Raw genomic sequence first — 278154 nt, forward strand, 5'->3', positions numbered from 1 at the left:
TTCCAGTTACAGCCGGAGCAGGGCTCTGTGCCACCACACCACACCACACCACGCCACACCGCTGCCGTGCCTGCCGGGAGCTGGAGGCACCACAGAGCCAGCCCCGGCACCTCCCGGCTGCGGCAGCACCTCTCAGCACATCCCCTTCCCTGCCTTCAGCTCTGCAGCATTGCACATCCACTCTCAAACACCTGGGAGCAGGTGAGGAAGCCCAGCCGCAGCTCCAGGGATGCTGGGAGCGTAGGGATAAGCTGGACCCCTTCAGCAGTGTGACAATGGCACAGCCCTCCAAGCCCCTGAGGCATAGTGGGGTCTTTTCTAGCTCCCCCAAGCACCCATCCCGCCCCTGCCCTGGCTAATTTCCACCCCCCTCCAGTTCCTGCCTCTCAAATGAGGATGGAGACCCAGCCCATGAGCAATACACGGCAATCCCTGCCTGCCAGCTGCTGCCTGCTCCCCACGAGGGAGGTGTTATGGGAGGAGATAGGCCAGAGCAGATGCTGGGACAACAAAGCAGCTGGGCACGATGCTGGCGTGCACCCAGGAATGTGCTGGCTGGCAGCCCTGGAGCCAGGTCACAGCCCTGTGCCATCACCTCAGTCCCAAAGCCAAGCCCAGGAGCTTTCCTGGGCTAAAACAGCCCCGAGGTAGAAGGAATGTGGGGAAGGGACGATGGGAAACATGGGGTAGAGGGTTCCAGGGAAGGAGGGAGCACTCAGGGGAGGCTGCTCTGCTCTGGAGGGCAGTGGGAATGTGGGGCTGTGGAGAAGGTGGGAAGGCAGAAGGTGAGATAAGGGAGGGTAAAGACAGCAAGCATCCAGGCAGGGACAGGCAGGGGTGAGGGGACACCACACACTTGGACCTGAACAGCAGCACTCGCTTTAAAGCCACCGTCACACGCAAAGGTCCCTTCCCAGCAAAGCCCCTGTGGCACCCAGAGCCCAAGGGAGGTGCCACCCATGTGGGGCACCCAGAGCCACTCACCTGGGGCTGCCCTGCATGGCGTGGGGCTGCCTCGGTGCTCTGCCGGCCCCACCCCTCCCCTGGCAGCTGCAGGTCCGTGGCTGCTGCATATTTGATGAGTGCTATTATTGTCATCTCCACTCGTGAGCAGAGCAATGGGAGCTGATCTTCCCTCACAGAGCTGCAGGGGTGGAGGGGTGAGGGACTCCTCCTCCCGTGGTCCCTGTCCCTTGCACCCCTGGTGACGCAGCTGGACTGTCCCACATCCCTCTCAGGACATAGGTGAGCCTCAGTGTAGCCCAGATGTGAACAGCTGGAAAATGGCCCTGACCCATTCTAGGCCCCCAAACCAATGGGAGTTTGGAAGAAATCAAAGAACGTGGGAGTGAGGAACAAATGCACCTCCTCACACCCCTCTCCAAAGGTGGGCTGGGACCAGCCAGCTGCAGAGGTTCTGGTAGGGATCTAGACACCCAAAAATATCAGAGCATCCTCTCCTCCCTGGATGAGCAGGACACTCCACCTGCCTTCACCACGCTCCATTCTCCCCATTCCAGCACTGGGCTCCGGCATCTCACCAAACTGGGGACCGTTTTCCTGCAGTGCTGGAGCCTGTGGCTCTGCCAAATGCAGGGGCAGAGAGAGCATCGTGCTGCAGCACCCAAGCCGGGAAAACCTCGGCTTCCTCCTCCTGCAGGCAGGCACGTCCCAGCCGTAATGCGGTGGGTATTTATTATGCTGATTCCTCAGAACGCGAGGGCTTAACTGCAAATTACAATCAATAGCCCCAATCCCCTCGGGGCAGGTTCATCATTTAGCAGGCGCAACCAGAGGAATTCAAAACTATTTGCCAGCCATAAATCCTCCCCTCCGCAGCCTCCCCAGCCGGCTCCGTGCCACTCCCGATGGCTGCTTGGGGTGACCCTTGTCAGCATTTGAGACAATTAAGCTGTCACTGCGGATCGTGACTCTTATATACGGCCCTGAGCAGCACTTTGAGATGTCACCGTGATGGGGTGAGGGGAGCTGGCTGAGGCGAGCCTGCCGCAGCAACCATCTCTCATTGAATTAAATGAATGTATTTGGAGGCAGAGTCACTCTTTATTACCTTGCAAACGATTCCTGACTAAATTAAATTATAAGAGGAGTGTTCAGCCAATCAAACCTGCTTGATTGCCTGGAACAGGCATTTTAAACAGAGCACGCCTCGAGAGCCGTCGCTGGCTGCAGCGTTAGATGGAGGGAGGCTGATGGGCTCTGGGGAGGCTGATCCACCCTGCTCCTCACCTGGAGGATGGGGCAGGATGGGCACAGCCCCTGGGAACAGCACGAACGAGCCTGGAAGAGCAAGGGAATGGCAGGAGCACAGAGCAGGGCTGCTGAGGGCAGCTTTCTATGAGCATCATTCAGCCAAGGCTTTCCTCCTACAGCAGAGAAATGCAGGGTGCTGCTCTTCTGGGGTCAAATCCACAGCTCCTGCCTGCACCCACCGTCCTGGAGAGCCCTTCTCCCAACACACAAGGAGAGTCTGATCACATTTCCCTTCAGCAGCTCCCCAGTGAGGGGCTCTGGTCAATGCACACAATCCCAGAATGGTCTGGATGGCAGGGAGCTCAAAGTTCATCTCATTCCACTCCCTGCCTTGGGCAGGGACACCTTCCACTATCCCAGTTTGCTCCAAGCACTGGCCTGGGACACTTCCAGGGATCCAGGGGCAGCCACAGCTTCTCTGGGCAGCTGCCTGGGCCTCACCACCCTCACAGGCAAGAATTTCCTCCTACCACCTCATCTGTATCACTCCTCTCAATTTAAAACTATTCCCACTTTCCTGTCAGTATATACCCTTGTGAAAAGTCCCTCTTCATGTTTTTTACAAGCCCCTTTAAATACTGAAATGCTGCAAATTCCATGAACCTCAGGAGGCTCCAGTATAACCCTAATGCTACAGCAGATTTCCCCCTTGCTCTTTGGATCTTTTCAGGACTTGGAGATCTCTTGGAGGCAAATTCACTCCAGCACGAACTGCAACGTTTGCTGCTTTTAACATAAGTGCAGAACAATTAGGGAAGCTCCTGGAAGAAGGATACTGCAATTAAATGGTGCATTTTCAAATGCAGCTATAAACTTGCTGCCAAAAAAGCTACTCTCTCTGAAAAAAGAAGTTGGCTTCTTCTAGCTTAACTATTTTTACTTCATCCCCATTCCAATTTTAATCATGTATCTGCTCATTTTGAAGAGGATAAAATGCCCATTTTCCTAAATGAAGCTAATTAGGCAGAGGGGGTTTTAACAATGATATGCCAAAATCAATTTGAAACCCACACTGAGGTAGCAGCAGCTATTCAAGGACAGGTTTTAGCAGGTAACACTGTGCATTTCAGCCTCACACCAAGCAGCCCCTGGCTCCCAGCACTACCTGGGCTGAGCATGAAGCCCTGTCAGCAGTTCTGGTTGCCCGGCTCTGTGCCAAGGCTTGGCAGGCTGCAGGATTTGGATGGAAGTCAGAAACTCAGGGACAAAACGAAACCAAAATTAGTCTTTGTGAGGGCAACTCTGCCTTGTGTGACCTTCATGGGAAATGGGAAGGGTGAGTTAATGTGCTGGAACAGCATCCCACCCAGCTCACACCGGGAAGGGCCAGCGTTCCACTGCCAGCCAGGGATAATGGGGATCATTTGATGCTCGTTCTCCTCTCCGTGGTCAGGATTTCCTCTGCACTCCAGCTGTGAACAAAGCCAGGAACAAGGAAGGGAACTTACAGAGTTCAAAGTCACCTTCTTAGCTTGGGCACTGTGTTTAGTATCTGTTTATCTCCCACCACCAGTCTCTTGCAGCCACTTCACCTTCTACTGCCCCCTAAATCTCCCGTGGCAGCATCCAGGATTCCTCAGGTGGCCAAAGGTAAAAAAGAGAGTTAGGAAACAAACCAAGCCATCTATCCATCATTCACATGAAATAACAACTTTTTATTTTCTCAAATAAAATAATCCTTCCATTTCTGCTCAATCAGGTTGTGAGGGGTGGGGAGGAGCAGGGAGGAGGGGAGGAACCCTGCTCAGACAGGTGTCACACCTGTCCTCACAGTTCTGCATCCACGTCAGACCAAACCCTTTTCCAATGAAAGAAAATAAAAGCTATTGGCAGCTCTTGATCTCAGAAGGCAAGAGCTGTCCTCTATCAGGCACTCTGAATTGTTTAGCAACAGTATTCAATGGAAAAGCATGATTACAAAAATCCCAGATTTCTGATGAACAATATCCAGACAAGCAATGTTTAACAGGGCTGGGGTAAAACTCACAGCATGGGGTGGTACCTTGAGCTCCAGAGAGCTGCAACTGGAATTTAGGGACATGGTTGAAGAGACCTCCACCTTGGGGACTGAAGGGCAGGACAACTCCTGCCCAACAAAGGAGGAAGCTCCCAAGGCAGCTCCTCAATGAGTGAGATGCCAGAAGTGAATCCTCACCCCAGACTACAGCTCTTGGATCGTACCCCACTGCAGTCTGGCCAGGCTAATTAACCATTACCAGTTTAATTTCTCATCTCTCAGTACCAGGATGTCCTACAAATCCCACTGCAAGGCTATGGAGAGGCACAGAGTGCCAGGTTTTAATGTTAATTGAGGTGGGACTATTAAAAATTGGGGTTGTCTCAGCTGCAGAGACGTGTCCAGCGAGCAGGGGAGGGAGAACTCTGGTTCTGCTTCAGATCAATGCTTAAATTAAGTGAATGGATAAGAGCAAAGCATCAGCAATGTTCTCTCAGCCCAAAGCACAGGGCCAGATTTTTACACACAAACCCAAACATTTCCCACTGGGAATGCACATGGATTCGTGTGCAAACCCCACAAGGGGCAGGACACTGCTGGCTGTGGAACTGTGCCCTAGAAGAACTGGCTCCTTTCAAATTTTTAAGAAACATCACTTGCCCTGAAATGCTGCCAGATGGAAACCCATCTTCCCCATCCCCACCTGCAAGCACAGTAGCCTCATTTTCTGCCTTCCTCCAAGAGAAGGAGCTTCACAGAAGCTTTCTTGGCTCTGGAACACATCTCCCTTTTTCCTTTCTTTTTTTTTTTTCTTTTTTCTTTTTTTTTTTTTGGTGCGATTTGTTTTGTTTTTACATGGTCAGTTCCAATTGCAGTGATTAAAGGCAAGGCCAGGCACCAGCAGTTACTTCTTTACAATCTGAATGACATCTTCATGCTCCATCATATGGGTTAAGCCCACTCTTTGAGGGCTGTACTTTGTGCTTGTCCCCTTTAAAGCAAAAAAGGGGGAGAAGGGTTAGGAGACCAGTCAGAGACACCTGAGGACAGGGATTCCAGTTGCTGTCCAACACTTACCCACACCAAGGCATATTTGAACTGGCTGGCTAATGATCTGTGAATCCGATGGCACTGCAAGACAGACAGGCAGGAGGAGTTGAAATATTTACATTTACCTCTTTGCAAACAACTTTTTTTCAATACCCAGGAATTAAAACAAACTCAAGTCTATGCCAGAATTTACAATAAAGATTTTAAGAGCTGGTTAAAAGCACTTGAAAACACAGAGAACAGCCACAGGAATCACCAGCCCACATAAAGCCCCATTCCATTGTTTCCATGTGCTTTTTCACTGGGCTGCATTACATAATTACTGTTTAAACCTTTTATAGCAGCTGTGAAAGAAACCTGAGGCAGATAAAAGGCAACAAAAGGAGAAGCACAACCAAACACTGACATGTCCTGAGCTTTGTGGAACACAAATCACAGCAGGTCCAGGAGGAACTGCCTTCTGCACAGAGGGAAATGTAAAAGATGCAGAAAAATTACCACATGTTCCACAGAGGCTCCTTTCCGTAGAATAATGGCATCTGTAAAGTCTGGTCTCTCTGTGGAGAAGCAGAAGGGGGGGAAAAAGCATTGGATTTCTATCAAGTGTGTTCTAAAATGCTGACAGCATCTCACATCACCTTGTGCTAACTACTCCCAAATTCCTCCTTCCTGCTCCCAGACAGAACAGGGATCCAGTACCTAAAAGCATCAAATCAGCTCTCCACCACCCACAAGTGCCATTTCCCACTCCACACAGTCAGCAGCTTCCTCACAACCCACCTGCAATGACTCCATCCCAAACCCTTGACTTAAGAGAAACAAAAGCACCCAAGTCAAAACACACCTGCTCAAGGAAAAACCAAAATCCCCAAGATTTCAGAGCTTAACAAGCTCAGAAAATTCCTTGATCTGCTCACATCCCCCCAAGTTCAGCTGCTCACAAGCAAACAGAGTAAGTTAGAGATGTGCCTTCATCATTGGGAGAAGCTGCAAGTGGGTTATAAAGCAAAAGGAGGTTCAAAGGCACCTCCAAGGGCATGGGAATCACCAAATTTCTTGCAGCAGGAACAGGAAATTTGTGGGTTCATCACAGTGTGCATAACAAGGTAAAAGCTGTGAACCTGCACACTTTATTCCCTTATATCCTGCAAAGACTTATGAAAATTCAGCTTGTGTAAAATACAACAGGAAGGCCATGGTGGGATCCACACATGGCAGGATCAGAGAGAGCAGGAAGCATTTCCCAAGAGCTGAAGGATGATTAGGGAGGGTGTAATTCCAGCATTCCCAAGGCACCAGCCCTGCAGGCAGCCTGTCTGGAGTCACTTACGTCCCCTTTTCTTGGTGTAGATGCAGGTGAGTGCCAGGTACTCCCAGAGCTTCTCCAGCAAGTAGTCCAGGTTCAGCTTCATGCCACAGCTGCAAAACACCAGGGTCATCTGTTTACTGCTGCTCTGATTTAGGGAGCCAGAAGAACAAGGTGAAATGTCTTTATTAAAGTGCTGGAGAATGAGGGGAAAGTCTTTAATAAGGCAAGGAAAGGAAAAACACAAGGTAAAATGACCTTAAACTGAAGGAGGGCAGGGTTAGATTAGATATTAGGAAGAAATTCCTGACTAAAGGGATGGAGAAGCACTGGAACAGATTGTACAGAGAGTTTCAGGCTCCATCCCTGGAAATGTTCAAGGCCAGGTGGGATGGGGCCTGGAGCAAGCTGATCTAGTGGAAGGTGTCCCTGTCCATGGCAGGAGGTGGAATGAGATGAGCTTTAGGGTCCCTTCCAACCCAAACCATTCCATGATTCCACAAGGGTGAACAGCTTTGAAGCAGCAAAGCCCCAGCAGATCTACCAGCACTCCCAAGGAAACAAGCCAGATTGTTTGACTCTGTCCTGCAGACAGCACAGAGAAGCTGCCTGCCTCTCCAGGGGAAGGAAATCTGGGAAAAGCTGCACAGCAGCTCTGCTTCTCACCCCAGCAGCCCTGGGAGAAGCCAGAGAAAGGGGTGTGAAATGAACCCCACAGCAGGCAGAAAAGGCAACGTGACAGCTCCTACCTGATGACAACACTGTGGGGCCTCCGAGCAAGACGATCCACCTCCTCCATGGATATCTGGTCAATCTTGTTATAAACCTAAACCAGAGGGAAAACAACACAGCCCTTAGCAAGGCAGTTCAGCAACATGTACAAAGAACAAGGTAGCTCCAGCACCTGAAACAGAAACACAGATCCTGTCAGAAGATAAGCCAAGACTCTCAGTAAAACAAACTATTAAAATTCAGAAGCCTGAATATAAATTTTTGGCCTTTTAAAATTCTCCCTTTGGGATGGCTTGGAACATGTTCTTTGATTTTATACAGACCCAGTGGCTACAAACAGAGCCCTAAAGGGACCTCTGGCACACAAGGGACCCCGACGTGAGAAGTTCAGCACAGAGCTGGCAGCAGGGGGGAGTCGGAGGCTCCACACGTGGGAGCAAAGCTCCAGCACCAGGATTGGAATCTCTGCTGCTCCAGGGCAGCACCAGCCACAAGAGGGCCCAGGAAACACACACAGCACGGCTGCACATCCAAAGCCTATAAAAAATTCCCTGTTGAGCTGTTTTCCACCTCTTAAACCCCAAATCGTTACTGTTTTAGGAGCCAGGAACAAGGGCATGGAGTAATAGGACAAGGGGGAATCGCTTTAAATTGAGAGGGCAGGGTTAGGTGGGATATTGGGAAAATATTCTTCCCTGTGAGGGCAGGGAAGCCCTGGCACAGGTTCCCAGAGAAGCTGTGGCTGCCCCTGGATCCCTGGAAATGTCCAAGGCCAGGCTGGACAGGGCTTGGAGCAGCCTGGGATAGTGGAAGGTGTCCCTGCCCATGCCAGGGGTGGGATGAGATGAGCTTTAAGGTGCCTTCCCACCCAAACCATTCCATGATTCTGTGAAGTTCCAACATTTCCTCTGGCACACAAAAGATGCTGGGTGTGACAGAAGCCAGGCTGCCCAGGATACTCACATAGAGGCATGGCATGTAGACCCTGTTTCCTACAATCACATCAATGAACTCATCAGGGGAACAATCCTCTCTGAACAGAACCTCAGCGTTGAAGATTTCTGAGGTGGACACTGTCAAGGCCCAAATCCCAACACACCACACGGGCTGAGCTCCCTGTGACAGCCTGCTGCCAACCAGCCAGCACCAAAGTGACACCAAGGCTGTCCCACAGCATGAAGCACTTAAACCATGAGCTGCTGATGGCTTAAGGGTCTCCCCTTTTAGGAAAGGATACTGTATTCATGGAGGATGAGCTGAACCAGCTTCTCAGAGCACTGAGTCAATGTGACAGTGGAGTTGAAGGAGATGCCTCCACCTTTCTTGGGCTGCAGGAGGCAAAAAAACAATGTAAGAACATTTTGCAAATCCCAGAGCCCCCTCAGCCTGTCCAACACATGGGGCAGCACAGAGTGAGCTCAGCTTTGAGCAGACCAGCTGTGCCTGCAGGAGCTCAGGGAGCCTCACCTTGAAGTAGATATTTGGTTTGCTCTTGTTCAGCCTGATTCCTACAGATTCCAGTTCCTTCTCCAGCAAGGCCCTGCAGGGACACAGCACCCGTGAGGCTGAGCATGGCCAGGTGACACCCAGACCTTTCCCTTTTTGATTCTTGTGTTGATACAGCCGTGCCACAAACCCCCCTAATGCAGGTTAGAGTCTGTGGTGGCAATCCAGGCTGACATTCCCATCTCTGACAGTGCTGCAGGAATTTCCCTCCAGCTGAGCCCCCACTCCAGTCAGCAGGATGCTTCTCATGGGATACTGTAGCTATGATATTTTCTGAAAAATCCTTTCCTTAGGGATTTTTTCTCCTGAGAAGCCTCGGGAACAAAATTTAACCAATGGTTATCTGCTGCTGTGGAATGCAACAGGTGCATCTGGGATTGGTCTCATGGGGTTGTTTCTAATTAATGGCCAATCACAGCCCAGCTGGCTCGGACTCTCTGTCCAAGCCACAAGCTTTTGTTATCATTCTTCTTTTTCTATTTTTAGCTAGCCTTCTGATGAAATCCTTTCTTCTATTCTTTTAGTATAATTTTAATATAATATATATGTCATAAAATAATAAATCAAGCCTTCTGAAACATGGGGTCAGATCCTCATCTCTTCCCTCATCCTAAGACCCCTGTGAACACAGTCACAGGATACAACCCCCATCTGGTCTCAATAATTGAACTCCTCATTCCCCAGGTGCTCTCCACAATTCCTCAGGGAGCTGGCACGTTTTCCAGGCCAGAGCCCAGCCCACACTCACCTCTGCACCTCACCCTTGGTGGCATCCAGCATCATGATAACAACATCTGCTGTCCTGGCCACGGCGATCACCTGCCGGCCTCTGCCCTTCCCTGGGGACACACGAGGGGGATGCACATCAGCAAGAGCAACCAGCTCAGTTCTCTGACAAACAGGGGACTCCTGCCCCATGCAGCAGCTTGAAAGCAAGGAAAACCACCCTGCAGTGCTGTTCAGGCTGCAGTCAGCTGCTGGGAGCCCTGGCAGCAGCTCCAAGCAGCACAGAGAGCTCAGCACAGAGGAGATCAGTGCCAGAAGGTGCCTTAGGAAACACAGACAATGTTCTAGGCACCCAAGGGAATGGCTGGAGATGTGTCAGGGAGGGTTTGGTTGGATATTAGGAAAAGGTTCTTCACCCCAGAGGGTGTTTGGGCACTGCCCAGGCTCCCCAGGGAATGGGCACAGCCCCAAGGCTGCCACAGCTCCAGGAGGGTTTGGACAACAGCAGGCACAGGGTGGGATTGTTGGACAGAGTGGGATTGTTGGGGTGTTCTGTGCAGGGCCAGGAGTTGGACTGGATGATCCCTGTGGGTCCCTTCCCAGATGTTCCATGACTCCCTGATTTCCTAAGCTATTTTCAGACACAACCAGACAATGAAGACAATGACAACACAGAAAGACAAAGCCAACATCTCTCCCAGAATCAGGAGTCATGGGAGGACTGGCAGGAGCTCAGGGAATTACTCAAACAAGGTTAGTGTTTAGCTGTAATTCTCCCTCTGCCTCTCCAGCATCTTTTATAGATTTCCTCAGTACCAGAAAACAGATGAGCCACTTAACACTCAGGCAAGGACGTGAGAAGTGACTGGCTTGCTTTGGCTCCCACCTCCAGAGAACCATCTTTGTGCTACATATAGAGCCTTCTGTGGGCTCAGGGACAGGAATCGTGCCTCACATAGGATCAAGGACTCAAAAATTTGGAAAGACAATGCAGGAACTCTTGGCCCAGGAAACCTGTGTGTATCTGAGACACCCAGGGGCACTACTGAGGGCAAATCCCTCCTGCACATGAACACAGACATGAGCCAACCTTGAGCTGCTCCTTCGATGATTCCAGGCAGATCCAGCAGCTGAATATTGGCTCCTTTGTACTGAAAGGGAAATGGAAGGATGCAAAGTTGAAAGCTTCCTGCAGGGCACCTGAGCTGCCCCAAAAGCCCCAAATCCGTGCTGGGGCTCCCCATCCTGTGGGGAGTGGGATTGGATGGAACTGGCAGGCCAGGGGAACTCTGCACAAAGCTCATGGCTCTGTCCTGAGGCAAATTCCAGAGTTGTGGGCTGTGCTCAGCAGCACACACAGCTTGCATTAGATCCTGACCCCCTAAAGCATCCTGTGACTGCAGCTGGACAAAGCAGCAGGAAAACAGCACAGCAGCAGTCACACATTCCCAAATTCAGGGAATGGAAAGGAAGAACAATTCTTCTTTTATTGGTCTAATGAGAAAACTCAGTAATGAACAAGTGCCACATCTCTGATTGTGACAGATCAAACTGCTCAGGTGTGCTGCAGGTAAAAACCCCAGGAGACACTCATTCCTAGGATCTGCAAGGCATTGACACTCATTCCTAGGATCTGCAAGGCATTGGCTCTCCAGCTTTTGTTGCAGCTCACAGCTCTGCTTGAATGTGTTACATCAAACTCTTTTTCCCACTAATACAGTTACTTTCATTATTTAACTCCCCCTTCCATCCTGACCCAGATTTCCTCATTACTCTTGGACACTTTTCAGTTTGATGCCCTTTATCATTTGCTTTACTGATGGATGCTGAGGTCACCACTAATAAAACCCCTCAAGGACAGGAAGAGCTGCATTTTGTTTTGAAAGTGATCACAGCACAGATTGCCTCTGTAAAGCTTCATTAAAAACAAATCTGTCAAGGTTTGCAGCCAGCTGGTCACTGGCACTGACAGTGGTTATACAGAATTCAGTTGAGAATTGTGGTATTGCTCTGGTCAGTCCAAGAGCAGCACAAAAATCCTGATCAGGCAGCCAATCCTGAAGAGTTCAGGGAAGTGCTATATCAGCACTGAAAAGTTTAAAGCAAAATTCAGCTTTGGATACCTTTGGATGTGTGTGCTCCTTATTAGCAGCACAATTGTTGTCATCTAATTGCAGGGGTTCCACATGTTGTCTCCTTATCACAGAAGTTCCACACCTTCTTGGTGTCTCCTCACGGGCAGCTCCTCATAGCACTCACTCTTTCTTCTTCACAAAGCAGCCAACTGACTCCAGTTCCCTTCTCAAGGGCCCACCCCACTCTTTTATAGCATCTTCTTCTCATTGCTTACAGCTGTGGCCTGCTAAAGTCAGGCCTGTTCCTGATCTTTGATAATTGGCCCAGCTGCAGCTCCTTAGGGGTGAGATTACTTTCTACACTATCTTAATTTTCTCATATTCTATCCCCCTACAAACATCTTTCCAGAGCTGGAGGAGGATCCTGCTCACCTCTATGACTCCAGGGATGCAGGTCAGCGTGGTGAACTCGTAGGATGCTGCTTCGCTGGCAGTCGAGGTCATTAAACTCAGAAACGTGGACTGAAAGGCAAGAGATCAGCATCAGCAGGCAGGAAAAGGAGAAGGTTCAGCAAAACAAGCAACACCAAAGTGCTCCTTGGGCTGTGGAAGTTGTGTTGTGGCTGTTCCAGGCACAGGGACTGAGGTGGTGACACTGCCATGGAACTGAAGTCAATCAGTTTTTTTTCTTTCCTCAGCACTGCTGGGGCTGGCCAAGAACAACTTTCAGGCAACAACAAGGTCCACAGAGCAGAGCACACAACATGAAGGAGTGTTTCCCCATCTCCAACTTTCAGCTAGATCACAGAATCATGGAATGGTTTGGGCTGGAAGTGACCTCAAAGCCCATTTCATTCCACCCCTGCCATGGCAGGGACACCTCTCACTGTCCCAGGGTGCTCCAAGCCCTGTCCAACCTGCCCTTGGACACTGCCAGGGATGGAGCAGCCACAGCTTCACTGGGCACCTGTGCCAGGGCCTCCCCACCCTCATGGGGAAGAATTCCTTCCATATATCTCACCTAAATTCTCCCTCTTTCAGTGTGAATCCATTCCTTTTCCTGCCACTACAGTTCCTGACAAAGAATCCCTTTCCAGCTCCCCTGCAGCCTTTTCAGGTACTGTGAGGTCTCCTCACAACCCTCTCTTCTCCAGCCCCAGCTCTCTCAGCCTGTCTCCACTCTCCAGTCCTCTCTCCAACATTCCCACATCCTCCTCATGCTGGAGACACCAGAACCATGCACAGGACTCCAGGTGGGATCCCACCAGAGGAGCCTGAAGGTGCCTCCCAACCCAAACCATTCCACGTTTGTGATCCCAAAGCTGCTCTGCAGCCCCTGCAAACCCCAGAGAGCTGGAGACACAGTGAGCACCAGCCCTGAGTGACAGCTCAGGGAGCACAAGCCCTGACTGACCTTCCCCACAGAAGGAAATCCAATCAGAGCCACCCGGGCATCTCCTGATTTCATCACATCGAAGCCCTCGCCCTTGGCAGCCGGGGATTTGGAAGGTTCCAGCAGCTGAGCTCTGTATTTTGCAAGCTTTGCCTTCAGCAGGCCCAGGTGGTACTCAGTGGCTGCAATGACACAAACCCAACAGCACAAAGTTGCTGTGATGCACTTGTGGGAGTGAGAACTTTCCTGAAAAGGAAACACTGATGGATCTTGGTCAGTATCCTAAGCAGTGCCAGGCACAGAGCTGCTCCATCACCAGCCCTGGGCACTGAGCGCAAACCTGCCAGGGAGCTGCAAAGGGTCAGAGTGGAGGGAAACAGCCAAAAAATTCCTGAGTTAAAGGAGCAAGGCAGAGGGAGAGCAGGTGCAGGAATGAAGGGAGGCAGTTCAGGAGAGAGAGGTCACAGGGGGAGCAGCCCCTGTTGGAAACAGCCCCTCCTTACACCTGCTCACATTCAGCACCCCAAACTGACCAGATTAAAAGTTGACAAGAGGAGGGAAAAATAAAGACAAGAGCTCATGTGTGAAAGTACTTTACTGCCTTATTCTTAGCAAAACACTTGAATCTACACCTGAACCAGAAAAAAAGGAAGGTGGTTGTCTCACTTTGTAAAAGATAAGAGCATGAAATCAAAAGCTTTCGGATTTATTTCTATTATTTACGCAGCCCACAGCCCCAGCAGCAGCTCTGGCAGAGCCCACGGGGAGCCCCCAGACCACTCAACACCCGTAGCCTCCTCCTGTGCCAGCAGGAATTGAGATGTTTCCCCCTCCAGCTCCGGGGGGGCTGCGGCTGCAGCACAGGGCAAAGAGACTCGAAAATTCGGAAAGGCAAATTTTTGAGTCCTCCTCCCCCTCACACATCCCCCCAGCCCAGCCCCAGGGCTCACTCTGCTCCCGACCCTGCCCCAGCTCCCAGCACCCCGATCCACCCCAAAGACCTCCCAGCCTCACAACCCCCCCTGCTGCCTCCCCACAGCCCTGACCGTCCCCTCTCTCCCCAGAGCCCCTCCCAGACCCACAGCCCCAAGCCCCCACAGTCCCCAGGCTCTCTCTCAGCCCCCATAGCTCTCAGCCCCCCTGACCCCCAGGCTCTCTCCCAGGCCCCGTAGCTCGCAGCCCCCCTGACCCCCGGGCTCCTCACAGTCCCCGGCCCCCTCTCCCCTCTCAGCCCCCCATAACTCACAGCCCACCCGTGCCCCCCACAGCCCCCCAGAACGCCCAGCCCACCCGCCCGCTCGTTGTCCCCGGCTCCCTCAGCCCCCGGCCGCCCTCCGCACCTTTGTTCTTCTGCGTGCGAGCGATCTCCTTCTCGATCTCCGAGATCTTCTCTAGGATGCCCATGGCGGGCCCCGCTCCGCGCCCGCCGGAAGCGCCGCCGGCCCGGCCCGTCCGTCCCCGTCACGCGTCCGGGCCGCGCCGCACTGCGAGCTCCGGCCGCGCCCCGAGCCCCGCACCCCACGTTCCGCCCGCCGCCACCGCGGGGCCACCGGGAGGGTCCCCAGGGAGGTGACCCCGGTGGGGGCGAGAGCGGCGGGGACAGGAGGGACAGGCTCAAAGGGCAAGTCTCAGAAAGCAGGAGAGCCCCTCAGCGGGACTGACTCCTCCTGCTCCTCAAATTAAGGCTGGATCCTGAAAGGAGCGTGGAGCCAGGGGGGATCGGGCTCCTCTCCCAGGCACGCAGCCAAAGGACACGAGGAAACAGCCTTAGGGGGGCAGGGGAGGCTCAGGATGGGCAGCAGGAGGAATTTCTTCCTCAAAAGGGTGATTAGATATTGGAACAGCCTGTGCAGGGAGATTGGTGGAGTCCCCATCCCTAGAGGTGCTCAGGGAAAGACTGGACGTGACTGGATGTGAAAAGGTGGGGATGGGTCACAGGCTGGACTCCATGCTCTCAGGGGTCTTTTCCAGCTTTAATGATTCTGAGAGTCTGTGAATTAAGGCCACCAGAAGCTGCTGGAATTCCTGGAGAAGCCCTCAAGGAAGGAGATGAAGCACAGCAATCCCCTGGAACCAGAAGTGCTGTGGTGGACAAACACACACGGACACAGACCCCTTCAACAGAATTCATGTTTAATTTGGATGTTGATCGCTCCACAAAACTCCTCCTCGGCCCCCACACGGACACCCTGTTGCAGCCAGAGTGGTTCAAGAGACACCACATCCTCTCCCAAGCCCAAACACCCCATTCCTCATCTCTGCCCCCCAAATCCTCCCCTGGGCCATTCTCTCTCACCACACCACGACGTACAGAACATCTCCCCTCAACTCAAACAGGTCAAAGAAAAGGAAAAACCAAAGCAAAGGCCTTTGAAGAGGGAAAATCCACACACCAACAGCCCCTGCAGAACCCTCAGCTCCACAACCTGCTCTGCACCTGCCACATACCATATCCAGACAGCTCTGGATCTAAGCTGAAATTCCCTTCAGGATGGTGGGAAGAAGGCAGGCACAGAGCAGGATGCTCTTTCCATACCCTTCTCACAACGTATCAAGTCTTAAAAAAAAAAACCCCAACTCATTGGTTTAGGGATAGTTACAGGTGCTAAACACCCCCAGGACCATCCTAACTCAGCTTCTGCCAACCAACAGGGTTAATTCAACTCAACCTTATCAGAAACCCAAGTGTCCCTCTGGCACTGACAGCCCTGGGGAGCACAGGGACACTGGTGCCACCACCAGCATTGCACAGACAGCTCCAGAGGGCTGGGAAGAGCCATTGGAGCTGGGTCCCTGCACTCACACAGCACCTGGGAAGGAGGTTTCACCCCCACACTTGGTCACAGTGGAGCAGCACCACTGTTTTCACCTCTAAAAACCAGGACATCTCCCAGCACCACCCTCTCCTCCAAAGGGGCTGAGTTTCTCCAAGAGGAGCTAATTAAAACGGGAACACATTTCCCAAGTGCTCTACTACAGCCCCAAATCACCTCAGTGCTGTCCCTGCACATCCTCCAGCACAGCCAAGGCAGCAGCCCCCAGTCCCTGGGAAGGGCCAGGTCTCTCCTCCTCCCTCCCTCCCCCAGGCACCTCTGTCCATGTGGGTGCCAGGGAGAAGGGCTGATCCACGGAGAGCAGCGCGCGCGGGGCGAGCGAATTCCGCATCATCTCCCGAGACCAAGCACTCCAAACCCAACTTGGAATAGAGGAAAGGGCTCTCCAAGCCCTGAATCCTTCCTCAGTAAGGCTTAAACAAGCAATAACTGCTGCCAAAAGGGAAATTAGTTAAAAAGAAGCAAAACCCAAAGCACCTCGCGCTGGCTTCAATCCCCTCTCCCAGGTGGAAAATCCATCCTCAGCACCAGCCGCACCACGCGTCTGCCTGGAGGGAGCTGGGCTTTAAAACAGCCAGAAAAAAGGCAAACTAAACTCTCACAAAGCCCCACAGGTGAGGCTGACAAGGTAAAAACACAACTGAGGCCAAGTTTTAAAGTGTCTTTAAAAAAAACCACCCCACACACACACACGCACGCTTTGGCACAGGAGCCTTAAGTTCTGTCACCTGGAACATTCAGAGCCAGAGGGAGCTACTGAGAAGGGTTATTTTTTAAACTTTTTTCTTGTTTTTCCTTGTAAAAAGGTGTCAAGCAGTGGTGGTGAAGCATGAAGGGGGAGTACAAACGTTGAGCAGTCCCAGGGTGATGCTGCTCAGCGTTGGTGCTCTGGTTATGTTCCCAAAGCTTAGCTGGATACAGACACAGATATAAAAACACAGACATTCCTGGTTTTCAATGTGAAAACAGTAACATGGAATCCAGTACTTGTGCATTTGCCATAGGGTCCTTTGGAAAAGGAACCATAAAAATAGATATATTTTTTTTAATAAAAGTTTTTTTTTTTGTCTTTTTTTTTTAACTTTTTTTTTTTTTACCCTTAACTTAAGTAAAGAGCAAATATACACCTACAAGCAGAGTTCAGATCCACTTTACTGAGAGCCTGGAAGTCCGTACATCAAATTAATTCCCAATGGCGTATCCAGACACAGGAACAGCTCCAGCTCCAAAGGGCTGGTGCTCCTGAAAGATCTGCAGCTCCAGCTAACCTTGTTAGCCAGCAAAGCCTCACTCCAGCCTTACCTCAGCCAACACTCCCCAACAGACTCTTCAGCTGAGCCTCACACCCAGGACCTGGCTCTGAGAGCATCAGAGCTGGAAATCTGGGCAAGAAACCTGAATCCTGGTGATTTCAACCTAGATCAGGATATAACAAGGATAATATAAGCCTTGAGCTTACATTTCCTTATTATTTAGAGACCAGAGCACTGATTCCAGCTACTGAGAAACAGCTTCCAGAGGAGAGCCGGGAGGAACTTCAGTGACAGAGAAACGAGCTGTGCAACAAGAAAGTGCATTAAAGTAGCTTAAAACCAGAGTAAAGATCAAATGGCCACTCGACAGGAGGGAGAATCAAGCTCCAGCAGCTCCTCGGGCTGGTGAGTTCACATCCAGGCTCTCTTTCTCTCTCTCTGGAGTCCAAGGGCAGGAGAGAAGCGTGCATTGCCGTGCTCCCACAGGGACACAGTTCTCCTGGCAGGCCATGCTCTCCTGCCCCGTTGCTTCTGGGCGTTCTCAGCCGTGGGCAGCTGTCATCGGAACTCGTAGATAGGAGCACTGTGCTCAGGAACGTGCGTTAAATTCAACGACTGATACCTGCCACAGAGGGGACACGGGGAGGAGAGGGTTACACAGAGATCCTGCTGGGCAGCCACACAGCACACACTCTGCTGGCTGCTCTTCTCTCCCCCTTTACAGCCCCAGGGTGTTCAGGCATCCAACACCCACTTCCCACACTCCAAAATCCTGCCAGGACTCAGCATCGTTCCTCCTGTGCCCCATCGTTCCACAACTCCCTGACAGGAGGGTGCAGCCAGGTGGGGGTCAGGCTCTTCCCACAAAATTGGTGATAGGACAAGGGGAAACAGCCTCAAGTTGTGCCAGGAGAGGTTCAGGTTGGATAACAGGAAAAAATCCCTTACTGAAAGAGTGGCTTAGATCTGGTATGGCCTGCCCAGGGAAGTGGTGGAGTTACCACCCCTGGAAGTGCTCAGAAATCAGACATTCCATTTAGGGTTTAGTGGGAATGGTGGTATTGGGTCAAAGGCTGGACTTGATTTTGGAGGTTTTTTCCAGCCTTAATGATGTTGTAATTCCCACTCTGGTCCCTCTGAGCCACCTGCAGCAAGGCAGCATTCCTGGTGGGCTGACTGTGGTGGTTTTTTGGACTCCCTTTGAAGTTCAACAACTTTCAAGTTCAAACAGTTTGCTACAAGTGCAAATTACACATGAGTCTTTCAAAGCTCAGCTAGAGGGAATGTGTCTGAAAGCCTCCTGGTTCCTTCCCTCCCCCTGAGAGTTTCCAGCCATCCACCTGCTGCTCATGACAAAGATGCAAGGGAAAAGTGCTCTCCATAGCTACTTGTCTCCAACAAAAAACCCACCAATTAGCTTTGACTGTTCTCTTGTCTTAACAGCAACACTCCAAGGACCTCAGAATAGAAAACATTGGCCTGACAAGATTTCTGCCTGAAGGGAGCAGCAACCAAGCTGTTCCTGAGGAGAAAGAACTGAGCTCCCTCACAGCACTTCTCCAGACCCTGTATCACCTTCCCTCCTCCAACCTGCCACCCCAAATTTCCTTCCCTTTTCCATAAGGGCAGCACTTCATACCACCCCAACGGACTACACCAGCCAGCTCAGGCCAGCCATGGCCCACACCCCTCCCTTCAGCCCCAAGGTCCAACCACCAGCCTGAATCTCCTGCCTGGACACTCCCAAGGCTGTGGACAAGCAGGAGAGGAGTCACAGCTTGGTTTAATTCTTCAGGAGGCAGGAAACTTCCTTACCATTCTGAACTCCTATGGTAGTAATAGCCCTCTATAGATGCTGCTGACTTCTGGAAGCAGATGTAATAGAAACCAGCAAAGGAAGCACCACTGATGTCCTTGATGGTGTGATCTGGGACTAGGAACTGCTCCTGCATTCAAAACACAGGCTGCATCTTAAAATGGATGGAATGGGACAGCCCCATCCCAACCAATCTCCCTCCCAGCCCAAATATTGGCACCCATTAACATGAAGACATTCCTGGCTGAGCACTCCCTGCACTCTCAGCAGCCCAGAGCAGAGACCAGAGTGTCCCTTCACACCTGCCCTGCAGGGACCTCACAGGGAAGCAGATAACTGAGAACAGAATGAGTTTTAAGAGTGCAAGGGATCAGTTTCAACACCTGTCCTCTGCAAACCAGAAAGCCATTGCAAAACTGGGAGTCAGAGCCTGAGAATGAAGAGAAGGCTCCAGAGAGTTCTCACTGCAGCTTTTCAACACTTATGGGAAAGCTGGAGAGGAGCTTTGCTAAGGACATGGAGTGACAGGAAGAGAGGGAATGGCTCTGCCAGAGGAATGGTTAGATGGGATATTGGGACAACATTTTTCCCTGTGAAAGTGGGGAGGCTCTGGCACAGGGTGCCCAGAGAAGTTGTGGGTGCACCTGGATCCCTGGAAGTGTCCAAGGACAGGGCTTGGGACAGCGGGAGGTGTCCCTGCCCTTGGCAGGAGGATGGAACAAGATGAGCCTTAAGGTTCCTTCCAACCCAAACCAGTCTACGGTGACTCTGTGATGATCCCAGCTGAAGAACAGAGCTGCAGAGTGGCCAGGCTGCATCAAACACAGGCCCCACACAGGGACTGGAGACAGCAGTTCTCTCACCCTCTGGAGCATCACCAAGCAAGATTTTCCTGTTGTGTTTTTAGCCATGACTGCAGCCCTTAAGGACACAATTAGCTGGCTAGACACGAGTCACACTGGAACTTGCAAGTACAGTGGGTTTTGGGGTTGGCAGGGTGAGATCTTTCATTAAACCTTCATAGCTGGAAAAGCTCTGACACCTCAAGTCTCTGTCAGTGCTTTGCAAGCAGCTCAGCAGAGGAGACAGGCAGGGTTTACCTTCCATCTCATGAAGACATAGTCCCCATTTTTTAGATCTTCATAATCAAAGTCATCAGAGTTAAATGTTTTTGCATACTGGTAAAAAGCCTGGAACTTTCCCTGAAACAAAAAAGAAAGGAAAAAAAAAAAACAAAAAAACAAACCAGGATGGTTATTCCAGGAATAGAACTTCTAGTACCAGCTGCTGTTTAGGAAGGAAATCTACTGACACTCACAGCAACATCCAGCCTGGCTGGAGAAGCTCCTGCACTTGCAGAAGAAGATATTTTGACAGAAATTTAACAAACATCAAAGCTTGGCAAACACCAGCCAAGGTCAAGGGCGGGGGGGTGATCAGGTGGCTGCTGTGGCCTCAAAACACAGCAGCAGGTACACCCTGCCCTGAGCAGGGACACAGGTACCAACTACCCTACCAGTGCTCGTGGGATCCCTTTCCCCTTCTCCATTCCATTTTGCAATGAGTCTCCAAAAATAAGGAGTGCGTTCTCTTAGGGGGTCAGGAGATGGGGATTGGTCCTGCTCCCTTCCCACCCTGTGGCCAACAAGTGGAAAACAAGGCATCCCCTCCCTCATCACAGATCACAGCTTGCTGAAGAGACCTTGATTTGCAAAGATCCCAGTGGGAGAAGGAAGGAGACAGCAAAAGGGAGAGGTGTTGTAGTGTGTTTTTATGTTTTATAATGGTTTTGTCTTTGTATCCCCTTATTTTCCCTAAATGGTTTACCCCAGACTGTATCCCCTCCCTCTCCTTTGCTGAGATCATCCCCAAATCCCAGAACAGAGAGGTCTCCAGGCCTTTCTGCCAGCTCCTGCAGGGGCACACAGTGCAGCTCTCCCCAAACCAGCAGCCCAGAGCCCCCCTGTGCCCCCAGATTTACTCACCCAGTGTTTACGGTCCACGTCCTCGTCGGCGTCCCACTTGCGCGTTAGGAACGGGTGTTTCTTACTGATTATCTCACCCTCGAAAAACGTGGTGAGGGTTGGGTACTCCTGGCAGAGGGGAGACAAAGGTGGGCTCACAATTGTCACCTACAGGCACAAACCCAACAGCAGACAAAGCTCCATGCACTCAGCAAAAAAAAGCATCTCCCAGGGAGAGCTCTGGGCAATGTGAGGCTGCTGCTCCCATCCCTCGTCCTGCCCCACACCTCTCCAAGGCTGAGCCTTCCACTCTCTTGTTCCAGCCTTTCTCTGCCTCTCTCCTCACTTTATGAAGCCAGGAGCCAGGTCAGAGCTGGGCTGTGGGGAAGGATTTGAGCACAAGCAGCTGAGGGGGCTCAGTCTCCAAACTCCCTGACAGGAGGGTGCAGCCAGGTGGGGTCAGGCTCTGCTCCCAGGGAACAAGGGACAGGACAAGAAAAATGTCCTCAAATTGCACCAAGGGAGGTTTGGATTAGATATTAGGAACAATTTAAAAGAGTGGTTAAATGTTGGAACAGGCTGCCCAAGCACGTGGTGGAGCTGGCTGTGTCCTGGGTCAGTGGTTGGACTCAATGATTTTTAGAGGGCTTTTCCAACTTTAAATGATTCCATGGAGCTCCCAGCTGGATGATCACCTGTGACATTTACAGCCAGCACCATCCCCCAGCTGATACCCTGTGATCAAATCTACAACATCCAATCCATCCACTTCCTATTTCTGGCAGAAGCTTCTCCCACCCCCCCAGGAAAATAAAAAGCCTTCACACAGCCCCTCTTTGTGGTGCTGTACAGTTAACACTCACCTCTGTAAGGCCTTTAATCTTCAAGTATCCACAGAGATAGGAGTTTTCCATATCCACATGCTGGAAAAGAGTGCAAAGTCCAACCATAAAAACAGGCATGAAGGTGCATGCTTGGATCCAAAGCAGTTCCTAACCCTTCCAAGGATAACTTCAGCTCCAGCTGGTACCCACTGCCCAATATTCATACTACCAGCCCTCTTCCATGATGGGAATCACCTGTAAAGATCATTTGCAGGTGCCCAGCTCACCTCTGGCAGCCTCCACATCCCAGGCCTGCTCCCAAGGCAACACCCTCTGCCCAGAACTCTCCAGCAGGAAGCAAATCCCCTTTCCATCCTGAAGGGATCTGACTCACAGTGTTCTCCAAGAAAAAGCATCCCTGGAAGAATCACACACACCCCCAGCATTTTGCAGGAGGCCTCTCTCCTAAATCTAAAGCTTTTATGCCACCTGCATTTTGAGTTATCAGGCTGCATCTCTCTGCCTGTGCTGTGCAGAAACTAGGCAAGGGGTTGCCTGCTCCTTTAAAAGCAGGGATTTTCCAAGGGATTTTTTCTTTTCCCTGACATCTCCAGATCTGCTTTCAAAACACGCAGTGAGTTATTCAGGGAAGTGCAAACCTCCACCCGTAAGAAGAAGGATCTTCTCCACCTGTGATCAAAGGACTGCAACATTTCCCTGTGCTCAGCACAGGGAGAGCAGGCAGCCCCCTCTCCTCAGCTGACACATGCAAAACAGCCACGTTTTCGGCACAAAAGCAGCAGTTTTAAGCACAAAAGCAGCGTTTTTAAGCACAAAACCACAGCCAGCCCCTGCGAGGTGTCAGCGTGCAGTGGAGCTGAGCAGCCATGGGATGTCCCCACCACAACAAATCCCACCAGGAACGTGGAGAACTGAACATAAAAATACCCCGCCGGCTTGGAATCATCACAGCATCACTGAGGTTGGAAAAGAGCTGAGATCATCCAGCCCATCCTGTGACTGATTCACCACCGTGTCAACCAGACCAGAGCACTGAGTGCCACGTCCAGTCTTTCCTTAAACACCTCCAGGGATGGTGACTCCACCACCGTCCCTAGGCAGTCCGTTCCAATGTTTAATGACCTTTACCGTGAAGAAATCCCTCCTCATACCGAGGGAAGGGCGATGCGGCTGCTGTCGCAAGGGGCCGGCAGGGCGGGAACGGCCACCGCGGCCTGAGGCCACCGGGTCCCCTGCTCGCTTAAGGCCGCGGGGGCCCTTCCCGCCCCGCCGGAGCTCGGCTCGCCCCGCCACCCCCCTCACCTGCATGACGACCTCCACCTCGTAGGCGTTGCCTTTGCTGCGCTGCTGCCCGCGGAACTTGGCCCCGCTGTAGAGAAGCGAAGTGGCCACTCCAGGCTGCGCCGTGTTGATGGGGGGCGGCGGCACCAGGCTGCTGGCGGCCGCTCCGGTGGCAGCGGAGGAGGCCGAGCCCCCCGCCCCTCCAGCGCGGCGCCTCTCGCTCCGAACCGGCATCTCGGGGGGGTCCCCGGGCGCCAGCGTGGCCGGGGCCGGGGTGCGGCCGGGGGACGCCGCCCGCTCCGCTTCACTCCGCTCCCTCACGCCTCGGCCGCCGCTGGGTCGGGGCCTCCTGGCAGCGCCTCCGCGCGCTCCCATTGGCCCCCGCGCGCGTGCCTGAGGGGCGTCCCCTCGTCCCTGATTGGCTGTTGGCACGACGCCGGGCGCTGATTGGTTGGGCTGCCGCCTGGCGCTGCTGGGAAATGTAGTTCTTTTAATCCAGGCGGCCCGGATTGGTCGCGGCTGCCGGCAAGATGGCGGCGCCCACGGAGCGGCGCTGAGCGCGGCCGGGACGAGGTCGTTATGTCGTCTGTCGCGATGTGGCGCGGCTGTCGCCGGCTGTGGTGGGCCCACTCCCCGCCCGCTCGTCTCCCACGACCGCCTCCTGCAGATGTTGGGAGCGGCCCGGTGGGGTCATGCGGGCGCCGGGCCTATGCCCCGCCGGCAGGTGAGGGAGCACAGGGGCGGCTGCAGCCCCGTCTGGGGAGGGGGATCCTTCCCTGGGCTCAGCCGGGGCAGGGCTGGGACCGGCACGGCCTCGCGGGGACCGCGCTCCCCACGGCCGCTGAGCGGTGCTGGGGCTCCCCTCCGTGCCGTTAATTATTTTTTATTAACGAGCCTTGCCGTTAATGTGTGTTTGGAGCGGGCAGGGTTCGCTGGCAGTACGGCCGAGCTCTCACCGAACCAGTTTGTTACACTTGTTTTTGTGTTTTGTTGGGTTTTGGGGATTTTGAGGGAATGGGACTCAGACGAGGGTGTTCAGGTATGTTCTGGCCCATGTATCCCATCCAAAGACTTTGCTGGAATCGTGTGGGTTTGAGAACAGGAAAATTAATCTCATTTTGTCGGAGGTGAGGCTGCAGAGCTGTGGTGACTCATGACAAGGTTTTGGGAGTCACTGATGAGCCTCGGGGCTCCTCTGAGGTACACACACTTTAATCTGTTTTTAGAACTGTGCCCGAGGCCCCGCAGCTCACAGGCCACCGAGCCTGAGAAAATCCTTCAATTTCCCCAGGGGAATGTGCTGTTTTTAGCCTAGAATAGCAGACCTGCAGCCTGACCTGTTTGCTGTGCCCTTCACGAGACAGATTTATGGGTTTGGGATTTACAACCTGGTTGCTGTTGTCAAGGGAATGGCTCGTGGATTCTTCCTGCCTTGTGGGAGGGGTGTGAGCCTGGGTGGAATCCTGCTCTCACAGTGTCAGGAGTGCTGGTAGCCAAGGATGCTGCTCCTAAAATGAGACCTGAAGTTTTCTCAGGCTCACCTTGTAGGTGGGGCAGGTATATTCCTGAGCTGGACTGGCATGTTTGGGCTGTACTGTCCTTTGGGGATTAATTTGTCCAGTGTGTCTGTAGTTGTAGAATCTGGACAGGTTGGCCCTGAAGCAGAACTCCTCAGGAGGGGTGGGACAGGCCTGCTTGGGAAACCAGCCCTGCCACACTCTGAGGCAGCTGAGCCCCCAGCCTGGCAGGAGTGCAGCTGGTTCTGTTTGCTCCCTGCTGCTTCCCTGCTGAGTGGAGCTCACTGCAGCTCACAGCTTGGGAACTGTGGATGAAGGGCTGGATTTTTGTTACCAGGTTACCTCGACAGCACCAAAGCTCTGTCTGTTCTGAGCTGTGATGGGGAGCAGGGAAAGGGGCTGAACATTCTCTGTTTGCCCTCTGAATGTTCTCTTTGCCTTGTGTTTCTGTCCTCAGAGAGGAAGAGGTTCTACCAGAATGTGAGCATCTCACAGGGGGAAGGTGAGTGTGGCCACAGGGATGGGATGGGATGGGATGGGATGGGATGGGATGGATGGGATGGATGGAGGGGCTGATCCTTGGGAGAGGTGTCATCACCCCCCACCACGTCAGCACCTGCAGCCCAGGCTGTGTCAGTGGCAGGTTTGTCACCAGCTGCTGTGCCCCCTCCTCATCTACAGCAAAGCTGCATGGTGGGAAGCAGCTTCCAGGACCAAGTGTATCCAAGTTTTCACCTGAGTATTCCTGGTTCCATGCTCCTGTCAGCTCCAGTTCTGAATCTGCTCCCACTGTGGGGTTGTCTGTTGTTCCTTAGTGCCTGCTCCTCTTTGATTCCCCAGGATTTCTACTCTGATTCCCCAGGAGGCTTTGAAATAAACCTGGACCACCGAAAGCTGAAAACGCCCCAGGCCAAGCTCTTCACTGTGCCCAGCGAGGCCTTGGCCATTGCAGTGGCAACAGAGTGGGATTCCCAGAAAGACACCATCAAGTTCTACACCATGCACCTGGTGAGCACGGCAGGGTGGAGTGCTGACACCTCCAAATGCAGAGTGTGGTGGCAGCAGGTTGTCCTGCTCCTGGTGAGCAGAAAGTTGGGGCTTCCTCTGGGCTGGCCAGGTGCCTGTCTAGAGGGAATCTGTGTCACTAGGGGAACCTGAGAAGGGGCTGGACAGTGTTATTGGGAATAGTGCAGGGCAGGAGGAAACTGAGCTCTGGAGCAATCCATGCCCCTTTTCCCTGCTGCTTAATGAGCTGTTTGCAGGGATCCTGAAAGATCTGAGAGGACACCTATTACATTAGCCACTTTGTGGCCCTGCACCCCTCAGTTGTTCATCTGCCACAAATCCCTCTGCTTCTTCTTGGCATTGTACCATGGAAGCTGCTGCTTTTTCAAGCCTGGAATAAGAATAACAGCAGTTTCAACTGCTTTTATCCCCAGACCACTCTGTGCAACACGGCGCTGGACAATCCCACGCAGCGAAACAAAACGCAGCTGATCCGAGCAGCTGTGAAGTTCCTGGAGACAGACACGGTCTGGTATGAGATGGGGACCCAGCTGGAGTTTGGAAAGAGGGTTGGGTAAAGTCAGGGAAGACATCTGCACTCCCCCAGTCATGGCATGGCTCTGATCTCTGCTGGTTTTTGCCTGAGGGTTTGAATTAGTTTAGATCAGTCCTGCGTGTGCAAACTTGGTTGGAGTCTGTGCACCCAAAGAAGGAACATTGGATCTTGTCCCTTGTTGAACTCTGTTTTGGACACCTCCCCACTGGGCAAGGGTGAGAGCAGTGGGAAATGAAGATCTTGGAGAAAAAAAACAACATCTTTGAAAGGCCTGTGGAGATCTGTCAGCCAGTCCCTGGTATTCCTGTGCCAGTACAGATAGCTCAGACTACTTGTACCACCAGTCCCTAAATGCCCTTCATTCCTTAAAGTCCCCGTGAGCTGTAGGATCAAGCCTGTTCATGCCCAGGCTCCTGTCCCAACCTCCACTGGCAGCTGCACAGTTCCTGTGGAGAGAGAGGAACAGGCTTCCCCCACCTGCCCTTGTGGATTTGGTCAGACTAGGGGAGCAGGGAATGCTGAGCTGAGCCACTGGGCAAGGAGAAGCAGGAGTGGCCCCACAAAAAGTTGCAGCGAGGTTTGTACCCTCCTCTAACTGCTAAACCTCACTTCAGTCTGTGGCTTGGGGCTGCCTGCAGTTTTCAGCTGGCTGGTTCACTGCTCTGTTTTGTAGTAAGACAGATTTGTCCATCCTGGAATAACAAAAAGGACTGAATTTAGGGAAGAGTTGGAGGATTGCCTGGGTGGACAGCAGGTCCCTGTCCCACTTGCTGTGGGTCTGGTGGGATCAGTGTCCTTCCCAGAGGTGTGTCCCAGCCTGGGGGTGACCATCCAGGGTGGTTTTGTTCTGTCATGTCCCAGCTATCGTGTGGAGGAGCCTCCAGCCTTGGCAGAGCTACAGAAGAATGAATGGGATCCCGTGGTAGCCTGGGTTGAGAAAAGGTGAGAGCTCAGAGGGTTCCTGGCTGCTTAAGGCCCTGCCCTGCTCAGCCCAGGAGCTCTGGTGCTTTATGAGCTCAAGCTCCATGAGCCCTGGGCTTTGCTGAGGGTTTGGGTGATCATTCCAGGTACAATGTGACAATTGGCTCCTCGACCAGCATCCTGGGGCCAAACATTCCAGCCAGCACCAAGGAGACCTTTGTCAGCCATCTGGCATCCTACAACATGTGGGCCCTGCAAGGTGAGTGGGGCTGGGCCACTGAGGAGGAGGTGGTTCCTCTCCACAGGGCAGGAGAATGACTGGAATGTTTTTCTTCTCCTGCTCCAAGTGTGGAGGTTTATGTTTTAAATCTGCAGGCCAGGCCCTGACCTGCTTTTGTCACAGGCAGGGATTCTCTTCAGTGTCACTGGTGTTCAGGATCTGACTGTGCTGTCCCATGAGGTGCTTGCTCCACCTTAGCACAAATAACTTCTTTAATGCCAAACCTTCTAATGATTTAATCCCTAGCTTTGTTGTTACCAGGAAAAGAAATAAGGCTTAGTACTCCAAAGTGCCCACACTGTGCACTGTCCTCACTTTTTTATCTTTATATCCCACTTAATCTTGCCTGAATCATCTGAATGACAGCAAAAGATAAAGAAATGAAGGGAGGTTTGCTTTGCTCCAGACCTGAATGAGCAGCTGGCAGTGAAACCCACAAAAGACACAGAATGCTTGAGCCTGGATGGATATCTCTACCCTTTGCACAGGGAAGGGTTGTGGCAGAATAAAAGGAGGTGGTGTCCAGGGCATGGCCTTTGTCACTGTGGTGGCAGGGCCAGCAGAATGCTTTGTGCCTGGTGTTAACCACAGACCTGAGTGCCCTGGTGCAGGTGGGAGGACCACTGGCCCTCCCTGAGGGGGTACCACAGCCTGCCTGTCTCTTCAGAGTGTGTGAAGATGCTGCTGTAATGCTGCAGAAAACAGCCATGAATCTTGTTTGGTTTGGGTTATTCCCTTCCAGGTATAGAATTTGTAATCACCCAGCTGAAATCGCTGATTCTGTCCATGAGCCTGATTGACAGGCACATTACAGTAGAGAAAGCTGTGCTTCTGTCTCGCCTGGAGGAAGAATACCAGGTAAATTATGTTACAAAACAGCCCTATAATTCAAATAGCAATAATCTCAGCATGACAAATGCATCCCCCACCACAAATAACTGGCAGGGGAAGTGCCTGCTATAGCAGGAGATGTTCCACTCCACCAGTCTCTGTGTCTGAGAGCGTTTGGAGTGTGCTGCTGCAGAGCAGCACCGTGGGCACACCAGCCCAGAGTGCTCCCAGGGCTGCCAGTTTCTTTTCACAGAGCCCAGATGGCTGCTTTTCTCCCTCTCTAATCTGAAGTGCAAAGTTGTGGCTGACTTCTCCTGCTGAGGGTTATCCAGCCTGGAGGCTTTGGTAGACACCAAGATATTGAGCTTGCTGGAAATTAGCTTGGTGTGAAGCTCTCCTTGTCCCAAAAGTGGCTGAAGTTGGGAATCTTTTCATCCTCCCGTTAAGAGGCTTTGCCTCAGACCCCAGTACAGATGAAGCACCTCCTGATCTTGAGATATCCCTGCCTCAGCAGTCAAGGATCATCTCAGTTCCTGAGGCAGGGGAGGGTTACGTGTGCTTCACAAACATGAGAAGGGAAGCTCAGAGTTGCTGAGGTGCTTTGGGTATGATCCATGTCCCTCCTCTCCTTCAGATACGGCGCTGGGGCAACGTGGAGTGGGCCCATGACTACGACCTGTGTGAGCTGCGTGCCCGCACTGCAGCTGGGACTCTCTTTGTTCACCTCTGCTCAGAGAGCTCAACTGTAAAACACAAGCTCTTGCAGGACTGAGGCAGCTGGGCAGGGCACAGAAAGAAAATGTCCAGCTGGGAATTGCTGGCCTGACCCAGTGGATGGTAGCTACCTTCCTGCCATTCCACTTTTCCTGGGATCAGCTTCATGTACTGTGGTTTTGTGGGCAACTCGAGTTGGATTGCCTGCTGCAGTGCAGCACACAAGGAGGAGAGGTCAAGGTGAGTTTCCTCTGAATCCTCAAGCCAGCAGCTCCGTCCTTTCCTGGTGTCTGTAACTCATCAGAGGAGCTCCCACGGAAGAAACAGCTTCCTGGGCAGGGCACGGCACAGACATACCCAGCATATGCCACATGTCTTCATAGCTGCCAGCTCCTGACACACACTTGTTATGGAAATCTGAAAACAGACTCCACTGCATCTGTTGTTCATCCCTCGGCGTGCCTGTCTGTAACACCAGGGTCTCTGTGTTCCATTAAAGACTTGCCCCTGTGAGGTACCAAAAGCTGAGTGTCTTTGTCTTACTCACCAAACTGTGGGGTGGGTCCTGAGCTGCCAGGTTGTGGGCAGGTGCTGGGATGGCTCCAGGTATTAAAAATCACAGACCAGAGCAGACACTAACTACTGTGTGAACCACTCCATGCAGCTGAGGAGGCAGCAAGGAGACAACTGTGTAGTCCTGGAGCAAGAGGGGTAAAACCTGGGCTCCAGCCATCTTCAGAAGCACAGAACATGATGAGCTGACTCTGTGTTTACCAGGCAGCACCAGCCATGGTGCTCTCTCTTTTCTGAGACCTGCTCTGCCCCTGGCAGCACACAGAGCCACTCTCTCATTTAACCTTCCCACCTTCTCCTTGCTGCCTGCCTGGAGCAGCAGCGCCCCGGCTGGCAGCGTTCCTCAGGAGTAGCCTGTCACCGAGCAAGGAGGGGAATTAATGACTCCTCACTCGGCTGTCGCTCCTGTGGAACCATTGATTTCCCTTCCTGCTGGCTGGGGGCTGCTCTGCTCACGCTGCAGAAAGCTGATTGCGAGAAGGGGTGAGAGGATGAGGCTCCCAGGCATACAGAGCCCCCGCCAGCCTTGTGCTTGCTGAGCTGGAAACCTGCTGTTATCTCGGGGGTGGTTTGATGGAGAGCGTTCCTCTCCTGAGCTGCTGCCTCGTGCCAGCAGCTCACAGGTTCCTGCCACTGAGCTCCCAGGTACCGAAGCTTTCAGGCATTATATGCTACAATGATTTGGTTCAATCAGCTCACAGCTGATCCATAACCCCTTGTGACCAGGTCTGAGTTGTGTGCACAGGCTTTGTGCCCATGTGATGGAAGAGACAGGGCTTTGGATGCTTTTCCACAGTCAAGAAATCGCTTTTATTTGCAGTTTATGGTGGACGGAAGAAATGTGCATTTGGTCTGAAATGTCCCAGACAGCTTGGCCATAGAGAGGCAGCTGTTCCTGCTGGGCGCTGTCCTGTGTGCCCCAGCTGAGGCAGCTCCCCAGCCCTATTCTTTAGGCTTCAGGACCACTGTGCTATCCAGCTCCTTCTGCAGAGTGTTCATGAGGGAAATGATCTTTTCGATACAGGCGCGGTTTCTGTCGCTCTCGGTTTGGAAAGCCTGGACAGATTGAAACCAAGCAGTGAATCTGCAGCCGTGTCAAGGTCCAGCAAAGACCTGGGAGTGTCCCTCCTCAGTGTCCCTGTCCCCTGAGTGTGAGGGTCTCTTACCTTCTCTATCACTGACTTCTGCCACTGGTAGGTGTTGGAGAGCATGTCGCTCTCCCGCTTATCAATCTTGCGCAGGCGGATGCTGTGGGACACGCTGATGATGTTGACAACGGTGGTTTTGTCCTCAAAGAGCTGGGAGATGACGTGACAGGATGAGAGGAGGGGAGAGCACACAATGAACGAGCAGCACAGCAGTGCTCACAGGGAGAAACTCTCTGTCTCAACCTGGCAAATCCCTTCTCTCATCAGGATAAATCCAGGGCTGTACCCCTGGCCTTGCTGTGGTGTAAGGGGGCATTATCCCTAACACAGGTGGGAAACAGAGGCAGCAGCCTTGGCCCCATGTGCTGGAATGGGGAGATCAGTGCAAGCAGGGCTGCCGTGCAGCTGGTGTGGAAGAAAGGCTGTATATGCTCCAGCATGCCTGGAAATGGAAAATCACACTTGGAAGGGATTCCTGCACTGCTGGCACTGGCTGTAAATCTTCATTTTTGGAGAGTCCCAGCTTCTAATGGAAGCAGTGACTTCCCTCGTGGCTCTAAATAGAGGGTAGCTTTGCTAGCCCATAATGAGGCTCCTCCTGCAGCCAAGTGCAGCTGTTGGGTAAATGAATTCCCTTCTCCATGGGAGTGGATGGCAGTGAAGCAAAATGGGTGCAGGGCAGCGGTGCAGAACCACCACCATCTGCACAGGCCATAAAGCAGCAGCTCCCCGGGGGCTCAGGGGTCTGGTTTGTGTCTGTCAGCTTGTGATTACCTGCAGTGACAGGGGGCTGGGATAATCTGGACAGAGCAAAACCACAGCTAATGCAAATTTAAGTAATTTAGCCACTAAATGAAGGAATTATGGAGGCAAAAAGGGCAGCAGTGTTGCTGAGTGGAGCACTGAAACAGTGTTGGTGCTTTTGGAAAGGCTCCTGGGATCTTTGTTTGCACAGCAAGAGTGAGGGCTCGGTGGAAGGCTCCATTTAAAGTGTCATGTCCTGCCTCCAGATCAGCTCATGGGCTCAGGAGCTCCAGGAAGGGATTTTGAAATCACTGAGGCAAACAGAGCCCTGGTGTAAGAAATTCAGAGCAGTGTTGGGATTCTGCTGAGGGAGCAGGGGGAGTCTGAACAAAACCAGCTGTGAGGGAGTGCAGCAAAGATGCTGCCTGAGTGCCTGGAAATCAGCCAGAGCAGTGAGTTGTGCTGGAGGCAGGAGAGAGATTTCCTCAGCACCTCTCCTGGCTGCTGCCACCAGCTCTGGCAGTGCCCAGGGAAACCTGCAGTGCAGTTATCCCCTGTCCTACTCAGCAGAGATGCTCAGAGGCACCACAGTTCAGCCAAGCAGGTGGACCCTCTAGGAAGGAGGTTATGCTGTGGTTCAGGCATGGCTCTGGCAGCACTGAGCCTCCTGGAAATCCTGTCCCTTCAGAGAAGAGGCTACAGCCTCCTTTTCTTGCCTACTCTCAGAGAGATGAATTGTTTTGGTGCCCTCACCGTTTGAATATCATCTGGAAAATCCTCTTTAAGCTCAAAGAGGCTGATTTTCTTCAGGGTGGCCTGGACAATCTCCATCACCTTTTCAAAGTGTTGATTTTCCAGGTCCCGGCACTGGCTGAACGTACAGAACGTGGTTAAGGAAAAAGCTGAGCACCCACTCATCTGTGGGGATTAAATCACCTCCTGTAACTGGGACTGAGTGTCTGCACAGGGGGATCCTGCAGAAATGAGCCTGGCTGCTCCCAGAGGCTGCTGAGGTGTCAGGATATCAGGATACAAACTCTCAGTTCCTAATCACACACCGAGTCTCATCTTTACTGCCAAATATGACAGAGGACTGAGAGAGGACCTAGGAATTGCCAGGGAAATTGGAAGAGGCCTCCAGGTGACAGCTAAGCTCTGAATGCTCTGCAGTTATTTGCACCAGGCCATCAGATTTCTAGATTTAAAGCAGCGTGACCTGACACTCAAGCACTTCAGTATTCTCACATAACTTTTTCAGCACACATCAAAAATACAAAAATGAGCACCATTTAAAGAGTATTCAACCAGAATTGAAGATATTTCATTTAGTGCTGTGGCAGGATGTACCTAGACAACAGTCTAACCAGATCTTCCCTCTGTTTTGTCTTCTCTGCATGGAGAAGAAAGGAAGATTCCCAACAGGGTGAAATCCTACAGACTTTCAGCACAGTAGAATTTAGATCTTTCTGTGCTCTCCAGAGTCTCCACATAAAGAAGATAGGCACCTTAAATGACCGTTCCTTAAGGCTGGGAAAAGATATTTTCTATTGAATAAAATAAAAAAACCCCAAAGTTTTTATACTGGAGCCTCATTTTTTGGATTTAGAGGTGAGGTGAGGTGAGGTGTAGGTGCATGACTGGGAGGTCCAGGCCAACCTACTGTGAAAAGGATATATCCCTTGAATGTTTTCAGTGAATGTTGATGCTGTGACATCAATGCTTCTTTTAAAATCCTGTAACAGTTCTTAACAGAGGGAAAAAAGAGGAAATATCACAATGAAAACTTTCACAAACATAACAGGGAGTCAGTGAGTCTAGGAGGAATCTACAACTTATTGTAATTTGGACTCACTGCTGCTATTAGCACAGTCAGAAACTGAACTGCCTCAAGCATTTAAAGTGTCTGGAGTAAGCCAGGGGATCTTTTGTCACCTAAGCAGTGCCTGGAGAGGGCTGCATTCCCATCCCCTGCCTTGCTGCAGCCTCCTTGTCCTTGGCTGTATGAAGAGCCTCTTGTCAGAAGCACAACCTCTGCCTGGGCTTTACTGCAGCTCTTGGTTTAGTCCTCAGAAATTAAAATTGCAGCTGCCTGTTCCCTCTCTCAGAAATGGCTGATGGAGAATCTGTGAAGTGTTGCACTTAAATGTCTTGGTAGCTGAATCCTGCAAATCCAGCAGGGCACACAGGGAGAAATGTTTCTGCTCATCCCATCAGATATGTAAGGGCCAACTCAGAAAATACTAAAAAGGCACAGTCCTGATGCAGTGAGGATCCATTTTGAGCTGCTGCTTTCTGCCATCCATGCTCACAAAACTAAAACTGCTGCACACAGGCCACAGCTCCTGCCTGCTCATTTTTAAACAGATTATTTTGGGTTTTTGCCTTCGATGAAGATGCTCATCAGCAGCCCTGCCCTAGTTCTTGAGGAAAAGGCTGGGGAGGAAAAGGCAGCTATTATGCAAGCAAATGCAGCAAGCTGAGCAGGAATGTGTGTAATCTTACAGCAAAGATCAGCTTCAAAGAATGACACCTCTAGAATTCCAAATGCATACCCCATGCTATGCAGCAACTTGTGCAGACCTATAAAGTCATTGCACAACCTCCCTGCCTCTCAAGTGTGGGAAATCAGCTTGGATAGATGTGATGGACATACTGTGCTCTGCTCTGAGAACAGAATCTGCTGGAAGGCAGCAATGTCCAGGGCCTGATCTCACTCCCATCAACTTTGAACAGAGAAAGGAAAAGATGGGGATGAAACCTATTCCTGAGTGGAAGTCCTGGGCCCCCCTCTTTGTGAGCAAACTGCTACACAGGGCTGCAGTGACAGAGAGGTGACCCCACAACCTTCTGGCTGTGAGGTCCCACGGGTGTGAGCTTGGATCTCACCTCCAGGTCGTTGGATACCAGAGCTTCCAAGGTCATGAGTGCATCCCACAGCTGCTGGATCTCCTCCTTGCCCTGGGCTCGTTTAGAGTCAGCAATTTCACCACTCCCGTCTTGATAAAGCTCATCCAGCCTCTAAACACAGAGATACATGAATTATAGTTTGTGTTCAGCACTCCATTGCAATTTAATTAACTTGTTACATGTGTGAGAAAAGTTCCTGCTGCTGATTAGCTGAAATGAAATGTGATGATTCAGGGAAGTCTCCAGATTTACATAGTGGGTAGTCAACAGTTCTGAGCTTTGCTACTGCAGGGGGATTGGGAAAACTTTTCCTCATCCTCCACTCAGCAGAAGACTTTGCTCCTTCTATGGCTCCAATTTTTGTTCATTTCAAGCAAAAAAAAAAAAAAAAAAAAAGAACAATATTTAATTATTGACATTGCTGGCTGTGAAGATGAAATTAACAATTGCTTTGGAGAAAGAAAGGCAGGTGTAAATCCTGATCCTCTTCCTGCCAAGGAGAATCTTGACTGACTTCCAGTAGGGTCAGGATTTAGTATTCTGAATATGGAATACCTATCATTGCCTGCCTTCCTTTTACAGCAAGGATTTATTGCCCTTCAGAATTATGTATTGATGTCACTTTTGCATCAGGCAAGATTTATGTTTGCTTGGATCAAAAAAAAAAAATCCTCTTGAGCTGAATGTGTTATTTTCAAGTCTGTTTAAAATCAGTTAAAAATCAACTGTTTAAAAAAGGAGGGAAAATATATATGTTTTATGATGTCTAATCCACTTCTCCTGAGAGGGAATGGAATGGGGTGAAATAAAGAATTCTGTTAAAAACCCTTGCCTAGGCTTGTGTCTGGAAATGGGGTGGATTACCCAAACTTTGCAGTTTAAAAGGGGGAAGGGGAGAGCAAGGTGTCTTCTTTTCTAATGTAAACAAGTTAGGAGGCTCAAAAGGCTCCAGAACCACTCAAGCTGCACCTCTGGGAGCAATAACTTCAAAGTTCAAGGCCTTTAATCCTCCACAACCAACTTCAGAGAGCCCAGTGATTTTACAGGTTACCCAAGTTTACATGAAAGGATTACAGACAGACAAACAGCCCTAAGAACAGCTCACAGACTGCAGTCTGCTGGGACCTCTGTGCCTTTTGAACTCCTCCAGCAATTTTAAATGATGGGGAAATGATGTTAAAACACTGTGTTCGGTTTTGATACAAACTCCTCTAATATTTGTATGAAAACTGGCATGCTGAACCCTCTGTCCTGTTTATAGAGAATCACAGAATCCCAGAATGGTTTGGGTTGAGAAAGACCTTAAAGATCATCCAGTCACACCCCCAGCCATGGCAGGGACACCTTCCACTGTCCCAGGCTGCTCCAAGCCCTTTCCAACCTGGCCTTGGACACTTCCAGGGATCCAGGGGCAGCCACAGCTGCTCTGGGAATCTGTGCCAGGGCCTCCCCACCCACACAGAGAAGGGTTTCTTCCTAATATTTAATCCAATTTCTTCCTAATATCCGATATAAGCCACCACTCCCTCAGCTTTAGGCCATTCCCCCTTGCAGCCCAATCCATAGCTGAGCCTGTAGCTCAGACAGAGGTGAAGGGGTAAAATCTGCCCTCAGCTGTGAATAGTTGGGTTTTGTTGTTGTTTCGCAGGGTTTGTTTTGCTGGTTTAGGGTTTTTTCATGGAAGGTAACAGTGAGAATTCAAGCACAAGTCAACTGAATATTCAAATCAAACTTCTGTTAGGAACGAGATGCCCTTTAAGGTCCCTTCCAACCCAAACCATCCTGCAGTTCTGTGACTCTGGTGGTGCTGCCAGCTCCTAAAGCTGCTGGCTGCAGGTTTCCAGCGTGAGTCAGCAGGGTTCAAGGCCCTGGGAGCAGAGTGACTCAGCAGCTGTCAGCCTGTGACAGGCACTGCAATAAAAGTGACCTGGTTTCCAGCGGGAGCCAGCGCTTGTGACTCTGCTGGTGTCACTTGTCAGGGACTTGCTCTCTCAGCTGACAGTGCTACCAGGCTTCAGCCCTCCCTTATTTACTTTTTTTTTTTTTTTCCTGTGGAAACAAAATCATGATCCATCTATTATACATGGTTAGAAAGGGATCCAGCTAGAAGCTACGCCCTGAGCAGCCACAATGGGTGGCTGTGGTCGAGCAGAATGAAAAGAGTTTCTGCTTTAAAGGACTAGAAATACATTAAAATAACTTTCTCTAATTTTTTCTGGTTATAGTTCTTTGAGCTGTTGTTGAGAAAATGAACTGAAGCAGAAAATTACTTGAAAATAAACTGAATACCCTGCAATTTCCTTCCTTTTCTTCCTGGTTTTTCAATGAAGGAAGAGTTATTGGAGCTTCAAAAAGAAGGGGAGTAGCAGTAAACATCTATCTATCTAATTATCTTAAAAATCAACTTATAAAAATATTTAAACTAAAAGGAAGGTTGAGCATTTCCATTTTCTTAAATATTTGCGACTTTAATTGTACAGGATGTAGAGAAATCATGTATCAAACAAACAAAAGTATAACGTTACCCTTTCGTTCCGACTCTCAAAGTCTGAGATTATTCTCTTGCTTTCTTCCTGGTTGACTGCCAGAATTTCATGGAGTCTTTTGTAGAATTTAGAGACTTCAGCTTCTCGTTTTTCATACTCTTCCAGTCCATAGTTATACAGGCTCTCACAAACTGAGACAAACTCCTCCTTGTATGTGACAGCAGAGTCAAGGTCTTTTGCTTGTTCAGTGGAGCAACACATTGTGTTCCTTCTGCCTCTGCAAATCTGAGCAACAAGAGCTACGAGCTACTTTTATGTAAACTCTGTGGTTCTTGCTGGGAGCTGCCAAATATTCAGTCTGGGGCAGGGCTGGGTCACCCACTCACATTTTATGCATGGGATTTTGCTGCCTTAAGGGTATGGAGAAAGCTATGGCAACTTGAGGGGGGAAAAAGGCCTTGAGGAAGAGAAGAAAATACATTCACTTGTCTGACTCTTCTGACACAGCAGCAGAAGGAAGCCTACAACCCTATCTGTCTTCACAAGTGTGAATACAGTGCCTGTGTAGTTAATAAATACAGCTCTGGAGCCCACAGCCAGAGCACAGAATAAACTACTGACTTGGTAGCATCACAAAAATAACGTCAATTTTTCTTCTGCTATTATCTTGGCAATGGAATTGTTTCTGGAGTCTATTGTAGTTAAGCTGTGATGCATTTTTCTCCAACAGTGTAATGCAATTTTAAGGAAGGTCAAGTTACTGGCCTTGACAATACTCTATTAATCTGAATGAGAAAAGAAAAAAAGGGAGAAAAAAAAAGTGTCTGCTTTCTGCTCCCCCGTGTAGGAGCAATGATCAGAAAAATGTGCTGGCCTGGAAAGTTCCCTTTGCCAGTTCTGGCAGGTTGTGAGATATGTGACTTGTATCACTCTGATGAGTCTGTTCCTATCTCCTACCACTTCAATTTCAACATGATTTTAGCAACTGTGCTCTTACAATCTAACAGACAGAGATTTATCTTCCAGCTCATTTTAAACTTTAAGTGGATTCCAGACTTAAAGAAGTACAAAGTCTTGATTCTTGAAGGGTCAGAAAAGGAGGCTACAAAAATCATGTTTGATTCAAGGGAAGGAAAAGGAATATGGTAATTACAACAGTGAGAATTTAAAAAGCTGGGATCTCATGACCTGTTGGGGATAGAAATGAGTGGTTTTACAAATGGGATGTCTCAAGCTGGGCTGGCCAGCTTGTCAGTAATATAAACCATTTGTTTGGAGCCCTCATATTTCACAAGATATCATGCCTTAAAGCTGTCAGTGGTCTCACAGCCTTGCAGTGTAACTTTTGGTACTGTTCCAAAACTGAACACAGACTGCCTCAGATCTTAGATCAATGTAGCTTTCAGCTCTGGACAAAAGCAACAGATGAAGAGTCCCTGTGGATCCACTTCCTTCTCAACTCAAGGCATTACCTGTTAGCTGTGGGTATTCCAAACCCAGGAAGGATATGCCTGCAGCAGCTCCTCCACTCCAGGGAGGGAAACCAGTTTGGTGGCTTCTCCATCCTCTTCATGCAGACTGTCAAACAGGAATGGTCCATTCAGGTACTCAACAAAGGCTGCCTTTGAAGAGAAACAGAGCAAAATAAGTGAAATAGAGATGCCAGCCTGGTGCCAGTGCTCAGGATGTGTCTGTCCTGTAAGAACCTCAGCAGCAGCAGAACATGGGTGCAGACACAGTTACATGAACACAGCAGAAACACCAACCAAGCCACCAAAGCACCTTGGAGTGAAACCCACCCCAGGGGCTTTGCTGCTGCAGCTCTGTAGCCTAAGGATAGAAAACACTGTTTAATCTTGTATCAGCTCACTGAATCATAAAATGGTTTGGGCTAGAAGGGACATTAAAGATCATCTAATTACACCCCCTGCCATGGGCAGAGACACCTTCCACTATCCCAGGCTGCTCCAAGCCCCATCCAAGCTGGCCTGGAACTCTTCAGGGGTGCCAGTTTCTCTGGGCAACCTGTGCCCCCTGCCAGTCCAAGACATCACCAATAAAACACTGACTGCAAGGCTATTTGGCCTTTCAGATAAGGAGCTGGTGAACTCTGGGGAGGTACAAAGGGAAGAGTTGCTGCATCCTCCCTGGCACTCAACACTAAACTGAAGCCACTCTGATCTTTCAGAGGTCTGGAATACAGAGCCAGGCTACAACTGAAAGCACCATTCCACCTGGTCTTGCTTTCAGCCTGGTCACAGGACTACAGTGATCTCCAAATTTCCTGGAGAGTTTAACCATAAAACTAATGAAAAGCTTGACTTAGTGGGAAGGAGAAAAAAAAAAAAGTCACTTCACCATGAAAATGTTAACATTTCCCTCAGAGCTGTAATTTTCCTAATCTCATGTCAGGCTGATAAGCTCCCTGGGTATGATTTACTATTCAGCTTTGCAGGGTCTCTCTCTGTAGTTTCATTGTTCAGCCCAAAGAATTATGTTCCCCCACATCATGTGTATTCCACAGCAGCTCCTGTTTCTACCCAAAAGATAAGATTCAGAGATCACAGAGATTAATCTGAGCCTTAGTTTCAGCAGAGTCAAAGTTAACCTCTCATTAAATCTTCAGGCAGGGAGAACACAAGTCAATATGTGTTGTGCTCCTTTCTCCTGGGACAACACACAACCAGCCAAAGAAAACTCACCTGCTGGTGCTCCAGCTCTTTCTGCTTTGCATCTTCTACCTCTTGCAGAGCCAGGACCTGAGCCTCCTCTTGCTCCAATGGCTTAGTAAGATGTTGATACTTTAAAGCTGCAGCTTTTCCCTGAGAAATATAAATAAAATATTTGTATTGGATTAGCCTACATTGCTCAGTGAGTCAGGGTGTAAGCAAGTGATCTTTCTAGAGCATGCACCAGAGTGGCATCTGCCTCTCCATTTCCTCATGGGCTTTTTATTAAACTACTTATGAAGTTTCTAATCTAATCCTCATCCCATTTTTGCTGGCATATTTCTCTGTTTCTGCATTCAATGCATCTGAGATAATTCAGTCCCAGGAAGCTTTTCTCTCTCCATTTTCTCATCTTTAGAGTTTTTTGGATTTTTTTCCTCTTTTAGCAGTAAGTTCTATTTTGACTTCTAGAATTTGAGCTCCAATTTGATCAGTCAGTGAGGTTAATTCATTTTCTAGGGAGGAGCAGATTCTTTGGAGGAGTGGATGGCAAGGTAGTACCAGGGGCAAGAACCTCATTAGCTTGAAACTGAAGCTTGACAAATTTAAGTATGCAATTCTCAGACATCCCTGATGAGCAGGGACTGCATTCCATGACCTGGAAAACCCTTCCAGTCCTATGGTAAGAGCAATGTACATTCCAAGTACAGCTCCTGCTCTGTGCCAAGCAAATTTACAATTAATCATGTTCTTTGGTTGCTAAGAAAAAAAAAGCAAACAAACCCTGAACAAAAAATCCCATCTTTGTTCCTTTGAGCCCTGGGATGATAAAGCAGCTCCACAGGTTACTGGTGAGGATGAAGTGTCTTATTCTCAGAAATCAAAAGTGGGAAGTGCATCCAGGCACCTGCTTGCCTGGATTGTCAGGTTGCTGCTGAAACAAATCACTCTGTGAGCAGCAGGACCACCAAGGCTCCTTCCCCCTGGATCCACGTCTCCAGACTGATTTCCTCTGAGATTCCCTAAGAAAGACTTGCACTCACACTGCAGCCTCTCTGTGGCAACACGAACCAGGCCCCTCTCCCACACACAGCTGCTGATTTTCACAAAATCTGTGAAGACATCATGCTTCTGACACCTCTACCTCTCTGTCAGATTTGACAGAATTTGGCCTACAGGTTCACAGCTGTTATGTGGAAGCAGAATAAACACTGTGTGTTTCTGTGAGCCTGATTTCTGCAGGGAACCTGCCCCCAGTGCTGGAATATTGCTGGCACACCAACAAAGCAAAGGCTCTGTAAGATGCTGCTGCCTGATTTCCCAATCAGGGAATGCAGAAATCTCACCGTGGAGTTTCTCACGAGCTTGAAGTCCAAGTACACCAGGCTGGGAAGATGAGCAACAACAAAGAGCCTGTAGTGCTCCTCACTGCAGAAAGGGTTCCCACTGAGGTTCAGTGTCTGTAAGCTTTTTAACCTCCTGAGGTAGATAACCTGTGCCAAAGGGAAAGAGCTCTGTATTTCCCAGGGCTGGGGAAACACAGCCTTGGAATTTATTGCTTTTATTACAGTTGAGTTGCAATATGCATTCTGCTCTGCTGCCAAATTCACATGACAGTCAATTATGAGTTTCTAATGGCTTTGGGAAAGGAAATACTTAAATTCACGTTGGCAATAACTAGACAATGGGTGGAGAGAGAAGGCAGATGGGGTGCACAAATCACAGGTCCTAAATTGGTAAGATGCCCTCTAAAGAACCCCAAATAAATCCTAGCCTCCCCCCTTTTCTCATATGTAGCCATTTATTCCTTTTCTAGCTTTCATGGGAGCCAATAGGAATTTTGCCATGGCTGAGAGCAGTCACAGATCTGGGCCCCCATGAGTCAATAATCTAAAAGAAAAATGGCTGCAGTAAGCACTTAACACCAGAGGACCAAAACCATAGCTCAGACTACTTAGAAATCCTAAAGAGAATTTTATCACCTAAAGAGGGGCTTGGACACAATGGCAAATGGCAGTTTTAGAATATCTGATCCTTCAGCAGGGAATATTTGCAAAGCCAGGGAACACTCACATCTTCCAGAAAGGTCAGGTTATTCTTCCCTATGGAGAAAATCTGCAGCTCTTGCAGTGTGTCCATGTGCTCAATTGTAGATATTCTGTTATTGTAGAGACTGAGGTCCTGCAGTTTGACAAGAGTATCCAGGCCCTCAATTACTTCAATATTGTTGAAGGACAGGTCTGGGGAAGAATTTATAAATCAAACATTAAATTATTTCTTGCAGAACACCCTGATTCTGCTCTTTAGTTCTGGATGTAGGAGTTTATGTACAGGTTTTTCTCAGGGGTGGCCCAGGTCCCACAGGAAAAGCTCAGCATTAAATCATCCTTTATTCCCATCTCCTCCTTGCAATTGTCTGTGAAACTTTTAAATGAGAGGAAAAGCTGAAGTTAATCCATGCAGAGTCCACATATACAGCCTGAAAGGGACTTCTGCCTTATGGGGAAACACAAAACAAGAGGTGGGGAAATGCCCTTAGAGGGGAATTTCTGTGATAAATCTGGCACTCTCTTGTTTCTTGCAGACTCTGTCCTGCCACAGTTGTGGTCACTCCCAGAGCACCAAGACAAGGCAGCTCCATGTCAGTGGAGTTATGCAAAGCTCACTTCAGCTGTTTCACTTATTGAAATGTCCTCTTCCCCTGCCAGAACATCTCTCCTAACACCTACACTCACCATGACTAAGGGCAGGGTTTGCCTGAGGATTAGTACTGAGCAAGCCAAGAGCCCAAAACCAGTTTATGAGGTCTCTTGGGTGGCTGAGACACTTGTACAGCAGCAGCTGAGCCACTGCAGCCTTTGGGCAAACAAAATACGAGAGCGTGCTTCAAAACACTGTGCTCACACTGATCACTTGGTGATTCACAAGTGCCTCAGTCATCTCTGGAGCAGAACTGTGCAGACAACGGGGTGGGAGAGCCCATTAGACATTTCACAATGTGATTATGAGCTCCAGCCCTGCATGCTGAGGATATATTTAGAATTCCAGCCAGCAACGTGGCTGCAGTTGCAGGGAATGCTCTCAGCTGTGCATCTGGGTAGCTGCAAGCAGTCACACAAGGCCACAAGGATGGGCACTCCTTGGGACGATGATGACACACAGCCCTTAAGGGTAGAGGGGTTGTAGGTTTTGGGATGCCTGCAGCAGCTTTGAAAACAGAATTCAGGCTTCTAAATCACAGAGGTGTTTCCATAAATATTCCTGAAAGTCACCCCTAAACACAATAGAAACCTTGGAAACAACATTGAAACCTCAGCTTCCTGTTCCTGCCACACCAAATGTACTAAACCCAGTTTTTAAACATTTGAAGGATTGTTTTGCAGCTCCGATACTCAGGCATTTTGACATTTGACAGTCAAATAAGGAGACACACAGACAGCTGACAGCCTTCCCAGGGTAAGCTCCTATCAGTGGTGTTGAGAGGGAAGGTGACATGCTGCTTTATCTCAGATTGCTTTGCACCTGCAAAGGCATCCACCCTCCCCTGCCTGTATCTCACCAAGCCATACAAGGTGAACCAGAGTCTCCAGACCTTCTATCTTCTCAATCACGTTGTTGTCCAGCTGTAGTTTAGTCAGATTCTCTAATGGCCACAGATTGGCAATCTGCAGGATGTCTAAAGCCACAGGAAAAAAAAGAAAAAAAATAGAAAATTGCTTTCCACGTGAGCCAGCTTTGTTTAGCAGCCACACTGCCTTGCACAAGGAAAACACGTCCAGTCTTGCCTGCAGAAGGATTTGCAGTGTGTGATGAGTGCCCTGGAGAGCTCAGGGGTGCCCTGGCTGGATGAGATCCCAATGGAAGAGCCCACTTAACCTCAGTGTCCTGCTCAGCACACGCTGCTCATCAGTGAGGCCAACCAGGCGTGCAGGGGATGCTGAGCGTGGTCCTGCACTCCAGAGCCTTCCTGAACCCACTGCCAGCATGCCCTGACCTTCATCTTCCTCTCCAGCTGCAAGCAGGAGGTTTGGGATGAGCCTCTGCTTTTCCCTGCATTTGCAGTCCAGCAGTGCCCAGCTCCTGCTGCTGTAAATGATTCTCCTGCTCCTGGGATCCTCAGCACAGGAGAGGGGTTGGAGTCTTCTCTTTCTGTGAAGGCTGCAGTTTAGAGCTAATCAATATCCCTGCATTTAGTTTCCTCCAAAAACAGAATGACAAGGGCAGGCTGTTGGTCACCACAGCAAAGGGTCAGAACCAAGGTGAGAGGAAATACAGAATATTCTCACTTCCATTTCTCTTTCCCCTGCAATGCCTTCCCAGAAGATTTCACCTGCTGTCCTGCTGTCCTTATTTAGTGAGGGCACCATAAACCAAGGAATTGCATGCACAAAATATTCATACAGTTCTGGATTTGCAAACAAATCTATGCAGGATCAGGTCAAGGGAATCTTTTCTAAGAAAATCAACTCATACACACGTTATTTTACTGGAGCACACAAAGAATAATCAACTGAAATTACCCCCCTCCCTTAAATATTCAAATATTGATCCAAATGTTCTTCCTTTCCATTTTTTTTGAGTGCGAGTTTACGACAGGTTTGACAGTAAGAGGCAAGCCACGGTAATGGTGTGGATGAGCAGAGAATGCCATCAGATTGGACTGTAAGCACCAAAATCTCCCCAACAGCTCCCACACAACCACCAGCCATGGCAGAGCCCGCCCAGGGCTGGGTTTGGCCACGAACTGAGGGGCCCAACAGGGCTGTGGCCTGTAGGTGTCACCACAATATAAATGTTAAATGAGAACAGCAGTGACAGTGAGAGTGGGAAGTGAAGCAGCTCTGAAGTCACCCATCAGGAAAAGCTCCCTCTGATGAAGCTCCTTTATACAGGTATGAGCAAAAGTCCAAGTCCCGATGTTAATTTTCACATAATAAATCCCAGCTAATAATGGTTCTTTAATTGCCAGTTACCCACTTCTGTGAAAAGAAGAGGAAAAATTTGTATATATTCTGATACTCACTTTTAAAACTAAATTGTATCTCTGTCACAACCTTAACGTTAATACTTTCCTTTCTGGCAATATCTCCAAGGTCCTCTGGACACTTCTCTTCAATGGCTTTCTGAAGTATTTCATCATCAATAACGTTTGGCTCAATATTATTGAAAAACTGAGTCATTGTGAGAAGGAATCAGCCTTAAAGGACAGGAAAGAAAATAAATTAAATCACTGCCTGGCAGTGATTATAAAAATGAAAATGAAAATAAATTAAATCCCTTTCCAGCAGTCATAGAATCACAGAATCCCAGAATAGTTTGGGTGGGAAGGAACCTTAAAGCTCATCTCATTCCACTCCTGCCATGGGCAGTGACACCTTCCACTATCCCAGGGTGCTCCAAGCCCCCTCCAGCCTGGCTTTGGACACTGCCAGGGATGGGGAATCCACAACTTCTCTTGTCAGCCGGTTCCAATGCTTGACAACCCTTTCAGCGAAGAAAATTTTCATGGAAATTTAAGTATCCCTAATGTTGCCCTGGAGGCAATGAGACTATTTGTCTTTTTCAAACTGTGCAGAGTTAATGAATCGCTGTGAAGGACTCGAATCTCCAAACTTTTGCTTGTGTAAGATGTTTATAATTACAGAGCAAGTTCTGATTTATTTTTGCATAGGACAGCGATGATAAATGCCAGAGTTTGGAGAGTTCTGTTCTCATTATGGCATTTCATTAACAATCCAGACCTCTCTGTGGCTGTGTGCAGCACACACCGAGGAGCAGCAGGCTCTGGATTTATCCATCCTTGAGCTTCCTCTCTCTCCTTGTTGTACAATCACAGAATTATTTGGGTTGGGGGGGACCTTAAAGCTCATCCAGTGCCACCCCTGCTGTTGTATTGCACTAAATACACCCTGCCATGGGCAGGGACACCTTCCACTGTTCCAGATTGCTCCAAACCCCATCCAACCTGGCCCTGGACACTCCAGGGATGTCACTTGTCCAGCGTCTCTTCGGTCAATGCCGGTTCCAGCCACCCCTGCCCGGTGGGTGGGAAGGAGCTGCCGCCTCCCGCTCCAAGGACCCACCGAGGCCCCGATCCCGGCCCCACAGGCCTCTCACCGCAGGTCTCCAGGGGTATGGGTCGGTTCCCGTTCCGTCCGTTCCCGTTCCCGTTCCGTCCGGTTCCCACCCGCGCCTCAGCGCCCGTCGCTAAGGAAGCCCAGGTGCGTTGCTAGGGGAGGCACGTGACCGGCTCAGCCGCCAATGGGCGTGGAGGGGGTGGGGAGGTCAGCTACCAATCAGAGCGCAAGAAATCCGTGTCAGCCAATCAGCTCCGGGACCGTGCCCTCGGGGCGGAGAGTGCTCTAATGATTGACGTTCTCTTTGCCCAATAATCTTACAGATAGGTTCGGACTTTGCCCAATGGGGAATGGCAGCCTCATTGTCCCCGCTGTCCATCAAAGGGAGGGCGGGGAAAGAGGCGGGACTACTGTGGGGGCGGGCCCCTCTCTTGACAGTGATGGACACGCTCTTTAACCAATAGTTTTGCCGCGCGTCCTGCAACTGTCCAATTGAACGCAGGGAGGCGGGACTCAGCTGCCAGAGCGCGCTGTGGTTGGTGCGCGCGGCTGTCGGTCAGGGCGCGGTGCGGGAGGGGTGGGCGCTGGGCCGCTGTTTGTTGTCATCCCAAGATGGAGTTTCTGCTGGGGAACCCGTTCAGCACCCCGGTGGGGCAGAGCCTCGGTACGGCGGCCTGGGGAGCGCGGAGGGGCCCGGGGGAGCCCGGGGAGACCGCGGGGGCTTCGGCCGGCGGCCGGGGCTGGAGGCAGCGGGCGGCTCTGGGAGTCGCTGAGGGGCTGGGGGGGCCCTGGGGTCCGTGAGAGGCTGTGGGAGCGGTGGGGGCAGAGTCTGTGAGAGTCCATGGTGGAAATGTGGGCTCAGTAAGGGGTTCTGGGGCTTAGGAGAGGTGTTGGGGGGTTATGGGGATCAGTGCGGGCTGATGGTGGGGCTGGGGGTGGTGGGGGAGCTCTGGGGGCTCTGGAGGTGTGGGAGGGTCTCTGGGGAGCAGGGGTGCCAGGGGTTCCAGGGCCTTGGAGGGGCTGGAAGGCGTTCGGGGAGTGCTGGAGGCCTCAGTGCAGGACTGTGGGGTTAGTGGAGGGCGTGGAGAGATCAGAGGGCGGAGGAGGTCTGGGGACCAGGCTGCTGTCCATGAGAAGAGAGCGACTCTACGTCGAGATGGATGCAGGAAAGTTGTTGCATCCCCCAGCTCCTTTTCCTGAAGTTGAGTGCCTTCCTCCAGACCACCCAGTCATTGATGCACTCTTTCCCAAAGTACTGAACCCTCCCTGCGCCTCTGAGTGGGCAGGGGGGTGATGTGGCCTAGAGACACAAATGAGTGCTGGTTTTCCAGCCTGGAGGCTGAGTTGTGGTTCTGGTAATGCTTTGGTGCCATTAGCAGGTTATTCTGAGCCAGCTTTCACTGCGTGGCCAGTCAAGGCCTCCCTGGGCTGCTGTGGCTGCTCTCTCCCTCCCACAGATGTGTTCTTTCCTGGCAACTCATGTTTTGCTCTGGGTTGCCATGGCTGGGGCAAAGAAGAGAAAGGAGAAAGCTTGAGCATCACTTGTGCAGAGTTGGTAACTCTGAGTTCTCATCTCAGCTGGGTGGGCTCCCAGTGCCTCCTGCTTTCCTCTGTTGGGCCCTGAAGAAATTTAAGATGTGTGACATTGCAGTGGGAAGGAAGAGGCTGGCTCAGGTTCCTGCAGTGCAGGAGGGAGGGCAGTCCCAAAGCCAAGGTGATGCTCAGTTGAGCATGTCTCCTGCCAGGGAAGGCTGGGAGAATTGGGATTGTTCAGCCTGGGAAAGAGAAGCCTTGGGGTGACCTGATTGTGGCCTTCCCAAATCTGAAGGGAACCTGCAGGAAAGATGGAGAGAGAGGGTCTGGAGTGACAGGACAAGGGAGAATGGCTTCAAACTGACAAGAAAATAGGGGTGGATGGAATACTGGGGAGAAATCCTTCCCTGTGAGGGTGGGGAGGCACTGGCACAGGTTTCCCAGAGAAGCTGTGTCTGCTCCATGCCTGGGACTGTTCCAGGCCAGGTTAGACAGGGCTTGGAGCACCCTGAGATAGTGGAAGGTGTCCCTGCCCATGGCAGGGGTGGAATGAGATGATCTCTACTGTCCCTTCCCACCCAAACCATTCTGTGCTTCTATAACACACAGCTATGCACAGTCCAGCCTATAGCTATTCTCTGTTAATTTATGGAATGATGGAAGTCTTTGAAAACCATTGTGGAGAGAACTTTGCAGAGTATCAGCTGATGGCCTCAACCCTCTTTTCCAGTCCTTTCCTCATGCCCACGTGCAGGGACAGCCCTGGCTGAGGTGAGAGGGCCTTGCCTGGGTGAGTCTCACGCTGTGCTTGGAGCGTGGCTGGGCTCTCTTTGTCAGGCTATATGGAGCATATGTAGAACTTGCTGTTTATCCTCAGCCATCTGGGCTGTTTGTTTCTTCTGCTGAGGGAGAGGAGTGCTGGGAATCAGAGGAGAATAACGAGAACAGCTCAAGAGAAAGGTGATTTTAGAGGCTTCATTGTGTTTGGCCATCAGAGCACCCAGGACAGCTGGGCCAGGCCTCTGCCCTCAGCCTGGGGAGGGAAGGCATCACTTTCTCCTCTTTATTGGCAACTTCTCTTAGCATCAGTTTGAAGGAACTGAGGAATTGTTGGGGGGCAGGGAGGGAGGAGTGGTAAAATCTGCTTTTTTAGCCTTCTGCCTGTTTAAGGCCAGAGTTGAAGGTTTTCACAGCTCTCACATCCCTTCCCTCGCTGAGCAAGCAGTCGCTGCCAGCTTGGAGGCTTTGAACACTGAGCTGCTTCCATCAGATAAGGTGAGGTGTGCAGCTTCCCTTAATGCAAAATTCAGCTGCACTTTCAGAATGTTTTTCTTTACTCCCAGGGGGAAGAGATAACTGCAGATTTTATTTTGGAAGACAAATTTTTCTGCTTCTCCTATCGCTGCCAGTTATCCCTTTCTGAGACAGCAGTAAAACAAAAGCATGCCTTGTTCTCAGACACTGCTATTTGCCCAGTGCTTCCACAGTTTGTTTTTCCAATGAGCTTGTGGAATATAATTTTCACTTATGCTTCTCTTCATTCTTTGAAAGAAATGGAATAATTTTGTATTTCTGTTTAAACATATTGTGTTGTACACAGTTGTGATGTTTTCAAGCAAGGCCTAACACTCACCATAAGGGAGAGGTGCAGAAAATCCTGTAGGTCCATCAGCACACCAAGAATGTGTGTTCTCTGCCAGGAAGTAGCAGAGGTTCACGAGAAGATTTAATTAGGGCTCTATAATATCTGCAGATAAATGCCAGGTCTGAAAGAACAAAGATGTCAGAAAAGGTTTGGGGAGAGCTGAGAGAGGTAATACAAGGGATTTTCTCTTTTCTCCTCTTTATCTGGATAATGTCTGAAGCTAGGCAGGCTTTTTATGTTAACTCTTTTGCTTAATGTGGGAAAGTAATGCTAGGATGAGCTCAGAGGATTTGTAATGGAGATGGATAGAGTCTCCTGCATCTGAAATGCCAGTTGAAATGGCAGCCAGGTTCCTCATGGCTGAAACCTACCTGATTTTTGGACTGGCTTGTATGGTACCCTCTATTCAATTCCCAGAGGTGACATAGCAGAAACAATGTAAGCCATCACCATGGCTGCTAATTACAAACCTCACCTAATTTTGCTATAATACTTTGATGGACCTGTGGACACTCAGCTGCCCTTGTGTCTCCAACAAAGTCCTCTCCTGAGAAGAAGAGTGGTTGATTTTTGGTGGGGCTGTGTGAAAAGCAGGCAGCTGTACCTGAGAGATTCCTGAACTCAAAAAAAAACTAACATTTTCATTCCATTTTGCTTTTTACCTGGAGGCTGCTGTGAAGGGAGCTTATAGCATCATTTGACATATAAACCAAAAATCTCACCCAGGATTTTGTAGCAGAATCCAGTACTTCCCAAAGGTTTTGTGAGGTGTTTTTCAGGAGGTTTTTGTGAAGGCTGGTGAGAGTCTAGAGGGTGGAATTGGGTGCCCTGGGTTTCATAGGCTGCCAAGTACATTGAGGTTGACAAGGTCCTTTGTGCCATTGGGTGCTGGCCCAGTTCCTCTGACTGAACTGTTTATTTTTTTCCAATCACCACTGCAAATACCTTCTTGAGGAATATCCTGAGCAGTGAGGAGCAGAAGAGCAGGGAGATGTGTAGTAAAGCAGCTCTGACAGAGTGCTTGGTGTGTGGAGAGGGATTGGCCTAGAGAAAGAGCTGCAATTTACAGTAGTGGGAATTTGCCTTGAGATTCACCATCCTGCCATAAATTGCTTTTTTATCTTTCTTTGTTCAGTGGAGCCATCTTTAAAGTGTCACCACTCTATTCAAGGTTATTAGAACAAATACCCTTGCTGCAGGTTAGTGAAAACATCTCTGATGATTAAAGCAGATTGAATTACAAGAATGGGGAGTGCTGGTGACTCTTTTTTGGCCGTTCTGCTTATTTGATAGTGGCCATATGGCTTACATGGGAGGATGCAGGGAAGCCTGGTTTAGGTTTTTTTGTTTGTTTTACTCTGGAGACTTTGCAAAGGCTTCATGAAGGTGCTCCTTTGTTTGAATCCAAAGCAAACCCTGCTGCTGCCCCCTCATGCAGGTGCAGAGGGCTGACCTGGGGCACTGAGGTGTGAAATGGGCTCCTCACAGGGTGCTGGACAGGGGCATCCAGGTCAGTTTTGGTCAGGCTCTGGTCAGGGCTGTGTGTGCTGCTGAACTCAGCTCTTCTCACTGCTGCCCCAAATCTGCCTGAGCCAGAGCCAAAGGCCTCTGGGAGTGAAGTTCAGCACCTGAATGAAGTGCAGCGAGACTTGAAAGTTAATTTTTAACAATGAAGAAATGAAGAACAGTTTCTGCATTTAACAATGTAGAAATGAAGTTGTCCTGTGTGGCTGGGAGTGGGGATCAGGTGCTGCTGGTTTACACCCTGATCCCTGCTGCAGAAGGGAAGTTTCAATGCACAGTGCTGGTCTGGGCACTTGGAGTCTGTTTTTGGAGGAGAAACAGTGTGGTGATTTAAGGAGGCTACAAAAACAAGGTTTCAGCAAAAGATACAGAGGCACTTTATTGAAGCAACAGTGAGGCAGACAGCTTTTCAATTGATTTTTATCAAAGCACTTGCAGTTTCCATTCAAGGCTGTTAAATTGATAATATATATATGGTGGATACAGGCTGTTTTCAGAGCCGCTGTTTTGTTCCCCCCCTGTTTTTTTTTCTTTTATTTTTTTTTTCCTTTTAATGGGAAAGTGCTTCAAGGGGTTTAAAACACCTTTTATTTTCCCTCCGTAAGAAGCACTTGAGCCTTTTCTTCAGGTTTCTTATATCTCTAAGATTTTTATGATTCTTAGAATAAAAACAGTTCCTAAATAAATGAGTTGATGACTACATGTAGGAAAAGAGAAATGCATTAGAGCCAGCAGCCCGTGGTAGTCCTGTGGGAGGCATTAATCCAGGCTTTCTTGTCCACACAATTTCCCTAAGTTCCCTTCAGAGTAAACTTACTACTTTGCTGTGCTGTGAAATATTTTTTTAATAGATAAGCCTTTCCCCAATGCTAGAAATCAGTGTTTAAAGTGTACACTATAATCTTAGGATGTGGTCCACGTAAAATATCATTTTTGCAGTGTGCTTTTGGGCTCTGAATCTTCTCCCTCATCATTCATTGCCTTATAATAAAATAAAAAGTCCTTTGCATTTACCCACAACCACGGAAGCACTGTCCCTTATTCTAAGGGAAGCTTTTCTCCATGCAAGGTGGCAGTAACTTTTCTTGCTGTATCAAAAAGATGAATTTTGCCTTTGCCTGCAGTGAAAAGGGTACAAGAAGTTCTCTCCTCAGAGCTAAAATACTTTTCTAGGTACTCCTGTAGCTGGTCAGTTTTTAGAAATCCAGCCCCCCACTGCTCATTCAGAATTGTGCTTGTCATGCAAAAAGAGCCTGATAAAGTGCTTTTAGTTTTATAAGATTATTTGGGTCTGCTTTCACTTCATGACAATGGATTATGCTGTAAGGACAATCTCCATGAAATAGGAAAATGGATATCTTTGCTCTTTAAAGGAGCAAATAAATACTGAGTCATGAGTCTGGCAACTTGGAGAAACTACGTACACGTGTGAGGCTGGGTAATTAGTATAATGCCATTTAATACTGGGTTACTAAGACTGGATTTATTTTATAGGCACAAAAGCAGATTGTAGTTCATGAAGGTATTATAACATGTATTTTTGGGTAATGCTGTTTTATCTCTTTCAGCCTGGTACACTTAAATGTATATTCCATATGCTTCTAATAGCCATCTATATGTGAGAGTGAGGACAGCTTGTTCCCAGTTTGGTACTGCTCTGTTCATGAACTCAGCAGATTTTTTCAACTGCATATTTAAAATATGCTTGCCTTAAAACCACAGAAAATCCCCACAAACCCTTCCAACTGATGTAATATTTCATCCAAAACAATTTTCCCCCATAAAAGTACTCTGTGTTTTCCTTAGTGAGGAACAGTTTTAAGGTAGGCAGACCTTCCTATGATTTCATAAACTATGTTGAGTTTTTAATGAAAAACTTTTGAAGGTGTTGAAGGCATTTGTGGTGTTCTCAGTGACAGTGATCAGTGGAGGGACAACAGCAGCTCTTGCAGAAGTTTTGGTGAGATGATCCTTCCATGGGAAGGTGCTGCCTGATACCTGCAGGGCTGGGGCTCCTCAAGGCTGGCCTGGAAACCTCCTTCCTCATCTGGAGTTTCCTGCTTGGCAAAAAGTAATTTCATCCTCTGTGTTTGGGTTTAAAATCTGTACAATGGGTAGGTGATAAGAGCATAAATGTTTGAAGAGCACAGGGAGAAAGTTGTGGGAAATGTGAAGCGAGGAAATGACCCAGAAGCCTGTGAAACACAGCACAGATCATCCAGAACTGGTTTTCCTCCTTCTCATTTACATCTGCCTATGGAATTCCTAGTTTTCTATGTAAAAGAAACTTGTTGCTGAGCATAAAAATCCTACCAAGGATAGATCAGGCTTATCTTCTGTATTTGTGTAGTTATTCTGTTGATGGTCCTGCCCCATCATTTCAGTTACTGCCAGTGGCAAAAGGCTCTTTTAAAATTGATGATTCTTCAGCACAAAAGATACTGGTCTAAAAGCTTTGCTAGAGCTGGGTCTCTCTTCCCTTAGGAGCAGCTCCTTTCATGTTTTTATACAACCCAGAGGGTCAGATCTTCCAGCTGTAGGTAACATTTCCCACTGCTCATGAAGGGGAAATGCAAATAAATCCAGCCAGTCTATTACTGGCAGCATTGTCTTTACATTTAAATATATACTCCACAATTGTTCTCTACCTGCCAGAATTATAAGGTGGGCTCCACAATGCAATAGCTCATTTCAAAATCCAGGATTAAGGATGAAAAAAATCCATGCCCTGTCTGTGTTTGAGCAATTCCTGGCATGGCTGTGTATGGACTATTTACCCAGGTTCCTGTAGCTCTTGGTTCACAGCAGTTGGCAGCTCAGTGTGGTCTCAGGGAGCATCAGGAGACTCAGAAATGAGGAGATACTCAGAAGAAACCTGTTGAATAAGTGGTTTACCTTGTAGCCTGCTTATTCCTTGAGAGTTGGGCAGCCTGTTCCCCAGCTGGACCTCAGAAACCTTCTGGGTTAAATTAGCTCGGGGAGAAATTATTTTTTCAGATTTAGATCAAAGAAAACATACACAAAGTGAAGGCACAGATTTGTGTTGTAAGCTGTTCAAACTGTGTTTGAATACCAAGAATTTTTCATAGCATTGGTTTTGTGTTCTTAAGGCAGGAAAGACTTTGTTTCATCCCAAATGTGGTCAGGAATGTTGAACATGTTAACTTGAACGTGTTGCATCCTCTTTATTTTCATGGGATGCATTTACTGCAAGAAATGTGTCTGGTTTCCTATTTGACCCAAATAACAAAAAAAGAAAAATTCCCATTTTTTTCCTAGCTTAATAAGTGCAGAAAGTCCCTTTTGAAAATCTGGTATTTCCTGATCCTTTTTTTTTAACTTTTATTTTGTCTCAATTTAGAGCTTTCTGCATTTATTTTACCTTGCCTTTCTTTGCCCATAAACACAAAAAGCTACCTTGAGCATATTAAATATATTGCAAGCTTCAGCAGCTTTGCCAGCAAATTTTGGAAAGTTTTATGACATTCTGAGCCTACAGGTGAGAGATATTTCATAGCTTTGTCCTCTGAGACTAATAAATACATCTGTATATTGAATAGAAGCATTTCACTTAAGGTTTGGTGACCAAATACTTACTGAAGTAGAGATAATTTTTTTAAGAACATCTGCAGGGCTTTAATTAGTAGTTTTGTCCAATAAGCCCTGCCTAAGGTTTTGACTGAGATGATCCAGAGATGAGATACTATGTTGTAGCTTTTCCTCCAAAACCTCGTTGACTGCAATCTGTTGGGCTCAACAATTTCCCCTCTTTTACATAAGTTGTTGAGGATCTTAACTCCTCAGTTTTCACCAAAAACCTCTCTGATCAGTTAACAGAGTGTTAAGGAATTTCCCCAGTTAATTGGTTCCTAATTTAAGGATTAGGAGGGAAAATATGTGAATTTTATTGGAATATTTCATCTGGAGTGAGTTTTGAAATCCATCTCCACACTGTGACCTGAGTTATTTCCTGAATTCTGTCTGGTATTTTCCTGAGCAGTTGTTATGGGATATAGGCATGATAATAAGAAGATTGATAGTGGGATGTAGAGGTTGGGCTGGATGCAGCATGTATTTGGGTTTGTGTTACCCTGAGCTCACATTTAAGCTGTTGTAGTAAATAGCTTGGGTTTTTTTCATTATCTTTGAGCTGCCCTTTCTCTACTGATTTTCTGTGGTTTTAATTAGAAGGGTATTTTGCTGAAAAGAGCGAACTCAGACCTTTGTGAATTTTTCTGCTAGTACAAATAATGGTAAATCTGAAATCACTTATTAGACAAGGAGTTGTTATGGCAACTATAAGATGGTTGGCTAATCAGAGAGTGAGATCAGTTTTTATTTACAAGTGTAATGAGCAATTAAGTTTGAGCAGCTGTCAGACTTGGAAAGTGATTAAAGTTCAGCAAACAACCCAAATGGGTCAGTGTTCAGTTCTGATGGTTTTCTGACACTGCAGCTTGATCATCTGTGGGTTTTACCTACTATAATTAAAACTGCCTTTTAAATCCCCATCCGTGCCAATGACTTGGCATAGCCAATGAGTAGAAAAACCCCTTTTTCCTACCAGGTTCCTTAATGGGTATTGGCCTGGAGTCTTGCTGTGAGTAATGAGGTATTTCACGTGTAGCATTCCTTAAAGCAAAGCTCAGTTTGGATGCAGAATCATCTCCTGGCTGTGGTGATCACCAGCAGGGAGCTCTGGGGCAGCCTGGCTCAGCCTTTGCACCTCTGAAGGCTCCCTTTCATTAGAGGCAGCATTACACAGTTGCTGGTTGCTCAGGGAGCTGCTGCTGGGCCCAGGGGAAGGATGTGCACAGTGTGCATGAACATTAAACCCAAAGCAAGTGGAGAATTCACCCAGAAACAGGAGGGAAAGCCCAGGAGAGGCTGACCTTGGCCAGAGCTGGTCACAGTGGACTGGGCAGGCTGTTCATCCTCATGGCTTTCCCAAGCAGGAGGAGCTGGTTCTCTGCAGTTCCAAAATATTGCATATGTTCATTGGGAAGGTTACCCTCCCATCCATACTCTGCACCAGATCAGCCTATTTCATTGCTGGGGTTTGCTTCCCTGCTGCACAAGTAAAATAAGCCAAAATGTTTGTAAGCTTTGCTCAAAATTTGTGTTCTAGTTAGAATTTTAACTGTCCAAAACAGTTAAACCAGTAGAGTTATTTTCCAAAATTACGCTGCAGTCCCCCGATACATTTGCATTTTTATTAATTTTGCCACACTAATGGTGTGAGGTAATAGAGGCAATTGCAGTGGAACATGAAATGGATTGGGACAGCTCCTGACCTGAAGAATTTGCAAAGTTGTGTGCCTAGATAGCACAAGTTGGTGAATGGGGACTTAAGGCAAAATTAAAATGACAGTCTCAGAAATAGGCATTTGCATACTTGACCTAAACTTCTGGTATTTACATTTTCTATTTATCAGTCTTTTTCAGGCTTATCTACAGCAGTAGCACATGAGAAAACAGGGCTGTAAAAATGGAACAGAATTTTTAGTAGGGTTATTAGAGACCAAGAAATCCACATTTCTCAGCCCCCAAGATGGGATTGCACATACGTGTCTTGTTATTGCTGTTGCCTGATTTGCACTCGGGTTTCCTGAGATTGCTTGGGAGTGTTTATCTGCTAAGCTTCTGCAGGCATAGCAAGCAGAATGGGCAGCTGGCAGTGGAGCCTTTTCACAGTGACCACAGCATGGCAAAAGCAATTCCTGTCACCTAGAGGAAGAGGAGCCAGCCCTTCCCTCCTCCCATGGTGAAAACACTTAGAGTATCCCAGATATTCCAGGTGCTGGTCCTCAAGCCGTGGAGATTTTGGAGAATTGGGATGGGGTTGGAGCTTGCTGCCTTTTGCACAGGTCTGCTGTTGTTCTGTAGAGCAGTGCAAGGGAAGGCTGAAAAATTGAAATACAAACTGAAGCCTTCACACTAGAAAACACAACCCATCAACTCTGAAAAGCTGCAGACTCCTCTGTCTAGTTCACTCTACATGTGGGATAACTGGGGTTTTCCAGAGGATGCAGCTCTCACCTTCCTAGTTGTAGGAGAGCTGGGGGTAGGAACATGCACGTGGAACAGTTACTGCAGGAGTTGTTTCATTTCACTTGTAACACATTTTAATTACCACGTGTGAACACTTGCTTAAAAATCCCATGTAGCATGCTGCAGCAAAGGAGTAAACCTCTTCTTGTAACTGACTTCTTGTATAAATGGGTGATTTTGCCTATTTTTTCCCCTCACTTAATAGTGTTTTCAGTTTATTTTAAGCATGTGAAAATATGAGCGACTGATTTTAGGAGTCACCTCTAAAAAATAATACAAATAATTCTAATGTAGGAGCGTGATGAATCTTTCTGCCTCATAGTTTGTTTGCAGCAAACATGTTACAAGTGAGCAGTTGGGAGGGGGATTTTGCAATATATGGGGATGGATTTTTAGAGTTTGCAGCTGACATGGATTAAAAATTCTTAGAACATTTCATCCATGAAAGGCAATTAGTTTTGTTTTATGAATATGAAAAGCACGTAGCTTGTAAGTACTGGAGTGAAGTCCCAAGTGAGTTATTAGAACTTGCTTTACTCATGTAGTACAAAATTGGCCATCAAGAGCTGATAGATTTCAAATATAGCTCACTGACACACTGATCATCCATAACTTTTCATAAAGTCATTTTTTTGGGCTCACCTGTAATTACTGGCTGCTGTTGAAGTCCTGAATGGGGCAGATAGTCACAGATCAGGACACCTCCTTACTCTTGATGGTGATTACAGCATGTTGTGCTGCTGGGATATGGAATTGTGATACCTCTCTGCCTGCTTTTCCTACTTTCTCTGAGATCCATAAGTTAAGGCTGATAAAATGAATGGAATCTTTTTTTCTCTGCTTTTTTTTTTTAGCAGTTGAGTTTTTTTTGGGATTAAGAAAAATTAACGCAGTCATTGGTTTTGGATTATTGGGATTCTCTATGTGAGTAGTTCTCAGATACTAATGGGTGTTTGGAAAATGATATTTTCAGCCTCTTTTTTGTTTTTTGAGGTTTTTCAGAGAGCCAAAACTGTTAAAAATCTGGTATTTCTAGTGTTAATCAACAGATGTTATTCATCCAGTATGTCAGTGCTTTAATACTTGAGATTCCCAGTTAAGGAACTGGTAGCCCAAGTTAAGGCGTGAGGTAGCCCCTCCAACCATTCAAATCCCAGAAAATAAAACAGGATGAAAACTCTTCGGCAAATGGTGGGCTACAATCTAAGGTCTGGCTATGGAAATGACTAAATGTTGATGATCAGTGTTATAAAACACTGGCTGCTGGACAGTGTTCAAAGGAGGAGGAGATTTGGGTACCCATCCTGATGCACTGACCTGTTACAACCACACTGTGCTGATAAATTCTCCCACACAGAATGGTACGGACACGTCGCAGCAGTCACAGTTAAATTTAGAAAAGGCAAATCTGAAGGAGACCATTTCATCACTCAGGAGATTTTAATTTATGCTTTCATGCCTCTCATCCCAAGAAGAAAGATGGACACTCCAAGTGGGATGATATTAGACTGCTGGAAGTGTTGCCTAATAGATCACAGATGTCTGTGAAGTGGCAAGTCATCATCCCCCCGACACAACGGGACAGGGGACACTGTCACGAGATGTGACATGTCATAAAGGATCATTGATTTGTTGCTCCCCCACTGTAAATCAAACATCCCCATTCAAATCCATTAAAATCCATTAATACAGGGTGCAGATTTGAAAACTGCTTTGACATTTGTGATTGAAGGCTCGGGCGTATCGATTCCTGACGTGAGCAGGGCCCTGTTTGTCAATCAGAAAGTAGCACCATCATCTGAAAATCGTGGGTTGGCAGCGAGGTGGGAATCTACCCAAGGTCACTGCTGAAAGAGATGAGGAAACGTGCAGTGAAGGCTGAATTTTGGGGAAAAGTGCCTCTGAATCATGCAAATGGCTTGATGAGCTGGGAGCTGCTTGTGTATGACCTCGCTCTGAAGGACGGCTATTTACAGTACATGGGTCAACATGTGAGCTCTGATGAGTGTCAGGGCAGGGGAGGAAGGTGGCTTTCTGTGCTTTGTTTCTAAAGCTGTGTAGAATGGAGAAGTCAGATGGATTTCGCTGTGTTTTAAAGAAGCAGTAGTGTCTCTCTGCCATCTGTTTTGGAAGAGAGCAACTCACATACACATGTCATTCAGTGGAGTTTGCTGTCAGCAGCAACAATTTCTGCTGATGGGGGAACTTCAGGGAGAAGATTCATAACAAAAGTCTTTATTGTATAGAAACACACCGTTCTGCTTGGGATCCAGCTTCCAAATGCTTTTAAGGACTGTGACTAAACTACCATTTATGCCTGAGATGAGAGACATCTGAGCACAGAAGCTGCCTGGACCAGGTTGTCCTGCCAGGCCTTTCTTGTGCAATACAATTGCAGATGGGAAGGTCCAACTGGTTTTACACCCTGCAAATGTATTAAGACCTTTGAGATGAGATAAACTAAGTGAGCCATGCTGATATGTTCCCTTGCCTGCTCTGATATTATTATAAGGCTTTCTGTTTTGGTTTTCTTTTTGTTCAGGTGAAGCTCTGATCTGAGTATGAAAGAAAAGTCTTCTTTGTTGTACAGCTGTTAATATTTGTTTAATATATCTTAATCCATTCACCTTGCTCTGCTTCTGACCCTGCAGTGCAGCTATGCTCAGTTAATCACCTGGAGTTTCCTGCACCTGAGAGGCTGAATTTGTGGGTGATGTTTTTCTCTGCAGCATATCTAAATCACGAGAATGTTGTAGCATGACTGTGAGTACCATGAGGTCCTTAAAAAGGCACAGTAATTATGTACTATATATTCATGATTGCAGGTATGTGTGATCTGGAAACCGGGTTGGAGGAAGTTTGGCATTTGGGTGGCACCTTCAAAAAGAAGAAAACCTGAAAGTTAATTGGAGAAAATGACAGTTCCCAGTTTACTGCTGTGCCTTCCAACAGCACTCGAGCTAAATACTCTTTAGGATTGCACGTGTGCCTGTCCACAGAGTCTCTTTATTTTATTTTAACACAGGCTCTGCAGCCATTACCAACTATTCATTTATTCAGCACCAGAAACTTTGGCAAAACAATGAATGGAAGATAAATTATTTGATCCCAAAGAGTTTTAGCGTGAGCATAGCTAAAAACCAAGTGAAAAATCACAGTGGTCATGACAAGTGGTGGCCGGTGCTGCAGCAGTCCAACCCAGATCACGTTTTCTGTAGTGCTTTGCTGTTCAGATTGAGCCCGTTTGTTCTAGCTGACTGCCTTTTTCCTGGGAAGTGTGAAGCTCAGCATTTTCAGAGCAGTGTGAAATAAGGAATGTAGAAAAAGGACTTGGAGCAGTGAGGTGGCTAATTGAAAAATGCTCTTGGAGCTGCGCGCTCTAACAAAGAAGCTGGCAGGGTTTTATGAGTAAGTCACTCCAGAGTTGAGTTTTGATCTTGAATTTTGAATGAGTCACATTTATATTTTAATAGGAGTGTTTTGATAAAAAGGAACAATCCTCCTGTTGGTTACCATAATGTCTAAGTGGCCGTGACTGTCTTTTTAAAAGCAAATACAGAGAAACAAGAATAGACTGTTGGGTCCAGGAGTATCCAAGTGTGTTATTTGAGTGTGTCTGTGTCTCCCAAGTGAAATGCCTGGAACTCAGCAGCTTTTTGAGTGCTGGGGGTCTTTGGTCTTATCTTCATTTTGCTTGGACAGCTGAAATACGTTTCCATGGCCTCTGTATGGTCTTTTCCTGGATCTTATTGATGGTGCTGTGGGGGTCATTGATGATTGAATCCAAGAGAGACAACTGCAGTCAGGAAATGTAATGGTGCTTTGAAGTGTAACACAGTTCTATAGGCTACAGCTCAGAGATGTCATTGTCCCGTTCGTTTGAACAATCCTGTCTGGTTTGCATTGCCTTGCAAAACTCTTCCTATTTTCCTGGAAGCCCAGTCTGTAAAAGCATTTTGCTTTTACCCTCAGCAGATGCCCCTCACTTCTGAGAGAGCAACGCTGCATTGAAGGGAGGGGAGCCAGCAGGATGGAAGCAAAAACCTGCTGATACTGTGGCTCCTTCTGATCTTTATTATGCAGAGTGAAATATAACATATCTGGCTGTTTGATTTGCTAATTTCAGTGGTGGAGCACAGCTGGTAGGCAGGTGGACTGTTAAGAGACAAGACAAAGATCTAAGATGTGCAATCTTATGAACTTGCAAGCAAAAAAGAAAAAACAACCACAAACCCTAAGATGTTTTGTGCTATTTGAACACCAAACACTGTTGGAGGGAAGGGGAGAAGTTTGGACTTGGAGCTTTCTTGGTTTTGGATCTCTGTAACACTATGCACTGGTGTGCATGTTTCTTGCATAAATAGAAGGTGGTTTTGTGTGTGTAGTTCATCCCAAATGTATGAATTGAGAGTCTCTGAAGCAACATCTGGAGAAGACCCAAGAGAGAAAACTGTGAGTTCTCTGAACACAAGGATCTGTTCATTCATGAGATTCTGATATTCAAACAGAAAACTGCAGTTGTGCTGTTTCCATTTCATGTTATTTCTAGCAAAGTGCCTCATTTAACTTTCCCTTTTGCCTTTTCTCCCAAGACCATTTTACAGCACCATAAAGACTTACTGGTACTTATAGATGGACTTTTGGAGAGATTTTTAGCCTGGTGCTGTCATCATTCAGGCTGGAATAGCTGCTCTCAGTGCTTCCAGCAGTCAGAATTCCAATCTCAGCTGTACAAACATGAAGATGGAGCAGTACAATGGATTGAAGAGAGCAGAGAGGAGCTTCTTGAGGATAACCAGTGTTGGTGCTTCTCTGGGAGGTCGCTTTTGCCTTGGTTTCAGGATGGGTGATAAAAGTTCTTCTGTTTTCTTCCTGCATTTAGAAGCTAATTGCTGCCCTGCCCTGTATAACCTGTTTGTTACAAGGTGATTGTATGGGAATTTCTGACCTGGTTTCCTTGTGGTGACATCTCAGGTCAGAGCAGGTTGTTTGGGCAGAGGCTTGGCTGGGGGTGTGTGCACTGAGACTGTTTGTACTGGGAACTTTACACTGCTGAACCCTCTGAGTGCTGTAAATTATACAGGATTTCAGTATGAGCAGGGAAATGCTGATATTGCCGTTTGGCAGAGCGTGGAAATGCGGCCACAAGAGTTGGATCTCAGAGGGAAGGTGTGAATGAAAAAAATAGCACCATTTTTTCTCCTTTTCCTCACAGACTACAGATAAGCTGATGCTGTGTGTGCATATGCAGTGCCCAAGGTCTGCTGTGTGTCAGGCATGGAGTGCCAGATTGTCTTTCTTCCCACCAGAACATTTATGCTTTAATTTGGGACACGTGGTGGGAACTGATAGCATCTTGTTTCAGAGAGAGACTTTCTGATAATCTCACTGGTGGTATCATGTCTCTGTGTGAGACACAAACCCAGCATTATCCCAGTGCTCATCAGAGCTGCTCCTGAGGCAGGAGCTGTGCAAGGAGCCCTTGGCACCAGGCTGGGAGCTGCCAGCCCTTCTGTGATGCAATTAAACTATACCATAAACTCTTCAGTTCAAGGCAAACTCCTCCTCATTACCTTCCCTCGTAACATTTCTTACTGCACCCTGGAATCCTTTGGTGACATTCCAGAGTTCATATGTGAATGAACTGGTGCTTTTTAATGGGTGTGGAAGAGGTTGAGGAACTGATTACTCTTTCAAAGGGGATTTGCATGATTTGTGTGCCATTCCTTTGCTGTTCTGTGTTAGTTTCCAAAATCTGTTTAATCTTGTCAGCTGTATCTGGGTGCTGTTTGAGGAGGAGCCTTCCAAAGTGTCCATGAAACACTGGACAGGTTATTGAGTATTTTTAATTTCCTGCATTTTGGCTGTGTTGGGTAGGGATTCTCCTACAGCTGAGTGCAGGCAGAGCTGTTTCACTAGAAATCCAGAATTACAACCTCCTGTGTTTTGGTTCTAGAAGAGCTCTGCGGGCTTTCAATTCGTCGCAGCACAATGCAGCTCTTCAGGCAAATCCCACCCAAACCTTCTCTGCAGCCAGTGAACTCCTTTGTACAGCTGAGAGCACTGCAGCAGCAAATCTGGGTCACACACCCTACAAAGGACACACAACTCCAGATGACAAGTGCTCGTGTGCTCTCTGTTGCTAAAGAAGAGGCTAAAATTAGCTTCTGACTCTTACTCGAATTAAAAATTACCCAAGGGGAAAAGAACTATTTCTCAAGAAGGCAACTGTTATGTCTTAAACCCACACAGTCTCAGCTGTGTATGCAGAAATGCAAAAATAAAAAGGTAGTAACCAAGTTTTTTGGGAGAAAGGGGATTTTGTTTTTCCTGGAGTATCTCAAAAAGGGAATATGACCAAGGTTATCAGGGACCACAGATGAGCATTCTAGTGCTAACCTCTGTACAGTGCTGCAGCAGCATCTCTTCACTCTGCTATCTTCAAAATACCACTTTTTTTACCTATGGAGTGCTCCCATATCCACATTTTGTCAAAATAAGCCTTAACTCCATGGGTTTTACAAGACCAGCGAGTGAATTGGCTGCCAGCACAACTTTGTGCAGGATCAGCATTTCAGCATTTCCCAAAATCATATATAAAAAGTGATTATAGCAGACCAGAGAGACTGAACATTGCTAAGTTGCTGCCTGATGCCAAATACTGTCAAGAACACACAAATTTCTTAATATAGTTTAAGATTAAGGAAACAAATGATGTGCCCAGCTTAAGGAATACTCTCTCTGTAAAGCACAATCTCTTATTTTGGAGCATTTGGCTTGTAAATCCTTTGCAGCTCTGGGGATCACCTTCTCTAGCAGATCAGATGTAGTGATGTTTTTTATTTTTATCTCTGAATGTTAAGGGTTTTTTCTAATGTTGAATAAAATGTTTTCTTAACTGATAAGCATTATATGGAGGTGAAGGCAGATCACATTCTGTAGCAATAAAACCATATGTAGGCTGTAAGAGCACAAAGCAACTAACAGAAGTGATTCTTACAAGCAGCTTTGCACAAAGATAAATTCCTGTATCTTAGAAAACAGTAAACAGCTCTGCCTGCACTCTAAATGCAGTAATTTAAAAATGTTCAGTAACCTGTCCAGTATTTATTGGACATTATGGAAGCTGTGCATCTCTCAAGCATAAAGACTTTTCATTGACCAAAGTGAACTTTACCATGAGGTGGTGATGGCTGAAAAAGATCCAGCTGGGAGATTTTCAGGCTCCATTCCCTCCCAAATGATTACACTGCACTGCTGCTTCTCAGAATGAGAAGTGAAGTCTGTAACAAATATTTTCCTGTTCCATAATCTCCTTTTCCATGGTGTCCTCTCCCTTCTGTTCAGCTCTCCCTTCTGGGGTTTTGCATAGCTGTCTGGTTTGTCTCAAACTTCTGTAATTGCTGTCCTTGGTGGAGCTGCTTTAACCATGATTTTGGTGTAGACAAGTCACTGAAATTTGAATTACCCAGGCACAGTCTTTCCCTAAACAATGTCCCATAATTATGGCCTGTGGGCATCTGTATCCTCAGTCGCAGTGATGGAAATATTAATAGGAAAAAACCACTGTTGGTAAACAAAAAGAGATGTGTGAAGTCCTTGGAGCCTGGTCTTTCCAAACGAAGTCTGCCCTGTCCTGGGGTACAGATTGGGGTTAGATGTAGACAGAAGGAGAGTTGGAGAGGATGGTACCTGTGGTTTTGTTTCTGCTTTGAAATGTTTAAAAGTGGGTTTGCTTACCCCCTTTGCCTTCCAGCATTGGATGCCAGGGATCTGTAGAAAAACCCAGAGTAATTTAGAGAAGGTCATGCCTGGCTCAAAGGTCCCCTTTTTAGATCTTTCTAGTGACAGGCTTTTATGTTCAACTTGACATCATTCCTGAGTGTGGGTAGCAGATAGGATTTGAATACTGCAAGTGAGGAGTGTGAAAAATTCCAGGGATGTTCCAGGCACTGCTAGACAGAACTATATTGATTTAGGAGGAAATCCCAAGGAGGAAATAGTTCTTGTCAACTGATTACTACAAGTTATGGTTATGCTACTCCTGCAGACGTCTATAAATTAAACTGCCAGCAGTTGGCATCTGCCACTGTCACAGTGCTATAGGTCATCCTTCCCTGGGAATTGAGTGATGCCAGAGTGACTTAACCTGCCACAAAAATAGTGAGGGAAGGTCTGGGAGGAAGGCAGAGCTTGGGAGGTGTGTACAGAGCCCCAGCATGGAGAGGGACATAGCATGGGGCAGATGTCATGATACCATGACCTGAACTGTTACGTGCTAAATGTTTTCTCATGCTAGTGGGTATTTTCATGCTGAAATTCCTTGAATTCTATCTCCAGGTTGCTGTTTTTCCTCCCTCAATCCATGTGGAGGTATTATCTGCTGAAACAGGGAGGAGGTCATACTGGTTTGGGGGGATATTTTCCTAGCTCATAACTTGCCAGCAATGCAGCATCTGAAGAGTTTAAATTTGAATTAGCTGACATTTTCCTACTCTCCCAGGAATTCAGGAGTCTTTGAAGAACAGCCCATGTATGTGGGCTGGAGGGATAATTGATTCTGTCTGGAAACCTCTATGCTGATCCCTAAAACCAGGATGGAAGGATTGACATTGTTTACTGTCAGCAGGGATTTGTTTTTTTCTGTCTGTTACTGAATAGTTTCAGCTCAGAGTAACTGAAGATGGATTGAGGTATAGACCTAATCAGGAAGATATGAAAAGATTTATTTTTCTTTACTTTACAGAAAAGGCCACAGATGGCTCTTTGCAGAGTGAAGACTGGACACTTAACATGGAGATCTGTGACATTATCAACGAGACAGAAGAAGGGTATGTGCCATTTCAGCAGACTTGGAAAGGTCCCTGAACACAATCTTCCTCTGGTTGTACTCAGCATGTGAGGAGGTGCAGTGAGGCTGGGGACAGATGCTCATGGTGTGAATGCAGTTTGCAGATCAGTTGCTTGGTTTTCCTGCTCCTTAGACCTCTCCTGCTCTCAGAAAATACTGTATGATGAGTACCTGTAGGATTCAGGATGAGAGGAAATGGCCTCAAGTTGTGCCAGGAGAGCAACTTATTTAGATGATGTATTAGCAAAAAATTCTTCACTGAAAGGGTGGTCAGGCAGTGGGTCATGCTGCCCAGGGAAGTGGTGGAACCACCATTCCTGGAAGCATTCAAAAAGCACCTGGATGTGGCATTTTGGGATGTAGTATAGTGGTGGGCTTAGTGCTGAGTTAATGGTTGCACTCAATGACCTAAGAGGGCCTTCCTAACTCAAATGATTCTGTGATAGTTTCTGTGGTCAGTCTCTGCTTGGGAGGGCTGGCATGAAAAACTTTTTGGAGAGGGTGCCACCTTTGTTTTTCAGCAGGTGTCTCTCTTTGGAATGCCTTTAATTTCAGGTGTTTGTGTAGACAGCTTTCCTGCCACACCTCCAGCACCAGAAAGCTTTGCTGCTTGCAGTCTGCAGGAGAACTGATCACTGCTCTTATTCCCTGGGCTTGTCAGAGTGGCTGTCAGTCTTCCCTGCCTAATCAACAGCCTGAATTTTTGGAGACTTGGGGCATTCCTCCTGTCTTGATTTCTGTGGTGCCTTGTCTCCTCACGTATTTCTCCATAACCCTGGTTTGGTTATAGTCAGATGGTCTGAAATTAACCCACATTCTTATGTCCAGCTGGAAATGGCAAAGGATTCATTTTCCCACAGTTTATGGGATGTGAAAAGCCTGTCTGAGCTGTCTGTTAAAATGGTGTGTTTCTCCTTCAGGCCCAAGGATGCCATTCGAGCGCTGAAGAAGAGACTGAATGGAAACAAAAATTACAGAGAGGTCATGCTGGCGCTGACGGTGAGTGGGGGCAGGCTGGAATGCTTCAAAGGGCAGAACCCTTTTGTCATTTTCCTCTTCCTGGCACTCTCTTGAATGTACACACTATTTCCTTTAACAGCCACTGCTCTGCCCTTTTCTTCTCTCCAATTGCCTCCTCACTTCCTTGGGGAGAGCTGTTGGAAGCTTTGCATAGTGGTTTTCCAACTCAATTGATTTCTGCTTCTTTTCGTGGCTCTTATTCATCCCAAGTACTGACTGAGGAGAGTTAAAGTGGCTCAAATGGGTCTGTTACTCTTTGAGGTTTTCCTTTCTACTCTCATTTCCCTGTGTCCAACCATTCCTCCACTCCAAGGCAACAGCTGTGGACGTATCTGCAAGTGAGGACGATGAACTTGCCATATTTTCAGCTTCATAAGTAGCTGATGCACAATTTCCCTTGTGAATGAATCTCTGTAGGAGACAATGCATTAATTTATGCTGATCTAATTTCACTCAATAAAGTGTAAATTATATTCTGTGCATTCAGACAGCACTGCTAAGGTGTGGGATAATTTAGCAGTGACCTTTCCTGCTGATGGCTTTAGCTGGAGCTTTCCTGGGTAGTGCAGCCCTCCTGAGTGGGGTGCTGGGCTCTGGCAGTAACTAGATCGAGTTATCCTGCTGTGGGGAGGTGATCTGCATGATTCTTTCACAGAGCTCTTGTTGCATCTCCCTGACGAGGCGTAACCGTACTTTCTGTCTTCTTGCCATTTCCTATCCTGGATTGTCATTTTGACAGATTACCAAAGTCCAAACCATGAGATTATCCATTGTGCAGGAAAGAGCAAAATCCATCAGGAATGAGCCCGTGTCATCATGGCTGATGAAAGTGGCTGAAGGAGGAGAGTAATTACAGATTCCTCGGTACAGAGCCGCAGTGGTTATTAGGCATGGCTGTAAGGAGAAGTGACGCGTTGGATTTATCTCCATGCTAATCATGTTCTTCAGAGAGAAATCAACAGCTGTTCTTCCATGGCAGTTGAATGGCAAGTGGAAGGTGCCTCCAGCTAGGTTGCAGGGGGAAAATGTGTCAAAGTATAACCTGTCAGAGCATTCACAGGGGAGTGTTTTGAATGAGTGAAGATCATTCACCTGAATTCCCAACTCTAAAACATGGCTTATAGCTCGGAGCAACTGGGTCCAGCTGTGTTCCAGGCACATAGAAAATGGTGGAGTGGCACAGCACGATAATATCTCACTGTGACAGGATGTCCTCTGTCTTACCTGCTCCTGATGTGCTGCTGTGTACTTGGCTGTTCAGCTGCACTGGCTGGAAAGTTCTGCTTTGAAGACAAAGAAACTTTCTATTTCTTTACCTTGAAAATAGGAAATATGGATCACAAAAATGCCCAATATGTTAACAGTGGGTGAGGTACAGCTTAATGTGTGTGTAGAGAAGTCTTTTGGCAAAACTGGGGAAGAAGAGTAGTAAGAGTATAAATGTAATCTCCCCTCTATCTTCTCACCCTCCCATCAAAACATCTAAAATAAATTTAAAAACCAGGTGCTGTATGTGTGTGATCAAGCTTTGCTCCAACAATGAATGTTGGGTTTTCTTTGTGTGTGTAGGTGTTGGAGACCTGTGTGAAGAACTGTGGCCATCGCTTCCATGTCTTGGTGGCAAACCGTGACTTCATCGATGGAGTTCTGGTGAAAATCATCTCACCCAAGAACAACCCCCCCACTATAGTACAGGATAAAGTCCTAGCACTGATTCAGGTACACAGCTTGTCTCTGCTTCCATATGTTGCTGCCTGAAATAAGGACTGTCTGCTTCGATGCTACGCATCACTAAACATGCTGTCATCGTTAAAAATCTGGCAAGTTTTTTATATATAAACTCAAACAATATATCCAGATTGGTGGGGAAAAGCAGACATGTACACACATAGATATTTTATCCAGGGAGGGCTGTCTGGATTCTAGTCAGAGAGGTACCACGCTAAAACAGGGGGATTTAATAAAAGGTAAATGGATGCTTTTGCAATTTAACAGTCATATCTAGAAGCTGGAGACTTGCCTCGGTGATGAGCTTGTCATCTGAGGCCAGGAGATTTCAGAGGATTGTGCTTTTGGTGTCAGCTGCAGAACACTTGCTTTTCTGTGTCTGTTTCCCTGACCGGAAAATGGAGCTGTTTCCCCCCATTTGAAAGCATTCTGCATTCCTTTCAAAGATGGTTATAGAAAAGTAAATGACCATATAGGAATTAAAATGCTTTTGGTGTCTTTTCTGTGGTTATTGTGCAGTAAAAGCACACTGTCAGATCCTTGCCTGCAGTGGGAAGTTCAGCCATGGGCCTGTCTGCCACTTCTCCTTCTGTGCAGCACAACAATAAGCAGCCGTGTTAATTCCACAAACCATTAGCCACACATGAGGAAACATTGGTGCCTGCCTGGAGGAAATCTGACAATTATAGGAAGCTTTATCACTAAGCTTCCACAGGCTACTGCATACACCAGAGACTAAAAGACACTGCGTATTTAAAATGATATAAACCTGCTGCAGTGTTCCTTGTGGGGAGGTATTTACAAATGCACAGCATCATTTGCCAGATATACTTCTGATTTTTATGGCAAAGCATGCACTTGGATTTCTGCTGCTTTATTTTTTATTTGGATACAGGGATAGGGCATCCTTAGAGCATGACAATGTAAATAAGTGATTTTCAAACAGGAAATAGGTAGGGTGGTGGAATTAATGGGCATTGAGTTGGGGTCTTTGGGGTCCCTTTATTTCTGGTATATGATTTTGTGACTATTCAAAAAAAAATAGCACAAAATTAATGAAATTATTAAAAGCAATTCTTGTGCATCTGACTGAGCCCTCAGGTTTCTGCCTCCCTTGGTGGGAGAGTGGATGCATGCAGTAACCAGGAGATGAGGTTAAAAACTGTCTCATAAAGATAAACTGGGTGTGTTTCCATGTTATTTTAGGGAATGTTGGTTTTGCTGGGCTCTGGGTTTAAATGGATTCCCAGTGGTGAATGCAGCTAAGATGGGAGTATTTGTAACATAATCAGAAAGCCACAGTCATTGCCTCAGTGTATTAAACAGAGCTTTATCTGAGGAGACTTAGTGCAGTAGAGCTAAAAGCCTCACTCTGGGTACTAAATGCCTTTTGATATAAAAAGCCTGAAAATGATGAAGGTTGCCTGTGGGTGGGTTCTGTACGTGTCTCTTTAGCTGGAGGTGGCAGGGGACTTTGTTTTCCAGATTGCCTGACAAGTTTGGAAGAGTGATGGCAGCCACTCATCCCAGGTGCTCTATGGACACACACCCCCAAAATACCTCGTGACAGCTTCACTCAGCTTAGGCTGTGCTCTGGAGAGCTCCCTGGGGTTGGAGTTAGCCCCGTCCCAGAGGGCTGATCTCAGCTTTGTCCCACCAACATTGTATTTATCCCTTTCTATATCCAGGTTTTTTTATGGGGGAATTAATAAGAAAGGAAATGAGAGGATTAATAGCCCAGACTTGGAAGCATGCAAGAGAACTGTACAAACAGCACACATCTTCAGGCACACAGCTGGGAAATTCACGGGCCTTTCCATAAAAAGGGTAGATAAAGCTGCCATCCAGTTTCTTATCTAGAGACTTGTTTTGAGATGCTGAGCATCTTGTGTCTCACTTTCTCAACCTATTTCCCAGTGTACATGAATTAGCATATGTTACACAGTGCTTATCCTTCCTTCTTCACCTTGCTAGGAGGCCTTGGAAATATTCCTTGTCACTGTGCCCCTGGTAAGAGCTGGCCTGTCATCCAGTGTCCAAACACTGGGATGGTCCCCAATTTAGGGGCCTGATTTACAATGGTATTTAAATTACCCATTTGGGCACACTGTGGGATTTATCCTGAAATATCTACATTTGATAATCTGGCCCAAAGTTATAGAAGCTCTGAATTCAGTTTCCCCTCTGTCCTACACGTGTTTGGACAATGGGCAGGTCTCCTAAGCTCTAGTGTAGCTCTTTATCCATAAAGCAGAGCTGATATTGCAGCTGCCTGGTTGGGTTGTAAGCTGTCTAGGACAGGGATTGTCTTACAATGTGTGTAGACAGCACTTAGGACAATAGTGCCTGTCCTGCTTGTGACCTCTGAGACACACTAATGTAGATAATGCTCCCAGCTCAGGTGAAGAAGAATACAAATGGAAGTGTCTCCTTTCTCCAGGGAAGAGAATTGCAGAAGAGAGAATATTTTTAAAAGGTGGAGTGCAGATGAAATGAGATCATTTTGCAAAATCCACAGGAAGCCAGTGAAAGAGGGGATGCATTAGTTCTTCCTCCTGGACAAACAAGCTTCACTAAAAACTGGGGACAGAATGCAGCATATTTTTGCCTCTAAGTTTCTTTTGAGTGATGATTATTAAATAGAACATTCCTTGCCTAGCACTTTTCACTTTTGCTTGCAAATAGAGTTGAAGTGGTGAACACCATTATGTAGAAGCATCATTCAGATGGCTTCTGATGTAAATTGAAATGGCAGTGAAATGGCAAAGGTGGAGTTACTTGTGCAGTCAAAACCTCCATCAGAATTGGGGATGTTTTGGAAGGTCAGTTCCAAGGAAACAATGGCTGTGTGCTGTCAGAGCTGTTTTCTCTGGCTCATGCAGGGCTGTTTGGGCTTGCACTGCATCAGAACAGTTGATGCAGTTAATTTACTCTTAACAAAGCTGAGAAGCAAACCCAGGATTGTCTGCTTGCACCTGATAATGGATTGTCTCCTGGGCGCAGATGGTAGGAAATGCTCTCTTAGAATTGAACAGGATAGGAATGCAAGTTAAAAATTAATATTATTTTTTATCTTACTTTTCTATCTTGGATTTCTGTTCTCTCAAATATAAAAAATGGCTCAAAGAGCTTTTAAAGTAAAAATAGTCAAAGAATTAGTGTAAAAGTGATGACTAAATGAATTAAGTTCTGAGCCCACGTGCGTCTCGCAGTAGTTCTGGATCCAGCACACTGATACCCTGCTCCGCACATGTGGGGGTTTGTGGAATGCTTCATTTTTTAATTGAGTCATAGTATTTCAGTTTTTCCTTCCTCTACCTTTTTAATATTTGGTTCATTTCCAACACAAGTGAGAGGGGTTGAGGCTTTTAGCATGCTGTGCTCCCAGCAGCTTCGTGAGTGCGGGAGGCTGGCTAGCCAAGAGAAGCACTTAGGACTCCCACTGAAGGAAAAGCTCAAATGTGAATTGAAGTCTTTTTAAACACCAGAGAATTCATGCAGGAGAGATATTATGAATGTTCTGGCTGTGGGAATTTCTCTCTTTTAAACTCATCCTTTGTGCCACACTGGGGTGTCTTGAGTGTTGGATATGCTCTGTCAGAGCCCAGGCGTCGTTAGTTCTGCTGCTCAGGGGACTGTCTCTTTCACAGGACAAGAACCTCAGAAAGGACCTTTTTTTTAAATTTAAGTCTGGTCCAAATAAAACACTGAAGACAACTTGGTTGCTCTGTTTTTTCCTTTGGCAACAAATGAGGATGTTTCATAAAGTGAATGAAGATTACTTGAGATGATTGTACAGCTTTGGGAATTTTGGTTAGATCTGTTGAATCTTTCACACAGACCTTTTCTGGTGGGTCATTTGCTGTACTATATGCCAGAAAAGATCAGCATCAATCACTGCTGAGGAGAGGAGATGGGAAAAGACTTTCATGTATGTTCACAGATTTTGGTGATGTCAGGAGCTACTCAGAGCTACTCTGCACTGGGTTCCTGTCTGTTTTATATCTGAATAAAATGTATGGGTGACTGTCTTAATATTTGCAGGATCTTTTAGACCAGGTCTGATGATTCCAGTTTTCCTTTGAAGCTGAAATCTATGAAAGCTTTTACAGTCAGTATCTGAGGTCATGGTGGGGCTGGAGCTTCATTTGAAAGGTTTATGGATCATCCCTCGTGTTTTCCAGGCTTGGGCTGATGCCTTCCGAAGTAGCCCCGATTTAACTGGAGTAGTGCACATTTATGAAGAACTCAAGAGGAAAGGCATCGAGTTCCCCATGGCAGATCTCGATGCTCTGTCTCCAATACACACACCACAGAGGGTAAGCTACAGCCTTGCAATTCCAGGCATGTTTTCCCAGGATGTCTAAGTAGTTGGATAACTACTCGTTTTTCCTCTCCCATTTATCTGAATTTGGCTCATTTTCTCACTCCTGGAAGGACATTTTAATAGTGAAAGGGCATGTAAGAGGGGCATAATACAGGCTGATAAGCTATCTCCTCCCTTGAGTCAATCATCAATCTGAGGAGTTGTAAATTGTAACATTTAATCTTGTACCATAAAACCACCAAACAAATGCAACTAAATTCTTCAAAGAGAGCCCAGCAGGATTTATGATTGAGATTTACTTCTTTTGCTCAAAAGTGTGGCTGCTTCTTTTGGTGATAACCCTGAGCCAAGGTCTGCCTGTCTATTAGGGGTGTACAGAGTCTGAATCTCTCTGATCCCACAGTAATGTGAGAACTTTACACCTCTGGAAGTTAGGTCTGGAAAGTCAACAGAACTGCTGCTTGGAAGCAACTTAATGATCACAGGTGTTCTGATTATTCACTCTGAAAACTGAAGTTAATGAATCTTTGAAGCAGCAAATGCAAGTGATCAAGGACTGAGAGATTACAATTCTTGTGTCAAGGTTAATTAAATTCAGTATCTACGTATCACATCATTTTTTGGAAGCCTGCAACTTAATTCCTAGTTTAAAAGAATTTATAATTATTTCTCTTTGCCTCTTGTTTTTATTTTGCTTCTCACTTCTCTTGTAAAACTAAATGGACTTAAATGCTTGTGGGTTGGGTCAAAAGAGATGGGCATGGAAGATTTTTGGAGCTGCCAGTCTTTTCTAGTAGCTGCACTGACCTTTCCCACAAGGTGCAATTATGTTCTATATTTGAGCCTGTTTGGCCTGAGGTTGCTGACAAAGCAAGTGCTGTCCCAGCTCAGCTTTTGAACTCCTGTCTTTCTGATGTGGCAGAGTGTTCCTGAAGTTGATCCTGCAGCAAATATGCACAATTCCCAGTCTCAGCAAAGGATGAGCAGCAGTTCTTACTCTTCGTCCTCTCCAACGGCCTATTCTGCTCCTCAGGCCCCAGCCTTGAACGTGACTGGTCCCATCACTGCTAACTCTGAACAGGTATTGGCATGTTGATTCTTTCGAGTGGGACTCTTTCAGCAAAGCAAATTAGAAATTAATTAGCAGAGGAACTTTCATTTTAACCCTTTGGACTTTGTCTCCTAGGTCTGGCTGTACTTAGTAATCATTCTTCCTGTTATAGTGTAAAATCTGGGCTGTGCATGTGTCTCTGTGGCCTGGTAATGGCAGCACAATCTGCTGGTCCAGCCCTCTCAGCAGTATTTTAGCAGTTATTCCCATTAGCCCCTCTCCTTTCAAGGCACAGAATGTCTTGCAGATGCAGGAAGTCAAGCTCTTGCAAATGCCCTAATAGAGGATTTTCTTTTCTCCCTGCAAAATGATAACTTCAGAGCCAAAGATTCTACTTAATATATGTACATCTTTCCCACACTGGAATGAGGCACCACAGCCAAGGTCTGGCTTTAGGTGCTGTTTGCAATTGCTTCCCTTCCATACAGACACAGCACATCTGGGTTTGTGATGATAATTCTTCTCTTTTTCTCTTCCTTTTCTCCTGGGTAAACTTTTTATCTCTTTTGGTTTTTTCCTGCTAGAATGTCTGGAGCCTGAGATATCAAGTCAGACAGAACCAGAGATATCTCAAAGTCAGTTCTTGAAAATGAACTGCTTCAACTAAAAGATTATGCAGTGTTTTGCTGTCTTGTTACCCCAATTTAGATTGCCCGGCTGCGCAGTGAGCTGGATATTGTTCGTGGGAATACAAAAGTGATGTCTGAAATGCTGACAGAAATGGTACCTGGACAAGAGGATTCCTCAGACCTTGAGTTACTCCAGGTAAGTTTCCTAGAAGATATGATTCTGATCCTTTCTGTGCTCGTGTTTCTCTGGGGGTGTGTTTTGTTGTAGCTCACTCCACAGCCCTTGCTTGGATTCATAATGGATCTCGGCTGTGCCTGACCCTGGCAAGTGCCATCACTTTGATTTTCTTCATTTGTTAAAGCTTCCAGTGACAAGGATTTCCTGACTTCCCTTGAAACTTGTTCCAGTGCTTTCCTCTTTGTGTAGCTAGAAATTTTTCCCAGTGTTGAATATCAGGTCTCCTTTACCACTAAGCAGCTTAGAATTGCCACAGGTTCTGTAAGCCCTGAGCATTCCTGCTTCTTTTACACTCCTCATCACCACTTGTACAGTGTCAAAACATTCCCAGTCACCATGCAGGAAAAAGCACTCCATATTTCCATCTGGACCAAAGAATGCAAAGGGTCTGTGGGTTCTCTACCACTTGAAATCTTATCTATGAACTGATTGTCTTTCCAGAAGATGTGTTTTCCTGAAGGTGTGGTGTCTTAAGGCAAGTGCTCAGGTGAGGTTCTGTGGTGTCCAGAGGGCTAGACTGGGTAATCAGGAGGGAATTCTCTGCAATCCATTGCAGCATTGTGCATCTCAAGAAGGAAAACAGTATAAAATGAGCTCGTGTCTCAGGCTTCACACCTATTTCCCCAGGCTAGTGGTCATGGGATGGCCTTTGGGCTGAGGAAAGTCACAGAGTCCCACAGATGAGGAGCACTGCAATCTGACATTCCAGCTGCTGCCCTTAGGGTGGGATTTGCCTTTCCACAGCTTCAGAAATAGCTTTCTGTTCTGATCCTCCAGCAGGGAGGATGGGCTCCCACAGCAGTCCGTTCGGAGGAAGGCAGGGAATTGCTCTCTGTGATACATCAGAGTTTGAAATCCATCCAAAAACTGGTCTCTCCCATGCAGTGGCATTGTGTGTTTGTCTCAGAGCCATCATGGCAGCTGATGAGAGGCTCTGCAATAAAGAGCCTTTCAGTCACTGCCCATTTGGGTCGAGCTGCTCAAAACAAAAGCAGCTTCCAGGAAACCATGACAGGCCGAAATCGAACAGTTTGCTTACACTGAGAAACAGCCACCAGCATCTTGACAGTGTAACCTTAGAGCACAGCTTTAAGGTGAAAGAACTTGATCATAAAATGGAGTGACAGCAACGATTCTTTACTCCAGCTGGTTCCCTTCTGTGACTGATGCAGCCTAAATCTGAATCACAGAGCTGGGGAGAACCCGTTTTTGATCACAAAGGATGGTTAGCCTTTTGAGGGCTCTGAGCTGGGTGCTGCATGCAAGGACTCCTCGCTTTGAGGTTTATATAGCCCTCCTCCTTAAATAATTCCTGACATTTTCTCCAACAATCAAATGTAAACAGCCTGTGAGAGAGCCAGCTCTGAGCAGAATAGATAGGTACTGTCAGCCCTCTCAGAAAGGCAGCAAACAAACCTCTGAAATGTCACAATCTGCTTCCAAAGTGATGGGATCAAAACTGACATTGGAGAACACATTCCTCAAGCTGTTAAGGCAGCTGGATTGCACTAGGTGAAATTTATCCAGAGCTTAGGATGTCAGACCATGCAAGGAAAACAAACACATTTTTGCTTTCATCCTGAAGGTTGTGTACCAACAAGTCATCCTTGTTTAGTGCTGAATTTTTGCTGTGAAGTGGAGCTGGGAGGAGTGGAAGATGACAGAGGGACATGCTTTAGCTGGAATGTGTCAGTGCTTATTGAAGTAAAACCGTTGGCCTGATCAGAGGCACCCTGCCATACGTCATGTTTCTTCTTGCTGTTCTCCTCAGCAGACCAGTTTGACCTTTAGTCTTGAGGCCTTTCAGGACTACAGAATTCTGCTAAGTATTTGGTGATGGAAGAGATGTCCTGGAAGCATGAGAAGTCCTGGTCTAGGCAAACTGAAATCTAGATTTCTTGATGACAGGCTTTTAAAATAAATGCCCTCCCTCTGCATTCCTTAAAATGTTCTTCTGAAACTCCCCATTGCCTTTGTGCGGTCTCTTGTCAGTGCACTTGCTCAGTGGAAGGGAACATTTCTGTGTGTCTCAGTGCTGGAGGGTGTGTGAAACACTCACCTTTTCATGCTCCTGCTCCTTGGTTTGTCTTTACCCTCATGTTCTCTGAAGCTGGTGAGTTCTCGTCCTAGCACACACTTAGTATTTGTGGTAGCCCTGATGAGCCTTTTTTCCCCCACGTGTTCCACCTTACACATCATTTAGTTTTTAAGGATGATACTGCCAGGAAGAGCAGATTGAATTTTCCTTGAAAGCTTTCTTCTGGGAAGATGTTGTATTAACATGTTTTATTCTTAAAACAGATGACTAAAATACAGATATTTATTTTCTGAAGTACTCAGAGTTAAAGAAGAATCAGGAAGTTGAATTGTGAATAGGCCCTCAAGGTTTTATGCCAGCATCTCTTGAAGGGCGTTTGATTAGATGTGCTTTTGGGTGACATTTAATCATGCAAAGATAAACTTGTCTTAGTGTTTCTCAGTTGGGGGATATGTTTGGCTGTGAACAGAGCTCAACTAAATCTACTTATTGCTTGTTGCTTATCAGACTGTGTGTGCACAATGCATTCCTCCTAGGAGCTGAACCGAACCTGCAGAGCCATGCAGCAGAGAATTGTGGAGCTTATCTCACGAGTGTCCAATGAAGAAGTCACAGAGGAGCTGCTGCATGTGAATGATGATTTAAATAACGTCTTCCTCCGATATGAAAGGTGGGGCATCTCTCCCAGCAACCATTTACATTCATTCAGGGTTTTCACGTAAGAATAAAATAGGTCAGTTGGTGAAATTGGGCCTTCTGGGCCAAGGGTCTAACATGACACAGAGAACCAAACCACAGGAACCATTTACACAGCGTTTTTATGGCCTTTTATGGTAACATTCCTGTTTCAGTTGATTCTTTTAATACTATGATTTTTTTTTTTTGGTACTATGCATAGAATTTTTGTAGGGCATATCCATAAAATGCAATGCAACCTTGTGAAAATGCTCGAGTCTGCAAGTCCCTTTTGTGCAGGGCTGTACAGGTGTAGGGACTTGGGACCAAAAATAGCTCAGCCACAGTCACTAGTTCCCCTGCTAGCCCAGGCTCTGCACAAATCTCTGTGCTGCTTCCTGGCTTAGGGAGGCTCCCATGAGCTCTCTCTGCCCTCTGATCTCTGAGCTCTCAGTCCCAGTGCTGGTGCAAGGGGAGCTGCCTGAGGTGGGCGGGAGCACTGAGCATGCAAAGGATTTGTTTTTAAGTAACACTTAAAATCTTGAAAAACAAAAAAAGCCTGTCTTGTGCAGAGCTAATGTTTCGAAGAGCTGGTCTGCAGGAATCATCCCCAGGGACAGGACTTGGGGCACAGGTCTTTCGACATGTCAGACAAAGGCACTGTCAGGCACATCTGCTGCAGGAGGTGACACGTGATGCCGCAGTCTTGGGAAAGTTTAATCTTCCCCTTAATGACAGGCCTGGGGAGCGAGGCACCAAAGAGTAGCCTTTGTTCCTTGCTCTTAGCACAGGGCTTTGTTTCTCAAGCTTTTAAAAATAAATTAGACTCTAGATCTGTGAATTTGTGCTGTCACGGCAAAGGCTGCAAAGACGACTCGGTGCCCTCGATTTTGCCTTTGATTTCGTCGTTCAGAGGAGATGGGGCAAACTTTGAAACAAACGCTGGCTTTTTGTGTGAAATGGTGTGTGTTTCATGCACAAGCAGGGTTCTACAAGTGGCAGAGTGCAACTATCACTGAGGTTTAGTCTGGTCACCCTTAATATTTTTTCTATTTCCCCCCCATCTGCGACTTTGCTGACTGTGGCTGATGTGTTTGTAGTCATTATTCATGAAAAGGGAGCTGAGCGATGTTAGCAAGCCATTTGTGGTGGAATAGCTGCACTGGTCTGAGCATTCAATAAATTCCAGTTCCTCCTCTGCTATTCCAAAAGCTCCCCATCCATCATGCTGATTTCTAGCACAGGGACCAGGCTCCATCAGTGACTCAAGCAGGAGCTCTGGCCTTTGCTGTGAAGCGTTGGGATGTAAATGAACAGAAGCCTTTTGGTGAGAAATGAGGTGGGAGGTGTCTTAGGTTTCCAGCAAAGGGAGTTGGATTTCCAGTAATAGCAAACACCCACAGTTTCCTAAAATTGAAATTTGGGCCTGAATTTGGTTTTGCTGCCTTTTAAGTCTGTATTTTCCTCTGTTACATTAAGAAAACATTTTAGTTTGCTTGACATTCCCTGTTGTATTTTGTCCATCTGGGAGAAAACCCATAAGATTATATGATTTTTGCTGGAAAGAGAGACTGCTTCTGAAACTACTTTGAAAAATTCAAACCTCCAAGAAATCATGGTGCTTTTCCATGGTGAGGAAGGAGGTCAGACTGGCCTCAGACAGGCTATGGGAGCAGGTAGTTCCCCTGCTGTTTTGAGTTCATAGAATTACAGAATGGTTTTGGTTGGAAGGGACCTCAAAACTCATCCAATCCCACCCCCTGCCATGGGTGAGGACACCTTCCACTAGACCAGGTTGCTCAAAGCTCCATCCAGCCTGGCCTTGAAGACTTTCATAAAAGCTGGGTTTAGGTTTGTGGCCTCAGATGCACAGAATAAAGAAGAGATCAGAGCTTGACTAACCCAACATCTTCTCCTTAGAAGTACCAAGGTTTTATCCAACATCATTACTTTTCCTGTTGGAAAGTACCAACCTATCTGAGCATAGGCTGTGACCATCTTTGAGTTGTCTCAGGATGTTTTAAGCAATGAATCTGCTGCCCATTGTCCCTCGTGCCACGTGTGCCTGGCTTGGGCTGTGCCACACACACATGGCTCCTCATTTACATTATTGCAGCAAGAGGGAGCTGGTAAGTGGGAGTGAGCCGAGCTGCAGTGCTTGGCTTGTTGAGCTGTGAGCATCAATCTTGCTGCAGTTCCTCCTGTCCCTTGGCTCACACAACAGTCTGTCACAAAGCACTTAATGATTAAAAAAAAACCCCAAACCAAAAGACAAATCCTGCAGTGGTTTTCAAGCATGTTTGTTCTGCAAGATCAGATTAGTCAACTTAAAATCCACCTTTGCCTAGAGTGCAACTTCTCAGCAATCCTCCCTTTGTCCTGGCCTGGAGTTTAAGCTTTCAGACTTCCCTTTGGAGCCAGAGAAAACTTAGTTCAGTGGCAAGCATGTCATGACTTGGTTATAAACTCATGTTTTTTATTATTTATTGGTAGCTTTGATAATCTGTGTTGGGGTTTTTTTCCTGAACAGATTTGAACGATACAGATCGGGACGCTCAACACAGAACGCCAGCAATGGAGTAAGTACCTCACTCCTTTGATTCTCTAATACCAGCTGCAGTACTACCAGTAGTATCACACCTCACTCCTTTGATTCATACCAGCTGCAGTACTACCAGTAGTATCACACCTCACTCCTTTGATTCTCTAATACCAGCTGCAGTACTACCAGTAGTATCACACCTCACTCCTTTGATTCATACCAGCTGCAGTACTACCAGTAGTATCACACCTCACTCCTTTGATTCTCTAATACCAGCTGCAGTACTACCAGTAGTATCACACCTCACTCCTTTGATTCATACCAGCTGCAGTACTACCAGTAGTATCACACCTCACTCCTTTGATTCGTACCAACTGCAGTGCTATCAGTAGTATCCCACCTTCTACCTGCCCAGCCCTGTGTCCTGCCTGTACTGGCTAATGGTGGATGCCAGGAAAAGTAAGAATGTGGCAAATCCCAAGGGACAACTTTTAGCTCAGGAAGTCACTTCACAGTAAAACATCTCTATGTTTACAATCCTTGATGAATTTTCATTCCTCTATTAACTTTTTTGATTGCTTTTGAGTCTGTGTGGACTTTAGGAGTTCACAATGTCCTTAAGCAATAAGTTCCACAGTTTCACTATACATTTTTACATATTTATTTTGCATTTATATATAACAAATATTTTGTTTACATTTGATCAAGTCACTTAATGATTTTTGTTTGCTTCACCTAATTTTTCTTCACTGTGTCTTACAATACCACTGTTCAGGTTAATTTTCTTCCTGCCATTCATAATTTTAAGAACCACTCTTATCTCCTATTTAAGCAGCCCCTTTCCAAGCTGAAGAGTTCTAATTATTCTTTAAATGAAAATTCTTTTGTAGTTGTTTTATAGTGTTCAAGGTCTGAGTTCATGATGAATCTGTACTTCTATTATGTTTTCTCTTCTGCATTCATAACTATTTCCTCTGTTTACTGTGCTTTACCATTTCTTCAGCAAAGACTCTGTATTGACACTTCAGTCACAACAAAGAAGTTTTGTTTCTGAAAACAGTTTATACCTAATGTGGACAATTGTGGTGTTTAATGTTGTACTGCAAGAAGAAATTTCTGGCATTTGTAACTTCTGTGTTTCTTGTGTCCTGACAGGTACTGAATGAGGTGACAGAAGATAATTTAATAGATTTGGGTCCTGGCTCTCCAGCTGTGGTGAGCCCAATGGTTGGAAACTCAGCACCTCCATCTTCACTTTCTTCACAGCTTGCAGGGCTTGGTGAGTGCCTGATCTAGATCAAGCTCTCCTCTACCTATTAATGTTGCCATGTGGCCTCTAAAAGGTTTGGGTATTTTGCTCACAGGGGGATTAGAAGGCATTCCCACTCTCCTGCACTGTGGCAATCTGCAGTTGAGAACCAGCCTGGCACAAAGGGAGGGATTTATTAATCAGAGGGAAGACTGGCAGAGAGGGTGCAGGTTGTTGTTCATGGCAGAACTTGTACTACTACTTCTATTTCTGCTTAGTTATAGTTCTCTGTGAAATCAGCCTGCTGATGTTCTTGATTACCCTTCTACAAATAATATTTGAAACCTTTGGGTGAAAGGTTTTATGAAACTCTTAGGTGGTTTGCATTAAATCAAACCAAAGATTGTGTGGTTGGATCGCTGGGTTTGACTGAAGGTTCTCCACCTCTTTCAGCACTGCACCAATACCATATCCCTTTGTTTGAAAGTGTTGGTTTCACAGTCAGTCACTGAGAGAAACATTGAGGAGAAAACTACTGTCCATGCCCAAAATTTTGGACTGTGTTAGTGACCACTAAATATCTCAGGATATTGGCAGCAGGTTCACACCAATTCCCAAATGCTGGCTTCTTGATGAGGAGCATTTATGGAGTGCTACTTCCAAGATGAATTAGATAATCTCTACATTTTTCTTTTAAGAACACCTGATTAGCATCCTCCAGCCTTTCCTGAACAAAACTGTCCTCAGTGCTGCAGCTGTTAATGATGATGGTGTTTGCATATAGTTTGCTATTTTACTGGTTCACTATTTTTTCTCCTCTGGTTGCAGACTTGGGCACAAACAGCGTCAGTGGCACACTCAGCTCCCTCCAGCAAAGTAATCCTCGTGATGACTTTGACATGTTTGCACAGACAAGAGGCAGCTCCTTGGCTGAGCAGAGAAAGAAGTAAGTTGTCTTCAGCACTGAGTCATGGCACTGCTGTTTTCTAAGGGCATAAATCTGAAACTTCTTGACTTCAGACTGAAAAAGTAATTTTGGTGCATGTTTTTGTGCTTTTAATCCAATCCCTATCCTTTTGGTTGTTATCAATATGAACAAGTGGAGAAGTTCTTGCTGCTGGACAGAGCAGATTGGCTGGGTACTGTCTTAGTTAATGAGCTCACTGGAAACTTGGAAGTGTGCTGGCCTGTACTCCTGCCTTCTCCTAAAGGCTTGTCATCCCATCCACCCATGTTTGAGATACAGGAGCAGAAGGGTCCTTCACCTGAAGGTCATGGATGTGCTTTGGTGACTGAATTACTGTCATCAAAGGCTTGGAAACAGAATTACCATCCAGTTAACTCTCCTTTTGGCCCCAGTCAGACTCTCACGGGCTGTCAAGGCAGTGTAGCTTGCCTGGCTTCATGCTACCCCTAATTTGTTTATATGCATAGGGCTTGCATCTCTAGAGCTGCAAATCTGGCACTTTCAAGGGCATTTAACAGGTCAAATTATTTTAATGTAAAATAAATCTATGCACTTACTAAGAAATCCTTTGATCCCTGTCAAGTGATCTTCAATAAAAGACACACTCAGGTATTTTTCTTCCATATATTATTTCTTGCCTCCTGGCTTCACACATTAGAGAAAGTAGTCAGAACATCATCAATGTCTTGTCTCAAGCTAGGAAATGCTGTTAAATAGTTTATCAAAAATTTAGAAAACTCGAGCCTACAAATTTATTGGGCTCTTTTATTTGCAGTTATCAATGTAGCTATTGGTACTGCCTCAGCCATGGTATCAGAAGAAATTCTGTCATGTAGAGGGGTAAGCCACCACTGGAGATTTTGGGCTGGGAGCCTTAATGTGCAGTTAGAAAGGAGATGCATTGCAGGAGAGATCTAATCAAGGTCCCTCTGTCTCTTGTGCTAAATGAAGCACAAAACTACTCTTCCCACCCGTACCTAATGGAACAAGGAGCACAGATCATCCATGATTTCACAAGGGAGGGTTGCTCTGTCTTCCCTGGATTGTGCACTGTATAAACAGAGCAGCAGGGAGGAGGAGAGGCATGAGTGTGACTTGCTGTGGCGTGTAGGTGACAGCTCTGGGTGTGAGAGCTCTGGGTGCTGTGCTCACAGCTTGGGAGAAGCCAGCAGGAGGAGGAGAGAGGGCTCCCCCTGCTCAGGCCCCCCCTCCCAGGAGCTGATTTATGGGCACGTGTTTGTGTCTGCTGCAGCTCATGGTTCACCACTGTGCTCTGTGAGATGCTGCTGCTGCCTCTGTCACCTGACTGCTACATGTCCCTTTTGCATTGCAATTTAAGAAGCTTTTAACAGCTCTGTAAATAGTGCATTCCTTTGTCTGCTTCACTGCAGTTGCATCATTTCATCTCTCTTTGAGTCTCGCTCTGCCTTCCCCCGATGCACACAGCAAGGTCAGGCTTCCAGATGTCATCTCCAAGTCTTTGTTAAACATAATCTGCAATCAGGCCTCTTTTCACAGTCCTGCACTTGCTCCTGGACATTCTTAGGGTGCCTCGTGACCTGTTTGCCTGCCTTTCACAATGCTGATATTGCTCTCCTTGCTTCAAGGTGCTTTCCAAAACTGATGGGTGGTCTTTGTACAGAGCAAGCTCCTCTCCTTAGGGTACACACAGTACCCTCCCAAGTCTTGTTAAGAAAAAAAATGTGCTTTTTGTTCCCAGGGGAGTAAATCAGGGTATCCAGGGTATTATTCTCCTATAAGGAAAGGCTGGGAGAATTGGGATTGTTCATCCTGGAAAAGAGAAGGAATTGGGGTGACCTAATTCAAATACCTGAAGGGAGCCTACAAGAAAGATGAGCAGAGACTATTTACAAGGGTCTGGAGTGACAAGACAAAGGGGAATGGCTTCAAACTAAGAGAGTTTGAAGGGCTAAATTGATTATTGGGAATAAATTCTTCCTTCTGAGGGTGGTGAAGCACTGACACGGGTTGCCCAGAGAAGCTGTGGCTGCCCCATCCCTAGAAGTGTCCAAGGCCAGATTGGACAGAGCTTGGAGCAGCCTGGGTTGGTGGAAGGTGTCCCTGCCCATGGCAGGGGTGGAATGGGATGATCTTTTAGATGATCTTTTAACATCCCTTCCAATCCAGACCTTCCTATGATTCCATGACTGCTGATGGGTGACTGCTGGAGTTTCTTGCTAGTTCTGTGGTTTGCTCTTCTCTTCCAGTGTGACGTACGAGGACCCACAGGCTGTCAAAGGACTGGCATCTGCCCTGGATGTTCGGAAACAGAACACAGGAGGGGTAGGTCACAGCTCTGAGTTTTGTTATCCACGTGGAATCCGAGCTGGAGGTGGCTGCTTTGACTGAGATTCTCATTCTGTATTCCAGCAACGTGGTAGTAATGGCTATTTTGAAATTGATATCTGGGAGCAAGTACTTGCTCAGTAATGATCTCTAAAGGGATGCTGCACTTCAGTCTAAAAGACTTCAGAATCATAGTGGGTAAATTCTCCTGTGTCCTTGCAGCTGGAATCACTGCTGAGAAGAATTAAATGGGGAATATCCTGTGAACACTGATGTGCATTGGCTTGGTTTGGTTTTGCTTATAAAAGTCTTAATCTACTAGACTTTGCTTCAAGTGCATGGTTACACAAGCAAGTTACAGGGAGAGAAATGATGCAGACATTGAATGCTTCACATTCCTTGCCATAGCTGCCCTTGCTTGCAGCCTGTTCTGTCTGCCCAGGGCAGGCTCTTGCTCTCTTGTGTGGGCAGAAGAGCTCCATGTGCTGTCACCTCACAGCAGCTGACACTTCAAACACGGGTGAGAGAGCTTGGGCAGCTTTGTCTGCATCCCTCACTGAAGGCAGAAGTGAAGGAGCTTTCAGATCATCCCTCGACCCCTTTCTACCACCCTGCTTTTAAAAACTGCTGCTCTTTTGTACACAGCTGTGTGAGAGTTTTTAGAGGACAGAGCCAGAGCCTTTTCCAGTCCAGTTTTGGGCTGTGATGACCGCTAGGGAGCACGGCAGAGCCAGCTAGCATGGGAGAGCCAATGCAGTGTGCACATGCCTCTCACCGGGGAGATTTGCCTCCCCATGCCTTGGCTGATCACACCCTGGTTCTTTCATGAAGTGGGAGTGCTCTGGGCAGCTAGCATGCCTGGCAGCTTGTGCTCCAAGCCAGGGAGAATTTGTGTTGGGAGCCAGCTGGGGTCAGATCACAGCTGCCTGCCTGCCCAGGCCATCATTCAGTGGGAGCAGGGCCTCAGCTCTCACAGAGCATCCCCCACCCCACAAACCTACCTGCTTCTTCCTGTCCCTGTCCTCCTGCAGGAAGGGCAATTTATAACCCAGGTCAGCCCCATGACCAGCTGGAGCTCAGCCCCACAAAATCTCATGGCAGCAGTACTGAGGGAAAAGGAGAAGCATGAGGAGGCAGAAATATTCCTTCACAGGAATTCCTGAATCCAGTGTGACATCCCAAGCCTCCAGTATCATTGAGCTGTTACTGGCAGGACCTGGGGAAGGATTTGAGATCCTGCTCTTTGTTCCTGGCTAACCAAATGCAAGGGGTTTGCATTTATCTGGTCAAGGGGGCTGTATTCCCCCCGTGGCCTCAGGGTCATGTCTTTATTTATTAACACTTTTCTTCCCAGCCAGTTCTGCTTTAGGCACCAGCACAACATGTCATTCACACCAGCAGAGCTGCTGCTGTGCCCCAAGTGCTGTCAGGTCAAAGGGCTGTGGCTAAGCTCATCTGAAGGTCAAAGTTTTTTGGGGTAAATGCCTTTTGGGTTGTGGAACTTGGGGCTATGAGATGTCGAGACTTTTGGCCTCTTTTCAAAGGACCTAGAGACTGTAACGTGTAATCAGAAGAGCTCGTTTTGAAATGCAGTCGCTCTGTAATTGGTAAACACTTTTTCTCAACTGTTGTGAGGCTTGTGGGTGTCTCTTCTTAAAGGAAATAAAAATTAAACTCTCCTAAAGTTACCAGCCCCAGCATGTGTAGCAAAAAACTGGCAGTGCTCAGTAAACGAAAAGACAGGCTTTAATTTGGGTAGAGCTAATTTAAGAACAGCTCTGGGGAGGAGCCAAAAGCTTTGCAACACATTCTTCACACACGTCTCGTTCCAGCACAGTTGTCCAGTGGCAGAATTCAGCACATCCGACGTTTCTAATGCAGTCATTCTCAGAATGGTCTGCAGAGACGGGGCTGATCACGTGGCATTAGCTGTCTTTTAATGTGATTTAGCAGCTGGAAACAAGATGAGCTAAAAATACACTGTTTTCTTAATATTGCTTTTCCATGTTGGGAATTGCTTTTGTTGCCACTGAGTTGTTGCATGATCACAACCGGGAGGAGAGGTGTCCAAGAAACAATTCTCTGCTGTTACACAGAGAGTAGATGAAATTGGAATGATTTCCCCTTTTTTTTTTTTCCCTCATAAAATGAGACATAAAAGATTGCAGCTGATTCTCCATTACCTGTGTTAATGGGGACAGGGAGGTGTCCTGTGTGTGCAGGTGTCTGGGGGGGTGTACATAACACACCAGTGGCTCTCTGCTGAGCTCACCCAGTCCTGGGCTGGAGCCACTGCACTCTGCTGAGCCCAGACAAGCCCCTCCAGAGCTGGAGATGACTCTGCATCCCCTGGCTCAGGGAGGAGGTGCTGAAGGACACAAAACCATCTTAGAGTGTTGGTGATGCTGTGCCATGCAGTCTGCAGCCTGCTCAGGGGAGCTGGATGCATCAGCAGTCCTTTAACCTCTGTGCTTTTCAAGAGGGGCAGTTTGAAAGGCTGCCAGGACACTGCAGCAAACTGCCCTGACTTCCCTCCACTCAACACCATTGCAGAGCTGCTGTGCTGTCTGTGTGGGGCACAGTCTGTCTGCTGAGGTCAAGGACATGAGCAGGGGGTGCTGCAACCCACAGCCTCATAAACAAGGGGGACTCCACAGACTGTGACACAAGAGTTTCCAGTGCAGTCTCACTGCCTGCAGTAGCTTGCACAGCCTCACTTTTCCTTCTTCTAAGAAGATGACAAACATCAGCCTCACTACTAGCCAGTGATTGGTTTATTTTATTATTATTGTTTTTATCTTTAAGGACATCATGGAGAGAGTGCTAAAACACTGTGAACTGTCTGTAGGAAGTGCAGAATTCTGGGTGAGGTCTGTCCCCTTATGGACAGAGCTGACAGGCAGAGGGGGACACAGCTGCTGCCAGAAGCTACTGTAGGCAACTCTGTGTGTGTTTGTGTGTGTCTGTGTATGTGAAGTTTTTAACTGTTTTATTACTTTATCACGGGTTGTTGCTGTGGTTTCTCTCTTTATGGACCTTTCTGTTCTCAACACAGAGGAGAGGTAAAGGTGGGAACTCAGACATGGAGCCCATAGACAAGTGGCTAATTACACAAGGAATGGTGAGGACTTCACCAGTGAAGCAATTCCTCCTGCCCACCCCAGTCCCTGACCTAGAATAACCATCCTCCATTCACCTCTCGTCCTGCCCTGTTGAACCGCTTCAAATCGGACAGTACAAGGAGTTTATTTCCCACCTGCATCATTACCCGGGGCAAAGGGAAAGATTTGCACCAATTTCTGCTTTATACAGCACAAAGACCTGTAAATAACTGAATCATTTGTAGGATCCCACGTCACCTTCAGAGGAGGCCTGGGGATCCAATTGGTTCCTTCTACTGTCTTGATTTATTTATGCAGTATCCACTTTTCGAGGGATAAACACAAGTCTCATGGATCTTATTCATAAAGAGGACATTGCTATCTGTCTGTAAAGCAGCTTTTTCTGGTAGTACTTAGCTTCATGGTCTGGAATAAACATAGGGAAGTTGTAGGATCATATTGAATTGAATTGAGTAATGTAGGGATCATTCTTTATGCAAGAAAGGGAATGGGAGAACTGCTGCCCAGATTGGCATCTTCAACCTCACTGGCATTAAGAATCAGACTCCAAAAGGCACAATAGTGTTTCTGGCTTTAAGGATTTAATTCCTGTGTCTGGTGATGCCAGTGCCTTGATAAAATCAGGCTTCTGAAGATCACTGAACCTGTGCACATTCTGACCTTGTTTGAAGTTGTCCTTCATCAATGTGCTTGCAGAGAGAAGTTCAAAGCTTTCCTTAGGTGCAGAAGCCAGAGGAAAGGAAAAATACCCTCAGCTATGCCTTAAAGCCAAGTTCTAAGACCATTTTTTTTTTGGACGATGTAATCCATCATTTTAAGTGTTTGAGATTAGTACCAATAATGTGACCTAACTGTAGAAAATCCTCCTGAGACAGTCCTGGCTGCAGCTGAGTTCAGAGAAGTGCAGGGAGAATTCCCTTTGCTCTGGGGTGTGCTGGCAGGGCAGCATGTGGGGCTGGGCACCAGGAGCAGGAATGTCTCACTCCAGGGAGAGCCCTGAATGCCCCAGACTAAGCTGCCCAGTGCTTAAAAAAGAGAAACATCCCAGAAAACTTAAGTTTAGAAAATCCAGAGTGTGCAGTATCTACTCTGTGAAACACTTGCGTTTATTCTTCTGGATTTAGGGCTAATCCAGATTATTTTTCAGGGCCAGCTTGGAAATTTGGCAGAATTTTGCACAGCTGGTGCACACACAGTGATGGGCCAGGTGCTGTATCTGCCTGCCCAAAAGCAGCCCCATGGCTGCTCACACACGTGGATAAGCCCACTGTGGGTACCTGTCCCTGGGAGCCAGAGTGTCATTTTGGTGCTGTCAGACACCCACAGCTCACAAGGTGAGGGTGAAAAGCTGTAAAATGAGCAGCAGTGTCAGCTTTGCCTCGGATGCTGTTGGCTGTGGCTCACAGAGGCTCTCGCTGTTCAGTGGCTCTGTTGCAGCCAGGGGTGTGCTGTGCCACTGTTAGATGTTCATCCATAATGAATAATCCAGTGATTGAGTTAGTTCTTCTTCTTTGCCTTTCCACTGTTTACAAGAGCGGGGGAGCATGAAATCAGCACCCCTGCTGTTCACACCACTCACACCACTGCTTTATTAAAAAGCAAACAGCATATTCCTTCATTGGCTTGTGGTTATTCAGTCTGGAAAAAGGATACTGCAGCATTCATGGAGGCATATGGATTTGGGGAGGGAAGGGGGCCTGGCTGTCAACCAGTCACTGCTCTTACAAACCTGTCACCTTGTTTGTATGCTAAATACAAGAGAGAAATACCTAAAATAAAACTAAACTAATCATTAACTCTGTTTCTCTCTTAACTGGCTGTAGTTCTTAACAGTGTTTATTAATATGACCTGTAGCATTTACAATGCCAGTGGATAACTAGAATCCCAGGTATGAACTTGATGTGGCCACTCTGTGAGGTACTTTTTGTATTTTGGTGAGGAAAGGGGTGAGCTGACACTGCTGTTCCCTGAGCCTGCACAACACTGAGACCACTCTAAAGGAATTCTCCACCTGCCAGAGTGGTTCTCACATCCCTCACGACCTGACATTGTTCTCTACAAGCTGTGATACATTTCAGCTTTGGGCTGAGTCCTTCCCACTCCATTTCTCTGCATCCCAGTTCACCACACACCTTTGCAGTCTCTGGCTCTCCTCTCCCAATGAATTTGGTGGTGTTGTTCTTGTTTCCAGTTAACTTGTGGCTCAGTTCTGCCATCAAGATGATGCCAGAACCTTGGAGACAGACACAAGCCACACTTTTATCCATCTCAGCTCTACTTACAAAACTATAAAATAGACAAAATTATATTGGCAGAATTTTTTTCTGGTTTTTATATGGTTGAGGGATGGGAGGTGAGCTGTTCAGTGGCAGATCTGGGTTTTGCAGGTCTCACACAGGGGTCTGTATCAGCAGAAATCAGGCACAGACTTTACCACAGAGCCACGTTTTAGTGCAGGTGGTCTCAGTTCCCTTCTCATGAGATTGGACAGAGATTTGCATTAATATATTCCTTTCTTAGAATAATCTCTCATCCCACTCACATACCAAATGGGTTATTTGTTATGAAAGTGAGAAGTAGGTGTTGCTTAAGCCACCATGTTAGGACATTAATTGGGACACTGGCAGGGGAAGGATGAAACTGAACCAGAATTCACAGAAAGTGATAAAAACACCACTCAGCATTCTATCTTGACTGTCAGCAGCATGCCTGGCTAGAGAGGAGAGCCCTCTTTGTAGGGAAGATAGGTGAGTAAAGATTAAATGAAACCTCTGTTAATTAGTAACCAAGTGGGATGCCACTATGTGCCTTCAAGAGAGAGATAGGATCTGAGATGTGGAAATGACTTGGGTAACATGAGACTGTTGAATAACATCATCTTCTTGGAGACTGAAGTGCTTGAACTGTGGATAAGCCCAAAACCAGACACGTGAAGATCTCATTTCTTCCCTGTGCTGGGACCCCTCTCCCTGTTGAAGGCAAGCGGGAGCTTCCCCTCCGCCGAGGAGCACGGGGGTCTCCTTAGGCAGCCGTGGTGTTTGCAGAGCACTGTGCAAGGACAGCCCAAGCCCTGGTGGCAGTGGCAGTGGCAGTCACATGCAGATGGGCTGCTGTTGTACAGCTGTCAGAGCCTGGCTGTGCTGGGGACACGCTGCAGCCCAGCTCCTGCCCTGCCCTGCAGGGTGCAAACACACTCAGGAGTAACCAAGGAGTTCATTTAATCCTTACACATAAAGTCAAGCGTGGCCCAATATTGAGGCCAAGCAGCTATTTCAAGATGACAACAGCTTTAAATAGATGGTAAGGCTGTAGTAGTAAGCTGGAGTAACCTGCTAGTGGGCTCCTAGTGCTGCTGTAGGAATGACAGACCTTTACTACTGCTAACCAGCGAGGGGGAGTGAGTAGCAACTAACCCAGAACTGGTGTCAGCTTTGTTAAACATCTAGAAAGAAGTGGAATTAACTAAGCTATTACAAGGCAGTAGTCTAGCAACAATTAGCATAAACCTTGTTAAACATTTTAAGAACATTAATGAGCTCACCTAGAGACCTGAATTGTCATTTCATACCTGCTTCTTTTCCAGTGGGATCATTTTTAATAGAAATAAAATGTGATAATAATAACCTTAAACGTCTTTTTAAGGGTAGAATATTGGATTTTATGACTTCTGAGGAAAAATATTGGCAATACTCTTTGGCTTTTGATTGCTAGTGGGAACATCAACACAATCTAGCTTAGATAAGTAGGAACTTGAATTCCAGGTTCCTGTGGGTTTTGTGGGATTGAGCACTCACTTTTGTTCTCCCAGCCCTCCTTTTCCATTTCTCTTTCAGGACTGTTGAGATGATCCCATTTGTAGGATTTTCCAAAGACTAAATAAAAAAGGAATTTAAACAATCAGACCAGCTTTTAATTAGAGCCAGTTACTTGAAGTACCCAAAAATATTTTGTGACTTAATTTCCATTTACTGTAAGTATAGACTTAAAAAAAAAAATCACAATATCTTTATACAAACAGCTCTTGCAGCCTGCACTATCTGGGGAGCTCTCTTGCCAAGACTGAAAGCTTCACTAGACCATGCAAGTTTGCATAATCAAAATATCAACAAGGCAGTGTCCCATTCCAGAGTTTTTTCCATGTAGTCTGTGGCAGCCACTGCTGCTTGTTCCCAGAAACTGTTGTCTTTTTTTAAGGTGTATTTTTATATTGCCTCTGTTGTGATTTAGGGGTTAGTTATAACAAAATTCCCCTGCACATTTTTCAGTTTAGGGCTTCTGAAAGGGGAAGACTTGCCAAGTACCCAACTGACTGGCAAAACCTGAGCTTCTCTGTACGTTCTCTTCTCAGTTTAAAATGAAAAATAAATGTTACAATGTTATCGTTAAAATAATTTAAAATTTCCAGTTGCTCTTTGAGAGTTTCCTCCCTCTTTATTCTTGAACAAATTAAACCTGACACATGTAACCCATGTTTTATGAGGAAATGGGGCTCAGAGTCTTAGGAAGGTAAACTGGAAGTTTGTGCATGGAAGGAGCAATAGATAGGAACCCTCAGCACTTCTGTGGGTGTGCTGGGAGACAGGGAAAGCTTTTTAAAAGGTCAGTGCTGAATAGCAAACGGCTGACACACTCAGATGTTTATCTTACAGCTTTGTCTGCTTCTCTGCAAGAAGTGCTCTTGCACTTCTGAGGGCTTTGTTTGTTTGTTATAAGTAGCTGTAGCTGAAAGTAGAATTCCTTTTTTTGCTTTTTTTTATTTCCATTTTTTTACAATTCTTACGAAACACCACAGCACAAACTCTTGTGCTGCTGAGCTGTTCTTCGAGGACTTCTGCAAATTCAAGAGTCCCGTGATTCTCAGGAACTCAGTACTTGATCAGTCATCTGTCATGTTTTGAGGATAATCAAGATTTGAGCTGCTGTTCCTTCTAATACAGGGGCACAGTACTGCCACACTTTTTAGAACAGCTGCTCTTAATAAAATCCTTGAGTGGTTTGGGTTGGAAAAAAAGATCATCTCATTCCAACCCCCTGCCATGGGCAGGGACACCTTCCACTATCCCAGGTTGCTCCAAGCCCCATCCAACCTGGCCTGGAACACTTCCAGGGATGGGGCAGCCACAGTTTCTTTGGACAACCTGTGCCAGGGCCTCCTCAGCCTCATAGGGAATAATCTCTTCTAATATCTAATCTAAATCCACCCTTTTTCAGCTTAAAGCCATTCTTCCTTGTCCTGTCACTCCAGGCCTTCATCCAAAATCCCCCTCCAGCTCTCTTGGAGCCCCCTGTGTTCCTGTAAATTTTATTCACAGAAAAGGAAAAATAAACCAGGTTTTTCCCTCCTCCCTTCCATGCACATGTTCTTATCCTTAGAGAAATATGAGCACCTTTCTGAGCTGCAACCCAAGCAACAGCTCAGAGGCTGCACCTTCCACAGGGTTAAGCAATACAAGAGAGAGGCAGCAGTGCAAATTCTGCAGTAGGTTTTAGGTTGCTGTAGGATGAATAAAATCATTACTTTATATCTCTGAAGCCAGTATTTTATAAAGCTGTTAAACCAAGGAGACAGTTTTACAAGATGCAACTTGTCCTTGGGAAGGAATGTGTTGGAAGGTGCTTAGAGCTCTTCCCTTGTGAGTGGCCAGCTCACTGTGATAGTGTTGTGTGTGCATGATTCAGGAAATCAGAAAGGGACAGTTATCCTAAATCTGGCCCATTCCAGAGGAAACTGCAGGAATTTATTTTCTGTTTGGGATCTTTATGAATTCACTGGAAGCAAAATGACATCTTGTACCTCTGACCCTGGGGACTGTCACTTTGTCCAGTGACTTGTCAAGTCAGAGCCCAGCCACCTTCCTGGTGGTGCTCTTTGGGGGAGATGCTTTGGCTTGAGCTCTGGATTTCTTGGACACAACTAACCCACTTTAGCACACCTCACCTCAAGCAAGGGCTTAACTGGCCTCCTCAGTACAAAGGGCCACTTGATTCTGTGAAAAAATTCCTGAGGAGCTTTGCTAAACAGCCTCAGCCTGTGTGATCCAGCATCTGTCCATCTTCCCCTGCTAGAAATGCCTGAGAAAACTCCATCTCCCAGGAAATTAATCTGCAGAGCCTCTTCCAGCTTTTCTTATTGAATCACAGAGTCATTAAGGTTGGAAAAGACCTCCAAGACCATCAAGTCCAACCATTAACCCACCACTGCCAAGGCCACAACTGAGCCATGTCCTAACCACATCCACAAGGTTTTTTTATCACTTCCAGGGTGGGCAATTCCTGTGAGAGGCTTCAGGCAAAGCTGTGGAGAACCCCTGACACCTTTTCTGCCTAGGAGAGTCCCTCTAACAGTGCCAGGTCTCCTCCTGCCAGCCCTGCTGCTCTGCTGCCGTGCCCTGGCCTGGAACTCGCATGTCTGACATTGTTTTCCATCTATTTCTCAGGTTGTCCTTACCAGATCTATTGTGGTGTTTTCCTGTTTACCTCGGCAGGCCTCTGCTGTATTTAAGCAGTGTAGTTAAGTCAGGAAATTCTACACCTAATACTCAGTAATTTCCCTTTGCTGACCCAGTTACCCTCAGCACTGCGGGACACCGCTGCCCTTCAGCAGCCTCCGTGCTGCCTGTTGTAATCACACTGGTATCATGACCAGTTCCACTGCAGGAGCAGAGGCAAGCCTTCCATGCCTGACTGTTAAACTATCCCTGGAGCCTGACCTGCTCTGGAGAGCCCTGCTGCAGCTCTGGGGCTGTGCTCTCCTCCTCTGCCCCATCCTCTTCCTCCCTCTGTACTTTGCACTGGCACAATCTGGGCTCTGCTGCCAGGGGTCACCTTTGGCAGAGGAATGGGAACTGGGAGCTGGGACAGTTTTGCTTTAAACCCTTGTGCCAAGGCTTGCCAGGGCTTGGTGGTGTGGTGGGAGGAGGATCTGGGAGGAAGCATGACTGTACCCTGGGCTCTGACTTCTCCACCTGCACGGAAAACCAATTTGTTTTCATAGGAGTGTTGCCTGAAGACTTTGAGCCTCTCTTGTTTCTAACCCTTCACTGTGGCTAATACCCATTTTAAAAAACAAAAGGTGTAAATTTAACATTTCAAAACCTAACTGATATCCAGTATTCTACCCTTAAAAGCATTTCACGATCAAGATTAGAATCATCAGTCCATCTTGATGGTTTTAATATGTGGTCGAGAAGTTACTCATCTTACACTGGCATCCAGTCACGTCATTCCCCATAATCTTTCTCCTTTTTTTTAGCCTTGTTGTTCATAATTTCCTTTCCAAGTTGTTTCTTTAATTTGAAATGCCATTTATATTTTGTTGCCTTCTTTTTTTTTTTTTTCCAGCACATCTTACATCTTTGTTTTTGTTTTGTTTTTAATCTTATTTCTGGCGTTTTCCATCGCTCTGTGGCCATGATTGTGGATGTGTTTTGGTTTTTGCCTGCCTTGCTGTTCTCTCGCTGCACTCCCTAGATCCCTGTTGCACAGTCCTCTGTCATGGATGACATTGAGGAGTGGCTCAGTACCGACTTGGTGAGACTCTTTATATTTTCATTTTTCACTTGCACGGGTAAATTTCAATGCATTGCTGAGTTCCTGGTACTTCTCATAGCAGGAAGCAGTGAAACTTCCCAAACAGAGAGTTTGGTTCCCTTTGAAGGAATATCTAAGCAGAGGAGTCAGGGTCGTGTTCAGCAATTCAATCAAAACACTTTTTTTCTGAACTGTTTTATTTTCCCTTCTGCATGTGAACATCACAGAATAGCACATGTTCCAGAAAACGTGGGATTGTGATCCTCAAATAGGGAAGCATTAAATATGGCCTGAATTTTTCTTAAAGTCCATGTTTAAAGCTTCATTATTTTAGACAGGATCTAAGTTCATGCTTATGTTGAGGCATGCTTTTAAGAGATGCTGGATCAGGGCTTAGATTCCTTTCAAATCAAGATGTCTTTGTTAAACTGGCAGGCAATCGTAACATGTTTCATAATAGTAATAATAAAAATTTATAACAGTCTCTCTTCAGTGTTTATAACTTTCACCTAAATGATTATTGTCTAGTAATTATTAAACAAACAAAAAGCAGAACTAAAGTAGCTTTGCCTTCACCCTGGAGTTTGTTTTGCTGTCCCAACACACACTTGGTTTAAGCAGGATAAACTAGTACACATTTATTCTATTTTGGTTTTTTTCAGTGTAAGCAAATGACTCAAATCAGCCAAGTGCATTTTGGGGGGTGGCTGGTGGGCTGTGTTCACATTGTTCTTTTCAACGTAGTTTTAGTGAGCTGAACTTGCACTCACCATATCCCCAAGGATCATCTCCTTCCATTCTTCCAGCTTGAGGCAGAAACTCCCAACTCCTTAGGGTGTCCCCCAGCCCCTTGAGCTGCCTGCTCAGCTCCCAGCTGGGAGCTGTGGGATTCAGCAGAGCTGCAGGCACGCTCTGGCACGTCAGCCCTGTGCTCTGGCACTGGAGGAGCTGGCTCTACTGGAAGGAAGAAAATTCTCCAGCTCTCCCGAGGTGCCTGGAGTGCTTAAACAGATTCCAGGTTCAGTGTTTGATTTTGGCAGACTGACTGGCTGGCTCTGAAATGTCACTGGGTTCCAGCTGCAGGTAGGTTTGTCAGGCCTTGCTACAGGAGTCACTTTCAAATTTCATTACAAACTGGCCTCATTTTGTTAAAGAAATACAGTAAATGTAGCATGTCCACTCTGCTTAACCAATAAACTTTTGTCTTTGCCATTTAAATTAATTTAGAGGGAGAGGAGATCTGATGGAGAGATATGGAGGTAGCTCTGTGCATCTGTCATCCCCAGCACAGACTTGCTCAAAAGGAACAAAGCAGAGAAGTGTCCTAGAAATGCCTGAGCAAGCCTGGGGATGTCCCTGGGTCCCCATCCCAGCCTGTGTGGGTGCAGCAGAGAGATGCCTGTGAAAATTTGGACTGGATTTTTGCTTTTCACTCTGGATCCCCTCCTCCTTGTTTTGTTAACAGCTCATTTCAATTCTCTGCTTCCCAGGCAAGGAAGCTGCAGGTTAGGTTAGATAATTGATATTTCCTTACCCTTTTTTGGGGTACACTGGGACAAACAGCAGCTCTGCCTGTGAAGAGGCTTCTGTGTGAACCTTTGGAAAGCTCAGTGCATTAGGAGCCAGGAGATGCTCAGGCTCCAAAATGTGAGGACAGTCAGTGTGATCCCACTCCTGGTAGAGAAGCCAAGTATAGACAAATACTTTACTTTTTCAAAGCAGTTTCACCATGAGGTTTTCAACCAGTATTTTTACCCATCTTAAACATCCTGATAGATTGACAAGGATGCCTATCCCTGGACTTTTAATTTTATTATTTGAAAAGCACATTGAAATGCAAAATGCACAAACTGGTGGAAATGCAGTGACCCTGTGGCATTCCCAGCCTTTGATTCTGATGGACAAACACCAGCTGCTGTCAGTATCCTTCATCCAGCTCACCCCAGTCTTGTCTTTGTGCAGCATGGGCACATGAAAGCTGCTATATTTTTGTATGAAACCCAAAACGAACTCTCACAAGAGGAATGTTGACCCCAAACAATTTTGCACGTGTCCTTTGTCAGCTAAAAGGGCATTTTACTTGAAAACACAATGCAAACCGCAGTCCTGACTTTTTAAAGGACTGTATGACAGAAAAGATGCCATCTGGTACAGTGTGTGTGTGTGACTCACACAGCTCAAATTTGGACCAGAATTATTGTCTGAAGGGGAAACAGCGCTGGACTGACATTCAGATCCAACAGGGAAAGCTTAGCTGTCCACCAGCAATCTTCAGAGGCACCTCAGTGCTCGTCCTCCTGCTCTGCAGCACAGTGAAATGTCAGTCCCCACTGGCCTCCCGAGGTGGGAGCCCTGTGATTTCCCCAGGTCACCCTGCTCCCATGGTTAATATGTGGAAACAAGTGGTGGAAACTGTCCAGTTGTATTAAAGCTGGAGGGGATGACAGGGAAGGGGAAGCAGTGCCTGTGCTCATGTGCCTTTTTGTTCCATTGCAGAAAGGCAACGAACTGGAAGAAGGAGTGACCAGTGAAGGTAAGCAGAGATGCCCCTGGCTATGAGCCATTCCCAGGTTAGTGCTCAGATGGAATTTGCTTTGATCCCTGCTGAGATGCTGCTTTCTCCCAGCCTGATGTTCCCCAGCAAATGCTTCCATGCTCAGAGAGGCAGGAGGAGAGCATTTCACAGCAAAAGGTTCATATTTATGGTGTGGGGAGCCCTCCTGGCTGTAAGTGCTTCCCTGCCATCTTCCTTGGCTGTGCTCTGTGTTTGTGCCAGCAGGAATGTGTCCCCAAGCTGCTCAGCCCTTTGGAATGATGTTTCCCTGGTTCTGTCACAGCCGGTGGCATCGTGTGGGTTTGATTCCAGCTGCTGCCTGGGCTCGGGTGTCTCCAAGGACGGCTGTACCCTTTCCCGAGGAAGTCAGGCTGTACCAGTATTCGTGCCCGCAAACACAGCCCGACAGGATGCCAGGCCCTGGAATTTCAGCCCCTGCCAACCTCTGTCCCTGGGGCCAAACCCACGGGCCCCATTCTTACCTGTCTTCCTTCTGTTTTTACATTGCAGAGTTTGACAAATTTTTAGAAGAGCGAGCCAAAGCGGCGGAGATGGTTCCCAACCTGCCATCCCCTCCCCTGGAAGCCCCCACCCCTCCGACAAATCCTTCCAGCAGGAAAAAGCAGGAGCGCTCGGAGGACGCCCTCTTTGCACTGTGAAGGTGGCGCGGAGCCGCCCTCCCTCCCGCCCCTGTGCTCCGCCCGGCCGATGTCGCCGCCCGGCCACTCTGTCCTCCCACAGTCCTTGGCTAACAACGACTCCCGTCCCCCCCATTCCATAGTTTGCTTCCCCTTCCCTCCCTCCCCAAATGATCCACCCCCACGAGCTGACTCTTTCTATTTAAATCCAACACTATTCCTGCCAGACCACGATTCTCCAGCACTCGCTTAATCCCCTCCTTCCTGTCCCAGCTGCACAAAACCAGCTCTTGATGCTGAAAACCCCTTCAGAATGCACGAGTACGTCACACTGGGCTGAAACAAAAGCCCAGGGGGAAGAGAGCAGCCTTGCCCTTCAATTTATGTAGGGATCATCCTCTTCTGTAGGCAGGTCCTGCCAAGTAGACGGCTCTGTCAATCAGCATGTAATTGACTGAGCTGGAATGTTCAGGAGGAGTGTGTCTTTATTTTTAGATAAAATGTTAATGTATTGGCTTTCGTGTTGGATTCGACAGCAAGGAACAACTGTTCCCCTTTCAACATGTGCTTCACAAGTTAAAATCCTTTACTCTCCCACTCACACATCTCCTGGTACCATATGGTGGTCGCTTTTCCCCACTTTCTGTGGCGTTTCATTTCTAAATCTCACAGGGTATTTTTTGCCTTGTGTTTTATCTGGGCTTGCTCTAATTTGAAGCAGTCTGTTGGCCATGTCCAGTAGCTCTGGCAGTTGATAAGGATGGAAAATGCTGGGCTAAGTGGATGCTGTAACGATGGCACAGGAAGCACCTCGTTCTTTGGGAGACCATTCTCACACAGGAATTTTCCTGGTGTGTTTGCCTTTTAAAATAGCTTGGTTATTTTCTCCTTACCTTAGATTCCTTCTTTGGTGACTCTAGAGCTCTGCATTTGGTGTAAACATCCGTGCAGATGGATGGGACTTGCTCATGGATTGGGTGTGAACTGAGCTTCCTGGATTCCCTGCCATGCCTGGTAGGACAGATATGCTGGTTCTTGGGGGTAGGGATGAGGAAAAGAGCAAACCTCAGAGGTTTGTATGGAACGCTGAGAGAAGTGGTTACCATGGAGGGATTAGCTGTGCCAGCCTGTGCTGGAGGTGAAACTCCTCATTTCCTTCCAGTTTTAGGCCTGAGAAAGTGCTGAAATGATTGTGACTGTGCTATTTGTAATTTTTGGAATGTCTTTTGATCCTTCTGCCCTTCATTAACTCCCAGCTCCTACGGGGCTGCAGTCTCTGTGCAAGCAAACATACTCCCTTGCTTGCCAGAGGCATGGCCAGGATTCCTGCTCCTCTGGGGCTGCCAGAAGGGATTCCAGCCTGTGTGCCTGCCTTGCTGGGCTGACAGGCAGAGCTGGAGCAGGCAGCTCCAGCCATCGCCGCGTCCCCCAGCGCGTTCCTTGGGAGGAAGCCAGTGGTGCAGGAAGGCAGGATCAAAGAGAGAGCTGAGCAGTGCATGGCAGGAGAATCTCCCATCCTGACAGAGAGGCACTTTATCAGCTAAAAGCCCATGCAGGCAGCAGGCTCCAACCCCTCTTCCTCAGGGTGTTCCTTGGCTTAGGCAACCTCCTTCTGACCTGACATGTCTGAGCTTCCCAGGATGCTGATGTGTGTCAAGCTCTCTTGAAAGTTGTTCTAGGCCAAGTGATAGAAGCTTTTATCTGAGCATAGCATTTTATCAGCCCATACCATACTCTCTGAGGACCACCCCCTTTGGGATGTTGTGACACACAAAGCCTGTTACCAAATGTCTGATTGCAGCGCTGATGGACTTTGACAGCGGACACATTAATCTTTGAAGGGAAATGTTGTTTGGTGCAGGATTTCCAGGCCATCCCAGGTCAGGTTTCACTCTGTACTCTCCCTGCTCGTTGTCTTCTCTGTCCTGCCCTGCCTGTAGCCTCTTCCAGGATCCCTCCATATGTAGCTGGGCCCAGGCAGGGCTGTCCTGCCACCCCTCTGCGCTGATGTGGCACCTCATCACTGCTCTGTGTGGCACAGCTTACAAATGGACAGGAAAAACCAGTTTAAGGATGGAGATAACTTGGGGATCAAGCTTTTCTCCCCACTTGCTGGCTGTCTCTCCAGCTGAAGCCCTCCTGTGTGGGTCTGCAGAGGCTTTCTCCCATTCCATCTTCTCCATGGCTAATGGAACACTCTGCCTTGGCTGCATTGCACGCTCCTGCTCTCACCCACTGCCCTCACTGCTCAACACAAGGTGAGCCCAACGCTCAGGGATTGGCACTGCCAGCTTGCTGCAACATGTCAGATGTGGCCACCAGCTCCCAGAAAGCTGAGGAAACTTCTGTGGCAAGGCTGATTTGATTTCAGACGGCATCTGGGGATGGCCTGAGCAGTCTCACCAGCACAGAATGAATTGCTGGTATTCCTGTCAATGCAGAAAGCTCCGTGGGTGTTTTAAGTGTGTATTTTCTCTTCTAAATCCTTGAAACACATTGACCCTGTAAATGGCCACATCAGGTGATTCTAAGCATGTTAATCCAGCTTCCCTGCCAAGCCAGAGGTGATAATCGCATTGCTCAGGCATGGGGACACTGTCAGATGGTGCAGAGTGGCACGGATGTCACTGTCGCCAAGCCCCATTTAATGCTTTTTTCTGTCACACTAAACCTGTCCTGGGTCCTCCAAGGTGTTGCTTTAGGGAGAATCTGGTCCCTTTCTGGAAGATTCTGCAGAGCTGTCGGTGATTGCTCTCTCCAGCTGGGAGGAAAAGAGGTGGAATGAGAATAGGCTGGGGCTGGGGGGGAAATACAGAGCATGTGTTGGCAGAGCTCAGGGGGCTCTTTTGGTGTGTGCAGCCCCAGGCAACCCATGGTCCCTGCTGACATTCTGCATTATCCTCTGGAAAGCTTGCAGGTGCCACCAGCACAAGTGGTGGCTTTGCTGGAAGTAGGGCAGCTCCCAGGAGATGCCTTCCTAGGGAGGAAATGTACTTTTGGAAGGACCCAGGATGGATCTGGAGCCCAAATCCACCACACTTGACTCTCAGGGCTGGAAGCACCAAAGGGAACAGAGTGTGGCAGAACAGGTGGTTTAGCCCAAAACCTTCTTTAACAAATACAAGAGCTACGCTAGAGCTTCCCAAATATCCTGTATCAGGATCTCTCATCTTCCCTGTCCTCTTGCGGTCTGCTGAAAACCGGAGCAGTGGGAACTGTTTGAGGGAAAGGGAAGGGGTTTTTCACTTCAGGGGACCAACTTCTTGATTTATCCCTCCTCTGCTTTCACTCTTAAGTGCTTCCTCTGTGCAAGTGGGCAGAGGACTCATGTGGCTCCAATGCTTGGGAGAACAGGGATGGAGCTGCAGCCTGATCCACTTTCCATAAGAAATAACCTCCCAGTGCTTTCTAGGCATATTAGGAATCACAGCTTGACACTCAATGACACTAAATTATTCTCGGGGTCCTTTGTAAGGTCTAATCGTGCCCTGTTCTAGGTTAAAATATTTATTTTGTCTATATATTTTCTTTCCAGTGTGTTTTTTAACCTCTTCTGTTAACTCTTCATGTGCTGAGATGTAAGGAATCAATGGTTTCTATTTAAATATATCCTTTGGGTTTTGGGTTTTTTAAAATTGTTCTGTGTAGATTTCAGCTGCATCTTCAGCAGGTGTAATAGGTAACAATGTGCTGTACAGACATTTAGGGTGTTTAGGGTGTAGGTAAGGCTCATAGGAGAACTGCTCATAAAAACGTAGCACGGTGTCTCTTAAAGGGAACAGCATAAATGCTGAGACTGGTCCTTACTGGGACCCTCACGTAGCCTCCAACATACCTTTTCCCTTCTGATTATCACAGCCTCCATCCCTAGGATGTGCTTCTCAAACCAGCTCTGTCATTCCCAGGGCTGGTCTTGCACCTCCAAGCTGAAGGATTTTTTTTAGTGAGGATTTCTCTTTGTTTGACTTCATTCAGCATTTTTTGATGGGGTACATTGGCTATTTCCACTTTAAAATGGAGGACTGGGAGCTGGCTGTGGTGGCGAGATGTTTCCCTCCAGTGGTGGAAGAACAGATCCGGGCCGTGGTTTCAGGCCCAGGGCAGGGGTGATGGTCCCTCCCAGAGCAGCGCAGCCTGTCCCTGCTCCTCCATGCCCTGCTCTCCTGGTGTCACCTACAGAGACAGGATGTGCAGCCCAGGAGAGCAAACAAGATGGATTTCCAGCGCTCTGTTTCATCCAGTGAGTTGTTGAGTCTCCTGTGGTAGCTGGGAGCCCTGGAGTGGGAACTGTCTGTGCTATCTCCATTCCCGTCCATCCCCATCCAGCTCCGTCATTGTTTACCTCCTCAGGGCTGACCACAAGCCTTGAAGAGCCTCCCCTGGAAAAAAACCAGCTCAGAACAGTTATTTTTATGGAAATAGTGAAGCAGTGAGTGGATTTAGAGCTGTGTTGGAGGTAACCCTTCCTCTGCTGTGGGCTCCCACCAGCCCAGGAGACGAGGTGCCCACAGAGCCCCTCCCAGCCACCCATCCCAAACCACAGCCTCCAGAGCAGGCTGTGCCTGCCTGCTCCAGCCCCAGCTTCCACACATCTCCTCCTCCTCCTCACCTGGAGAGAGGTGAGGCTGTGTGTCACCAAGAGCCAGCTGGCCTTGAGCAGCACCGAGCTCTGCTGCTGGTTCTCTTTAGCCCATGGCAAACGCACTACTCCAGAATTCCCACCCTGCTCCGTGTTTTTATGAGTACGAGCTCCTCATTCCCTACACGTTCCTATGAGCTGTTGCTAACCCTACAAACGTAACCTGTGTAATAGCTTCTCTGTATATTACAGCTGTAGGCTTTCCAGATAAAAGTGGATAATATTTATTTACTGAAGATACTGGATATTTTTTTGTTTGGGAATGGGGTAGGGGGAGAGAGGGGACATAACTGTGTAAAGAGATTGACTATGTAAAGAGAAACAAAATACACAAGAAGCAGAGAAACCCAACACTAAAACATCACTGTATTCAAGTAGAAGGTGTGTCCGTTAAGGATGAGACAACTGTATTAATCTGCCATTGTTTAACTTGCTCCAGAAATCATCTCCTTGGTTCCTGCATGTGAGATATTCCAATAAATACACTGTTCGTGTGAGCTGGGGCTGCTATTGTCTGTCTGTCTGTCTGTCTGTCTGTCAGCTGGGGACTCGCTTGGCTCCACTGCCTGGCCTGAGCACAGGGGACGTGTGCAGCCCTTGAGTACCCACCAGATGTCAAAACTGGGAGTCCTTGTTCTCCTCCAGGAGACAGAACCTGGATATTCCCATTGGGAGAAGGTTTGTCCCCAGCAGTTGCTCTTTGTGTCACTGTATGGATCGTGCTGCCCTCGGTGCTGTGTTGCCAGTGCTGCTGAATTCGTGTCCCACTAAATTCTGGCACATCTTTGGAGGTGGCATCAGGCAGACACATGGGTGCCACCCTGGGTGCTCGGTGGGATGCCTGCCCACCTGGCAGGGCTTAACTGATAGTCCTTGGAGGGCAACTGTGGGTCACCCCCCTGGTGACCTGAAAAGAGATGGGTGATGTTCCCAGCCCATCCAAGGGCCCCTTTCCTGACTCATCAGCCAGGAGTTTGTTCCAACATCCCCATTATGATGGCAGGTTTGATAGGCAGAGAGGGAAGAGCACCAGCTTAGGAACCCCAGAGAAGTGGCATTGGCCAAAACCAAACCAGGCTGGCAGAATGGTGCCTTCTGTTCTGCACGTGGAGATCCACCCTGATTGTTTAAATCTGGGGAAGGGGGTGTGGAATAGCAGGAATAGCTACAGGGTTTCCCCTCCCTGTAGCTACATATTAGCATTACACAGCCCTGCCCCAGCTTGTTTACCCCTCACTGATCATGTGCCCGGCTCAGTGTGGGATGCATTCAGGGAGGCTCCTGGCCTGGATCTGCTGGGAAAGGTGTGCAGCTGCTGCTGCTGCCCTGACAGGGCAGAATCACACAAAAAGCACCGGGTCGGAAATGTCCAGCACTGTGCAGGAGGGGCTGTGGGAATGAGGGCTGTGGGAGTGGGGGATTTGGGAGCAGGGGCCGTGGGAGTGGGGATTTGGGAGCAGGGGCCGTGGGAGTGGGGAATTGGGAGCGGGGGCTGCTCCTTCCAGGGACTTCACTACATTGTCCTCTTCAGCCCCACAGTTACACTCATGAAGGAAAGATCCCCCCAAATTCTGCCTCCAACAGGGGCCAGAGTGGGTGCAAAGGGAAGAGTTTAAGAGCAGCACAAGCACACAGGACTTGCTTTTCCCATGTGTGCCCCTCCAGCCTCTGGTGATCCAACTCCCCGAACTGAGCCCAGGTTTGTGGACCCTGATGGGATTCTCTTCTCCCAGCCTGCTCCCACAGTGACCATGCAAACTCCCACCATGGGCTGGGGGCTTCCACACATCACACATTGCCCTCCACCGTGGGCTGCTGGCTGGGCACAGAGCATGGCACTGAGCCCCGCGTGGGCAGAGCCTGGGGCAAGCTGAGTGCCACTGCTGTCTGACATTGGGCAGCAGGTTTGGATGCCAGTGCAAATAGGAAATGACCACAGGTCATTTACCTTTCCCCATTTAACCCGAGGGTAAATAAACCTGGAGTGGGGGCTCCACTGGAGTGCCACCAAAGCTGGCTGTGCCTCCCCAAGCTGCAGTCCTCAGGAAGGGACAGCTGGCAAAGCCGAGTTACACGCAGTGAAGGAGAGAAGAGGCTTTTGAATCGGTTTGCGACACAAATTAATGATTAACGCCGCGTTCTGCCGGAGCAAAACAAACCCCGGGGCAGGCAGGATGCCAGAGGCTGGGCACGGAGCATGGCACGCTGAGGTGTGCTGGCAGGTGGGAAACAGCCGGGGGCTCGCTCTGGGAGAGCCCAGCTGGCCGAGCGAGGGGCAGCAGGACGGGGATGCTCCGTTCTGGAGCTGCCGCGTTCGGGCTCAGCACGCCCGGAGCCGCTCGGGGAGATGCTCCCCATGCCCGCGGGAGCCGCACCAGCCTGCCCGGCCGGCTCGGTAGCCCCGGTGGCCAGAGCCCAACCATGCCGGGGCCGGTTTGTTTTCTTTCTCATCCTGCGGTTTCCTCCCAGCCTGAGCTCAGGAAAACGTCTCAGCGACTCCGGAGCGACCACGTGGCCCGTCCGCCATCCCCGCAGGACTGACATGATGTAATCGCGGGCCCGGAGCCGTGATGCAGAATCACTCCACTCACATCGCTCTGCCTATTGGCTGCGTGGCCCTGGTCCTACGGGCGGGGTTTTCCCTGCTCCGCAACCCAGAGCACCCCCGGGAGCCCCACCCCGCGTGGAATCCATCGGCCCCAAAGCCGGCCCTGGAGCCGCCCGCTCCTTCCCCGGTGCGCGGAGGATGCTGAGGCTCGCTGGGGGAACCCAGGGGCAGGGACAGCATCACCGGTGGGCTCCCGGCGTCCTCGGACCCTCTGGATGGGATCGGGGATGGGGCCTGGCAAAAAACCAGCATTGCACGCAGGTTGTGCAAAAGTTAAGCTGTGTTTAGGTGTGTTATTTCCCCCCTTCTGCGTTTGTGTGGGTTTGTCCCTCTGCATCCCTCAGGGAAGGCTGTGCCCCGGATTTTGCATGGGTTATTAAAGGTCTGTGACCCCCATGCTTGCACAAGGCTGCTCTAAATCCACGGGGGCCACGGCACATCCATCTCCCCAGCCCTGGAAACCTGCCCTGTCCTCCCACAGCAAAGGGACTGCACCGAGGAGAAGGAAACGCCACCACCACGGAGCCTGGCTGCTCCACAGTGACCCCAATAAAAACGGGGGGAAGAAGCACAAGGGGGGGGGGAAGAACAAGGGGGGATGCACAAGGTGGGAAACACAAGGGGTGAAGCACAAGGTGGGAAGAACAAGGTGGGGAGCACAAGGTGGGGAAGCACAAGGAGGGAAGGACAAGGGGGGAAGCACAGGGGGGAAGAAGCACAAGGCTCCCTGCGTGTGCCACCGCGGGTCACGGCTCTCCCGATCATGTGGTCGCTGCTCCCCCAGTGGTGTTTGCTCCGGTCAGGGATGTCCGAGGGCTGATGCTGCCCCAGCTGCTGGCACTGAGCTGAGCCAGGATTCCCTGGGCTCGTCCCCAGCTCGGGCACAGGTCAGTGTCCCCAGATTGAGGAGGCTGGAGTGGGGTGAGGGTGCAGAGGGGACAAGCAGGGCTGTGCAGCTCCAGCTCTGCTGCCCAGCTCGGTGTGGTGCCCTGGGCTGCTCCGTGCCACACAGGGGGTCCCTGTATTGCAGAGGGGTGCCTGCTGTGCCACCAACTGGGAGCCAGTGAGGCTGAAGGGAAGTTTCTAAGGTGCAGCCAGGTTTAATGAATTCCTAGGAAGCCTCAGGTTGTGTTTGGTGGCACAGAAGAAGAGGAGGCAAACTTCCAGAGAGCTGATGTTGCAGCACATTTTCTAGTCCTAAATGAATCCCAGCAGCAGGACAGATCATGGAGCTCTGCAGGGCACAGGGCATGGCATTTTCCTGGCACGAGACTCCCACACTGAGACCTACCACGCTTGGGCAGCAGCCACAGCCCTGATCCCAATGGCACCAGCATTTTTCCTGGATCCCACAACTGATGGCCCCCAGGAGAGTGCAAGGGCTCAGCTGAGGCTCACAGGGCAGCACCGATGTGTCCCTAACCAGGGGGTGACAGCTTCTCCCACCCTGGGCCATGCCATGGGTGGGCAGCACAGGTGGGACACGCTCTGAGCCCTGGAGCTGGCACAGGGAAGGCCCAGGGCCCTTGAAGGGTTGGTTCAGTGGCCCAACCTCGCCCTGGCACGTGGCACCCGACGTGCAGAGGCTTCTGCAGCCACCGCCACCACCTGCCCACATGGGCTCCCCGACCTGCTCCCTGCATGCCCCGGCTGGGACTGAGGGGGCTCCGGGCCCAGCCCAGGTGTTTAGAGCCCAGCCCAGGGGTGGTCTTGGTGGCCTGTCCTCAGGGGTGGCTCCCTGTCCCCAGGAGTGAATGACGTCCCCAGGGCTCACTGACAACCCCAGGGATCGATGATTTTCCCGGGCTCAGTGTCTGTTCCTAGGGCTCGGTGCCCATCCCCTGGGGTCAGTGACATCCCCAGGGGTCGGTGACATCCCCCGGGCTTGGTGACATCCCCTGGGGTCAGTGACATTCCCTGAGGACGGTGTCCTGCTCAGGGGTTGCATCCTGCGCTTCTCCCAGCCCAGCTCCCGGTATACCAGCACCCAGCCCGGTGCCGCGGGGTCCGTGCCCGGTGTCCCCGAGGGTCCCCGCTCGGTGCCGCCGGGGGTCCCGGTGCGGCGGGCGGCGCGGAGTGGCGGAGCGGGGCGGGACGCGGCGGCGGCCCCGCCTCCATCCATCCCCCCCCGCCCTCCCCGCCCGGTGGCAGCTCCGGGCACGGTTCGCGGGAGCCAACTTGGCGGCTCGTCCCCGTGGTGCTGTGCCCGGGCCAGCGCGGCCATGGCGGGCGGGCGGCCCCGCCACCCCTAGAGCCGCCCGAGCCGCCGGAGCCACCGGAGCCAGCAGAGCCACCGAGAGCCACCGGAGCCGCCGGGATGAGCGCTCTCGCCTTCGACGACGCGGCCCTGGAGGGGCTGGCACCGTCCCTCGGCCTCTCCGGGGCCAGCGACATCGACACGGCCCTGCTCAGCGACATCGACGGTGCGGAGCGGCGGGGACGGGGCCCGGCGGGGCCGGGGCTCGGGGCATGACCGCGACCGGGCTGGGGGAAAACCAAGCTCGGTGCACGACCGGGGGCTGGGCACGGCGCGGTACCGGCTCTTGGAGCATGGTCGGGACATGGCTGGGGGGATGAGCGGGGCTTGGGGCCCAGCCGGGACCGGGCTGGGGGTGTAACCAGGCTCGGTGCAAGGTCAGGACCGAGTTGGAGGCATGGCCGGGGCTCGGTGCGTGGCCGGTACCGGGCTGGGGGTGTAACCGGGGCTCGGTGGATGGGCGGGCGCGCTCCGTGCATGGCCGTGCCCGGGGGGTCCGGGCTGGGTGCACGGTCAGGGAACTTGGTACCGGCGTTTGACTGGGACAGTGGGATCAGGGCACAACCAGGTCTCCGTGCACGGCCGGCGGAGCGGGCTCGGTGCCGGGCCCGGCGTGGGGAGGGGGACACCGAGCTGCTGGAGCGCGGAGTGGGTGCAGAACCGCTCTGGCCCCGTTACCGGGGGCCGCTCCGGAGCGGGGGGCTCGGCGTGGGGGAACGCGGGACCCCGGGACCCCCGCGCTGGAGGTGCCGCTACCGGGACAGCCCCGATGATCCCCCCCCCCGCCGTTCCCGGTCACAGCATCGTGCCGCCGGTGGCCCCGCCCCCTCCGTGACGTCACCGGCGGGGTTACTCTCGGTCGTTCCCTCCAGGACTCCTGGGCTCTCCCAACCAACCCATCCAACCGGCGGGAGCTGGGATGGGGCGGCTCTGCCACAGCCCCGGGGCTGGCACCGCCACCGCACACCTCCCCGCCGCTCTGGGCTCCGTGAGATGGGCATGAACCCGGGGAACTCATTCCCGGAGGGAACCCACTTCCCAAAGGGACACATTCCTCAAGGGGACCCACTTTCCACCATCATAGCACCACGTGTGCTGAGTTCAGTGTTTCCAAGGCTTTAGCAAAAAATTTGGGATCCCAAAAAATTGGGGATCCCAGCTCCTGGCAAGCCCCGCGCCCGCCTTGCCACGTGCTCCACCAGCTCTGTGGATCCACAGTGGTTCCAGCAGAGTCGGTGGAACAGCGGCAAGGCGGGCACGGGACTTCCAGCACCTGCCCCACTGGGTCCTGTGCCCCACTGGGTGGTCTGTGGTGGTCTCTCCTCCGTGACCTGGGGTGGAGGTGGCATCCCAGATCTGCAGGTTGATCGCAGTGGCAGTCGGGGCGGATCAAAGCAGATCCAGGTGCCACCTGCTTTTCTTGGCGAGGTTTTGGCGTGGGCAGGGAAGCAGGAGCTGTGCCAGGGCTGAGTGCTGCCGTATGGGATGAGGTTTTCCCACTGTGGGGTTTTGCCACGCTCCTTTGTATCACAGCCAGCCGGGCCACCTCGCACCCCACAGTTCCCCAAAGTGGGTTTGTCACCGGTCCCCAGCTGGCCGCGGCTTGTCCCTCATCCCTGTACCAACCCCAGGGTGATGTGGGATGTGTGCCCACGGATGTGGGTGCCCTGAGCCTGCTGGGACCTGCCAGGACCCACAGACGAGTGTGTCTGCCCCACAGGTTCCCAGGGTGGCCCTGGTGGGTGCCCATTGTCCTGCTGATGGCGTGGGTGGCTGCAGGTGCCACAGGATAGAAACACCTGGAAGGTGCCAGGAGGGTGGGACAGCCGTGCCCAGGAGGCGGGGGAGTGGGGGGGACAGGCGGGAGCACCCCCTCTCTGCAACCCCAGACTTTGCTCTGGACCACGAGAGAGCCTTGTGGGGGGGTTTGGGGGTCTCTGAGTGGAAGTGGGGGGCTGGGAGCCCCCCGGAAGGACACCCACCCGCACAGGGCAGGATGCCGAGGGCTGGATGGTTTTTGGGGTGTGCCAGTGCTGTGTGCGGACCCCGATCACTGCGGGGTGACCCCTGGGCAATGAGTGCGGGGGGGTCACACGGGGCTGGGGGGGGCGATGGGGCAGAGGGGGTAACCCAGGGGGTGACCCCGAGTAACCGCGGGCGGGCGGCGGCGAGTGCCCGCGAGTAACCCGGCGGTGCCGGGCTCACCTTGGGCGCCGGGGGCTGTCCGGGGGCGGCCGGCGGGCGCGCAGGCGGCGATTGGCGGAGTCGCATCACCCCATCCCCGGCCGCGCTCCAGCCCTGGCGCGGGCAGCGCGGGGAGGGCGCCGGGGAGGAGGCGAGAACATGGCTTTAAAATATCCCGGGGCCTCTTCGCTGCCGGGCACGGGGCTGAGCGGGGGCTGCAACCTCCTCCCGGGGACCCCTCCGCTCCCACCTCCATGGAGTGCACCTTTGAAGGTACCCCCGCCTCTCCAGCCTCCTCCTCCTCCTCGTCTGGCGGCGTCACCGCCGTGGTTCCTCTCGGAGGCTGCACCCCATGGGGAGGGCTGTGCCCGGGGGCTCTGAGGCTCGGTGGGGACATCCCGGGGGTGTGAGCGTGGGGGGTGCCCTGGGGGTATCCCGGGGTCTGTGCGTGCAGGGGGGTGAGCCTGGGGGTACCGGAGTGTGGGGTGTGCCGGGGTCTGTGTGCCCCCGCTGGGGTGTGCCGGGAGTACCGGGATGGGGACATGGTGGGAGCATCCCAGGACACCTCAGCGGAGGTGTCACAGAGACCCCGAGGTGCCATTGATGGGACAGACCCCCGCCCGGGCTGTTTTAGCGCTGTGCTTGCCCAGCTGCCCTCCTGAGGGCTGTTGTGATCAAACACACCTGGGCACTAGGGTCTGGCACATCCCGGGGGTGCCACCCCGGTGTCCCAGCCTGAGCACCCCCTCCCCTGATACCGGGGCTGATTTGGGCATTCTCGGGGTTCCCAGGACAGAATAAATGAATTAATGAGCTGGCACAAGCCCCCCTCAATATCAGAGACACGCTGAGATGTGCCCTGCCACTCCCAGACCAGGCTGAAAAACGCTGACTGCTGTTGGCCAAGCCCTGACACCGTGCCTCAGTTTCCCCAGTGGGGTGGGTGGAAGCTGAGAGGAACAGGGCACAGCAGATTCATGGGCTCTCAGGGAATTTTGCCTCTGGATTATGGGGATCTGCCCCCTAAATGCTAGACTGCAGGGAGGGCAGGACAGGACCAGCCCATGCCCGCCTTGGGAGGTGCGGGGCAGCAGCTGACGGCGCGGGGGGTGTGTTTTACAGACATGCTGCAGCTGATCAACACGCCGGACAATGACTTCTCGGGCTTGTTCGACTCACCGTTCAGTGCCCCGGACAGCGCCGTGCCCCCGGGGCTTCCCTCCACGCCGGGCACCCTCAACACCTTCCTGGGTCCCAGCAAGCCGCCCCCCGCCGCCCCCACCGGCAGCGCCTACGCGGGGCCCCCCGGCATGGCCACCTTCACCCCGCCACCCCCGGCCCCGCTGCTGCCGGCGCCGTCCCTGGGGGTCAAGGAGGAGCCGTCGGTGGTGCCCAGCAGCCAGCCCCAGCCCCAGCCCCAGCCCCAGCCCCAGCCCGGCGTCATGCTGGCCCCCAGCTTCGTCCCTGCATCCCCCAGCCCCTTCACTCCCCAGCCCTTGGTGGGCTACCAGAACCAGCACAGCTTCTCAGGTGAGCATTTGGGGGTGCAGGGAGGGATTGGGGCTCCCAGGGTGAAGGTGTTGCTGGAGGGGGGATGTGTCCCTGCAGGATGGGGTTGGTGCCAGGGGCTCTCTTAACGCTGTCCTCTGCTCCATGCCCAGCTGTGCAGCCTGGGAGTGCGGGGCAGACCCTGCCAAGCCCTCTGCCCGCCCCACAACCCAGCCAGCCCGTGACACTGCCCGGCCCCGTGCAGAACGTGGCACCCCAGCAGCTCCTGGCCCCCGCCGCCCCCAGCACCCAGTCTGTGTCACCACAGATCCAGTCAGTGCCGGTAAGCCCAGGGCCAGGGCTGGGGGGTCCCGGTGACCCCCAGAGCCCCGCTGACCCCCAGTGCCCCTCAGGTTCTCCTGCAGCCCCACTTCATCAAGGCTGACTCCCTGCTGCTGACGGCCGTCAAGACAGACGCCAGCAGCGCCAAGACTTCCACCATCGCCTCCCTGGCCACCAGTGCCAGCGGCTCGGCCACCCCGCTCCAGGTGCCGGTAGGTGCCACCATTGGGGCACTGTGAGGTGGGGAGAAGCTTCAGGACCATCCCTGACCCCAGCCTGCACCCTGCAGGCGCTGGTGAGCGGAGGGACCATCCTGGCCACAGTGCCGCTGGTGGTGGACGCAGAGAAGCTGCCCATCAACCGGCTGGCACCCAGCGGGAAGCCGGCGCTGCTGCAGAGCCGCGGCGAGAAGCGCACGGCCCACAACGCCATCGAGAAGCGCTACCGCTCCTCCATCAACGACAAGATTGTGGAGCTCAAGGACCTGGTGGTGGGCACCGAGGCCAAGGTGGGAGCAGCGGTTGGTGGGGCAGGGCTGGGTAATGGGGGGGGTTTGCCTGGAATTTGGGTTGAACCGTCCCGGCCCACTGGCAGCTCAACAAGTCGGCGATCCTGAGGAAGGCTATCGAGTACATCCGCTTCCTGCAGCAGAGCAACCAGAAGCTGAAGCAGGAGAACCTCGCCCTGAAGATGGCTATGCAGAAGAACCGTGAGTGGAAGGGCAGCTCTTGGGGTGGCAGGCTCAGCTCCGTGCCCCCAGGCAGCCGTCAGCTTACTCTGCTTCCTGCAGAGCCTGTGAAGGAGCTGGGGACCCACTGCAGCCGGGGGGCCAAGGCAGAGGCCCCCATGGAGGTGGTGAAGGCGGAGGTGATGGAGATGCTGACACCGCCACCCTCAGACGTGGGCTCACCATCCCACAGCAGCCCACTGTCACTCAGTGGTGGCAGCAGCAACAGCAGCAGCGACTCAGAGCCTGAGAGCCCCCTCTGTGCCCATGGCAAGGTGAGGGAGGGCTGGGGGGATCTCCCTGCCCTGAGTGGGGCAGGGGATCTGCTGCTTCATGTAGGAGGTGCCAAGGGCAAAGTGTACCAGATGGGGAAAGAGCTGAGAGCCCTGGTCTTGTTCTCTGAGGCTGCTCCTCACATGATTTGGGGCTGGGTGTGGAGGCAGTTTTGTTCTACCTTAAAATGTGCTCTGTGCCCCATGCCTATACCCTGAAATCCATGCCCCTGTACTCCGGCCTGTGCCTCATCACCCTGCCTTATTCCCCATGCCCTATATCCCATTGCCTATATCCCATTGCCTATCCCCCATGCCTATCCCCCATCACCACACCCTATATTCCATGCCGTATACCCCATGCTCTGGATGCTGTACCCTATACCCCATGCCCTATATCCCATGCCCTATATCCCATGCCCTATATCCCATGCCTGTGCCCACCACCCCACATCCATGCCCATGTGCCAGGCTCACAGCAACTCTGCCCGTGCAGGTGAAGCAGGAGCACCCACCACCCTCACCCAGCAGCCAGGGAATGCTGGACCGCTCCCGCATGGCCCTCTGCGCCTTCGTCTTCCTCTGCCTCTCCTTCAACCCCCTGGCCTCCCTCCTCCGGGGTTCTGCCTCCCCAGCCCCCTTGGGGAGCCAGGACACCGCTGGTCCCGGCAGGAGCATCATGGCTCAGTCTGGCACTCTGGGTAAGCTCTGGTCTGAGGTGGGGGACATTGGGATGGAAGTTGTTGGGATGGGTGTGGGATGGAGGCTGTCAGGGTGGGCAAGGGCTAGAGGCTGTTGAGGTGAAGAGATCACGGGGCAGGATGTTGGGGTGGGTGTATGGTAGGAGCTACCTGGCTCAAGGCTGTTGGGGTTGGCATGAGGTGAAGACTGCTGGGATGGGGGGCATCAGAGTGGTGACCATCACAGTGGAGGTGGTCATGGTGGACAGGAGGTGAAGGCCATCAGGATGGGGGTCTTGGGGTAGGTCTGAGATGGGAGATGATTGGGATGGACATGGGGCAGAGGCCATTGGGTAGATGTTGCTGGGATAGGCACAGGGTGAAGGCCACCAGAATGGATATCCTGGGGTGTGTGTGAGGCAGAGACTGTCGGGGGTGGACACAACTGGGTGGAGGCTCTTTGGTGGACGTGGGATGAAGGCCACTGCATGGAGACCCTGGGGTGGGCACAGGGTGGCATTGGTGGGGTGTTGCTGACCCCATCCCTGCACAGAGGACCCATGGGGGTGGACGCAGTGGCTGTGGCCCACACTGGCCTTCTGGGCCCTGAACGCGGCGCTGGTGCTGGGCGCGGTGGTGCGGCTCTTCGTCTGCGGGGAGCCCGTCACTCGCCCCCACTCCGAGCCCTCCATCCTCTTCTGGCGACACCGCCGGCAGGCCGACCTCGACCTCGACCGGGTACGTCCCCCTGAGCCCCATGTCCCCTTTCCCCCCTGCCCCGTCCCTCCTCCTGCCCGCACTGACTCTGTCTCTCGGGTGCAGGGAGACTTCGCGCAGGGGGCCCAGCACCTGCGCACGGCGCTCGGGGCGCTGGGGCGGCCGCTGCCGGCGTCCCACGGGGACCTGGCCTGCAGCCTGCTCTGGACCCTCCTGCGCCACCTGCTCCAGCGCCTCTGGGTGGGTCGCTGGCTGGCTGCCCGCGCCGGGGGGCTGCGCCCGGACCCCCCGCCCCCTGCCCACGTCCGCCAGAGCGCCCACGACGCTGCCATGGCTTATCACCGCCTGCACCAGCTGCACCTCGCCGGTACGGCCCCGCTCAGTGGGGCTGAGGGATGGGACCCCTGTGCATGTCCCCACAACCCCCTGACACCATGGCTGAGCCTCCTGTCCCCATTCTTATAGGGAAGCAGGCTGGGGGACACCTGCTGGCCATCAACCTGGCACTGAGCGCTGTCAACCTGGCTGAGTGCGCCGGTGACGCCATCTCTGTGGCAGCGCTGGCCGAGATCTACGTGGCGGCTGCCCTGCGGATCAAGGCCAGCCTGCACCGCTGCTTCCACTTCCTGGCGGTGAGTGTGGGGCACTGGGGTGTCCCCTGTGTCCCCTGGGATTGGAATCTCAGGTCCTTCCTGACCCCCTGCTCTCCCCACAGCGTCCCTTCCTCTGCAGCGCCCGGCGTGTGGCCCTGTCCCATGGTGGGGCTGTGCCCCCTGCCATGCAGTGGCTCTGCCACCCCTTGGGCCACCGGTTCTTTGTTGACGGGGACTGGGCGGTCAAGGGTGTCCCCAGGGAAACCATCTACAGCTCCGCTGGCAACCCAGGTGACCCCAAGCTCCCAAACCCCCCACACCCCCTGTTTTGGGGTGTGGTGTACCTGCTGACCCCATCTCTGTGCCCCAGTGGACCCGCTGGCCCAGGTGACCCAGCTCTTCCGTGAGCACCTCCTGGAGAAGGCGCTGTGCTGCGTGGCCATGCCTGAGCCCGGCCGTCCCACTGCCCAGGGAGAGGGGTGAGTGCTGGCGTGGGCACCTTCTCCCCCTGCCTGCCGTGGGGCCAGCCCCCTCACAGCCCCTTTCCACAGGCGCTTCTCCGATGCCCTCGAGTACCTCCAGCTGCTCAACGGCTGCTCGGATGTCAGTGGCACACCTGGCCCCACACCCTCCATCACCTCCGGCTTGGCGGCTGTCACAGGTGAGGCTGCGGTGTCCCCCATTGGGGTCACCTCATGTGGGGGGCCATGGCAGTGGAAACACCCTGCTCCTGTGTCTCTCCCACCCTGCAGGCACTGACCCCGTGTCCAAGTGGTGGGCATCCTTCATCGGCATCGTTATCCACTGGCTGCAGGGAGATGAGGAGGGGGCTGAGCGCCTCTATCCGCTGGTGGAGACCATGCCCCGGGCACTGCAGAGCTCTGAGTGAGTGCTGGGGACATTGGGGACAGGGGTGGCACCTCATCGCATGTCTCCCCTCTCCCTTGACTGGCGTGGCCTCGCTGAACACACTTGGAGCACCTGGTGTGTTTTGAGAAAGGAACTCACCGTGCCCCCTCCACCTTGCAGGAAGCCCCTTCCCCGTGCTGCCCTGCACTCTTTCCGAGCTGTCCGTGCCTTGCTGAGCAAACAGGATGGGAGCCAGGCCACCCTGGGCCACTGTGAGAAGGCCAGCAGCTGCCTGCGGGAGAGCCTGGAGCTGGGCAGCCCCCCCAAGGGCACCATCGACAAGGTGAGCCGGGCTGGGGAGGGACGAGGCGGCCGCCAGCCCCCAGCCCTGGCGGGAGGTGCCCCCGACCCTCGCGGGGGTGCATTGTAGTTGCATTGCATGTGTCAGACTGGGAGTGCAATGCCCCTGCCATGCAGCCCGGCGGGGGTCCCGCGCAGCAGCGCCTGCCCGCAGCCACCTCCTCGGCACCCCCGTCTGTCTGTCCCACCCCCTGCTCACCCCGATCCCTTTGTCCCCGCAGGCGGTCCAGCTCCTGCTCTGTGACCTGCTGCTGGTCACCCGCACCAACCTGTGGCAGCAGCAGATGGGGGCGAGCCAGCAGCGCAGCTGCCTCTACCAGGCGTCCGCCCTGGAGCTCCGCGGCTTCCAGCAGGACCTGAGCAGCCTCCGGCGCCTGGCACAGACCCTGCGCCCCGCCATGCGCCGGGTGAGCCCCTCTCCTGTCACCTGCACGGTGCCCTGGTGCCCTGCACCTGGCTGTGCTCACTGTCCCCCCAATCCAGGTGTTCCTGCACGAAGCCACCGCCAGGCTGATGGCCCGGGCCAGCCCCACGCGCACCCACCAGCTCCTGGACCGCAGCCTGAGGAGGAGAGGGGTGCAGGGCAGCAAAACAGGTGGGCACGGGGTGGGACATGGGGTGGGACACTTCAGTCCTCACCTGCAGCACCCCAGCAGCCCAGGGTGTGGGATATGTGGTGGGACAGGGGTGGGACACAAGGCTGTGCACCCACAGTACCCCAGCACGCTGGGTGATGGGATATGGTGTGGGAATCCTTTGTCACCACCTTGGAGGACGGGAAATGGGGTGGGGCACCCTGATCCACACCTACAGCAGCCCCCACAGGCATTGAGTTGTGGGAGACCCCATTTTGCACCCACAGCAAACCTGGATGATAGGATATGGGGTGAGACATAGGGTGGGACATCCCTTTCCCACCTGCAGCACTCCAGCCCCACAGATGGTGGGTCAGCGGGTGGGACACCCCACCTGCAGCACCCCAAGACCTGGGCCACCTGAGCTCCGAGCCCCTCCACTGGTGGTGGCACCAGCTCCAGGGTGGGTGAATAACCCCATCCCCCTGCGATCCCCCCGAAATTTATTCAGTGACTTCCACGGGCACCCTGGGTGCTGACCTCGGCTCTGTCCCCTGCAGCTGGCGAGCCAGAAAGCCACCCCACGGCCCGGGAGCACGCCGAGGCGCTGCTGCTGGCCTGCTGCTACCTCCCGCCCAGCTTCCTGGCGGGCCCGGGCCAGCGCGTGGGGATGCTGGCCGAGGCCGCCCGCACGCTGGACAAGCTGGGCGACCGCCGCACGCTGCACGACTGCCAGCAGATGATCATCAAGCTGGGCAGCGGCACCACCGTCACGTCGGGATAGGTGGGGAAGGGGCCGCCAGCCCCCCCGCCGTGGGTGCGGAATGCGGGCGGTGGCGGGAGGCCGTGCCTCAGTTTCCCCGCAGGGGGATGTTCGGCAGCGGTTTGGGGGGTGAAGGGGTGGGTGGGGAGGGGCCGGGTGATGCCTGGCGGGTGCGGGGGTGCGGGGCGGGGGTCGCAGCGTGGGGCGGCCGCACGGGGGGAGCCCACCCAGGGCTCCCCCCGGGCCGTGTCCGTGTCCCCGGCCCGCGTGGGGACGGGCCGTGGGGCCCTCTAGTGACACTGTCGCAGAACTGCAGGCACCGCACGCGCGGCAGCGACCCCCGGTGCCACCCGGCCCCCCCCCAGTGCCACCCGCATCCCCCCGCGTCACCTGTGCCCCTCCGTGCACACCCCCCCACCCCGGGGTCCCCCTGCTGCAGGACCCCTGGGTTTGGGGATTGCCTCTGCAGGTGTGGCCCCCTGGCAGCGGGGAGTGCCCCCTGCCCAGCCATGCCCACGGTAGGCAAGAGGTCCCGGGACCCCCGCCCGACCCCCTCCTCCCCAGCACTGATCCCCCTCCCCATTAAGAGCTGCCACCCCCCCGGAGCACGGACAGGCTTTGGGAGAAGGGCTGGCAGGGTGGCACGGGGCTCCTGGGGGGCTGGTGGGCGCCCCTGTGTCCTTGCTTCACCCCCTCTTGTACATAGACCCCTCCCCTCGCCTCCCCCCACTCCCCTTTTCCCTTTTTAAACGGTATTTTCATAGTTGCAGAGTTTTGTACAGACAATTAAAGCTGATTATTTATACTGGTGTGTGTTGGATTGGAGGGGGACTGGCACCGAAAGTGGGGGGCAAGGAGTCCCCCATAGCTGTGGTCACCTTGTCCCCACAGGGCTGCACGGGAGGGGGTGGCAGGGATGGGGACACTGGGTGCTGAGGGACCCCAAACACCCCCCTCTTTACCCCACTGTGTCCCAGGGGTGCTGTCCCCCTGTTCCCACACCCCTTCCCCTCTAGCGAGACCCTTGGGGACAAAGGACCAGGCAGGGGCTGTCACAGCCCGGGGGGGACCCCAGCAGCCCCCCAAGGATAAAGAGAGGCCACGAGCAGGGCGCCACGTACTTCCAAAACAATCGTTGTATCTTTATTGACGCTCTGAATGCAATGACCTGTTTTTTTACTCTTAAGGAAAATAAACATCTTTTAGAAACAGCTTGTTACACACAATCTTCAGTGTGAAGCAATATACTAATAAGAACACTAGTCTTAACATTTACAGTCTTCATATATATTATATATATGTATATGTATACATATATATACACTATATAATGAGGCAATATATAATACACACGGTTTACCATTTTACAGTCATATGTACAAGATGTCACTAAAAATAGCCAGATTTCAGGCAACACTGCCAAGGACACGGGATTTATTTTTTTCTTTAAATTAATTTTTTTATTATTATTTCTCCCTTTTTAAATTTTTTTTTCTCACCTCCTCTTTTTGTTTTTCACTCCTGTGTCCGAGGCAGCTGCTGAAACAACAGACATTGTGTGGCCAGCAAACCTTGGGGTGGGTGGGATGGAGGGGACACAAGAGGTGGTGGGGACATGGGACGCTGGCTCTGTGGGGACATGGATGGGACCAGCAGTGTGCCCCCCTTTGCAGGATGCTGCAGAGGTTGGGGGACAGCCAGTGGCTGTTTGTAGGATGAGATCTGGACTTGGTTCACCCTGGGCTGGTTGCTACCTGTGTCAGGGTGACACAAAGATGGGCTGTGGAGCCTGGGGACGTGGGCAAGGGTCACCAAAGTGTTGGGCTGTCTCCCAGCTCCACTGAGGTGGCCACGAAGCGAAAGTCAAGGGAGTTGAGCAAAACCAGGGCAGTGAGGGGTGAGCCAGGCCCATGTGGAGGGAGGAAGCAAATGCCTCCTCCTCCTCCTCCTCCTCCTCCAGTTCAGCACGCAGAGCTGTGGGGTTCAGCACAAGCACAGGGAGCAGAGCCCCCACGAGAGGAGCCACAGGAGGGGTGCTGGTGAGGCCAAGCACAGGCAGGAGGGTGGGTTTTGGGGGGGTCCTGGACAGCAGGACCAGGTGTCCCCAGCCCAGCAGTGCCAGCGCCGCATGGAGTGGGAGGGTGGGGGTGCAATGAGTCAGGGTTTGGGGTTTGGGAGCGGGGCAGGGGCAGCCCGGTGGGTGCCACCAGCCTGGCCAAGCACCCTTATCCCCCCAGCACCCTGGGTGTGGGTGGGGGCAAACAGGAGATGGAAGAACAAAACAGAAAAAGCAGAGTGGTGTTTCAAACAGCAGGCCGTTGTTTGCCCTTTTTTTTTCTCATTTTTCTCATTTTTCTCTTTTTTTTTTGGTCTTTTTTTTGTCTTTTTTTTTAATCCTCTTCTTCGCAGAACTATATACAGACACCATGAGGTTTGCTGAAGGCAACATCTCAGATCAGATCAGTGTGATATTGAGAGCCGGGACCCACGGAGGGTCCGGCGGCCCCACAGTAAGACAACATCGCCGGGACCCCCCCTCGTACACGGACACCCCCCGCCCCCCCTGTGCAGCCATCGCAGGTGGGGGATCCCGATCCGTCCCCCGCGTATCCAGACCGGGTTTTACCGGGACCCGGCGGGAGGGAAAGCCCGGCGCTGGCTCCGCCCGCCCGGAGCGGGCTCGGGGGATCCCGGGGCGCTCACGGGCTCGGGGGGTCCCCGGTACGGCCCGGCCCGGCCCCGCTCTGCTCCAGGCGCTGCCTCCTCTGCCGGTCCCTCGCTGGCGGCGGGGCGGGTGTCCGCGGGCGCTACACCGGCTGCCTCTGCGGGGAGAACGGAGGGGTCAGCTCGGGGATCACGTTGGAGGCAGGGGGGTGGCCCTGGGTTGTCCCCATCGCCGCCCACCCCCCGTTGCCAATAACCGGGCATCCACCCGGGACGCAAAGCTTTGAGAAGGGGTTCAACCATCGTTCACCACTTCGTCTGTGCTCAGGGAAGGGGATAAGACCCCTCAGAGCTGGCTGGGGTGTCCCAGACCCAGCAGCACCCAGGGGCTGGCACACCCCATACCCCCAGGGATGTGATGCCCACACAGAGCTGAGCATCCAAGATGGGCATCCCCAGAAATCTGGGGTCTGAAGGCAGGTCCTCCTGCCACAGGGAGCTGCAGAGCATTGGGGGGTGCACAGGGAGCTCTGGCTTACCTTATGTTTGGGACATCTCAGAGAGAAGCTCTCCTCAGTTAATAAGCAGCCTGCGAGGAGAGGACAAGGATGTCAGGGGACAGCCTGCACTGCGAGGCAGCTGCCCCTCAGTGGGGGGAATGCAGTGTGCCCCCAGTCCACAGCCACCCACCAGCCACAGCGTTTGTGTGAAGGGCTCAGCTGAGGCCAGACAAGCTTGTGACACCTGCCAGTGCTGCCAGCACAGTGGGCATCACCACGCTGGCAAGCCAGTGAGCCACAAGCCCCTGACCCTGGAGCAATGGGCCCCACACTGAGGTGGGTCAGAGTGCCCAGGACCCCGAGCCCCATCCCTGTGGCCGGGCTCACCTGTGTCGATGGCACACGCGTAGTGGTAGGTGTGGGGACACCCCTTCTGGCAGCAGCCCACGGTGGCTCCTGCTTGCTGGCAGCTCGAGCACTTCTGTACACGCACCCGGGAATTCGGAGCAGGGAAGGAGAGATGTGGAGAGACAGAGAGACCCTGTCAAAGCCCGGCACAGAAGAAGAGAACCACGACAGCCCCAGCAGTGAGGGCAACATGGGTGTCCCTGATCCTCTCCAGCCCCTCCTTGCCTCTCCCAGGCAACATCCTTGCTCCCGTGCCAGCACACTGTGAACCACACCATGCCTGTCACTGGGTTGTCTGCAGCCATGCACGAGTTTTCTACCTGCCATACCACTCCCCTGGATGACACCGAGCCCACAGCCATACTCCATGGGGCAGGAGGGGAAGGGACATGACCTGGGTTGTGCCCTACCTGCCCCATCCCCAGCAGGTGCTGCAGGGATGGGAGCACCTGGCTCTGTGGTGAGGGCAGCAGCCTCAAGATAGCCATGAAATGAGCACACAGGCATGGGAATACAGCCAGCCCCCAAACCTAGCAGTGGGGGGACTTGCTGGAAACCCTCTGCACAGCCTCTGATCCCTTCCTCTCCCCAGCACTAAAAATGCATGTCACAGAATCCCAGGATGGTGTGGAAGGGACCTGAAAAACACTCACCTCATTCCAGCCCCCTCCCACAAGCAGGAATACTTTCCACTAGAACAGGTTGCTCCAATCCCCATCAAGCTCTGAACACTTCCAGGAATGGGCCAGCCACAACTTCTCATCCCCTTCAGCAACCTCCCTATTTTGCTCACACCTTGCTCCAACCACTGTGGGAGAGGAGCAGGGCAGGGTCATCCCCTCCCTCCAGCTCCCCTTCCCCTGCTGCCCGCCCATCACAGTGGCACCAGGCTGTGTTGTGCCCATTTTCATCTCCCACCCTGCGACACCTGTCCTGCTCTGAGCCACCCGGTGCAACATACGACAGGGCCAGGGGATGTGGCAATACCAGCGGGGCCCAGCTGCCTTCCTAAAACATAAACTGCAGGTTCTGTGCCTAAAAGGGAGAGTTCAGGTGCTATCAGAGACGCAGCAGCTCAAATCTCGTAGGGACCCAGCAGAGCTCACGGTGCTGAGCCCCTGCTCTGCTCTCCCAGGGCAGAACTATCAATTTCCATCCCGACCGAAGGCGCAGACACGGCAATGGCGTTGGCTGAAGGAGGCCAGCGGAAGATGCCGCCTAGGGCGTGCGGCCGAGCTCTTACCAGGTCGGCAGCCGCCTTGACAGCCTCCTGCAGCCCATAGAGCTTCCCTGCCACCAGGAAAACCCCAGCGGTCCATACGGCACAGGCCTCGTGCAGCCAGTGCTCCTGCGTGTCGCCCGCCGGCTCCTGCGGCGGCGACTCGGCCTTGTGACATTCGTGCCGCCGGGGCTTTTCGGCCGCCTCCTCGCCCTCTGTCCTCTCGTCACAGCAGTAGCAGCTCTGCAGCCGACGGAACATGCCCCGCGGGCTGGAGCGCAGCGAGCTCTGCTTGGCCGCCTCGGCGGCCCCCTCGGGCCGCGCCGCCTTCCCGCCGCAGCCGCCCTCAGTCCCGCGGGGCGCCCGCTCGGCCGCGGCGGGCACGGCGGAGTCCTCGCCCGGCCCCTCCGCCCGCGCCTTCTCCTTCAGCCGGGATTTCTTCTTGGGCAGGCAGTCCTCGGGGTAGTAAGGCCCGCAGAGGTCCCCCAGGTCCTTGTAATTGGCGGGGTTGCGGCAGAGGCAGCAGACCAGGCACGCGGCGCTCAGCGCCTTCGACACCACCGGCCCCATGTGCATGGTGGAGGAGGCGGGCAGGGCCGCCCGCGGCCGCGGCGCCGGCCCGGCCGGTCCCCGCTGCAGCCGCGCCTCGTCGCCGGGCGAGTTGACGACGGTGCAGGTGGTGGAGAACTCTCCGCGCCGCTCCACGCGGACGTAGGGAGCGAAGGGCGGGGCGCGGCTGTCCGCCCGCAGCCGCTTGCAGGAGATGTACTTGAGCCGGATCTCGGGCTCGGCGGGGTGCAGCAGCGGGGCCTGCTGGGGCTGCCGCCGCCGCTTCCCGCGGCTCTTGCACCGCGCCGGCACCGCCTTGGCCTTGCCGTGGCCCAGACGCTTCCGCTGCCGCTTGGAGTAGCCGTTGTAGTTGGAGTGGTTGGCCCGCGGCTTCGGCCCCCGCGCCGGCCCGGCGGCGGAGCGGCCCTCGGGAGGGCCATCGCTGCTCCCCGCCTCCTTCTCCTCAGTCTTTGGTTTCTTCTCCCGCGGCGCCTCCTCCGCACCGCCCGGGCCGGCTACACGTTCCCGGGGCAGTGCTGGTGGCAGTGGAGGGCTCAGGGGCGCCTTGGCCATGCCCAGCGCTGCTGCTTTGCCCTTGCGGTTCCTCTTCTTGGGGAGGAGCCCCAGGTTCTTGGCCACCATGTTGGGGCTAGACTGGGTGCCTGGCGTTGACCCACAAGCCTCCCCCTGGCAGCCGTCATGGGGCAGCTTCTTCCCACCACCCGGCTTCCCCTTTGGTGCTCGGCCATTGGGGTTCCGGCAGAGCGGCTCAGCCATCGGCATGGTTGGCACCTTCTGTGCTGCCCCCAGCTTGGGCAGCCTGGCATCGCCCACTGCCACAGCCACCCCACTGTGCTTCACCATCCGCTCCCGCTCTGCCCCAGCCGGGCTCAGGGAGGAGCCATAGGCAGCTACTGTGGCTGCCACTGCTGTGGCTGCTGGTTTGCAGGTGAACTTCTTCAGGTTGGGTGAGGTGATCTTCTGGACGATGGCCTCCAGCTTGAGGCCACGGCCTTTGCGGGGAGGCAGCACTTTGGTCTTGGTGGCCTCCTGGAAGGCTGCCCGGGAGGTGATCTTGATGCAGACATCAGGGGCCTCCTTAGGCAGGGGGGGCTTCGGGATGGCTTCGCCAGAGCTCTTGGGGGGCAGCTTGGCTTTCACCTTCTTGGCCACCGGCATTTTTTTGAAAAGGCTGGGGGGACCCTCTGGCTTCTCCTCCTTCACGCCACCGCTGTTGCTCCGCAGGACCAGGTTCCTCTTCTTGGTGGGGATGGGGGAGATGAAGGTGGACTTCCTCTTCAGTGAGTGCAGCGGCCTCTCCGACATCTTGCCCCCCACGCCCGGCCCTGCTTTGGGCAGCTTCATCCGGGCACCCACCTTGCCCTCCTTGTGGGGGCTGCCCGGTGCTGGCAGCTTGAAGGCAGGTGGGAGGTGGTTGTTGGATAGGAGCTTTTTGGGTGCCTTGCAGTTCTTCAGCCGGACATCAGCTGCCCGCTTGCCCCTCTGCCGCTTGGTGTAGAAAACCTCCTGTGTCTTTGTGCGGGAGCGCAGGATCATGGACCGCTGGTCCCTCTCCCCAGCTTCCACCGCGTCCCCCTCCAGCGGTGTTGGCCCTGCCACCTCCTCCGCCGCCACCAAGCCGGGCACCAGGAGGGTGGCATCACTGGCATTTTGGACCACCCTGGGGCCCGGCCGGCTGTTGCGCTTCCTGGTTTTGAAAGCCACCCTCTGCTTCACGCCACAGCCGGGCTTCTTCCCCAGCTTCTCCTGGTGCACGGGAGCCTTCAGTCCCTCCAGCGGGGCAGGGGCGCGGGGCTCGGCCAGGGCGGTGAAGGAGCGGGTGCACATGCGTGCCGGCAGCCCCTCGGCTGGGAACCGGGGGGTTTGGCTCTGGGCGCTCTTGCTCGGTACCTCCGTCTGTCCGTCTGGCCCCAGGCAGGCGCCGGCCATGCTGCTGGCTGCTGGCAGCTCATCGAAGGGACTCAGCACAGTGCTGCCGGCACCATCCCCCTCCGGCAGCCGGCAGTGGACCCTCTTGTTGCGGAGGCTCTTGCCCCGTGAGACAGGCTCCATCTTCCCCAGCACGTTTTCGGGTGTGAGTTGCTGCTTCACCATGACCGACGAGGCGGATTCAGCATCGGCCGCTTCCAGGTGGGATGTCTCCCCTCCACCATTCTCCTCCTCAGGCTGGATGTGGGGCAGGGAGGATTTGAACCAGCTTTTCACCTTGGTCTCTGTGCCCACAGCAGGGCCCAGCAGGATGACGGACTGGCCAGAGAGGCGTGGGGTGGGAGCTGAGCTCTCCTTCTCCACCGTGCTGACAGTCTCCTCGGCAGACACAGGCACCTCGCTGGAGGACAGCACAGCCGGCATCTCCGGGGGCTTGGGTGGTGAGGCATCGTACGTCACTGACTTCTGCTCCGAGCCAGCCAGCTCACAGAGTGAGGAGTACTCCTCTGCCTCCAGGTCTGACTCCTTCAGATCCGGAGAGGAGATGATGGGGATCTCACTAAAGTCCCCAGCTGAGCAGCAGTGCCGGGTGTCCTGCAGCCACCTCTCGCTGTCTGCTTTTGTTGCTTCATCGTAGGTCAGTGTCTCCTCCTCCTCCTCCATCACCTGCTGGCCAAAGTCCTGGACCGGCTCACTCTTGGCTGGCTGCTCTCCATCGCACAGGTCCAAGCCGCAGGCGTTTTTTTTCTCCTTGCAGGAGCTCACCAATTTGCTGGGGAACAAGCCCTTGGGGAGGTCGGTGGCCTGGAGATCCTTCCACCTCAGGCAGGCCTCACCCAGGCTCTCCTCCGGCCACTCGAAATGCTCCATGGCATTCTCAGACGCCACCGAGTTGGCGGTGGTGTTTGAGTAGCAGCTGTAGCCGGTGGCTCCCGCGCTGGACGTCGCTGCCGGGATGCTGGGCTTGGAGTTGAAGGCCAGTGGGGCAGTGTCCTTCAGCACATCCTTGCTTTCGGTGGCTGTGAACTCCACCTGGGGACCCTCGTACACCTCCTCACTAAAGTCCTTCCCTGTGCTGGCCCCTGAAGCTTTGTCCAGCTTGAGGGGCTCGGTGAGCGTGCTGGAGTCACCCTGGCTGGGCCAGGCACCTTTCACCATGGAGTCTAGGCTGGGCCGGTGGTTCTCCATCTGGAAGGGGGACTTGGTGGTCTCCTTTCCCAGCATGGGCAAGTTGGCCCAGGCTTTGTCTGCCTTCTCATTGATGGCATCCTGCAGGACGATGATCTCAGAAGCCAGCTCCTCCTGGGACAGGGCACTGAGGAGCAGTCGGGGGCAGTCCCGTTCATTGCTCACATACTTGGTAAAGGTCTCCAGGGGCAGGGTGGCATGGATACTCTGGAAAGAGTCATCTGATTTGGTGGACATGTCGTCTGGGGAGGTCACAGAGCAGGTGGACACTGACTCAGGCTTTGCCTTGGAGTTGCTGTTGACGCGGGCAGGGCTGCGGTTCTGGTTGCAGTACAGGAAACTCCTCTCCAGCTGGTCCTCTGACCCACTGAGATAGTCAGCGTCCTGTGTCTCAGCGTGGACAGACTGGGGGGTGCTCAGTGGGTCAGACAGGGGGGTCCCCACCTGCTCTGCTGAGTAGGTGCTGCTCTCAGGACTGCAGTGCTGCCCCTTGAGCTGCTCAGGGGTCCTCGCTGGGGTCTTGATGCCCTTTTTCTGGGGCACAGCCGTTTTGGAGAGCAGCAGCTGCTGGACAGTGTTAGAAATGTTCTCCACCTGGGAGGTGAGTGCTGTCAGGCTCTGCAGGCTCAGGTCTGACAGCAGGTTTTCGGGCAGCTTCTCCTTCTGCAAGTTTTTGCAGTTCCCAGATTGAGCGTCGGGGCTCGTCCCGTCAGTGGGAGAAGGGTTCAGCAGCGGCATGAAATGGCTGTGGTCAGCAATGCCAGCCGGGAAGGCACCAGCACTCAGGGGCTGCTGGCTGTATTGGAAGTTCTCCAGGTTGGGCATCAGAGGGGAGGGAGTGGAGCTGTAGGACGGGGACCTGCCGACGGAGCGAGCTGGCGAGTGGCTGGCGCTGGGGCTGAAGGTCTGGTAGTACTGCTCCGGCGTCCGCACGGGCGGCGCATCGCCCTGGCAGTAGGTCTGGCCTGGCTGGTTGTAATGTTGGTACTTGGCCAGGTTTTGGTAGTGGAGGGTCTCTGAGGCGTGATGCCGCCCCTGCATGGGCTGCGGGGGCTGCGGGGGCTGTGGTGGCTGTGGGGGCTGTGGTGGCGGCGGCTGCGGGGGCTGTGGCGGCGGCTGTGGGGGCTGCTCGTAGCCGATGCGGTTGGGCTGGTAGCCGTGCAGGTTGGGCACACGGGGGCCAGGGGCCAGGCTGGCAGCGCTGCCCAGGGGCCGCTCCAGCGGCGGCTGCCCCGAGGGCGCCGTGCAGCTCTTATAGGAGTGTGCAGGCTGGCTGCCCCCCGGCACCGAGGAGTAGGTGGAGGAGGCAGGGAAGGACTGGGAGTGCTGCCCGAAGTGAGGGCTCTGTGAGAAGGGCATGGGTGAGGAGACATCGTTGGGCAGTTTCTGCCGCTGCAGCTTGGGGTAGGGGAGTGCAGGCGGCTGCTGCTGCTGCTGTTGCTGCTGCTGCTGCTGCTGCTGCTGCGGCTGCTGCTGGAAGTGAGTCCGGAAGGGCAGCGAGGTGGCCGCCGGCTCATGGTACGGCCGCCCGCCCGCCAACGCCACTGTCTTCTTCATCAGGTTGTCCTCATACTTGGCCACACCACCGGGCAGTGCCTGTGGCTGGCCTCCCCAGGCCTGCAGGCTCTCGTCCCCGGAATACCGGGCCGGATAAGGGCTGTTCTCCTGCACGGTGTAATTGGAAAAGGCCGGCCTGCCCTGCAGCTGCTGCCCCGCTAATTGCTTGTTTCCCCGGTGGTATTTCTCCACGGCGCTGTTCTCATAGCCCGCGTACGGCAGCTGCTGCTGACTGTAGTACTCCTTCGCCACCAGCCTCTGCCGCTCGCAGTTCGGCCCTGCCTGACTTTGATGCCTGTAATTCTCCAGGCGTGATGTATCTTGTGAAGTCGGCTGGTAGCTCTGCTGGTTGCCATGGAAACCACACCTTTCTCGAAAGGACTGCATGGCGCGGGCTCGTTATCTGCGAAGAGAGAGAGGCGAGAATTCAAATGAAGCGTCGCCACCGCGGTGGGCCAGGGTCCGAGAGGGCCAGTGTCACCTGCACCATGGGGACATCCCTGCCTCGCCTCACCTCACCTCAGCTGCTGGGCATTGCCCCACCGGGGATCGACTCACAGCCACCCCGGAACACAGCACGTGATGCTGCATCCCCTCGCATTGCCCTGCATTGTCTGGCATCACCCCGGTGCACTGAATTGCCTGCATGGCCTTGCACTGCTCTCCAACGCCTCACCTCGTGTTTCACCTCCCTGCATCTGGTTGCCTTGCATCACCCCGAATTGCATCGCCCTGATTTGCCCTGCATTGCATCGCCTCACACTACCTACCCTTGCTCCATGTTGCCTTGCCTTTCATCACCCTGATTTGCATGGCCCTGCATCACATTGCTTTGCCTCATCCTGCATCGCATCACTTTCCATTTTGACTCCCTGCATTGTGTTGCCTTGCATTGCATCGCCCTGAACTGCATTGCCCTGCATCGCCTCCTCCTGCCTCACCTCACATCACCCTGCACCACATCACCTTGCACTTCATCTCCCTGCATTGTCCTGCCCTGCATTGCATTATCCTGCATCTCATTGCCCTTCATGGCATCCCATTGCCCTGCATCCCATCCGTGTGCACTGCACCGCCCCGGATGGCAGCAGCTGGCTCTGTGTCACCTCTCATCACTCTGCATCATGCTCTGTCGCCCTGCATCACACTGCCTGGCACTGCATCCCCACCTTGCAGCGTCCTGCATCCTCCTCTATCCCCTCTCCCTGCATCGCAGCACAGTGCCCATGCCCAGGAGGGTGCTGGGGTCTGCTTGCCTCCTCCCTGCCTGCAGTGGGCTCAGTCACCCTCCTGCCCCTGCTGCCGAAGCTGCCCATCCCTGCTGCCCACCCCTCCCTGCCTGGTCACCTGGTGCAGTGACCCCCCCACACCGTGTCGGGGTCCCTCTGCTTTGTGTTTCACACATCCACCACCCCTCACATCCGCAAATCACTCCCGCCCTTCTCACACGCCTCCCCAGGGATGCCGGGATCCTGCGAGCGCCTCTGCACACCCCTCTTATCGCCATTCTTTTTAATTATTGGGCTAATTACTGGAAGCAGCAGCGCGGAGGGCCAGAACCGCAGGCTCTGCTGCAAAAAAAGTCATTTCAACTTGCTGGCTCTGCCCGGCTCTGCCGGCTGCTGCCTCCCGCAGCCCCCCCGGCCCCGGCGATCCCCCTGCCCCGGCGCGATGCCATCTGGAAGCTGTCTGCTCCCGCCGGCAGCCGTCATTACCGAGCCTCGCCACCGGCGTCATTAAAGCTCCCCATTTCCTCAGCCCGCTTGCTCTGGGAGCAGGGACACACCTGGGGCACTGGTTTGATCTCTTAAGGCAGTCAAGTGGCTTGTGGGGGCTAATGAAGGGCTTGGTGGCAGGGGGATGCATGCTGCCTGTCCCCAGTGCCCGTGGGTGGAAGGTACTGGGGTGGATGCAAGCCTGGATGAGACAGGGATTTGTCAGCCTGGGTTAGGGCAGCCCCAAGGGTTTGTGGCTGTCCAGGGACATCCTCAGTGCTGCTCTCTCGGCAGTGACACAGTGGTGACACCAGTGCTGTCCCCTCAGCCTCCAGCAAGGCAATGAGTATAACAAGAGGAGGGCACGGGGTGCTGGCAATGTCTATCTAAACCCATCCCAGCTCCTGGCACACTTCCCTGTGGTGCCAGGCAGCCTTGAGCCAGGATATGGATTCATGTGTGTCCCCACATGTCCCTCCATCACGCTCATGCCACTGCCACAACACGTCAAACACCACACGGTCCCTTTGCTGGCAGTTCTGCCACAGCAACATAAACCACACTGCTGGTTTGACAGGCCCCAGCTCAGCCCTTTTCCTTGCAGCACCCACCAGTAACACCTCAGCACCTTTTTGGGGTCTACACACACACACACACACACACACACACACATGGGGCTTTATTTAATTCTGTTTCCACAAGCACCAGCTGCTCAGGCATGCACCAATCACAGTGTCCTTGGGCACCACTGGAGCCAGGCTCAGTGCCACCCACAGCAGCCCAGCACCCCATCCCTCCCTGTCCCCCATCCCCTTTTGGGATGTTTTCCATGTCACTGCCACATATTGCATCTTGCAGGCTCTGCGGGCAACTGGATGCAGCTAAAGCCTAAACTCCAGGGAAAAGATGGGTCCAAAAAATCTGGAAAGCTGGCACAAAAGCCCCTACCACAGCATGGTATCCTGTGCCAGTGCTGCTGGAACAAAGGCAAGAAAATCAAAGCCAGGCTGTGGGGCAGCCCTGGGCTGTGGTGGGAGAATTAATGGGAGCAAAGAGCCCTTCATGCTGTGTGGGAGTGGGTTTGAAAAATGAAATCGGCTTGAGAAGACCCTGGGCTGAAGCTTTAGGGGGAGCTTTTCTCCCCTTTCTCCTTTATTATTAATCATCGTGATTAATTAATTATTATTATTAATTAATTATTGTTAATTTTCCAAACAGCTGGGACAATGTTGGTATGAGCAGAAGTGCATGGTGCGAGGGGAAGGATCAGTCACCGGCACGCAGAGGTGGGGATGCACAGAGGGAACGTGTTCCAGCTGAAATCCCACAAGCCCAGAGCCACGGTCCCATGTCCCTGTGGGACACCAGGCTGTCCCTGGGAGGGGACACACACATCACCAGCAGCACCCAGAGCCCTTGGCAGAGCCTGGGGCCAGCTCTGCTCTCGGATGTGCCGCGGCGTTGGTGGGGAAGGGCCGTGCCAGATGTTGTGCCTGGTGCAGGCTGTTTCCCAGCAAAGCTTTAATGGCATCAAATCAAGCTGTCGACAGCAGGGAGGTTACAGCCTTCCCCCGGAGAGGGAGGTGGCTGTGGCTGGCCCCTGGAGCCCTGCCCACTCACTGTCCCTGCCACGTCCCTGCTGGACGTGCTCTCCTGACCCCGAAGAAGTTTCCAGACACTGACTCTGAGATGGGAATCAATACAGGGCTGTTGGTGCAAGGCTGCAGCTGGACCTGCCCTTGGCAAAGCCGTGCTGTGGCCAGGGCTCGTGGTGTGGGTCCCTGGGAAGGGACAGGACAGGGACTTGAGGCCACCAGGGTGACCAGCACTGGCACAACCCTGTCCCTGGAACACAAGGAGCAGCTCTCACTGCTGGCTACAGCCAGAGCATCCTGTGCTCTTGGTCCCAAGGGAGCACGGACAGCCCAGCACAGCCCGTGTCACTCATGGGGGACACACAAGGACCTGATGCACCTCCCTGATGTGCCAGGGTATGACCCAGGGCCACGATGGTGCACGGGGTCATGCTGCCATGGAGCTGGGGGCTGATGCATGGCACAGGCCAACATCAGGAGCTGAGCTGGGGCACCGTGTGGCACTGCCAGGATTTGTGCTGTGTGGCTGGATTTCATGTTATTTTCCTCTTCCTTCCTTCCTTCCTTCCTTCCTTCCTTCCTTCCTTCCTTCCTTCCTTCCTTCCTTCCTTCCTTCCTTCCTTCCTTCCTTCCTTCCTTCCTTCCTTCCTTCCTTCCTTCCTTCCTTCCTTCCTTCCTTCCTTCCTTCCTTCCTTCCTTCCTTCCTTCCTTCCTTCCTTCCTTCCTTCCTTCCTTCCTTCCTTCCTTCCTTCCTTCCTTCCTTCCTTCCTTCCTTCCTTCCTTCCTTCCTTCCTTCCTTCCTTCCTTCCTTCCTTCCTTCCTTCCTTCTTTCCTGCCTTCCTGCCTTCCTGCCTTCCTTCCTGCCTTCCTTTCCTCCCTGCCTTCTCCCCTTTCCTCCCCCTTCCTCCTGCCTGCGAGGGACATGGCATGGCCGGATCTGGAGCCCTCTGAAGGCAGCCCAGGATTTCCATGGGTGTCAGGGACCCTCGGTAAGCACCCAATCCCCCCAACCCCTCAGCCCCATGGGGCAAAAGGCGTCCCCCGTGTCCCTGCACGCTGGCCTGGCTTCCCAGCTGCTGCTCATCCCGCGGGGGCTGCTCCAGCCCTGCTGCTCCTCCGGCTGCTCCATCAACAAGGACTCAGCGACTAAAAATAGCAGCGCGCTCTCGCAGGGGGATGCTCCGCCATCAGAGCACTGCTGGCACCGCGGACACCCCGCTCCCCACCCCAAACCCCCACCCCAAACCCTGCCCCACACCCAGGGGTGCAGCCCCATAGGGTGAGCTGCTATCGGAGCTGGGAACGAAGCGATTGGACCCCCCCGGATCCCCCGGCAGCTCTCAGGGAGGGGAATAAGCGCCTATCGAGTAGCGTCAGCCCCGGATTTGTTTAATTGTGAGCTGGTGGAGTTTAAAGAAACCCTTTCTGGCTGGCTGCCACACCGCAAAGTGCTCCGGAGAATTTGATTATTAAGGGAGGAGAGAAAAGGGGAGGCTGCGGGCGGGGGGAGCCGGGGTGTGTGGGACAGACCAGGAAAGGGCATCCTGCCTCAGGAGCTGGGAATGAGAGGAACTGGGGGGATGAAAAACAGACAGACCCCCCTCAGCAGTGCACAGGGACCCGGGGGGCTCACCCGGGGTAGGGCAAACCCTCCATGCAGCTGTGGAGCTGCTGCTGTTTGTCCCTGCACTCCACAGACACCCCGCTGCCAGGGCACCCCCCTTCAATGCCCCTTCACTGAACCCCTTTAATGCACCCTCTCCCCAGTGCACCCCCCCTTACTGCACTGTCCCCCAATAACCCCTTTAATGCACCCCAATAATGGTTCCCTCCCCAATAAACCCCTCTAGTGTACCCCAATAATGGTCCCCTCCCCAGTGAACCCCTCTAATGCACCCCAATAATGGTCCCCACCCCAGCGAACCCCTTTAACGCACCCTCTCCCCAGTGCACCCCTTCAATGCACTCTCATTAGCGCACCCTTGTCCCAATGCACCCCACTAAAGTGCTCTCCCCGCAGTGAACCCCTTCAATACCCCTCCCCAACCCCTCCCATCACCACCAGCATCTCCCACCACACCAGCGCTCCATCCCAGTGCAGGGGCTGGGGGGTTACGGCACCCCAGGGCCGCCCCCCAGCCCCGCGTCCCGCCCCATTTCGGCGCTCAGCCGAGCGGAGCAGCTGTTCCCTGCACACTTCACTTGCCCGCAGATGATGATAAATGGAGCTGGGGCTGCGCCGCCCATTGCGTGGGGGTGGGCGGATGTGGGGAAGGAGGAGGAGGAGGAGGAGGAAGGATGGGGTCCCCATCTCCCGCAGCCCCCCCAGATCACGCTGCTCCTCCCATCCAGCTGCTGGGGAATTCCCTGGCCAGGACCCCCCCCTCCTTATCCAAACCGCCCTCCCGGGGGTTGGAACCTGCCCAGGGAATTCCCATGGCAATGGGATGCGTCCCCATCCCCGGATCAGGGTCGCATTTAGGGGCCACAGTCCTTCACTGCTGCCCCCCCCCTCCCAGCTCTGCTCCTCCCCAGTGAGGAATTATCCTTGGGAAAAAAAATCCACCGCCTGCGAACCGCACTCATGACTCAACGTTTCTGCTGGCCCCGGTTCCTCCGGCGCTTGCCAGGGGAAGCCCGTGGCCGCCCCAACCTCATCCCCTCACATGGAAATCCGGCTCAGCCGCCAGCTCCAGCCTCTCTCCCCCCTCGATTTGATTTTTCCTCCTTTATTTTGGAAGGGGGGGCGGTTGGGTCCTTGATGTCAGGGATGGGAGGTTTGCAGAGGGTTGGGCTGGGGAGGATGATGGGAGGTTCTGGGAGTCACAGCAAGTTGCTGGGTTGTTTTTTTTTTTTTTTTTTTTTTCTTGGTGGTGGAAAATGTCAGTTGGTGAGGAAGGATTTGAAAAGGAAGGGAAGAAGAAAAAGGGGGAATAAGAGGAAGAAAAAAAGGGAAAGAAAAAGAGGGAATAAGAAAAAAAAAAGGGAAAAAAAGAAGAAGAAAAGGAAAATAAAAAAGAAAAAAGAGATAAAGAAAGAAAAACACAGAGAAAGGAATGAGAGAAAATGAGAAAGAAAAAGAAAAAAGGTATAAAAAGAAAAAAAGATATGAAGGCAAAAAAAAAGGAAAACAGAAGGGGGGGGGGCTAAGGCTGGAGGCTCACAGCAAAACAGATGCTCAGCCTGAGCCTTCCTGGGCAAATTCCCTCTCCAGAGGTGAACCATGCTCCACTCCAGAGCAAAATTCATGGCCGGATGTACCATGGAGTGAGGCTCCACATGACCCCCAGCCAGCGGCTGGACATCGACCTTGGGGCTCTGAGGGGAAGGAAAACCAGCCCTGCAGGAGGCTGGAAACACAGCTGAGCTTAGGAGAGATCCAGCAATCCCAGTCTCCAAACCCAAACCCTGCTGCAGACCTGCCTGGAGCTGTCAGTACAGTGGTGCCAGGGCACCAGTGGGCACAGCCATGGCTGTGGGGTTGTTGTCACCACCGTGGTGACCTTCAGCCAACCCTCCAGCCTCACCCCAAGTGAGCAGCACGGGGCCAGCACAGGGCAGTGTGACAGCCTGGCCAGTTCTCCACATGCTCACGGTGTTTTTCTTTACTCATTTTCTGCTTGACAGCTTGGGATCCTTCTTCCTTCCTCCCTCCCCTCCTGCTCTCGGCCTGACTCACTTCAATTCCAATAATAATTAACCATTCCAATCATTACTGTGACTGCTAATTTTAACCTTCCCTTCTTCTCCCACACCCTGTTTGTCCCCTGCCTCAGTTTCCCCTTGAGGCAGGACAGAAGCTCCATCCCTGCCAGGAAAGGCGGGGAGCAGATGCCATGCCCTTGGCACCCTCCTCTGCAATGCTGATGCCCCAAGGGGTTCATGCTGCTTACAGCAAAAATAAAAGCAAATAAAAGCTCTCCCAAGTAAGAGGGAAAGGATCCTCATCCCAGTCCTGGATCTGGTCCGCATCTCCTGAGCTGGTTGCTCATGGATGTGGTTGGATGCATAAGGCTGCAGTCCCTGGGGAATGTCACAGGGATGGCTCGTGGTCCCCTGGCACCTGCTGGCCCAGCAAACCCACACCAAACCTGGTGGCAGAACCTGGCACCCACCCAGCAGCCTGGAACTGAAAATCCACTGGTTTGGAAGCAGGACCACTCTCCAGCTGTGCCTCAGTTTCCCCACTGTAGAGTGGTCCAGGTTTGTGCTGGTGTCCAGTGTTGGTGCTGGGAAGTGCCAGCCCTGGAGCAGGGGAATGGAGCAGGCTCGTGTCCCAGCCCCAGGGTCCTGGGTCCTCCCCAGAGGGTCTCCCCATCCCCAACAGAACTGGAGACCCCAAAGGATGACAGGTGCCCGTCACCCCCAGGACATTCCCAGCTCTTCTGAATGTGCCACTGGGTCCAGCCCCTCTGGCTCATCCCTGATCACAGCCTGTTTTTCTATCAGGAAAACTCAGCAAATTCACACTCCACATCCAAAACCAGGAGGCCTCAGCTGCTGTGGGATGGCTGCTGACAGCAAAGGGCAGACCCTGGCACCATCCCATGCCTTCTCCCCATCCCAAACTCTCTCCCTCTCCCTCCAGGAGAAGATGGGGCTTTGTCCCAGTGTCCCCACCACGTCAGGCACATGGGATATTTATGGTTGTGTTTTACATGAGTGCTATTCAGTTACCACTGGTGATCCCCAGTCCCTGTATCACTGAGACCCCCTCACTGGGATTCATTGTTATGGGGGGCATTCCCTTGTCCCCTTTTTGCCTTCCTGGGGCAGCCAATCTCATGACCCAGCAACCACCAGCTCCCCACTGCCATCACCTCATCTGTGAGGTGCTTTCAGGTATGGGCACCCCACAGCTGCCAGGTTTCAGCATCTGCTCCGTGCAGCGGAGCCAATCCCGGCTGTGCTCTTGCCCTGAGCCGTCCCCTGCCGGCAGCAGACAGCTCGGTAATGAAGCGTAATGCTCCGGCACTCCCCTGAGTGACAGTGGCCAGCACCGGCTGGGTCCCCGCGGCTCAGCACCGCCTCCTCTGCCTGCCAGAGAGGGGATGAGCATCCCCCTGCCACCAGCGGGGCTGGGGGCTGCAGAGTGGTCACCTGCTAGGGGATGCTGAGCTGGAATCCGCTGGGGGGAAAGGAAAAATAATAAGGATAAAAGGGTGTTGAAAGAAATAAGTTAAAAAAAAAAAACCATAAAAGAAGGTTGAAAATAATAAATTGAGGTTTGATGCTGTGTGGTAAATTATTTCGGTATTATATATTCCCCAGCTTCAAATCCTGAAGACAAATACTGGGCAGGTGAAGTGGGAAGCAGATTTCCAAAGGCCTTCTCCCGGCTCCAGGTTATTGACTCTGTCAATCACGGCGGGCGCCTTCCCCACCTTTGGCACCCTGCAAAATCGGCTCCTTTTGTTCCTGCTGAAAAACTGGGGGCGGGGGAAAAGGAGGGGAGAGGAATTTGGGGCAGGGAACTTCCAAAAGAGATGATTAAGGAGTTAATCTGCCTGAAATAGATAAGGAGCTTAGAGCTGCTGGTATTTGACTGTCCAAGTTTGGATTCAGCGTGTCTTAAACACTGGCTGGAATGTACTTAGATATGACCAAAGTACATGTCCCCCCGAGGAATTACCAGGTTGCCAATTAGATTTGCTTCCCAGATTCACTCAAAACCTTCACAAGCTTCTTCAGAGCAGGAAAATTGCTGCCTGTCCCTGGGGAGAAGCAGAGCAGCCGCTGCTGCCTGGCCCTGCAGCCAGCACAGCACAGCATGGCACGACACCAGATCCCCGTGGGCAGCCACAGGATTTGCAGGAAGGTGGCACAGCCAGGATGATGGCATGGAAGGGATGCCTGTGCCAGGGTATGGGGGCACCAGGCATGGCCTGGTGGGTGTTTCTGGGGGAATTTGGGTGGTTTTGGGTGCTTGGGGTGCTGGTGTGAGCCTTGCCATGGTCGTGGGGATGGTGCAGTGGGGGGGCTCTCACCAGAGCAGGCTCAGCATTCCATGGGGTTGCAGAGCCATGGCTCTCCCTACCTCCAACCAGGCTCACTGTGCTGCCATGCAGCCAAATCCAACCTAAAACACTCCAGCTCAACCTCCAGGCAGGGGACACAACACAGAACAGAGCCATGATGGCTCATGGGGAAGGCAAGCAAACACCAAAACATGGACAAATCCCTCTGGTGAGCACCTGGCTCCTGGTCCCTGTGGGCACCTGGCACATCACAAACTCAGCACAACCCAATGCTCAGAGCAGCGAGAACCCCTGCCCATGCCAGGCTGAGGGTCACCACTCAGGGGCCACAACAACATCCAGCACCAGGACAAAGTAGAGGTAGAAGAGCAAACACCAACCCCTGCAAAAACCCTTCACTATCCATTAATTTTAACCACTCCATCCCCATCCTTGTTATTTATGGTGCTTTATAACATGATGATGAAAGTAATGAAGTTTGGAGGGCTGCATGACCAACACAGAGGGAGGACCATGATGGAGGATCCCACCACCAGCTCCCACATGCAGGCACCAAGTTCCTTTCCGATCCTGGGCTGTATTTACTAAATCTGAGCTCGGTTTCTGTGCTGGCATCCCAATCCCACTGAAGAGTGTTGGGAGTGGCAGCCAGTCTCACCAGGCTGGTGTCGGCACTGTTGGAGTGGCGGCGGCACCGTGATGGAAAGTTGCTGGAACATCAGCTTTGGATGCTGAGTCCTGGTAACAGTTGCTATGTGAAACATTCAGAGGTGGAATTTACTGTCACAGTTAATAATAGATGAAGGTTTTAGAATTTTTGATGCTTTACATTTTAAGCTGTTTGATTTATAATGTTTCAGAAGAGGGTGGGGGGAGGCAGGAGATGAACAGCAGCATGAGGTAAACAAAGCAAGTGGGGAGGTGGGCAAAAGGCTCCATCCATCCATCCATCCATCCATCCATCCATCCATCCATCCATCCATCCATCCATCCATCCATGCAGCCATCCCCCTGCCCATTCCAGAGATGCACTGAGGTGGCCAACAACGGGATGGGATCTCCCCACCAACCACCAAAACCACTGAGCATCCTGGTGGAAAACCACGGCACGACTGGGACGGAGCCCCTCAATTCCACATCACACTTCATTTTGGGGTGGTTTTTTTTGCCTGCATCTCTTCTCCCTGTTTTCATTCCGGTGGGTTGCTGGGTTATTTACTTGCTGGCTCCTCTCTCCTCTCCTCTCTTGCAGGTGTATTTCAAGTAGCTCCGTAAATAGCAGCGCGCGGCGTGCCTGCGGCGGGGCGCGCGGGTCCTGCTGATTAGGAGCACGCTGCCAAAAAAAAAGAAGGGTCTCAATTCCCTGCCAAGCTGTCACCCTGCTTCCACAAAGAGGTGCCAATGTCCTGAGGGGATGCTCCCCCTGGATCCCAGGGGGCTGGTGCGTGCTGTGTCCGCTCCTTCCTGGAATGGAGCAGCGAGCACAGGTGCTGTGTGAAGAACCTCGGTGTCTCATGGTGTCCTCTGGTGTCCTCAATGTCCCATTGTGGGCAACAAAGCCCTGTGATGGCTTCAGCTCTGGCACATTCTTCCTGCTTCTTCCAAACGTTGCAGCATCCCAGCACCTCAGATGTGGGGTCAGGAGGATTTAATCCCAGCTCAGTCGGGCTTCAGGTCATGGCACGAGGAGCAGAGGGGGACTCCACAGTTCCTCCACCAGTACTGGGCATGCAAGTGACATCTTGATAAAACTGGGGAATGTGATGGAAGAGAGGGGGTTCCCCTCTACTCCCACAAACACAGTGCAGAGAGGAGGTACTTTGCAAAGCTGTTGGAAGGATGTGGTGACTGGAGCTTCCAACACGTGTAGACATTCCAGCCCTAACCAGCTCCATGGCTCCTGCCAAAGCCCTGAGTGCACACAGGAGCTGCCAGACCTCAGGAGGTGGCTGAGGTGCATCCCAGACCACCAGCACCCTCCAGCCCCTCTGGAGCCCCTGTTTCCCCCAGGGGTCCTGGGCTGAGCTGCCCCATGATGTCTCAATCAGGGCTGTGCATCACCCCATTTACATGCGCATCCCGGCTGGAGCTGAGTATAATTTCCTTATAAAGCAGCTTTGACACACGGGGTAGCTCGCCTTAATGAGGAGGGTTATTCCACAAAGATCTGTCACTAATGGGCTCGGGGTAGGCAGAGCCTGTGCATGCAGACTCCTGCTGCCAAACCCAGCACTACACTGCACCCAGATCTCCCCACGGACACAGCATCCCCATCAGAATTACACCCTTGGCTGAGCCAGTGCCAGCAACCTCTGGCTTGGTGGGATCTCACCCTGATCCCAGCAAAATCCTGTGCCTCTGCCAGCTGCCTCTCTGCCTTGCATCAAAACCTACTTGGAGGTCCAAAAAGGCAACCGTGAGGCACATCTTGGCATGGAAACCACTCAACCCTTCCCAAAAACCAGCTCCAGGGAGGGAGATCAAAGTCAGCACAGCACTGGAGTCCCCCAGTATGCACAAGGTACCTGAAACACCAAACCATCCACATCCAAGGCACCGCTCCCACCTGGCACCAGCTCTGCCAGTGACCAGCCCGCCATTACCACAACTGCCTAATTAAGAAACACATTAGAACCCCCAAGAGCAAGTCCCTCCCTGCAGAGCCTTGACGAATTCAGTGCAGAGGTTCATCCCCAGCACTCCCCCGGGGACCCCCGTTAGCGGCGGGTGCCTCGTTAGCCGCCCTCGTGCCGGCCATTGGCTGCAGCTCGTTGGTGGCATCGAGCAGCCCTGCCCCAGACACCTTCTCCTGCGACCAGAGGCGCGCTACGTCCCAGGGCACTGTCACAATATATTAAGAAGCGGTGCTAAAAATAAGCAACAGCAAAAATAAGCAGGAAAATCGCGGTCCCTGCCTGCCCCTGCCAGCCTCGCACCGGCGGAGCTCCCGCTGCCGCACGCGAGCTGGGGAAGCACGTCAGGAACGAGAGGATTTTGCTGGGTTTTATTAAAAGGACGTGGTTTTCCCCTCCCTCCGCCCCCATCTCCAGCCTCTCTGTGAAGCGAGCCCCGCGGTGACACACAGGACTTGGTGACAAATCATCCCGGGGGTGGGCGGTTTCTCTGCATGCTGGTGGTTCCAGGCATGGCCGCAGCTGGTGTGAGGCCCTGCCTGTCCCTCTGGGGCTGGAGCAGATCCTTGCCCACCCCACAGAGCCCAGGATGGGGCTCTGCCCCACGATGGGGACACCCCAGGAGCCACGAGCACTGCTCCGTGTGCCCGCCAAAGGATGGATGGGTTTTGGCCAGCTCCGTGTTAGACACAACAGCCAGGCTGGCTCCCTCTGGCTACCCCCATTCCCCATTCCCCCATTCCCCAACATCTGCAAGCACCCCATTCTCCCTGCTAGCCAGGCACACGAGCGCCAGGTGTGGCACAGCCCATGGGATGGCAGCTGGCACCCAATTCTCCCTGCACCCCATTCTCCCTGCTAGCCAGGCACACGGTGTGGCACAGCCCATGGGATGGCAGCTGGGACAATCCTCTACCCGGGAACGCATCCTGGATGGAGCACCTGGGGAGAGGGCAGGAGCCTCCTCCCTCTGCCTGCTCCCGGTGGGGAACCATCCTCCATGCCGGATTCCTGGGGGCTGTGGGAGGCACGGGCAGGGACACAGCCCCTGCTTGTCTCCGGGAGATGAAAGAGCAGCTCGGGGCGCGGGGACGGCTCCGTGCCTGCAGCCCAAGGCTGCGGCTGGAACGAATGCGTGCACATACCTCTGCCCCGGCACGGCTGTTTGCTCTTCTCTTCCGTGGCTGTGATTGATTAAAGGATCAGGGACATCTGAGAATGGAGGCAGCAGCGGCAGCAGCAGAAGCAGCTCCCTTTGGACTTGGAGAGCTTCCTTGCCTGCTGCTTGCTGCTGCCGTTGCCTGTCAGGCAGCTTTTAATCAAGGTTTGCTTATATCTGCAAAGGCCTTTCCCAGAGGGATGAAGGGAGGAAAAGAGGGGGGGAGAGTATATTAACATGCCAGCCACCCTCCCTCTCCCTCTCCTTTGTTTATGGAGAGGGTCAGTGCTTGGAAACGGCTGGCGGGGACCGGGAAAGGCGCTTTGGGGGTGCTGGATTGTGGTGCAGCTCTTGGCATGCCCAGGTCTCATGGCATAGCCAGGGGTAGGGAGGGCATCATACTCAGCTGGAGTGTGCTCAAAAACAGCACCAGTCTGTGGAGGGAGCAGGACCTGGGGGCCAGGGCTTGGTGGCTTCTGCCAGGTGGCCCTGGATGCCTGGCATGTCCCCCCAGGCAGGGCAGGGAGGGGACCAACCTGTATAGCCCCAAATCGGGGTCTCAGCCCAGAGAGACCAACACCAGCCATATGCTGAGACCAGCACTGTCCATACACCAAGACCACTCAGGCAGAAGGAGCCCAGGCCCCTCCATCCCAGCCCTGGCCCCATGGAAGGTCAGAACCTCCATCCTCATCCTACAGCTCACTGGGACTGCAGTTAGGATGGCCACGTCACAACACCCCATCTCCCTTCTGCAGGGTGGGCTCTGGCAGGGAAACCAGGGCTCAGAGGGTCTGACACCAGCCCCACACCTGCCCCAGGGCTGGGTTTGCCTCATGGCTCTGGGATTTCAGCACTGCACAGTCTGGGAGCACCCCAGCATCACCCACCACAGCCACCATCACCCACCACAGCCACCACCAGAGCTCTGCACACCCATACAAGCCATGTGGGAGAACAGGTGACCCCGAGCCCCGTGTCCCCTCATCAAGCACTGTTCTGCCTCCACTGCCATTCCTGCACATCACTTTGGCTCTCCACGTTATCTTATTGCTCAGCTAATGACCTGCTAAAAGTATTATGTGAAAAACCGTGCTCTTAGCCAGCCATTAGACTGGTTAGGACCAGTGGGTCATGCTTTATTGCTTTAATAACGGAGTTTATGAAAGGTCGTCTCATAACTGATAACATGCATAATTTTTGTAACTTAATTAATGCTGTTAATATACTGGAGTCTCCATCAGCTGCTGGTGCAACTGATGCGCAGTTTGCATCCCGAGCAGGGCTGGGAAGAGGATCCCAGGCCGGGCTCTGCCTGCTGTCCTTGTCAAGCAGCACCCATGGTAGGAACACAGGTCAGATCCACACCAAAACCTCATTGTGCCACCTCTCCACACTGGAGAATCCCCTTCAGAAATGCTCCAGCAAAGACAGGGAGTGCTGTGAGTGGGCAGAGGGAAATGGGAACAGATCCAGTTCCCAACCCCACAAGCCTGAAGGGAAGGGATTTCTTTGCTTCCACTCTGCCCAGCCCATGGAGAAGACAAGGGCAGATGTGGGAGAGTTTTATCTGTGGAAGAACCACAAAACCTCTGAGGGATGGGAGCTGCTCCAGCAATCCCATACATCGCTGCCTGAAGTTACAACTGAGCAAAGGAGTTTTGCCTTGATTGGGGATTTGTGACTGTGCCCCAAGAGGGTTCCCCTGGGAACCTCCAGACCGACTCTGCTCCTCTGGTGATGCTAAGGGCAGCCAGGCTGGCAATGGGGCAGGATCCTGCTGGAACTGCTGCCTTTCTTCCCAGCACTGGTTTTTAAGGACAACCTCCTTCACAACAATTCTGACAGTATTTTTTGAGACTTTCTTTTAAGAACACCCTCCTGTGAGGGTGGTGAGGCCCTGGCACATGTGCCCAGAGAAGCTGTGAATGCTCCATCCCTGGAAGTGTCCAAGACCAGACTGCAGAGGGCTTGGAGCAACCTGGGATAGTGAAAGATGTCCCTGCCAATGGCAGGGGATGGAGGTGGATGGTCTTTAAGTCCCTTCCAACCCAAACCATTCTACGATTCTGTGACAAATACACACTTTTCTCATTAAAAGGGGAAAAACACAAAAGCAAACAACTTCTCCCCACTACCCGAGCGCACACCTGGGGGGGCTGAGCATCCACGGGGGAAGCTGGGAATCAGACACATTTTTCCAGGCAGCAAAATCAAGCCCTTCCCTTGCAAAAAAAAAAAAAAAAAAAAAAAAATTCATGTAAATAGGAGCCCAGGTGCATGCGGTGTGCGAGTCCCTGATATGCTGCCACCAGCAAATCTGGTGAGCTGTGAATCCGCGGCACCGCGCATCCAACGCTGCAAATCCGAGCTGCTCCAGTCGCCTGCTTAGTTTTGCAAATTCTTTCCTGCTGGCTGAGAAAAGCCAATATGTCTGCTGCTCCCGCTCCAGCGCAATAATTGTTCAGCACTGGTTATCATCCTGCCAGAAAGGCACGAGCTACCGCTGGGGCACTCTGCTTGCTGTAAATGCAGCGAGATGATTTCCTAGCAAATGCAAGTTTTCCAAGGAAGTGGGTGGAATCTGCTTGTCTCTGATTAGACAGCTTGGGTTTTTGTTTTCCTGGTGCTTTAGAGAGAGAGAGAGAGAGAGAAAGAGAAAGAGAGAGAGAGAGAGAGAGAGAGAGAGAGAAAAAAAATAAAAAAGGCATAAAATATGTGGCTTTGCATCCCCTCTGCCCTGAATCGCAGGCTCACATGCATCCAGGCGATGGTTCCCTTGGGACTCGCAGCTTTGCCCACACTCTGAGCAATGATCCCGTGGAATGAGGCTATGATCTTTCATCAATCATTGCCGAGCGCTTCTCCCTCCCGCGCCCGCTCCCCGGGCTGTGCCCGCTGCGAGCGCGCAGCCCCACTGCTCTGCTTCCCCTTCGTGCCTCCAAAAATCAAGGGGTGCAGCCTTGGCCCCCCAAGTGCCTGGGGGGTGTCAGGACTCTGCCTGGGGACAAGGGGCACAGGGCAGCCCCTCCTTCACCTTCCCAGCTCAGCACAATTAAGGGATGCTTGGGGGAGATGCAGGATGATGGAGAGGCTTGCAGGACAAGAGGGTAAATCCCGAATTCTGAAGCAGTAACCAGAATAGCCAGGATGCTGCAAGGGAGGTGGGATCAGGACAAGCCCTGAGGCTGTGGAGAGACAGGTCTGCCTCCCCGCCCTTGCCAGGGGAGGAAAAATGACTTGAAATTAAGATTTCCTGATGTTTGGGGGCTTGGAGACCTTGACACCCCCTGCGTCCATCTGGCTCTTCCCCTCTTGTGGCAGCTCACTCCTGCGTTCCTGTCTATCCGAGAATACCAATTATGGTTTAGGAGAATGTATATCTGAGATGTGCAAATACAAAAGGCAGGAAATAAAAGTCATCTCTTACTGAAGAGGAGAGGTAACCATGACTACCTGGGACCTCATTTAAAACTGTGCCGGCCGCAGGCTAAAAGGCAATGCTTCCCATTGTTACACACGTTTACGGAAAGCTTTGAAAACCCGTTTTCCCCCCCAAAACCAGCTGGGAAGTAAGAATGAAAACGAGAATTGGAGGCAGGGGGAGTAGTGGGGAGGAGGATATAGAAGATATTTATTGGTGTTTGTGGGCTGGTTTTGCATCCCACCTGCACGAAAACAGCCGGTGAGCTGAAACTTCAAATGAGCAGCTCGGAGGGAGAGGCAGCGCCAGCGGCGTCGCGGCTCCGGCGCCACGTGGCAGCCGCGTGGCACCGGCAGAGCTGAGGCTCCAGAGCTCCCAGGGGATGCACCCCTGCAGGAAAGTGGGGTGTGAGTGAGCCCCTGAGGGCTCTCCATGCTGCAAACAGCGCCAGGATGTGCTCAGGGTTCGCGGGGAGTTGGGAGGAGTTGATGGGTCTCGGCGTCGGTACCCAGACATGCTTTGCCCACTGTCAGAGCCTGGGGTTGGTTGGATTTTGGGAGTGCCCTGGGCTTGCTGAGATGTCACGTTTGGTAGCTCCTGCAGCCTGCAGGAGGGATACCCAGGATGGAGGGGGATAACTGGGAATTGTTGGCTGCCCAGCTGAACCTTTTCACCAGTCAGATCTGCAGGGCCAGGGGACACCGGCTCGTCCTCAGCAAAGACACCCCATTGCTCCAACACATGTGCAACCACAACCTGTCCCAGCCACATCAAAGAGCAGAAAAGCTGTCTGCCAGCCACCAGCCTCGTCAGGACCTCACATTGCTCTCGAGCTTGTGGTTACAAGGCCAATGACCATGCAATTAAACTGATTTTTAGTTCAAAGGCCATCCCACCTGGCACACTCAGGCAGCAGGAACCACCTCAAAATCAGATGCTGCTTTCTCAGGCATCTGTGTTGGGCACCAAGAGGCATCACTGTGGATGCAGACAAACGTGGTGCTCACCTCCACCCCCATCATTCCTGGGCACCTGTCACAAGCTCCCAGTGGCAAAGCCATGGTCCTCAAGTTCCCCTGCCAGCACCCCGGACCCACACCTGGGACCACACAACCGGGCTGCAGGCAGGAGCCCGAGCCAGGAATTATGGTCTGTACAAAAGACAATGACAGTGAATCTTGTTACTGGCTTTTCAGCAAACGTAATTCCTTTTTATTAGAAAATTAAAGGGTATGAAAAGCTTTCCAAGGCTGAAGAGCTGAAATGTGCTTTCATAAAATATGCGGCGTCTGATAAAACGGATTTGCTTGTCTGCCTGCCCTGGCCCCCTCCCCCTCCTGGCTATTATTCCTACTGGCAAGGTGATGCCTTTTGCCAAAACACCAACCCCAATGTGGCCAGTGGAGATCCCTCTGGCAGTGCTGCTCCCCAGCATCCCAGTCATCCCTCCATGAGGCACCCCACAGCCTGCACCTGACTGAGGTTGGGTTTGGGTCGGTATTTTTAGCTAAATAAAACTCTGAGGGGCAGTTTTTCCCCTCCAGTGTTGCAGGTGAAGGCTGACAACAACCCGAACCATCACGCCAAACTCAGCTGTGAGGACGCATCAGTTGCCAGCAGGAGAAGGTGAAGCCAGGCAGTGGCAGACAGAAAGCAGTGGATTCCCCCAGACATCACACCAACAGCAAGCATTAAAATTTTCCTGGGAAGTTCCTTCCTGAGGAGAAAGTCGTGCCCTCCCATGCCCCAGCACTGAGCTGCACGTGAGAGGTGCTGGGGGTTCATAAGTTGCCGGTATCAGGCAGCAAAGGTAACATGAGGAATCTCCATTTCTTCCCTTTAATCGTTCTCTCTCTCTGTCTCTTTCATCTTTCTGATGGTTCGAGTCAACCTTCCACGTTTGTGAGGTTAAAGATTCTTTCTATCTCCCACCTGGGGCTGCAGGGCTGGCAGAAGCCAGGGACCACAGCACCACAGAGCGATGCTGCCCCTTCCATCTTTTGTGGGCAGAATGCCCCTTGCCAGCCCTCCACAAGCACCACAACCTCGGGGCTCACCTCAACCCTCCAGGCTTTTTATTTCCATTCCATTACCAGGTCAATTTTGCCTCTGCAAGTCCCTGGGGATGCATGGCAATGCATCCATCCCCACAGAGATCTCACAGGGATGGTACAAAGGGACCTCACTGTGGCCACTGTGTGCACAAGGCTGGCACCCTCTGATGGCTTGTCACCCCTGGCATGGCAGAAACAGGGGACATGCCCTGAGTGCCATCGGGGAGCTGACACCTCAGCTGGGAGAGGACCTGGCAGCCCTGGCCACTGTCCCCAATTGACTCCAGCCCTGGTGATGTGACACGGGCAGCAGGCAAGGAGACAGCAGCACCCACTGCAGAGTGCAGGACAAGCCACTGGACGTGGAACCACTGGGCTGGTGGGGACAAGGACAGGCAGATCCAGCTGTGTTTCTGCCAGCACTGCTGCCATGGGGAGACACAACTCCAGCAGCAACACCGTGTCCCCACATGCCCCCTCAGCTCTCTTGCAAGCAAATGTGCCGTGAACCAGCATCTCCTTCCCACCGTGGGTTCCCTGTGCCACTGCGGGCTCCTGGTGCCACTGGCAGTGCTGTGTGAGTGCTGCCCGGCCGGCTATTACCACAGGAAAAGCTGTAACACTACAGCAAACCTCCCTGCTCAGCCCTGCTACAAATCAGGGTCAGGCGGCAGTGCTGTTAGACAGAGCCTGCCGGTACGTGCTCCTGCTCCTAATGTCCTCCTGCCACACACTTAATGGGGACACTCAGGAGAACCACGCCACGAGGCTGAGGCTCAGCCCCACTGCCCATCTGGGGGCTCCTGCCCTCAGAGCTGGCTCCCCACCACCGGCAGAGCTGAGGGTTAGCACCAGGGAGGCACGGCCAGGGATGTTTTCTTCCCCGGGGCTGCTCTGGCTTTACCTTTAACATCTGCAAATGTGGTTAAAAGTTTGCTGAGCCTATTTTTAGAGCCTCTCACCACATGCGATTTCTCCATCGTGAGACAGGAAACGCTGATGAGGCTGTTCGCCCCGGAGCTGCTTTCTCCTCCCTGGATGGCCTCTGAGCTCCTCTGGCCTGTGTGTGCTGTCACAGCCACTGGTGGCCCTGGTCCCCACCTCCCAAGGTGTCCCACAGAGGCAAACCCAAGAGCCAAGGGTGACAAACTGCTGGGGGCTGCTGCCAGCATGGTGGTCACACTGAGGTCCCCATCCACGGTCCCTAGACAGTGGGGGGACAAATGTGTCCTAACACCACTCAGGGACTTGAAGCCAAAACTGACCCAGGCAATGGAAATACAAAACCTTGAGGGTGAAACCAGGCCCCAGCATTATGGACCTTGTCCACCACCTTGCCCTGTGCCTGGGTTTCCCTAAAGGAACAAAATTCTGCTTGGCTGCCCACCCCGGAGCAGCACTATGGGCCTTGACCAGGAGATGCACCAACACTGGGCACGAGCACTGCCAGCAAACACACCCTGGCAGGGGTGCCCACCACTCTCCCTCACACCCACTGCCCCTAGCATGAGCAGCTGTGTGTCCCCAGCACACTTTTGGACCCAAAGCAGACTGGGCTGCCCCGTGGAGCTCCAGCCCTCGCCACTGGTGGCAGGGTTGGTGCCGTGGTTGGCAGCACGCAGGCGCGGCTGCGGCCGGGCAGGCGCGGGTACCCGCTGTTTGAATGTCAACACCTCATTTATACATCTTGATTGGCTCTCATCAGCCATGCTGCGCTCCACCTGATTGCTCCGAGCCCACGCGGGGTGCCAGGCTGCAGCGCCTAATTCCAGTTAATTGGCCCTTCATCTGAAGGAAAACAGAAATACGGGGATAAAGAAACAATAAAGCATCCTCCCCAGCTAAAAAAAAAAAATAATTAAAAAAAAAAATTAAAATCTTGGCATTCTGGGGGTTTATTTCGCAGCTATGAGCAGGCCATGCTGTGGGCTATGGGAATTCCTTCCCTGGAGTGCTGGACTCTGCATGAGCTGGGAGATGCTTTGCCACCCCACAGGCTCGTGTCACTCGTGCTGCCCCCATGCCACGACGAGCCCTGCGCTCGTGTCACGCTCGCCTGTGCTCCTGCTCCCGCCCGCTCCCGCGAACCACTGAGGCTGAAATTTCAATTAAGAAGGAGAAATAATTACCCGCCGCTCCACATTTCCTCTAAGATGGTAGCCAATGCCGGCGAGCCGAGTCACCGCCTCCCGCCACGTCCTGGCGCTCACCGGCGGGCTGGCATTCGGGTGACATTTCCAGGATAATGCCTGGCCCAGCTGCCGCACGCTGCTGGCTGCTCCCACAGCCATGCTGGGAGGCCGATGCTTGGAAGAGATGCTCTCTTCCTCGGTGGGAGAGGGGCTGCTGCGAGCCCTTGCAGCCCTGGCTCAGCCTCTGAACCCTCTGCCCGCTCCCAGCCGTGCCCTGGGCTGGGATGCTTGGTCCCCTGCTCGCCACCTGGCAGAAGTGATCCGTGATAATGGCCTGGCTCAGCTCCTTCCAAGGCACACACGTCATGGGGAACCACCATGCTGCTGTCCCCAGCAGCCACTGTGCACACGGATGGGGCACGTGGGGTTGTTGCCCTCACTCCAAGGAAGAGGCTGGAGTGCTGGAGTGTGTCCAGAAAAAGGCAACGGAGCTGGGGAAGGATCCAGAGCACAAGAAGCGGCTGAGGGAGATGGGGGAGTTCAGCCCGGAGAAAAGGAGGCTCAGGGGAAAACTTCTCACTCTCCTCAAGTCCCTGACAGAAAGGTGCAGCCAGGTGGGGGTCAGGCTCTGCTCCAGGTAACAAGTGATAGGACAAGGGGAAATGGCTCAAGTTGAGCCAGGGGCAGTTGAAGTTGGATATTAGGAAAAATGTCTTCACCAAAAGGGTGGTCAGGCATCAGAACAGGCTGCCTAGGGTACTGGTGGAGTGTTCATCCAACCTGGAAGTGGAAAAAATGTGTGGATGTGGTACCTGGGGACATGGTTTAGTGGTGGGCTTGGCAGTTAATGGTTGGACTTGATGGTCTTAGAGGGGTTTCCCAACCTTAATGATGCTGTGATTCAATGATTCTGTGCAGGAGGGCAGGAACAAGAGGATGAGCAGCACAGGGGCAGGCAGCAGCCTTGGCTGCACTGCTGGCATGTGGAACAGCATTGGGAAAGGGCAGATGGACTCAGTTTCAGGACATGTCCCCAGCCTGGGGACACCAGCAGTGTGGCTGTGTCAGCCTCCCCCGTTGGTGGTGCTACTCCAGGCAGATGTGCCAGCCCAGAGCTCACCAGGGCACCTTAGAGCTGCCCACAGCTGCAGAAATCACACCTCTTGCACTGTTTTAATTTAGCACAGCCAGAAATAAGAGGAACAAGCTCCATCGGGGTTGGAAAGGGCACAAACCCCAATCAGAGGGTGATCTGCCACCTCACAAGTGCTCCTGCAGCTTTCCCTGTCGAGACAGCCTGTCCTGGCTCCAGCTCATGCCCTGCTGGGGTGACACAACCCTGTCACAGTGACACAACCCCACTGCAGATCCCCACAGTCCTGCCCAGAGAGCTGTGGGAGATGCAAACCCTGGGAGAAGGCAGAGATGGGACACTGACCTAGGCACAAAAGGCTCCTCCACCATAAAGATGGATGAGAATGAGGGAAGAATGAAGAAGGATCCAGGCTGCAGCAGAACAAGCTGGTGTGGAAGATGTGCCATGTCCCCAAAACCAGACCCTCTGCCATCGATGTGGATGGTGCCTCATTTCCCCTAGATGTTTTCCTATTCCTCTTCCCATAATCCAGAGCTGGGGGGCCACTGCCAAGCCTGCAAGTCCCGTGACTCCCGTGGCAGGGGATGCAGGAGCCCTGGGCAGCGATCACAAGAACGGGGAAAGCAGCAACCTCAGGTTGCAGATTAGCTTCATTTTACAGCCAGGGAGGCAGAAACCTCCCGTGGTTCAACATCTTGCTGCAGACCACACAGGGAGCCCGGGGAAAGCCAGGGAGAGGTCGCAGGTCTCTGCGGGGTGAGAGCATCCTCTCTCTGGGGAGGGAGGGAGGGAGCTCAGAGCCCACAGCGGCCCCAAACCATTGCTGCACCCCAAACCTCCCCCAGGGCCACGCTGCACCCCTTCGCCCTCTGACCCCAAGCAGTGGGGGCTGCAGACACCAGTTTGGCAAAGAGAGAGAGGCTCTTTACCCAAGTTGAAATGCACTTCCCTTGACTCGGTTCCCAGTTGAGCGTAGAGGAGACCCAGCTTGGCCGGCAGCCACGGCGCTCAGCTCTGCACGTCCCCGCCGAGAGACACATTCCTCAGCACTGCAGCTAAGTGCAGCACAGCCTTTGAGGCCTTCACCCCTCCTTCAATGATAATTTATGCCCTCTGACCCAACTCCCCCTTTTAAATCAGGCTGATCAATAGAGAAATCAGACAATCCTTTTAAGAAACTATCTCATCTGATCCTGCCAGCTAATGATCTCTGCTCTCCTTACAGCTGTTTGCAGATCTGTAGCCCGGGCTGCTAGGGGAAGCAGGAGGGAAAAAAAGCCACTGGGCCAAATTCCTCCTTCCTCAGTCCAAGCAGAAGCAACAACAACACTGATGATTTGTATGGAAGCAAAACAGGAGATGCCAACTCCTGTTTTTTGGAAAACAAGCCGAGCATCATGCTGCAGGGAAGCACTAGCTCCCAAAATTTGCTCTCTCATCCATCTCACCACCAAACATGCTATTCTCTCATCCTGGGAGCCCTGACAAGACATTCTCACACTTCTTAGAGGTTCCAGCTTCCAGGCTTTCCAATGCCTCCCCTCCAAAGAAAATCCAGCAACACAAAGTAACAACCCCAAATCTGTTTCCTGGATGAACCATGGTCACCTCCACCCTGCTCTGTGCACAGCAAGGCTCCAAGGGGATGCTCTGAGCACTGGGATCTCCGTCACTTCGCTGGAAAACCCTCATCCCTCACAGGGATTTTCACTTTACCAGGGCAGCAAAAGCCCAGGGGTGCAGCTAAACCAGATCAGTTGGAGAGGGAGCAGTGTCCAGCACAGCACTGAGAGCAGTGTGGACACATCCCTGGAACAGCCTCCAGAAGGGCTTTATTGATGGCAGCTGCATTTCTATTCAACTGGCAAAGGAACAGGGTTAACCAGTGAAGAGGGAAGCATTAGAGAAGCCTTGAAGTCTTCAAAGTAAATCAGCTCCTGGAACAAACACGCTCGGTAGCCAAATGTCCCCTTCTCCTTTGTGTGTGCAGAGATATTGACATTTATTATGATGCCCATACCACCCAGAGGAAGGATGCTTTCCTTGCATCCAAGGGCCATTTCTCACCCTGGCACAGTCACAGGGATTCCTCCCCTGCCAAGGCAGAGCTTGGCCCCCAGCACTCCCTCTTTTAAACCACCCAGGAGGCAGGATGGGACCGTGTCCTGGGGATACTCAGCACCTTCCCAGCCCCACCAGGAGCCAGGGAGCCCCACCAAGCCTGGGACACCTCCAAGGTCCCGCCACCATCTGTCCCCTCCCACCCAGCCCTTGCTCTGAAGCCCGAGAGCAGATGCAAAAGCCAAGGGGTCTGAAGGGCTGCGGCAGCACAGCACGGTGCAGGTCCTGCCACAGCAGTCACAGTGAATTACAAGGTATTAGAGCCCCGTGCTGCCGTGTCTCTGTGCAGCAGCAGTCACGGTGAAGGACATGCTATGATAGGACTAGAGTCTCCTCTGGAGAATCCAGTCACTGGCCTGGTGGAAGGCAGTGGTATGAGAGGCCAGCCCTGTTCTATAGATCATGCAGAGACAGGCATGTGAAGGACATGCTATTACAGGACAAGGAGGCTTGAGAGCCGTGGGGTTTGGGGAGGGGGACGGCTGTGCCTCGCTGGATCACTGAGTGCCCACGCCTCGCGAGCCAGCAGCCGTGAACGTTTTTAATTATGCTTTCCTACTTTATCGAGCATCTCATTTTCATTTACACACCAGCCATCTCCACCTGAGAACGTGGCCACTGCTGCTCCTTTCCAGCACTGCTCCCATATTCCCTCACGCATCCTCAGCACAGGGGACCCATTTGGTGACAGACACAGCCCTGCCCTGCAGCTCCCCTACGCTCCCCACACGATGCCAAGGACCATCAGGGAGCTGGGCAGAGCCTCCCTGATGCTCAGTGTCCCTCCCTGTCGGAGCAGCCAATTTTAGTGGCTGCCATAAATGCAGCAGGAGCAGTGTCCTCTGGTGAGGCATCGAGCGGTGACTAAGAGCGGAGATGACAATAAAGCAGAGGAAGCAAGGTCTGACTGCAAAGCAGCAAACCAACCCCCCCGAATCCTGCTCAGAGGCACTGACTGATGATGCCCCCCCAAACCAGAGCCCGAGCCCAGCGAAGGAGGGCTGGGCTCTCTGGGGCTCAGGCTGAGCCCAGGCACAGGCTCGGTTTGGGTGGAAATCCCATAAACAGGAGGGGAGAAAGGCTTCCCCCACCAGGACACCGGCATGGAGTTCAAGCCTCTTAGCAAAGCACACAGGGAGACTTGTGCACAGCCCCTACAGATAAATCTACCCCCTGAAAGCGTTCTCAGTGGTAAATGCAGTAGAGACTGTGCAGGACTTGACAGCTTGAGGTGTATTTATGGTGCTCTGGCACCGGGGATACAACCAGTTGGGATTTTTGCTCGGCTCTACCACTTGGGCATAGCACAGCCACAACAAACCCATTTGAATACCTCTTGTTTCAACCAAGGCAGAGATCCAGCCTATTCCCTGCGGAGCAAGCGCCAGACCTGGGGCCAAATTAATCTCCGATGGATCTCCATCAACTTCATGGAGTTACAACTACAATTTGGCCCATGCCTGACACGTAAATCTGCTCATTTTTCTTCCAAATCGTCCAAATACCGCAGCATTTGTTAGCGCAGGAGAGGGGACGCATCCTCCGGGAGAGATCTCTTTGGATATCACGCCAGCCCTTTCTTTTTTTTATTTCCTTTGCTGCCTGGGATAAAAGGCAAGCGAGACAGACCGTGGTACGTGTCTAAGCTGTTTGGGAAAGAAATAGGAATTTCCTCCTGCCATTCCCAGTCTTTTGATAGGCAGGTGGGATGCGAGCAGGAATAACTCAATCAAGACAGAGCAATTTTTAATTAATTTGTGGATCCCTTCACCGGCTGATTGCCTTGGAGACAAAAGGGAAGCCTCTCCTTTAACACTTGTGTGTGCCTGGTACTCTGAGCCTCCCCTTTTCACCGGCACATCTTTGGTCTTGAAAGCTGCACAAAAGGAAGAATTCCTTGATCTTTTGCCTCGGCTTTTGCTAAGATGGAGACACACATGAGGGGGAGCTGGGCTGGGGGGTTTTTTGGGTTTCTTTTATATTTTGGGGAGATTATTAAAGCCCAAAATTCCCATAGAGAGAGGTGGGGAAGGGAAAAAAAAAAAAAAAAAGAGGGAAAGGGGAATAAAAACCCTCAAAGCTAAGAAAGAGAGCATTTTCCGTCAACACCTTCTGCCCAGCCCGCTCCATCCCCAAGGGGAGGGAGTTGAAAGGTTCAAGCTACATCAAGTGGTGAGTAATGCAGCGGGAGGCTCCTGCTCAGGGCTGGGCTCTCGCCCTCTGCCACCCTCCCTGCCCCGTGCCCGGTGCTGGCAGGGCAGAGCCCAGCTCCCACCCTCCCCTTCTCCCCCCAGCCAGCGACCGTGGGGATGCGGGAACTTCCAAGGCAGTGAGTGACACCACAATTATCGATTGCCGGCTGCAAAGGCTTGCTCTCGCCTCCCCCCCTCTTCTCACTTGTTTTCTTCTGTGCAGCAGTGCCAGCCTTCAGAGACTGCTGCTGTAAAAGGCTGGGATTGACGGGGTGTCAAGATATCCGCTGCCCCTGGCTTTTAACGTTCCCTTGCAGGGGGGAGCGGGAAGAGCCCCTGCACCGGTGAGGGGAGCTTGGATAGCTCCAAAAGAAAGGGAGGAATGAAAAGCCTCCCTCTCTCTCCTCTGTCGAGGAGATGCTCTTGAACCACCACAAGCAGCTTTTTCAGCCTCAGCTTGGCTGCGTGCGTCTCGGAAATCTCAAGATGCTGGGAAGGAGGAGAGGCGAGGTGCCAGCCGGCCCCTGACCAAAATCAAGGCACCCAAGAAACCCACCAGGCTCCCCAGCAGGTCTCTGTGGGGTGGCACACACACCTGACCACCCAGCAGGTTTGGGAGTAGCCATTTTAGAGGTGGGAAAGACAAGACACATCCAGGCCAGATAAGGTCATTCAGAAAAGGCTGCAAAAGGACTGGGACACCCCAGCTTGGGCAAATCCTCTGCTGTTCAACCCTGATGGCACAAGGGGTGCCAGATCAGAGGGTTTTCCCAGCAAAGACCGGCAAAGCAGGAACTCCAGGTGATCCCCGGATCCCCCACCAAAGGCTGCAATACCACCCTGCCCAATGGCCCTGGGATGGTCCCTTGCCAACCCTGCCCCCAGCTCAGCTGGCCACGCACAGCAAGTGCCATCCCTGCCACAAAATGGGGACGGTCACCTGCCTGTGCAGGTGTTTGTTTGCAGAGCCTGGTGGCACCTTGGGACCATGGCTAAGTGTTACGTGCTGGAGCCAGAGGCCTGAAATTAAAGCCGGCTCCACGGCTGTCGGTGTCGACACCTGGTGATGGGAGGAGAGGGATCGATGATGGAGAGTCTGTCGCTCCTGATGCATCGCTGTCAGGGTCAATACACAATTCCCGGGGAGATCAGATGTCCAGGTTAACTGCTTTGCCTCCGTGCTAAGCCGATGGGCTGGCAGAGCCCTATCCTGCTCACACATCCTCCTCCCCAGCCACGCTCACCCCACAGCCACCAAATGCCACTGACAGCAGCCCTGGGGCTTGTGGCTCTTGTTTTCCTCCTTGCAGAGCTCAAGTGTAGTTCAAATGGGTGCCCAAGGCTGGGAAAGGGACGCAGGGACAGCAAGGACCTGCCCCCCAGGAGCTTTTGGCTGCATCAAACCAGCCCACTGCCATGGGCAGCATCACCATGGGACCTTGTGGGGACACAGGGCTTGGGGACACAGGCCAGCAGCTCCTCTGGCCACCCAAGGGGGCTGGGAGGGGTGATGAGACCCCTGAAGGGGGGAGCCCCATCTGCCAGTCTCCCTGTGCACCCCTGAATTCCTGAGCAACAGAAAAGGCAGGGGAGGAGGGAAACTCGCCCAGCACAGGTCCTGCAGGCTCACTGGCTGTGTCCTGCTCCTCACCCTGGGTGGGCAGAGCACCCACGTGGCCTTGGCACAACACCTGTCCCCTCCAGGTGACACGGCAGACCCCCGTGGGACAGGAGAGCCGTGACAGCAGGGCTGCACTGTGCCCTCTGCACCAAGCAGGCTCGTGGCACTGCACGGCACCCCGAAACCATTGCAGTGAGCACAGGCAGGAGGCAGAAGCCCTGCTGTGCCCCCATCCCCATGTGCCACGCCGGGCAAGGATCCCTCCCGGGGGGTCCTGTGAGGACGAGAGCCACCCGCAGCCAGGCTGCAGCATCTCCCCCCACCCGACAGCTCCCGGGGGCTTTCAGCTGCTCATCTCCTCCTCCAGCACAGCACAACCGACCCGGGGGAGCCCGCTGTGACCCCCTGAGGAGGGGACCAGGGGGTCCTACCTGCTGTCAGCCCGCGGAGCCGGCCTGGGGGGGACACAGCATCACACCCGGCGCAGTCAGACTCACATCAGCCCCCCCAAAAAAATCCCAAGAAAACAGAGCGCGGCATGAATAACAAAAGCAGCGATCAGTAAAGACTCTCCCAAGAGGCTGCAAGTTCTTCAATTAGAGCTCGCATTATAGGAATGAGAAACTCCACGCCGTCTTCCGTAAGGATAACACTTTTTTCCCCCTCTCTTTTAAAGAATAAAGGGAGGGAGGGAGGGAGAGGAAGGGCTGCATCTCTAATGCAACAGACAGGTCTGCTGAGATTCACTTTGGCTCTTATTTTGACTTTCATCTAAAAGAGCTGCCCTGGGAATCCATTAAGTCCAATTTAAATCGGCTCTCCGCCCTCACGGCTTCTCCCCGCCTTCGCGGCCCCCCCGGCTCCCTTCTCCCCCCTCCTCGGAAGCAAACAAACACAAAAGCAAGGCCAGGCAGGGCAGGCAGCGAAGGGCAGGCAGCGCAGGGCAGCACCGGCGCGGTTCGGAGCCCTTCCCGGGGGGATTACAGCCCTCCCCAGGGCAGTTGCTCCATCTTTATTTCCGCCCAAATAAACACAATCCGGCCACGTTTGGGTACCGCCTCGGTGTCCCCCAGCCCGGCGGCGCTTTTTGGGGGAGCCCGTGGGGTTTGGGGACCTGCACATCTCCCCCCCTTCCACACACCGCAGGCTTATTTCCCCCTGGTTTTATTATTTTTGAGGACAATTAGCTCCGTTAACGCCGCAACCGGCAAAGTTGGTTGGACGGGATATAATCACATACTTCAGGTTGGTTGGGGTTTCTTTTTGGGGTTTTTTTTTCGTGGTTTTTTTTTTTTTCCCCCCCCAGTGAGCTTCCCCACGCCGAGATCATTCCTCCGCCTTTGGGAATCGCCCCCCCTCGCAGCCGGGCGAGGGACGGACCCCTCGCCTTTCATCTCACCACACTCATTCAAGCTCTGCTTCTGTCGTATAAGCAGTTTTCCAGCTCTTCCCCCCCCCGCCTCCCTCCCCGTAACACACCCGCTCTGCATTGCATCCTATTCATATGTTTTCAATCATCGCCGTTTCGTTATTTAAAACAAAAGCACACGGTTCCCCACCCCCGGGCAGCACTCCGAGCCCCCTCACCGGGCTCCACGGCTATTCCCCGGTTTGTTTGTTTATTAATGTCAACGGGAGGATTTGGAGGCGAAATTTGCCGTGGGAGAAAAGGGAGCGGGAGGTGAAAGTCCCATCAAGGGGCTTTCCAAAGGCGCAGCCAGATGTGCAAACCCCACGATTCCTTGGGTTATCTGCTAGATCCATTTTTTCCTGCCCTGCCAGCCACCGAATAAAAGAAAGAAAATCCATCAAGTCAGCGTTCTCACGTGCAGACAACGGCAAGGAGAGCCAGGCGCCCGCCCGCGGCACCGCCGCAACTTTTGGAAGTATAAAACCATGCACATCCATAACTCCTCAATTAAATCAGCCTCCCCGGGAAGGCTTCCCTCCGCAGAGGCTTTCGCAGCCCCGTGCCCATTATTATTTTAACTTTGCAAAAGTAGGGATTCAGGACAAGCAAAACGAAATCCACCCCCTTCCACGCACAAACATTTCCAAGTCTCAGCTGCATCTTTGTTCAGGCACCCATCAATCGGCAAGTCAGGAGGGGTTTTGGACCGGTTGCAAATTTCTTTATTACTTCCAGAAAAGCAAAAACAACCCCCCCCCCCCACCCACACACACGCCCCCCCCGGCTCCTCCGTTGCTGCTGCAAATAGGACACACACACAACACACACACAACACACACACAACACACACACAACACACACACACGGCACGTATAATCCCCCTCCCTCCCCAAACTCCGCGATGCCGGCGCCGTGCATCCATTCAATCGCAGCAGCACACGAGTTGCACAAGAGAAAAATAAATCCGGAAAAAGCTCAGTCCGCACACCCTCGCCCGCCCCCCCCCCCCCCCCCCACCACTCACGCCCTCCCTTCCAATTCTGCTGCGGCTTCAAGGAAAAAAAAAAAAAAAAAAAGAAGGAAAAAAAGGAAAAAAAAAAAAAAAAGCACAAAGATGTAGCTTGCAACAATACCTGCGATGGTCCTCGCTCTCTCCTCTCTCTCCTGCTGGCTCGCTCTCCTCCTCTTCCAGAGCACAGTAGCCAGATTAGATCCTTAGAAAAAAAAATGTGAGAAATAGCACAATTCTCCCTTTTTTTTTTTTTTTTTTTTTTTTTTTGCTTCCCTTCTCAGCAGCCCTTCTGAGCTCCTTCACTAACCATTATTCATAGACCACTAGGGGATATAAGGTAATTAGAAACGGCCCTATAGCATCCAGCCTGAAAATGTAATGCCAGCGGTAGGAGTGGTGGAGGGCTCTGGCTGCGGGCGGCTCCGGCAGAAAGTGCTCGCTGGAGCTGGGGACCGAGGTGAGAAGTGGGGTGGAGGAGAGGGCGAGCGGCAGCGGGTGCTGGCAGCTCTCCCGACAGAGACCAGGGTGGCCAGGGACACCGAGCGGCACCGGTTTGGGTTGGGTTTTTTTTTTTTGTTTGGTTTTTTTTTTTTGGTTGGATTTTTTTTTTTTTTTTTTGTATTTTGGAGTGGGCTCGCCGTGCCCGTGTGAGCCGTGCTGGGGCTGCGTGTGTATGTGTGTGTGTGTGTGTGTGTGGTGTGTGTGTGTGCGCGCGTGTGTGTGTGTGTGTTTGTGCCAGGAATAGCAATCAGCAGAGGCAGCACACAGAGCGCAAAAATGCCATCATGCAGGGTCAACAGAAAGCTGCAGACATTTTTTTTTTCCTCTCTCTCTCTTTTTTTTTTTTCTTTTTTCTTTTTTTTTTTTGTAGGCTTAATCCTCTGGAGCGGGGGAGAGGGAAAAGGAGGAGGCTGCTGCCTTCTTTATAGTTTTGATATTTTTTTTTTCTCCCTCTTCCAACCTCGTAGGATCAGTATTAACCCCCCCTCCTCTCCCCTCCACGCACACACACACTCTCCAGCCCCAGCCATCCCAACCCTCCGCCAGCACTGCACCGGGGAGATGCCGGAGTCGGCGCAGGGTGGGATGCGGGTCTGGCCGCCGCGATGAGCCGGGTGGGATGCGCTAGGTGGGCTCGGCGGGGAAGCGGAGCAGGAGGGAGGCAGCGCGGGGGGGAAGAGGGGGGAGGTGGAGGCAAATGAACAAATCACACCTGCAGCTTTCTGCGTGCCGGAGCCAGCTGCAGCCCAGGCAGCGACCGGCAGGAAAAAATCCAAGCGCGCTGGCTCCCAGCACCATCATCTGCGGGGATTGAGGTGCACGGTGAGCGGGTGGCAACTCATCGCTGGCAGCGATTGATTTTGGGGAGGTTTATTATTAGCAGGAGTGGGAAAGGGAGGTGCTAACAAAGAGCGACCCTTCCACACACACACACACACACCCCCCGATTTTTTTTTCCCAAGGGGTAAATAAAACCCGTCGCAGAGGCGAGGAGGGGGAGCCGGTTCCCCTGGCCAAGGGACGCAGAGCTGTGGTGGCCCTGGCCCAGCGGGCCACCCGTGCCGTGCCGTGCCGGGATCGCGGCTCCGCGCCCCGGCTGCTGCCCCGAAGGGCGCAAACGCCCAGCCCTGCCTCCTCCCACGGCTCCGCTCTGAGCCTCTCGTTAATTGAACTAAAGCTGTTCACCTTGATAACGCAGCACGGCAGCAAGTTTCCGAGCCGTACGCGGGGGGCTGGAGAGCTATTTGATCCACTTCCAAGGCGCTGCCTTTCAATTCAACCCCTTGCTCTTGAAGGATGGATAACCAGGCCCTCTCTTTTCCCTGTTAATTACTCGAGATAGGAGCCATCAAGCTGCAAACCAGACCAAACCTCACAAGGGGACACACAGCACCTGCAGAAGCAGACTGCTTGTTCTCATCTCCCCTGTCGTTTTCCTCCCCACCCCATCCTCATCCTCATCCCCATCCCCATGGCAGACCCAGTCTGGCCGTTTGTAGGTAATACACCACAATATGCTCCCAGCCACCTCCAGCTTCACACATGCCTCTGCAGGATGGTAAATCAAGCTGGGACCTCATGGCTCTCCAGGGACTTGGTGTTATTCCCTGTAATCACCAATCTGCCCTGCCCTTCACACACAAGAGCCTGGCACCGTTTGGCATCACAAGCCGCGACTGCCACCCTAGTAAAGCCAAGGTGGGATGGACCCAAAGGACATCACCCCCAGCTTCTCCTCTGGGATTGACAGAAGACTAAAGGATTTGTTATTTTTACACTACAATCCAATAAATTCAACAATCTGGTCTGTCCATGTTATTTCCCAGCTCTGGTATGTTTGAAATCCCCAGCTCCAGGAGTCCTGTGATTTCAGGAAGATCTCAGCCCCGCTCTCCTCCAACCCTGACCTCACTGTGGTGGGGTGAAAGGTTGAAACCACAAGCCCCAGGGAGCCCCATATGCAAATTAAATCACCACCAAACACTTTGGTTATTAAACACTTTTTCTTTTTCTGGAACCTTTAAAGTTCTGCACCTACGATTTACGGGTTCAAAAAGGCTGATTTCATGACTTCTCAGCATTTCTGAGGTGTCAACACCCACGTCACCTCTGTTTGCATGACACGGTCATGTCTATCTAAGCCAAACCACTGCCTGGGTGGGAGACCACCACCTATAACACCAATTAACTTCACTCATTAAAACCTCCCAGCTCACAGAGGATGCTGCTGCTCAGTTATGCAGATGGAAAAGTTTCCATGCCCTTGATAAAATCCAGATCCAGAGCATCCTGGAGCAGATCTCACCCTGAGCTACCACAAAACAGCACAACCAGCATCAAAAAGCCTCTTCCCACCTTCCCTGCCAGGAGAGCAGGGCTCACCTTGCTGATCAAAGTTGGAGGCTTCCCTGGACATAACCCTGCACCTCCTGCCCTGGAGAGGCTAAACAATAATGACTCATAGCAATGTTATTTCTGGAGCTGCTAAAACAAAGGCACTCTGGCTCCCTCGGTGTCTCACCACTTTGACCTAAATGATAAGGCATCCTGAGAAAACTGAGCTTTTCCCACCAGCCTCCTCATCCAGCCCTGACATGAGTGGCCAACCCGGGGTCCAAGGACCTCCCCAGTACCTACACAGGATGCTCTAAGCTGGCTCTTTTTCATTTATCTTTCTTTCATCCCTCTTCCTGGCAGATTTTCCCTCAGCCCCACTCCCAACCACACCAATGGATGGTTTTTGTCCCCTGCCCAGGTGCCACACACCCCACACATGTGGTGGCTCCTCACAGGCAGGAGCAGCAGCCCTGCCCCAGCTCTCATCAAGCTCTGTGCATCGGCTCCGAGCGGATCCGATGGATTTTCATTTCCTAACTTTGCCCTTCGGGCTATTTCTAACGAGCTTCCTCACGCTTAAAAAAAAAAATAAAATCCTTCATCTTGCAGCACGGTGTCAGAACAGCAACACTCAGGATGACTGTGCCTGCGAGGAGGCTGGAAATTAATTATAGGACAGTGGCTTTAGGTAGGGATCCATCCACTGACCTCCTTGTCCAGCTCCCGTTTGGGACCCAGGGAACAGCCAGAAATCCCCTCCCAGAGCAAACAGGCTTTTTTTGGCCTTGAAAAATGTATTTTTGCGGTGTGATGTTTGGTCTGTGCAGCACAGCCTTGGGTGTGGAGCCACCAGTGTCCTCCCGTGACCCCGTGCCCTCCCCGTACCCCACATCCCCATCCTTGAGCCCCCTTGTGCAGCCTCTTCCTGCATCACGGGTCCATCCACCCTCCTGGACTCATCCCTGCCGCTGAGAGGGAGGAATCAGTCCTGGGTGCCTTGATTTCCACTAATCAGATGTTTTAATGAGTTTCTCAGTGCCCAGCAGATCCCACTTCCCACCACCACCCCCTCTGGGGCCGGCCCCGCTCCCGCGCCGCGCCGAGGCCCCTGACATCCCCAAGGCTTTCCTTGGTGGGAGAGCAGCGATTATTTCTCTCAAAAGATCTCTTATAATGGAAACCATCTCTGCATCCCTCCTTGGTCTCCTCCTGCCGTGACCCAGGCTCCATCGAGAGGAGCTCTGCTCCAAGGCAGCGCCGTGTTTCCATGGAAAGAGTGAATAGCAGAGTCTTCCCAGTGGTTTATTAGAATTCCTTTTACTTCGATGGAGAGTTTTAGAGCAAAGTAGAAAGGCTTTAATGTGGGGCTAATGGAGCCCCTGGGAAGTCCAGGAAGGAAATCTCCCCTGGAGGAGGCGTGAGGAGAGGGAGGGCAACTTTCAAGACGAATTCCTGGACAGGTTGAAATTTTTTTGCAGGAGCCATCTCAGGCAGCGAGAAATGGAAATGAATGTTTGTTTTATTTTTAACAGATGTTACAAAAGACCTGCCAGTAATTCAGTGAACGATGCAAAACCTAGATCCCACTCACTTTTCCCGGCATGTCTTCCATCCCCTCCCTCTCCTGCTTGGTACAAATGCTTATTTGCATTTAGCATATCATACTAAAAAAAAAAATAAAATTAAAAAAAAAATTAAGCAATAAAATAAATCGTACACCACTTAATTTCCTCCCTCCCTAAGGTTTTGGTTTCAGGTTAAATCCTTGGTTGGAGCAGCTATTAATTGTTTTTAATAAATTTTTCTGTCTCTTCAGATTTCCCAAACCTATATTCTACTCACCCACTTTAGGGGGTGCCCTCTTGCCCAGGCCCCCATCCCTCTCTCTCCCTGCTGTTCCCTCGTGGAACAGCTCTTGACTCTGCAAAGTCTTTGAAGCCCCAGTGTGAAACACAGACTGCAGCCTCTTCTTTGTGAAGAAATACAGGGATTTGCAGTTAAGAGATGGGGAGATGGAAAGGGGAGGAGGTACAATGAGGGGGCCCTGAAACCATCCAGCCAGGGGCTGGAAAAGCAGTAAGAGTGTGGCTCTCCAAAAAACACAGTGCAGGAAGTGATCCACGAACACACACCACAGCACAGGGAGTTCCAAAGCTGATCTGAAAGCCACCATGGTGCCAGAGGGGTATTTGGGATGAAATACAGCAGTTATGAGTGACACACGTGAAACCCAGACCTGGGAGGCCAGCGACAGTCATGGAATCCCAAAATGGTTTGGGTTGGAAGGGACCTTAAAGCCCATCTTGTTCCAACCCCCTGCCATGGGCAGGGACACCTTCCACTATCCCAGGTTGCTCCAAGCCCCTTCTAACCTGGCCTTGGACATGTCCAGGGATGGGGCATTCACAGTTTCTCTGTGCCAGTGCCTTAGCACCCTCACAGGGAAGATTTTCTCTCTCATATCCAATTCATCCCTGCCCACTGTCAATGTGAAGCCATTCCCCCTTGTCCTGTCACTCCATGCCCTTGGAAAGAGTCCCTCTCCAGCTTTTGTAGTCCTGGCCAGAGGAGCCCTGAATCCCACGGATACCAGATTTCCTGAAAATGAGCAACTTTGGCAGCTCCTGGTTTAACTCTTGCCTGCAAAACACAAGCTGCAATGGTTCCCCTTTTCATGCCTAACTGTGAAATACCACTTCTCCTCTGGATACCCAGCTTTCCAAAGGGTATCTGGAAAATTGAGTGGGCAAATGCAGGTGATTTTCTGCCCAGTTTCCTGTTAGCAACCCTGCATGCATAGCCCCAAGTGGCCCATGATCCCACACACCAGCATGCCCTATGCTGGATTCACACTCCATCGATGCCTTGTTTGTGGGATGCCAAGCAGGAAAGGAAGAGGCAGGCTCTGGGGAGCAGACACAGGTCAGTACTGCCACAAACAGGGTGTCCCTGCACCCATTACAAACCCTAAAATCTGCCTGATTTCCAGGCAGAAAATGGCATCCGTGTGCATTTCCAGGTGACAGAGGAAAAGTGGCTGTTTTCACTGAGCTTTCTCCTCTTCCTGTTACAATCCTGCACCTGGTTAGCAACTGTCGGAAAGAGGTTAATCACAGTCCTTAAATCAGGAACCTTGTTGTGGTATGCTCGGGATGCACATCTGTGCTCTCCATGGCTCATCCCCGGTGGCATTTGGGAGAAGGCAATATGCCAAAAACACCCCACCCCCAAATAAGCCACCCAACCCCCCCCAAACGAGCGACAAGCATCCCAGGGTGCAGGATCCTGCTGACTCCTTGAGCTGGTTCTGCAGCACACGTGAAAGGCTCATGATCCCCCCAGCCCCACCACGGCTGTGGGTTAAAGGCATCTCGGATAATGCGGTGTTGGCGCAGCCATAATGGGGCAGAAAAGGCTTTTGAGGGATTGGGGTTTTGCTCACTGGCCAACCTTAAGATGGAGAGGAGGAGGCATCACCTGGAAATGCCTTGGGAGTAAACCATGGGGTGGTTTCACATCCCAACCCAGAGCTCAGCCCTTGGCAGAGCAAAGGAGATCCAGAAACCGCCAGCTGCCCAGCTTGGCTCCTGATTTTCCAAGCATTGCAAAGCCTGGCCTGGCCTTGCTATTTCTAGGCCTGTCCCAGGGGATTACCCTGCTCTCTCTGTTTTGGGAAAAAGAAGCATTCCGGAGCGTCAGAGCCCTGGTGCTCAGCCGGGCCGTTCCAGGCACACACACGTGCACAGCCCGGAAAATGGAGAGGAATTGATCCCGGAGGCAAATCTCTTTTGTTCTAACCCCGCTGCTGTAACTGGATCTCCCCAGGTTCCCCGGCTCAGGAGCTGCGGAGGATCACATCGCTTTCAAGCCTTCTCCCAGTGCCAGCTTGTCACATTCCCCCGGGTGGGAAGGGGAGGCATCGCTCCCAGCGCTTGTTTACCTCGGCACCGAGCACGAGGGGTGTAGGGCGGTAATGAGCCAAAACCTGGAGGGAGCAGATTGCGGAGCCGCGGCATGAGACCACCCCCAACTCACAGGCTGCCCCTTTTTAATGAGGTCCCCCCCGCCATCCTCCTCCCCGCCAGGCTCCCCGTGCCCTGACATCCTCCTGCCTTTCCCCGCTGTCTTGTTCCGACTGCAGAAATGCTGATTCACAGAGCCCGGCGCAGGAGGCGTTTGGGAGGCAGAGAGAGCAGCACAACGCCGCCCCAATGCACCCGGAGCTCCCCGGGCGCCTTCGCACCGGGGACTGGCGACAGCCGAGTCGCTGCAGATTAATCCGCTCTGCGCTCCTTCCAGCACCTCTTTCCCAGTGACTCCCTCGCCTCCCAGCAAGGTGAATCCATCCCCTCCGCTTCCCGGGAGAGCTCGCATGCGAATTTGCGTCCCCTCTCTGCACAGGGGGAAAAGCAAGGTGAAAGATTCCACGCTGCGCACGACAGCGCGATGGGGCAGATGGCACTTCCCCAGGGATGCACTCTGCTTTCCCAGCGGCAGGGCAAGGAGAACAGCACCCTGACCTGCTGCCAGGCAGGGTCACACCTCACTCCTGGGTGCTTTGATGCATCACGGGCAATCCAGACCCTGTCTCCTCCTTCCAGGGCAGGCAGTGCCCAGCAGCGGGATCCATGCCCCGGCTGGCTCCTGGCACCCACTGCCACATCAAGGGCGCTGTGCAGTGACAGCAGCCGGCACAAACCGAGCTGCCCGCCCTGCCTCACCTTCCCTCTCCTCTCCTCTCCCCTCCTGCCAGCACGGTGCAGCTGGTGCAGCAGCAGGGCCAAAATCCGAGACTGCAAAAGGATGTTTTTTTGGAGCAGGCTGTAGGAATGGTGTCCCCAGCAGCCCAGGGCAGGCAAATGGCTGCAAAAGCAGGGGATGGCTGTCCAAGGATTTCACTTCTCACAAGTCCAGGTCTTTTCCCTCTGGGAAAACCACAACACACTGTAGCAGAGCTCAGGTGAATGGATCCATCCTGTTCTACTCCATCTTGCATTCTGTGACCCCATTCACTTCTCCCCCCTGAGGCCACTTCATCCCAAAGTCACCTGTGGTGCCACAATGGATGCAAACACCTGGGGACTCCATGCACTGAACAGCAGGATGTGACACAGACTTTCCTGTCACCCTCACACTCCTCCCTGCGCCACGTCCCCCTGGACCAGCTCAGCACTGCTCGGATCAGGTGGGATCCATCCCAGAGCAGGGCACACAGAAGATAAACCCAGCAAGCGAGGCAGGAAAGCCAAAATTGAACCCAGCTCTGCAAGCCCATTGGAGCACTCTGGATGTGTCAGGGGACACCAGGGCACCAGGACACCCCTTGCCACCACCACGCTGGTGCATCTGCAGCCTCGAGGCTCAAAGATCAAATCCACCTTTTCCTTTAATCCTTCAACATTTTTTGCACGGTGTATCAAAGCTGTGCTAGTCCACTCTGCATGGGTGACCACCTGCCCACAGCCAGTGGCCAAGCTGGGCTGCTCATCTGGCTCCCCAAAAAGCCATGGTGCATTTGAATAGATTTCCACCACACAACTGTAAAGGCCCCAGTGGGTTTGAATAGGAGCCCCTTGAGGTATTATCTCAGCAGTGCCTCGAGGCAACCACCTGAATCCTTCCGTGACTGCTGCACAAACCTGGAATGTCTCCAGCAGCTGGGGATTATGGACAGACCTTGCAGAGGAGCCCCCAGACCACCACAGCACAGCCAGCACCATCAGCTCTCAGATGCTCCCACGTGCAGCCATTCCTCAAAAAACAAGGCACGGTGATGCTAAGAAGACCAAAGCCCAGATGCCAAGGCAGGAAACCAAGCTGAAGTTTTCACATTAATCATATCGAGCTCTATTCTTTTTCATCTATTTCAAGGCAAGTCAAAAAGAGGTTCACACTCTCCCCTGGCAAACCACAGAGGATGACGTGAGCCTGTCTCTTGCATTGCAAGTAGAGTATGTCAAGCAATTAGCAAGTCATCAGGAATTCAGATAGGGTGGGCAGGATACGATCCCTCAAAGCTCTGGCAGGAGCATTACCCACCCTGGAGTTTCCCATCAGGCATGGAAGGCAGCAGAGGGAGCAGGGGCTGTTGGTGAGCTCTCAGGAGCAGAGCAGACACTGTGCCAGCAAAGCCTGATGCCATAAAGCACCTCACGTTTAGCCTGTGCTGTAGCTCAAAGGCCCTGGGCATTCAACACAGATTTTTCCTCGCTCATTCCCAACCTCAGCAAGGTGGCCAGGACAATTCCAAGAACCCTCAGGCATCCTGCAGGCCTGCTGGGTCAACCTGAGAACCTCACACATGACCCATCCCTGAGTGTTTTGGCATTGCATCAACTCTTGCCGCTCCCACCAGTTTCACTCCCTGCACCTCTGACCAATGCTAGTTTCCATTCAGCATCATCCCAAACCCTGCTATCCTGGAATTTAGTGGCAAAACCCATGCAAGAGCAGGAGCAAGCCTTCACACTGGGATGAGATTTGCACTTTGGTCCCCCAGAGCTGCTAAACCCACACCACACCAAAGCCTGGCACAGCACACAACTGGAGCAGGACCATCTCACCAAGAGAGCCTTGGAGGGGACCTCAGTGGCTTGCAGCCTCCCCAGACACCTGGCTGGTCCCCATGAGCACCCAACCAGCCCCAAAAGACGAGGGAGGATTATCCTGAGGTGTGAGCAGCCAGCCTGGGCACACACCTCCCTGTGCAGAGGGATGCAGCGTGCTGGGCAGGTGGCACAGGGGACGCCTCATCTGCCACCCGCCCTTTCTCCTCTCCATTGCCAAGGTAGCAGCAGACAATGCTATCTGCTGGGCTGTCAGCCGGCCCTCCTCCCGTCTCTTTAGCCAGAAAACTCTCCATCTGTCTCCAGATGGGGTGTTTCTACCACTCCAGTCAAACCGATTCAGAGTGGAACAATGATGCTTTGTTAACAAAACAATTTTTGTGTGTCAAGCCCTCCTTCTTGCGGGTTTTTCTCCCCCCCCCCAGTCCCCAGTGGGTCAGCTTTGTGTGGCGTCCTACATTTTGTTGTTTCTTTCACATTTTAAAGGCTCCGTATTTGAGTACAAAAGGTGCCTGCGGAGCAGCTTTTATCTGCGAGGCAAGATTTGACACATACGCAGATCACAATTGCGACAGGAGGTTCGTGATGTGGTGGTTAAGGGTGGTGTCAGGACCTTCAGAGTGATGAAGCATTATTTCCAGTGATTTTTGCCTCCAGGATAAAAATTACAGCTGGTCCAACGCTGCATGTATGGCTTCTGTGAGCTGGAATCCCCCAAGGGCTCATGGAGGGGGCAGAGAAAGTTTGAGCTTGCTTTGGTACAGAGCTGGCATCACCTGGGTCCATCCGTCCTTCTCGTGTCCTCCTGTGCAGGACAAGCCACCTCTGTCACTTGTGAGCGGAAGGGATGGGTACATGGAGCAAATCTACATTCCTGTGAGTAAACTACAACCCTCTCCCCAGCACAATCCCTGTGGCGGCCAGGAAGATCAAACCTCAGCCCTCCCTGTGGCCAGAGTGTCAGACTGAAGATCCTGGGGAGTGTTTGACTTCTCCCCAGCTACCAGGGGTGGGATCATCCCCTTTGAACCCTCACCCAGCAGCAGGAAGGAGAGCTCTCCAACCACGCAGGCCTCCAAGAAAACCAGCTTTTCCTTTATTTGTCTTTTTTTTCTGCCCTGAAGCAACAAGCACACAAACCACCTTCTGCTCTGCACAAAACCAGCAATTCCCAGCAAACAACCAAGCCGCTGGCTCCAGAGCAAACAGCTCCATGTTCCTAAGCAGGCTGGAAATTTCTACACAAGGGGGACTTTTTCTTCCAGCTCCCTCCACATTTGCAGGGAAGGTCCCTCCTCCTTCCTGTCCTCAGGTAACAGCATCTTCATGGAAACACCAATATTTTTATGAGTCATCCCCCTTCTTCCCCTCTCCTTCTCTGTGGCCAACACCCCTGTGCTTTCAAGATCAAAGCTGAAGGGGACCAGCTGTGTTGAGTCCTTTCCTTTCCAGCCTTTTCCATCTCCATTTGCAGCCGTCGCCAGCGCGAGTCCCTGCTGTTCTGACAGCGCTTTGTGCCGCCCCTCCAGCACCATGCCCGCCGTCTGCTCCCCCTCCATCCCTCTCCTGCCATCCCAGCTCCTGCTCCAGCCACGCTGGGAACACAGGGAACCCTCCCTGACCCGGGCTCAGTCCCCTCTGGCATGCATGGGAGCTGCCCTGCTGGCTGCCCCGGCTGCCCTGCCTGTCATGTGCTGATTCAGAGGCAGAAATGTGCTCAGAGAGAAACGGGATAATCTGCTTCCACTGAAATCCCATCCTAATTCCCTGTGTTTGGTAACTCCTCCGCAGACCAGAGCATGAGACTGCATCTCCCTTCCAAACAAGCAGCTCCATGGGGACCTTCACTCCAGGCTCCTTTCAGCAGGGGTACAACCTTGGCTGGGAAAGTCCAGCTCCTGCTGTGAAAGCGGCTGAGGGAACAGGAATCTCCCTCCCTATCCAAAAGGCTGAACATCTCACACAGCCCCCGGTGCTGCAGCAGGGATTTGCAATGTGATGGGATAATTAGAGTCAGGGATGTGCTTCTCGTGCTTCTTAACTGCCAGAGGGCAGGGTTAGATTAGATATTAGGAAGAAATTCTTCCCTGTGAGGGTGGTGAGGCCCTGGCACAGGTTGCCCAGAGCAGCTGTGGCTGCTCCATCCCTGGAAGTGTTCAAGCTGAATGGGGCTTGGAACCACCTGGGATAGTGGAAGGTGTCCTTGCCCATGGCAGGGGGGTTGAATGAGATGATCTTTAAAGTCCCTTCCAACCCAAACCATTCTGTGATTCCAGGATTCTTGATATGTCCAGGAAAATCCGTCCATTTTCGGTCTCCCAGTGAGTGTCATTTGTGCACGTTTGATGGAAGCTGCGTCCATGTGCAGCAACTCACAGGTCTGACAGGTCCCTCTCAGGGTCATGCACCCCATCCTTCATGACATCTCATCTTGCACCACGTGCACCTCCTGGGTGTTGCCATCACACATCCTGCACCTATACAATCCCTGCTTCCCAACACCTCGCTGTAACTCAGACCAAATCCAGCTTGGAGCTGTCTCTCCTACAAAGACTTTGAAGAAAGCATTGCACAGAATTAAGTCTCGGTGCTTTTTATATGTAAAACACTGAGTTTAGCTGCTAATGGCAATTCCCAGCAGAAAAGGATGGTTAGTAGTGGTGGGTATATTTATGAATTCTTTCTAAGCAAATGCCGTGAGGCGGGAAATGTATCGGTCCTCGTGGAAAGCTTCCCGGGCTGCTGCTGCAGGCATCTAAATGCAAAGTTTCACCATGACTTTTTGAGTTCTGTGCTCTGCTAGACATATCCCTTTCAAATCTCTTCTCTCAGGAATGCTTTCCCAGTCTCTCTCCTGTGGTCACACGTGTGTCACTGTGACCTGCCCGTGTCTGTGAGGGCAGCAGCATCTCCGTCCTTCTCCAGCCACTCCACTGACTTGCCAGTAAATAAAAGTCAGGGGAATCTACTTGACTGGTCTCCTTAGCTGCTCTCTCCAAAGGGCTGACTTATAAAATACCCACGTCCTGGATTTCTGGGAGGTTTTCACTGAGAGCACATTGTTTTTCCCCAGCAAAGCCAGAAAAGAATTTACAGTCGGTCCACACAGCGAGACTGCTCTGCTTTCTCTTTCCTGGGACAGGAACTCAGTTTGAAACAGATTGCTAGCAGCTAAATGCAAGTTCCTTAGCAGCTTCCAGAGTGAAAATATTCCCTCTCCAGATCTCCTTTTATGTCCACAACACATTATTCCGGTGGAGGGCTCTCTTGCTAAGAAAAGCTCTGGTAACTCCCAGCCTTGTCTCCAAAGTGGTTCAGGTGTGGGAGCCAGCTCCCCTGCAAGCATCCCTTGGTCCTGCTGCCCAGCTGAGATGCCCTTAATTCCTCCATCTGTCCCCTCCAGGCTCTGGCTGGCTCTGCTCTCAGACAGTGAATACATACAGCAGGCTGCAAGGCTGCTTGTCCTAAATATACACTTTTCCCACAGCTTCAGGAGAAACTATGTCTTTTAAGTCCCCCAGCCCACTCCTTGGGGTGCTTCTGGGGCTTTCCGTGCTAAGCTGCCTTTGTCCCACACACTGCATGCAGACAGACGAGAGGTTCACACCAAAACCCACCTCTCCTCTCTGCCTTTAACTAAACCAAAACAAAAAACAGATGGAAAATCAAATGCTGGCAGTGTGAAGCATGTGGGCTGCACTCGCATCAGCCCTCCTGGAGCTGCAGAGTGTATTCCTTCCTGCTCCAGGGTCCCAGGGCAAAGCCAGACCCCAAAAAGGTTATTGGTGAGGGAGATCCTGCTATCCCCCCTTGCCAGCCACCAAGTAGCATGGAGGTGGGACACAGGCAAGGAAGGGAAAAGACAGAGACAAGAGCAGGCTTAGTATGTTAGGAAGTCCAGAAGGAGCAATTTCAACCCCTAAGCAGGATTTGCACAATGCACAGCCAACGAGGCACTGGGGCTGCAGACAGAATACTGGGGGGACAGTCACAAACTGGATACTGAGCTGCTTTTAACCAGGCTCCAGCCATCCCACACACTCCCTGAGGCAGAGACACTGCAGAGGAAACACCTTGAGACCAGAGTTAAGGCTGTCCCCTAATGAATGCACGGCATTCCACGGCCATAAGCTGCTCAGATGTCCTTAATTCCAGGATTTCTTACACGCTCCGTGCCTGACTTTGTAACCTTAATCATGTATTTTTTAGTGTTGCTCTTGTGCGCACGTGAGCTTATCTCCTTTTACTGTGGGATCTTCTTCTCACTCTCTTGGTAGGATAAACAATACCCACGACTCTTCCATGTCCCTTCCTGGGAGTGCATCAGTGTCCCCGAACTCCCCTGAACACTCCCCAGCTTTGCAGAATGAGCAGTGGGGCTGTTCAGGCTCCACTCCAGCTCCTGCTGGAGCCTTGGTCGCCCTCGGATGCTCAGAGGTCACTCCCACGTGTGGATGAGCATCTGGATAACCCCGGTGCCACACCAAGGCTCCCTGCAGGGCGCAGGAGGAGCAGGAGCAGAGGGAGCCTGCGGTGGGGGCAGGGACCAGCAGCGTGTTTGTGGAGTAACGCTCAAACTGCCATAATGGATTGCCTTGTTTACACTGGGCCCAGGGAAAATCACTCCAGGGATGGAGACACAGAAGCGTCCAGAAGCCTCTGAGAGCAGGAGAAGCTCTTCAAGACTCTTGCCTCTTGCTTCTGCTTACAAAATCATCCCCCCCGCCTCGCCTCCTGCATCACTGTCAAGGGGCGGAAGCTTTGAAATCACTGTAGTAAGCAGGGGAGGGATGAGGAAAGGAAAGGAAAAGTATTATCGGATAGGAACGTGGCTTTTCCACTCCTCCTTGCCAAGAGGAGCCCTCAGTACCCAAGGACACACCAAAAGGGTCGTTGGGCCACAGGGTGCAGTGAGAGTTGCGAGGAATTGCTTAGAGAGGGAAAAGAATAAATAGGAACCACCTTAAGGGAGGGGAGCCACCAGCAGAACAGTTAAAATGACTAAATACTTTCCCAATATCACTCCTCCACGTAAGCATTGCTGTAATTGCCCTTGGGATGTTGCACAACGGCGAAAGGGAGGGGCAGGTGCTGGCAGGGAGGGAGTGAAGGCGTGCAAACCTCCAAATCTCCATCCCAGGCGCTGCTGTCATCGAGGAGAGACGCTCAGGACACCTCTGCCACCTCAGGCCCTGGTGGATTTATCCCCTGAGGGGCCATTCCTCACACCAACTGGAGCACTCCCAGGAGGACTCACTCCTCATGCCTCTGAGACACAGCAGGCTGCCCCAGGGAGTAAGAGCAAAAGGCGAGGAGGAACAGAGCCCGCGCTGCACTGTGTGGCAAAAAAAAAAAAAAAAAAAAAAAAGGAAAAAAAAAAGAAAAAGAGAGAAAGATATAAGGGCTTCATTCAAGCGCTCTCACTCTCTGGAAGTCTCACGCAGAGCAGCTGGTCTTCAAGACTGTTGCAAGCATGCCATGCAAGCACAGAGCCCTTCCATTCCTGGGTGCTTTCATTAGTGACACTCAGACAGGGACAGCCACTCGACCCCCATGAGAAGGAAAACGGCTGACTCATTCTTCCAGCAATGCTTGAGAGCAGGGCACGGTGCTCCTGCTCTGTAGGGTCCTCTCCTGCTTCCTAAGCCAGATCACCGGATCTGGGCTTGGATGCCACACACACACACACATGCACACACCAGCTAATCCGCAGATGTGCTGGGTCCCTGCATACAGCATCCTCAGCCTCTGCTTCCAAAAGCTGCCCAGTGATGCTCGAGTCGAAAGGGAAACCTCTGAGAGATGCAGTCTAGAGGTTTAAAACATCTGTGGGCCATCAGCCATTAAATGGGATGCTGTGCTGGTTTGCTGCTCTCGGGTCTCACGCCAGGTTCATCGCTGTGCCGGCTGGGTACCGTCCAGCAATGCATTAAGTGATGTGACTATTTCTGTTCTCATCACATGTTTGCTCTCATCCTCTCCAGGGTGTGTGCGGGGGGAAAAAAAAACACACATTCATTATGGAGTGTCATATTTTGGTAAGGCTTTTCGTTTCTCTGCGTAACACCGGGCTCTTGGCAGAGGAGAAGGGGGATTTTGTTTTCCTAATATCCATGTACTCAGGTATTTCTGTTAGAGGAGGCAAAGTCAAAGAAATGCTAATCAAATATCCAGGAGTGCACAGTGCTGACATCCGCACCTCGCTACTATATGGCCTTTCATTAGCATTACCTAAATGTACGACCGTACAAAGAGCAGATTTCCTTAGCAACAGGGCTGCCTTCATACTTCCTCCCCACTACCCCCTGCCCTTAGAAGAAAAATGACTTCAGCTCTTTCTCTGAGCCCTGCTCTGCGCTGCAGCAGTGCTCTACGCCACTGCCAGGCTTTGCTATATGCTGCATCTGGGACGCCTGCCTCTCCACACTGGGATCCACGAGCCATAAAGCAACCTCTTGACTTAGCTCTTCTGCACAGCCACAATAAAACTCCTCTTTTCCTAACGGAGCATATGCAAAACAGCCCTGTAACAGCAGAGGGGGGATCCTCTCCTCCAGATGACTTACAGCTCCCATGGCTGAGGGAGGATGTCCAGCACGCTCAGCAGAGCCGGCACTGCTGGCTGGCGACTCCTTTGCTCCCTGCCACCTGGTTGAAGGGTGACAACTGCCCTCGTCCCCAAATGGCACTGTAAAGCACCTTTGCCTTGGGCAGGGAGCTGCCAACCCCTCCTCTCCCCGGATCTGGGCCAGGAAGACGGAACACTTCATCCTCCGCGCTCTCCCCCGGTGCCACAGCCTGGTGCGCTGGGCTATTTTAAGAGCTCGTCTGGGAGACTGGCACACGCACCGCGCTGCCGGGAACTCCCTGCTTCTGTTTCAAAAAAGCTGGAGGCTGGGAGCCTGCTGGGACTCACCCCTGTGATTCCCAAGGTCTGACCCTCCTCTCGCTGGGACTGGCGCAACGCTGCTGAGTCAAACGGAATTAGTCCCAATTAGCACCGGTGAAACGGGAGGAGAATCGTGCCCTCCCCGGCATTTCAACCCCTCCAGCCGGGGGCTGGGACCACTGAGCCTCCCCCTGCAGCCATGCCCCGGCTCCCCATCTCCCTGCTCTCCAACCTGCTCGTTCTGTGTCGCCATTCCCTGCCTTTTTCACACGGATACTCAATCCCCTTTCCCATTATGATAGGGTCTTTGATTGCACGATCGCATAACTATAATGAGACAAATATTTATTTTGCAGATATGGGTTAATCAGACCGAAGGTATAGAAATATTTCATGCGCTAATCAGAGTACCTTCAGCAATCAGTATAGCAAATAACTCAGGTAAATTAACATAGGAGAGTTCCCTTATCAGGTTTTAGTCTAAGATATATGTGCATTAAGGACTAATTTGCTCTCCCCCCTCAGATTTGGGCTGGAGCCCAAGATGAGGTTGAGACCAAGGTTCCCTCCCATCAGCTTTCACGGGAGCTGTGCAGGCTTTGCTCCTGGCAGGATCAGACGCCAGGATGAATATTCAGCAGCGTAAACGCCTTTGTTTTCTGTGCTCTGCACCTTTAAATTTCCAAGGGCTCTGCTGTTTTCAGCTCAGACAGCCTTTTTGCATTCAGTTCGCTGCAAGCTGACACAGAAGACACGATGGAGCAGGTTGTGTCTCCTGCTCTGAGCCCTTCACGCCACTCTGGCAGCGTTCAGGGGCCATATTAAGAGCTGCGAGTAATTAGTGAATTCCTCCTGCCCCAGTGCGGCGCAGAGCAGCCGTACCCAGCATCTCGTGGCCAGCAGGCACATGTGGTGCCAAGAGCATAGGTGGCAGTGGGGACAGAGGGATCCAAAGGGGCTGAGAACGGGATGAGCCAAGTGAGAGCCCAAGAAGGACTCCTGGGTTTGACAGGCATTCCCAGGGCACTCACCCAAGCTCCTGCAAATCAGCAGTCCCAGGAGACACCTTATAGAATCATTAACGTTGGAAAAGGCCATCAAGAGTTGCCCAGACTCCTCAGGCTCAGTGTCCCTCACTCCAGTGTCCCCAAACCAGGAGTGGCTGTGCTCCCAAAGCAGCTCCCACAGCTGCATTTTCCCTGCTCTGCTCTGAAAAAGCTCCCGCAGAGGAAACACAGAGGATCTGCCCTTGCCTCTGTCATGTTTTGGGATCCCAGAGAACAAAAAGCACCGGAGGAATGGCAGGCATTATAGTAACGATGGTGACAAATTTAATTAGAGCAGGAAGCTCTGGAGTGGATTTCAAATGGCAACACGGCATTTTGTGTGAAAGCATTGCCTCGCTCCCCCCGCTCCCTCCCTGCCTCCACCACGCGGCTCCATCCAAACCCACCCCACCCTGCGGGATGCATCCCTCTAATTTTCCCACATGTTGTCCCCTTCATCCTTTTCCCCCCCTACACTCCTGAACCAACACATTCCCGTGGTCTGGAAAATGCAACCATAGAGCAATTCAATAATACAGCAGCCAGATGTGCAACAGTATATCCAACATGTCATTCAAAGGAGCCCTTCAGTGGAGCCGAGACATGCTATCCCACAATCTTAACTAATACATCCTGAGGCCCTGGAGGAGTTGATGGATGTATACAATTCCCTTTCCTACAGCTGTGGTCCCTTTTAGAGGGGGCATCCAGACTCAACAATAGCCCTGCTGTTGCTTTCAAGACAGAACCTCTTCAGACAAACTGGGCTTAATCCTGACCCCGGTTACGCCCGCCCGGGCTCTGCCGAGGTCGGTGGGGTTTGGGAACCGAGGGCTGGGAGCAGGATCCAGAGAATGCTGGATCTGCCGTTTCACCTTGTGCTACAGGCTCTGAGAAACCCTGGTAACTGGTTGGAATATAACCACCTTGGGGAAAAGGCAAGCGGAGAGGAGCAGGTAATAAGATTTCTAACTGGTGCTAGTAGAAAGAAGGAAGTAATATAACAGTTTAATTAATCTATGCCTATTAGCGTTATTAAAGAAAACAGGGAGCTATTGGAGGTTTACCTCGGAGAATATCATCAAATGGGGACCTTCTGCAGGGAATTTTATGTCTCTGTGCCCAATTTATAACCAGCACGGAGGTGTGGTGTTAGTGACAGCCAGTGCTGAAATGTCACAGTGCTTAGAAGTCATTAGCTGGGGACACAGGGAGAGAGAAAGAGAGGATGGAGGAGGGGACAAGGGAGAAATGGGAAAGGAAGGAAAAGGAATTAATTTAATTAAAAATATCTTTAGAGCCTGTCTCTTGATTTGTGTGGTTTTGGGGCTTGGCAGAGCAGCTGAGAACGGTGTGGAAGGAAAATCAAGGTTGCTGGGGCTTTTTGAAGCTGATAAAAAAAATAAGCACACTTTTCATGTTCAGGAAGATAAATCCCCATTTTCTCAGTCTCAAGACAATCCAGTTATTTACTGACAGTTTTACTGTGAAATAAAAAGGGCTTTAAGCTTCTTTCTACTTGATGTCTCCATAGCCTGAATATTATTAGATCCCAGCCTGGTGCAGCTGGAGTTTTGGTTAATAAATTTAACGTCATTAGACAGAAAAGCCTTCGACTGAATGTTGCAATTCTTTCCCCCCCCTTTTTTTTTTCTTTTTTTTTTTTGCCGTTGCAGTCAGACTGTATGTAGGTGGTAAGAATCAAAAGAAAGGAAGTACGCTTGGCAAATAGGGGAGTGCTAAAAAAAGGTTTTGCTCAGGCTGGGGGTTCAGTGCGAGGGTGTTTCGCCCACAGACGAGGCAAGGCTGAACCCCCCCGCAGGGGATGCACCCTGACGTGGCACCGGTTTCTGCAGCATCCCTCAGGAGAGCAAAACACTCCTGATTTCACAGTGATGGCGTGTCTCAGGGTGCTTGTCCCACTCAGAGGGGTGGCACTGTGGGTGGCCATGCCACTGCCACTGCAGTGAGGTCTTGGGTAGTCCCCGGCAGCAGCAAGACCACGATGCTGAGGGGCTGCCTTGGTGCCACCACCATGGAGCTGTGCTTGAGGTGGATTTTTTGAGAAGAAAAGTCTGCTTTTCCACCCCAAATCTGCACTGAGGCCGTTGCAAGGCCAAGTGTTGGTGCAGCAAAATGTCTTGGTGGGACAATGGGGGGACAGCCAGCATGGAGGGGGCGAGGGGAGGGCAGATGGCGGTGGAGCTGCTTGCTCTTCCCATGGGGAGCCAGGCAGCTGCAGCCCCTCAGAGCAGGACTAGCTCCCATGGAGGGAGAGCTCCCACCAAAATCCAGCAGGTCCCTGCTCTCCCCCTCAAAGCTGCCTCCATCTCAAGCCTCCTTCCTTCTGCCACCCCGTCTCCTCAGCTGCTGCCCCTGCCATAGCCGAGCCTTCTGCCACCATGAAATGTGCCCACTGGGAGAAAGACACTGAGGAAGGTACCACAGCACTCTAATTCCCCACCACACACCTCACCTGCCTCTTCCCCAGCTCCTGCCCTGCCGCCTTCCCACCACATCCCCCCAAGCCCACCATGGCCAGGCCTTCCCTCCCTGATGAGCCTGAACCATGAGGGGCTTGGGGGGACACTTCATTTGGGGCAGCTGGTGCTGGCCTGTTGGCTAAAAACACATCCCACACGCTGGGTTTCTATCCCCAAAACCCCACAGGTGTTGTGGACACCAAGAGGAAACTTCTGTGGTGGAAGTGGGAGGCTGAGTGACCCCCCCACCCAGCAGCTCCGCCATCGGCTTCACTCCAGGAGAAACAGTCTCCAAGTTGTTTCACAAAATAAACAGCGGTGGCTGGAAGGAGAGGAGCAGGACAGGGGTATCAGGGAGATAGTGAGGGGCTGGGCAGGGACGGTTGTGGAGCTGGGGTGCTGGGATGGGAAGGAAGTGGTTGTTGTGGGAGTAACGTCAGGAAGAGCCTCAGCTGGGGCCCGGGCAGGCAGGGAGAGGGGAGATCCAAGTTCATGGCACGGCTCTGAGGGAGATGAGCCAAGGGAAGAGTCCAGTGTGGGGACAGGGAGGGATCTGTGTGGGGACAGAGAGGGGTCTGGTGTGGGGACAGGGAGGGATCCAGTGTGGGGACAGGGAGGGATCTGTGTGGGGACAGGGAGGGATCCGGTGTGAGGACAGGGAGGGATCCGTGTGGGGACAGGGAGGGATCCTGGTGTGGGGACAGGGAGGGATCCGGTGTGGGACAGGGAGGGATCTGTGTGGGGACAGGGAGGGGTCTGGTGTGGGAAGGGGAAGGGTCTGGTGAGATCCCAGTGGGGGGACAGGAAAGGGTCGGGTGTGAGGATGGGGAAGAGTCCCCTGTGGGGATGGTGAAGGGTCCAACGAGGGAACACAGAATGGTCCAGAGAGGAACAGAAAATGGTCCAGTGTGGAAATGGGGAAAGGTCTGGTGTGGAGAGAGAGAATGGTCCAGTGTGGGGATAGGGAAGGGTCCAGTGGGGTGACAGCGAACAGTCCAATGTGGGGATGAGGAAGGTGTGAGCATCCACTTGGGCAGAGGTGTGCTGGGAGATACATATCCTGGGAGAACAACCAACGCCAAAATCCTGCTGGATCTTGTTTACTCCCCTTCTAAAGCCATTTCTAATAAAGGCTGGTTTACGTTTTTTTTTTAATCCCCTCTCAGGTGAATAAAAGCAAAACAAATAACCCCAGGCAGCGAGGCTGGGTGATGAGCAGCAGATGGCTGGTGATAACAGGCACCTTCATACCTGTGCACCCCTTACCCACAGCCTTCCCACCTGGATCTCCCAAGCTCCCAGCTCCATGGCTCTCGCCAGCCCAACAATCCCAGCCCAGCTAGGGGATATGGGAGTGCAGACAGCAGCGAGCTGCTTTAGGGAAATCCAGTTTGGAGCCAAGTCAATGCATGCAGAGTCATTAATCTAGGTCTGGTGCCAATAGGGATGGCTTTGCATTAGCCGGGCCCCTTTGTAGTTCAGACAATCAGTTGCATTCAACCAGCGCAAGATAACGCTGCAGAAAGCTGAGACCATCGCAGCTCATTCCTCCTGTAAGGGGCGGGGGGAGAGGATTTACAGGCAAAATAGCATTGCATTAATGGGACTGCTCAGTATTCTGCACAGACGCTGGCGGATAATGTCTTTGCAAACTAACTGCAATAAATTAATTAAATTAATCTACTATGCCGTGCTTGTCCCCACCCAACATCAAATTCAAGGATGATCAGGGCTTGCCTTATCCTCCATAGCCTACGAAAGAATCTGATCTCACTTGCTCTAGAGTTTCTGAGGCACTGAATTGCAAAGTACCACCTGCCTCACTAAACTAATCACCAGCCTGGTGGTTTAGATCACATCAGTTTTACATGTAATTAAGACTGTCCAGGAGGGCATGCAGCTGCTTACATGGTCGTTCCCTCTTATACAGCAACGTGCCTCCTGCTCAGATAGGTGCAATTAAACAAGCCTGTTCACAGTCATTAAGCATTAATGCACCTCATTAGCATAAGAACTGGAAGAAGCTTTGATGCAGGGAACCCCGCAGGAGAAGGAGATAGAGAGAGATGTACATACAGACAGGAAGGCGAAGGGCTGGGCCACCACCTTCTCGTGGCCCCGACCAACCATTCCAGCTCCATTTCTCCAAAGCAATGAGCCATGCCGTGCCCTCCTCCCCAGAAATGGGTCTGGGTTATCTTTCTCTCCCCCCTCCCCCTCTTTCTAAATTATGCTGGTGGAAAGGGAGAAAAAAAAAAAAAAAAAAAAAACACCACACCAAACTGTTGGGATATTAACCTAGCGAATCCATTAATAAGCTGAACTCTCTGTTGGCTTTGACACAGCACACTAAAGCTTTAAAGAGACAGGGCCCCAGACACTGGAGATAGGGGCAGAGACAACAGCGCTAACAAAGAGCCACTGTTGCCACGGCCGTGGCCATCTCGGGTAGGTCCAGCTGTCTTTGGTGTTCTGTTTTCCAGACACAAAGAGCAGACTGAACCGTTTTGGTCTGAATGGCTTTCATTTGATGGTAGAGAAAATGAGAGGGAAGAAAGAAGCTAAGTAAAGTGTCCAGGAGAGAAGGAAAAAAAAAAGAAAAAAGACAGGAGAGGAAAAAAAAGAGCATGGTGTGCTGCAGGTCTCCAGTGAGAAAGGCTGCCTCTCCCCCGAGCACAAAATGGGGCTGTCTCAGGGAGCAAAGTGAAGGTGACATGATGATTTTGGAGCAGGATGGAAGTGAGGATCCAGGATACACACTCCAGGGGAGCTGGGATGGATGCTGCCTGTGCCTCACCCGCTTGCCCAATGCTTTGTACAGCAGTGTACTCAGCACTGCCAGACCACAGACTGCAAACAGCTTGTCTAGCTGGGGTTTAATCTCAAGGGAACAACCTGTGTTTGTACAGTCCCTGGCCCTCCGGGCTCAGAGCCCGTTAAGAGCCTCTAGCCTGGACCAGGAGTGTTATCACACAGAGCCTCAGGAGCTTCACTGTCACCATGGCGAGAAATGGGCTCGCATGAGGACCTGAATCAGCTGGAAAAAGTGAATCTCCAAGTGAAATGTCTTCAAGGAACCACCACATGCTACCATGGAGCCGCTCCAAACCCACACCTCAGCCCAAACTGTATCCCAAGGCATGAATAACCCTTGCGCTGCAGCCTCAAGATGTCCACGTCATGCCCTTGCATCTCTACCTTGCATCCCGTAAGCTTGAAAAACAGGCCTGAAACATCCATTCCAGGGTCCCCTATTATAAAGCACAGCTCTGAAAGCCAGAAATGGAAGCTGAGACCGGATAAATCAGTACCTACCCACTGGAGAGCCACACGGGCTCGTCCCTACAATGCGCTCTCTGGCCTCCATCTAGTCCAGCTCGTAAGTGATAAAAGCGTCCACGACTGCAGCTCTCATCTGGGAAGAAGAACAAACAACCCAAGTAGATCTTACCACTGGGAAATGGTTTCTAAGGGTCTCCAGAGATATCCTCTTTCCTACGCTCATTCCATTAGTGCTGTGCATGCTCCATTGTCCCAGTCTCTCCCTCCTTAGTGGTTACATCCTACAAACACAAACAGATTTCAAATCCCCCGTAGCTCTTTGGCCCATGATGATAATAATTTTCCCTCCTTGAGCACCTTTTATCTAGAGATCTGGAAGCATCTCTCTGGCATTAATAGCTATTAGCTTCTCCACCATCGTGCAACACAGGGTGAGCACTGTCACATCTCACAGCTGAGAGGAATTCGGGCATGGCACAATTAGGAATTCACTCCTGCCAAGTGGTGCATCCTCTTGTGCCCAATCAGTGGCACAGGGATGGTGGTGTTTGGTCCCTGGATCAATCTGGCTAAATCCTAAAAGATTTGCCAACAGCGTCAGCAAGAGGAAGAGATCCCAGGTTTGTGCCTGAGTCACCAAACCCTCTGTTTTCCCTTCTGTACCTAGAGAAGTCAACGGGAAGTCTCCCATGGATGGTAATGGGAAATCCAGGCTTTTTGAGTCAGTAAACAGCTTTTTTTTTGAGGGGGGGGAGGTTTGGGCAAAGAGGCTTTTACTGCACAGTCATTTTGATAAACCAAGGAGCCGAGCTTTTACCCAGCAACAGGCTGGGAGAATGACTGATGGAGACCATGACCCCAGTGAACCACAGCCTTGCTCCCCCAGTCCCTTCCCATTTGCCTTTTGTGATTACAATTAGTACTGGGGGCTGGCAGGTGGGGGAAAAATGAAATAAAATAAACTAGAAGCCCCCCCTGCCCCGCTGCCAGCCCCTCATTGTCTGCAGAGGCTGGCTGGGGCTCTGCACACTGCAGTCCTCTGCCCATTGTACTGCTGAGAACATGCGAACAGACGCTCTCGGGCGATGGGTTTTATTGAACGCAACTTCAATGGCAAATGGAGAGAGAAAGGGGGGGGGGAGAGGAAAGGAAAAAAAAAAAAAAAGCCTTGAAAATCCATGCCAAAAAAAAAAGAGGTGGGGAGGGTGTTTTTTAATGCAATCAATGGCTCCTTCCTATAACTCTGCCTGTTGTGAGGAAATTTCTTTCCAGTAGCAGCCAGCAGCAGTCCCAAGGCTGTGACATTGCTGTAACGCTTGGAGCTCAGCTCTCTATCTCTGGCAGCAGCCCCGTCTTTTTGTCATTATTGGCTGTGATTGCAGGGGGTGCACGCCAGCTCGCCGAGTGCTGAGATATTGCTGCCTTCCCCTCCCTCTGGACAACCTGCCCTCAGAGAGGAGTTTGGGGAGGGGATGAGGGTGAAACAGGGAGCTGAATTCTCTCTGCCTCCCCTGAGTACGCTCTGATCCAAGCCCACATGGATAGGTAGAGGTCCCCAAGGCCCTTTTCGGAAAGCTCATTAGGAAAGTAGTGACAGATGCATTAGCTATTAAAAAAAGGCGGGGGGAGAAGCTATCATAGAACTTTAAAAAAAAGCAGCAGCAGCCGCCCGACAGTTTTATTGCTGTCAGATCCTTTTTTTTGTGGGCACGTTGCAAAGCAGGAGAGGTTTGGGTAAATATCTGACGCACGCACGCACTTCCCATGCTCTGGGCTGTCTGTCAATAATCCAGCCAGGGTATTTCTCACACCCTCAGGAGGCAGCTCTGCCCATTGCCACTGCAGCTACTCACCCTTCCTATCCACCCCCAGCACCTCCTGGAGAAGAGGTTTTGGAACAGGCATGTCTGGCTGCATGCAAAGCTGCGGGAAGAACCTGCCAGGTTGCCACAGGGGGTGAAAAAAAATGGGCATCAGCTGCTGCCATCTCTGACTCCGAGCTTCAGCCTGGGGAGGACAGGTCTTGGCATGAGATGTTCCCTCCTGATCTAAGCAGAGGCTGCTGAGATGGAGATTGAGTCCTGCATGCCGGGACCTGCTGTCCCTGCAAGCTCCAGCAATGCTCTCCATGGAAGGACAGAGCAGGGCACATTGTGCAATGGACACTCAGGCCTCTGTCCATGTCCCACACCCCACATCGCAGCCCAGAGCCCTTGGAGCTCAGGGAACAGGTGTACCCACATCACTGGGAGGAGCTGCTTCCCTGCCCCCAGGATGAGTGACACATCTGGCAGCAGCTGGAAGCCACAAAGCCCCACGTAGGGACCAGGCATGAGGAGGGTGGCAAATGCTGGGTACTGGATGAAGATGCTCTGGATGGAGGTCTGGGCTGGCGAGCTGTGGTGGGCAGAGGGGCAGATGATGAGGGAGATGAGGCAGGATGATGGCTTGGGTTTTGTCCCTCCCCATCCTATGAACCAAAACAGCCACCACTGCTCTTACACCTGTGTGAAGAGCAGAGCCCAGGTAGTAACAGAAGAACAACAGATGTTGCACCTGCATGACGGCTCCCGAACGGCGCCAGACGAGCTGGAATTCACTTCTGAACCACAACAGCAAAGCTCTTCCCACAGACAGCAGTGGGAAGCAGGGATCAAAACACCACTTCCACAGATACACTCCCAACACTGGGTCCTGCCTCCACACACCACATTTTCCACAGACCATCCTCACCACTACGAGACAATCAAGCCAAACATGGCCCCCCGCCAAGACCTCAGCATCCCTCAAAAAGGGGGCACAGCTACTTCAAAAGGAACTACAGGGGTACCAGAGGCAGCCATCAATCTGTGCCCCCCAACCTCACCTCCTGCCACCTTCCAACCACGCCAGGAGGCAGAAAAGGCAGAAACCTCGCTGGAGGAAAACAGCAGCAGCAGCAACCGTCCCCCTCGGTCAGGTTTTAAATGGCTCTCAGATCCCTTCAAACAAATCTAAATGCACCGATCCTATTGTGTGCATAAATCTTTGCACCGGGGCCTGCACGCCTCCACACTATTGATAAAGAGAAACGAGTCTTAAATATTTAATGAGCGAATAAACCCGTTAAGAGGATATGATTAACTGCATGCCACGGCTCTGCATTTAAGGTGTCCCTGCTGTACCTTTAGAGGGGTTTTATTTTTAAGGGAAATCGGCAGCAGCAGCTGGTGGAAGCCAGCAGCCGGGCTGTGCGGGTGCTGCACCAACGGGAACGCCGGCACAGCGCTCCACTCCAGAGGCATAAATATGCCACGGGAGCCCAGGCTGCTCAGGGGGGGCTGTATTGACTCAGCCTGATGGGCAGGGAGGGCAGAAAACAGAGCCAAGGAGGTTTGAGGTTTTAGGTGAGGTGGCAGGAGCCAGGCTGTCGGTTAGAGAAGCCACGTGAACTCTGCACCTTTCCGTCTCGCCTGGCAGCGAGGGGGCTGCTGGGGGGATCAGGAGACCTTGGAGCTATTTCCAGCTGAACCACGGAGCTGGAGTGTGACCTTGGGCAAGTCACTTACAGTCACCCTCTGCCTGGAGTCGAGCTCTGTGAGAGGCAACTGGAGTCCTGCCCGCTGAGGGTGCGGATCGAGGCAGTGTGGGGTGCCAGGATGGTTGAACCTTCCTTTTCTCCACCTCCACCGAGCTGGGAGCAGCCTCAGCACGGGGCTGGAGCACTGAGGGCTGAGGTACAACACACCAGCCAGCCCACAGGATGTTTCTCAGGCACACAGAGAGCAGCTGATGGAAGATTTTATGAAACCAAGTGCTATAAATGTCGCCTTGCTATGTGACTTTTTAAGTTTCTAAATTATTTTGATCATTATTTTTACCAGAGCGAGGTGAATAATATACAACAAACCACCGTGAATCATCACTCCAGTTTTTAGATATGTTAAATTTAGCTGTTTTGGTGCCACCTTTTTGTTTATATTCTCCAAGTGTTTCTTGCCAACAAGTTACCGGCAGGGATTTTTAGCCGGGAAGGAGAAGAAAAAGGAAAAAAAAAAAAGTGAGACAGACTGTTAATTTCTGTTAATTTTAAGCATCAACAAAAGATATTGGAAGAAAGTAGATTTCAAATTCTTTATTGCAACAGTTTCCCTCCCCAAATCTCAAGTCTAAAAATTAAGCCTGCCCAATCGGGAAGCCAAAACCCATCATGTGATGTGAGATCCCAATTAAAACGACTCTCATTCCTGAGACCAAGTATTCACAAAAGAGCAAAGACCGCGAATTATTTGCAGAAATTATCTGGAGAACAATTTTGAATAATGAATACGATGGGGGAAATCGCAGTCACTTGGAATACTTAATGCAACTACAAAAAAAAAAAAAATCACCAACAATTTGCGAACAGAGAAGAGGTGAAACGTGTGGAATAGATCATTTAGCACAGCCCTGCCACCACCAGCGACTATTCCAAATGACCAAAGCCCCTGCCTGGCTGTAAATGCTGCAGGAATTAGCGATAGAGACTGATGGACAGATGGAAGCCATGCTTGGAGATACACCTAATCAAAGAGGCTGTGCCACCACAGCCAACACGCCTGTGACCTGGTAAAATCAGGGTGAAATAACTCGGGAAGCAGGATGTTCCAAGCAGCCCCAGGCAGGAGGAAGGGATGCTCCGGGTGAGGCAGCCGAGCGGAGAGCAGCTGCAGAGGAAGAGGAGCCCTGACACATGCTGGCCAAATCCCAAGAGGCACAAGCACAGAGGAACACCAAGGACGAGCTTCTGTGTGGTTGTGGCTGGGGGAAGGGGTGGGAGATGCTCTGGGAAAGGAGAGGTTCCAGGTAGGTCTGGGTCAAACAGGGGTGGATGCTGCATCACCAAATGCTGGCTCTGCCATGGGAAATATCGTCCCATCAGCCAGGGACTGTGAGTATCCCTGGGCGTCCCCAGGGGGTGAAGCTGAGAGCTGGGGATCCAGCAGAACCCACTCTGCTTCTGCCACCTGCCTTCAAGTGCTGGGCTGAGCCAAACCCTGGCCTCACACTGAGAGCTGCTCCCATGGCCATGATCAGAGCGTGCAGGACACAAGAAGCAGGAATCTACTGAAAACTGAATGGTCTTTCTTGCCCACGAGCCAAAATCTGCCTCTTGGTTAGATTCACTTTGTCACAGCACAAGCTTCGCATTTCAGCCTACCAGCATGAGCATGGAGGCCAAAATCTCACCACTGCCTGTAGAGTTCAGCTGGGAGCAAGGATCTGAAGGGAGGAGGCAGGGAGAATTTGGAGGGCAGGGAGCAGGCAAAGGAGAAAGGGTTTTGGAGGACCTTGGGGGACCACAGCAGGGCGTGGAGGAGATGGGGACCTTATGGGGGTAAGGCAAAGTCTGCAAGCACTGCTCAGGTGGGAAATGCTGGGCCCTTCCCTGCCCCAATAGTGAGGAAAAGCAGCAGAGGTCTGGTAGAGATGGAGCTTTTCACACATCCCAGCCTGGTCAGCTGACATTTATCAGGGTAACAAAAGGATACAGCCTGATCACAAGACAGGCTGACAGTGCATCTTCCCCTTCTGGGGAGGAAAGTCAAGAGCCAAAGTTGTAAAAAGTAGTCCAGTCATCTTTAGTATCTTCTCTTTCCAGCAGTTTGACGTGTGCAGGGATACTTCCTCTCCTCCTTTGAAATCCAAGACGAAAGAAAAATGCAGAAAATTCTGCATTTTAGGTGCAGGAATTAAAAAATAAATCAAATTCATCCAATGTTTCAGGTCAAACGTTCCCCAAAGCTTCTGTTCTGGCAATCTAAGAATGTAGAGGCTGGATCTCTTAAACTCCCTTGAATTCAGGCTGTTTCTATCAATCTGTAGCAGTATTTCAACAAGCCTGGCTGAGGATGCTCAGGAAAGCCTGCTTGTTATACGCCTGGACTGCGGCAACCAGAGAACCACTCAGGAACTGAGAGACTCATTATTTGTTATTAACTCACCTGGAATCTCTGATTTCTCACATGTTATTTTGCTACTTGTCTGCAGACTGAAACAGCTCCTCAAAAAATAGAAAAAGGAGAAAGTGAACCACCCACCAGTGGAGGATCATCTTTCCAGTGGATTCTAGTAGGTCACCAGCAACTGCATCAAAAGAGTGTTCTGGGGGCTTCAGTGTTTGCTTCTTGTGCCCCTTTATTTACTGTGGATTCCCTCTGTGGCAGCACTACCAGCCCCTGCAGAGATTGCCCTGTTCCAGCCTCTGCTTTTCCAGGTTCAGGCACTGGGTATTTATTGCATTTGGCTGTTTTCAGAGCGTGGGTGTTTGCTTCACATGTCCCCACAGAGCAGAGTCCCCTCGGAAAACTGTTCCAGGCAGGAAACTGCTGCTGCTCCTGGTAAGGGAATCACATGGGGAAAATCAGTTTCTTTTTCAAAAAATCCTCCAAGTAAGGAGTTTGTTCCGGAGAGATGGAGAACGGAGATTCCCATGGGCTCTGCTCCTGCCTGTCTGATGGATTCCCCCCAGCACCCATTTGGCTGGTACAGTGGTTGCTGTAATGAATTTTTAGGGATAACAATTTGTTGGGATAATGACTTTAGGTGCACAGGGCACTTCTATGCCCCAGCCCTCCTTCAGCATCTGCGTGTTACCTTGCTAACCTTGCAGACAGAGAAACTGAGGCACAGGGCTGGCTCTGGAGAGGGACCAGGCTCCAGCAGCACCTCCAACTGCAGCACTCAGGTGCTCCATGGATGCTGCAATATCAGCATCACCCAGAATCTGGATGAACTTCCCAAGGCCCCCCAGCAAGAGACCTCCTGTGTCCCCTCTGTCCCCAGCTCAGCTGCCACGAGCTGCTGGCCCTGGTCCCTCTCTTGAGCATCACTCTCTGTCTCTGGCACCCACCCTGCTCCTCTCCCAGCGGCTGGGCTCTGCCCTGGTGATCTCGGGGTGCCACCTTTGCCTGCACCATCCCCAGGAGGGGAGCACAGCAGGGCTCGTGCATCTCCACCGTGGCTGGGGACAGCAGGGAGGACAATGACATTTGCTGCAGGAGCCTGACATTGAACCCAGCCAGTCAGAACAGCGGGTGTTTTGCTGGCAAGGGTAGAGGCTCTGCTCTGACACCGTCAGCGAGGGGACAGGAGAGGGAGGGGAAAGGAAAAAAGCCGAAGCAGCAGCCAGACAGCTGCCTCTTCCTCCTCCTCCTTTTGTGCAGAAATGTGGTTTTGTTTGTCAGTCAAACAGATTGTTTTCTCCTTCTTTGCAGGCCAATTGTTTCTGCTCCTGCAAGATAAGGGATTGAAAAGGGCTATATTTTTATGGCACTGAATCTAGGCCCTCTGAATTGGAGGGGAGACATCAAGTGGGAGAGGGATGCCGGTTCAAACCAACCCTCCTCTCCCCAGCTCCACTCTCCAATCCCATTTCCACCCCCATTTTCCTTTTTTCTCCTCCCTTCTCCTGCCTGGAGCTGCCTCTCGGCCCTCTCACTATTTAATCTCCGTCTCTCCAGTGGACTCAGGAGGTTTACACAGCTTCATCCTCTTTGCACCATCTGCTGAAAAGAATCTGCCTTTCCCCTGCTGCTCTGTCCAGCGGCTCCTACTGCCACCCTCTCCCCAAAACTGGGGAAAGCAGAGCCAGGTGCCACCGCATGTGACGTCGAGAAGAACAAAACCCAGGAGGGGTTTTCCTTTTCTGTGAAGGATTTGCCCAGAAAGCACCTTGGAGAGGCAGACCCCAGAGTGCAGCAAGAGCAGGATGCAGAGATGAGGGAAGAAAATGATCAATAAGAGCAAGCCCAGGGTAAGAGAGCAGGATCCTCTCCAGGCTTCTACAGTGGGTTCAAGGAGGCTGTGTCCAGTCTTCCTCTTCTTTCTTGTCGAACTCCCCCAAATCCAGAGTCCAGATGGGATGCCATGACTTACAGTGATGGGAACGCTGGGGCGATGACCTCTGAATGACCGCCAGCATCCCCAGGCCAAAGGACAGGGAGAAGGTCCTTGCTCCAGGGACAGTCAGGGCTGAGGCATCCTCACCCTCACTGGATCCCAAGCAGGAGTCCTTTGCTCCCAGGCGCTGATCACATCACACACCGAGGACCAGAGGGAGGATTTGCCTCTCCTCCTTGGGGGATGAGAGCCTGGAAGGGGGCAGCGTGGTTCATATCCAACTCATAAGCCTCTCAGAGCTCAGGCTTGAGGACTGAGATTCACTCAATTAATTTTGCTTTGGCAAAAAGTCCATTTTTATTGCTATTTCATGCCTTCAGTATAGATTTTCCCTGCTCGTCTCAAAGGGATAATAAAACCCGACTCGTTCTTTTTATAAAAGTCTCACACTCCCTCTCTCACCAGGCTCTGTGTTCCCCAGCTAGAGATGTAAATTTAAAGGGGAAATGCTGTCATTTAAAACAAAACAAAACCAAAAAAAGCAACTCAGAAAGCCCAGCTTTGAGCATATTCCAGCTCTCTAAACTAGGCCGTGCAACCAAAGCAAAAACCAAGCTGCCACCTTCCCGCGGTGAAGCGGCATTCCCGCAGCGATCCCAGCCTCCCACAGGGGAACTGGGGGTGACTGCCAGCCCCAGGAAGCCACTCTCCATCCTGCAGGGCTGCTGGTGGCCCTCTGCTTGCTGGGATGGGTAGTTTTTGCCAGCTGGATGCTGGTGGGCGCAGGTGGTGAGCGCTGCTCTGAACGAGCTCCTTGTGCTTGGATGTGAGGCTGGAACCCCAGCACCTGCACCTGCCTCCCACCTCCTCCTCCTCCTCCACACCAGGTGAAAGCCTTGCTGCTGCCTGCCTCAAGCAGCTGGACCAGTCCTCCTGGGGGAAATCCCAAATCCACGCAATTCCAAGCAGGTGGATTTTGAGTGTGTTTTCAGGCAGGCAATGGGACAGGATGGTGGCAGGACAATACACGGACCTGCCTGCTCCACCCCAGCTGGGATGCATCCTGCCTGCTCTTCAGAAGGGCTGTAGCTGTGGAGGATCCCTCTGAGAGGTGAAGAAGGGAAAGGGAAACTGCCTTTCCTCTGCGTTGTGCCCTGCTGCCATGACCTTCTGGGGGGATAGGATGCGAGCAGAGGAAGCCAAGTGGAAGTGTTGTCATCAGTGGGTGGCAGCAACTGCCTGGGGACAGGGCGGGGTCCCCAGCACCATCAGGATTTAAGGGCAGGTTAGACCCAGGTGCACGCCTGGCACAGCTGATGCAGCCTGCTAGGACAGACTCAAGCTGGTGCCTCCTGCCTTGGCTGTGTGTCTGATTTGGTGACATGCATAAATCCACCATCACTGGGACTCTCCCGGCTCAGCAGGAGCCAGGAGCAAATCCAAAGCAGAGCAAATCCAAAACAAAGCAAATTCAAAGCAGAGCGAAGCTACACGAGGCAAGAGAAAACACACAGGTGCCTGTACTGTGCACCCCAGCTCAGGACCAAGAGCTGACAGCCAAACCCTTCATACCCAAATGTTTCTTCTCCCCATCCTGCACTCTTTTCCTGCACCTCCCTGCCAGGCTGCCTGCATGCCCTGGCTGCCAGGAACTCAGGGCCCTGCCTGCATCTGGCAGGGCAGGCAGTGCCCAGGGCGAGAGGAAACACACAGCTCACTCTGCTCCTCTGGCAGGTGTGCCTCCAGCAGACACAAGTTATAGGGCAGCTAACAAGGACAGGCAGGAAAGCAAAGACAAGGGAACCCCAGGTGATATCACACTCCCTGGCCAACTGATGGTGCAGCACCTCCAGGTTCATCTCTGGTGCCCCCAGTGAGGCTGTGGCACAGCCTCATCAGTTAAACCAAAGTTGTGCCATTTCCTCTGGTGGCAGAACAAACAGCCCTTCCCCACCGTGAGCTGCCCGAGGGATGCTACAGAAAATTCTGCACCTCCCCCATGTCGGGGGAGAATCACTTGGAGTCCCTAGATTTTCCTGCAGAGCCCTCACAGGACTCAACCCTCCAGGCTGGAAAATCCGTAGTGTGCTCTGACAACCTCTGCAGCTCAGGCAGAGGCGAGAGATGATTAAGACTGGCTGAAATCTCCCAGGACTCTGACATCTGAGAGGCCCCATGCAAGGCAGAGAACCACCCCAGGCTGCTCCTCGCAACCTGCAACTCCCCTCACCTTAGCACGGAGCTGAAGGGAGACCAGGGACCCAGCGGGGCCAGGAACCAGGTCAGAGCTGCTGGTTTCCAGGCAGCAAAGGTTTGGAAGAGCAGAGGATCATTTAGCAGAGCGACAGTGAAGGTTCAGAGCAGAGCCTTCAAATTACACGCTACAGAGCACTTTTCCTGCCTAAAAGGTCTCTGAAATGACTGTGGCGGCTCTGAAACGAAGCACTCTGTATGCAATTGTTCCCTGGGGCTTGCAGCGGAGACAGAGCCGGGAGAGGAGAGGTGGGTCTGCGGTCCCTGGCACGGGCAGCTCCTCATCAGATGAGGATACACACTTCTTCTGGGCTCCACAGCACAGCACTGCTGCTTCCCTAAATCTCCCTGGTGGTTTCTACCAGTCGTGGTATTTTTTTTTTTCTTTTTTTATTTCTCACTTCCTGCCTTGAACTTCACACAGCTCCTGGCCTGGGCTGCAGAGCTGCTGCTCAGGGTGTGGGTGCCCCCAGCCCCGTGCACAGACCCACAATGAACCCCTCGCCACCATCACTCTCGCCACACCTCGAGGCACATCTCAATCCCACGGGGAACGGGGAGGGAAGGGCACTCAGGGGGAACATGTCCTTTTCTCCATCTCACTTGGCTTCCTCCCATCTTTCTCCACTCCATCTCCCAGCAGCTCAAGGTCCATTTTCATCAGACAGTGACAGTCACCAGGAGAAGCAGTCTCAGCCCCGGCGGGCACCACACACAGCCAACCTCTGCCCCCCACCCTCTGTCACCAGCACACAGGTGACAGCACCCACATCCGCACAGCCACCACAGCACTGCTCACCCACCTGGGGCACACACACTGCCACCCTGGCAAAGGCAGCTGTGGGGTGGGAGCACTCCACAAAGTCCCGGCACACACAGCAGGGAACCATTTCTGCACCATCAAGGAGGCTCTGGCAATGCCCAGGAGCTGGGGCAGCTGGAGCTGAGCTGCGAGAGCTCCTGGAAGATGCTGGCACCACCAGCAATGCCCTCCCTCGGCTGGCACAGGGCCCGAGGAGCACTCTCCCATGCAAAACCCCAACTGTGGGGTTTGTTCCTCCACACCATCACTTTGGGAGGTCACCTGAGGGCAGCCAACATGGGCACCGCTGGCAGCCAAGGGGAAAGCGGGCAGGGCCAGTGGCCACAAGAGCTTTCAGCAAGCCAAAATCTGCTCACATCTAAGGGATGGCACCGCTCTCCATCAAAGGCAGTGGGGAACAAACAAGCACCCCAACAGCATCCCACTCTGACGTCAGTGAGAACCTCCGGCAGGTCTGCAACGTCAGCCACGATGCTTCCAGCGGCCGGAGCGCCCCCGGGATGCCGACCCCTAGGGCAGCTCAGCCCCTCCACTGGGACCCCAGCGCCACGCTCAAGGTGCTGCTCCAGCTGCACATTTCCAGGGAGAGTGGGAATGGGGACGCGCACACACACACACACACACACACACAGAGGAATTTAAATGGAATTTCACAGCTGCAGCGAAAGGGCACAGGAGGGGCTCAGGGCTATCTATCCAAGACGCACCATGTCCCCGCTCGGCATTTCGGCACCACCGGCCGGGAGCCCCGCGGCCACCGCACCCGCGGGACCGGGGGGGCCGGGGAGCCCCTCCGTGACGTCACCGAGCCAGGCACAGGCTCGCGTTTTGGGGGGATCGAGGCGGGTTTGGGGCGAGCTTTGGGGGGGCCGGAACGGGCTAGGGTTGGAAATACGAGTGCGGTGCTGTGGGAGCGCGGGCGGAAGGGAAGGGAAGGGAAGGGAAGGGAAGGGAAGGGAAGGGAAGGGAAGGGAAGGGAAGGGAAGGGAAGGGGAAGAGAAGGATATGTGGCGGCGGGTTGGCGGTGCCGCCGCCGCTCCAGCGGCAGCAGGAGAGCAGCGGGCCCGGCGGGAGCCGTGGCTGCAGCCGCAGCTGCGACGCGAAGCCCCGGGGGGGTAACGGGGCTGCGGGCAGGGCCCCCCCCGCCTCCGGCAGCGCCCCGCTCGCCCGGCCCCTCCGCTCCCCTCGCTCCCCCCGCCGGCCCCTTTCACCCGCCGCCCTCCCCGGGCCCTCCCCGGGCTCGGCGGCCCGCCCGGTTCCCCCGGAGCCGCGTCCGGAGCCCTTCCTTACCTGGCGGGCCGAGCCCCGCTGCCTCTCAGCGGCGGCGCTGGGCGGGGGCGGCCCCGGCGGCCATGCCCGGGCGGCCGCGCCGCTCTCCCGCGCCGTGCGAGCCGCCTCGGCGGTGTCAGCGGGCGGGAGCCCCGCGCGGCGCCGGGAGCGAGGGGAGGGACGGCGGGGGCATGACCGAGCGCCGTCGGAAGTGCACGCGCGCCCGCCGCCTGCCCGCGACCGCGGCGACACCTGCCGGCAGCGCCGCCGGTGGCACCGGGAACGGCGGCGGGGCGGCGGCGGCGGCGGGCGCTGCGCACACCGGGGGCAGCGGGGCGGGCGCTGGGCACGGCACACCGGGAACCGGGGCACGGCGCACGGAGCACCGGGGGCAGCGGGGCGGGCGCTGGGCAGTGAATACCGGGAACCGGGGCACGGCACACGGGGCACCGGGGGCAGCGGGGCGGGCGCTGGGCATGGCACAGCGGGAATCGGGACATGGCACAACAAGCACCGGGCAGCCAGCAGCAGGAACCGTATGGCAGCTCCTGAGCTGGGCACCGGGGACTGGGCAGTGAAGGGGGGAAATGATGTTGGGTACCGGGCACCCTGATGGATGCAGGCACTGGGCATCGGGGACATTGACGAGAGAGTGGCACCGGTGCTGGGTGCAGGGAAGCCCCCGGGCAGCATCTGCCAGGTGCTGGTGCAGGTGACACCGGTGCTGGGTGCAGCCAATGGGTGCTGGCACTGGGCAGGATGAGGTCCCTGCAGACACACACCAGACCCTGGGTCTGGGTTTGGAGCTGGAGCTGTCTCTGGGCTTGAATCCACAATTGGATCAGGATTGCACCACGTGTGGATCTGCACTTGGGTCTGTGTCTGGATTTAGATGAGGATTTGGAACTGGATTCTGATCCACATCTGGATTTGCATTTGGAGCTGAATTTGGACCCACATCTGGACTTGCCTTCAGAGCTGGATTCAGATCCTCATCTGGATCGGAGTCTGGGACATGCATCTTCCACAAAGGATGGATGTAGCCTTTCCACCCCCTGCTCTCTGAGCATTCCGTGGGTGCACAGAGCACCATCACCCCACGAGGTGTTCATCACTGCCCACTTACCTTGCTCTGGGGACCTTCAGGGGTCTGCAGCAGTGTGACAGGAGCCCTGACCAGGGAGCAGAGGGGAGGGACGAAATGGCAGCAGTCCCGCTGGCCTTGGCTGTGCTCAGCAGAGTGTCTGGGGCTGAACGTGCTCCAAGGAGGAGCCGAGGTCAGGGAGGGGGATGAGTGCAGGAAACATATTAAGTGAGGAAAATTGGCTGCAGCCAGCAGAGCTGCCTGATGTTTGCCTGGGATTTTCCTCTCCATCAGGTATCCGGTGTAAGCCCTCGCTGCAGGGTGGTGGCAGCTGGTTATTCATGAGTGTCTTGGATGTGCCACCGGCCACCAGCACCTGCTGTGCACCGAGAGGGGTGGCACCCAGGACCCCTCCGTGCTTGTGTCCCCAGTGCTGACACCCAGCTTTGGCCGAGGCGACGTGTGCGGATATTTTAAGAGGAAGACTCTGTGCTCTCACAGCTTGACTGCTAATTTATAATCCTGTTTTCCTATTAAAATAAAAGCCTCTCTCTTATTCCCAAACGTGAGAGCCAAAGCGGAGCTCTGAGGAAGTGCCCTGTTTGCAGAACACACTGAAACACACAAAGGAAACGAGGCAAAACCAGCGTTTTGCACGTTTTTGAGCCTCATTTTAGCTGGGACTTGGAACAGCAGAAGGGAAATCTTTTCCAGCAGGATGTGCACAGCGGGGGTGTGCGTGGAGCTGCTGGCGTCCCTTTGGAGCAGGGCCACCTGCCTGCCGAGGGACAGCAACCGCTGCGGTGCCTGTTTGTCCCCGAGGGGTGGCAGGTCCCTTGGGGAGGCCGGGGACGAGGGATGGAGCAGCATGTCCCCCGTGGGGCCGGCCAGGCGGGGATGGCAGCCGGTGGCAGGAAATACCTGCTGCTCCGCCGCTTCCCGGCCAGAGCGAACAAGAGCGAGAGTGTTCGGAGGGCGGCTGCGGCCGCGTGTGGCAGGAGGGGCCTCCGAGGGACACACAGGCCATTGTTCCTCGAGGATGTGGGGCGGAAATTTGGACGGACCCGTTGCGTGCCGCGCTCGCAGCATTGCCGGGACTGAGCCCGGACTGAGTGGGTTCAGGGTGCGAATTCATTGGACGCTGTGTCTGGTGGAGGGGTCACTGATATTGGTGGTGGTGGGACAGCCCCAGTGGAACGACCCCCTTGAGAGGGCTCTCCTGCTCCTTGCAGCTGGAGCACGGCACATGCCCAGAGACTTTCAGCCTTTCCAGAGCTGCTGCTGGTATTTGTTGTGGCCCTGCAGTAGCTCTGCTGTCTGCCTGCTCCACCCGCACCCCACCAGCCTTGCAGCAACCTGCAAAGACATTTAATACAGGCTGGGTTTGATCTGCACTTTGACATTCCTTCAAGTGTTCCCTGGTGTTTTCCTGTCGCTTGCACAGCGCCTTTTCCCACCAACGCTCCCTCACTGCTGCAAAAAGGAAGAAAAAGCCTTGCAGAGTGTGCCCAGCCTTGCAAATCCCTAATTACCCACCGCACATCCTGGCTTCCCTTGGAGCAGCGCTGCTGTCAGCAGGGATGGGGTGCAGGCTCTCCCCACTGAGGCTGATGATGCTGGTCCTTGCAGAGAGAGCAGAGGGGTTTGTCTGGCTGCTCCCACCTGGCTCTGCTCTCCTTCCCCAGCGCCCATCTCTGCACCAGCTTCCAGATCTGAAGCAGTTTTTAAGGAGAGAGGCTGGGAAAAGGGGGAGAGAGGAGAATGTGCTGCTCTCCTTCCGTGCTTCACCCTTTCTCAGGAACTGGCCAGATTGTTTCCATTAGGAAAAGCTGAGGATCCAAGTATTTGTCAATGACCAGGAGAAGATTTGCTGATGGAAGCTGCCGTTCCCTCCAATAATGTTGAGCGAGGTGCTTGGCGTGGACCCATCCTTTTATGGTAAAATTAGGGCTAAACGCTGTGGGGATTTGCATTTGAAGTTGATTGATACGTGGCATTAGTGCACGCGTAGATAATTTTGTATTTTGAGATCGCTGAGCAAGGAATAATTTTTATTTTGGGTCAAAGATAAGGGCATGGCGTTGAGATGAAATATGAAGGGGTGCTGATCTGTGTCACGGACACTGCGTTTCTCTTGGCTGGGGAAGGGGATGGCAGCCTTGCATTACCCATTCCTGCCCTTGCTTTTAAGTGCTTTGGGTCTGTGCCCGATGCAAGGAGCGATCCCCTGCTGTCACTTAATGCCAGGACACGGTTCCAACTTTATGAGCTTTGGAGTTTCCCCTTATTAAAAAAAAAAAAAAGGCAAACAAAAAACCAGAAGAAACCTCTGCTTTATTTTATTTACTTATTTTAGTAGCTGAAGGCTGTGCCACTGAGAAACATTAATTAAATAGAGCAGTGTGGCTTGATCATTATGGGAAAGGTGTGGGGAGAGCGTTGCCAAGCTGGCAGTGCCTTCCAAACCCCCCTCTGGCAACCTGGACTGATGCTGTCAGCAGCACCTCGGCCCTCCCAGCTGCTCAGTACCAGTCCCTGCCCTTGCACTTGCTCTTGCAGCACATCCCAGGCCAGGTGGCACGGCTGGTGTCACACCAGGATGTGCAGCTGTTCCCCTGGCTGTAAGGACACGGGTTCAGCAACACTGGGGACTCAGGAGTGGAGGAGGGGGCTTCCTTTTGGGCTCCCAATCCACAAGGGCTGAAGAGGTGGTGGCTGCTTTGCTAAACGCATCAGCACAGGGCAACTCCCTCCCTCCTTCCCTCTCTTTATCCATTCATGGAATCATTGAATCCCAGAATGGTTTGGGTTGGAAGGCACCTTAAAACCCATCCAGTTCCACCCCCTTGCCATGAGCAAGGACACCTTCCACTATCCCAGCTTGCTCCAAGCTCTGTCCAACCTGGCCTTGAACACTTCCAGGGTTGGGGCAGCCACAGCTTCTCTGGCAACCACCATCACAGGGAAAAATTCCTTCCCAATATCCCATCTAACCCTGCCCTCTAACGGCATGAAACAATTCCCCCTTCTCCTGTCACTCCATGCCCTTGTCCAAAGTCCCCCTCCTGTATATCCATCCATCCATCCATCCATCCATCCATCCATCCATCCATCCATCCATCCATCCATCCATCCCTCCCTCCCTCCCTCCAGCTCCCAGCAGGAGCACATGGACTGTTTTGGCAGGGCCAGGTGGCAGGAGCAATGTGGTTCATGGGGTATTGGGAGCTCTGAGGAGAGGGAACTGCAGACATTAATTAGGCAGTCGGTGAGATCCTCAGGTGCTGATAACTCAGCAGAAGCACCATCTCCATTGCATGCAGGAGATGTCCCAGAGATAAGAAATTATCCCCCCCCCTGCCCATGTCCCTCCTTGTCCCTTTGATCGGGTCCCAGGGCCACCACAGCCGGCAGAGCAGGGTGACAAACCCCCTCCTCCTCCACCAAAGCAGGTGGAGGGAGATAAAAAGGAAGGGGAAGGAGGAGGGAGCAGAGCTGAGGAGCAAAATCAGCTGCACTACAAAACGCCCCGAGCAGTCACTTGTGCTTGAGGCCATCCCTGCTGTGTGGCCGAGTGGCTTTTTCCAGGCCTGGCAGGAGAAGCCCGGAGGGGTGGGAAGGGGGCCTGGGATAAGGGAAGGAGGAAGACGGCCCCAGTTCGAGTTTCAATAGCTTTCAGAGGCATTTTGGGGATGAAAGCTGCCCTGGGGCCCCTCCCAGTGAGCAGCATTGCTGCGGGTATGCTGCGAGCATCGCGTTTGGCTGGCTGGCAGCTTCCTTGGTGTGCTGAAAATGGTATTTAAAAATAATAATAATAATAAAAAAAGCAAAACCTACAACAACAAAAAAAAATACCACCAGCCCCCCCTCCACCCCACCCCCCCGTCTCCACCACCCAACAACAACCAAGAAAGGCAAAATCTTTCACAAGCCCGGAAGATGTCACCATAGAAACAGAAATCAGACCCACTCCACGGATCCTGCCGCCTGGGAAGGTGATAAAATGTTTTCTATCGATTGCTGTCGGGAAAGTCACTGCTGATAAGCCATCCGAGGAGAAATGGAGCGGGGACGCGGGGACGTGGGAGCTCTTCAAATGAGGCTCCAGATGGTCCCTGGGCTGCCCCTGTGCAGCAGGAAGGGACCGAGGGGCCGAGGGCTGCCCGGGGGAGGCTGCTCTGCCCTGGGCTGGTGCCAGTGTGTGCCCAGAGAGGTGTGAGCCTGCCATGCCCTTGGCTGCTGCAAGCACCGAGTGGAAAGCTCAGTGTCTGTTTTCCTGCTTGCTTCTGCAGCACAGCAGCTGTTCCTGGCTTTAAGCTGAAAGACAGGAGGTTTAGATTGGATATTAACAAGGAATTCTTCCCCGTGAGAGTGGTGAGGCACTGGTGCAGATGCCCAGAGAAGCTGTGGCTGCCCCATCCCTGGCAGTGTTCAAAGCCAGGTTGGATGAGGCTGGGAGCAACCTGGAATAGTGGAAGGTGTCCCTGCCCATGGCAGGGGGTGAAATGAGGTGGGATTTAGGGTCCCTTCCAACCCAAGGCACTCTATGATTCCATTAAAAACACGCCACATTGGGACAGATGAACCCTCCCCTGACTCCCAATGTGGCACCACCAGCATCTCACCCTCTCTTGCCTCGCCTGGCTGGGTATCACTGTGATAATCCCCGTGGTGCTTCCCAGCTCTCTGCCCTCCCAGAATCCCCATTCCCAGTCCCCATTCGCAGGCTGGAGGCTGCTCTGCAGCTGGGAGCATCCCCGTGGCTGCGGCGCCGGCTGGGAGGTGTGGGATCTTCCCGGCGGCTCTTCCCAGGGCTGCGCACAGCGCCGGGGCCTGGCTCGAGTGCCCTTTGAAGAGATGGAAAATCCTATTATCTGCTCATTCTTCTCGCAGTGTGAAGCCTCAGAGCATTCAGCAGCAGTCGAGTGTGGTCTGCTGCCTGCAGCCCGGCGCTGCCTCCGCCCCCACCCACGCGGGAAGCTCTGGGTCACCAGGGATGGGCATCACATTCCCATCCCCTGATCCATGCATTTCCCATCCCCTGATCCGCGCATCTCCCCCCTCTCTGACCCATGCCGGAGCTCGGGGATGCAGCTGTCCCCACAACAGCCCGTGCAGCTTCCAGCAGTGGGGTGCAGAGGACGTGCAGGGAAGCGCTGTGGGGGTCTGTGTGCTGATCCCCTGCTCCGTGGGGAGCCGAGGTTGCTGCTCCAGCCTGCAAATCCTCACGTCATTAAGGCCGGGAAGGTGTAACCCATCTCACATCCTCCATCCCCGAGGCAGCTTTGCTGCCAGTAATTGGCAGCAATAAAAGAGGCGGTTAATCCAGGGCAGCGTGGGATGCAGGCAGAGGGATGTCTGCAGTGAAAGGCACCCTGGCAAGGAGGAGCTGAGGAAGAATACACTCCTGGGCACAATTTGCAGCCCTGGAGAGCTGGTTGGATGCCACGGGGAGCATTTGCTGGGGATTTTGTTAATGATGTAGGCGCAGCCTTCCCAGCCTGGCCTGTGCTAAAGCCCTGGCTCGCACAAGCTGAGGCTCTTTGGCTTGAACTTAGACCAGCTGCTTTCCACTGGCTGGTGGATTTTTGTCTTGTTACTGGGTGGTTCCATGCGGGAGATGAACAAAGGAGCAGTCAGTGGGTGATTTCACCTTAGGGGGGCTTTATTTTGGAGGAGAAGGGAAGGGTTAAACCATGCCTTGTTACTGAGTTATTTTAGGATGGTTGTGCTGAAGGGACTGCGAGAGGATTTGTCTGCACATGGGAAGATGGAATTTAATCAATATTGACAAGAGCCATTCACCAAAACAGGCTCATTCGCTAATGAAAGCCAGACCTGGTGTGTCCCTGGGGAAGGACAGCTTTGGGAAAGAGGAGAAGGAGGCACTGGAAAGACACAGCTCCCACTCCCATGCTCCTGGTTCTTATGAAACCAGGCTGCATTTGGGATTGATTTTCCCAGCACAGAAAGACTTTGGCTTGTTTGTCTTGTAGCTGCAGGATGCCCAGGACCAGCCCCTGTGGCTGCAAAGCAACATTCCCATCCCTGCCCAAAGATCTGGGTCCATGTCACTCCCCCAGGCACAGTGTCCCAGAGCCAGGCAGAGGCTGGGGTGTGTGTGGTGGCAGCAGAGCCAGTCCCACACAGACAGCTTGGGGTGCAATGGGGCAGGATGGGGTTGCAGGGATTTTTTGCACTCCAGCTCAGATCACAGCCAGCAAGCAAAATCTCCTTCCATGAGCGGAGGTGATTCCCCCCAAGCCATTGGGTTTTCTGTCACCTGTTCAACTCAAAACACCCACTGAGGCAGTGGGAGAAGACTGGTTTTGTCAGTCTTGTGTTTTCCCCTCTGTCCTTGCACTTAAAACCAGGAAGTAGCCAAGACACCTCTGTGACCAGCCCCTCCCAGCAATGGAGAAGAAACCTAATTTCTGTGGTTGACAGCTGATATTTCCCATCACTGCCAGCCCTGTATCCTGGAGCTTGGCTGAGCTCGTTATCCCACAGTGGACAAAAAGTCCTGCCATCCCCTCCTGCCCCCCTGTGCACCTCCAGATTCCTGGAAATCCGTGGAAGACAGAGACCCAGACGTCGTCCTGCTCCATCACAGCATCCATGTGGAGCAGCAACCGCTCTCTGCTGTGTGGAGGACTCGACTTAATTTGTTGGGCACTTTTTTTTCCCTCTAAAAGGCAGCACCATATCCCCCAACCTTCTGGTGCAGCCGCGGGGCTGCTCCCGGAGCGTGGGGGCCGAGCGGGATGCGATTGGAAAAAAGAGAATTCTGATCCCCCGCAAGGCCTCACAATCCCCTCCAAGTTCACACTGGCAGATAATGAGCTTTAATGAGCAGGCCACACTAATTGGTAAGTGATCCCAGAACCGGCTGTGGCAGAGGAGAGGGGAGAGCAGTGGCAGCTCAGGGTGAGGAGGGGCCAGGGCTGAGCAGTCGCTGGTGCTCCCGAGGGCAGGGGCTGCCAGGGATGGGGCTACTGGCAGTGAGGGTCTGCTTGCCCTCATGGGGGACTGTCTGCTGGAGTGCCAGGGGGGCTGCAAGCAGGGCTGTGATTGCAGGATCTGTTCCTGGGTGCCATCTGTGTCCTGGGGAGCAGCAGCAGGTCAAGGGAGGGGATTCTCCCCCTCTGCTCTGCGCAGGTGAGACCCCCACCTGCAGAGCTGCCTCCAGCTCTGAGCCTTCAACAGCAGAAGGATGTGGAGCTGCTGGAGCTTGTCCAGAGGAGGCCAAGGGCTGGAGCATCTCTGCTCTGAAGACAGGCTGAGAGAGCTGGGGGTGTTCAGCCTGGAGAAGAGAAGCCTCCAGGGAGACCTCAGAGCCCCTTCCAGGGCCTGAAGGGGCTCCAGGAGAGCTGGAGAGGGACTTTGGACAAGGGATGGAGGGACAGGACACAGGGAATTGTTTCCTACTGCCAGAGGGCAGGGATGGGCTCTTGGGAAGGAATTCTTCCCTGTGAGGGTGTGAGGCCCTGGCACAGGGTGCCCAGGGAAGCTTTTGCTCTCTGGGGTGATGAGTGGCCAGAGGGCAGCTGGCACCTGCAGCCCTTAGACCTGGGGTGGGGCAGGGTGAGCCTGAGTGGCCAGGGAGCTGATGGTGCTAATCACAGACATTCCTGAGGCTGCCCTAATCGGAGATCATTGTAAATTCCCCTCTCAAATGGAGTGGAAAAATGCTATTAAGCTAATATAACATCACGGGAAGGACGCGCTGCTGCCGCCGTCCCCGGGGAATCAGGCTGCAGGCAGGGGAAGGAGCAGGAGATGACAGCAGCCAGAAGGGTTGGGCTGGTGGGAGCTGCCCAGGACCCCCCAGCCCTCCTTGGCTGTGCCCTGCCTCAGTTTCCCCAGATGGCCAAGGGCCTGATCCAGCACTCAGGGACCCCAGGGGCTGGTTGGAGGGCTTGTTTCTCATTGAACCACTGTAAAGTCAGGGGAAACTGAGGCAGGGGAGAGCCAAGGACCACAGCAGGATCCTACCTCCCCTGGGTGCCTTGCTGCCACATTCTCTAGGGAAAAGGTGTCTAAGTCATATTGTTTAAATAGCAACACATCCAGGAGAGCAGCTGGAGCAGAAGGCTCCAGGGAGACCTTAGAACACAGGTTGAGCAGAGAAACTGTGACTGCCCCATCCCTGGAAGCTTCCAAGGCCAGGCTGGACAGGGTTTGGAGCAGCCTGGGATCGTGGAAAGGGGGTGAAACTGGGTGGACTTGAAGGTCCCTTCCAACCCAAGCCATTCTGTGATTTGTGTTGGGCATTGTGGTGTGGCTGACTTGGGCAGTGCCTGGGCAGGGGTGAGGACCAGCTCAGCCCTCTGGGGGTGCAGGGCTGGGAGGGGGGTGACCTCTGCTTGCACCCCAAGGGGACAAACAAGGGATGCATGAGCACGAGCTCCATCAGCTCCATCAGCAGAGCCACCGTTAGATGGGAGCACCCTCACCCAGGGATGCTCAGGCGCATCCCGGGAGCAGAGGAGTGGCCTGTCCCCAACGGCGGCGCTCTGCCAGCTCCCTGCAGCAGCCGTGCTCCCTTCCAACACTAAGTGGCAGCCTCTGCCCGGCTTTGGGGCCGCCCCTGGCAGCGCCCGGGCAGCGGAGCCTGGGCAGCAGCGTCCTCAGAGTGGGCAGCAGCATCCTCGGGGGGGGCTTCAGCATCTTCACATGGGGCTTCTGCACCCTCGGGGAGGGCTACAGCATCCTCTGGCTCCCAGGACTCCCAGCCTGGCCAGACCTGCCTGGTGCCAACCACACAGAGGGTCCTGCCAGGGGACATCCTCACCCACAGCCCTGGGTGCCAGGCTGAGCCCTGCCCAGGGTCAGATCGGGTCAGTGCCGCCTGCTAGCAGGGAGATAAGGCTCAGGGCTGGCAGCTGTTGGTGCCATATGCTGAATTAGAATCACAATCCACTAAACAAACAGTGTCTTGGGATAAAAACGTGCTGCTTAAGGCAAGGAGGTATTTCTGCTGCAGGTATTGACCCCAGAAGCCACCGTGGGGATTTGCAGTGCCATCAAGAAGCACAGGGATAGAAATGAGTCCGGGGAGCTGAATCCTGCTGGTGTGTCTGTGATTAGGGAAGCACGTTGGGACTTGTGCTGGATAAAGTGCTGACACTTCAGGGAAAGGCTGCTCTGGGTTTTCTGCAGCACAGGATGGGAGGAAAGTAAAATAAAAATAGGTCAAATGACCATCCTGGGTGTTTTGGTGGAAGGCAGCAGTTCAAACCAGCGTGGGAGATCAAAGAGAAAGGCAGCACGACCCAGGGCAGCCCCTGCCCCCTCCCAGGCATTGTCCTTGGCACGATGACAAATTTTAACCTTGGGAATTGCACCCAGTTTGCCAAGATATCCCTGTGCAGAGCAGGAGCCCTCGCTCCCACACTGAGCTGGTCCCACAGCCTGTCCTGCACCATCAGGGCACAAAATGCTGTGTGTGAGGTCAGGATCTGCCCAGCCCCAACCCAGCTCAGCACGTGCAGGCAGTTCAGTCCTGCATGAACTTTATAAAATAGAATTCCAGGCTTGTTTAGGTTGGAAAGGACCTTTAAAAGGTCATGTAGTCCTGGCCCTGCAATGAGCAGGGACATCTCTAAGTAAATAAAGTTGCTCAGAGCCCCATCCAACCTGAGCACGAATATTTCCACGCATGGAGCACCCACAGATTCTCTGGGCAACCCATGCCAGCGTTCTACCACCCTCACTGTAAAAACATCTCCCTTATATCTAATCTAACCCAGCTGTTTTTCAGTGAGACCCAGCAGCCTGTAATTTACGTGCACCTCAACAGGGCTACAGCAACCTTCAAGGCTGCAGGTGCTTTATTTCCCTGGGGCTGGGGACAGGTACAGCTGATGCTCAGCCAAGGACGTGGTGGCTCCTGGCAGCACCCAGATGCCATCCAGCTTTTTTCCCCTGAGCTGGGAACAGGTACAGGTGATGGTCAGGCACGGACATGGTTGGTCCTGGCATCACACAGAACCCATCCAGCTTTTTTCCCCTGGTCTGGGGACAGGCAGTGGTCAGCCAAGGATGTGGTGGCTCCTGGCATCACACAGATCCCATCCAGCTTTTTCTCCCCCTGGGTTGGGGACAGGTACAGCTGATGGTCACCCAAGGACACGGTGGCTCCTGGCAGCACCCAGAACCCATCCAGCTTTTTTCTCCTGGCCTGGGGACAGGTACAGATCAGCCAAGGACGTGGTGGCTCTTGGCAGCACACTGATCCCACCCAGGATTTTTCCCCCGGGCTGGGGACAGGTAGTGGTCACCCAAGGACACGGTGGCTCCTGGCAGCACCCAGAACCCATCCAGCTTTTTTCTCCTGGCCTGGGGACAGGTACAGATGATGGTCAGGCACGGACGTGGTGGCTCTTGGCAGCACACTGATCCCACCCAGGATTTTTCCCCCGGGCTGGGGACAGGTAGTGGTCAGCCAAGGACACGGTGGCTCCCGGCAGCGCTCGGTCCCCGCCGGCCCCGCTCCCCGGCGCTGGCGCGGCCGCTGCGCAGCTGCGGATCCCGATAAATCCCGGCTCACTTGTGAGCCCCTGGGTGCCGCTGCTCTGTCACAGCCCAGCGCTCAGGCCGGGTTCATCACAGCTCAGTCGGCTGGCACGCGTTCCCCTCCACATTTATCCCTTCCAGTTCTGGAGTGAGCAGAGCAGAGCAGCCGCTCGGAACCATCGCAAACAGCCCCGGGCTGCCCAGCCCGTCCTGCACGGCCCACGCTCCTTCTCCTGCTAGATCAACAAGATATGTGCTAAAACACCCCAAAATCCTGGAGGAACCCAGCCTTCAGCAGGCCTGGGAGGTGCCCAAGGGTTGCTCTTCTCCCTGGGATCAAGCAATGGGATGTGTGGGAATGAATTGTAGAATCATTAAGGTTGGAAAAGACCTCCAAGATCATCAAGTCCAACTTCTGAATGGTGCAAAGTTGTGTTGTGGGGAGTGTTAGACTGGATATTTGAAATTCTTTCTGGAGGGAATGGTCAAACCCTGGAACAGGCTTCCTTCCTTCAATGTCCCAAGGCTGTCCAAGAAGCATTTGGAAAGTGCCTTTAATAACATGCTTTAGCTTTTGGTCAGGCCTGAAGTGGTCAGGCTGTGGGACCAAAGGATCATTGTAGGACCTTTCCAGCTGAAGTAGTTCTCTTCTCTTCTCTTCTCTTCTCTTCTCTTCTCTTCTCTTCTCTTCTCTTCTCTTCTCTTCTCTTCTCTTCTCTTCTCTTCTCTTCTCTTCTCTTCTCTTCTCTTCTCTTCTCTTCTCTTCTCTTCTCTTCTCTTCTCTTCTCTTCCTCATTCCCCCATCCACCTTGAAAGCCCTTTGTGCTCACATGGCTCACCCTCACACCCAATCTCAGGCTGCTGAGTTATTTCCATGGCCCCCAGATGATTTGTGGCCTCCTGCCACTGCTCAGAGGACAGGGACACTCAGATGAACCCTCCAGCCTCTCCCCCCACAGCTCCCTGGTGTAAATCAGCCCAGCACTGGTGATTCCAGCCAGGCTGATTTATGCCAGCAGAAGGACACTCTGAAGCTCAGTGGTGATTTAGAAATCCCATTAGGACCTGGTCACTTCTGCAGGAGAGGTGCAGGGGGCTGGTTTGTCTCCTCCTGCAGTGGTGGCACTGGCAGCCAGTGCTGTCATTCCTGTGGCTGACTCCAGCAGGATCAGTGCTCCCAGAGCTCCATCCCAGGAAGGTGAAACCTCCTCTGTGATTTACAGCAGCCAGGAGAAGCCAGTCCCATCTGCTACCCAGGCACCTACTCTGTTTTTTTTGGTTGTTTTTTTTTTTTTATTAAAGCAAATGTGAGAAACAATAGGGCAACAGGAAAAGTGACTTCCATGGGCAGGGTTCCTGGGGAGGGAAGAGCTGTGAGGCAACAGGAGCTGAATTTACCTCCATGGGAGCCCTGAAGAAGATGAGGGTTATTTTTTAAAAGGGAGAGTGAGACACACAAAGCAAAAACATCACCTAGAAAAAAAAAAATCTCTCAGTGCTCTCTTATCCTCCTTTCCTGATCCTTCCTCTGGTCTCTGCACACACTCAGGGCATTTTGCCCTACATGATGCTCTGCAGCTGGTGCTCGGCCACACAAATCACCCCTCAGCCAGGCTAACACATGACTAAACAACTGCAAAGGCACTTTGCAGCATCATTTTTTTCACCAGCTTTAGCAGCAGACTGATTTTTTATGGCACAGCTCTCCCTTCCGTCACTTTATCCAGCCTCCATCATGTACCACCCCCTCAAGAAAAAAAGAGGAAAGCAGTTTAAAACCAGGCCATTGCAGGGAAACAGCTCCCACATGGAAAATTGCTCCTCGAGGGGTGCTGCAGCCTCCCCTGCTGCCATGGAAAGGCCAATTAGAGCTGGAAAAAGCTCTCAGGGGAGTGCTCAGGTAGGAGGTTTGCTGCTCTTTTGGGGCGAGGCTCGGAGCAGCCAATGCTCAGCTTGGTGTGAGGGTCTGCAGGTCCCACCACTGGGAAAGGGGCTGCTGAAAACAGGGAAAACCTTTCTGAAGGATGCCTCTCCCATGTTTTCTGGGCACCCAAAGGCTGGTTTATGCATTCCTGGCACCATTGCTGCCAGGAGCAGTGTATCTTCCACACCTGCCCTTGCTTCTTGGCAGCACCATCACCAGGATGCTCTGTCCTTATTCCTGGACTAGGGGGACCCACAGAACCCCCAATTCCCACCACTCTTCACCTTGCAGGGCCCTCCCAGTGCTCTCTTCCTGAGGGATTTTTACCATTCCAGTTCCTTTTTGTAGCTTGTTGTAATAAATACCCCAAGACTGGTATTTAGTGCTTAAATACGTTGTGTGTGCTGGTGCTTGTGTGGCAGCCCATGGAGGGGATTTTGTGGGTTATCCATCCTCCCTTTTCCTTCCCCTCTGCTGAGGGCAGGATCAGAGCAAGCCACCAGCTCCTGTCCCCAGTGTCCCCAAGCTCAGCACTGTAACTCTCTGTGTTTGGGGGCAGAGAGGGGAGCTTGGGGGGAGAGGAACTGTGAGCTCTGGGGAGGACACAGGGCATCCCAGGGACATCCCCAGCCCCACAGCAGGGTTTGACCTTCACAGATGAAATCTTCCCACTTTCTCCACGTCTCTGATCCTTCCCTTTCTCCTCCAGGAGAACAAAACTTCTCACACAAAGCTTGGGCCAAGGCAATGCCATGCCAGCAGCCACAGCCTTGGAGAGCTGGGAACAGGCTGTGCCTCACAGGGAACTCCCTGAAAAGTCAAGGCTGGGCTGGCTCTGTGTCTAGCACACTCACAGGAGGCTGGATTTACTTCTGGCCATAATAATCATGCAATGGCACAGCCTTGCTGTGTGCCCTTGGTCACATCCCTGCTTCCCCAGTGCTGGTGATGCTGTTGGAGACCGTGGGTGAAAATAAGAGAGTGATGGAGGGATGGAGCAGGAGGCTGCTGGCCACACACTGTGCTCCTGGCAAGGCTGGGAGCTGCAGACGTGTCACAGGCTTCTCCCTCACGGTCTCCAGGATTAGCTTAATAGCACAGGGAAATAACAGGATGAAAAATTCGCTCCCCTCCAAGCACTAAAAGCCAAGTTTCAAGGTTAATTGTCTGCCCTGTAGGAATAGCTTTTACACGCTGCAAGGGGCTTAATTAGTGTCATTTTAGCCAAGCAGAGAGAGCGTGCCCTGGACCCATACTGCATGCCCCCAAGCCTATTTTCCTCTCCACGAGAGGTGATGGATTGCAGGCAGCTTCCCTGCACCAGAGCTCAGCAGGGACAGGTTTAGGGCTGATCATGGAACCCCAAGATGCACCTTGGCAGCTGCTGCAGCCCCAAGCCCCTTCCCTGCACCCACTGCACTCTTAGGTCCTGCACTGAAGTGCTGGAAAGTGGCTGGATCCTGTCTGTGTCCCCACAGATGTCCCTGTCCCCACTGACCAGGGGAGCACCCATCCCCACTTGGGAGAACCCACTGCCAGGCCTGGCTTTAAGGAGAGCACAGGGCATGGAGGGGATTTCTCTCCCCAGGTGGGGCTGTCCTGTGTGTTCCTCCCAGCTTTGGGACATGGCCACTCTCCCTCCATGCAGCCAAGATTTGTTTTGAGCCCAGCACTGATCCCAGAGTGAAGCCAGCTCCAAGGTATGAGGAGAGGCAGCTGAACACCAGGGTCAGTGCCAGCAGTGGGGTCTCTGGGGGTACAGGGGCAGCCCATCTGCAGAGTGACTCAGGACTTTCCCAGCCCAGGGCAGCTGCTTTCCCCTGGAGCATCCTTGGAGCAGCGAGGGAGCCCCCAGGGAGGGTCCCAGCGCCTGGCTCAGAGCCACAGCAGCCCCTGGCTGTGGTTCCCCATCCTCAGCAGCTCACAGACCCCACAGGGCCAGCCATGACCTCCCTGCACTCCTGGCCAGGAGGCTGCCCTGGATGCCTGCCCACCTTGGAGAGGAGCAGCCTGCAGGGATTTTTAGTTTTGCCCATATTGAAGAATTCATGGCAGCCCCCACTAAACCCATCTGCTGGTAAAGCCTCTCATTGCTGCTCCAGCCACACTTCCAGCTGGGCTTTCCCCCTCCCACACCCCACACTCTGCTGTGGGGTTGAGGCCAGTGGGTGCTGGGGCCGCCCCATGCTCCCAGCTTCTCTCCAGCCTCTCCCCCTTCCTTCCCTGACCTTTGCATTCAGTTTCTCCCTGTTAGCTGATGTCCAAACAGGCTCCCAGGGGCTCTCCAGCAGCAGAAACAAACCACAGCAGGAAACATCCATCCCAATGGACAGGGCTGGCAGGGAGCCCCCCACCCCTGCCTGGGCACTGACCCACAGCCCAGCTGCTGCCTTTTTTATGGGAATCTGCAAAAATACCCCAATTCTTGGCAAGTGGGTGATGATGCTACAGGAAGGCACCCTGGCAAAGGGAATGTCTGGAGTTTGGTGCTTCCAGGTGGGAAGGGGAGATGCATGAAGGAGGGAACTGGGACAGCATCTTTCTTTAGCACTAAAGGGATTCAACGTCTTAAACTTGAAAAAAGGTAAACAGTCTGCTTTGGCTTGGGTGGGGAAACCCCAGAACTTCTGCTTCATGCTGTTTTATACAATAAAAGATTAGTTTGGGCTGAAAAGGTGAAGGAAGAGAAGCATAAAGTTGGCTCCAGCAGTTTCTTTTTGTTGAACTGAGTTGAATCATGACCCAGTAATGGCACCCAGCTCCCAGTCTGCCCATGGGAGGATCATGGCAGAAATCCTGGTTACTCAGTTTGGGGGCCAAGGCACTCACAGCTCACACTCCCCTCCTGCTGCTGTGGCTCTGGGCTCACACTGGTGAGGAGTGATGTGTTTTTAATTCATTTAAGGGAGTTAAGCCCATCTGTGTCTGACTACTCACACGGCCTCCACTTTCATTAATTTCTGAGCTGCTTGCCTGGATTCCTCCAGCTCTGGCAGGGGCTTGGTATCACAGGGAGACCAATTTCCTGCAAATTTGACAGATGTGGGTCGCTGGAGAGCAGCAGGAGACTCCATTTGCCCCTTCCCCACAATGGGGAGTAGTTTGGGTCACCCACCACATCAGTCCCACAGGGACATTCTGCATTTCCCATTGTGTCCTGCTGGAGAGCAGCGTGCTGGCAGCTGGAGAGCCTCTGCCCTCCTGAGGTCCCCAACCTTCTCTCTGGGGTCTCTGACCTTCTTCCCAGTGTCCCTGACTGCCTTTCCATCTTCCTTTTGAAACCCTTCTGTGATGCAGCTCGTAAACAGACACAAAAGCAGGGGGGAAAGAAGAGATAAGATAAAAATAACAGCAGCAGGAGTGGGTTTGAAGCAAATAACAGGAAAACATCAAAGAGGAGGGGGAGTGATGCTCTGAGGAGGTATTTATAGCTGGCTCTGTGGTTCCTCAGGATAGACCTGTGTGTCCCCACGGAGCCTCTTCCTGGCCCCCACAAGCACATGCTTGTGTCCCTGCCTTGCCGTCAGCCCTTCCCCAGGAGTCCTCCATGTGGATTCAGCCTGAAGGCAGAGCACATCCCCACAGCTTTTAGAGACCACTCAGGGAAGGGCTGATGCTCTGAAAAGGCTCTGAGCCCAGCCCTCTGTGGCACTTGCTGTAGGGGCCATCACACCTGGCACGAAGCAGCCTCCACTTCCAGGCTTTTTTTTCCCTGCCAAGTCCTCAATGAGAGCTTTTTCTCCCCACAGCCCTCCTGGGGCTCACATTTGAGAGCAATGCTGATTGCCTGGGAAAAGCCAGGCACCAGCAGAGTGAGGGATGAGAGATGGCCACGGAGGGAATGCTTGGTGCTGTGACTCAGCCCCCTCCATGTGATGGATCCAGCTCACCTCTCCTCAATGCTGCAGTGAGCATTGGGCATCTGGATGGCTCAGCTAATGGGGACACCCTAATTAGACGTGTCTGGAGCAATGCACCTTACCCCTGATGCTGCTGATGTGCAGAGAATTTTTTTGGAGGTTGGTTCAGCCCTTTGCACCTTATGGGAAAAGGTGCTGGGGGTGCACAGGGTGGTTTGTAGGGGCAGAAAGCATTAGGGAAAACTGTTCTGCCTCTTTGGATGGACCCAGGGGCAATGGGGGTTGCTCCCACGTCTGTCATGGGACGTGCCTGTGGCCAGGGAACTTGGTAGCAGTGACCTTTTCAGCTGCCTTCTGCTTTGGGGAGCCTCAGCTTCTCTTAAAGCATCTGTCCCCATGAAAAGTGCTTTGGAGGGATTTAGGGCTTTGGGGGAGAGCAGATTGGCAGTAAACCCTCCAACCAGCTGTGCAGAGTCAGGACCTTTTGGAAAAGGGAAATCTGGGTCATTTCCACCCACCTGGAGCCTCAAAATGTCCTCCTTCTTTGCAGCCATCTCCCAGGCTGGGGAAGCAGCCGCTGCTCCGTGGTAACTCTGCACACCCTCGCTGCTGCTCTCTAATCAGACTCAGGGTTTGCAATTAAGCGACACAGAGTAACCCTGGGGACAGAACCTGCTGTTTGAGCCCAGCTCAGACGAGTTTGGGGAGGGAGAGACCTGATTTCCCACTTAGCAGACAGGTCACGATCGGTGGATTCATTGATCCCAGAAAGCAAAGCCTCCTGCTTCATTAGAGACATGCTGGTGATGAGCGTGGCCTCGGGGAGCAGGGAAGCTCTGAGAATCCTTCCCTAAATGTTATCTCCACGAGGCTCAGAGCAAGGTGTTGGGAAGCTCCTCTGACAGTCTGGCTTCCTCTGGAGGGAGTTGCTCCATCCTACAGTGCCCATCACATGCGAGGCTCTGAGGGGCACTGGAGCTCCCTGGGAATGCTGAGGCTGGAAAAATGCACCTTTATGCCTCTGTGTGTGCCTCTTCCCAGTGTGCTTCACCCCACTGAAGTGTGACAAGGGCACAGTGCCCTGGCTCACAGCAGTGTGGGCTGTGGCTGTGCCAGGGCAGAGCACCCGGGCGAGACCCAGCTTCAACAGAGGGGTCACCTGGAGTCAGCGTGGAATTCCCAGAGCCTGGGGGTTTGTGAGGGATGTTCCCCCAGAAGCGTGGACACCACAAAGCCTTGGAGAGCTGGTTCAGGTGCAGGCAGCAGGGGCAGGGCAGAAAGAGGCAGCCCCATTGACTGGGCATGCTGAAGCTGGGCAAGACCCTTGAGCAAAGTCCTGCTCACTCTGCTCCTGAACCACCACCCTGTGCATATAAAATGTTCTGGCTGTAACAGCCAGATCCTGCTCTGTCCTCTTCTGCATTCCTGATTTTCCCTCCCCAGGTCAGCTCTCCCAGAGGGAGGTTTCCACACTGGCTCCTGCCAATGGTTACTGGCAATAACTTCTCGGTGCCCTTCAATGCAGCTGCTCGAGGCAGCAGATGGGGATGAGGGTTGAAGCTGAGCCAGACTGGCTGCTTTGCAAGGATAGCTAGCTCAGGATCAGCTGGGCTTATGCAAGTAGCTCCATCTACTCCCGAAGTTCCCATTCTCTCCTGTAAATACCTCTTGAGATACTGGTGTTGCTGGGAGCAGTTTCACCAAGGTGAGCGTTGCCCACAAGCTGGAGCAGGGCCCTGCACCATCCCCTTCCCTGAAATCACGACTCTGCATGGTAACAACACCCACAGGCAAAAAGCAAGGGAAGGACTGTGAGGACTTTCCACATGGAAATTTTGAAGGTTTCCCTGGTTCTCTGCATGAGGGGAGTCACACAGGGATGTGACTTTTAAGAAGGTTTCTGCTCCAGGGAATCACGCTGTGCTGCTGGTTCGGGGCAGGGATGTGTCATCCTGCTCCTGCAGGTGTTAGGACTTCTTTTTGCCAATTCTTCCAAGAAAGCATCTCCCGTGGGCAAACCTGGCTGGCAGGACTCCCTGACGCCAACACAGGCACCCTCAGCTCTCATCAGTGACAAGCCTCCCACGCCGTGACACGTCCCCTTCGAGGGGCAGAGCTGGAGCTCCCAAGCTTTTGGCTCCAGCTTCTGGCTCATGCTAGTACATGGACGAGCTGGAAGCAAAAGCATCCTCTCTCTACCCAACTTGGCTTCCAGTTTGGGAGCATCTCAGGCTTTTGGAGAATTTAGGTACGTGGAGGTGGTGTTGGTTGTTCTCTGTATCCCTGGGTATTTAAGGGAACTCAAGGAACAGTGGGGGCATGGGAAGGAGGAAAGGAGCAGCTGTCTCTCTGGATTTACAGGGATCAGCAGCTGAGCAAGTCCTCAGCATAACCAGGGTGTAACTGGGAGCAGAGTCTGCCTCACATACCATATGCTCCCAATCCACTACGCTCAATCAAGCCTAATAAAATTGATAGGGGAGCATTGAAAATCTCGTGATTAATTCTTTATGATCTGTAATAGGGGAGCTGTGTGCCAATTACTCAAGTAAATCATTCATCAGAAAATAAATAGAACTAACCTCCAGCACAAACACTAGAGGATTTCCACTAGGATTGCAGGTCTGGATTGCAGCACCACACCGCTGGTAACTGTACATTATCTGATGGGGGACACAGGAGGAGATGCAGTTTTGCTGCTTCTCCCCAAGGTTTCGGCTCTGTGCTCCAGCATTATTTGTTGTTCTTCACCACACGTTTCAATGGCTCTGTCCTTGATCTCCATGACCCATCAGCACAGGCCCTTGCAGGTTTGCAAGGGCCAAACCCACAGGGATCAGCTTTTTTTCAGGGCAGGTTTGAACATGAGGACCATGACACAGGGACATGGACAAAAAGGAATGGGAATAAGACTTGTCTTTTCTTTTCCCAGCAAGGAAACCAATCATTTGGCCTGGAAAATTTTTCCTGGTCTTGTAAGGAGAGCTGTCCCTCTGCGCTGAAGTTACCGGACTGCAGTTTCCCAATCAATGTCCCATTTCTGAGGGAAAAACATCCAACAACACTCCCTGCCCTAGATTTCCACATGTGGGGAATTTCCCGGGTTGTGTTTGAAATTTGAAATGCTCCTGAACAAAGTGCAGCTTGCCAAGCCACAGTGTCCTGCTAACACACATTCAGCATCCTTCACCGTGATGCAATTCCATATTCATCAGGGGCCCCTTGGGACCGTGGTGGGATTTCAGGGGCACTGAGGGAGTTCATGCTGATAAAGGACTTGGGAAAGCTGAGGGCAATGTCCTCTTCCTGAGCTCGGTGCTCAGAAAGGGAGAGCTGGATTAAAGGCATGCCATGGGGAGAAGGGGAGGGCACATAAAATCCAGCCTTTGCAGAAAGCCCTCTTTGTCTCCTTCACAGCTGCAGGGATGTGTCCAAGGTGGGATGAAGGCCAGCACAGAGGGGCTCCACTGCCACAAACAGCTTCTTTCCTTCTTACAGGGAAAAACTTCCACGGGCAGGGAATTTGGCAGTGGAAATGGCAAGGAGGCTCAAGTGTGATTTGCTGCCCCAAACACAACTGAGCTGGTGGCAGGACACTGAATTCTGCAGCATGTGCCTTCACTGGGGTGACAGGAGAGACATTTCCATGACTGCCCAGCTCTGCTGACCCTAAATGAAGATCCAGTGAGACACTTCATCCCTCTGCACCTCCTCACCATCCATCCCTCAGCCAGACCCATTCCTGCCCCCACTGTGCCACAACGCCCTTGTCCTTTCCCAGCTGGCAGCGCTGGCATCACCAGGACACCCTCCCCTTGCAGCCAGGAGGACGCTTGGGAGATTTCTCCTGCTGATTCCTCCTGGAGAGGGACATTAGCATCTCACACATCCCAGCCACGGCTGCTTCCCCCACCTCATCCACATCACCCTTCCAGCACCCAGCACCCAGCTGGTGGGACTCAGAACAAACATCCTCCCACCTGCTCCCGCGGCCCAGCCCGCGAGATGGCAGAGGCGATAATTACACACTTGGCACAGCAAAATCATCCAGCGCGGGGGAGAAGAGGCTGCAAGCAGCTGGAGATCATCCATGGGGAACGCTGCTCCCACCCACAGTGCCTCGGTGTGTGCCTCACCCCAAACCAGCCCAGCTCATGCCGTGAATGTGCTCCCTGGGCCCGGTGTGAGCACCCCCGGTGCCGGAGCTGACGGAGCTTATGGTGCAGGTGGGGATGTGCTGGTGCTCCGAGGGGTTTGGAGCAGCAGAACTAAGGAAGGCTGGCTTCCCCTGGAGCCAAACTGGGATCCCTGGGGTCTGCTAAAGTGTATCCTCCAGAGATGCCATTCTCCTGGGGAGAGCTTCAAGTGAGCCATCACTCATGCACGCTTTCAGTGCCTGCCAGGACATGAGTACTCGGATATCCTGTCCCTTTCCTGCTCCCATGAGACCTCTGGGAGGGACACTTGCAGATCATTCACACCAAATTCCTTTTTGAAGAAAATTTATTTCCTTGCAAAGCAGGATCTGCAAAAGCACAGACCTTCAGGGGTCTACAGGGATGATAATCCCCTATTGTCCAGACAGGTCCAGGACTGCAGCCCATGAGGTGCACCAACCAGAAACATCCTAGAGAGGACTGAAGTAAAAAAATAACATGAGTAGTAATAATAACAGCAATAAAAAAAATATACTGCCCTGCTGAAGGCAGAAGGCTGCAATGAATTGTCCTTAAAATACATTTAGACTTGGTAGCTTTAGATTTTTCCCTTGAATGAGTAATACTGGTCAAGCGGCATTTAATTTCCTGTGCCAGGGAACCATTGCAGTTGTTTCCCAGCTCCTGGCCATGCTGTGAGCACCGAACTGGGACAGGGCAGGGGATGGGCAGGGATCACAGAATCATGGAATCATAGAATGGTTTCGGTTGGAAGGGACATTAAAGATCATCTCATTCCACCCCCAGCCAAGGGCTGGGAAACCTTGCACTAGGCCAGGTTGCTCCAAGCCCAGTCCAGCCTGGCCTGGAACACCTCCAGGCATGGGACAGTCACGGTTTCTGCAGGGAGAAGGGAACGGGGAGGGATCAGGCAAGGGGCAGGCACGGGAGTTGGCAGGGAACGGGCAGGGGCTGGCAGGGGACAGATGGGGGCTGGCAGTGCCGGTCTCTCCCCCGCAGCAGCGATGCCCACTCGGTTCTCGCTCCCTCTCCCACCAGGGCCGTCCCACTCCCAGCCGCTCCCGCTGCGGCCCCGGGGGGTCCGTCCCGCCCGCTCCCGCCGCTCCCGCGGGCAGGCTCCAAGTGCCTCCGCGGGGCCGCTCTCCGTCCGGCCGCGGCCCCACACGGTCCCGCACCCGCGGCCTGAGGTCAGTGCTGCCCCCGGCCCGCAGGCCCCGGGCCCGCCGCGGCTCCAGGCCCGGCTCCTCCCGGCGGGGCGGGACCGCGGCTCCCGGCAGCGCCACCGCGGGCCCTGCGCTCGGGCCGGGCCGGGCCGGGGCGCGGCGGGGGCACCCGGCCATGGCGGGGCGGCGCGGGCCGGGCGCGGGGCGGCGGGAGGCGGCGGCGGGCGGGGCCCGGCGCTTCCCGCGGGAGTGCTGCGAGGGGCTGGGCGGCCTGGACTACGGCCAGGTACCGGCGGGCCGGGCGCGGGAGGGAGGGCCCCGGGGAGGGCCCGGCCTGGGGCAGCGGGGGGAGCCCGGGCATGGATCCCCCGCCCTCCCGGTGCCGCCGCGGGGCTCGGCAGATCCGCTGGGAATCGCCCCCGCAGGTGCAGCAGGCCTCGGGATGCTCGGTCCCCGGTTCCCCAGGTGCACCCACCGCCCTGCCCAGCCCGGTGCCACCCCAGCCGGCACGGCACGGTCTGAGCAGGAGGCAGGGGCTGCGCTGGCACTGCGGGGATGCCCGGGGGTGCTGCCAGCTGCTCACCCGGAAGGCCCCTGCAGCTCTTGTTGAAGTGCCCGTGCAGCTCTCATCCAGGTATCCTTTTATCTCTCACTCAGGTGCCGATACAGCTCTCACCCAAGTGCCCATGCAGCTCTCATCTGGGTGCCTGTATTGCTCTCCCCAAGTCTCCCCTGTGTGCCTGTTCGTGTCCCACCAGGTGCCCGTGCAGCTGTCACCTGGGTGCCCGTACAGCCCTCCCCGTGTGCCCGTTCCTGTCCCACCCGGTTCCCGAGCAGCTCTCACCTGGGTGCCCGTACAGCTCTCACCTGGGTGCCCGTTCCTGTCCCACCCGGGTGCCCGTACAGCTGCCACCTGGGTGCCCGTACAGCTCTCACCTGGGTGCCCGTACAGCTCTCACCTGGGTGCCTGTACAGCTCTCACCCAGCTGCCCGTGCTGTTCCCAGCCTCCCCGACTTCGGGGCTTTGATCAAGCGGGCACCGTTCGCCACGGTCATTGATCTCCCCCAGCGTGGAGGAGGGGGCAAAGTTGAATGTTCTGTGCCTGTTACGTGGCTGTCCCAGCCGCTCGCAGAGACAGCTCATCCCATTAGGGCTCCCCTTTTATCCCGAGAAGCACACAGCCAGGCACAGGCCAATCTGCCTCCCGCTGGCAGCCGCGAATTTGGTTGTTGAGCAGGAGAAAAGAAGGTGAGTGCGATGTTAACGACGGTGCCTGCCAGGAGTTAGTAGGTCAAGAAGCTTTTGTTCAGCCCGTGCTAGCACTGTGCTCAGCGGCGTACAAAACGAGAGGAAAGAAGCTGTCCTGGTCCCACGGGATTGCAATTGAAGCAGGATTAGACAGTTCGGCCCCGGTGCCAGCAGCTGCTCGGGTTGTGGCTTGGCAGTTTGGAGGGATGAGGTCTGGTGGGGAAGGGCTGCTCGGGGGTGAAGGGAGGGGAGGAGAGGCTGTGGAGGGTGGGAATAGGGGGAGATGGGTCTGGAACAGGCCATGGGAGCTGTTCCCATTGTTCTGCCAGCACCTGTGTCCCCAGGGCTCGGATGAAGGAGCCTGGAGGACCTGGGGCAGTGGTGGTTTGAGGGCAGCTGTGGGCCCCAGTGAGGATCCATCCCCCCTTTCCCCAGGGCTGTGCAGTCTTTGCTCCTGCACTTTGCACCTTGGGCAGTCATGGCTGGCCAGGAGGCGCTTGGAGAGGCTGGATGTGCCCTGGGCCAGCACAGGAGCTTTTCCCACAGCCTTTTCTCTGGGCTAGGAGAGGTGCTGGGTTTACCAACCCCTTTTCATGGATGACACTGTGGCTCTGGTTCTTCCCAAGAGCCTGTGAGGAGCCAGTGGGAATTTCCCTCCCTGATACCTTTTCAAGCTGTGCCTGTCCCCTGGCATCCAAAGGTCTTGAAAACACAGCTGTGTTGGGGAAGCAAAATCCTTCCACGTCTCAATGTTGTTGTCTTGGTTTTGTTTCCAGTGAGGGCTGGGCTTGGGATGGGCTATTTTGTTTTTTGTTTTCAAAGGTTTTGACCAAAGGAAAAAAAAAAAAAAGCACACTGGCTATTTTTCTTCCAAATACCAGCACAGGGAAAGGGAGTGTGGAGGGAGAAGCAGCGTGGCTTGCTGCACGTAAAAACACTGCCAATGTCAGGGAGCTGTCTGGGGAAAAATCTCTCTTTTTAAAAAGGAGAGCAGCGAGTTTTAAGGGGGTTTTGTTGTTGTCATTAAGACAGGAAGTACTTTTGCAGCTCCTTACAGTGCAAATGCATTCCCCCTTGCTGTGGAGGGGGTTTGCATCACTCTGACTTTATGGGAGATGAGTTTGAAGCTGGCACAGGTCATTGGTAGGGGATTCCATGCAGACCAGCACCCCTGGGACAGCCCTGTGTCCCCAGAGATGCTGAGATGCTGTGGAATGGTGCTCCCCCTCCTAAAACGCTCATGAGCTGGCAGCTGAGGAGTGGTGCTCATCCTCAGAGCAGCAGTGTCACCTCTGATCCTGTGTCCTTTTGGGCACTCTGTTAGTGTGCCCCTGAGGTTTTGGGGGATCAGCTTGGAGAAGTCCCCATCCTGTTTCTGGGCTTTGCACCTTGACACAGCACTTTGCAAGCTGTAACAACACATTGCTTAGGGCTAATAAGAGGTTCATGTACCCTTGGGGCAGCTGGTTTGAGGTGAAGTGCAGTAACCATTCCTTTCTTCCACAGGTGGATGTGGCAGCCATGGTGCGGCTCTTTGGCTACGTGGATGTCACTGACACTGGCTTCATTGTGGCTGTCCTCTCAATAGCCTTCAACCCTTTCTTCTGGAATGTGGTAAGAACTGCCTTTGTGCCAGCTGCTCCTTTACTCTCAGCATTCCTTTCCCAGCTTCCTTTGGGAGGAAAAACCTCTTTTGAGAAGTCTGCTGGGCTGAGTGGGGGGAATTGTGCTCAATTAGATCTTAGGAGTGGGTGAGTAGGGGGCTGTGCTGCAGCTCCTGGGGCTGGGGGTCACTTTGAGGGCTGTCACAGAAGAGATGAAGGTGGGAGCCAGCTCAGGATACAGAAGGAATTTGGAGCTGAGCTTGGGAGAGGGAGCAGAGCAATCAAACCCGTCCTTCAGCCACATGTCCCACCCAGCAGCCAGGCACTGCTCACTACTGGGACTGAGCATGAATGGCATTAATCCCCATCAGGGTGGCTGCACTGGATATGCTGCCTGCTGCTTCCCCTTGAAATATGTTGGCAGCTGCTCTTGTGGATGGCAGGAAGCAAAAACAGTCAGCCAAAAGTTGTCCTGAAAAAAATTCCTCCTCCATCATGCTGCAAAGCCTGGCAGAGAGCTGCAGGGTTGGCAGCAAGCCAGCCCTAGGAGGAGCAGGATACCTGTGCATGGGTGATGTTTGCTGTGGCTGTGGGTGCCACAGTGCTTTGGGAGCCAAGGCTGGAGAAACCTCCACTGCCTGTTACTGCTGTGGTTTGCTGTCTCCCTGCAAAACCAGCAGGAGTCATTGCCAGCCCCATCCTAGAGCATTCCAGAGCCAATATGCCAAGCAGGAAGCCCAGGATGAGGTGACTCCCACCCTGCAGCACCCTCAGCAGCACAGCTGAGGTCTGGGGTGAAACACCCCTGTGAGCACTCCTGGGAATGGGATGTCATCTCGGCCACGACTCCCAAACCCACCCACCAGACCTCCCTGCAGGGATTCTCTCCCTGGAGAATTCTCCTTTAAAAGGCCTTATTTTTCCAGAGGGGAAGGACTCCTCTCTCTCTGAGTGCGGGGGCTCTTGAGATTGTCTCACACTGGGCTTTGGAAAAGGGAGGTTCTGCTGGCTGTGAGTCACTTTGGAAACCTCTGTCAGAGCTCTTTGTTGCAGCCTCTCTAATTTTTCATGCAACTCGTTATTAAAAAGTCTCACGGTGTCTGAAATGCGAGCTGGAATATGCCACATTATTTCGACTGCAAAGTCATCATTTAGCATAAAGAGTCAATGAACAAGAAGATTCAGGATGTGGTCTCTGGGGGGAGAGGCTGGCTCCAGCGAGAAACTGCATGAAAGGCAAAGAAAAAAGTACTTTATTAGCATCTGCTGCTATGCCTGCAACTCGTGGGACGCCTGCAGCTTGGGAAATTGCGTTGCTTTTTGGATCAGGAGTTTGGCTGCTGTTAAAGGACAGGGAAAGCCGATGTAGGAGCAGGAAGCTGGTTGCTCTGCGCTGCTGTCGTCCCCTCACAGGGACTGGAGGACGGCACCGTTGGCAGCAGGTGGCACTCCAAGCCAGACGAGCAGGAGGTTTGAGTGAGCAGCCTGAGCTGAGTGTTGGGGAAAGCTCTGAGCGTGGCACTCCGTGTTCCTCCATCTGGAATGGGCCGGGTGGGTCTTGCAGTCCGTGTGCCTCCATCCTTGCTCTGCTCAAGCCCCCCAGCATCTCCCTGGTGTTTGCAGTCCCGATGTGTGGCTCACACCAGGCGATGCTGGAAGGTTCTTGCAGGCAGTCTGTGGGTCCTGCAGCCCTAAACAAGCCCCCACTGTCGGGTACATTTCAGCAAGAGCAGTGTGGATTTTCCCTGACCTCCTTCCTTTACCTCCTCCCCATCCTTTTATCCATGTGGTCATTGTCCCCTCCCTGCACCCATCCAGCAGCTCTTCTTTCTTTCCCTGCATCCCTGCACAGGCTCTCTCTGTCCTTGGCTGTTTGAGTTCCTTCCCAGCAGCAGAGATTGCTTCTGCATCTGAATTACTCTGGGTTTCCAAGAGCTTCAGTGCAAAGACTGGAATTCTGCACAGCGCCAAGCACTCTTTGCTCTCTCTGCTCAATGACTAAAGTGGGACACTGGTCAAAATCTCTCCTGTGCATGAAATACCTGATTTGGATAGAAATTGGGTGGGGATGCATTGATTTAGTTCAGTGTCTTAATTCCCTGTTTCTGCTGAACTCCAGCCAGGTCTGCCTCTTCCAAAGTTTGGTGCTGGGTTGTCCTTGCTGTGCAATGCCTCTGAATAAATATGTGGTGGGGAAACCCCTGCTCTGTGCAGTGCTTGGGTCGTGGAGAGGCACATCCCAAGGCCTTGATCACAGCAAGGTGACCTGGTGAGCACCAGGCATGTTTCTGTGGGACAAAACCTGTAGAGTTTGGGGATGAAGCACAGGCTCTGGAGGCTGTGGAGGAGTGTGGCCTCCAGAGAAAAATGTGATGCTTGTCAGGTCTGTGGATGTACTTTAGGCAAGAGCAATTTTGAGGACCAGAGCCTAAATGGGGCAATTTGCAGACTCCAGCTGGGCTGTGCTGATGCTCCCTCCTGTTCTCTACAGGGGAGAAAAGCTTTTCCAGAGGGCCTCAAGACTCGCAATTCCCTCCTTCCTCCCTGCAGGCATGTGCAGGAGGGTTCCAGCAATGTCTCCCCAGGGCCACCTGCTGCATTTCCTCACCAAACCCTGGGCTTGCACCCCCTCTTCTGCTTCCACCCTCTTCATGACAGTTAAAATCCTGTCTGTTCCCTGGACAGGTTATGTTGTCCATGGCACAGCCTGGATGTGTTACTGCATTATTCTCGTTTTTCTCATATTTTTTCCTCTCTGCTGTCTTTGCTTTCCCACCCACTGTGTCTGTTATGAGAGGAGCTGCTGGTAGCTGTGGTCCCACAGGAGGCAGGGTGCAGGTGAGGTCTCAAAAGGAAGCAGCAGAGTTGTTTTGGGAATGAAATCACTTAAAACTCCCCAAGGATATTCAGTGCAGCCAGGAGACCTGGGCCACTGTGGGGCTGTAGAGGGGCACCCAGCAAGGAGCAGGTACATCTCTGGAGCTGTGCCATAAAACATTAATGAGGCCAGAGCAGCAGGAACTTCAATAAATCCCATCTGTGTTTGGAAAGCCGCAGAACGATGGGAGAAACTTCTCATCCCTTGGTAACTAAGGAAGGCATTAAATAAAAACTCCTCAGGGACAAACATTTTCAAGCCAAGAGAGGCAGATAACCTGCATGCAGCAGGCTCTGAGGAGCTGGCCAAGCCTTGGCACACGAGGGCTTTCTAGAAAGCTGGAAGGTTTCTGTCACTCCCAGTAGCAGCCAGGCATGGCCATGAGGCCGGCAGTCTGACGTCCATCACCACGCAAGTGGGTTTGAAATGGGGAGTGCATCCATCAGCAATCTTTTCTTGATTTGAGCCTCTTAAAAATTTAGGTCTGGCGTCATGGACTGATTTAGAAATGGCTCATCTTCAGCTGGCGCCCTCGCTCCTCCCATCGCCTCTGGTCACCCCCGAGAGACTCCCGTGTGTCTCACAGGAATCTGCAGGGTGAAACCTCAAATGTCACAGCTAGGAACAGGCTTGGCGTAATTTAGCGTGATTTTAAAGAAAATAGACCCCATCAGACGGTGATTTTATTCTTCAAGGTTGCAGCTTTTCCTGTTCAGGGTAGCACGATCTCTGTTCTAGACTTCTGTCAAGCCTTTAAGCTGCATGAGGTTTTGATTAAAGAAGTAGTTGCACAGGGACCTGGGCTGACAACGCCTGGCTCCTGATGGATGTGTATCTCTTGGTTCATTTATTTTTAATTTCCCATCCTTTTCTCCTTCTTTGGAGACTGGAGGAATCTGCCTAGTGGGTAAGAAGTGCTTGCACTGGAAGGGAGGGGGAAGATTGCCGACACTGGCAGTCTGATTTCACCTACCTCTGACCACTTCTTGCTAAACTTGGAGGAAGGTGCCTGGCCCAAAACATCCCCATGGTGCTAGGAAGTCGATGGAAGCTCAGGAGATGCCAGGATTCAAACCTCAGTGAGCCAAAGCCTGAGAAACCTTTTGGGGACAGGAGAAAAAAGCCTAATACTGGGAGATTTCAGCAGCTCTCGCTGCCTGTCTTAGAGAAGGAAACGATTGAGCTGTGGCTTGATGGTGGTGTGTCAGCACCTCGCTAGGGAAAGGAAATTGCAGGGTATAAAATAACTGTGTGAGGGCTGGGATGGCAGCAGAGCCTTGCAGGGAGTGCACCTCAGTCACCTGAAGTTTACAGCACTGGGAGATGAATGAATTGAGGGAATTCAATATTTTTTTTTCTGGCCTTCAAATTCTGTCAACCTGCGAGACTTTTGTGGGCTCCCCCACAAACCTTTGCCTTCCTGCAGCTGCAGGGGAGAGCAGAAAACAGCCCTCAACCAGCTTCTGGAAAGTGCTTTTAGACCCCATCATAGCAGCCATGGCACAGCGGCGATGATTATCTGCTTATAACAGATGCTAGATCAATAGCAGGGCTTCAAGCTACGCTGCAAGGCAATTGACTGCAGAAAGTGTTTCTTTATTGGGGTAAAGCTGGGCTTGCAACAGGGCTCAGATTCGCTCTTACATCTCCGGTCTTAAAATGTCACCACCAGCTCTGATGCCTTTCATCCTTTGTGCAGGGAGAGAACGCACATTATTCATAATTGGACTCTCTACCAGGCAGCAATAGCCATTTTCATTTCCTACAATAGCTGAGAAAGAGTGAGGATTTGCCTTTTTCTTTTTTTTTTTCCCCATCTCCCAAATAGCATTTAGTGGCAATTTTATTCCAAGTGACTCGGTAACGCACGGAAGCGGGTGGCATCGATTCTCCAGCTCTCGTAACAGAGCCAGTCCTGCCTGGGTGTGTAACACCAGGCCTGTTTGTCTCCTAAATTTAGCTTTTCCAGCGTGTTGGCACCGCTGTGAGCCTCATAACAAGCACCAGAACTGGGTCGCACCCTCCGGCGTGCCGGCTGGACTGGCACAATTAGGAGCGCTGTCACCTTGAGGGAGAGGCACATCCTCTGTCCCAGCATTGCTTCCCACAGCCTCACAGCTGGAGGTGGTGGTGTTTTCATCTGAATCCTCTTGAAGAAGCTGTGCAATGTATTTTTATGGTGTCCCTGCAGGCTGAGCTGCCTGTGGTGGGGGTATGGTGGAGCCCAGCCTGGGCAGGCAGCTGTGAGCTGAGATGCTTTGTCTGTGTGTCGAGCTGGGCACGGTCTCAGGGCTCTGGGTGAGTGGTGACAGTCATTCCAGCAGCTGCCCACCCACTGTGCACGGGTACCTGCCAAGGCAGGCTGTGCTTGGGAAGCTGAGCCATTTCTGTGCCTGTTCCTAGAGTGAATTTGGGATCCAGCTGGTGTGTGACGTGCCAGCTCAGCATTTCTCAAAACCAAGGTCAGACTCTGCCTCTCACCTCACAGCTGACCCGATAAGCAACCTCCTTTTTTTAGCATCTGCAGAGTGCTTCTGTGAAAACTTAGGGTCTTTGTTGTATATACTGGACTTCTCTTGTTTAGTATTTTAAAAATAAACTGCAGGCTTCTGGCAGCCCTGCTGGAGTAAGTCAGCACACACACAAAAGATGAAAAAAAAATATTTAAGCCAAGAGTCTTGTTTCCGTATGGGATCAGAGGATTATCTTTAGACCCTGGAAGCTGGAAGAGGCCCTTTCTTCTCCATCCCACTCCATCCCTCTCCTGCCATCCTGCTGCTAAGCCTTCTCACGTGCAAGTCTGTGGCCACCTGTGTCTCATGGGGCAAGGGAAAAGGTGCAGCTGGAAGCAAAAAAGAAAGTGGTTTTATCTACCCAGACCAGCAGGTGTGGAAGAGGCAGCTCCTCCTGTGTGGCCCTGGGCTGTGGCAGTGTTTGTGCATAGCCTGGGGTCTGGGAGCTGCTGGAGGGGAGGAACCCCCTGCCACCCCTGGAATGTCAGTGACCCAGGGGCTGGGCAGGGGCCTGCCACAGTCACAGACATGAGCTGGGTGCATTCCAGCTGTGCCATGGCACAGATTGTTTAGCAGAAGCCTGCCCAGTTCCCAGAAGGATGTGATCTCCCAAAATAGGCTGTTTTGATGGAGAAACGCAGACACGCAGTGTGCTGGGTGCTCTTGGGAGGTTATTTCTGTAAGCCCCACTGCTGTGCTTCCAGCAGGATGCAGTTGCATCTTCTGTATGTTTGGAGACTCATGGTGGGGAGGGAGTCCTTGGGGTTTCATGGTGAGGGTGCTGACTCTGGCTTGTGGCAGGCTGGTGGCACCCCAAAGAAAATGCCACCTCATTTTCCCTACTTTTTCCTTCCTGGATAAACTCTGGGAGGACACATCTCCAGTTGCTCACAGGGCAGCATCAAATGGGTGGGAAAGTAGATAAGTAAATCACTAAAGCAAAACCCTCCATGTGTTTTCCACCTCTCTAATGACCTCAGTGACATGTGCAGCTGGAAATGGCTCTTGGCAGGAGCATCCCACATCCCTGCTCTCCTGAGTGTGGCAGCAGATATTTCAGCAGCCTGGTCAAAGCAGTGCTTGTTGGACATTGGTTCCTTGTAAATATTGGGAACTTCATCTTAATTAAAGTAAACAAGTATGTGCAGCCTCCCAGGCTGCCTGACTGCATCAGCCCCCTTACATTCCCCTTCCTTAGGGATCTGACAAAGCTTTAAAACCCCTGTACCCAAAGCCAGGGAAAAACAGTTGATTTTTGGAAGCTAGTGCTGATGTATTTCATTGATGAAGGACATGAGACGTGGACACAAGAGTGTGCCTGGGTTGGTTGATATATGGCAGAGGGAGCAATAGTGCACTGACTGTACAGGGCAAGGGGTTTTGGTTTTGGAGGGTGACCCCAATCCAGGGGAAGGGCTGTGGAGCTGCTGCCTGAATTTTCCTGTTCCCTACCAAACTACCTGAACTTCTGTGCTTGCTCCCATGCAGGAATGAGGTGCAACTTTCTCAGGAAGTAAAAAATTTGGTTTCCAGAAAACACCTGCACATGCACATGGCTTCATCAAACTGCTCTGCTTGTCCAGTGGGTATTGAGGTCAAGGACCAGAGGGAACTCTTGATTTTCCCATGTATCATTGAAATCCTGAATGTCTGTGGTGAAGTACAGACTCACCTGGATTGGACAATGTCTTACTTGGTTTTTCCTTTGTGAAACCATTTTTTGTTCCCTCTTTTTACTCCCCCAGACCAGGGATGATGCAGCCATGGGCTCATTCTGCAGGTCTGCATGTGCAAGCTCTGCTTTGTCTGGCTGAAGGGTTTTCACTTGCTATCTGTATAGGCACATTTTTGGTGTGATCCTTTTTGTACTTTGGGGAAGAAAAAGGCTATGAACAGCTCACAGCCCTGAAGAGGGTGAAATGGAGATGGGTTTTAGCAATTTTCTGTGCTTTTGGCTGTTGCAGGGAAGCCTGACCATCAGGGCTCCCAGAACGCCTTCGTCACCTCCTTTGTACCGTGGGAGGTTTGCTCATTATCTGGTTTCTGCTTCGCTTATAAAAGAAGCTGTAATTGTAGCAGCTCCTTGCCATAAAAGCAGAAAGACATTTTCTGTGAAGGAAAGTGTACATGCAGCTTTTATGATCCTTTACAGTACTTCTTCTGCCCGCTTTTCTTGCCTCCTGCCCTTTGTCCAGCATCATCTCTGTGCCTGCCTGCTGCTCAGCGTGACCACCCCTGGCTCAAACCTCTTCTTTGCACCTTTTAGATTGAAACAGTTGGGCATCCTCCTTGTCAGTCTTGTTGAGTGAAGGAAAGACAGAGCCCAAATCCCCCCATGTAGTCAGGTGTTCAATTCCTGCCTCTTCTCTCAGAGCTGCCAGCCCAGTAGCAGATGCTCAATCTGCATCATTCCAGGTAAGGTTTTGGACTGGGGAAGAGAACCTTGTCCGTCTGTCTGTGACTGAGGTGTCATCTGTAACAGGAAGTAATACCCAATCTGATCACTTTGAGGCACACATGCCTGTTCCTATAAAAAGCCAGAATGACCTCAGACGAGATACTGTATTTTTAACTATGAAGCATTCCTACTAAGTGCCCTTTCCTGTTTATTTTTACCAGGACATTGTTGTAATGACTGCAGACTTACTCATTTCATTCCCAAGGCTGGAGAGCAGCACTGAATGAGTTTCATTCCGAGATTTTGTTGTACAATCATTTTCCAGAGACTGATGTACTCGGAAGCCGAAGCGGGTGCATTGCCCAATGAGGAGCATTACTTTTCTTCCTGTATCCATTAAGCTTTGGCCACTGGTGCAGATGTGAGTAGATCCATATCTGGAAGGACTTTCTCAGCCTCTCTCCTTCAGCTCTGTCCAGGCCTCTAGTAGAAATTTGTGGAGCAAAAGGCTGTGAGAATCTTTGAGCACTGGATGCAGGGCTGGTGTGTGTACCCCAGCACTGGGCTTTCAGGCTGCAGGAAGGAGCTCCCCTGGCATGCAGATCACAGCATCTGAGGATAACTGAGTGTTCACTCAGCTTTGGGTTCCTTTTCTTGCATTGAACAGATGAGCAAACACCATGGGGCACGTGGTTACACCCATCCACACCCAGAGGAACCCCAGTGCTGACACCTGAGGGGTCCTTTGGTTGTGTTTAACCCTTCATGCTGTTGTTACCTGTTGTGCCCATGTGTTGAACATCTCATCCCTGGGCAGAGGGGAACAGAGCCCGAGTTACATAAAGATCACATTGTCCCTCTCTATTGTTGCTGCCACGACAGCAGCATCACAAACATGCGTGTCCTCAGTGGGAAATGTTCCCAGGGGAGCTTAACACGGAGCGTGGAACATGATCTGTCCAGCTGGGAGAGGACAGGAGGCCCTTCCAGACGAAATCAGGGCTTTGCTGAGCATGGCCAGTGCAGCCAGTACCTCTATTCCAACCACCTCTCACTCCTCTGTGAAGGAGTATTGGATTTCTCTTGCATTTTGTGCTCTCTGAGGCAGATTTATTTTCTTCTCCCCCCTTCCCTGTCCCCCTCCCATCAGAGCTCCTGGGGGAACGATGAGCGGGTACACGCTGTCCAGAGGATGGGTGTGTTGGGACTCCTTATTAGCAGACTTATTCTAGAGAATTAAACCCTAATTTCACAAAAGGGCAGCAAGAGAGAGGCTGCAGCTCTGGGAGGAGCTGAGTTGGCTTTGTGTGTTGTTTGCAAATAGCACAAGAAGTCCTGGTCTGAGCCTGTTGGTCCTGGTCACTGGAGTATTGTGACCAAAAGAGTAATTGCTGTGTTTCTTTTCTATTTAAAACAAAAATTACTAAGTCGTGTTCAAGGAAACCAGCCATGGCTCCTCTTCCATGCTGTCACTTGTGCCTCTACTTGTTTTTGGTTTCAGTCAGGGCTTTAAAATGTTCCTATTCCTCTTCCACTGCATCTTTTTACCACCCCTCTGCAGAGCGTTCCTCTGCGCTGCCTGTCATTGTTTCTCCCTGAATTAATTGTTGTGTGTAATTGTGACCTGCTGCAGGACGCTGCCTTGCTCTATTAGAGAGAGGTGCTAATGAAGAACATTGGGTACCACATTACAGGAGAGCAAGGCTCAGCTCTTTGGGATGTGTACTTGCTGTACTGTTACTGCCAGCCTGGCAGAAATGGTGTTTTTGTCTCATCACTCACTGGCTAATGATTGTAATTTTTACTTGCTGGGAAACTCTGGATATTATGGACTTCATTAACAGATACATGAGATGCTACCAGACCTGCATAAGGGGGGAGAGAGGAAGAAAACAACCCCTGCGTGGAGGCAATTTTGTTATTTATCTGTAGCAGTAGAAGGGATGCAGAATTAGTGTGGGATTCAACAGTGTGGCTAATGAGCTGGGCTGAGCTGGAATCCAAGCGAACCTATTAAGGAGAGCAAACTGCAAAGGTAATGCCCAGTCCTGAAAACCTTCACATCAAACACAGGATCCAGGCAGTGCTGGGATGGCTCAGCTGCTTTATCTTCCTCTCTGTGGGGCTGGGTGTTTTTGTGCTGCTGGGTTTGCGTCTCTGGAGGCTGCTGCTTGCTGTCACCCACAGCCTTTCTCCATCCCCTTCTCTCCTGCCAGCTCCTCTTACTCATACATTGGGTGAATTGGAGCTTCAGATTTAATCTTTAAGACAACAGAGCCAGAGTATTTTCACTCCCATGGGCCACAGCTCCTTGAGTAATTGTCTGAATTGAAATATTGCAGCATCCAGCCCTAGTTTTCAATTGCCGGCAGTGTGACATCTGCAGGTTTGGCTGGCTGGGGACACTGGCTGCTCACAGTGGTACCTGAACCTGTATCTGCAATTAAATACAGGTCATACAGGAGAGAAAGAAACACCTGATTTAGCTGACACCTCCAGTATAGCTTTACACAGTCTCTGCAATGAATCAGAGGCTGCAAGTAATGTCAGTTGTTAGGTGACCTCAATCTTCTTTTACCTGGAGCCCGTGAAGGCTTGTTTCAGTTCAGGAACAGGATATTTCCTACATAGCACACTCTGGCTGAAGATTGAGCATTTCCACTCCACCTAGAATAACTGCTTTTTAATCAGGCTGACCTTATTTGCAACGATGATAGCAATTGGAACTGGAGGTTTGCAGCAGCATTAGGAAGCTTTGAGGAGCAGAATAGATCCTTCATGATGCAGATAAAGCTTTATCTCCACATTTTAAACCAAACCCAAGGCTCTGAAGTGAATTCAGGGGGACTTGACCTCAGCACTGTAATCCTTCAGGATCCAGGGCCTCGTTTGGAAGTAACGCAGCCGAACTGAGGGGAGAAAGTAAAAGGTCTTTAAAAAAAAAAAAAAAAAAAAAGAGAGAGATGTTTATCTTGTAACGTGGCATTTGTACTGAGTCCTTGCTGACAGTGTGGTGCAGCAAAGAGCTTGTCTTCCTAAATCCGTGCCAGTTCAAACATCGTCAGTGCTATTGTTGGATCGCTTTGTTTGAAAATGGGTCTGTTGGGTAGAGGGCCTGGTTCAATGAAAGCAGCTGTGTAGAACACTTCAGGCTCTTCCTCTGCTTTGCTTTATTTAGGGCTGCATGAGTACAAGCAACAGGAAAAAATCCCATGCAAATACAGGATGTGATGTGGGTAGAATGTTCTCAGTCACTCAGGAGACTGGCACACACCTTTGCTTCTGGTTTGTTTATGAAAGTGCCTGCTATGGGCTGCCTGTTTCCAATCTGTTTGCCCCAAGGAAAACACTCTGAGCTTCAGAGAAACGTGTGAAAATACAAGGCTTGTGGTTTTCTGGATGGGGACTGGGTGCAGTGGGAAGCTGAGTGTGGGCCAAGTCATCTGGGCATGGAAGATGAAAAGAAGTCTGGAAAAATGCTTCACCGTCCTGCTCACGAGATGCTCATCTGGCAGCATTGCCTTCCCTCTGAGCTCCAGCAGAGCCCCACATATTTGTGTAGGGGCAGTTTCTGCCTTTCCCTAATCTCAGGAGATTATTTTATTTGGTTGCATTCCTGGTTTATAAGGGCTGAGTGTGGTCCCAGCTGCTCCCCATTCCCCCATGCAGCCCGTGTCCCTCCCACTGTTGGGCCATCCCTTCCACGGCCCAGGCTGGGACTGGAAAGGTCCTTCCCCAACCCGTGCTGTGCTCTGGAGAAATCATTATTTCACAGATAGTTTTTCCATGGGATTTGCTGGCTGGGAAAATGGGGTTGGGCTGAGCCTGATTCCCTGTGGTGGGAGCACATTGCCCTTCCCCTTTGCTCTTGGGGAGCTGATCATAAGGGCTCCCCATGCCCACTCTCAGAATTAATTAACACAGCTCGTTCTGGGTTATTGAAATCACCTGCCTTCAGCTTCCAGCTCTTTGGACATAAATCATGAGCTCTTTGCTTTGAGGAGAAACTGTTCGGATCTTGTGTTGGAAATTGCTAGCAAATACAGCCCATATTCTGTGTCATTTTTGTTTTTATTGAAGAGGAGAGGATGTGGCTCATGGAACATGGATGGACCCAGGCTGCCTTGGCATACACTAAGCAAGGGCTTGTCTTCATTGCAGCCAGCTAATGAGATCCTACTTTGACAAATCATGTAAACGCTATTAGAGAAATGAAATTTTTTATCTCACTCTTTATCATGAGTGGATTCAAGGTAAAGGCTCGTCTGGAGGTAATCTGGAGGGATAACTCTAAGGTAAAGCATACCTAGTCTTTATGAAACCCTTATCTGTTTACCTGCAGCCTTGTTTTGTTTCCCCAGCTCAAGGCTGTTAGCTGAGGTGACCTGTGCCATTTCAGTCCAATTACTTTCACTAGGCATGGGTGCAGGGAGGGTTGTTTTTTAGGCTAAAAGTGGTGGAGGCAGGCTGGGTTACTTCAATGTCCTTCCGCTTCTTTACAAGTGGAGTCGCTTTATTCTTCTCCCCGTGTCAAAGTGCTCAGACTGGACCCTGTTGACCTCCTCACTGGCAGCATTCATGAGGACAGAGTCACTACAAGAGGCACTCCAGCTTATTTCATCCTCTTAACTTGCTGGTTTGGATGATGGGGACTGTAGACAGGGTGGGTTTGTCATGCTGTCTCATCTCACTTCAGCTTTTCAGTTTTGGAGGGCAGCCCACCCTGCTCTCTGCTTCTGGGTAGTTTTCTTCTTCAGCACTTGGATGTTCTCCTTTTTTATTGAAGCCCTTTGTGTGTTCCAAACCCCACGTTCCACTGTGAGAGCCTGCAAACATGTGGTTTTTCCCTCTGTGCAGCTCTTTGTCACCTGGGTGTGCAGCCCCAGTGTTCCAGCTGGCTGCTCCTCACCTCAGTGTCCTTGCACAGCCAGGCCACACATCGCCTTGTCTCTCCAAAATCCCTCTCCTGTTTCTTTTGGCTGGAACAAACAACAAACTCCCCATCCAGAGCCAGTGAAAGGCAATGGAAAAATCCTCCTTGCGTCAAATGGACGCCTTCCTTTCCAAACTGAGAGCCCTTGGCAGACGTGGAGGAGCTGAGCTGTGCTGCTCAGCTGTGGCTCCCTGACAGCTCTTACTGCCATCACACCAGTGAGGCAATGGGAAAGGGGAAAAACTTAAGTGGTGTAGCTTGCTGGGGGGATCTGGATGAGCCAGCCTGTCCCCATCTCCTGGGACCCTCGCCAGCCCTCAGACCAGGGCGCTTGGAGCCTCCAGAGTCCCTGCCGTGCTCTGCCTCCACCTGCATGGGCTCCGACTGTCACCTGTTGTCCCCAGTGCCTCTTGCTTGCCATCAAACCATCTCTGGGTGCATCTTTTCTTGGGGTATTGCCATGAAAAAGCCTTTATAAGCTCTATTAGACACAATCCTCAGCCTGGTTTGCCTCACATGAAACCATTAAGATGCTGCTTGTCTCTTCTCATATCAGTTCAATGTTTTAATTGCATGAACTGGAAGCTGCTGCTCCAGTTCTTGGTGGGGGAACTTCACAAGGCTTTAATCATTTGCTAAAAAGCTTTCAGGCTGCATTACCATCTGATGGCTCTCTGTAATGGACAGCCTGTGAGTTGAGAAACCTTCAGAGAAGTAACTCAGTCTCTGCATCAGGTAGTCCAAAGCTGCCAGAGTTTTTCCTAGCGCAGGCAGGGAGCAGCTAAGCAAAGTGGAGCCCACTGGGATGCTGGCTGGAGCTTGGCAGCTGTGAGCAGCTCCTGCAAGGCTCTGTGCTGGCAGGAGGGGCTCAGAGCCTCATGGTGGTCTGCTGGTCACCCCAAGTGCCAGCTTCTCCTCCTGGGCAGTGTCCAGTGGGGGTGGCTCAGCCTCCAGCTCCGCAGTGTCAGCTTTCCATGGTTTAGTGCTTGCAGAGGTGAGGGGTGATGCTCCCACCCCACCAAAGGGACACCAGGGGGGATAAAGGCTGCTGCGTGATCTGCTGGCCCCAGTGGAGGCGCACAGCTGAGAGCTGGTGGTTCCCAGCCCAGAAGAGGTGGTGGGTGGGGAATGCCTGAGGGACTGGCCTGCTAAAGGCTGGAGGAGGGAAGACACCCCATGGTGCCCGTGTTGGGAATCACTGCCCAGCGATGGGCACTGGGGTGGGCACACAGGAGCCCCCGCAGCCCAGCTCAGCCTGCCTGTCTGCCAGGCCCTGCCCACGGGTGGCTTTGGGGCTCCTGTGGGTTGAGCACCCCTTCCCAGGGCCATGTGCCCACCAGGGCTGGCCTGGTGCTCCCACCAGCACTCAGGGAAGGAGTTCTGTGCTTTGTATCAGAGGCACCGCTGTGCTGGGAACGTGACTGCAGGGAGGTGACAGCTAATTGCTGCAGCGAGTCAAGGACTGTTTAAGCAGCTAATTAATTCCTCCTAATCAGCCCTTGATCTGTTGAAAACTGCATGGCATTATCTCCTCTGCTGCAACACCTTGATAATTCCTGTCTGAATGGCCTTCACGGAGAACATATTTAAATAAACTCAATAGAGATTTCAGACAGATAGCAACTATAATTACCAGCTTGTACAAATTAAAACCGTGGTTTGTTCTGTTCTTTTCCTCCTGCCTTCGCTGCCCAGAGCTCCTGCTAATCATGTTCCTGCTGCCAGTGGCACGCAGGTCCCCGGGGCATTTTCTGCACATGCCTTTGGAAAGCCTGTGCCTGGTGCTGGGGTGGGCTGATGTGGCTGCTGCACATGGGCACATGCCAGCCTCAGGTGGTGTCACTCCTGTGCCAGGGGCTCAGTGCTGTCCTGGTGAGCTGCAGGAACAGCCCCCACACATCCCATGGGGTGATCATGCACGATCCTCCCCAGGAGCAATCCTGCAGTTTCCCTTCCTGTCTCTCCTAAGCTTTGCAACCTCCTGGAAACACAGAATTTTTCTCACCTAGGAGGGACTCACTCAGCTAAAGTGATGGCAGGCTGTCAGGATGGCCACAGTGTCCCCCTGGTGCTGTTGGTGCTCCCCTTTGGCACTGCTCTGGGTGCTGCTGGCTGCAGTGGGGCTCGAGCCCTGAGTTAGGAGGGATAAGGTCAGGCCATACTCATTTCCTCCCCAGCCACCTGGGACAGCCAGCAGGGCTGGCTCCTCTGGCATTTGGCAAAGGCCAGCCAGCCCCAGTGCTTGCATTTCCAGCTCTGCTTCCCTTCCTGCTCTTGGGAGCACCACAGCCAGGCCCCGGGTGCTCAGGTCTATCTTTGTCCTCCCTGTCTTTAGATAAATGTGGCATCTGTGAGCAGGGTTGTTTTCCAGCATCCAAGCAGTGACAGAGAGCAGAGAATGTCCTTATGCTTTAATGAGGGATTACAGGGAATCAGAAAGGGAAAAATGGATTTTTCGTAACAGGAGCAGGTCGATGCCTCTGGTCTCTGTGGGTGCAGTAAGGGTAATATCAGGTTTCCTGCTCTTTCAGCAGGTCAGGAGCCAGCTGGGGCATGTCTTTCCCAGTGGGAGACGCTCACATGGAGCCACCTAAGCCCAGAGTCAGGGATTCTCCTGCCTTGGCACCCCAGGGGAGAACTTATCCCATGGCTGGCCTAGGAGAGGTCAGACTGAAGGAGAAATTTATTCACTTGGAAGAAATTCCTTACTATAAGGATGGTGAGGCCCTGGCACAGATTGCCCAGAGAAGCTGTGGCTGCCCCATCCCTGGGAGTGTCCAAGGCCAGGTTGGAGCAGCCTGGGACAGTGGAAGATGTCCCTGCCCATGGCAGGAGGTGGAATAAGAGGAGTTTAAGGTCCCTTCCAACCCAAACCACTCAGTGGTTCTATGAAAATAAATTTGCTCAGGTCAGTTTTGTCTGAAGGTTTTTATTGAGTTGAGGCTGGATCACCTATATATCCAGGGTTTGCCTTATGAACTTGCATCCTCTTGGGACTGGGGTTCAGATGTGCCCTGGAGAGCTCATTGTTCTTCCTCTGGACATCTCATGGAATTTCTGACATATGGACCCCTCAGCAGGGTTCCTAACCCCATAAGATGGGAGAAAATCCTTCATGCTGTCAAATACAGTGAGATGGGTATGTAAAGGGAGGGCATCCTGTACACTGTCATCTTTTCTCTATCCCAGACTTGGACACTGAATATTTCCATGCCAACAGTTTCTCCAGGGCAAGGGCATCCTAAGAAATGTGCAGAGCATCTCCCTGGGTGGATGATGGGATTTTGCAGAGACCCAGCCCCTCAGTCCTGCTCCCTGGAGAGCTGGGAAGCAGACTTTCACCTCAATCCTCCTGTGCCTCAGTTTCCCTTGATTTGAAAGGAGCTGCTAATCCATCCCAGGCTCCCAGGAGTGCCACAAGGCTAAATTCACCAGTCACCGCACGTTTTTCTTTGGGTACCATGGCGATGGGGCAATGTGAGGACATAAAATGACTGATTTGCATTGAGATGCAAGGTGTCCCTTTGTCCTGAGCCTTTGGGCTATCTGGTTTCCTTGCCCATCTCTGGGGCGAGCCAGATATAGCAGTGGAGTCACATGAAACAGCACAAAGGCTCTAATTCAGAGCTGGGACTGAGCAATTAAAATGTAGCGTGTTCAGAAGGCAGCTTCCCTGGATGGCAGACAAAAAGAATCAATTTCCTTCAAACAAATACTAAATATTAATGAGAGGCCATGGTTTGCCATGCACATAGAGCTGGAAAGAGCATTTCCCGTTGATCGCTGCGGAGGCAGGTTCCTGAGATGAAATTGCTTTTTGAATGGTTATTTGTGGCCTTTCACGAGGTGGCTCGTGGTTTGCCTGCCCAAAAAAAGGAGAAGGAAATGCAGAGCATTTCCATTTTCCATCAGGGCCGGCACTGGGGATGTGTGCCTGTGCTTTCATTTTTGTTTACGCACTCGCCCGAGTGGTTGGGGAAATGTCTTGGATCGGTTACGTAGAAATCAGCCCCAAATTTACGTCTAGAAGGAAGCAATTCCCTGGGAACATCAGCCAGCTGAGCCTGCCCCCAGAATGGCCTGCCAAAGGCAGAACATGGGACCCAAGAGCATCCCTGGCTTTGCAGCCACATCCGCTCCTTGATTTATTTCAATAACGAGCATTGGGGGAAACATTAAAAAAATTACTTGCAGCCCTCACCAAGTATCCTAAAGTGAAAGCAGAGTGCTGGGAGCTTTGGAAGAGGAATTTTTTCTATTGCATTGACCCTTGGGTAAGTCAGGAAATTTTGTATTAACTCCATTTCCAAACTTGGAGTTGGAAGAAAAATAAGAATGCTCCTCTCTCTCCTTTAACAGGACACACAGCCCCTGACATGGGGCTTGCTCATGGTCAGCACAGTGCCCACCTTAGCTGGGAGGGCAAACAGCACACCAGGAATGGGTGCAGCCTCCCGGGAGACTGCTGATGTCAGCCCTGCTCTGTCCCACACACGGCTGTGGAAGATGCTGGAAGCATTTTGCATCCATCACACAGTAAATAATAACACATCAGCTCACGATTTTATAAAGCCATTAAGGCTGCTGCGTAGCTGTGGGTCGATTGAGTGCTAATATTAGCTCAAAATGACTAAAATTAGAAAATTAGAACCCAGCCAGAACTAATTAGCTGTTCAAGGAATAGAACCAGAACCGGAACTAATTAATTGTTACTGAAATATCGCCGCAGGGCCCGGTGGGTGCTGCCGCTTCCAGCCCCGCTCTGGCTCCCAGCTTTGCTTGGGATGGCTCCTGTGTGGGCTTGAAAAGGAGCCTGGGGTCCCATCTGAAGGCTGTGACAGCTAAATAAGAGTTGGCATCTCAGTCCCAGCTGTGTGATGCAGCACACACTGGGCTGTGCTGGGAGTGATCCCATCGCAGCCGTGGCAGCTGCTGCCTGAAGGGCTCGGGAGCACGGCCCCTCATCCCGGCATTGCTGCCCAGATGTGCCTTTCTAAAGGTGAGGGTAATTACAGTGACCGCCTCCCTGGCTCCCAGGAGCACACCAGCTCTTCCCTCTGATCCCAGGGGCTCTGCCTTCTCCTTCTCCTTCAGCTCTGCTGCCGCTGAGGTGCTCTTCAAAGCTCCCTGAGCAAGCCAGGAGCTGCCATCCATGCAAACGCTGCCAGAATAATTTCCAGGGAATTAGGAAGCTAGTACAGATAACTGGCATGTGGCTGCATTTTTCCATCTGTGACTCAAGTCACCTGTATGGTCACTTCTTTTTACTTTCCAAAGGTGGTAATGCACCTTATATTTCTTTTTCCACTCTCAGCACTCAAACAGCAGCTCCGATTTTAGCAGCAGCGTGACGCACGGTGTTTTAAATTCAATTTAGAATACAAACTATTTATACCAGCCAGAAAAAGGCAGTGAAGCAGCTCTCTCTGTCATGAGTGGATTTGTAATTTCAGAGCAATCATTGCATAACTAATTGAATCAGCTCTCAGCATGTGAAATCAGTGCCCCTGCTTATCAGAGGTTTTCATCGTTCCCCCCTCCTGAAGCCAGCAGTCCCCCTCCACCAGCAGCACTTTGTGCTTCTGCAGCAGCCTGGGAAGAAAGCGAGACCTGCAAAGCTGCCTTTTTCTGCTCAAATTGAGCCAATAAATTACCAAATACATTCAGAGTAGATGAAGAGCTGGGTTGCAGGTGCCCCTGAAAGCTGCCCAGGCTCCATGCGAGGGAGTGAAGTGCATTTGAAGCTAATCAAGTGCCAGCCATGTCTGAGAAGCAAATTGGTGCCGAGATGTTCTGCTGACTCCCGCTTCCTGCTTCATTGCCCAGGTGTGCTCTCTCTCTCCTTGGCTGGAATTTCGGGTCTGATGTCTGATCCAAACCTCCGGCTTGGTGCCTGAAAGTGGAGCCTGAGAGGGCGATAAATATAGCGGCAGCTTTCCCAGGGATGCAGGAAAGGTAGAGGATAAAGTAGCTGTAAGGGTTTTTATCAGCTGGGACTTCTGGGCCTGGATTTGGTGACTGGGATGGGTCTGGTTCTGCAGATTTTGGGAGCAGCTCCAACCACCTGCATGCAGCAGCCCCTAGGGTGAGAGGGCACTTCCTCATCTCTGGGGTGGTTTGGGAGGGGCCCATCAGCATCTGCAGAGCAGGGAGCTGAACATGGGAACCAGGGAAAAGGGTGCTGTGAAGGATGCTAACAGCTCCCCAGGGATGCTGTGTGTGGATGTGAGAGTCCTGAGCTGTCACTACCGGCTGGGATGGGTGAGGAGGGCAGACTAAACCTGAATGGCTACAATTGCTGAGTGCTAATGAAGGCTAAGCTGGTTAAAGTGGCAGCAGTTCTCTGGGCAAAGCTGGCAGATCTTGTCTTGGGGAAATTTGAGGCAGAGCTTGCAAACTTTTCTGGATGTGCAGAGGGAGGACTTGTTCCTAGCAGGATCCCCTGAAACTGGTTGTGGGAGATGCCACAGCCCAGAAAATGAGAGCTAAGCATCCCTGTGGTGCATCCCCTACTCAGGGATCTGCTTTCCTTTCAGGAGAGCAATATTAGGATCCATGGTAGGGGCCGTCCCCTCTTGCTAAGAGGACGGCCTTAGCAATGCTCTCAGCCTTGTTGGAGACATATCCAAGCCTCGTATTCCCTAAAACTGATGTGTAGGGTATTTTCTGGTTTGTTTTTTCTCCTTTTTTTGAGCCTGTTGAGCCTGTTTGAACCTCTTTTTTTGGTGCTGCTGGCTGACCTCGTGTGCAAGGTCATGTGCAATGCAAGCAGGGTCTGGCCCAGGTGTGAGAAAGAGCTCCCATCCCCAAGCTTGATCCAGCCATGTCCCATCAGTGGCCTCCACTTGATTCTTGCACAAAGCCACACAGACAAAGTGTTCTGAGCGCACGAGGCCAAGGCCGTGGGATTTGTGCTCCTGGGGCAGCGTGTTCCAGGCACCCCAACCACCCACTTTGTTTTCCCTTGTCTCTGCAGGTAGCCAGATGGGAGCACAAAACACGAGCGCTCAGCCAAACCTTCGGCTCTCCCCGTGCTGCCTGTTACTGCCTGGGTGCTGTGATCCTGCTGCTGAACTGTGTGCGCAGCCACTGGTAAGGAGCTCACCCTGCTGCTACACATCCATGGGAAGAAATGCCCCTCTGGAGTGAGGGGGGAAAAGGGACACTTGCTCAGCAGTGTTAAATCCAACCCCAGCGTATCGCTTCTCCATGGTTGGATAAGTTCAGGCAGCAGCAGATTTATTTTATTCCAGGGTTTGTAATAAAGATTGGGGATGCAGCAGCATGGCAAAGCCATCGGTTTCAGCGGTCGTTAAGTGTCCCAGGTTACCTTGCTCTGCTCCCTGGGGATGTTTCCTCTCTCCTGTGAGCAGCCCAGGTGGCAGGGCTGTTTACACAGGGTGGATCATATGTAACAGCAGAATTTTTTAATTTTCTTGTAAAAATCATAAACAAAATGAAAGCTGCTTTTAAGGAGCCGCAGTTTCCTGTGCAGAAGAGCAGGATTACCTGTGCACTTAACAATCAGTCTCTTGAAACTCTTATCTGCTATCTCTAAACACTACCTGTGCTAGCTAATAGTATTGTATGACTGATACACCATTCTCCATGGGAATATGTCCTTTAACGTTCCCAGTGCAGCAGAGAGGTTTTACTGCAGAAGATTTCCTCAATGCCAGCAATTTATCTGTGATCTGCTTGGCTTTATCTCCACTGCTGTTAGGAGAGACCGACTCACTAAATTCCCAGGTTCAATTATACCAGGGTCACAGCTAATGGGTTGTTTAGTACTCTGGGTAATTTCTCAGGCGCAGAGTTCTCAGGTTGGAATTTGCACATGTATTTAAGAGCTCTGCTTTCCTGGAAATGACACCAGGACCTGCCCTTGCCCTTCTGTGTTTGTCCCAGCCACTGCTGATGGCAGAAACTGAAAGAAAGCTTGCAGTGAGCAAGGCTATAATCGAATGCAGAGGGCATGTGTGTGTGCTGCTGATGTCTTAGTGACACAGCAGGCTTGGATTTTGCTGGAGAATGTCTCAACAGCCTCTTGCACAAATTACATAGTCACTTGTTGTCTGGGAAGCAATGCAAAGCCTTGTCCTTGCCTTTAATTAAAAACACAGCTGGTAGAGGGACAATCTTCATTTCCAGTGGTCCTGCTGGCTCCTGGGTCAATGAGGCTCATGGGTCACAGCAAGGCACTGAGAGGGAACTGCTGGGGGAGCCAAAGTGGCCTAGTGTGTCCTGGCACTGTCACACTTTGCTCCTGCAGAGCCCTCAGAGCCCCACCAGGGCTGGCTCTGCTGTGTGTTATGAGTCTGTGGGGACTGTGGGACTCACTGGGTTTGGCTCAGCCCAGCATTTGGGCCCTGAAGGAAACAGCAAGGTCAGTCCAGGGGCTGCAAAAGCCCCCTCTGCACCTTGGATTTGGAGGAGAGGCTCTAGAAGATGGGGCAGCTCAGCCCCAGCAGAACACAGATGAGACAGTCCATCCTGATGGGCCAAAGTCTTTCAGGTTATTGCAATGGAAAGTTTCTTTTCCTCAGATGTTTCCACGTGGTTGGGTCATTCCCTCCCCTTTCCTTGGTGCTGAGGTTGGCCTGAGTGATGGCTTGCAGGCTTTGGAGGCTCTTCTGGCAAGGCAAGCCCTTAACTGTGGGGGGATTGGGTGGTTCCAGGGTGATCATCAGAGCAGCAACTGCTGGAGTTACCCCAGAACACACCTGGGAGCCTCACTGCCTCCATTCCCAGCTCAGTGAGCCCTCCAGGGCTGCCCAAGGCTTATTGCTCCAGCCTGGGGAGCTTTTGCTGCTTGGCAAGGCTTCATCCTGCCCCTTACCCTTGCAGGATGATACCAGCCAGGGCCAGCCCAGGCCTCCACTGACCAGAGGGGCTTCATGTGACACAGTCAATGTCATCTCAGTGACCAGTGATGCTGGGAGAGACATGTCTAACCTGCTCTTGCTATTTTGCTTTTCCCTCTATTTTATTCTCTGAGCAGGTTTTCTGCTCCTCAGCCCCTTGGAGGCCATCCCTTGGCACGGGCTGTGCCTGGCACGGTGGCCAGGGTGGCTTGTGCAGAGCGTGAGGGCTCTGATAGTGAGCAAAAAGGAAGCCTCAGGGGTCCCTCCACCTCCAGTGCTGTGATCCAGCCTTTAAAACTCCTCTTTTCCTGCTCTGGGGACTTGTTACGTGGGTGGGGGCTGCCAGGGAGCGATGAGGAGCCCAGGGGATGTTTCTTTTGGTTTTAAAAGCCTCCTTCCTTTTTGCAGCTGAGTTTTTGAAAGGCTCCATGCTGGAGGCGGAGGAGAGGAGGGCAGAGCAGACAGAACCTTGGGGGTGGGTTGGCATTTTAGCTGACAGCACCTGGGAGCCAGGATGTGTTTCTGCATCACCACCCACCCCACGTGGGGTCTGTGCTGGGGTCCTTCCTCAGCCCAGCACCCTGAGGCTCTCGTGCCAGCTTGGCTCCAAAAGGATGCTTTGTGTGTAAGAAAGGGATGTCTTTGTGCTCAATTAAGCAATTAGATGCTTCCCAGCTCTCAGCTTCATTATCAGCCTTGGCTTGCAATCCAAACTGACCTGTGACCAGAGGGGACCTGCTTAGTCAAGTGCACAAGACAAGCATCCTTAATTGCTTTGCTGCAATGATTATTTTCATTACTACAGTTTCTTTCTGCAAGAAGCAAGGAACTTCCATCGCCGAGGTTTTAATCTGTGGAAACAACTCCTGAACTTTTGAACTGTGTGCAGTTTGTGGCTGTTATCTGTGTGACATGGGACGTGACAACCTTCACCGTCCTCCAAACTCACATCCACTATTTCTCTCTCCTCCCTCACCACGTTGTTTGTATCTTTCCCTGCATCAGTTTATTCACAATTAGCCACTGGCACTGCCTCCAAACCTCCCTGCACTGCCTTTGGCACACCCTGGCACACTCCCCACCCTTGGGCAGGTGCACAGGGAGGTTCTGAGCCGCCCTCCTGAAGGGTCTCAGGATGTTTGCCTGAGCTTAAAGGCAGCACCCACGTGCACACCTTGACTGGGGGGGCTGCAGGTGTTGGGGTGTCTCAGTGTGAGTCCCACAGAGGCTGTGCCAGCCAGTGCCACTGGCAGCAAGTCCTGCATTGATGCCACACTCTGGATGTTGACTCCTGTGTGGATTTCTCACTTGGAGCTGATGCTTCCAAGAAAATAAATCTGCCCTGGGACGGGATTTTGCACAGAAAAGGGGTTATTTGTCATTGCCAGGTAGTGCCTCTCACCTTATTCTCAATCCTGTTTAATTTTGTGAGCTGGCACCTGAATGAGTGTGCTGTAAATGGCATCGATCCCAGAACCACAGGGCCCTGTGTGCAGAAGTGACCAAGGTTGATGATGGGAATTGAGCGTGGCCTGACAGAGCTGGTGCCCCCCTCTGAGCCACAGTGCCAGAAATATCTGATACCTGTTCAGGAAATGCCCCAGGGCGCCAACAGCACCTCCTGCCCACGGCATCCAGATGAGGAAACCTCACAGCTCAGATGTAAGGCAGGGGGAGAAGCTGCCACAGCCCCCAGCTGACCTAAATAACACACACACCCCAGTGCTGTCAGAAAAGCAAAGTCATTATTGGCAGAAGAAGCTGTGAGGATGATGACCGGGCTGACAATTGCCAGTGGTATCGGCAGGACGATTTCAGTGTTGTTGAGGCTGCTGTTTTCTAATGAACAAGATCTTTTGTTGCAGCTTGTGCTGCTGGGCACCACTGGGTAATTTTTATCCCCGTTGCCTCCTTTAGCCAGGGAGAACAAAACCTCCAGCATGGGGGACAGACCAATGCCCCACATGGTGACTGTGGCACCTTGCAGTGGTGGCTGTTGTCACCAAAACCCTGGTTGCCTGTTCCACTGCTGCTTTCTTGCTGCCTGCTGGCCCCTGGCCCAATTCTGCTCCAATTGTGCTTCTCAGCCCCAGTTTGCAGGCTGGTTTTTGGGATCAGTCAGGGAGCACTGCTGGGCTGCTCCCTGCAGCGACCCAGTTTGCTGGACGAGGTCTTTGTCCTCCTCTGGAGGAGAGGGATGACAAAATGCACTTGGTGGGGGCCACTGGGAGATGTCCCCAACAAGACCTAGAAACCTCAGCTTCTCTTTCAGTACAGTGTTTCTGTGTTTTCTTCCTGCTCCACGTGGCCTTTGGGGATGTGTTTAGGACTGTGACTTGTTGAGTTTTCTGGTTGAATAAATCAGCACCTGCTGTGCAAACCTGGCTGCACATCCTGTCCGTGTCCCAGACTGAGGATCTGCTGCCCCTTTCCCTCACTCCCACTTTCTTCCTGTGAACCCACTGGTGTGACATGTCCATCCCCATAGTGCAGAGCCACTTTGAGTGGTTTTCCAGTTCATGTGGTATATTATGTGGCAGACAGAAAGAGGAGAGATTCAGACTACATATAAGGAAGAATTTTTTATGAGGAAATGTTTTATGAGGATACACAGGGTGCCCAGAGGAGCTGTGGCTTCCCCATCCCTGGAAGTGTCCAAGGCCAGGTTAGAAGGGACTTGGAGCACCCTGGGATAGTGGAAGGTGTCCCTGCCCACGGCAGGGGTTTGGAACTGGATGGACTTTAAGGTCCCTTCCAATCCAAACCATCCTGGGATTCCCACAGAGCACTGGTAAGACTTCTGAGTGTCTGGGCAAGCACCCCTCTGTTTTTAGGAAGGGTGAGCAGAAAAATTCCCACTGCCTTGGCTACTCCTATCCTGCCAGGAATTGGCCGAATCTGCCACTTTGGCCAGAGCAGAGTTGAAGGATTTGGGATTTTCCCAGCTGGCGCAGAATGTGTGCCTCTGGCATCGTGCTTCAAACTGGCAAATGTGGGGAGATGTCAGGGGAAGCCCCATTCCCTTTGCAGAAGCTGAGGGTATCTTCCAAGCCCTGCCATGGGGACAGGCATCCTCATGACAGCAGCCAGGGATGTGACCAAAGTAGGTCTCAGCCTCGCCACCCTCCCCTGTGCTGGAGGAGGGGTGGATGCTCCTCACCATGGCAATGGCTCAGCTCAGCACAGAATGCAGTTCCAGGTACTGGGACAAAGCCTGGCTCTAATTGATGTCCTCTTGGATGCTGAGCTGCGCTGCTGCCTTGTCCTGAGCCTGAAATAAATGTTGTCTCCAACGTGACAACAGAGGCACATGAAGGAAGGGACTGGTATCATGACAGACTGAAATATGTCATATTTCAGGAGACCAGCTCCCTAGCAAGGGAAATGCCCCAAAACCTTGTCCTTCCCTGCCAGGGAGGCTCCCTCACCATGGTGGATGCTGCAATAATTGATGGCTCCGTGCTGCTTGTCACGGCCCAGCGTCATAAATGCTTAAAAGGTTTATTTACCAATTCTGAAAACTCCTGAGCGCATCATGTTTAATGCAAATACAGAGTGTGTTTAGGAAGATATAAACCATTCCTAGAGGGAAAGGCAGTCCATTATCTCCGTGCAAACACCTCCCTCCCTAGCTGTAAGCCAGACAGCAGGGAACTGAGCAAGACATGCTGATGAGAATAACTAATGCAGGCCTATCCGACCATGGAAAGGAAGGATGGGATCATCTGGAGCAGGAGAGACAGCTTTGCCAAAACAAACCAAGCCATGTGGTGGTTGCAAAACTTCCAGTGCTGATTCCCAGCCAACCAGTTTGTGTTCTTGAAGCCACCTTTGTTCAATGTTCTGAGACCGAGTCAGGTCATCAGCATGGGACAGAGGAGCCCCAAGGGTGTGAGAGGGTGTGGATCCAGCTCATCCAGAGCAAGAAGCAGGCTCTGAGGGCTTTGCTCTTGCTGTACCTCTTTCTGCTTTGCCATCTCTTTGCCAATGACTGGGATCCAGGTGGATTCCAGCACAGCATTGCTGTCCCAGGTTTGCCTCCCTGAGGATCAGCAAACTGCTGTAAAATCCTTCCTGGTGCTGGTGCCCTCTGGATAGGTCCTGGCCAGATGTGGAGCCAAACCCTCATGCTGTGAAAGGCACATCCTCTTCTGTGTGAGGAAAGAGCTGCAGAGCATCCCCAGGGATGTCAGGGTGTGTTTTGAGTGCACAGCCAGGCCAGGATTCCTGGGGCAGAAGGGCTCATCCCTTCAGGGGCATTGCTTTCCTCCCAAACCCAGGCAGTGCTGGTAGCAGGGACATGGGTTTTTTGGCTTCCTCGTAGAGGAGACTTGTGTCATTTAAAAATAACCACCACGGAGATGATGCAAAGGGTTCTGCAGCTGCTGCTGCTTCCCTGCACAGCCAGATTTGCGTCTTCCCATCGGAAATGATTTTAAGCTAAGGCAGTGTGAGCCTGGTGAGCACAGGGAGCTGTGCTGGGCCCTGGAGGAGGGCCAGCCCTGGGGACTGTGTCTACATTGCCTGGGGCCACACTGTTGTTCCTCTGTCTGTGCTTGGCTCCTGGGAAAAGGAATTTCCCTGTAATTTCCAAAGTGTAAATCACCCAGATGCTGTGGTTTTGCTCACTTCTAAGTGTATTACATTTATTCCATGTTTTGTTTCCTTGCTCCAATCCAAACTGATGATTGAATGTCTTGTTCTGGGGTCCTAAAAACTCCTCCACAATAGAAAGCCTAGTGGGAGCAAGCTCAAAGCGAACAAAGGATATCATCCACAGGTTCCTAAACCACAGAGTTAAGTATTATCCCGGGCTTGTTTGGTGCATGAACTTACCATCAATCCTTTGAAAGATGTGGTTCCAGCTGCCTGGCCTTCAGCCATGCAGGCAGGACTGTCTCTCTTGGCTTTTATTTGGGCAACAGGGAAAATCCAGAGGTTTGCAGGGCTTAGGGAAGATGGACACCAGGGAAAAAAGCTATCCCAAGCCCTGCAGGTAGCATTATGGAAGCACTTTCCAGCTGAGCAGCCCGGGACTGTGGGCAGGAATAACTCCTGGCCCTGACAGACAGTGGTGGCCAGAGGCGCAGCAGAGCTGTTATTCCACTTGAATTTTAGCCTCCAGGGTACTCATTAAAAAAAGGCTCAAAGTTTCCTACCTCATGTGTCAACAACATGTGGAGAAACACTGTGTAAAGCTCTGTGGGTCTGTTACCTCCTCTCGTGTTATTAATGGTGTTTTTTAATCACAGCATTGTCTCTTTTGTCATCGCGCGTTCGTGTGGGAGCCGTGTGCCATGCTGAGCATGCCAAGCCCTGCCCTGGGCAGAGCTCAGGGGGCTGAAGGGAGGGCTCACCATTATTCCAATCATAAATTGAGTATTTGGAAGGCCAGACCCAGAATGCCTGCCCCAGCCTGGGAGGGAGGAGCTGTGCTCGCACTCGAGAACGCCTCGTCTCTCGTATTTTCCTTTTGCTGTTCCAATCCTCCCCCTGGCTGTCAGGCTCCAGCCGTGAATCACTCCTGGGCACGTGGCTAACACATGAAAGCTGCAAAATATTTTGATGGAGGGGATCGGGGGTGGGAACACGAGATAATCCAGCCAATTGTTCCCAACCCTTCCAGCCCTTGCAGCCTCCAGCATTTGCAAGCGCGTCTGTCCCAGAGCTCTCAGTCAGGATGAAAACTGGGATTTGGTGAATAAGGCAAAGCATTTGATATCTCAAGTCAGTGGGACTGGTATTTCCAGGTGTGAGCAAGGGTTGTGAGTAGAAATAGCTGCCCCAGATCAAGCCCTGGCTCCTCACAGTCTTCAGCTGATTGCTTCTCCCATTGGGAGGTTGAGTAGGAAAAAGGGAACTGAAGAGGGGACCTCCTCAGCAGCTTCCCAAAGCTTCACATCTCCCAGGGAGACCTGAGTGTTGTTAATTATGAATTGCTGCTTTTAACAGCCCTTGTTGTCTCCCCAACAGCTTCACAGAAGCCATGAAGAGCCAGCCGAAGCTGGAGGGCTGGGACTGCCACTGGACCTACTACTCAGGCTTGGCCATCTCGGCTGTAGGGACCTTGTTTGTCATCTCCAGCTTCTTAGCACTGGGATTCACTGGGACCTTCCTAGGTAAGCACTGAAAATCCAGCAGCTTTACCAGAAAGTGCATTTAATCATTGCAGGGATCTCCTGCTAGGGCAGAGTCCTGGAGGACTTTCCTTGTCCTTGTTAGATTTGTCATTATGATACCAAAGCAGGACCCAACCCTGCTGTTGCCACAGAGGGGATGGCACTGTGGTTCTATACAGCAAATCCCATCACCTCCAGCATCAAACCTGGAGCTTTGGAGCACAGCTGCTCACCTGCCAGCCCAAACACCCTCCAGAAAGGGACCCCAAATTCAAGACCTCACAAGTGGCACTGGCACAGCGTGTGTGAGCTGTCCAGCAGCCCTGCTCCAAGCACCCACCTGCTCATCACACGTGCTGGAGCAGGATGTTGTTTGCTCTCCCCTCTGCAATAAACCTGATGTTCGTTGACAGATCCTTTTATCTCCCGCTTTATGGCAGAAGGCATTTTCCACTGTGCCTGCTTTCACATTTAGAGGGTAATTCTGTTAGCATTGTTGACTTTGAAAACATGCCAGTATGTGTGGAATTCATAAAAATAAAGTAGAGACAGGAACAATAAATATCCAAGGAAAGGGGCAGCTCCTGCTGGCTGAAATAATCACAGCCCCAGCTTTGACACCTCATTTAGGCTGTGCTTTTGCAAGTGCTTTACAAACCAAATTCAATTAGCTCCTGTGGCGTCGCTAGGAAGAAGAGAGGGATGTAATAAGCCTTCCTGGTTTCAAGTGGAGTTGCAAAGAAATGTGTTGAGTTGGCCAAAATCCTGCTGCCAGAAATAGAGCTCAGCACTCCTAAACATCTGCCCTCACCCTCCGTGTGCAGCCTCACTCCTGGCCCCCTGTCACACCCCTGTCCCTCAGCATCCTCCAAAATGCCCAGCAGCCCCTGAAGTGATGCTGTGCCTCTGGAGACATGTCCAGAAGGGCCAGGCACAGGAGTACCCATCAGCAAGAGCTGCTTGAATGCTCCTGAAGTTCAGCCAGATCTGGAGTTGTTTACGTAAAGCCTGATTCATCCCACCAGGAGGATCCACTGGCCTTGAACCGCTGGGAAAAAGCAAACAAGTGAGTCAGGCTCGGCGTAAGAGGTGAGAGGGCCCTGGCCCTCAGATCTGCATCCCTGAGGCAGGGCAGAGATGGGTGCTTGGGGTCCATAAAAGGCATTTCTGCTCCATCCTCCCTGCCCTGGACTGGCACAGCAAGGAGCAGCTCTCTCTGCTAGCAGGGCAGGACAGGCACCAGGGCAGAGCTGAGTCAGGGTGAGGACATGCCACACATGCCAGCGCAGCCAGGCTGGCTCAGGACCTCTGCAGGACTCAGGCATGGCCCAGCTGGAGCCCCACAGAGGTTCCATCCTTGGGTTGGTAGCAGCTTCTCCACTCCACACAAGCCCCTTGAGCCCAAGTCAGCAAACTCTTAATGCAGAGTGTCCCTCAGCGTGGTTTGCTGCCCAGCCAAGGGGAAGACAGCAGGTCTGCAGATCTCTGATATCATGTGGGATATTCTCTTGCTCAGGACTCTCTCAGGACTGGTATTTCCAACATCCATGCAGGATTTCAGTGCTGCCCTGGTGCTGCAGGAGGAGCAAGGACTCCACATAGCAAAGGGCTGCACTGCTTTGGCAAGGAGAGGAATTCAGCTTCTTCTCACTGCTGACATCTGAGCTCAAGAGAAGTTTTGAGAGAGCCTCTGACAACAGGCACTTCAAAACTTACTGCAGCTGGATTTGACCCTTTGTGGGTTTTTCTACAGCAGTAACAGCTGAACCAGGCAGGGCACAGGGCTTCCTGTTGAATTCTCTCCTTACAGCACATTAGGCTTTGGAGCAGCTGCAGAACACTTTGTCTCTCTAGTGTGGGCTCAGTGGTGCAGTGGGAGCTGTGTGAGTCACCTTCTCCAGCAGCCTGGCTGTGCCACCCCATCTCCAGCACAGCAGCACCAGCTCCAGATGCTGCTTGCAGCAGCTGGATGTGGCCCCTGTCCCTGGCAGAGCCATCCCTGGTGCCCTGTCCCCGTCCTGTGCCTTCACTGGGATTCAGGCATCACTTCAGCATCACTTCAGCACCCTCCTTTTTTGCCCTGTTTCCCAAAAAACGCAGTGATGAGGGCTGGGCTTATCTCAAGGCTGAGGATGTGGAGAGGCTGCTTTGCCTGTCTGAGCCCATCTGCCTCATACCCCAGTGACATTTCTTCCAGCACTGACCAAGATTTCAAGTCAATCTGACTTTGTCAAAGTGTTTCTGGGCCTGGAGAAGCTGACAGCTCTCTGGGGTGAGGCAGAGGTGGTGCTCCAGCCCAGGTCAGGCTCCAGGCATTCTGGGGGACCTTGCAGAGTGGCTTTTTGCTGCTGTGATCCCACCCTGAGCTGTGAGATGGCTGCGCAAACCTCCAGCAAAAAAATAGCTCCTTTTAGTGCCTCAGCTTGGCAAGGAGCTGATTCCTGATTTGAGGGCTCAGTGAAGGCACAGGAGATGCCCAGGTTGATGCTGTGTAACACCACACACACACAGACCTGTCCCTAAGCACCTTCCTGAACATAAACACGTAGAAACCACCTCTCTGGTGGTCATGCTCATTGACCTGTGCAGGTTTAGAGGCAGAGATTACATTGGAAAAGCTCCTGGGGAGCTGCCTGTGTGCTCCTGCTCGTGGGGAGCCTGCCTGGAGGCTCCCACAGCCCCACCAGGGCTGGGCACTGATAAACCCCTGCCAGCCCCACGGACCCAGGGCTCTGTGTGAACCTCCTCAGTGCCAGGGCCATGTGGGGAATGAGGTGTTCAGCTCAAGGGCGAGGGTGGGCAGGGGATAATGAAGCATTTTGACACATAAGAAAGCACAGAAATGGGCTATGGCAGGGGGTGATGTGTTCTTTCTACCAGAACAATCTCAGAGATGTATTGCCAAGTAACTGTGAGAATATATAGTATGAATACAAGGCAATTATCTCACTTAGTGGCCTGCAGTTAAAACCCAAAAGCATTGTGTAATTGGGCAGGGGCTGTTTATCCTTAGAAATAAATGTTTTAGCACCATGTGAGGTCAAAGAAATTACACTACGATCCAGGTAATAATAATAACCTTGAATAGTTTGCACTCCTGTAATGCCTTTCATCTGGATTTGTGAGCAGTTTCTCACCATACATTAATCCTCACCACCCTCTGTGCTCTAAGAAAGACTGATGTTATGATCAGTGCACAATAGCACCTGGAGGGACAGAGGAGCCTTGCCCAAGGTCAGGGAAGGGCTGGCAGCAGAGCTGGGAGCTCAGCCCGGGGTGGAGGCTGCTCCTCATGGACCAGTGCTTGTGGACATGGAGCATGGATGGAGCAGAAGGGAACACAGCTGGGCAAGGGTCTGGAGCACCAGGAGGAGCTGAGAGACCTGGGAGGGGCTCAGCCTGGAGAAAATGAGGTTCAGGGGGAACTTTTGGCTCTTCACAGCTCCCTGACAGGAGGGTGCAGCCAGAGAGGGGTCAGGCTCTGCTCCCAGGGGACAGGGAAAGAGGAAATGACCTCAGATTGTACCAGGGGATGTTGACATTTGATGTCAGGAAAAAAATTCTTCACCAAAGGGGTTGTCAAGCCCTGGCACAGGGTGCCCAGGGCAGTGGAGGGATTAAAACCACATGTAGGTGTGGTGCTTTGTGGTCTCACTTGTAAGACCAACAGAACCAGATCTGCATCCTGGCCCTTTACCCCTCTGAAATGTTGCTCACAAGCTGCACATCTCCTTGTCATTTCTTTCCCAAGCTCCTTTCAGGAGGGTGGAAGGATTACTCCAAGGTAGATGGGAAGCTGGTTGGATGCTGACAGTTCTGAAAGCTTTCCTCATTACAGATGACAATCACCCATTATCATCATCATCATTGTGCCAATAACTGAGTGTTTTGTAGGCAGAGGTGCTATTTTCTGAAATTCTGAGAAATTCTCTGAACTATGAGATAAGGGTGACATTATGGATGAGGACATTTGGTTGTGGTGGTCACGATGAAAACAGCTCCAAACACCATTTCACAGCACTGGGTTTATTCTCACATTAAATGGATTTGATCCCATGCACTTGCTTCCTCGTGGAGTGGCATTTGACAGGCAATTTTACAAATGAGAAAACCAGAATTAACCAGTTGGGACCTCGAGAGCTGTGTCCTGATGAGGGACATGGCTGCCACAACCTCATTGCAATGCAGGAGCCTTTTGTGGGCAAAGAGCCATTCCTGGAAAAGCTGATAGAGTAAACAAACAGCTTTTTTGTTGCTGTTTCCTCAGCCTGGAAGTCAGTGCTGAAACCCTTTGCTGTGTTCCCTGCCAGGGATGCCCTGTGGCACAGGGAAGGTATCAATGTGCCAAAGCCCCCCATGAATCCCAATTTCATGGAGCCTAACCAGAACCTCTCTGCTTGCTCTTAGGTGATTACTTTGGCATCCTGATGGAGGAAAAAGTGACCAGCTTCCCCTTCAGCATCCTGGATAACCCCATGTACTGGGGCAGCACAGCCATCTACCTGGGCTGGTCCCTCATGTGAGTACATGCCCCTACACACACCTCTGGTTGTAGGGTCACTCTGGGGTCTCTTGGCAGGGCATGGGGTGCCAGGGTGCATTTGGGGCCAAAAAGACACTCTGTGATGGCAGAGGAGGTGCAGCCTGCCCTGACTTCTGCCCCCCTGGCTATTTTTGTGCGTGGAAAATCTTGTGCTGTCTCGAAACACTCGCAGCATTTGTTGTAGAAAAAATAAATAGCGGCCAAGTGCTGGGGAGAGGAGGATCAGCGAATGCTCTGCAGTGAACAAGGTCCTTGGCAGGCTCTGCACGTGGAAAAATCAACATTCAGGGCCAAATTCATGCAGGGTGTCACTCTGCAGGGGCAGGGCACTGGTACTGGGGAGCAGTGTGACCCTGCAATTACTCTGAAAAAAGCAAAACAAGCCAAGCCACCCTTTCCCCCAGCCCACGGTGAAAACACTTCCGAAACACTCCTTGTGTGCTCCAGCACAGCTTAATAGCCTGCTTAGGAGGAAATGAATAGGCTGTAATTTAGCAGCAAATGAGCAATAGACTCTATTCAGTCTAACAAGTTTGATGTGGTTCTCATTTAATATCACATTTTATTTATTTGCCCAGGAGAAAAAAAAAAACAAAACCCTGGCTGTGTTACTTCAGGAGCCCATGGAGTGTTGCAGGCTGTTATCACTGGGTATTTTGCACTGGTGCTCCTGACTGTGACCACCTCTCCTCTGCTTGGGTGGAAAAAATGAAGTGCTTTGCCGCGTTCTGGTCATTTTTTCAGCCATGTGTGCAGCCCCTGGTAATAAGTAAAGCTGATGGTTTCTCTCCTGTCTCCACTGAGCCTTGTTGCTGTTAGTTCTGCACTTGAAATCCCCCCAGGTGCTGTCAGGGCTGGCTGCATGAGGCTGCTTCCCTTCCTGGCGCTGGATGGGGTTTAAATCCTGGGAAATGGTGCAGGATTTAAATGCCAAAGGGAGGCAGTGCTGTTTGCCACAGGGCCTGCAGCAGCACCCTGGAAATGTTTGTATTGCTGTGGGAAATGTTTATATTGCTGTGGGGAGTGGGGCAGAGCTGGGGCAGGATGAGTCCCCCCACACCACACCACACCACAACCCCCACAGCAGCACAGAAGTAGGGATTTGACCAGGAGGAATTATAAGGAGATCTTTATTTGTTTTAAAATCAGCTTCAAACTGCTTCCTAAAAGCTTTGCAGCATCCACTGAAACCTCCTGAGCTGTTTCTGTTGCAGAATCCCTTCTTCACCCCTCTCCTTGTGCTCTTCCAGCACAATTCAGGGCAGGAGCAGCTGCAGGCAGCTCAGGACAGCAGTGATTGCCTCTTTTTTCTCGTTAAAAGCTGCCACCATTAAGGCCAGCGAGGCGTGACAAATAATTGCTGTGAACAAATTGCTGGAGCTGTGCAGAGTGGCACCAAGACACCGCCCACCTGCCTGGGGGGAGCTCAGCACAGCCCTTCTCACGGTGGCTTTTGGCTGTTTCTCTTCCCTGGGACCTCAGTTCATACAGTCACAGAATCATTTGGGTTGGAAAAGAATGGTAAGATCATCGAGTCCAAGCATTAACCCAGCACTGCCATGATCAGCACTAAAACATGTCCCCAGATGCCACATTTACATGGCTTTTAGATCCCTCCAGTGGCTCCACCACTGCCCTGGGTAGCTGTGCCAGGGCTTGACAGCACTTCCAGGGAAGAAATTTTCCCATTATCCAACCTAAACCTCCTGTGGGGCATCTTGAGGCCATTTCCTCTTTTCCTGTTGCTTGTACCCCTGGTTCCTCCCTTCTGCCAGGAGTTGGAGAGAGTGAGAAGGTTCCCCCTGAGCCTCCTTTTCTCCAGGCTGAGCCCCCCCATCTCCCTCAGCTGCTTCAGACCCATCCCCAGCTCTGTTCCCTTCTCTGGACTCCCTCCACTGGCTGATTTTCTTTGGGGTCCACACTTTCTCCTGAGGTCCCAGGGCTTTCAGAAGATGTCAGGTGTGTCTCCCTCAGAGGCCAGAGCTGATGTCCCATCTCAGTGGCAGCAGGAGGGATGCTGGAGGAATCCTGCAGCTTTCTGATTCTGGCCAGACCTAAAACACAGAGCACATTTGTCCTCTCTTGGGGATGCATCACACTCCTTATCATGGCATCAGAACCCAAAGGATTGATCCATGCTCATCCAGAAGGCATGAAAACACATCACATCAGCCTGTCCTCTGACTCCAGTCCAGCTTTAAAAAGCATCAAGTGGGGTGACAACCCACAGCCATGGGGAGCTGCAGCAAGGCTGGGGACAGACAGACTTCCTACCCCAAACAAAGTCCTGGCAGGACAGCAAACCCTTCCTGACTGATTCATCATTGCTGCTACAATCAGATGTGGCCCAATATGTAGGTCAGGCTCGTAAGAGGACAGGAACAGTTCACCCAAATGCTGCTCATCACCTGTGTTGAGCAGCCTCATTTCTCCTGCCAGACAAATGGAGCATTCACCGTGTGGGGACAGCTTTGTGTGCCTCTGGTAGGGAAGTGTTCTAACTCACATCAACAGGCTGTGTAAATCAGAGCTGGAGCTGCAGCCAAATGATGCAATTAGAGGTCTTGCTGTCAACAAACAATCATGTAAATTTGTTCTCTCTGATAGGAATCAAGAAGGAGACATGACTAAGCATGTAATAGCAGGGGCTTGGGAGAGAAGGAAGTTGCCCGAAGCTTCCTAATGAGGGAAAAAAGTTATTGCAGAATGAAAATGGTGCAAAAGTGGAGATTTGTGGGTGCCTCTCCAGGGACTGATGGGGCTGGGTGGTACCTGAAAGTGGCTCCAGTATGAGGTTTAGGCAGTTCAATCTTCTGTGCAGGTGTGTTTTCCCAGCAGCACAAGTCACCTTGCCACCAGGCTTGTGGGATGTTTATCCTCATAAAATCACTGAATGGTTTGGGTTGGAGGAAACTTTAAAGCTTATCTTATTTGTCCCCCTTGATTAGGACACTGGTGATTGCCTTTAACAGCTGGTGGCAGCTCTGGGAGGGATGAGAGCTGGCTGTCAGCAAATAAAGTATTTAGCTGGTCCTTGGTGGGGAAACGTGCAAGGCCAGGCTGGACAGGGTTTGGAGCAGGCTGGGATTGTGGAAGGTGTCCCTGCCCATGGCAGGGGTGGGATGAGATGAGGTTTGAGATCCTTTCCAGTCAAAGCCATTCCATGATTAGGATTCTGTGACATCTCTCTTCAGAGCAGGAGGTGAGGAGGATTTGTGGTCCCCAGCCTCTGCTAAAAGGAGCAGCCATCTCCATTGTGTCCTCAGTCCTTGGTCATCTCTCCCCATAACCTCACATGAGGAGCAGTGGTGCCATCAGTGCCCCATGCTGTGCCTGGTGACATCTGGCTGGAGGGCACATTCCTGAAACACCTTGAAAAGGGTTTAAAAGTGAACCAAGCCTCCAGCACCCAGCCCCGGTGCAGCACCCACCCCAGCACCCTTCCCAGGGCAGGAATGGACCTTCCCATCCCTTCCCATCCCTTCCCATCCCTTCCCATCCTTCCATCCCTTCCCATCCCCATCCCTGCGCTGGCTGAGCCACCACACACTGCTCTGGCTGCCCGGTGTCCCCTGTAGCCTGGGTGGCACCTTTTTGGGACATCAGCCATGTCCCTCAGAGCAGGGGCTGGCAGCTGCAGCTGTGTGTCAGCAGCTGCTCAGCCCTTAAACAGCCCCATAATCTCAGGATTTAGCATCAAAGCAGGAGCTCTCACAGCAGAGAAGTGCAGGGATCAGACTTAAAAGAAGTCACTGAAGGAGGCTGGGGAAGAGCCTTTGCCAAGTAACATCTGTCTAAGACAGTTAACATTAAGCACAAAAAAACCCCAGCCCTTTTGTTTGCTTCTATTTAATGAGTGAGCAAGAGCTCTCTGCAGCCCAGTGTCTCATTTCACTTTCTCAACCAGGTCTTGCATAAGCCCATGTACTTACCTGATCTTTTCCTTCTCTTTCAAAACAGGCACGCCAGCCCAGCTGGCCTTTTGCTGACAGCTGTAGTGGCAATTTCCTACACAATTGCTGTGCTGTACGAGGGGTGAGTAGCTGTGCACAACTGGAGAGCTTCTAATTATTTCTACCAGCTTTAACTCTCAAGGTTTCAGAGAACTGCACAAGTAGAAATGTTTTTTTTCCAATTAATTCAGCGGGGAAGAAGGAAAACAGAGGAATTTATTTTTTCAATTGTTTTGATAATGGGCAGATTCCACTCTGAAGCTATTTGCTGAGTTCTAGGAACATTTGTGTGGTTTTTTTTATTTTTATCAAAATGAGGCCTTTTTTTCCTTTTGGGTGCCTGATTCTGTCTATAGAAGAACAATAAGGAAGGCAGTGAGAGGACTCATTGTGTCCTCACAAGAGCCCCTACAAGAAGCCCTTGCATTTTGTAGTTCCTTGGATGGGCTTATCTGCTGTTTTGCACCACAATAGCCCAGCCAGCAGCGCAGGATGGAGCAGCACAAAATAACTCCCAGAAGCAGCAGTTGTACTTCAGCAGTGAAAGGTCTTTTGTATTTGCAAGGGAGGAGGAGATGCAGAGAGCCGTGGTCTGCATGAGGGGCAGTCTGGGTGTGTGCTGAGCCCTGTCCTGCTTGGCACAGGGATGGTTCCTGTAGCTGCTCCACAATCCAGAGAGGCTGAAACCAGGATTGCCACGGCCCAGGAATAGTCAGGCTGTGCCGGCCGTGAAGGACAAATTGTGTAGGCCCAAAGGTGAGCACTCAATAGCCTTGATTTTAATTCTTCCTCCATTCTTTTGCCCCTCTCTTCTGTCTCTGCCCCCCCTCTCTCCCCAAATTCCCATCCTGCCAACTCCAGGCCTTTCACAGAGGAAATCTATCGGAGGAAGCAGAAGGGAGTGAAGAGCAAGTAGCCCCAGGTACGTTTGCTGAGGGGAGCATTTCAGGGGCTGCTTTGCTGAACCCCCCAACCAACGAACCCCCCAGCCCAGCCCTGCCTTCCCTGGCTCCTCCAGAGCCCTTCCCACACTCCTCAAAGCATTTGAGCTTCAAGGCTGTGCAGGATCCCAGGCAGGGAGGTTTTTCACAGCAGCAGTCGTGTCCGCCTCTTGGCACCCGACCAGCAGCCCCCAAATTGTTTTGATTATACACTTGAGAATCAGTGCGAGGGAAAATTGCTGGGAAGCTTTGAGGCTCCAGGCTTAATCTGAATCAGGCAGAAAAATACAACTATTGGCCATGGCAGGTGCTCCAGAGAGTGGCAGGGATGGTGTGAGAGGGCATGAGTGCCTGCTCATCCCTCAGGGAAATCAGAGCTCCCTGCTCCAGATGCTCCTTGCCTGAGCCTGGAACATTTCTGCCAGTGGGCTCACCCTAAAACCTCAGCCCAGGCTTATTTGGGGGGGCAGAAGCTTCTCCAGCAGCACAAGCTCCTGGCCAGGCTCCTTTCCTGGGGGTTCATTGCCACCTTGGAGCCCTCAGTGCATTTGCCTGCTGGTTTTTGGGGAGCTGGGACAATCCCAGGGCACTGCTGAAGTTTTGGCAGCACTGTGCTGCTGTGACAGAGCTGCTGTGGCACCACTGAGGTCCCCAATGGACTCTTGTCCCTTTGTCTTTTGCAGGGCACTCTCTGGGGTACCCGTGCCTCTCTGGTCCCCACACTGTCTGATTTGCCCATTTTCCTACTGAGATGTATCATACTAATTAACCCAGCAACCCTTAATGAGCCAACTGAGCTCTCTGCAGCACTGGAAGTGACCAGAGGAACAGCCTGAGCGTGGTGGCAGCTCCTTGCCACAGCCATGGGAGATGGAGGTCCCTGTCCCCAGGGCTCTGCAGCTCCTGATGCCCTCCCAGGAGCTCCACAGGGTGGGACCTCCCCACCTCTTCTCCCACACCCATTACTGGAGATCTGCAGGTGAAAAGGAATTCCCTTTGGACTGGAGGGAAAGCAGGGTAATGATGGAAACACCAGGGGCCTTTCATAAGTGAGCTGTGAGCAAATGGAAGCACCAGCTCCAGCTGGTCCTGAAGATCATCGGAAGGTGCAGCCTCAGAGCCACGAGAAGCAGACAAAGCTCAGGTCCAGCAATGGAGAGAGCTCAGGAGCCCCTGAGGATTCAAACACAGATGGGGAAGGAACAGGGGAGACTGCAGTGAGCTCAACAACATCAAAACCTGCTGCAAACCCAAAAAACAACCCCTTCTTTTTTGGGAAAGGAGCCTCCCCATCCAGAGCTGCAGTTTCCCACCCGTGCAGAGCCCTGCAGCATCTCCACACCATTGCAAAGGCTCTGAGAAAAGTGACTGAAAAGCACAGGAATGTGAATGTATGACCTAAAGCACAGCCCAGGGACATGCAGGGATGGCAGCTGTCCTGTGGGGAAGCCCCAGCATGGAGAGGACCCAGGGGAAGAGTCAATCCCTGTCTGCACTTCACAGATCCCCCACCCAGGCCATGGTGATGCCCCAGCCCCTCCTTTTCCCTGGGTCCTGCTGCCTTTCCCACCACCCAGTGCCTTCCAGCTGTTTGCCACGGTCTTGCATGGGAAGAGAAGCAAAGGTTTGTTTCTGCCTTCCCCACCGTGCAGCAGCCAGGTACAGATGTGCCCCTCTGCTCCTGCCACCAGCCTGTCCCAAAACTGTGATCCAGTGCTGAATCCTGCCTTGAACAGAAAGCTTCCAGAGGTGATGCTCCAGCCCCAGGCTCTGTTTTCACAGATTCCCAGAACAGTTTGAGAAATAAGCTGTAAATGACCAAAGGAGCAGGTGCTGGAGAAGGGAGCTGTGCTGCTGCTGGCTCCTGTGGGGGCACTGGAAGGTGGCACCACATCTCAGCACCACTGTCCCCTCCTCAGAGGGTCCTCCCTCTTCTCAGTGTCACCTCCATGAAACGGTTCCATTTCCTTTTGCTTTTACACGTTGTAATTAACTCACCCTGCAGGCATTGCTCAGCAGAATTAAAAGTGTTGGTCTCTTTTCAGTCCGGCCTCCATTTCCTCCGGAAGGGCTCACAAATGCTGTGTTTGTGTTTCATCACTTCGGAACCATTACACAGAGATTTATTTTTTTATTGCCATCTCAACCACCTTCCTCTCAAAGATTTGGGCATAGTATTTTATTTTTAGATAAGTTTCCACATTCCCTTCACAGCTAATGTTTATAGAGGGAGGCTAAACCGGCCCAGTACCCATAGCAACCATCGAGGAGAGGATACATTGCATTATTCAGACAATTTATGTCAGAGTTGCCAGTCCTGGCTCAAAGTCTCTGATGTCAATAAACTTGGATTTGTTGATAAGTGAAATCAGTATTTACTGAAGAAGCACGTGCTCATACGGGAAGAATTATTCCTAATGAGAACACAGCGAGGGCTGCATTTGTGCTGTCTCATTCCCAGTCTGGGGACCACGTGTGCCTTTCCCAGTCCCTTCTGCAAGGCCAGAAGGGACCCCAGTGGTACCATTCTCCTCCCCAGCCAATATCGGCCTCCTAAATCGTGTGTCTGTCACCATGAACCCCAGTGGTGGAGCTGCTTCCATGCCATGCCCACAGCACCCCATGAGCTCAGGATTTGGTGCTGGGATGGCTTCACAGGCTCCTTCCCCCTTGATCTGCCATTTCCAGCACAGGGGGTTTTTGGGGGGCTGTGCCAGACACATCCCTGGTTTTAGCAGCTCTTCCCACAGCAGCCAGCACAGATTAAAGGTCTCTGCCTTCACTCAGCTGGTTCTGGCTGCCATAAAGTCGGAGTTTGATATTTTAGAGGCACCTGATCTGTTCCCTGAAGGTGAGGAGCTGGAAGTTGATGTTCCAGCCCATCTCGTGGGGTCTGAGCCCACCTTTCTCCCTGGGGCAGGGGCCAGGACCAGTCCCAGGTGTTGCTGTGCTGCTCCCCAGGGCTGCAGGGGGGGAAGCACAGAGACACCATAATTTATGTTGTTTTATGGTATTTAACAACAAGGAATTACAGGACTCTCCTTGGTTATAAGGAAAAAAAAAAAGTGATTCCTCTCCAATTGCCCAATATTTCCAAGAATTGCACAGGGAGGGGGTGAAACCTTCAGGCTGAGCACAAAGTGGTGTCACAGCTCTCTCCCCTCTCCCTGGCTGCAGCTGGGACACATCCTGCACGGATGCAGGGGTGGATCTCCTGGCCAGGGTCAGAAGGTGAGTCCTGCTGCTTCCAAAGGACAGACCTGCACTGTGGGACCCCCAGGAGCAGCTGGATGCAGCCCCAGCTCTGCAGAGACATCAAGGACCAAATGGGGTCCCTGGAAATGGGGTCATGGGGCCATTTTCATGCCTTCAAAATCCAGGATGGGGCTTTCTGGGCCCTCTGGAGCTTGGCAGGGAGGTTGTTTGCAGCCTTGGGGATTGATTCACGTGATGCCGTGTGCTGACGCCACAGATAACACTTCCTTTGAAGTTTGGGAAATTTCTCCAGAGCAAACACCAGGAAAAGAGAAATTAGTTAAATCTCAACTCCTGCCTGGCAGGGAGAGCTGGGTCACCCAGGTCACTGCTCTGTGCTGCCTCAGCTCCCCCCATCCCACCAGACAACCTCTGTGCCCACCCTCATGGAGATTTTCTCTGCATGGTTGTTTCCATGGCTCCCTTCCATGGGAGTGCACCTGGCAATTCCTTGGGATGAGAGGATCATCCCTACCACAAACACCCCAGCAATGGGGATGCAGGACCAGCTCATCCACAGGATGCTTCATCCAGGAACATTTTGGGAGGTGGAGGCTGCATCCTGCAGTGCTTTCCCTGATGGTGGTGGTGACATCCAGGAGCAGGGACACATTCCCAAAGGCTCACAGGGACATCCAATCTCACAGGGACACATTCCCAAAGGCTCACAGGGACACATTCCCAAATCTCACAGGGACACATTCCCAAGGCCATTCTCTCCTTTGTGACCGCCTGTTACCCCGTGTTTGCTCTGCCCAGGGAAGCTGCTCTGCCCTGCCCCAGGGCAGGGACATCCATCAGCCCTTAGGTGGCAAACACACACAGAATAAACACGGTGGCAAACACACACAGAATAAACACGTGCTGCAATCAGGGCGGCACGTGTGGCGCTGGCAGCACCGGGAATCCTCCATTCCCACCCCGCTCCCGCTTGCTGAGTCTGCACCTTGGCTGCTTGGGAAGGTGGCAGGGAATGAGGGGCTCAGGGCTCTGCTGAGGGCTCCCAAACCCATCCCAGCACTGAGGCAGAACCTTGGCTTTTTTGCCAGTGGTTGGGATTTGATGTAAAAGCAAAGATGAGCTTTGAGGTTTGGGGGCAGTTTGGGCACTGCATTATTGGGGATCCCTTAATCCAGAGAAAGTGGATTAAGGGATCCCCAATAAAGGGGACACGGTAGATTTATCTTTGCATCATTTATTCTTTGGGGAATAAACCAGCCTGTTCTAGCCCTGCTGTGTAGGGAAAACAATTTGGATTTTAATTGCTCGCAAAGCAATGGGTAGAACGCCCTGGTGGGAAACTGTTCCCATGTGGGAAACCCGTGTGCTGGAGCCCAAAGAAATGCCATGGGCAGGATGGGCACCCCAGGGCTGAGCTGCTTGGGCTCTGCTGGCAGCTCCATGCTCAGGGGTCTGGGATGCAGGTGTCACCGGTGTCCAGGGAGAGATTTGCAATCTCCCCCGGTGCTGGAGAGCAGCAGCAGCAGCGCCCCATGGGCACCGTCCCCTGCCCCAGGCACCAGGACGGGCTGGAGGAGGCTCCATCCAGCCCAGCCCAGCCCATTTCCACCCTCACTCCGGGGGCCCTTACGCACAGAGCTCCTGCCATGAGGCAGAGGACAAGTTACCAGGGCTGTTTTCTTTAATTTTCACTCTCAAAAGCCGCCCCAGACAGCCCGGTGAGCCGGATCCTCCTTGGATCCCGTTTCAAAGGAGAAGAATGGCAGGAATGTGCTGCTTTTTCCATGCTGCATTTTCGACGGGAGGAGCTGTTTACGGAGCACAGCTCCTTTCCCAGCCAGGGCTGCAGGAGGGCTCAGAGCCCCCAGAGTCCTGGCAAGATGTCAGGGCCAGGCTCTGCCTCGAGGGAGCCTCGAGGGTCCTGGATTTGGCCACGGGCTCAGCCTTTGTCCTGCTCAACTCCCCAAATCCCAGCCCCTCCATCCCTCAGGAGCTGATGTGGGGCCTGACAGGAACATCTCCAGGCTCTGAGCCCTCAGCCCTGCTGCCCCTTCCTCAGCCAGCTCCTGCCTGGCACTGCCCACCCAGCTCCTGCCTCCTCCTGGGCTCTCGTTCCGTCCTGCCAGCCCTGCCAACCATCTCCATTCCATGGGAACCTTCCTGAAACCCACAGCAAGGCCTCCACTGGGGTCACCAAGCCCCCCTCTCCCCTCTGCCTTGTATCCCAAGCCCAGCTGGTGCCTGTCTCTGGTTACAGGTGACATTTCTCCCTAGTCCCAGAGGAGCTGAAGGAAACTCTGCTCTTTAGGAGGGAGCAGAAGGTGCTGGAGTTTGGGGACACGTCCAGGACGTGGAGACACCTTTGTTCATGCTGGCAGGATGTTGCATGACCTGTGGGCAAGAGGATGGGATGAAAGGAGGTGGAAACTGGGAGCAGGGGATTTCCAGGTGCTCCTGGCTCGGAGCTGCACCGTGCTGAGCACAGGGATGGTGTCTCAAGGGACCTCTTGCCACTCCTTGCCTGGGTAACTCCAGGAACTGGGATTTGAGACATCCCGGGCTTTCAGATTCTCTGTTAATCAAATCCCAAGTGCTAAAAGGAATCAAGAGACATGAAAAGTGTTGCTGAAGAAGCAGGGGGTGGGGGAGGGAAGCAAATAAAGCCACCCCCCATTCCCCAGAGAAGGAGCAGCTTCTGCATCATATCTCATCTGGGAAAAATTATATTTTGGGAATTACGTGCTTCTTCTGAAAAGCCTTAAAGAGATTTAATAAAATGAGACAAGCTAATAATATAGGGGATGAATAGCAACCCTGGATTCTGCATCTTGATTTAATCAGATGCTTTTCCTCAGGGGGACAAGCAAGAACTACGGCTAAAGCCTCCCTTCCCTTCCCTCCCCAGCTGCTCCCCTCTTCCTCTGGCCATTCACTCCTTCTCCCACCCCAGAGGAGCAGCCAGAGCAGGATTTGGGGGCCCACAAGTCCCTGGTGTTCACCAGCAGCTGCTGGGAATGCGCAGCCCACGCTGGTTCGTTGGGAGCAGGGTAAGGAGCTGGACACCAGCTTGCTGCACACCCCCAGGGAGAGGGGCCCTGTCCAAAGGACAGTCCTGGGGGAGAAAAGCAGAAACTGGGGAGCCAGGAGAGCTGGGCTTGGCTCCATGTGCGTGGTTGCTCCAGAGGCTGGGAGTGCCGTGTGCTGCTGCAGTGGGGATGGGCCCTTGCTGGGGTGTGAAGCATCTGCTCAGCAGCTCAGGAGGGATGTGCCCCTCTCCGTGCTGGGACAGCTGCAGGCTGTGCCCGTGCCAGGTGGGAAGGACACAAATGGCTCTCCCAGTCCTGTTTCACTGCTCAGGACCCAGGCCAGCCCAGCCCCGGGGGGATGATCCTTCCCAGCTCCGCAGCACACTCAGAAACCGAGCTCATGTTCTGATGTAATTGTCCTTTTCCGAGTATCCTGTGCTCGCCTGTGCCTGTGCCGGGCACCCCGGTGCCGCTCCTGCTTCCTGGAACATTTTGCTTCCCACATTTCTGCCGTGGTGCTGCTGCTGCTGCTGTGAGCTCTGTTTTGCTGCTGCACAGCTCGTCCAAGGCAGGCCCTGGGGAGCCTCGTGTTCTGTCGCCGGGATGTTTGTGTGACTTTCGTGGAATTTCCTTCCCTCAGCCACTTGCTCACGGACACAGGGTGGGTTTTGCTGGTTGGCAGGTGGCTGGTAAACCGAGGAGGGTGAAAATAGGGAGGGAAATAGCAAGAGAACAAGGATTGATCTGTGCTGGAGGTGATTCTGTTAAAGGTGTCGCTGGGGTTCGTGCAGAGCATCCTGCCTGTGGCTCCGGCTGTGCTGAGCTGCTGCATGAAAGGGATTCTATCCTCCAAAACCAGGCAGGGAGCAAAACATCCCACAAATAGCAGGGACGAACTCTGGCAGCCGCGGGGGAAATGCCCTTTTAGCTGCCTCTGCTTTAAGCCTTGGGCTATTTGCAGTCAGGTCAGAAATAGGTGGTGATTTGTAAAAGAGTCATAACTGTGGGAAGGCTTTGCCTTGCAGCGAGTGGATCCTTTATCATCAATCACTGGCAGCGGCTCCCAGCAAATGGGCTTTGCTCCTACAGGAGATGAGTTTGTGGATGAGCCTGGGAGGACTCAGCTAATGCTGTGTAATGCTCCCTGCTCGGGCTCTGCGTGACTCCATGGGGAGCTGGGCTCGGGGAGGGCACAGGCAGTGCCCACGGCCTCTTCTCTGAGAGCTCCCAGCACCAGCAGCTCCTCTCCACCCACCCCAGGCCCCTGACACCCTGTCCTTGCTGCCAGGGGCTCCCTGGCTCTGGCCCCACTCCACCAAGCCCACAGGATCCCAGGGCACATCTGTCTCATGGCATGCTCTGCCCAAAGAACTGTTTAGAAGGAGCAAATGGATTTTTTTTTTCCTGTCAGCCAGGAGCAGGTTTCAAGCAGGCTATTTTTACCTGTTCCTGACTCTATTAATAGTTGTACGGCCAGCAATAAATGCTGATCGAGAGATTCGATTTGTCTGTCCTCCAGAGGTTGCCACTTCCTATTCCCCCTGTTGTTTTCCATCAACTGCTTCAATTAAATGATCTTTTTGTTATTTGGGGTGATACACTTGGGCTTTGTGTTCAGCTATTAAACTTCTTGGCTGTCTCACACACAGATGGATAAACACAGGAAACTGTCCCACTTTCTCCCCTCCAAGTGTCCTTGTGCCTCCGGGCAGGATGTTTCCCTGCAGGCAGGGACATCAGGGGCTGTTCAGGGCTGTTTGAGCTGCTGCTCCCTTCCAGACAGCCACAGACAACCACAATCCCTCTGTAAGCCTTCTGAGGGTGTTTAAATTAATATCCAAGGGTGACACCACGCTCAGGGGAGATGAGAAGCTCAGCACCATCCATTTCCCAAGTGGTGCTGATGAAAGGCACTGCTCTGCCCCAGTCTGTGTGTTCTGGCTGTCCCTGAGGTCCCTCTCTGTGTTATAGGTGAGGCTTCTGCTGCTCTGAACCTTATCAAAGCATCACCTTTTACTAAGATTTTTTTTTTTTTGGTAAGTTGGGTTTTTTGAATATATATTTTAAAATTATTATTTTATTTTTATCATAGAACAGGCTGGGTTGGAAGGGACCTTAAAGCTCATCTTGTACACCCCCTGCCATGGGCAAGGGCACCTTCTGCTAAGCAAGATTGCTCCAAGTCCTCTCCTACCTGGCCTTGGACACTTACAGCAATGGGTGCAGCCACTCTTGGCAACGTATTCCAGTGCCTCACCACCCTCAGAGGGAACGATATCTTCCCAGTATCCCATTTAATTCTGCCATCTGTCAGCATGAAGCCATTCCCCCTTGCCCTTGTCCTGTTCCTCCATGCCTTGTCCAAAGTCCCTCTCCATCTCTCTGGGAGCACCTTTAGGCACTGGAAGGGGTTTTAAGGTTCCTTGGAACTTTCTATTCCCCAGGCTGACCATTCTCAGTTCCCCCAGTACAGCACTGCTCCCATTCCATTCCCATTCCCATTCCCATTCCTATTCCCATTCCCATTCCCGTTCCCATTCCCATTCCCCATCTCCATTTCCTTTCCCATTCCCATTCCCATTCCCATTCCCATTCCCATTCCCATTCCTATTCCCATTTCCCATCCCCATTTCCATTCCCATTCCCGTTCCCATTCCCGTCCCCATTTCCCATCCCCATTCCCCTTCCCATTCCCATTCCCGTTCCCATTTCCCATTCCCATTCCCGTTCCCATTCCCATTCCCGTTCCCATTTCCCATTCCCGTTCCCATTCCCATTCCCATTCCCATTCCCATTCCCGTTCCCGTTCCCATTCCCATTCCCGTTCCCGTTCCCATTCCCATTTCCCATTCCCGTTCCCGTTCCCGTTCCCATTCCCGGCCCTGCCCGCGCTGCCGCCGGCCGGACTCTCGCCTGTCCCCTAGCGGGCAGAACCGGCGCTGCAGCGGCACCGCTCGGCGCCCGGCGCCGGGACCAGGACCGGGATCGGGACCAGGATTGGGACCGGGATCGGGACAGGAACCGGGACCTGAATGAGGGTCGAGGCCGGGGTCAAGGGAAGCCGCTGTCCTCAGAGCCTCCGCCAAGATGTCACCGCGCGGCCCCAGCCCGCGCTGCAGCCCCCGCTGGGACCGAGACTTGACCGAGACTTCTCTCTGCTCCCGGCCCCGCGCGTCGGAGCTCGCACCGAAAGGGGTCTTTTCTCCCGTTTTTCGGGCATTTGCACCGGGCAAATGTAAACCGGAGCAAAATCACGGCAGGGAGTGGCGTGGGACACTCTGCACCCCCCGCCCCCGGTTCCTGAAGTTTGGGGTCACCCCACTCCCCGAGCCCCGGGAACCGCGGGCCGGCTGCGGGGAGCCCGCACCGGGCTGAGAACGGGACGGGTACAAAGCACAGGGACCCCGTACTGAGATTCTAAGAGATCTTTTTGCAAACGGGACTGTGAAAGGGACCGGGAGTGCGAGCGGGAGTTCGAAGAACCAGAGTTCCAACCGCGCTGCGAACGGGACCGGGCTGTAAATCCCCGAGAGCGCAAACCGCGATGGGGACGGGATCTGTCAGTGCACCCCCGGGAGTGCGAACCGGGATGGGAACGGGACCGGGCTGTAAATCTCCGGGAGCGCAAACCGGGATGGGGACGGGATCTGTCAGTGCACCCCCGGGAGTGCGAACCGGGATGGGAACGGGACCGGGCTGTAAATCTCCGGGAGCGCAAACCGGGATGGGGACGGGATCTGTCAGTGCACCCCCGGGAGTGCGAACCAGGATGGGAACGGGACCGGACTGCGCAGCAGCGGGAGCGCGAACGGGGCTGCGGACGGGACGGGGCTGCCAAACACCCGGAGCCCCAGCCGGGCTGTGAACGGGACCAGGCGAGCGAGCCCCAGCAGCGCGAACGGGGCTGCGAACGGGAGCGGAGCGCGCAGCCCGGAGCCCGGCGGGGGGCGCGGGCCGGGCCGGGCGCGGAGCCGGGCGCTGACTCAGCCGCCGCCGCCCCGGGCCGTGACGCGCCGAGGGGCGGTCGCTGCCGGCTCCATATAACGCGGCGGCCGCCGTGCAGAGCTCACACCGACCCTTCCTGAGAGGGAAGAGGGGCTGAGCAGCCGGGCAGGCAGCGCCTTCCCCCTTCTCCTCGTCTCCTTCTCGGCGCAAGCTGCGCTTTTGCCGGCGTCAATGAAACTGGCAGCGATGATCAAGAAGATGTGTCCCAGCGAGGCCGAGCTGAGCATCCCCGCCAAGAACTGCTACCGCATGGTCATCCTGGGCTCCTCCAAGGTGGGCAAGACGGCCATCGTCTCACGCTTCCTCACCGGCCGCTTCGAGGAGCAGTACACGCCCACCATCGAGGACTTCCACCGCAAGTTCTACAGCATCCGTGGTGAGGTGTACCAGCTCGACATCCTGGACACCTCGGGCAACCACCCCTTCCCAGCCATGCGCCGCCTCTCCATCCTCACAGGTACTTGTCAGGAGGTCCCTGTGGCAGATTTCTGCTCAGTTTGGGGATGGTTTTGCAGTCCTGGGAGGAGGGAGGTACAATTTTGAGTGTTCAAGTGGTTGGGCAGCTCGTCTTGGTGCTGCCTGGTCCTTCTCTCTCCAAGCCTGTATTTGGCTCAGGAGTGGGTCTCTCTGCGTCCCCATCCCTGCAACCATCTCACCTTCCCTCTTTGTCCTCAGGAGACGTTTTCATCCTTGTGTTCAGCCTGGACAACCGAGACTCCTTTGAGGAGGTGCAGCGCCTGAAGCAGCAAATCCTGGAGACCAAGTCGTGCCTGAAGAACAAAACCAAGGAGAACATCGAGGTGCCCCTGGTCATCTGCGGCAACAAGGGCGACCGGGACTTTTACCGGGAGGTGCAGCCCCGGGAGATCGAGCAGCTGGTGGGAGGGGACCCCAAAAAATGTGCCTACTTCGAGATCTCGGCCAAGAGGAACAGCAGCCTGGACCAGATGTTCCAGGCGCTCTTCGCCATGGCCAAGCTGCCCAGCGAGATGAGCCCCGACTTGCACCGCAAGGTCTCGGTCCAGTACTGCGACATCCTGCACAAGAAGGCGCTGAAAGGCAAAAAGCTGCTGAAGGAGGGCGGCCGGGGCGGCACGGAGGAGGCGTACGGCATCGTGGCCCCCTTCGCCCGGCGGCCCAGCGTGCACAGCGACCTCATGTACATCCGGGAGAAAGCCATCGGCGGCGGGCACGGCAAGGAGAAGGATCGCTGCGTGATCAGCTAGGAGCCCCCGCTCGCCACGGGGAAGAAGGAAGGAAGGAAAGGAGGAAAGGAGGAAAGGAGGAAAGGAGGGGGGAAAGATGCTCGTTTCCAAATTGACTTTGGGCAGGTGCCCAGCCGGGCAGAGAGGGCGTCGCCTCTCCCCCAGCCTCCCTCCTCCCTCTTTCATCATCTCCCTCCCCGGAGATTTTGGGAGCGAGGGATGCGAAGGGGGAGGCTTTGGAGGGCAGGAGGGGATGTCACTGGGAACAGCCTCCTCCTCTGGGCAAAGAGACAGGGAAAGGGTGAGCTGCTGGGCAGCCAGGTGGGAGGGTGAGTGTGGAGGGCACAGACCTTGGTGTTTCTTTCCCTCCCAAACCACCCAGCCTCAGGCACTGCCTTCACGAGGGAGGGCAGGGGCCTGGTCAGCGTCTGCCTGGGGCTTTGGGGTTGGTTCTTGATTTTATTTTTTTTTCCAACTTGAGAAGCTGTGCACGGACTCTGGCTTTGTGTTGTGTGTTCATCTGTGTCTGCAAAACACATGCAGAAGACACTCCTTAGCTGTTGCAAAGACATTGCAGAGTTACAGCCCCGATGGACCAAAAAACTGACTCTTGTTTACATTTGTCTTGTTTGATTTGCAAGATTGGGGGGGGGGGGGGAGCGGGAAGGGTTTTACACAATAAAATAATAGGCACTTTATGTAGGTATTGTTTGTCATTGACATGAACAAAAAAAAAAAAAAATCTTCAAGTGTTTCTACCGTGGGTGAAACTTGATGTTTTATTTTTTCTACAAATTAATAAAATCTTTTTAAAAATTACCCCTGTGGGTTTGCCTTTGCTTCCTTGCCCTATCCCATAGCAAAGCCTGATCAAGAGAAGGCCTGAGCTCCGAGGTGACAAAAGCAGCCTGTCACTCCAGCCCTGTATTGCCCCATTTTCCCCGACTCCCAGAGCAAAGGTTCCCGCCTCTGCGAGCTCTGCGAGCCGCCGGGTTTTGCCACACAGGGTAAGGAGGGGCCGGGCAGGGAGCTGCTCGCTGCAAGGGGTCACCGAGCCAGCACTCTTTCCTCACTGCACTACGCTGAGAGTGACGGTGCTGGCAGCCCCATGACACGGCGGGCAGGGCATGTCACTGCCTGCAGTCACCCAGCAGACTGACATCACTCCCTTCCAAAGAGCTGATTGTGTTTCATGCTCTTTGCCGACTAACTAAGCGCACTTTAATGATGTCAACACAGACTGATTCATTGGCACCCCAGCTGGGATATTGTTTTTACTCTGCAATATGAGTAAAGGAAGTACTTTGCTCGAAAGGTCACCTTTACATCTGATGGTTTTTAATCTCTTCCCAATAACAAGTTGCAGTAATCATTGCTAGAAGTGAAAGGGAAACGGGAGCACTCTTCAAAGAAAGCTCATTTTCAACCTCCGCTTCCCCCTCATGCAGCAGCACAAATTTGTGTTTAGTACATATTAATGGCTAAAAAAAAATCATACTGAAGCCACAAAACAACGGTGGGAGAGTGAGGCTGCAAAGCAAACCTTCTCGGTTTCACTTGAAACTTGGATTCAAGTTTACAGAGTTAACTTGCTCCTGAGCTAAGTGCCAGACATTTCTTTGGCAACAAGTTGTTTCTTCCAGCTCTGCCTATGCCTGATTTCACAGGAACAGCAACTGGCAAAAGAATGGAAAACATCATCCAGGCATGAGACACAGGAATTTATTGAGCTGAGACAGGCAATGGCTGGTGGAAAGGCAATTTCAGTAATAAAAAAATGTGTACATTGTGCTTTGTTTATCTCGGTGTTCTGCTTTACTCAGAGTTTACACACTGGCACCTTCCCAAAGAAAGTACTAGTACAGTATCTCAGTGGGGACAGAGTAAATCTCTGAGCTACAGGTGAGTTGCAAACATCCCACTGAGCAGAATGACCTGTTCCAGCTGCTCAAATGTTTGTGGTTGTGGGAAGCCCCTGGATGTGGAACTTACCTGTCCTGTTGAGCCTGACTTTATATGGAATAACTAAAAGCTTTTATCATTTATGCCCTTTGTTTTGATTCTTGCCCTTCCTCTGTTTTAAGAGGGAAAGATTTTGGAGCTGGGCTCAGGATCCCATGTGCTGCCAACATCCTGCCCCTGCTCCACCCACATCCACTCGGTGAACACACAAGAGAGGCAGTTTGGAACTTATAAATCTTTATTTGACTCATCTCAGACACAACCACCAATTGTTTAAAAAGAGAAATACAGAAGTAACTGAAGTAATCATTCCTCTTCCAACACACAGGGAATGGAAAGTGTACCAGAGACTCTTTCCAGGAGCAGGGCCAAACAGTTCATGCTTCCCTCTTATGTTCCCTTTTGATGTTTGGCCATTTTTAAGTAAAAAAAAAAAATTGCAGAAATGCCCCCTTTTTCACCAGCAGGTACTTTGACCCTTAGTGAGGAGAAAGCAAAATGTCTCTTGCTTGTTTGAACGTAAAAAAGAAGAACCTCACCCTGAGAGAAAACAGGAGATGGGATATATAAGTGCACAGTCCTGCAGCTGATCAAGGGAACGTGCTGCTGCCACCCTCTCAGGAGAGCACACGGTGTCCTGGCCCAGTGTCACACACCCATGGTGCACACAGGCACAGCGCCCTGCAACCACAAAACCTAAAGAAAGAAATGTCAACTTCTGCCACCCTGTTCAGCCTGGACAGGAGGGATCTCAGACCCAGAGAGTGGAGCTGTGTCTTTCCTACTCCTTGGGGATTTCAAACATGCAAAGGCTCTTGTACTTCTGCAGCAGCTCGTTCTTGGTCCGGACCTGCTCCCGCAGGTTCTGCAGCTGCTGCTGCTGCTGCTCTGGGCTCACCCCGATGCCAGGCATGGAGCTGATCAGCTTCCTCATCTCCTGGAACTTGTTCTTGAGCTCATTCAGTACCTGGTGAACATCCTGGCTGTCCTTGTCCATGCTGTAGAGGAGAGAAAATCGAGACACTGAGAATTCTCCTATTGAAAACGCTGTAATTTCCAATGCAACCAGGGTTTAAACTGGAATTCACTGGGAAAATTGCTCTTGGTATCTAGGTACACACTCCTGATTCACCTATCCCAATAAAATGACACATATGGATATAGACTGGGTAGCTATGGGGCAACCTGGTATCCTGCAAATTTCCAGCACACAATCCAGTCACCTCAGGATGCATTAATCAGGTTAGGAGCTGCTCTGCAGCTTTCAAACATCACCCTGGAGCAAGCTAAATTCTCCCTCTGAACTCCTGTACCTCTCTTTGGGGAAGGTAAGATTGCATATGTGTTGTGTGTAGTCACCTGGAAAAAAAGACCTCAGTCTCACCCGTGACCTGTTGCTGCTATAATACAAAAAAAAATCAATGCAGCCAAACAGCTCGACAGCAGAAAACAGAAACTGCTCCCCAAAGTGTCAGAGAGTGTCCAAAGGCAGAGAAAATGGTACTTGGGAGCTTTAAAATGAGTCTCTGGGGATTATTACTTAATAAAAGAGAAGCAGCGGGGGTTTTTTTGGGTTGGTTTGGGGTGTTTTTTTTAAGAGCAGCAGAATTGGCTCTGCAGCCAGCTCTGTGCTTTTCAAGGCTCAGTGTTGTCTGAGGCAGCGTCTGCCCTTGAACCCTCATTAGTATCTGACTCAGCTTTGTTAGCACCAGCAAGAAGTTTTACTGATTCCAGGCAAAAGCAAGTCCCTGCTTCCAGGCTGCCTGTTAACAGGGAGAGCAGGATTCTAATGGTCTTTGAAAAACTGGGAGCCTGTTCAATAGCCAGACCTAAAAATAAATCTGCTTGGCATGACCAGGGCAGAGAGGTGCTCGATTATAACTTTGGGGAATCGTGACATGGCTGAGAGCAAAACTTTTAAGCAGATGGCAGCCGCTTGTTTCAAAAGCCTGTTGGAACAAAATATTCATTATTCCCTTCTAAATAAAACTGCAGCTGGTACTATAATGTCTCCCCATTATGCAGGCACTCAGGGCCAGGTTGGCAGTGGAAAAGTACAGAAACAGACACACAACCAACCCCACGGCACATCTGGGGAAGGATGGGGTGACACTACCTTTCATCCACCACAGCTGGCTTTGACAAGGGTGTCCTCCCCACATCCCATTCCTTCCCCACTCAAAGAGAACTGACAGCTGCCTGTTGCCTGGTTGATGCAAAGGGGTAAATATTTCAGGGTTGGTGGGTTTTTTTCTTCCTGATGGGTAGTTTTCAAGCCACCAAAGCAATTCATGGAGAGGTAGGAGTGAGAAGGTGTGGGAAGAGCCTGCAGCTGCCTGCACTAACACAGGATTCAACACAGCATCCAACCACAGCCTGTGCTGATACAGTGGGCACAAAACCTGCCCTAAGGCACAGTGCCCTTCACCACACCAGCACAACCCACCATTGGTAGAGCCACACAGAGGGACCTCAGCAGTGATGCCATTGACTGTGCGAGGCTGAAAACGCCAGCAGACTCTGTTTAGAAAAACTTTCTCCAGACCCAAACAACAGGAAACAGCACCCATCCTTGAATGTCAGCAAATGTACGCGATACATCCTCGCGCCGGAGCACAGAGTCACCTTGGAGATGTGTCCTCACAGCTGAGTCAGTGTCAGAACAGCAGGGCTGGGCTCTGCTACTCGAGGCAGAGGTAGAGGACAGCCCGTTTGCCATCTGTCAGGGACAGGAGGCACAGCATCCCACCGCTGGCCACCCTGGTGCCACCTTTCTGCCACAGTCGCCCAGGAAACGCCACACACCAAGCCAAGGGAGGCAGCTGGGCAGCAGGAGTGGGTGGCTCGGTGGGACAGGGCACAAGATATCCCTGGGACTGTCATCTGTGAGTCACTACAGCCTGATCAGTGACACATCACAGCCTGGGAGGTCTCAGCCCGTGGCTATGGCCCACTCTGGTGATGTACAGGCACACACCTGGCAGGGGATTTAGCCTCACTCTATGGTCTGCACAGATCAGAGAGAATCAAGGTCGGGAGGAACCGGATGGCCTACAGCTAGCACAGTGAGGAAACTGAGCAAAATTACAGTGTTTGTGTTCTTATGCCCATTCTGGACTGGTGTGTCAAAGGTATTCATTGCCATGGGCAATGGACTGGGCTGCTTGGGCTGCAGAGTCATTAAGGATCAACATCCCTCACCTTTCAGACATGTTTGCTCCAAGTGAAACATCAGCAGGACACACATCAGCTCCTCAATGAGTGCACAGGGAGAAGGCAGAAGAAAGCAATTCATGCTTCCTATGCCCACTGCCTCACCCTGCCCAGGTGAGAGCACAGAGCCTGCCTGGATGGATTTCCATGGCTGAGACATCCCCTTTCCGGGAATTCAGATAAGCATCTCTGGAGGGGTTATCCTGGCCCAGAAATACATCAGTTCTCAGGACTCTTGTACCAGCACCTTCACCTGTACAGTGCTTATCTTGAGCTGGGAAGAGAACAGTGTATGTCTCACCGAGGAAGCCATCCCCCTTTTTACAACTTCCCAGAAATGGGCTGCATTCCTGATGCACTGCCTGCACTTCCTGAGGCTGTTATCAGCCAGAGTAGAGTTCTCTGGAGCAATAACCCAGCGGACACACAGTGCTCCTGCTCTGGGGTTAGTGGTGGGGCAGTGTACCTGGGCCATGGGAGCACCTGCACTGCTCAGGTGACCCTGACACCACCCAGGTAGGACTCAGAGTGCAGATGTGCTTGGGGCTGTGCCAGCTCCCTGCAACACTCTTCCCAGGAACTCCAGCTGAGATAAAAAGGGCGAAGGAGATGCTGGCAAGATGGAGAGCATCACTAGAAGGGTGACACCATTGCCCTGCTACCTCTTCAGGGCATCCTGGGGAAGTGAGGGCTGGGAGAGCATCACTTGAGGGAGGATCCAACAGCTCAGCTCCCTGTTCAAGGCACTGTGAGGATGCTAAGGATGAAAAAAACAACTTAGAGGAAACCCCATAACTCTGCTCCCTGTCCAGAGCGATGCTGGGAGCCGGGTAGCATCACTAGAGGGGGCATCCCATTGCCTCACTCCCTATCCAGGGTACCCCCGCGGATGCTGTGACTGGGAGAACATCACCGGCGAGGGCCCCCCTTAGCCCCGCTCCTCACGCAGGCCCCCGAGAGCTCCGGTGTGAGGCAGCACCGTCCGAGCGGCGCGGCTGCGGCAGGGCCGCGGCTCCCGGCGGGGCGGGGGGCGGCGGTGGCCGTGCCCGCCGTTACCATTTGATGATGTCGTGGACGAGCGGCAGGAAGGAGAACTCCTCCTGCGCGGGCGGCAGCGGCGGCGGCTTCTGCTCGGCGGGCGGCTCCGGCGGCGGCGGCTCCTCAGCGGCGCGGCCCGCGGGCCCGGACGCCATGGCGGGCCCGGCAGTGACGGAGCGGGGCGGGCCCGGCCTGGCTCCGCCTCACGGCCCGCACGGAGCCGCCGCCGCGGCCCTCACGGAGCCTGGAGCCGGGCAGCGGTCGGGGCTGGGTTGTGCGGCTGTGCTCTGCAGCCGCACTGTGATCCTGCTGAGACTCCAGAGATCTCCCTCGAACTTCCAGCGATCCCCCCGAAACCCCCAGTGATCCCCCCTAAACCACCAGTGATCCCCCCTAAATGCCTCCACTGTGATCCCGCCTGTGCAGCAGTGATCCCTCTTCACCCCGCCAGTGATTCCCCTGAGACCCTCAGTGATCCCCCTGAGATCCCTCAGTAATCCCTCCTTAAACCTCCAGTGATCCGCCAGAGACCGTCACTGATCCCCTGAAACATCCAGTGATCCCCCCCAAAAACCCCAGTGATACCCTCTAAGTGCCTTCACAGTGATCCCACCTGTGCCCCAGTGATCCCCCTGAGATCCCTCAGTGATCATCCCTGTGCCCCCTATTGCTTCCCCCTACACCCCCCAGTGATCCCCCTATACCCCTCAGTGATCCCCCCTACACCCCCCAGTGATCCCCCTATACCCCTCAGTGATCCCCCCTACACTCCCCAGTGATCCCCCTATACCCCTCAGTGATCCCCCCTACACTCCCTAGTGATCCCCCTGACACCCCCACAATGTTCCCACCTCCCACCCGAGCCCCACACAGCAGGTGGGGGATTGGAGGAAGGAGAGATTGTGAAATCCTGCACCCCAAGGTCAGGGTGAGGAGAATGGGTTCCAGGAACCATCCAGGTGTCCCAGGAGCCATTCAGGGACCACTTGAACCACCCAGAGGTCCCAGAAAACATCCATGTGTCCCAGTAGCCACCCAGGGATCCCAGGAACCATCCAGGGATCCCAGGAACCATCCGGCGATCCCAGGAACCACCCAGCAGTCCCAGGAGCTACCTGTGGGCTGGCCATGGCTCCCAGCCCCTCAGCACACTTGGATTAGTGTCCCAAGTCTCTATACCTCCCTATCTTTCAAGCCAAATCTGAGGGGGAAATTGCATTATTCTGTGTAAATAACCACAGCAGGGTTTTGCTGTCTCTTACATCCCAGCTTTTCAACATATTTTTTTGTTATTTGGAGTCCTCAGTTTGACTTTAATGCAAATGGGGATGATATGGGCTGGATGATGAGGTTGTGATCCTTAAAATGCCTTAAGGACAGATGTTTATATGGGACCAGAATTTCTGCTCAAGGGAGGAAGCATGGCCAGCATCAGTTGGAGGGAAAGCAAGCTGGAGTGTTGGATGAGAGCCTGGGCTGGAGACTGGAGGAATCTGGAGGAAGAAGAGAAGTGTGATGTCAGGGTTGGGACTGCTGTGAAGCTGGGAGAGGGAGAAGAAGGGGGAGAAGGCTGAGAGAGCTGGGGGTGCTCATCCTGGAGAAGAGAGGACTCTCGGGAGAGTCCCTTCCACTCCCTAAAGGGGCTCCAAGAGAGCTGGAGAGGGACTTTGGACAAAAACTGGAGTGACAGTACAAGGGAGAATGGCTTCCATTCCAGAGGGCAGGGTTACCTGGGATATTGGGAAAGAATTCTTCCCTCTGAGGGTGAGGCCCTGGCATAGGTTGCCCAGAGAAGCTGTGGCTGCCCCATCCCTGGAATTGTCCAAAACCAGGCTGGACAAAGTTTGAAGCAAGCTGGTCTAGCAGAAGGTGGCCCGTGGCAGCGGACTGGAAGCAGGTGATCTTTAAAGTCCTTTCCAACCCAAACCATTCTGGGATTCTGTGAAGAAATGGAGCTCTGGTGTGACTGACCTACCTGCAGGGGGAAAGAGGTGGCTCGGGATGGTGAGTGGTCAAGGCTGGGAGAGGGAGGGTGATGCCCCTCTGCACCAAGCAGCCTCAGTTTGCTTCAGTGAAGTGCTGCCCTTGTGTTCAAACCCCTGTACCCACACAAAGCATCACAGCATGGATAATACCAGCCACAGTTGAGAGAGCTTTTTTTCCTGGTTTGGCTTAGACAAAACGCATTATTTAATTTTTCTTTTGAAATAGGCCTCCCTGCTCAATGGTTATAGGCTGAGGAAGACTGGGAAGGCAATTTTCTTTTTTAAACCAATTTCTTTCTGAAAACAAACAGAGGCTATTTATACATCTAATGAGAATGCTGGCAACCATTTAAATGGGGGATATTGGCTGTTTGCTCTAAATATAGCAGATGCAATCGCTCACTTTGTTCCTACTGTCAGGAATAGATCCTGGTTCAGTAACTGATGCTGGAATGTGCAAAGGAGCCTGGGGGAGCCCAGATTCCACTGAGCAGATCCCTGTGGGAAGGCTGGTGGTATTTATGGCCCTTGACTGAGCCAAGCAGGAGGAACAGGATGCTTTGTCCTTCAGATGGGGCTGAATGGTTCATTTCTGCCTCTTTTTAAGGGCTGTTTCTAAAGCAGGAGTTGATTCAGGCTCTGTGGGGGACACTTCCCTCTGTACTGTGCTGGTTTTAATTCTCCCCTTGGCTTTCTGGAGGAGGGCAGCAATAATTGCTGGGTTGCTGGATGCCTGCCTCTGATGTTTGAGTCAGGCAGTTGTTCCAGCAGGTGACAACATGCAGATACCATTCAGTACCTAAAGTGCTGTCAATCAGCATTTCTTTTTGCCTTTCCATTTCTATTTGGAGTCTCGTGTTCCCAAAGAGCTGGAACACAGCTTTACCTCGATGCTGTATCCCTGCCTTTTACCTTCTCTTCCTTGTGGGAACAGCTCCTCCAGCTCCCCCGGGTGACCCATGTCTGTCCTTTGGGGCTTGTTGTGTCTTGTGGCAAGTCCAGGGGACAGCAAAGGTGTTTCACAGTTTTCATTCTAGATTTTTTCACTTGCTATCAGTTCCTCAGCAGAAAGGTTTGAATGGGCAACCTGTGAAAACTCCATGTGAGGCAGCTAAAGCAGGAACAAAGACACTTAGTGATGAATGAAATGAATAATTTCCCCCTGGATTTGGTAATAAACCTGAAGTACAAATGATCGACCTGTTCCTCGATTTAATTGTGGCTCTTTGTACAATTCATTTGCTGGACAGGCAGTGTCTGAAATGTGTGAATGTTTCCAAACCATCTGATTTTCTGTGTACATTCATTGCTCACCCAGACATTTCATTAACCCATTATCCTAAAACCCAGCTGATCAAATAATCCGTATCCAGAGTATCTTTTGTTATTGCCTGTTTCTTTATGATACCAATGTTATTCTTTCTTCTCCTGTCATTTCTGTACAGATTGTACCTCTTGTCCTCTTCCAAAGGGAACTTTTGAGGTATTTACCACCAGTTATTTAATTCAGCACCAGGTAACTCTGTGCCTTTCACTATTTCCTTACAATGACTTGATGTTTTTGTATTGGTGGTCTGACATTTCACTGGGCTTCACTTCTTGCTGTTGGACCATCTGGAGCTTGTTGTGCTGTTGCCACCAGCTCTGTTATCATTTTTTACTATGTGGCTATCACCAGGTTGAACTTTATCTCTTCCTCCTGCTTCTGCACTGTATCATCAACTGAATTTTCTGTTTCAGTCTTGCTAAGCTGCCGTGGTGGGATAAGTCTGCATTGCTCAGTCAGGGAGGTGTTGTGGCCACCGGGGAGGGGGTGATAGGAATGAGAAGTTACTTGGCTGTGGTCGGGGCACCTTTTTGTTAGGTCATGGCTGTGATCCTGCAACTGCTCAGGTTTGTGGCTAAGATCTCCCTAATTTTGACCAGATGTGAATTTGGTTTTGGGCTCTGCCCTGTCTTGACTCCTGGGATCATTTCAGGCTCTGGTGTCTCAGTCTTCTCATGGAGGTGCTGATGGAAGTGGTAGGTCATAAGCCAAGCTTCATCCTTTGAAACCATGTTTTACCACAGGGGTTTAGGCCCTGGAGGTCTGGCTGCCCCAACACTCAGCCCTGCGCTCCCACATGCTCCCAGGGCTGCTGGTGCCCCAGGTGCCATTGAGATTTAAGATCTATAGAAGCAGCACCAAAGACATCCACATCACCCTAATGCCTCCTGGAGTCACTGATGCTGGGGAAACTGGGCTGCCATGGGAGGAGGGCCATCATCCCCTGACCCAGGAGATGCCACCCTCGAGGAGAGCCCAGCGTGCAGGACAGAGCTTAGGATAAGAGGTGGCTCAGGAGGCTTGGCCAGGCTGCCTGTAGCAGCAGTTGGGTGTCACTGCAGGGCATTGGCCTGGCCATGCAGGCCAGTGCCTCAGGAGATGAATGCGGATGATTCAAGGCCACAGGGAGTGTGCAGTGACCTCCCCATGTTCTCCAATGCCACCCCAGTGCTGACCAAACACGGAGGCTGGCCCAGGCCACCCCAGGGGAGGCACCCTGGCCATTTCGTGGGCAGAGGGAGTACTGAGGACTTCTTGCACAAGATCAGCTACGCAGAAACATGGATCGAGGAAAACACGCAGGCAGAGCGGCCGCAGCCTGGCCCAGCTCCAGCTGCAGGTGGCTCTGGAGCTCACTGTCTCCTTTGGCTCTGTGACTGTGCAGAACCCCAGAGTGCTGAGTTCTGGGAGCCACCAGTCCCTGCAGAATCATCCCACAGCCAGCCTTGAACACTCCAAGCTGTTTTCCACTCAGGGCAAAGGGGGAAAAGTCACCTTGCAGGAGCAAGAGAGGAGCTTGGAGTGTGAATTTGGGGTGTCCCTGAGGAAACCTATGCCTGCAGAGAGAAGTGCCCTTGTTACCACTGGGCAAAAGCAGCCCTGAATCCCTGCTGGCTCCTGCTGCAGTGTGGTGAGTCAGCAACGTCCCTGCCATTATTTAGAAATAATGAGTGAGGCTCCGAACACGTGCGGCCAAAAACATGAGGCAGCAACAGTTTCACTCTCAATATGCAATCGTGGCCTTAAAGCCATGCTGCAAGAGCCTGCACTGAAGGGCAAGGCTCAGCCCAAGCAAGGATTTCTCTCCTGAGCTCCTGGATACCTACCCAGCATGGTGTTGGACTGGGACAGCACCTATGTGTGCATCCCTGTGCACATGCATCCATGTGTGCTTGTGCATTCCTGGGTGCATCTCTGGGCACATCCTTGTGCTCTTGTGTCCCTGTGCTTGTGCATCCATGGATCCCAGGGCACCACTATCCTGCACAAGGACACTGTGGCTGTCACAGAGGACTGATAAATTTACCTGGATGCACACAGTAGACACTCACTAATGGGGTCAAATTAAGGACATTAATGAAATCCCAGCTCCCTTTCTTGGAGTCAGTTCTTATTCTTCCAAAGTGGGTCAGGCTTTGTTTGTGTGTTTGTCAGGGTCCCTTCAAGTGTGGCAGAAAAAGCCATTACCTGATGCTGGAGCCCTTCAAAATATTTCTCTTGGGTTACTTAACACAGGGGGAGAGGAAATGAGCTT

At 52.4% G+C, this 278154-nt stretch overlaps 10 protein-coding genes and 1 long non-coding RNA gene across 17 annotated transcripts; 6 read left to right on the forward strand and 5 right to left on the reverse strand.

Moving 5' to 3' along the window:
• Positions 1–3908: 3908 nt before the first annotated feature.
• DRG2 (developmentally regulated GTP binding protein 2) lies at positions 3909–14476 on the reverse strand. The gene is made up of 13 exons (XM_036392707.1): positions 14360–14476; positions 13041–13201; positions 12059–12148; positions 10642–10702; positions 9574–9664; positions 8787–8859; positions 8557–8647; positions 8283–8380; positions 7337–7413; positions 6612–6700; positions 5780–5838; positions 5309–5362; positions 3909–5222 (listed from the first exon to the last, which is right to left on the reverse strand). The coding sequence occupies exons 1-13, from the start codon at positions 14421–14423 to the stop codon at positions 5136–5138; spliced, it is 1095 nt and encodes a 364-aa protein (XP_036248600.1). The 5' UTR covers positions 14424–14476; the 3' UTR covers positions 3909–5135.
• A 659-nt stretch (positions 14477–15135) lies between these two features.
• GID4 (GID complex subunit 4 homolog) lies at positions 15136–23387 on the reverse strand. Its single transcript, XM_036392763.2, has 6 exons — positions 23034–23387; positions 21750–21809; positions 20908–21015; positions 20023–20124; positions 18922–19052; positions 15136–17728 (listed from the first exon to the last, which is right to left on the reverse strand). The coding sequence occupies exons 1-6, from the start codon at positions 23385–23387 to the stop codon at positions 17665–17667; spliced, it is 819 nt and encodes a 272-aa protein (XP_036248656.2). The 3' UTR covers positions 15136–17664.
• A 154-nt stretch (positions 23388–23541) lies between these two features.
• Positions 23542–29359, forward strand: ATPAF2 (ATP synthase mitochondrial F1 complex assembly factor 2). The gene is made up of 8 exons (XM_036392840.1): positions 23542–23736; positions 24987–25031; positions 25392–25537; positions 25969–26066; positions 26952–27032; positions 27158–27270; positions 28034–28149; positions 28757–29359. The coding sequence occupies exons 1-8, from the start codon at positions 23592–23594 to the stop codon at positions 28892–28894; spliced, it is 882 nt and encodes a 293-aa protein (XP_036248733.1). The 5' UTR covers positions 23542–23591; the 3' UTR covers positions 28895–29359.
• Positions 29360–30210: 851 nt separating this feature from the next.
• On the reverse strand, positions 30211–45495 carry DRC3 (dynein regulatory complex subunit 3). Its single transcript, XM_054516554.1, has 13 exons — positions 45329–45495; positions 44387–44560; positions 42923–43039; positions 41437–41603; positions 40710–40856; positions 39397–39516; positions 38204–38316; positions 36734–36908; positions 34187–34319; positions 32976–33045; positions 32055–32178; positions 30576–30707; positions 30211–30465 (listed from the first exon to the last, which is right to left on the reverse strand). Exons 2-13 carry the CDS (start codon positions 44541–44543, stop codon positions 30352–30354), a joined length of 1569 nt encoding a protein of 522 aa, XP_054372529.1. The 5' UTR covers positions 44544–44560; positions 45329–45495; the 3' UTR covers positions 30211–30351.
• A 545-nt stretch (positions 45496–46040) lies between these two features.
• TOM1L2 (target of myb1 like 2 membrane trafficking protein) lies at positions 46041–102796 on the forward strand. Of its 3 annotated transcripts, XM_036392100.2 has the most exons (16): positions 46041–46104; positions 64940–65024; positions 65965–66043; positions 67634–67783; positions 71977–72111; positions 73042–73200; positions 73879–73995; positions 76612–76745; positions 79281–79329; positions 80448–80571; positions 81370–81487; positions 83737–83812; positions 86871–86936; positions 94409–94468; positions 96965–97001; positions 97533–102796. In XM_036392100.2, exons 1-16 carry the CDS (start codon positions 46053–46055, stop codon positions 97679–97681), a joined length of 1590 nt encoding a protein of 529 aa, XP_036247993.1. In that variant the 5' UTR covers positions 46041–46052; the 3' UTR covers positions 97682–102796. The 3 variants fall into 3 exon arrangements, with proteins under 3 accessions (XP_036247993.1, XP_054372477.1, XP_036247994.1); XM_054516502.1 differs by lacking the exon at positions 86871–86936; XM_036392101.2 differs by lacking the exons at positions 86871–86936; positions 94409–94468.
• Positions 102797–107061: 4265 nt separating this feature from the next.
• Positions 107062–116848, forward strand: SREBF1 (sterol regulatory element binding transcription factor 1). Of its 2 annotated transcripts, none has more exons than XM_036392714.1 (19): positions 107062–107330; positions 110471–110878; positions 111010–111179; positions 111250–111390; positions 111468–111686; positions 111773–111887; positions 111969–112180; positions 112674–112878; positions 113411–113595; positions 113680–113941; positions 114040–114206; positions 114290–114458; positions 114538–114646; positions 114719–114828; positions 114920–115052; positions 115197–115359; positions 115598–115783; positions 115860–115971; positions 116512–116848. In XM_036392714.1, exons 1-19 carry the CDS (start codon positions 107225–107227, stop codon positions 116733–116735), a joined length of 3396 nt encoding a protein of 1131 aa, XP_036248607.1. In that variant the 5' UTR covers positions 107062–107224; the 3' UTR covers positions 116736–116848. The 2 variants fall into 2 exon arrangements, with proteins under 2 accessions (XP_036248607.1, XP_036248608.1); XM_036392715.2 differs by lacking the exon at positions 107062–107330 and adding an exon at positions 109378–109621.
• A 984-nt stretch (positions 116849–117832) lies between these two features.
• On the reverse strand, positions 117833–192345 carry RAI1 (retinoic acid induced 1). 2 transcript variants are annotated; one of them, XM_036392231.2, is made up of 6 exons: positions 192223–192345; positions 157014–157094; positions 121530–127152; positions 120266–120359; positions 119918–119967; positions 117833–119536 (listed from the first exon to the last, which is right to left on the reverse strand). In XM_036392231.2, exons 3-6 carry the CDS (start codon positions 127134–127136, stop codon positions 119522–119524), a joined length of 5766 nt encoding a protein of 1921 aa, XP_036248124.1. In that variant the 5' UTR covers positions 127137–127152; positions 157014–157094; positions 192223–192345; the 3' UTR covers positions 117833–119521. The 2 variants fall into 2 exon arrangements, with proteins under 2 accessions (XP_036248124.1, XP_036248125.1); XM_036392232.2 differs by lacking the exon at positions 192223–192345 and adding an exon at positions 157200–158781.
• Positions 157177–159204, forward strand: LOC118692424 (uncharacterized). Its single transcript, XR_004981147.2, has 2 exons — positions 157177–157349; positions 158948–159204. It is a non-coding gene; the product is annotated as an uncharacterized LOC118692424 (long non-coding RNA).
• A 22501-nt stretch (positions 192346–214846) lies between the features above and the next one.
• PEMT (phosphatidylethanolamine N-methyltransferase) lies at positions 214847–256967 on the forward strand. 2 transcript variants are annotated; one of them, XM_036392751.2, is made up of 8 exons: positions 214847–214952; positions 217684–217791; positions 237480–237595; positions 245341–245486; positions 249894–250005; positions 253990–254064; positions 254844–254904; positions 255607–256967. In XM_036392751.2, the coding sequence occupies exons 2-7, from the start codon at positions 217699–217701 to the stop codon at positions 254896–254898; spliced, it is 597 nt and encodes a 198-aa protein (XP_036248644.1). In that variant the 5' UTR covers positions 214847–214952; positions 217684–217698; the 3' UTR covers positions 254899–254904; positions 255607–256967. The 2 variants fall into 2 exon arrangements, with proteins under 2 accessions (XP_036248644.1, XP_036248645.1); XM_036392752.2 differs by lacking the exon at positions 214847–214952 and adding an exon at positions 215148–215214.
• An 8257-nt stretch (positions 256968–265224) lies between these two features.
• Positions 265225–267194, forward strand: RASD1 (ras related dexamethasone induced 1). Of its 2 annotated transcripts, none has more exons than XM_036392826.2 (2): positions 265225–265627; positions 265917–267194. In XM_036392826.2, exons 1-2 carry the CDS (start codon positions 265342–265344, stop codon positions 266489–266491), a joined length of 861 nt encoding a protein of 286 aa, XP_036248719.1. In that variant the 5' UTR covers positions 265225–265341; the 3' UTR covers positions 266492–267194. The 2 variants fall into 2 exon arrangements, with proteins under 2 accessions (XP_036248719.1, XP_036248718.1); XM_036392825.2 differs by having other exon boundaries at positions 265226–265627; positions 265846–266511.
• Positions 267195–268557: 1363 nt separating this feature from the next.
• Positions 268558–272749, reverse strand: MED9 (mediator complex subunit 9). Its single transcript, XM_036392776.2, has 2 exons — positions 272607–272749; positions 268558–269335 (listed from the first exon to the last, which is right to left on the reverse strand). The coding sequence occupies exons 1-2, from the start codon at positions 272741–272743 to the stop codon at positions 269119–269121; spliced, it is 354 nt and encodes a 117-aa protein (XP_036248669.1). The 5' UTR covers positions 272744–272749; the 3' UTR covers positions 268558–269118.
• Positions 272750–278154: the final 5405 nt, after the last annotated feature.

The sequence above is a fragment of the Molothrus ater genome, chromosome 16 (assembly GCF_012460135.2).
Source record: "Molothrus ater isolate BHLD 08-10-18 breed brown headed cowbird chromosome 16, BPBGC_Mater_1.1, whole genome shotgun sequence".
Classification (NCBI taxonomy): Eukaryota; Metazoa; Chordata; class Aves; order Passeriformes; family Icteridae; genus Molothrus; species Molothrus ater.

Bases quoted from the DNA above. Each gene is read 5' to 3' on its own strand.
- RAI1 (XM_036392231.2), bottom strand. From the start codon at position 127,136: ATGCAGTCCTTTCGAGAAAGGTGTGGTTTCCATGGCAACCAGCAGAGC. The intron at 120,360-121,529 runs GTAAGAGCTCGG...GTGCGTGTACAG, and splicing joins TCAAGGCGGCTGCCGACCTG to AAGTGCTCGAGCTGCCAGCA. The intron at 119,968-120,265 runs GTGAGCCCGGCC...CTCTCCTCGCAG, and splicing joins CGCGTGTGCCATCGACACAG to GCTGCTTATTAACTGAGGAG.
- TOM1L2 (XM_036392100.2), top strand. From the start codon at position 46,053: ATGGAGTTTCTGCTGGGGAACCCGTTCAGCACCCCGGTGGGGCAGAGC. The intron at 73,996-76,611 runs GTAAGTTTCCTA...CATTCCTCCTAG, and splicing joins CAGACCTTGAGTTACTCCAG to GAGCTGAACCGAACCTGCAG. The intron at 97,002-97,532 runs GTAAGCAGAGAT...TTTACATTGCAG, and splicing joins AGAAGGAGTGACCAGTGAAG to AGTTTGACAAATTTTTAGAA.
- DRG2 (XM_036392707.1), bottom strand. From the start codon at position 14,423: ATGGGCATCCTAGAGAAGATCTCGGAGATCGAGAAGGAGATCGCTCGC. The intron at 13,202-14,359 runs GTGCGGAGGGCG...GTGTCATTGCAG, and splicing joins TCGCACGCAGAAGAACAAAG to CCACTGAGTACCACCTGGGC. The intron at 10,703-12,058 runs GTGAGCAGGATC...TTTCCCTTTCAG, and splicing joins GCATCCCTGGAGTCATAGAG to TACAAAGGAGCCAATATTCA.
- MED9 (XM_036392776.2), bottom strand. From the start codon at position 272,743: ATGGCGTCCGGGCCCGCGGGCCGCGCCGCTGAGGAGCCGCCGCCGCCG. The intron at 269,336-272,606 runs GTAACGGCGGGC...TCTCCTCTACAG, and splicing joins GTCCACGACATCATCAAATG to CATGGACAAGGACAGCCAGG.
- PEMT (XM_036392751.2), top strand. From the start codon at position 217,699: ATGGTGCGGCTCTTTGGCTACGTGGATGTCACTGACACTGGCTTCATT. The intron at 217,792-237,479 runs GTAAGAACTGCC...TTGTCTCTGCAG, and splicing joins ACCCTTTCTTCTGGAATGTG to GTAGCCAGATGGGAGCACAA. The intron at 237,596-245,340 runs GTAAGGAGCTCA...TCTCCCCAACAG, and splicing joins AACTGTGTGCGCAGCCACTG to CTTCACAGAAGCCATGAAGA.
- RASD1 (XM_036392826.2), top strand. From the start codon at position 265,342: ATGAAACTGGCAGCGATGATCAAGAAGATGTGTCCCAGCGAGGCCGAG. The intron at 265,628-265,916 runs GTACTTGTCAGG...CGCCTGAAGCAG, and splicing joins CCGCCTCTCCATCCTCACAG to CAAATCCTGGAGACCAAGTC.
- GID4 (XM_036392763.2), bottom strand. From the start codon at position 23,387: ATGGGAGCGCGCGGAGGCGCTGCCAGGAGGCCCCGACCCAGCGGCGGC. The intron at 21,810-23,033 runs GTGAGGGGGGTG...ACTCTTTTCCAG, and splicing joins AGGTGGAGGTCGTCATGCAG to CATGTGGATATGGAAAACTC. The intron at 20,125-20,907 runs GTGAGTAAATCT...TTTTTGTTTCAG, and splicing joins ACGTGGACCGTAAACACTGG to GGAAAGTTCCAGGCTTTTTA.
- SREBF1 (XM_036392714.1), top strand. From the start codon at position 107,225: ATGAGCGCTCTCGCCTTCGACGACGCGGCCCTGGAGGGGCTGGCACCG. The intron at 111,888-111,968 runs GTGAGTGGAAGG...TGCTTCCTGCAG, and splicing joins GATGGCTATGCAGAAGAACC to AGCCTGTGAAGGAGCTGGGG. The intron at 115,784-115,859 runs GTGAGCCCCTCT...CCCCCAATCCAG, and splicing joins TGCGCCCCGCCATGCGCCGG to GTGTTCCTGCACGAAGCCAC.
- DRC3 (XM_054516554.1), bottom strand. From the start codon at position 44,543: ATGACTCAGTTTTTCAATAATATTGAGCCAAACGTTATTGATGATGAA. The intron at 41,604-42,922 runs GTGAGATACAGG...ATTCTTCCCCAG, and splicing joins GGTTCACCTTGTATGGCTTG to ACCTGTCCTTCAACAATATT. The intron at 38,317-39,396 runs GTGAGTTTTCTT...TTCTCTTCAAAG, and splicing joins AAGAGCTGGAGCACCAGCAG to GCAGCCTTTGTTGAGTACCT.
- ATPAF2 (XM_036392840.1), top strand. From the start codon at position 23,592: ATGTCGTCTGTCGCGATGTGGCGCGGCTGTCGCCGGCTGTGGTGGGCC. The intron at 25,538-25,968 runs GTGAGCACGGCA...TTTTATCCCCAG, and splicing joins AGTTCTACACCATGCACCTG to ACCACTCTGTGCAACACGGC. The intron at 27,033-27,157 runs GTGAGAGCTCAG...TGATCATTCCAG, and splicing joins GTAGCCTGGGTTGAGAAAAG to GTACAATGTGACAATTGGCT.